General features: G+C 30.0%; 18 protein-coding genes, 2 long non-coding RNA genes and 8 other non-coding genes across 62 annotated transcripts in view; 19 read left to right on the forward strand and 9 right to left on the reverse strand.

The window, feature by feature from the left end:
- Positions 1-6,339: 6,339 nt before the first annotated feature.
- Positions 6,340-14,626, reverse strand: LOC132950841 (synaptogyrin). 2 transcript variants are annotated; one of them, XM_061022432.1, is made up of 5 exons: positions 14,113-14,626; positions 9,984-10,221; positions 9,104-9,243; positions 8,874-8,997; positions 6,340-6,922 (listed from the first exon to the last, which is right to left on the reverse strand). In XM_061022432.1, exons 1-5 carry the CDS (start codon positions 14,215-14,217, stop codon positions 6,897-6,899), a joined length of 633 nt encoding a protein of 210 aa, XP_060878415.1. In that variant the 5' UTR covers positions 14,218-14,626; the 3' UTR covers positions 6,340-6,896. The 2 variants fall into 2 exon arrangements, with proteins under 2 accessions (XP_060878415.1, XP_060878414.1); XM_061022431.1 differs by having other exon boundaries at positions 8,850-8,997; positions 14,113-14,622.
- A 4,842-nt stretch (positions 14,627-19,468) lies between these two features.
- LOC132950823 (uncharacterized) lies at positions 19,469-21,713 on the reverse strand. The gene is made up of 3 exons (XR_009665251.1): positions 21,094-21,713; positions 20,819-21,035; positions 19,469-20,165 (listed from the first exon to the last, which is right to left on the reverse strand). It is a non-coding gene; the product is annotated as an uncharacterized LOC132950823 (long non-coding RNA).
- Positions 21,714-21,948: 235 nt separating this feature from the next.
- Positions 21,949-25,683, forward strand: LOC132950822 (phosphoribosyl pyrophosphate synthase-associated protein 2). Its single transcript, XM_061022403.1, has 7 exons — positions 21,949-22,194; positions 22,269-22,388; positions 23,811-23,920; positions 23,980-24,158; positions 24,379-24,657; positions 24,743-24,889; positions 24,951-25,683. The coding sequence occupies exons 1-7, from the start codon at positions 22,118-22,120 to the stop codon at positions 25,107-25,109; spliced, it is 1,071 nt and encodes a 356-aa protein (XP_060878386.1). The 5' UTR covers positions 21,949-22,117; the 3' UTR covers positions 25,110-25,683.
- A 5,500-nt stretch (positions 25,684-31,183) lies between these two features.
- LOC132949876 (geminin-like) lies at positions 31,184-32,847 on the reverse strand. 2 transcript variants are annotated; one of them, XM_061020970.1, is made up of 5 exons: positions 32,707-32,847; positions 32,377-32,477; positions 32,019-32,152; positions 31,746-31,918; positions 31,184-31,535 (listed from the first exon to the last, which is right to left on the reverse strand). In XM_061020970.1, the coding sequence occupies exons 2-5, from the start codon at positions 32,475-32,477 to the stop codon at positions 31,413-31,415; spliced, it is 531 nt and encodes a 176-aa protein (XP_060876953.1). In that variant the 5' UTR covers positions 32,707-32,847; the 3' UTR covers positions 31,184-31,412. The 2 variants fall into 2 exon arrangements, with proteins under 2 accessions (XP_060876953.1, XP_060876952.1); XM_061020969.1 differs by having other exon boundaries at positions 32,571-32,709.
- A 563-nt stretch (positions 32,848-33,410) lies between these two features.
- Positions 33,411-60,558, forward strand: LOC132949870 (myosin heavy chain, non-muscle). 5 transcript variants are annotated; one of them, XR_009665148.1, is made up of 30 exons: positions 33,411-34,269; positions 41,224-41,380; positions 41,454-41,581; positions 49,193-49,216; positions 49,501-49,593; positions 49,656-49,818; positions 49,926-50,069; positions 50,129-50,496; positions 50,580-50,750; positions 50,816-51,601; positions 51,687-51,946; positions 52,015-52,231; positions 52,300-52,629; positions 52,720-52,843; positions 52,904-53,112; positions 53,196-53,324; positions 53,403-53,535; positions 53,616-53,794; positions 53,879-54,112; positions 56,190-56,375; positions 56,456-56,650; positions 56,712-56,876; positions 57,050-57,477; positions 57,541-57,686; positions 57,749-57,938; positions 58,042-58,159; positions 58,218-58,381; positions 58,460-58,605; positions 58,678-58,781; positions 59,874-60,558. XR_009665148.1 is itself a non-coding variant. In XM_061020955.1 (30 exons), the coding sequence occupies exons 1-29, from the start codon at positions 33,922-33,924 to the stop codon at positions 58,733-58,735; spliced, it is 5,961 nt and encodes a 1,986-aa protein (XP_060876938.1). In that variant the 5' UTR covers positions 33,411-33,921; the 3' UTR covers positions 58,736-58,781; positions 59,874-60,558. The 5 variants fall into 5 exon arrangements, 4 of the variants coding, with proteins under 4 accessions (XP_060876938.1, XP_060876941.1, XP_060876942.1 ...); XM_061020955.1 differs by having other exon boundaries at positions 58,710-58,781; XM_061020958.1 differs by having other exon boundaries at positions 57,544-57,686; positions 58,710-58,781.
- Positions 60,559-60,579: 21 nt separating this feature from the next.
- LOC132949877 (intraflagellar transport protein 20 homolog) lies at positions 60,580-65,875 on the reverse strand. 12 transcript variants are annotated; one of them, XM_061020982.1, is made up of 4 exons: positions 65,447-65,875; positions 61,573-61,703; positions 61,352-61,506; positions 60,580-61,261 (listed from the first exon to the last, which is right to left on the reverse strand). In XM_061020982.1, exons 2-4 carry the CDS (start codon positions 61,697-61,699, stop codon positions 61,145-61,147), a joined length of 399 nt encoding a protein of 132 aa, XP_060876965.1. In that variant the 5' UTR covers positions 61,700-61,703; positions 65,447-65,875; the 3' UTR covers positions 60,580-61,144. The 12 variants fall into 12 exon arrangements, with proteins under 12 accessions (XP_060876965.1, XP_060876963.1, XP_060876957.1 ...); XM_061020980.1 differs by having other exon boundaries at positions 61,573-61,706; XM_061020974.1 differs by having other exon boundaries at positions 65,409-65,875.
- A 58-nt stretch (positions 65,876-65,933) lies between these two features.
- LOC132949875 (28 kDa heat- and acid-stable phosphoprotein-like) lies at positions 65,934-67,639 on the forward strand. Its single transcript, XM_061020968.1, has 5 exons — positions 65,934-66,140; positions 66,294-66,517; positions 66,591-66,721; positions 66,793-66,944; positions 67,233-67,639. The coding sequence occupies exons 1-5, from the start codon at positions 66,131-66,133 to the stop codon at positions 67,289-67,291; spliced, it is 576 nt and encodes a 191-aa protein (XP_060876951.1). The 5' UTR covers positions 65,934-66,130; the 3' UTR covers positions 67,292-67,639.
- A 272-nt stretch (positions 67,640-67,911) lies between these two features.
- Positions 67,912-70,124, reverse strand: LOC132949874 (tRNA (cytosine(38)-C(5))-methyltransferase). Its single transcript, XM_061020967.1, has 4 exons — positions 69,852-70,124; positions 69,584-69,773; positions 69,216-69,510; positions 67,912-68,433 (listed from the first exon to the last, which is right to left on the reverse strand). The coding sequence occupies exons 1-4, from the start codon at positions 69,904-69,906 to the stop codon at positions 67,987-67,989; spliced, it is 987 nt and encodes a 328-aa protein (XP_060876950.1). The 5' UTR covers positions 69,907-70,124; the 3' UTR covers positions 67,912-67,986.
- LOC132949872 (fatty acyl-CoA reductase wat-like) lies at positions 68,909-91,819 on the forward strand. 4 transcript variants are annotated; one of them, XM_061020963.1, is made up of 11 exons: positions 68,909-69,020; positions 74,590-74,821; positions 74,900-74,993; positions 81,277-81,537; positions 82,834-82,979; positions 84,008-84,117; positions 87,150-87,342; positions 88,590-88,737; positions 88,922-89,046; positions 89,329-89,586; positions 91,597-91,819. In XM_061020963.1, exons 2-11 carry the CDS (start codon positions 74,670-74,672, stop codon positions 91,817-91,819), a joined length of 1,710 nt encoding a protein of 569 aa, XP_060876946.1. In that variant the 5' UTR covers positions 68,909-69,020; positions 74,590-74,669. The 4 variants fall into 4 exon arrangements, with proteins under 4 accessions (XP_060876946.1, XP_060876948.1, XP_060876945.1 ...); XM_061020962.1 differs by lacking the exon at positions 68,909-69,020 and having other exon boundaries at positions 74,488-74,821; XM_061020964.1 differs by lacking the exons at positions 68,909-69,020; positions 91,597-91,819 and adding an exon at positions 91,318-91,574 and having other exon boundaries at positions 74,489-74,821.
- A 3,563-nt stretch (positions 91,820-95,382) lies between these two features.
- On the forward strand, positions 95,383-104,826 carry LOC132949873 (fatty acyl-CoA reductase wat-like). Its single transcript, XM_061020966.1, has 11 exons — positions 95,383-95,517; positions 95,611-95,769; positions 98,397-98,487; positions 98,566-98,814; positions 99,182-99,327; positions 99,466-99,575; positions 101,354-101,546; positions 102,394-102,520; positions 102,623-102,747; positions 104,115-104,369; positions 104,460-104,826. Exons 2-11 carry the CDS (start codon positions 95,654-95,656, stop codon positions 104,554-104,556), a joined length of 1,509 nt encoding a protein of 502 aa, XP_060876949.1. The 5' UTR covers positions 95,383-95,517; positions 95,611-95,653; the 3' UTR covers positions 104,557-104,826.
- Positions 104,827-128,377: 23,551 nt separating this feature from the next.
- Positions 128,378-144,711, forward strand: LOC132949871 (fatty acyl-CoA reductase wat-like). Of its 2 annotated transcripts, none has more exons than XM_061020960.1 (12): positions 128,378-128,594; positions 137,763-137,921; positions 139,551-139,644; positions 140,690-140,812; positions 140,894-141,019; positions 141,197-141,345; positions 141,630-141,739; positions 142,163-142,355; positions 143,159-143,327; positions 143,483-143,607; positions 143,730-143,987; positions 144,087-144,711. In XM_061020960.1, exons 1-12 carry the CDS (start codon positions 128,449-128,451, stop codon positions 144,172-144,174), a joined length of 1,740 nt encoding a protein of 579 aa, XP_060876943.1. In that variant the 5' UTR covers positions 128,378-128,448; the 3' UTR covers positions 144,175-144,711. The 2 variants fall into 2 exon arrangements, with proteins under 2 accessions (XP_060876943.1, XP_060876944.1); XM_061020961.1 differs by lacking the exon at positions 128,378-128,594 and adding an exon at positions 133,799-134,121 and having other exon boundaries at positions 144,087-144,709.
- Positions 144,712-152,381: 7,670 nt separating this feature from the next.
- On the forward strand, positions 152,382-164,984 carry LOC132951182 (fatty acyl-CoA reductase wat-like). 3 transcript variants are annotated; one of them, XM_061022944.1, is made up of 12 exons: positions 152,382-152,696; positions 157,849-158,007; positions 158,750-158,843; positions 159,503-159,625; positions 159,713-159,838; positions 160,000-160,148; positions 161,393-161,502; positions 161,957-162,149; positions 163,630-163,798; positions 163,955-164,079; positions 164,204-164,461; positions 164,559-164,984. In XM_061022944.1, the coding sequence occupies exons 2-12, from the start codon at positions 157,871-157,873 to the stop codon at positions 164,647-164,649; spliced, it is 1,575 nt and encodes a 524-aa protein (XP_060878927.1). In that variant the 5' UTR covers positions 152,382-152,696; positions 157,849-157,870; the 3' UTR covers positions 164,650-164,984. The 3 variants fall into 3 exon arrangements, with proteins under 3 accessions (XP_060878927.1, XP_060878926.1, XP_060878928.1); XM_061022943.1 differs by lacking the exon at positions 152,382-152,696 and adding an exon at positions 154,893-155,074; XM_061022945.1 differs by lacking the exon at positions 152,382-152,696 and adding an exon at positions 155,858-155,983.
- A 129-nt stretch (positions 164,985-165,113) lies between these two features.
- LOC132951184 (uncharacterized) lies at positions 165,114-169,378 on the reverse strand (the record flags this gene model as incomplete). Its single annotated transcript, XM_061022946.1, has 3 exons — positions 165,114-167,603; positions 168,532-168,729; positions 169,154-169,378. Coding segments are annotated over 3 exons (528 nt in total), but the record flags the coding sequence as incomplete, so codon positions are not given.
- Positions 169,379-171,102: 1,724 nt separating this feature from the next.
- Positions 171,103-173,139, reverse strand: LOC132951484 (uncharacterized). Its single transcript, XM_061023310.1, has 3 exons — positions 172,947-173,139; positions 171,428-171,558; positions 171,103-171,318 (listed from the first exon to the last, which is right to left on the reverse strand). Exons 1-3 carry the CDS (start codon positions 173,137-173,139, stop codon positions 171,130-171,132), a joined length of 513 nt encoding a protein of 170 aa, XP_060879293.1. The 3' UTR covers positions 171,103-171,129.
- A 985-nt stretch (positions 173,140-174,124) lies between these two features.
- LOC132950516 (inositol polyphosphate 1-phosphatase) lies at positions 174,125-185,701 on the reverse strand. The gene is made up of 5 exons (XM_061022016.1): positions 184,749-185,701; positions 179,925-180,195; positions 178,977-179,148; positions 177,960-178,041; positions 174,125-176,609 (listed from the first exon to the last, which is right to left on the reverse strand). The coding sequence occupies exons 1-5, from the start codon at positions 185,088-185,090 to the stop codon at positions 176,229-176,231; spliced, it is 1,248 nt and encodes a 415-aa protein (XP_060877999.1). The 5' UTR covers positions 185,091-185,701; the 3' UTR covers positions 174,125-176,228.
- Positions 185,702-192,588: 6,887 nt separating this feature from the next.
- LOC132950835 (uncharacterized) lies at positions 192,589-194,137 on the reverse strand. The gene is made up of 3 exons (XR_009665253.1): positions 193,782-194,137; positions 193,287-193,426; positions 192,589-193,205 (listed from the first exon to the last, which is right to left on the reverse strand). It is a non-coding gene; the product is annotated as an uncharacterized LOC132950835 (long non-coding RNA).
- A 94-nt stretch (positions 194,138-194,231) lies between these two features.
- LOC132950834 (eukaryotic translation initiation factor eIF1) lies at positions 194,232-198,807 on the forward strand. The gene is made up of 3 exons (XM_061022423.1): positions 194,232-194,645; positions 197,494-197,651; positions 198,296-198,807. Exons 1-3 carry the CDS (start codon positions 194,618-194,620, stop codon positions 198,440-198,442), a joined length of 333 nt encoding a protein of 110 aa, XP_060878406.1. The 5' UTR covers positions 194,232-194,617; the 3' UTR covers positions 198,443-198,807.
- Positions 198,808-216,814: 18,007 nt separating this feature from the next.
- On the forward strand, positions 216,815-251,593 carry LOC132951446 (la-related protein 4). Of its 6 annotated transcripts, none has more exons than XM_061023257.1 (14): positions 216,815-217,966; positions 230,047-230,191; positions 236,731-236,833; positions 242,050-242,226; positions 242,325-242,461; positions 242,520-242,632; positions 242,723-242,863; positions 247,848-248,120; positions 248,228-248,406; positions 248,495-248,758; positions 248,875-249,075; positions 249,657-249,864; positions 250,215-250,638; positions 251,424-251,593. In XM_061023257.1, the coding sequence occupies exons 1-14, from the start codon at positions 217,709-217,711 to the stop codon at positions 251,534-251,536; spliced, it is 2,736 nt and encodes a 911-aa protein (XP_060879240.1). In that variant the 5' UTR covers positions 216,815-217,708; the 3' UTR covers positions 251,537-251,593. The 6 variants fall into 6 exon arrangements, with proteins under 6 accessions (XP_060879240.1, XP_060879241.1, XP_060879243.1 ...); XM_061023258.1 differs by having other exon boundaries at positions 248,234-248,406; XM_061023260.1 differs by having other exon boundaries at positions 216,817-217,286.
- On the forward strand, positions 243,753-243,830 carry LOC132951532 (small nucleolar RNA Z195/SNORD33/SNORD32 family). The gene has a single exon (XR_009665358.1). It is a non-coding gene; the product is annotated as a small nucleolar RNA Z195/SNORD33/SNORD32 family (small nucleolar RNA).
- On the forward strand, positions 244,114-244,191 carry LOC132951528 (small nucleolar RNA Z195/SNORD33/SNORD32 family). Its single transcript, XR_009665354.1, has one exon. It is a non-coding gene; the product is annotated as a small nucleolar RNA Z195/SNORD33/SNORD32 family (small nucleolar RNA).
- LOC132951525 (small nucleolar RNA Z195/SNORD33/SNORD32 family) lies at positions 244,244-244,321 on the forward strand. The gene has a single exon (XR_009665351.1). It is a non-coding gene; the product is annotated as a small nucleolar RNA Z195/SNORD33/SNORD32 family (small nucleolar RNA).
- LOC132951526 (small nucleolar RNA Z195/SNORD33/SNORD32 family) lies at positions 244,914-244,991 on the forward strand. Its single transcript, XR_009665352.1, has one exon. It is a non-coding gene; the product is annotated as a small nucleolar RNA Z195/SNORD33/SNORD32 family (small nucleolar RNA).
- Positions 245,831-245,908, forward strand: LOC132951527 (small nucleolar RNA Z195/SNORD33/SNORD32 family). Its single transcript, XR_009665353.1, has one exon. It is a non-coding gene; the product is annotated as a small nucleolar RNA Z195/SNORD33/SNORD32 family (small nucleolar RNA).
- Positions 246,145-246,222, forward strand: LOC132951524 (small nucleolar RNA Z195/SNORD33/SNORD32 family). Its single transcript, XR_009665350.1, has one exon. It is a non-coding gene; the product is annotated as a small nucleolar RNA Z195/SNORD33/SNORD32 family (small nucleolar RNA).
- LOC132951529 (small nucleolar RNA Z195/SNORD33/SNORD32 family) lies at positions 246,631-246,708 on the forward strand. The gene has a single exon (XR_009665355.1). It is a non-coding gene; the product is annotated as a small nucleolar RNA Z195/SNORD33/SNORD32 family (small nucleolar RNA).
- LOC132951530 (small nucleolar RNA Z195/SNORD33/SNORD32 family) lies at positions 247,288-247,365 on the forward strand. The gene has a single exon (XR_009665356.1). It is a non-coding gene; the product is annotated as a small nucleolar RNA Z195/SNORD33/SNORD32 family (small nucleolar RNA).
- A 9,933-nt stretch (positions 251,594-261,526) lies between the features above and the next one.
- On the forward strand, positions 261,527-266,393 carry LOC132950452 (MAPK regulated corepressor interacting protein 2). Of its 2 annotated transcripts, none has more exons than XM_061021926.1 (5): positions 261,527-261,746; positions 262,200-262,360; positions 263,550-263,600; positions 263,886-263,936; positions 265,509-266,378. In XM_061021926.1, exons 1-5 carry the CDS (start codon positions 261,730-261,732, stop codon positions 265,577-265,579), a joined length of 351 nt encoding a protein of 116 aa, XP_060877909.1. In that variant the 5' UTR covers positions 261,527-261,729; the 3' UTR covers positions 265,580-266,378. The 2 variants fall into 2 exon arrangements, with proteins under 2 accessions (XP_060877909.1, XP_060877908.1); XM_061021925.1 differs by lacking the exon at positions 261,527-261,746 and adding an exon at positions 261,756-261,979 and having other exon boundaries at positions 265,509-266,393.
- Positions 266,394-268,013: 1,620 nt separating this feature from the next.
- LOC132950675 (proton-coupled amino acid transporter-like protein CG1139) overlaps positions 268,014-288,358 on the forward strand; it is a 25,412-nt gene continuing 5,067 nt past the window's right edge. Inside the window, exons 1-3 of one of the 6 annotated variants that reach the window (XM_061022208.1) lie at positions 268,014-268,090; positions 287,107-287,348; positions 287,432-287,582. In XM_061022208.1, the coding sequence (XP_060878191.1) occupies positions 287,194-287,348; positions 287,432-287,582 (306 nt within the window). In that variant the 5' untranslated portion in view covers positions 268,014-268,090; positions 287,107-287,193. Of the gene's footprint in view, positions 268,091-269,735; positions 269,912-270,590; positions 270,782-275,932; positions 276,225-284,553; positions 284,757-287,106; positions 287,349-287,431; positions 287,583-288,358 lie in introns of those variants that run through there. The other 5 variants (XM_061022207.1, XM_061022205.1, XM_061022206.1 and 2 more) reach the window with 5 other exon arrangements.

The following is a 288,358-nucleotide window of genomic DNA, read 5'->3' on the forward strand; positions in this document are numbered from 1 at the left end:
CCTCAGCGAGAAAGTTTAACACAAAAAGGGTTTAGCTTGTGTTCGTGATTGAAATATATAAAATATCTAAAGTTATAAATATTTTTAATTATTTACTTTAAACGATTTTAAAAAGTGGCAACACAGTACCTTGCCCATATTTGTTTTTAAACTCAATTGGATATCGTCTAGGTATACGTTTTTATTTAATTTAATTTAAATTGATTCTGTGTAGCCGCTCGGCCACAATATGTACGCGTATTTCCAATTCACTCAAAACAGTTTTTATAAGCCCGCTGCAGTGGTTATATTCGGTCAAAACTTCATAAAATTGGTTATTTTAGACCCCAGCTGTATTAGACATATTATATTATTACAGTTTAGCGTATTACGAATACTTGAAATATTTTATTCATTTTTGTTATTATATACGCTGATATTCGTTCAAATATTTGCTATTTTTCGACCGCTGAACCCAAAGATGATGATTTGGAGTGTACTGCATTATGCATTACTCCAACCGTCGGATCAATATAGAAAGTGCTGTAGACAATATTCAAACTCATCGAAGCGGAACCACATTGCGATGTAATAATAATAATTTTGAAAACACATTATATTATACTTATATTTTGTTTTCGATGCACACGACGCCGTATATAGGGTTGAAAATTTTCAATTAACAATACATATTAATATGATTCCAGTATAAATCGTAGGTACCTAAAATACTACTCGACATCGTCAATTGATAAAAGTAATGTAAAAATTATAATTCAAACGTAGATTTTATAAAACATGTATATAAACGAGTAGTGTGATATATATTTTTATGACTATTCACTTTTTTAAGGTTGAAAAAGATCTCTCTCTGGAGTGGCTGTAGATACTGGCAATGTACAAAACTACAAAATATTTTAATTAAAAAATGAACTCGGTGTTTTTCAACCATTTTCGGTACCAAACTGATGACAAAAAAAATCACGATATTTATTGAAAATGTTAATAACTGAAGCCTCGAAAATTGTTTACAAAATCCTTCGTACCTAACGTGATATGAACCACTGCCTCACAGTTATTGTATTCTATTCAAGTTTCGTCGTTCTTGTAATAATTGTGTTACTCTTATTTAATACACCGATCTGCAAAAAATCAAAAATAAGAGCAATTAAAAAGGGCAATAATTTTTTTTTTAGCGTCGGAATATGCTGTAATATTTATTATATTCTGAACGATAAAACTATTTAAGTTCGATAATAATTTAAAAAAAAAAATAGATTTTAATTATATGTGTGTTCCTTCTCTCGTTCCGTTTAACATCGGCGGTGATTTTGGCTTTGTGGTAATTGCACGTTTTGGATAGGTTGTTACTTGAACGGGTGTGTTAAAGGTGTGCTGTCATTTTAAATCTAAAAACGATTAATCATTACAGTCAAAAACCGATTCCGCGCGGAGCTCTCTGTGTGGTTGTGGGTTTTGACCGTAAACATATTATAACCGTTCTTTTACGATTTTCTCGAAAATTAATGGAATTTTAAAATTTTGACAGATTTGAAGTGTCTACGAATTACGATCTACATCCAGTTTCCGATATATTGCATGAGCTGTACATGAAACTTTAAAAACATGTACCTACTACTTTCTAAAATGTATTTACTCAAAATATAAACCTGCTAAAGCTACTGTTTCTTTCTCTCTCTCTCACACACACACACACTCCATTTCTATACGTGGGCCTCTGTTTACTTGGAACTGATAAAAACTAATTAACTACAGTAACACTAAAACCATTGTATGAGTGTAGGACAAAAAGTAAAGGCCTAACGCGTTACCACAATCAGTGGCGGTTCTAGAATTTTTTTTTTGGTCCAATGTCTTTTTTCGAGTTTTACCACGCAAATATTTAAAAACGGCTCGATTTATTAACCTATACGCTACGCCAATGGGAGGGGCCCGGGCCTCTCTGCCCCCCCTTAAATCCACCACTGACCACCATTACCCATTTCCATCAAATGAGGTATTGACCAATTTCAAGTTAACTACACAATAATTTCTATATTATATTATGAGTTATGCTTATGACGTAGAACATGTATTTTTTCAATTTTACAGTAATTATTATTTTAGATTTTGTGAAATACTGAAGTTCTTTTGATGTTATATTAAAAAAAAATATATATATATATATATGAACTTAATTTTTAGTTGACTAGGTACATTATTATACTGTATTTGGCCAACTCACAACATCGGTGCCGGTACGAAGTTCTTATTATTTAATAATTATTATTCTTACAGTACAAACAGGATATTTATTTTATTTATTCTAGGTATTGTATTTTTAATAAACTTGCCCTATATAATAGCTTTTAAAAGTTTTTTTATTTTCCGGAAAATTCTCTCAGAATCTAAAATAAACATAATTGTAAAACTAGAAAAATAGAAAAATATAATATATATTATTTAAGAAATATACTAATATAGAAACTAATTTAATTTAAACTTGGAATTATTAGTAAATAGGTATTTCATTTAGTTACATCATATTATACTGATTTACATAATATTACCCACATACATTATACTAAATATACACTATAAAATTGACACGAAATGTACATTCTCGACACCTTCCAAATTATTACATACTAGGTATTATCAAAGTTGTGAATTTGTAGAAAGTGTGAATTTTTTTAGCTGATTGTGAATCGTAATCATAATTTGAATCGTGTAACAACTTTTGGTAACTGTTTTACCTTTTTAGGTCATATTTCCTTTTTATTTCATCTTCCGGTATTTTTAATTAAATTCTACCAATTTATATCTTTACATATGTACATACTTTTTTTGTTTTACAGAGGCAGTACCTGTATAATACGTCAAGTTTATATTTTACACGAGCTGTATAAGGGTGTAACTACAGCGTTTGATTTGATCAGAGTTCAATAAAATATAAGTCAATTTTTATAAATAAATCGCAATATAGCATCTTACCGATTATAGATTTTTTTTACCCTTAATATACCATGGTATACCTAACCGTGAATCAATATTGACTAGGTGAGGAACTTGGTTAAATACAGCTATGTATTATTCTGAACACTACGCTTTAATAAAACAAGATGGAGCTCCACCGAGAAAACGTTACATATCTGTTAGAAAAGTACAAGATTTTTAATGGTCGATCGGCATTTAGGGTGAAATTTAGCGTACGTGAAATCTAACTGTGGAAGACTACCTGAAAATATCATTCGTTTAGAATTGTCTGGTCGTACCTGCGTCTCGCAGATTCTATTTAAAATTATGATCGAATTCTAAAACGAAATTCAACAAATAAGAAATGATAAAAGAATGACGGTTCAGGTGAAATAAAAAAAATATTAGAAAAAATTACTGGATTTTATGCAATGTGCACCATTTCGAAAATGCTTGAGGGAATGGAAATGTACAGAACGTCTCTTCCAGATGACCTCAGCTTCGACGACAAAGCTTTTATGCGATAGCTCCTATTGCATCTGTAGATGTGAAAAGTTGTTTTTGGATGTACAAAAATTTGTTGACAGAAAATCGGCAGTCATTTTTATTTGACACCTTCAAACGAGCACTTGTTGTCCAATGCAATAGTAAAAACGAATAAGTTATACCCACACATAAATATACTTAAATTAATTTTATTCTTTTAGCAAATAAAATAATTAAAAAATAAAACAAAAATGTTTAAAACGAGTAGAACTGTTTTAGAAACAATCAATTTCCAAATCAAAATTCAAATTCGATCAACATTTTTATAAAAAATTTTAAAGTAATTTTATAATTAAATCAACTAGTTTTTAAAATATACTATATACAAATTAATAATGTAATATTATATACTGATATCAATATAAATATTTAAATTAAATTAAAAACCATTTTAAGTGCATTTTATGCACTTTTGACATTTTAAGTGCATTTTTATTGCACTTTTTGACATTTTATATGTATTTTAAGCGTTTCACTGCATTAAATTCACAGCCTTATTTATTATTAAAATTTACACAACATTCATCACCAACACGAGCGAACGCAAATATTATACAGTTATAACTAATTATATTAATATATTAATAGCCGTCTTCAAGCATAATATACAGTAAAATACTATTTAAAATATAATACCTAATAATTTTAGAGTTGTAAGCTAATGCGTGCCTTCTTATTGATAAAAACCTCTTGCAGAAGTACTCAAACTCTCAGCAACGGAAAACTATTATTAATTATTGTATATTGGTAGGAATGGTCGAAAATGGAATGGGACGATATTGCACGGGAAAACTCAGCATGAAACATTGATCTCTGGACAACCGCATCAGGCGTGTAAGAGATGACAATTTTAAGAAGTTATAATAAGGTATTATTATTATTGCTATTATTATTATCATCATCATTATGTTATTTAGGTATTAATAAATATAGTTATGGCCACGATAAAATTATTATTAAACAATATTATTTTTGAAACATTTTAAACGTAAGTATATGAGAATTTAATTAAAGACATTGAAATTATATATTTTAGCGTTCAAGAAAATATGGTATTTGTCATGAATCATGATAAGTTAATAATATTTATGAAAACATTGTGTTGAAAGTTATTGAAAGGACATATAATGAATTAACTGCACATATTTTATGTACTTACTATAATAACACAAACATAATATAATATATAAATATGAACTTTTTAAAAATTCAATTATTTTTTTTATATTTTCAAGTAAAAATAAATGAACAAATATAAACAAATAGATCAATCGGTTCCCAATTATGAAAATGAAAAATATTTAAATATTATGTAACAGACAGAAACGAATTTTTAATACCGTATTAGAAGCAGAATTTACACTTCCCGGCGGTCCAATTGAAGGAAATAATGTTTTGGTGAAACTGCGATGCAAAATTGTTTACGAGTTTTTAGGATTTTTATATCAACTCGTGTATCAAACTGTCAACCGATTTGTATAGGTAGTTCCCATAAGGGAACTCCTTTGAACGTTAAACGTCATGAAATATTAAACTTTATCAATATACATTTTTTAATGGGATATCACAAACTTCCAAGTTGGGAACATTGTTGAGCTACAACAGCTAATGACTTGAAGGTTTCCATAGCTTCCCGGACAGTGAGCCACAATGGTTTCAAAAAGTGTTCCATCAATTATCCATGCACAAGATAACACTTAAATTCCACCAAATAATAAATATAGTTTTTAAACTACAATACGTAATGTATACCTGTAATTCGTCTTTATTAAGAACGTTGCATGAATGTTCGAACTTTAGGTGTAAAAATTAAAAATGTTTATCGAAAAAATCCGATCCAAAAAACATGTCAAATACCAAAAGTCTAAATGGCATAATTATATTATATAAAGGTCCCCACACACCGCAGCGGTGGCGGTGGTGGTTGCGTTAAGTTCTTTAGTATTTGCTTAACCGCCACGGTGAGCGGTGAAATGTGTCCTGCAGCAATTCACCGCCACCGGTGCAGTGTGTGGAGACCTTAATAATCACGGATTAAATATTATATTTATTATTTATCAATTGTATAATTGAACGAAAACATTTTAGAAGGTAGATTTATGTTTTTAAATAGTTATTTTTTTATATTCATCACTCACATAGTAGTATACAGTCTCTTCTGATATTATATGCATTGTCCACTAATGTGGAAAACAATATCGTAGGTTAGTTTTGGGTTGAAACAATAAAATTAGGCACAACCGTTTCCGTTATGCAGTTATCTCCATAACATTCGTGAGAAAAAAATTATCACCAATGAAAATATAAAAACGCATTCTAGATCAAGACATCGAACACATCGTTTTATTAGCTATAAAGAAATATATAGGTAATCAAAACCCGCAACACAATAATTAATCCGTATGCATATAGTATATTTCTCATCACTTCAAATATATTTTAAGAAAAAAAATATATAATATATATGCGCGTTAACACTTGTATATTATGTAATTATATAATAATATAGTAATGTTAATATTAATAGTTGATTAATAATTTATATAATAGTATAATATTATAATATTAAGATAGGTATAGGAGGTATCTACCGACAAAATACTGGTACGGCGAAACAGAAATGCGTTCGTAATAATCGCATAATAATAATAATTATTATTGATCACGATGATATTGTGTCTACTGACATTATTATGATGTCTATAATACTAAGTTCTAATATTGCCTGCGACATTTTGATATGGGTAATAATTGCTTCTATTTATTTTTTTTAAAAAAATGTTCGTCACTTATATTTTAGAAAAAGAACATTATTATCATAGAGATTGATTAGATATATTATGTTTGTTTTTTTTTTTTTTTTGTACGTTACTTATAACAGTATAATATACATAAACATATTATCTATGTATATTATATGGAGTATGTAAACCCTAAGAATTTGATCGTTAAACTTAGCGCCATGATGCATTATACTTCGTTTTTAACTTTCATCGACGCATATTATAATAATTTTATTTAAAGAAAAACTATTAACAATATCAATAATAGTTATTTCACATTTTTTTTTCACTAAGATTTACTTATGTTTGTTTAAATGGACAACAACAATAATGTATAGAATATTAGTTGAAAAATGTAATGATATAATAAGTATATCAAAAAAATATAAAATCAAATTAGTAATTACATATATAATCATAATTACTAATCATTTTGTTACAGATTTCAAAAATTGATACTACTCGCAACTAACTATTCAATAAAATACGTTGTTTAGTTATTGTGAAGTAATAAAACCAGTAATACCATCGGCGATAATTAATTTGGTATGTGTGGTAAAAACACAATCTGCTGGCATGTTCAGTATCATCGTTTAAAAACTGATTGTGTACTTAGTAAGCTTGAGTTTGATATTCACCTAGAATATAAAACGAATAAATAAATAAAATAACTAACTAGAATAATAAATATAAAAGTATTTTTAAATTAATTTCATAATATGGTATCTTGTAAGTTAATATAATATTCTCTTTTCTTTATATTTGACATAAATACCTCATACATATATACCTATTATAGGGGTTGATTGGTGGGCGGGCCTATTTGGAATAGGGCCTTAATTTTTGGCAGCCCCAAGGCCCAAGGGCCAAGGAAAGAATTACCTTCGTTGTCTTTTTGATGAATTGTGTAAGGGAGGGATGTTAGTTATTTTTCATAGGAAATATTTTTAAAAGTTCTATTTTTGTATGATCGAATTTTTAGCACTACCCCAGAGTTATAGCCCATAGGTCCAGATGGGCTTAGAAAGGTTTTGTATATTACCAATTTGAATTTTTTGGTTTGTGTGTGTATTTCTGTGAATTAGTGTGCTTAGCATGAGAAGGCGATTAATTAGTTGTAGTATTTTTCACTTTCTGTGTTGGGTCCATGTAAGGCGACAATCTAATAGAAATCTTAGGTACTTTACCTTTTGAAAAGATAGAATTTGAATTCCCTAAAGAATAATGTTGGGACATAGAGTCGTTTTTAGAGTGAATGTTGTGTGATAGGATTTATCTTGATTGACTTCGAATCTCCATGTAGTGTATTATTTTTTCCATAAGATGCAGGTGACTTTGTAAGTTCCTAGAAGCTATCAGAGGGTCTGTCGTGGTGGCTGATTCGTTAATTATTCGGTAACAGTGAATATTTGTGGAGGCAGCCGTAGTGGGGAAAGATACGCAAACAACGACGCGCTTTCGTCCGCCACCGGGTATGTTCTTATTCTGAATAGAGTATAATATTAAAACTATTTACGTAACAAAATTTATATTAATTTGTAGATTATAATTTCGGCCAGTCTTTATTTACGATAGAGTGCATAAACTATAAATATGTGCATGTACATTTCTCACAAACAACAGACATATTAAAGGTATATTTCAAACATAAAAACGGATTGGAGCCCTCTTACGTAACAATAAAATTGGAAATAATAGATCACTTGGAAAAGTATTTGGAACAACTTTGTGAAAAAAATCGTCAAATTATTTGAATGATCCACTAAAAAACCGTAACGTTTAAATACAATTCACTCCCCGACAAAAAAAATGAAAAATCTGGTGACGTGCAGGTGACACTCATCAAGAAAGTATTTCGAACAACTCTATGAAGAAAACTCGTTAAATTATTTAAATGACTCGGTAAAAAACCGTAACCTTTAAATACAATTCACCCCCTCTTCACCCCCTCTCGGACAAAAAAATTAAAAATCGATTGACGCGGTGAAGTATTTGGAACAACTATGTGAAAAAGAATTGGAAACAGTTCAATTAATGTCGTCAGAAAGTTGGTATATAAAGCAGGTCTGTTCTGTTGTGAATATATTAAGGATATATTGTGTGTGTAATATTTTATAGTATTATGTAATTGTAAATAATAAATATTTTGTTGGGACTAAAATTATTTTTTATATTATATGTATATTATAGTATATATTTTGTATATTATGCAAACAAGCAATACAAATATTTGCGGAGAGTGACCATATATTAATTTATTATTATTGAAATAGATGTATGTCATAAAATTAAAAGTTTATATATGTTCAACAAATATGTTACTGCTATTTGTGATATGGCATTTGTGCAATATTCGTGTATGGTCTTTGAAACATTTTCCACATAAAGCAAAAAAAGTGTCTATCCGCCCCTGTAACTTATATATTAGCTATAATTAGGTTTGGAATCGTTATTAAGACGACCGTGTCGGGTAATATGCATATATGCATGATGGTATATACACCAACCAAAACAATATTTACAATATATCTAAATTTTGAAAACCGAAATTATATTAACTCATACCCGACATCTGATTATTAAACGGACATTCATTGTTACTGTTATTTTGCGTTTCGTCGTACGCTCCAAACTGATCGGCTTCAAAAGATGATATAAATGCTGGATCAACACCCATATTATATCTTTGGTATGAGAAGTATGCAGAAGTCCCCTGTAAAAAATTCAATCAAACACGTAAATTATAAATGATTATATACTGTGATGTATTATGATCAGTTTAGCAGCACTTGCATTAAATACAAAGATTTTGTACTTACCCAAGAAAAAGTAGCAAATAATGCAAAATAAATGGCAGTGGTTGGATTGGCAGTGCTGATTGAATCAGGGAAATCGGGTGTGTTACCCCATGCGTCAGCTAGATAAATGAAAAGTAAAAAATTCCAAAACGACCATAGACCTGAAATGTAAAAACATATTATTAAAAGTAGGTGCGGGTGTGATGCAAATACTTAACTAGCCTCCACTAGCCTCAAAATATACAATATGTTATTAAATTATTTATTTAAACAAATATGAAAGAGATGATAAATGAAAATTCAAATATAGAATAAAACTATACTAAACGATATTTGACGTTGTTTATTAAAGGAATTTTTTAACTTAAACCACTTATTGAAAAAATGACATCAAGTAATGCAAGTTTTTATAGAAACAACTTGAATACCAATTTTAATTTTTAAGATATTAGGTACTATAAAATTGTATAATCTTAAATGTCGATACTCAACTAAAATTACTTTTGTCTTCGGTAAAAAAAAGTTTAATACTTTGTTGAATTAATATATATCGTCATCGTAGTTGAAACCGAAGTATCCTAGGTGAGCGTGTCGCTCATACAAATTTGTTTAAAATGAATTTTGGGCTTATTTTTACATATTAATATCACTTACATAACTGTCGGATCTCATTGTTATCAATATTATCTATACCAATAGAAACCAGCGAAAACCCATATTTGTAAAGGAACAAAATGGTTTATAGATAATAAAGCACGACAATTTTTAGTTATTTTCAAAACTATTTAAAACACGTTTATAAAATACTGAATGTAAATTAATATCCATAAACTCTGCGTAACTTTATTTCACGTGTCGTGAGTTTAGTTTTATAATATATTCGCTTATCGATGGTTCTTACACGAGAATCCAAGGTCGATGAGCACGTAATGTTTACGGCTTTTTACCGACGGCACGTTTTCGAAATAATACTCGCCGCCGACGAATACAGCTGCTCCAATCACTGACGTGAAGCCCACCACGCCACCAATGTGACATCCAAAACTCTTAAGCTTGAACATGCATACTTCTTCGTTGGTTTTTACGTCTGTAGTCCACGAGCCAGATGATGCACAAAAATAGACGATCAAACCAAACAACTAAAACAGTTATAACGCACAAAAGAATTATTTAAAGAGAAGAAAATATAATATATACAATGGATAAACTTTAAAGTGTCAAGACAATAATATTATATGATACTTGGACGGTTTTTGGTTGAACTTTAGTTTACTCATAGCCAGTATACATTTTCGATTTATCTGTTCGATTGGGATAGCTGGTTACTGCAGACACCCACCCGGGCCACCCGAATTGGTCACCGTTTTTAAAACCGATTTCAGAAACCGGTAAAAAACCGTTTTAAAACCGAAACCAAAACCGTAATCAAAATCGAAACCGGAAAAAATTGGATACCGGTATTATAATTTAAAACCAAAACCGAAAAAAATTGGATACCGGTATTAAATTCAAAATCGAAACCGTAAAAAATTGGATACCGGTATTAAATTCAAAACCAAAATCTGAAAAAAATAGAAATCGTTAATTTTTTTTTTAATTAACGTGTTTTTAAATACGTAAATTCCATTAATACGCATAATTAATACTCATAATCAAATTGAGATCATGATTAAAATGTTGATAACCATTCCATTAATCGCAAAAAAAAATTAGAAACCGGTATACAAAACCGAAACCGAAACCGAAATTTCTTAACACCGGTATTGCTAAGTTGAAACCTAAATCGTGAAATTTCAAAACCTGTACACAAAATCGAAACCGAAACCGAAATTATTTCAATCGGTTTCAAGCCCTGCAGTAAACACGTATCTCACTGTTTAGTTTTGTTAAATTATTATAGCCTACGCCCATATAGGTGCCTATAGTAGCCATTAGATACAGTAACTTAATTTGATCATTCGCAGTTACAAGTTAACACTATTGATAATTTTCTTAAAAACATAAACTTCACTGCTGAGCCCATCGGTAAAATATATCAATAACAAATTAATTGAATTAAAATAGAGCACTTAATGAAATCGAGATAATTTTTATATATAGTTAAACGCCTATTTAGTTTTAAAAACGTATATAAATTAGATTTGTCTCGTTTATGATAAAATAATAATATGTAATGATAAAAAGGACCCCAAAACGTCAAATCGATAATTATGTTGTAGATATATTATGTACCTATGTAGTATTCTATACATGCGCCTTCGCCACTTTACTTTTCAAACCTTCAAAGGTGTAAAAGGTTTCCACGTGAATGGAATATCCAAATAAGTACTTCTTTTCTTACACTACATAATATAGGTATTATGTTCGTACTTTACTCACGACTTTTGTTACAAGAAATATTTTTTAAAAATTCAGATGATTGCAATATTTTGCAAAAAAAAAAAATAATAATCATGAAAGTAGGGCACATTATATCCACATTACGTCATTTCGTACATCATTATAATCATTATATTTTATTGAATATATTATTATACATAATGGCTATATTACCCCTTTGCTTGAGTAAAATTAATTTTTATTATTTTTTTGAAATCCGGTTTACTTCTTACGATAACAATCAAATTACGTGGTAATAGCTACGCACAATTTGACCATATCCGTACTAACTATTAAGTTTTTATTAGTAGTTAATTACGTACACAATCTTCGCCTTATCGTGTTTTTAACTGTACCGACTATACCGAGTAATCTATACCTATAATTGATATTGTTTTGCTACCTACGCATTATTAAAACAAAAATAAATAAATTATAACGTATATTTAAATATGCACGCTATTTCGGTGTCTCGAATGCAATCCTCGAGCCATTTGATAAATATTCATAAATTTTAAATTTCACACATTATACAAAATTATAATAATCAATAATGTACTGTCGTATCATAATAATATAGTAATGATTTTACATGTATTTGGAGGACTATACGGTGGTTTGAAGTGCAGAGACGTTGGAGCCGTGGAAAATATGAGGGCATGCTCTTCACTATTATTTCTATACTGCACGTCAATACTTCACCCACCCTACAACATTTTCTAATCGCACTTCGATGCACATAGAAGCTTTAACAGAAATTTTTTTTTTTTGTTGATAATGCGTAGCTTATTATATTGATTTATTTAACATGGCTTTTCGCGCGATCGCGTAAGTAAATATACACCTGCTAGCACAAAATGAGTATTGGAAATCGAGACTTTCAGATGACCAGCCGACAAATGCTACAGTCTATAGAAATATTCCACTGAGCGAAAACTAAATTAAATATATAATTAAAATAGCGTTGGCCATTGGTTAATTATACGTATATTATATAAGAGTCTAAAATCGCATATTATACGATGGTATAATTTATGGCGATTATTATAACTCCTCCGGTGGAAATCGTCTCGAAAATATTCTCCTGTTTAAGTTTGCACGACGACCGCGGGCGTTTACACAATATTTTGAGCTCATCTGCTGCAGATGTTAACCATAATGCCACGATTTTGACTTTGCGCGGGCAGTGCAATTTCGCGCCGCGTGTCGGATGCGAAGACATTCTGTACGGCATTACGACCACTCTAGCTGGCAATGTTATAAATCCGTCCCACTTGTATTATTCTCAGCTACATAATATACCGACCTTATACGGTTATAATATAATGGCGCGTGACGACAGCCATCTGCGGATCATGATCGTGCATGGGTCGACGATCGGAGGAGACGGACAAGATATAATGCGCACGCGATTATAGTATATTATGTGTTATAATGCGTATTATATATTATCATACTACGCGGTTATTGTGTAGGACCAATCCTTGGGCGAATGACGGACATTGGACGCCTTATAAGTACATATCTCGACTATGTATGTTACTGTAGCTTCTATACGACTATGCCTGCTGACTTCTGCAGTATATAATATACTATTGGTAAAAAGTCTAGAGCTGGAGGATTTATATTAAAAAAAAAAAAAATTATGATTTCAGTCTTAAATGAATATTATAATATAGTTACGTTACAGCAACGCTTTTTATCCATCTGTTGTTGTATTAGAGTGTAATACGTAGGTATTAGATAACTGTACGTAGTAAAATACAGAAAAAAAAACCTAAAATAATATCTGTAGGGTATATTTAAGTACCTATACTAGGTAGACTTTGAGTATTTACATTTTTTCTTGCTTCTATTGACAAGTCTTTATTAAAATCTCAATTTCTATTTTCTCGAATTCGCACGTAAACTTTTACGATTATTTACCTCATATAGTGCAATATTCAATAAAAATACCAAATATGACCTTAAAACGGATCGTTATCGAAGTGTGTACAAGTATGTTGTAAAAGAATTCGTATTTTCAATCACGCTCTCGCGAAACATATTATACTGTGCTCGCTCGGCACACATTATGCGATCGAACGGCGAAGATATGTGAACGCATATAAACAATAGACTGACGACAATTTTTCAAAACTTATTAAAAAAAAAAATTCTTCACATGTGTAGTATGTGCAGTACCTACCTCGTGTATTAAAGATATTCGTGGTTTAATGACATAATACCACCATGTTGGTATTGAAATCGCTGTTGTTTAATAAAAATAATAAGGTCACGTTATATAAACCTATATATGCCTATAGCGATATGAATGCGTTTAGTTCACCCACACGTACAAATCAAAAAAGGGTGTTAATTTTTTTAAAACGATTCGCACGCGTCTGCGAATTAAAACATGGGCCCCGCATTATACATCAGACGATAATGTATAGTATCAAATTAATGTTTAAAAGTGACAAATTTAACGTACGCGTCGCGCGCGGTCCGGCCCAGAGGAAAATGTGTCCCATATGGTCACGGCATGTACAAAATGTAATAATAATAATAATAATATCATACTAGGACTCCCGCGTACGTGTATTGCACTTCACGTATAACGTACAGCACACGCGTGCGCCTGTATAGGATATTATTTCTATCGTACGTACCAACGACAACAGCCTGACGAACACGTGCGGCTTGCGGACAAAGTTTTGGATGTTGAACTCGCCGCCGACTTTGCCGGCACCGTAGGCTTGCGGACCAGCATCCATATTTGCAACGATCGACGACGACGACGACGATTTACGATCTGCAGTATATTAGACGGTGTACCAAAAAGTTCACGCCGAGACGGACGCGGGACGGCCGACTTTTGAGCGATATTATTATATAATAATAATTATTAAATGAGGTCGCGGCGCAATTGATTGACGATATTTTTTACTGTAATATTATCACTATCGCAACTGTGCGTGTATACACCTACCTATATAATATTATATTATGTTTATAATATTACGACTCCGTTCCGCATTCGGTGAGCGGCCAGTGGCGGATTTCGCTTCGTTCCTTTGTTTTGTTGTTTTTGCCTGTGTATACAATACCCGCGTATTATCAAACGCGCGACGCGGCGGCGGCGGCCAGGAGAAAGCTTTTGGCGAGATAACGGCGCGCATTGATTTTTCGACGACGCCGCTCGTCGCGCGCAACGGCTCCGCGGGGGTGACGTCGAGGGGGGTGCAGGCGCGCTAGGCCACCGCTATCGTCGGCGCGACCCGCCCCGCCAACCCCCGGACTGCCTGCTCCCCGCGCGCCTGTTCAGTATATGTGTTCGCTGAAAACATTATATATTATCGTGTCGACGCGCGAGGGTTGCGCCTTAACGATTTGGGGTGGGCGTTCGCCGAAGCGCTCGGGACGGCGGCGTCGTCACCGTCGTAGTCGTACCAACTTGCGGGTTCCTCTGCTGGTTGCCAACGGTTTATAACATGAGGACCTCGGTTGAAGCTGTAGCTGTATAATATGATCATCTGAGTTATCGTGCACATATTATAATGCACAAACCATTCTGAACCTCATTCAATATAGCATGTCATACAGCCGACTGCAGTCGTCATATACCATGGTAATGGTATCGTAATATAGACGGTTCGGGGGCTGTCGTGCGACTACGCTTCACCCCCTCTCAACCCCACACGCGTAATCGCGGGTTACGGTCGGGTATAATTATTTAGTTCAAAGATTATTAGTAGTTATAAGACTTTAAAGTTTTGAACAATAAGTTTCCTCGATCCCCTGGCACGACGTTTATCGATATTGGTACCTATCTATAACGGCTATATTACAAATAGTTTTTCATGCTAAAACTGCATGTTTGCAATGCTAATAAAGATAGGTATTATCAGCGATTAAGAATGACGTATGTATATATAGGTATAGCATGTTTAAAATATGTGTATGACTTATAAGACGAAAATTAAAAATAATTCATAATATTTTTGTAAAAATTGTAATCAATGGAATATAATGAAATGAAAAATATGAACTAAAAAGTCTAAAAAAGTCTTAAAAATCAAAAAATGCATAATATAGTTCCAGAATTGAATTCGTTTGTGTAATTGTGTATAATTCAATTTTTCGTTAAGGGGATTCGATCCCGTACCTATGTGTGTTTGTACTAATATTGTTCTACGCTTTGTATTAATATTATTGTACCGACAATATGCTTATCTTCATATTAAACTTCTGGAAACATATTTGAGTTCGTTCTTGAGAAAACGACTTTTCCACTGTTTTGAAACTGAAGTCCTAGAATCTTATAAAGATTAGATTTTTAAATTTCAGGGTTTTCAAATGTCAATGTGACATCGAAATGAAAAATCGAATTGAAGAACGTGAGGCGATCGATTTCAAGTAAATTTCATGGCAAATGAACACATGTTTTCAGAAATGCCATCAGATAAATATATTATGTTAGTTAATGTAGTTGGCCAAAAAGACCGATTCACTTTTGCGTTTTGACAAAATAAACAAACAAAACAATTAATTTTCGTGTAGCACTGCGGCACGTCATTCATAATGTCTGCGTGCACCATTACCGTATACCATTATTGTCTACGGCGTGCACGCGCAGCAGCGCCGATATTTCTTTTACACGCCGTCACTCGCGCAATAATGATGATTATTATTAACAACAATACGCTCGTGTGAACACTTACATACTTGGTAAATCGCCTATTCTCAACTCCTCGAAAACGGTTAGTATCGAATTCCCCCCCCCCCCCCCCCCGATAGAAAGCCACGTTGTACAATAATAAGATAAGAAAAATGAATTTTCATATAAATTCACAACCCTGGTTTTGAGCACTCGTTTTAAAACACTTTCCAACCCTCATTTCCGGACTCTCGCACGAAATGTGCACGAAAGCGTGATTGCACGAACACCGCTCTGCTTGCACAATGTATAGGTCCGCAATTATTCGCTTCTGCAACTGAACTGTTTCTGTAAACTGTAAAGTGTAAACATTAATTTCAATAGAGCTGTACCTAAAAATACCACCAATGAATATTCTGACCAATTATTATAATAATGATTGTGATATATTTTGTTAAATGGTTTTATACATTTTAAAGAGGACCCGCATCCGTTGTCTCCGTCTTACAATTAATGTACAACACGGCAAAACCTGCAGCTTTGCGCGAGAAAGAACCTAAAAGGCTAGGCTACAGTCGTAAGCATAACTAAGGAATGGGACTTTCACCACGTAAAATAAGGAGAACTTTATAGCTGTGCGATGTCGTTTTTATTTTTTTTTTTTAATATCACGTATACGAAAAATAGTTATTCAAGTTTGAAAAACACAAACAATAATAGTTCATAAAACACACAATAAGAAAACATACAATTTATTATAAATTCTCAAATAAAATATTCTGCTCCGGAATATGAAATTAAAAATAAATACAGTCTTTCAAAAAAGTAAGAACTTAAAAATATTCAAATATAAGTAGTTATTCATTTTTCAAGTTTAATACTTATATCTAGTGATTACTTAAATCAATTATCTGAAGAAAAATATTTCCAAATATAAAGTAAGTACATTTTGAGATAATGCCTGTTTAGTTTTTACCTTTAAACACGCGTCGACCGCCTTGCGACCACAATATATGGCTCATATCCTACAGGGACATGTTCTATTTTCAATACCAACAATTTTTAATAAATTAAGTTTTCTTATTTATTATGCACCTAGTAATAGTTGATAAATTGCTAGGTGTATAATTTTTAATCTGTTTACTTTGGACACAGCTTTACGACACAATATATCTCGTGTCAAAAATAAAAAATACGATATTTTGATAATTTTGGTAGCCAGATAGGTAGTAGTTACCTATTGATAGATTTGACATTTTACCAACGAAATTAATCTGTATGTGAATATGGTGTATCTTTAATGCCTGTTCAGTTTTTGCATATAATTCAATTCGTGTGCACATATTATTTAGGTATAAAATATATAGTAATAATAGTGCCTATAATTATAAATTAAATAATACCTAACAATTATACAATTAAATCTCGATAACACTGCAGACCGTTCGACTTTCAGTTATTGTGAAAAACAATTATAGGTACCTAGGTAGTGATTATATAACTATTTATCCTGTTATGTAACTATAATATTTATTAATAATTGATAGTAAAAAAAATCACGGATGCAAATCGTGATTGTATAAACAGTTGCACGATAAAATATAATAATGCGGCTGAATATAACGAATTGGCAATTGCCAATAATGAAGCACATTACAGTAATATAATAATCACATATTTTAATATTATATACACAATACACGGCGACAAACGAAGGTCGAAAAATATTAAATGTATTATTAGTTGTATAATACCTAATCAACAAGTGCGCCGCCTCTGCTATCGCCGTAATCACGGAATTTTAGGTACCTATATAATATATATGGATATATTTTGGTCCGTGTTATACAATTAATGATACATTTTATATTTTCCAACCTTCATTTGTCGCCGTGTATAAAATATTTAAATATATTGTGATAATTATAATACTGTAATGTACTTTATTATTTTAAATTTGATAAATGTTGTCAAAAATCCACCTTTATTTGCGTATAAAAAAAAATTGTGCATTTGTATTTTTAATATTTTGCAACTACTTTAATAACAATATATCAGGAGTCCTGTATTAATTTTTCACTCTTTTTTACCCAGCAAATAAATTTACATTTATAGAAAAAAAAACTAAAAAAATTGAAAATTGAAAATGTCCGTAAACAGTCAAAATATTTTGAAAAATCCATCAAGTATAAGAATTTATAAAATAAACATATGATATAAATTTCAAGTGTCAACGGTTATTCATTTTTGAATTACAACGAATTAAGAAAATCGCTACTTCAGAAATCGAGTGAATATCCAATGTTGCAGCAATTTGAACTTCAAATGCTCATAAAAATGTAATTTGACTTTCTTATAGTAAACATTTTTTTTTTGATAAAAGTAGACAAACCAAGGAATCTTGTATTACATTTTTTTAGGTTTAAAAAGAAATTTTTTTTAGGAATTTCCAACTCAAAATAATTTGTTCATTTTCGTTATTTTTACGTCTTTTGTCAAAATTCGAACTTTAAATGCTTATAAAAAAAATTGTGACTATGTATTTTTAATATTTTTCAACTGTCATTGTAACAATATATTAGCCTTGCATTAAATTTTCAAGTTTTTTGACCCTAAAAATAAAATTTTATTGATATTTATAAAAAAAAAAACTAAACAAATTGAAAACTAAATATGTCCGTAAACAGTTCAAAACAAGTCGTAAAAATATTTTGTACATTTTATAGTGAATAGAAAATGCTAATATAAACATTCAGACAAAATTGCATTTACCTACGGTCAAATTTTGTTTTAGAATTACACTATAAAAACCAAAATCGATTTCGTTGAAGACCGATTTTTCGTAAAAATTTTTGTTTTTACCGATGCTTTTGAAACCTACTGGGGATTTTGACCTCCCCAATGCACCAACTAGATTCTCTTTCCCATCGAACAAGATACTGATGTTGGAAATCGAAGCATTATTTCGACTGCTTATCGTGTACACAGTACACAGACATAAAATAAAACACTAATCATTGTAAAAGCATAATGCAATATTAGTTTTAGTGTTTTATTTTATGTGAGTAAGATTGTAGTCTGAGGATTTTTATTCTGATTACCACAGACAGTATATTATTATTATGAAAAATTAAACTTGAGTAAATAAATATTGGTTTTTTTTATATTTTTAAGTGAATATATATGTAGTGTGTAACCCATCGCCCCAGCGGGTTACATTCATGTAATATCAGGTGAGGGTTACAGCCCTCCTCCAATATTTTAGCTCTAGCTGCGCCACTGGTGGTCATGTGCTTGATTGTGTAAAATATGTGAAAACATACTTATATGAGGAAAATAATATGTATAAATGTAATATTAAGTAGAAATCGTGTAAAAATATAGTTTTATTAATATATTAAAATGTATTTATTATTAATTATTATAAAGAAAAACAAACTTAGTATTAAAGGGTGCTTAGTGTTTTTAGGTAATTAAAAAAGCAAAGCGCTTCAATTCCTTTTTGCCATTGTTAAAATAATTGCCAATGATTGACAATGTGATATTATGGTTCCAGGAAGCAACTTTTGGCTTCCAAAAAAAAAACAGTTAATATCCCGGAAAATTGCTATAGCAATATGTTTCATTTTCAGTCGATCCAAGTATTCTACTGCAACAATAAATAAGTTTTTCATTATTCGTCATAATATTCATGATTTATTTATTTATATTTTAGCATCTACGCCATTTTTTTTCGAAACTAGGGCAAATCCTTGTTTGTGCAAAACTCTAGTTTCAAAGCTATAATCAAACCAGGGAGTAAAAATGGTTTTAAAAACGATAAAATAATAATATAATAAGTAATTACATTACAGAATAGTCAATGGGACTAAAAGGAAGGACAATAATGTGCAATACATTTTGATTATATAATATTTATATGTATTATCTATTCGAAAATATTGGTAGCTAAAAATTAAAACCTATGAATTTGAAAAAATTAGATTCAAAATATAACTGCTAAACATTTTACTGTTGACATGTATGTTTGCTGTTGACATATTGAACAAAAGTTAGAACAGCGATCTGAAAAAAAAAATTAAATTAATACAATTGTACCAAAATTGCTTTTTAAAAGTAATTCTATGGGTTATAGAGTAACGTGTTATTTTCCACGCTATTTAAACAAGTTATGAATTTATGAAAAAACCCAGGGCTAGGATATTTGAGAAAAATAAAAATTTATTAAATTTATTTACGAAAGTTACTGAAGGTTTTAGAAAATTATCAATATTAATATGATCCTAAAAATCAGGCAAAGCACTAAGGTTTTTTCCAGGCGGTGGGGAGAGGGACAGATATTTTTTGTACATGGTGTAGGGTTTTTTCAAAAATTACAGTGATTTCTCAGATAAATAATTTAATTTAATATAACTTAAAATAGCTAGAGTTCTAACTTTTTTAAACACTCTAAAACATTATCTAATATTGTTATGAACGGTGTTCAAATAACTTTAATTATATGGAATGTATGGGAAAATAATATCTCGGTTCTCAAAAGCAAAGATGCAAAAATACAAAATTATTTTTGTAGCTAAATTGAAATTTGTTCCCATTATTCTCTACACTCACAATTTAAGTTGAAAGCTATATATAGTTTAAGTTTTAAAGTGTATATTGTATTCATACAGATTTAATAACATGACATAACAAATAGACGTTACACATGAAAAACTTACCATCAATATCCAGGCCCGAAGTGATACTAACACTTCAACTACTTCCACTGGAAATAACCACTTCTCCAGGGTCATCTTAGTCTGAACTAACACTAACCTTCTTCTTCATCATCTGAATTAGGGTCTTCATCGATGGAATATTGAGATTTTCTATTGATGAAAGACTTGTGGTGCGGTTTCATTTGGACTGTTGAGTTTCTACTTTTAAGTTTCAAGACTAGGTAAATATAATAAATTAACAATAACTATTAGTTTACGACGTTTGGATAACCTACCTTAATATCAATATACTATTAATAGTATTATAGTTGTTATACTTAAGAGGAAGTCAGCGCACTATTTGTTTTCTCTCTTTGAACCACGCACAACATAGACAAAACGCATTTGCGCAGAATCGTTTTTTTCTATGTTTTCAAGTAATTTTAGAGTAAAATCACCCATTACAAAAAAGATAAGAGAATAATATTTTTGAGGGAATGTCATATCGATTTTAGATTTTATTGTTATTTGATTTTGTTTTTGTGTTTAAAATAAACAAAAAAATGTTGTAAATTTAAATGATGTTTAAATTGTTTTGAAATAATATTTAGAGAAATCGATATGACATTCCCTCAAAAATATTATTCTCTATCTTTTATGTAATGGGTGATTTTACTCTAAGATTTCTTAAAACCATAGAAAAAACGATTCTGCGCAAATGCGTTTTGTCTATGTTGCACGTGGGCCAGAGAGAGAAAACCGATAGTGCGCTGACATCCTCTTAAACACTTTAGTAAACAGTAAACACGAATCACGCATTAGAATTTAGATTAAAATTTAATTGCCATTAAATGAACCACGATTATAATGGATTGGAAACGAAAGTTAATTTTCAAGATAATATATGATATTACAGACATAAAAATATGCAATAACCTGTATATTATTTCAACCATGAAGACTTGAATTATTCTATATTTAATATTTATTCTATATATTTTATTCTTAATACTTTAAGGCTTCATGATACTATTATCTTAGTTCGTGATAATACCTAATCAACAATCAACAAGTGCGCCGCCTCAGCTATCTCCGTAACAGTACAACGTCTTTGATCCCCAATATGCAGATAAAAATAAAAATTAGGCTTATCTAGTTCATTTATTTTCAAATCGATCAAACCTCAATGTTTAATATTATTCTATAAATCTACACATTGGCCATTGGGTGTTAGCAGTAATCCCCGTCTGGTTGTCGATTTGTTGTAACAATTTGGAAATATTTAATAATTTTTGAAGGCGGCCAAACGTATAAATCACCATGGACATAGCTACATCGACGGACATCATGATAATTAGCGGAAATTCGCACCTCGAACTAGCTAACTTGGTCGCTCGGTAATTATAATTTATACACTATTTTTAATTTTCACGAGCTAATGGTGTTATTTAAACCATTATATTATTCACAGTCGACTTGGTGTAAAACCGGCTCGATGCGCCGTTTCTTATACAACAAACCGAGAAACATCTGTCCAAATAAGTGACTCCGTACGTGGAAAAGACATATACATCATTCAAACTGGTTCAAAGTATGTATACAAATAGTTTAATAATGATAAATTTGATATTAGTTAATTTCCTAAAATTGTTTGTAACCATTGATTAGGTAGACATTATGACGTAAATGTAATTGCCATTTACAATTATAAAAACAAAAATTAAATCTCATAATACAAATACCTGTTATACAACTTGGATTTTCCGTAAATGATATAATATATAATGTTACATATTGAATATTATTAATGGTATTTTCTGGATTTTAAACACAAAAGAGTATCTGAATTTAGGTCCATTGATAGGGAATCTATTGTATAAAATAATATCTGTTAATATTATTATGTTGTGCAGGCGTTCATTCAATATGTTTGTTTACTTGGCAATTTTATTTAAATTTGCTAAAAATAAGTTTTATTAGTTGGCTGCTTTACAAATTTATTAACTCGGTGTTGACTGTTGATACTATAACAGTTTAAGGAAGCAAAACATTTCTCAAACTCAACGTTGGTTTTACATAAAACAAACTTAATTAATTTAATATTTACAAACAAATATAGACATTTAATATTATACTAATATTTTTCCCAAATAAATTTTTTTTAGATACTGCCTATTATATATTGTATAATTATTTATGAAACCAACGAAAAATTTCTGATTTAAACTCTATGCAAATTCTTTATACTACCTACAATATTACTGTTTTTTTACTTCACTATTGAAAATACTAAATCTATGTATTAACAAAATATTAAGGTGGATTGGTTTCTAGACTTGCTCTGATTTTGTATAAAAAGCTTATGTTTGATATAACTATAAAAACATACCATTCAGTCTTACTACTAATTATTTTAATTTTGTGATGCTTATTAAATAGTCAAATACTAGCAATTCTTATGAATAAATGAAACATTTTTAGTAAATCAAAGATTTATATATTATAAATCATACATTTTATAATTATTATTATTTGATTAACTTCACATCATTTTATTGGGTGATTCTCTGTATGATAAATATTGTTTCATTTCTATGTTATTTACTTAAACTATTAAAGTAACCTAGTACCTATAGTATTGTTAAATATAATACTTATCATACAACCATTTAAAAAAATAAAAGTAATAATAATTACAATTTAAATGTCATAACGATGTAGTCACATTATTATTATAAAGATAGTACATTGACACATTTGCTCTGAATAACATTTTAATGTTCACTGAATTATAAAAATATTTAATTACATCTCTTAGTATTTTAGAGTATTTATTTATTTGTATTTTTAAATGATTACATACTTACATCATAACTCACAACCTTTATTTTAACATTCCTCTTGCATAATATTATATGCCTTTTTAGTAATTACTAATTACCTATGTTTAGCTATAAGATAATTATTATTATAAACCTTGTTGTATGAATTAAATTCTATGGAATTGTTTTAGAGATGTAAATAATAATATAATGGAACTCTTGATCATGGCATATGCATGCAAAACTTCTTCTGCCAAAAGCATTGTTGGAGTTATTCCTTATCTACCCTACAGTAAACAATGTATTTAAATAATTACACTTAAAACCTTCATGAATAATTAATAATTGATTTTGCTTAAGGTAAAATGCGAAAACGTGGTTCTATTGTGTCCAAACTTTTGGCAAAGATGTTGTGTTCGTCAGGCTTAACTCATGTGATTACAATGGATCTTCACCAAAAAGAAATTCAAGGCTTTTTTGAATGTCCAGTCGACAATTTGAGAGCATCACCATTCCTTTTACAATATATTCAAGAATGTGTAGGTCTCCAATGTTCCAAATATTAGTTTTAAAATGTATAAACATACTATATATTATTTTTAAATACAAGAATGCCACTGCTTTCACTCTAAATCAAACACCGGAACATAATACACGGTGTCCTTTGTGTTCAAAATTATATTATCTAAACATTTTTTTTTAATTGCAAGTAGAATTTTGAATTTGTGTTGAAGAGTTGTTGTTTTAAAATTTAAATAGATCCCTGATTATCGTAATGCCGTGATTGTTGCAAGAAATCCCGGATCAGCAAAAAAAGCTACATCGTATGCTGAACGTTTACGTTTAGGGATTGCTGTTATTCATGGAGAACAGAAAGAATCTGATTCCGATATGGTTGATGGAAGAAATTCTCCGCCACCATCAACATCTCGTTCAAGAACGATGGATGTTGGAGTAGGAGTACCACAGCATCCAGCCAAAGAAAAACCTCCTATTAATGTAGTAGGAGATGTTGGTGGCCGTATAGCTATTATGGTGGTCAGTAAAAAAAAAATCAAAAAATTTACGGATTTTAACAACATGATTAATGATAGTTTCTTAAAAAAATATAAATATTTTTCAGGATGATATGGTAGATGATGTTGCATCGTTTGTAGCTGCTGCTGAAGTATTGAAAGAACGTGGTGCTTATAAAATTTATGTTTTAGCTACTCATGGTCTTTTATCTTCTGATGCTCCAAGACTCATTGAATCTTCACCAATTGATGAAGTAAATTAATAATAATACGTCATGTTTTAATTAGTAAATGCATTATGTTTATTTATTATAGGTGGTTGTGACAAATACAATTCCTCATGAAATCCAAAAAATGCAATGTCACAAAATCAAAACTGTGGACATAAGTATTTTATTATCAGAGGCTATTCGCAGAATTCATAATAAAGAGTCCATGTCATATTTATTTAAAAATGTCACATTAGAAGACTAAAATATTTATAATTGTTAATAATTTACTTGATTGTGGTAAAATGAAGAACATCTGAAATTAAATATAAAACTAATAGAATTCCAAACACTCTGATTTATTAACTTGAGTATAATATTTTGGATACAAGTATGAATTAAGTATATTTCAAATGAGTATATCAAATAACCCTCTTTTTAAATTCACCTTTTGTTTATAATCCTTATTTACTAAATTAATGTGAAGAAAATTCTTTATTATTTAAAACAACTTACATTAAGAAATTTTATAATTTTATAATTATTCGGATGTATTTTAGTGCCATTATATTTTTTAATATTCATATTCAATAATAAAATGTTATTACTTAAATTTATTTTAGGAATTTTCTCAAAATTTTTATAAATTTAAGAGAAGATTAAACATTTATTTGACATAATGTTAAATATTCACAAATATCAGTGTGTTTAAAAGTTAGATGATTAATATTGAATGTATTTCAACTCTCATGAGTATTCTCGGGTAGTTATTAGTCACAGTTTATAAATTGGTATGTTGATTATTATTACTAAGAATTAAATAGCAATTTTATAAATTATATTAACTACGGACTTTTGTTTTATTGTGATTTTGACTGTTTACAATCGTGTTCGAATCACATTATTTGTGACAGGTATACTTGTGAATTGATTGAAATTTGTGACATTTTAAAATCAGGAATTATTTTTTTGTATTTTTAAATGCTTACCAAGGTTACTCTCATCACAATAGTTACATGTCACAAGTCATTTGAATATCAAATACAGTTAAACTTGTGGAATGTATTTAACATATTACAGTCCTATACCACGGTACTCAGAAAATATCCAATATGAGTGCCATAATATAATTGTACTGTAATACAATATTTTAGATTCTGAGCGGAGCGATCAATGTATTGATTTTACAATGATGTATACTTTTTTTTGTGTCACCACTGTTTGGGGCAGTAAAACTGCATCGATTTTCTTCTAAATTATCTTGTTTGGTAGGAAAGTAATTCTAGTTGGTGCATTCAAGAGGATTCATAATTTAAAATTCTCAATAATTTTCAAAAGCGCCAGGAAAAACAACATAAAAATTAAGGAAAACGGAAATTTGTTGCTGTAACTCTTAAACAAATGACTGTAGCTACATGAAATTGTTACTGGTTGTTTTGCATTTTCTATACACGGTAAAAATTTCAAAAATACCTATTTGATTTGTTTTGAACTCTTTACGGACATTTTCAGTTTCAACATTTTTTAGTTTTTTTTTATGAATGTCAATAAAATGTAATTTGTTAGGTAAAAAGTCTTGAAAAATTAATACAAGGCTCCCTAATATAATGTTAAAACGATATTTAAAAAAATTTTAAATTTAAAGTCACAATTTTTTTTTATAAGCATTCAAAGTTCAAATCTTAACATAATACCTCGCAAAATACATAAAAATGATGAAAGTGAACAAATTAATTTGAGTTAGAAGTTCATAAAAATTTTTCTTTTTAAATCTAAGATTTGAAAATGTAATACAAAATTCCTCATAATTTTGTCTACCTTTGACAAATACATGAAAAATTCACTGAATGTTTATGTTATTGAATTAAAACAAAATAAGAAAATCACTACATGAGAAAACTGAGTATCCAATGTTGTAAAAATATGAACTTCAAACGCTCATAAAAATTTAATTTGACTTTCTTATAGACATTTTTTTTTTGATATTAATATTTTCATTTTCTATACACCATAGAATTTTGAAATATTCTAACTCTTTTTGAGCTATTAACGTATGATTTCAAATTTCAATTTTTTTAATTTTTTTTTTTCTATAATTAATATCGTTAAAGTTTGTTTGTTGGGCCAAAAAGCGTGAAAATTGAATACAAGGCTCCTGATATATTGTTACAATAGCAGTTGAAAAATATTTATTATTTGTTATAAATCGTTTAATAATTATTGACATGTATAAAGCATTATTATTAACATTAATTATAAACATATCTTATTGTTGAGAATACTTGGTCTAAATGACTAGATTGCCATGGTGGCATGGTCCATGAATTGGAACCGTCCTGCTTATATAAATATAACTTACTGCCCTTGCCTCCTGAAACGGAAACCCTTTGAAAAATTAGGTGGAACCCTTGTTTAAATATTTTAGAACGATATTTCAAGAGTAATCAAAGAACTTTTTCACGTTGATGTTTAGAAATTTTGTGAATTTTAGATTCTGAGTAGAGCGGTGAATGATATAATACGTTTCTTTTCGTGTCTAAAAACCATTTATACCAGAGAAAATGCTTAAATATTGAGAATGGTAGCAAATTGGATTTAGCTTATACGTTTTGTCTTTTGAACATTAGTTGGGGTTCAAAATTCCAAACACTTAAAATAATCGAGAAAAATCAAAAATATTTAAATTCAACCATTTAAAATAATAGTCGTATATAGGTACTTGAAATTTTTAAAATTTACCTAGGTATTATGTTGGCATATAATTTAGACATGGCATGAATTAAAAAATATGTCGACTCCATTTGAGCTATTTATAGACATTAAAATTTCTTTTCTTCATAAAAATTATTAAAAATTGAATACAATAGATTCCTCATAAATTTTGTTTGCAATAATTTAAAAAATATTTAAAATAATACAAATGCCTTTGAAGTACATATTTTGGCATATTTGGATGGATGTTTAAACAAAAAATAGCTAGGTATGTTATAGTTATTATTTTTGTAATTGAAAGTTGGTGTTTGCAAGAGAAATATTTAAAAATATGTTCGGGGTAATTTTAAATTATTTTTAAAACGATCTTGTTCACGCCGTTCTATAAGGTAGGTACATCGCCCAATAATATTATATGATATTTTTTATTGATAGCTATAGTATTATAATTTATAACATACTTATGTCATATTTTTTGCAACAATTTGTTCAACCTTTAGTCACTGTGGCATAATGTATAATGTATATCAACTATAGACAATTAGGTCTCCCAACCATGTTGAATGATAGTCTGTATAGCTACCATGGTTTATGGTTAGGGTGACTATTTAAATGGTAACTGTAACTATTTATTTTTTTCCGTGTAATCGATATTTTTGTTTTTTACTTATAAGAACCGTATCGAAACCGGAATCAAAATTTCTAGAAAGTAGGAATCGGTGTTAGAGTGTTTGACACGTTTCATACATAGTACAAAACTTAATTTGTTCATCTAGAAATATAGAAGGAATACCTATTATTAATAAATTGATTCTATTCCTTGTGCTTTTTTTTCTTAAAGAATTTCGTTCATTTTACGTTCCTTTAGAAAATAAACGAGTTCCCTTTTTAGTTCCAAATTGTAAAACAAAATGTAATCATGATCATACTAATAAATGGAAATTCTTTTATTATTAATTTATAATTTCATTTTAAGTAAATTTTTTAATTAGGTATCATAGGTAGGTCATACACTCATACTTTATACTTTCAAACCTACTATAGTTCTATCTACCTAATTATTATAGAAATAAATTATAGAATATTGATTTATTTTACGTCATGATCTCTATTTATATAACAAAATTTAAAAACCTATTGGTTTTAAAACTGCAGGTACCTGCGGTTTGCCGAACTCACTGCACGATGTTTAAATTCTATTAAAAAATTATTAGTTAATACATCTCCTTTATTTTGCATATTTTGTTGTTTTTATTGCATATTTTAAATTTTTAGCGCATATTTATGCAATTTTAAGTGCTTATAAATCCCAACCCTGTAATAATATGAACTAAAAAATATTCTTAGTTCATGATATCAAGATGCTTAGGTTGGCCAATCAACTGTGATCTACATTCACATTGTATCTCATGTATTTTGTTAAAATATTTTTATGTTCATTTACCTAGTCTAGTTTGTACTTAATTCTGTGTCGTTATCCATCCGATTTAAATATGTATATACTGTATACCATTCTATAAAAGCCGGTTGGCGTTAATCTTATAATAAATAAATTAAGAATACAGTCATTCATATATTTAAAAAAATACATTTATTATTTAAAGACGCAAAAATATTATACTGAACATAATTTATATTATATAGCTCATCACGTATGACTACCACCAACTACCAAGGGCGTACACAATATGGAGAATGCTGTTGTCCTGATCGGGTTGATGATGGGTTGATGATGGGTGTCGTCTGAGCCGATGGAACAGTTTATTTAGATAAGGACATAACAATATGTAACCACAGATGCCTATAATACGCGGCATATTATAAACATCTGTGTGACTATATGAAATTTATGCTCGTATATGGTATATGATTATGACACTCTTAATGTTAGGCATTATTTAGTTATAAAGAGTGGCTATTAATACATAGTAATATCAACAAATAATATATATACAAATAATATAATGTATAATAACAATAAATCAAATGAGGAATTATGGGTCGTTCGCCAGCAGCTTCGCCAACCTTGAACCTGTACAAAAGGTTGATTTTTAGTCAACGTATATATCCTATACGCTTTGGCGCAACTAGGGGGCTTAGCCTCCCCTGACTAAGATTTAGCACCCCCACAAATAATCCTTATTGATTTAGATATAAGCCCCCTATGGGTTATTTTAAATAAATAGTTTTGTTAGTCCCCCCCCCCTCAGAATTTTAACCCTAGTTGCGCCTATATGTGGCTATACGGACCAAAATGCCGATTTTTTATGAGTTTATTAGTGATTACTAAAGTTATTCCGTAATCCATTTCTCCGTAATGTGTATCTTAATGCTGATCGTCTAACAACTATAGGAATATGTAATAATTTATATTAATATTATGACTTAATAGTCACAGTGGCGGATATATCCTAGTTCTGAGGGGGGGGGGGGTGAATTGGAGGTAATGACGTTCAACCCTTCCCATTATTTTATATTGTAATAATTATCCCCCCGAATATCCGCCACTGCATAATAGTCATAGTTATGTCAGTTATGAGTTATGACCTAACAATATTATTGTTTTAATTTTTTTTCGGTAAATATTTTATAATTTAAAAACATTAAATCATATATTCTCTAGTAGTCTAGTATAAAATATTTATTTATTTTATTTGTTTTTAATCTAGAGTTTATACAATCTGTTAACATAAAATATATTAACATCATCGATGTATTTCATGTATTGGTACGATTATTAAATATTATACTTAATTTTACAGTAAATTCACTGAACTACAGAGTACAGACAGTGAATTGTGAAATAAAAATCCCCTGAAAAAATCTACAATATTACTCACAATCATGATACAAATGGAGAACCAACGAGCAGAGAACGAATTAAACACTTACATAGAACAGTTCCATTACCTATGGAAACGGAAAATGAATGTTCAAATTCCGTAACGTTTCCCCATACACTATACTGTAGGTTGCCAAGTGCCAACATTGACCTGACTACCTTAGCCCTAAGGTTTATGCAATGGCAGCAAAATGGGCATTTGCCCCCCCCAATCATCGTAGTTTCCCTATCAGCATAACATAGTGCAGTTTGGCTGACTTTTGTACTTTTTGCCCTGCTAAAAATTAAGCCCTGGATCAGTCACTCGGTGTATGCTATCTTTTTCTACAAAATGTTGTTGAACTAATCTCTCTTTCTATTGCTATGGTTGGTATAAAATACGATACCTAAGTTGTATGCTATTTTTTTCCAACAAAGGGGCCCTAACCTCTCTCTCTGTCATCAGTAATTTTTTTATTGGTCTTTGTTTCTTTTGAAAAAATCTAGAGGTGTCATATGCTTACTGTTAAAGCTAAATTTTAATTATCACATTTAACTGAAGATAAAATTATCATTTTTTTGACTTACTTTAATTAAATGCATGGGCCATGTACACATTTTGTCCAAATATATTAGAAGAATCTCTATGAATCAATTAGAAACCTAATAATTAAAATAGAACACAATATAGTATATACCGTAGAACAAATTAATGGATGTTGTTAAAATACCAATGAATTTGAACTACTTGTTTAACATAAGGAAGGATATCTAGGTTCCTTTAATTACTTACAAATTAGTTTATTGTTTCAATATATATACAATTTATTGTAAAGCAATTAAGTCAAAATGTCTAGATTAACAAATCATCATTGTTTTCATTTTCGTATATATATAACATAAAAACTGTTAAAAATGGATATTTACTTAAAAAAATATTGATATGATTAAGCTTAATTCAAAATAATACAATACTTGGTAGGAACAAAAAAAAATCAATTTAATAATTTGAAAAAAATGAATTAATTGTTACATTTAAAAATAATTTATTCTGCCAAAAGAATCATCGTTGCTGTTAATTTGATTTGAGTTGATTGATGAAATGTCATTATCGACATAATCTTCAGTTGATTTATGATCTTTTTCATTTAGTACTTCCTATAATTATATTAAACTAATTTAATTTTTGTTTATGTATTTAAAGGAAATATATTTTTGTACAAATACTGGATTATCATAAATCCAACTAAAAATAGAATAATTAGTTAATTATTCAATTGAATAACAATCAGATAACATTGTTTTGTTTCAGTTTGCAGTTTTGCATAATAATTGTGTATTTGTATGAATCAACTATTCCATGTATACCTTTAATGTGTTAACGAGATCAGTTGTTTGTTCGAGTAATTTTTTACAAGATGCATTTTCTTCTCCCAATGCCATCACTATGGAAAGTAATTTACGATTTTGTTCAAGAACTTCTTCCAAAGCCTTCCTACGGTGTTCTGCAGTAACCTCCCAATATTTTTCACTAGGACCAACTAAAATAGCAAATTCATAATCATTAAATTTGTACTCTGCATAATATTGTTCATAAAAAGCTGTTAAATATAAAACAAAATACAATTAGTAAATGCATACCAATGCTAGTGAGATCTTCGATAATTAACTTTTTGTAGAGAGATGGATTTACTTTTGCAACTAAAGATTTATTTTCATCGGATTTAACATCTACTGCAGTCTTAAATTGTGGCTTCAATATTTTAGGATCAGAACTGATGTAACACATTCCAGGTTGCAAGAAAAAATAATTCTTTTAATGGTTCAATAAAATTTAATGGACCAATCATGGGCCACTAAATCATATTATTTAAGGGACCATTAGCTCACTATTGATTCAATGAATATTTATCGATTGCTCATGCAACTCGGCATTACACATACAAACAATAGTAAACTAAGGTGTAATAAATCTAAAAATCTAAAAATAAATTCATACTTGTGTTTATGAAATCTGCCGGTCCCAACTGAATTTTCTTTGTCGACTCCGGACGGCTGCAATGTTTGCAATAACTTTCTGGTACCTTTTTTGTAGAACATCTGAAACAAATTCCAAGTGTTCGGTTCACGATAATCGTTATATAGGTACTCGATACCAGTAAGTCGGTCACGCCCGACTATTTCTAAACTTACCTCTGCAATCTTATGACAGTAATAAGATACAAATAATAATATAATAATAATTTGTTCTATTAACACAGAATAATAATATAATAAGCTTTGGTACCAAAGTGCATCATTTTCGTTCTCATTGAAATAACGTTCTTACTTCTTTGCAGGCGAAGACCGGTTGCAGTCGGCAGTTCGGACTTCGGTTGGCGGGCGACGAGTGAAAAACACGGGGCGCTGGGAATTACAGCGTTCCGTCGGTGGCCGAACTGATCGTCGGCTTATTGTCGTGCGCGCACGCGCGACTATTTTCGCGCCGGTCGTCGCCGCCGCGTGCCCGCGTATGATATTATATTATTATTATTATTATTATTATTACTATTATTATTATATTCTATAAATTGTACTCGGCGACCGGCCACCGGCGTATTCACTATCCGCGTTTGATTTAACTATTTAAGGCCGTTATACTCGTCTACAGACTATAACAATAATATCATATCATTATGGTTGTGATAATTTCATTAATATCATAATAGGTAAATGGTAGTACGTTGGTCGTCCTTAATATTATACGACATACGTCATCCATCGCCCGTCGGCTAAATGTATTTTTTTTATCAGCGGGTGTGCGGCTCGTCATTGTCGTCCCACCGCCTATGAAAAACCATAGAGATATTGACTACTACTATAAAGAACAGCTTCTCCCGGGTGGTACGCCGTACACAGGCACACGGACGGTATACCGACTGGTACGGCACACGGACCGACCGAGACGGGCCACCACCACCTTGCGAACAGATACGGACGTCGCGCAGTCCGGCACCGATAGCGTCGCAACGACGCAACCGTAAAAACTCGGCACCACCACCACCACCACCACAACCACGACCAGACCGCACCGCGCGAGAACCGTCATCGTCGCCAGTCGCCACCGCCACCGCGCGTCGTCTTCGGTAGTCGTAGTTGTTGTACTATAAGTCGCTCGGCGGAGTAGGAGAACGCGTCGAGACTTGACCGTTTTTTCTCTCTCTCGCTCCTTCTCGACCGTAATCGCGTTATTCGTATCGCGCGCGCCCGACGAACGCGACAACCGCAGACCCGGCACAGGCTACAGATGCGTTGCTGCAACCCGGACGCGTCCGCCGCCGACTAAACTGACAACGACTGATAAATCGTAGTTTATATTTTTATATTATATTTTTACAATCTCGAGACACGTTTTTCCATTTCAACGCGTCTGACGTTATTGTTTCCGATCACATTTCCCACCGGTTTTGGTATTTTTTTTTTTTTTTAAACACAACACACCCATATCAATCGCATCCATCGCGCCCGTGGACGACGTACGCGAGTGCGCCGAACCCCCGTAGCCATGGACATGGACACCGACCGATCGGACCCGTTCATGAAATACCTGGCCGTCGACAGGAATCAGCTCAACGATCAGCCCACACAGGCGGAATGGACCCAGAAACGTCTGGTGTGGGTGCCCCACGACAGCCAGGGCTTCGTGTCGGCCGGCATCAAAGGCGAGCGAGGCGATGAGGTCGAGGTGGAAATCGCCGAGACCGGCAAGCGTGTGCTCGTCGACAAAGATGTCATACAAAAGATGAATCCGCCCAAGTTCGACAAGAGCGAAGACATGGCCGAGTTGACGTGCCTGAACGAGGCCTGCGTGCTGCACAACATCAAGGACCGCTACTATTCGGGCCTGATATACGTAAGTCAACAACACCGGGGGGCTCCCCTGTCAGAGCCGTCCGTTTGTCTACTTGTACTGTGTGATTCAATGTTTCTAACGGCCAGCAACCGGTTTTTAAATGGTAGTGAATCGACACTGAAGATTATTGTTCACCCGCGCTTGTGGTAGATTATATTTTATACCTATTTGAGTTTTTTTCCCAACTACCTAGTCTTCATAATTATATCTGTGAGCTTATAGTAATAGGTACATATTATGCATGTCACAACATTTGCCAAACCGTTATTAAAGGTCCCAGAAATATAGAAATGAAATAGTGAAATTTGCTTATCATATCCATTTTCCAGTTGTCTACAGATTACATTAGGTACGTTAAGCATAAATATAATACAACAATTCATTATTCAATGATGTATGTAAATAAAATGTACCTACCTATGATGGAAACTTTTAATTAGGGTAGTGCTTTTCATAAATTAAAAATAACTAAACACATTAGCATTATTTTGATATAAATGGCCTGTTTGTTTTAAGAAAAAATAGGCATTTCATATTATTTATGCCTTTATGCTAACAATTATTTTTCTTTTTAAATTGATAGTTGGCACTTAGCAATTATCAATTTTATAGATTGAATGATGTTCGTGCGACATCGATTAAGACATACAAGTAGTGAATTATTTAGAATTTTATTAGTTTCCTACCTATTCATCAATTTGTCTTCTTATTGAAGCTCAGAAGTTACATTTGGCTAAGCATTTACTCCTCTAAAATAATGATATAATTTAAACAACAATCGTATTCTAGTTTGGTAGGTATCTACCTACACAGTTTTTTTTAATAAAAGAAATGCCTATTGTAATTTATAGTTGTTCATTAAGTAAAACACTTTTTTTTCTATGAACAATAAATGTAATCTGATGTAGGTAGATAATATAACTAATTTACCTATTTATGCAAAATAATTTATCATACCTACCTATTATGTGGATTACCCATAGCACTATTAGGTACCTATTAGGTAAAATATAAAATAAAAGAAGATACAGAATATGATTATCTTAAAATATTTATATAGGTACCAGATTACAACTCTTTAAAAATAATAATATTTTGGTATCTAATAATTCCCCGGATAATTCTTACCTATGTAGGTATGTAGGTACTTAAATAAGTTTATAATTAACTAGGTACCTACCTAGTTATTTTCTCATATTGTATTTTTTCAATATTTTTAAATTTGTATAAGAAAACTCTAAAAGAAATTCATTAGGTATCTACCTCTGTACCTACCTACTAAAAATAAAAATTACTATTAAGCATTGTATTAACTAATTACTTAAAGAAGAGTTCAAATCTTTAAAAGAGTATTTAATAAGAGTATTTTTTTTTTTTTAAATGTGTTAATATCCGGTAGCAAGTAGGTACTTTCTGATTTATAGAACATATAATATTTACAAATAATCACAAATGGATTCAATTAGAAAAATTATTAGGTATCATATTTGCCTATACTTTACTAATCACACCTTCCAACATCAGTTCAATACTCACCAAGATAATAAAACTATTTTCTAGAGATCTATGATATGCCTAAAACTTAATTTAAAAAAAGGCATTAGGTAGGTACCTAATATAAAATTTATAAACATAAAATAAAATACTCCACGGTGTCAGATGTGCTAACAGTTTTTTAAGCATTTTTTTGATTTAGGTATTTTTAACTTATGTGTCCTCTATTTTGTTTGAGTGAACTTTCATTATACACTTATACCCATTAGATAGTTAATGTAATTACCTATTTCTTTTCTAATTTAAATGAAAATAAATATTAATATTAGACATTAGTTAGGTACCTCTACTATTAATAATACGTATACATTGTAAGAAATCCATATAAGTACTTGGGTGTAATATAATTGTGTAGGTATTTATTTAGACAAATAATGGTTAAATGTCTGTAGATCAAATAGCAACTGTTTTAATGTGAAAGTTTGAGACGGTTTTAAATTAAGTAGGTACTAGTAAACCATATTTGGCTTCAAAATTATACAAGTAGTCAATAGGACAAGGTTGTCAACAACCCTTTACATTTTTACCCATATAAATTTAATTATTCAAAAGTTTATCATGATCAATCATTCTTTGTTGTAATATTATGTGTTGGAACTCTATTTTAATACATACTTATAGACTATAGTAGTTTTTTTTAAGTACCTACAGTAGTTGAGTTATATCAAAAGTTATTTAGATATGGATAGTAATTATTATATTAATGTATATTGAAATGTATACGCATTATAATATAATTACTTAACACTATTAATTTAATACAGTCAACTTTTAGACTTGCTGTAGCTGTTAAATATATTACCTTTCATAATAACTAATAAGTATTATAAACAAAATATTAATAATATTTTTGTTATATACCTATGGCTATAACTACTTATAATATTATGATGTAAATATTTTTAAAAAAAATGAAATATAGTATATTATTGATTACTGAAAGTATTACTTATGTAAAAGAATTTTAAATTTGTTCAAGTAAATACTTTTAGGCAATAGATTTTTATTCCAGAAAAGCTTAAAATTGTACCTATGAACCTAACATCTGAAAGAAAACTAATTTTACATTTGTATCTATTGTTTAATGAGTCTAAAAGAAAATACCATTCAAATAAGTTCATACAGTATTTCATAATTATCATAATAAACTTAAACAACAACTTTAACAATCAGTGTAGGTAATTAGATAGGTCGGTATAATTCATGTTAATATGTTTAATCATAAAAAAATCCATAGGGTTTTGAATTTGTGAGGGTATTACAGAAAATAATATATTAAATAAACTGACTATCAGTATTATTATAATAGTTGTGGTATACCAAGTATATTACATATATATACGTTATAACATAGTTTACACCTACAGTTTAAAAAATATTAAAAGTAATTTTTAATGAAAAAAATTATGTATAATAGTTGCCTACCATTTAGAATTATAGATTAGCTTCTACACCTAGGCATATAACTAAACAAAAACTGACGTTTTTAATCAAATATTTGAGTATATTGTTTTCATGAAATTACTTACCATAGCGTCACTACGTATTTTATTTTGTTTGGTAGGTAGGTAGGTAGGTATGGTAGGTATAATATTTCAGTCAATGAGTTAATATTATGAATTCCAAAAATATATTTACATTATTTATATTTAATTAATGCCGTAATGGTAAATTGTATTAAAAATGTTGAATGATTAATAAAAATAGTACAAACATTTTTTTTAAATAGAATATTAACGTACATAATAATAATAATATAATAGTCGTCAGTTGGTATTTTTAGATTGTTGCTTCTGTTCTTCAACTGAAACTCGCTAAAATCTACCAGTTGCATACTATTATGACTATCTGTGATTTATATTAATATGAATTTTACTTCTCGAATATGTTTAATTAAACATTGTCTACATCACTAAATCAGTAACGTTCATATTTGTATTTCAAAATGAACCCAAATACCTACTAAAAATCTTCATTATTATTATTATTATTATTATTAAGCACTTTGGAATGCAGACTGCAGGTTATTTCAGGTCAGGCAGTGTGACATAATCTTGTCTGGACAACTCACCCTCGTAGAAACCTATTGTAGAAACATACTTAGCGTATTTATTTGATGTGTTCATAAATCGTAATATTATATCACAATATGTAATAAACTTATTACTAAGCGAAAACAAATTATTAAGACATGATTACTCAGACACAGAATATACTGGATGGTTTTTGTTTCGTTCAATATTCAATCCTAGATTTGGTTGTTGGTCATAACTTGCTGTTGCCTGCTATATATATTAGGTACATTAAAAGATTAAAACACAATTAAATAATAATGCTCGTTAAAAAGAAAACCAAGATAAAATAACTATGTGTCGTTTTGTCATGCCATTTGTCTAATATACGTTCGTTTAATATAGATGTTAATTTTTTTTTTGGTCTACCCAATCACCATTATTAGTATAATACACAAAATAAAATCGCAATGTTTAATATCAATTATTTTTATTGGGCTCAAAATAATGATTGATATTTTAAATTCAATAAAACTATTGCAATCTAATATTATTGAATACCTATAATTTAAAATCTTATAATATCAATGGAAATACAATTTAGTATTTCCTGAAATGTACTACTACCTAATAAAACTAATAAAAATATTCAATAGAATTTAAATTGATTAAGATATTATTGTGATAGTTTATAATAAAAAAATGTTCGTCAATACTCAATACGAAGACTGAACTAAAATTGTATTTGCTATTAAGCTGAGAATTGTAATAATATAATTTATTTAAGTTGAAATAAAAATAATAAAAATGCAGTCAATACACTTTCTATTCGTTTTTTTAAATGGTCTATTTTGTGTATAATGTTTTATCTATAGTTAATGATTTCGTCATATAGTTCAATTTGAGTTAATCATTCAGTTAAATGTCAATATATATTTTTATAATTGTGATACTTTACGATGTTTTTTATTTTTACGATTTTGATTATTACGGCTGCCTGCACCATATTTTATAATATACGTCTCATACATTCATTTAAATAATCCTAAACCCCATTCATTTCTTATTGGAAAAATTCACCAAATGTCTCGAACAATGTATCTGTATAAAATAGTTAGTTACATATCCCATTTACCTATCTATGGTTATGAACGATAACAAGTGAGCTCAGTGTATTGCTTTAATTACATTTTCATTTTTCGTGCTAATGGATATTTGAGAATAGTCGAAATGTTTCTGTCTAATATTATAATTAATATTTACTGTGCATACTGTGTAGAGCTCAAACGCGTATTCTCGAAAAGAGGAGTGGTTATATTATGTGTATGTCCAAGGAATGAGTAAAGCCTCAACCCATGAGTCATAGTCAACATACTCGTACGACATTTTTACAACAAATATGTTAAAATTTTTTTTTTAAATCATATTTCTCCTTGGCTATTCATTTTTGTATAACATTTATAATTATTTCGTTTGTACATTTTTTAATATTTAATTAATTATATTTCCTTGTGTCTATAAGTAATAAACACTAAAAAGTTTATAGAATTTCTTCATTTTATTTTTATGTATCTATTTAGGAGGCCATAACCGCTAATATTCATTCTACAAAATATGTCATTTGTCGTAACCGATTAGTAATCGCAACAATAATGCTGTATGTTGGAATCCTGGTCCATTTTAAAAATTAATTCTATTACGAAACGCAGGAGAAACCTTGTCGGTGTATTGAATCATTCACGGAATTCGTTGGAAATTAGCACCATTTAATCAGATTTAACGGCCATTCGAAAATTCTTTGTAGAAATCAATTAGGTCAAATGGTTTACCAGTAATAATGCAATAAAATGCAATTTTTAAAATAAATGTAGGTACTTATAATTTATTTATTTTCTTTAATGAAAAATAAGTTCTATAATACTATTTTATTAAATATTAGTAATTAAACATTTTATACTAATAACGAGACTCATAAGGAATAAGTCGAGGAATAAGTCATAAAAAATATATATTGATAACTGTATTATGTTTACATGTATGCACAAGTACACTTTGTAATAAAACTTTTTTTAGAAACAATAGAATCTCTGTTTTTGTAGTTCATAAAGTATTCATACCTATTTTTAAATTTCAAATTTCAACTTTTAGATAATTTTAAAATTATAAAAACTAAATTAAATAATTTAAAAATTTCCAAACCCTTTAAAGATTAGTTAAAAGACAATTTTATTTTTATACGTCTGTTTATTTTAAAAGAGTTTTCCTTATAAATTATAATGCATATTTTTTTATTATGTCTGCCAAAAAATTGGAAAATTCAAGGCCACCTGTACAAAATATTAAACGTAATTAGTTTAAATTAAAAATCTTAAGTTAATCGTTATTATTTTTATATTGAATCGGATGGAATAATATCTAAAATTTGTTGCTGAGATTAGTTATAAATTAATGCACTATCCAGCTAATTTTTAATAATTAAGTATAAAGGTGTTCCCCTATTAATTTTGATCAAAAGTATAAATTGTTGATAGCTTATAATTTAAAATAGAAGTCATTGTGTTATTGTAAATGTATTGTTTGTCGAGTACCTACCAACGAGATATAGATTAATATTTATTGTACCTATGTATTGACTAAGTATAAAAATTGAACAAACGAACTTTATAATCATATAGGTATTATTCATTAATAAATGACGAAAATGATAATTTTCGTAAAGTTTAAATGGTAGGTAACTATTATAATTTTACGAATGATATGTATAGAAGTAGTTAACCTACACATAACAGGGAAAATAAATATATTCTTTAGGACAATAACGGATGTTGTTTTTATGAAACTGGTTTTTATTTGTAGTTTTGTCTTGAATTAGGTACTCTGTTTGAATTATCAAAAGAACAGGACATGGGAAATTTAACACTTATTTTTTATTCTAAAAAAAGAACCATTAAAAATGTATGATTATTTTTAATAATTGTATCATGATAGTTGACTTACACATTTTTGAAATATAAATTGTAAACATCATTCAATATAATATTGTTTTATGGAAAATATAGGTACCTATGTATTAGAGATGTTTAAAAGTCACAATTATTTTCTATTTGGCAATTTTTGACTGTTGAAACATTGTGTTAGCCGTTAGGTATATGCCATAGAATTATGAAAAAGAAAAAAATACATCCAAATGCGTTGAAAAATAGTTTTAACCTAACCTATAGTGTGAATAATAAATATTTATGTTGAACACGCATCCCTTAATTTAAGGCAACGGGTCAGAGGAAAATAAGCTTTATAGGTATGTTTCCCGAATCACACTAGGGACCAGGGTTGATTATAATTTTGTGTTTTTATAAATTTTATATATTTTTTTTTTGATATTTTTTAGACATATTCTGGCCTTTTTTGTGTAGTGGTTAATCCATACAAGAGATTACCAATCTACACAGAAAACATAATGGAACGTTACAAAGGTAACAAACGACATGAAGTACCACCACACGTATTCGCAGTAACTGATACTGCATACAGATCGATGTTACAAGGTTAAATATACATTTTATACATATTTTTATAGGTGTAAAAAAAGAAACATATTTTATATTTTTTGTATTTTAGATCGAGAAGATCAATCAATACTGTGTACTGGAGAATCAGGTGCTGGAAAAACCGAGAACACGAAAAAAGTTATTCAATACCTGGCTTACGTGGCCGCGTCTAAACCCAAAGGAGTGATTCAACATGCCGTGAGTAACCACATATCTGTCATATAATCATTTTTATACATTTCGACTTCGACCCACTTTTCATTCAATCAAAATCTATCGCCATTTTAACAAACTATTAATCAAATAAAAAGATTTCCTTACAAAAATCATTATCTAAATAAACATTTTAATTTTTAAATTGTGACATCTCCATAACATTATTTATTCAACGTATAATAAAAAGTATTAACAGTTTTTGATTCAGAAATTGTGTTTACTTTACTTTAAATTTACTTTTAAATTTATTAATGCTATTAGTTCGAATTTGAATCAAATATAATAATTATTTTAATTTTGTTTTATCAATTAATTTCCATAATTAGCTTGTACAAATTAAGTACTACAATTTCTGATTTTTAATTGATGAAACATAAAAGCAAGAGACTACATATTATTATGTAGTTGTTGCAAATTAATGTTATACGTCTAGATTTTGTACTTTTAGCATTTCTGTAGGTTTGAAATGAAGGCGTAATGTTGATTTAACTGAAAACCACTCCCACTTCTATATTAGGCTCTTAGATGGATATCTGAAAAGTAATTCATGTAATACGCCGTGATTTTTAACCTGCCTGCATTAATAGATCTCACGTTTACTGTTGTTTTATTCATTACGCCGACGGACGCGTGCAAAACTCGACTGTAATAATGCACATATACCGCATGAAGTCTTCCATTTTTAATCTGTAGGGGTTTACGTGAAAGCTTGTATACTATGAAAACCAGAATGGAGTTGACCTTAGTTATGGATTTGCAATATTTCTTTCCATATTTGTTCTATTATTTATGTCCATATGTTTCCTTTACTCATATCACAGAAATACATTTGTATTATACCCTATAGTGATTTGTACTTGTTCTAATTGATAGGCGTGTGTTATAACTTGGCCTATACTTTATTTATATACTACCGCTGTACATGATTGACGCTCACCGTAAGTTTATCTTGTATTCTTGTATGAGTAATGAGTATATTATTATATACGTCATGTATTTTTGCGCTGTCCGTTGAATATTAATATTTGCCTTAAACAGCTGCAGCGTGGTGTGTGCACTGTGCACGAATCATTACTTGGTGGCAAACACGGTGAAAGCTATTATCTTTATTGGCTCGAACAATGCATAATCTGTCCTTATTTTGCTTGGAATAATAGCGAAACTCGTCATTGTTGTGTAGATACTGCAGCTAAACACCCATGAATGGTGGGCCCTAAGACGGTAAAATATTCATGTCTAACTATCATGCAGTTATAATCGTCAATGTCTGTGTATCGTCAGCAGTCGATTCCAATTTAGGCAGTTTCCGTTGAATGCCTAATTATAATAATTTTCTCACTGTTCCGGCGACCTTACACGGTGATTTTTGAATCAAATAATAGAAGATAAAATATCAAACCAAATTTGGTTAGGTCGTTTGTTTTGCACTGATATCTTTACTTGTGGTTCGTGACTCGTGTTAATTTTTTTTATAATATATAGAGGTACCAGAATCTATCGTGTCGTCGTGTCGATGTCATGTACTCATGTCACATGCGTGTATAATTAATATTCATTATGTAGAATGATTTCGTCCAATGAAAACAAAATGTCAATATTATATTCTATATTTCAGATAATGAATGTTTATAGTTGGTACAGTGAAAGTAATGTTGAAATTTATCGGACTCCCGTGCAGCTACAAGGATGATGTTGAAGTTTGCTGCCTTATTTGGCGCCAAACTGATCAGTCCCACATATGGTCACAATTTTTCTTTTCTTAACCGTGTCATGTGCAAATTCTCATTATATAAGACATCCGCGTGGTTACCCGAATTCACACACGGTTATCATATGCATTAGCCTATTTTTGGGCATATGAATAGTTACTAACGATCCATTACCATGTATTATATTTACTATAAGACATAAGTATATGTATTTCATATACCTAACTGTCATTGATCAAAAGTAAACAACTACCTACTATTGGTATGAAAAATAAAACACCGTAATTTATTCATATTAGGTTTTCGAGTTGGTTAAACGTTTGACTAAAATAAAAAGTATTTAAATTTTATGAAAATTTTAAAATAATTTTAACAGACATTTTAAATTGTATAGCGTAATAATATAAAGTATAAAATGTAGAAATGCGAGTTTCATTTTGCCAGAGAACCGAGAATATTTCAACTTCTAGACAAATAAATTCTTTATAGTTTTTAGATTCTGCGAAGTTGCTTTTTATTTCAAAGCGTTTGTTTAACACACAGTCACGTCTGATTTAATAGTATATTATAATATGAACAGGATACAATGACAAGTGTTTAATCAGTTCGGCACGTGCTAATGTGCTATTGCTTAGTATTGAATGTTTGTATTATTTTAAGATTGATAGCAATGATAAATCAATCGCTCCAATCTGCCCAGTCTAAAATATCACATTTTATTAATTTAGTTGTGTTTTAAAAATGTAAAATAAAGAATTAGTACGAATCGCGGTCTTATCTGGTCAAATTTATACTAGGTAACTTTTATTTAAATTATTTTTTTTTATCTATTACAATTTTGGTAAAGGAGGTGGTATTTATTCTGTAATACTAAAATCATAGACTTTTTGCTTATAGACCGGCCCATTAAATACCAAAAGCAATGATAGTAATGCAGTAATGCAGTAATGCAGCGCGTTTAGTATAAATATATAGATATATCTTTTACCGTATCAGAGTAACTCAATAACCGAAAATGAAGTAAATATGAAGTGGGCCGGTCTATTCTACCCTCCTAAACCAAAAGGCAGTAAGCGACAAAATTTGAAAAATGAGTTTATTATATCAAAATATTCGTTATTTTAAGGCGGATTTTTTGATTCCTTAGCAAAAATACCGTAAATGCAATACATTTTATAATAAACGTGGTTAAATATATACGTATTTACAAATATATGAATGATACTAAGCAAAAAAGCAGTATCAAACACATGCTAAGCAAAAACGCAGTAACTGACCACGGTATACGTCTATGGGAAAAATCTTATTTTAATATTGACTGGCTTACAGGATTTTTTCTTTTTCGTCAATTCTTTCAAGTTATAATAACATTATTTACGATCGTGTGGTTCTAACCAATAAATGCGGTCGATAAAAGCTCGAGAGTCGAGGCATTGTGTTGTATTTTGTAGACAGCACACGCCAATCATCGTTTAATAATTGTACAAGTAAAAACAATGGTATATGCCGGTTTGCATAAAACATTGATTAATTTAATAGTACATTAAAATGCGATGGCCCAATCATGGGCCACTAAATCATGTTTAAGGGGCCATTAGCTCACTATTGATTCATTAAATTGATTATCTAACCCAGCGATAGTGTCAGAATAACAGTATAGTTGCTTTGTTGTTTTTTGTCGCGTACGACGTATATTATTAATACGGGTTAGGACTTGGAGCTCCGTTGGGTCGGCGTGGCCTTCTTTCTGTTGTTTTTATTTTTCTGTCACATTGAGGCAACGACCTGTTCGATAATGTCACGTTGAGGACCTATTATGGAATTGACGCGGTGTAAAAATCGCTCCTAAAACCAACCATAGAATAGTGTATTTTGTAATTTATCCGTCTGCATGAAGCACACATTAAATATTATACGTACCGCCACCTAGAGTCGATACCGAAGCTACGTCCCAAAACTCACGTGCGTGTTACCATAAATAGCTTCTTTTGCTTATCACGACGTCCGTGAGGAACGCTCGAAACATATTAGCGATTGGCCTTGTGCGCGGCGACTTAAATGTAAAAAAAAAGTACAAATATGTATAAATATAATTTAAAATATCAAAACCGCTTATGTGAAATTTCGTCTTGTTCGCTATATAGTAATAGGTGTTCCGCGTACGATTCCGTTTTTTTAATCGAACGCTCGTTATCGTTGTTGGCATTAGGTATGCATATTAATATGACTCACACGTTTGGCCACGTTAGGGTTCCCCTTGCGATTTCTATCAGATAAGTTAGCTTAATCGTCTTGTTATTATAATTTAGAAAATGCTCGAGAAATATCATTTTCATAAAATTATATTATATTTGCAGCCTAATCGTAAAATACATATTGAGTAATTATGAGTGCCTAATTATTTTTAAACGCCAGTAACACGTAATCAATTCAGAATAATATTGAATAGCGCTAAACGTCATCTTCAGAGATCCGAATCTCATGGTTTAAATAATCTAGCACATTTCCCAGTTAAGAATATTTTTATCAAACGTATCAAAATACCATTAAATGTGCACAGAGTAATCATTTTTCAAAAATATTAACAAGTAGAAAAAAGTAGTCGACGGTGACACTGTATTAATGTGTTAATGTTTGCAATCGTTGTTTACAAATCATCACGGTTTGTTTAAAAACCATCGACGACAACGATGATGATTTAATAATAATAAGTAATAACAATAATACAATCGTAAATTATACTACACACGTGTGATTTTAATGTTGAATAACGATGATAGTAATTTTTTTATTGAAACACAACCTACGCCAGCCCGACATAGCGACATCCGGCAATGTCATAAATCATAATAATATTATGTTAAGTGATAACGCTTGATCCATGAGGAAGTGTACGAATAACAAAAATCGCAAACTTGTACTTGAGTAAAAGTATTTTTAATACATCTTAGGGCATCAAATACTTATTTATGATATTGAATATTAGAGATATATTTTTTTTCCCAGCGGAACCAATAATCTTATTTCACATTTTTAAATACTTTATTGATGATAACTATTGGTTTCTCGTTATTATGCCTTGATCATAATTTTTATTTTAATCGTATAAATTCGTCTTAATTTGCTTATTTTAGTAAAATCTACAACATTTTTACATTTAATGATGCCGATAATTTTTTAGTATAAAACTAATTCATTCAGTAGCTGTTATGTAGTTACTAATTTATCAGTATATTATATTGATGATTTCTAAATGATAATTCTAAACCATTCACACTACATTTTAGCAATACATTAGCATGATAAATTATAGCTGGTAAAAACAAACAATGGCTATTTATGACTATTTGACATATTTTCTTGTAAAATCAAATACCTACACAAAATGGCCATTTTTATTTTTCAAGTAGGATGTTTGAAGATCATCCCAAATACGTATTAAAAGACGTAAAAATGTCTGAGGAATCGAATACAAAAATGCGCAAGACAATACGACTTTTTGATATTATAATACTCGTGCACGCAGGGCATACACGTAGAATAGCATACACATGCGTCGCATATAATACCTATTCGGCGATAAGAAGAACTTGGCTCATTAGTCGTGTTTCTCGTGGACGTGTATGTGTGTGTACATGGTGAATATATATTGTGAATTATAATATTATTATACTTGTGGTGTCCTATAATACCTTTGTATCGTGTAAGGCGATGTTTTCTTTTCAATTGCGCGGCGCAAAACGCGACCCAAGTCGTCTGAAAACGCATAGCGCCGCGTCTTTGTTCCACGCGCGCGTTTATGTTAATCGTCACGTTCTCCGCCGCGCGAATTCGAACGGGGAAAAGAAATCGCGGTACCGTCCAACGGATATAAATAACATGCGCGATATATTACAATATTATTATTAGGTAGGTACCAATAACAACGATGTAATATAATAATGATATTAATATTGGTTTTTTTCAAAAATAAAATCCGTCATGAATGTATGCGCACCCGTCGTCCTGAGCAAAACGATAATAATGTTATTATAGCATTGTAGGCAAAAGCGTAAAACGCAGTGTTTGAAGACGAAAAAAATATTATATAATATATTTTTATTCGCAATACAAATGTAAAAATAAAAATATATATTTAGCGTTTCGCGTGTGTTGGTGGATATGTTTTCATTTTGGTATTCTCGCCTCGTGCTCGCAAGTATCGATACGACAATTATTGTTTATGTCGGGCGTGTGCGTAATATACTATAGTATTTGTCAAAACAAAATATCCAAACATACGATTAGTAGCTGAGATGATATAATACGAGCATTGAGCAGTGATGGCCGCAACAATTATCATGTTAATGTAAAAAAATAAAAATTTTAACTAAACCGGCTTGAGAACATTTTTATATTTTCCTTTCGATTTATTATAATCGTATTATTATCGAAATTTATCTCCTGATTTTGCCCCGTACAACGTTTCAAAGTCTTTTTAATTTCTATAGTAGCAATGTAGTATAGGCATGTTTAACGTATTATTAATAATTATATTATATAATGCGTGAGATGGAAAATTCTTATAAAAAATAATTTTAACATTATGAAATTTCTTGTTAAAAATCAACAAATGATTTGATCATTAGTCATCGGTCGTCATAATTTATTGACATTGGGGAACGTGTCTCATAGATTATTGAGTGTTGACCAAAGTTTTACAGATAGCCGTTTTACGCTCACAAACGAGTTCTTTAGTGTTTTATCATTTATAATTTAACTTATTGTCAGTAGTAGGTATTTATACAAATAAACGAAGTGGTTTTTTCTCCTAAAGTTATGCGCGCTTACTTATCATAACGTCATGATAATGTTTTACATAAAAAAATTTTTAAATAATTATTACACGTCATAATAGGTAAATAATTATTATTGATAAACTATAGGTACATGTACAGAAATATGTGTGCTTATCAACAATTTTTCAACTTATAATTGTTTAAAAATAATTCCCTAAAGGCTTCAACTTATTTGTTACGATACAATATAAAATATATAGTATATACCAAGTCGATTGTATTTAGGGTTTAGGGTTATGGCTTTAAAATTTAGGCACTAGATAATTTTTTTCAAAATTCTCCTGGTCGATCAGAGGATCGCTCTATAAATTATATGACGTATTTCTTATAGTATTAGATTAGACCGCTAATTTTCAACGCTAACTTATCCATGTTGTATAATTGTTATCCATTTTCAACAATATTGGCTTTAGAAGACTTATTGTAATTTTAGTGTTATACAATACTCATCTTTTCAATTGAGGTGTTTATTCTATTGTCATTTTTGCGTGTTTTCGATGCATACAAATCGGGTATTTACAAAATATAAAGTCGAACAGAACAAACAATAAGTACATATTTTTATTGTTGACGTTAAATTTTATTGTGATTTGTCTAAAATATTTTAATGTAGACATTAATTAATGTCATTACCTGTGATCAATAATACCAATTACAAATATTATAATATTAGATAAGAACCTCTTATTCGTATTACACAAATAGAACCTGTACAACATTCATCCAGTAAATTGTTATTTAACAAAAAAAACAACATTACGTAATGTACTTATTTATTTTATATTTAAAACTACCCTTTTGTATTACAACGTAGAAAAATCAATTTGTATTTTGTTAACTATTTACAAAATAATTAAAATTTCTTTTTTAATATGTTTTTTGACTTTAAAACTTCAATATTTATTTATATTTAACCTTTCAAATCACTAATGATGATTAAAATAGATCCATAAAAATCATAAAATCAAATATGCATACATTATATTTATTTACTTATTTATTTGTTTTCTTGTTCCATGTTTATGTTGGTTTTTGAAAAATCACAGTCACCTGGTCCAGCTTTAGTTGTTGTAAGTATATACAATTATATGCTTTTACATTTATCTAGATTCTAGTTTATTATATGAGTATATTTACCTATGTTTAATATTCAATTTTTTTTAACTAAACTGTTATACATAAAATTTATTATGTATTAAAATATTTACATTGCCTTACAAAAATGTTTGCACGCTTTCCATTCGGATTGATGATGTACTTATTTAACTAGTGTAATACTAATGTTAGTTATGAGGTGAGTGGAAAAATAATTTCTAGTACAATAAAAAAATATATATGTATGTTTTTATTTTAGGGTGAACTAGAACAACAGCTGTTGCAAGCTAATCCCATTTTAGAAGCATTTGGTAATGCAAAAACTGTGAAAAATGACAATTCTTCTAGATTTGTGAGTTTTGTATAAAATTAATATGTTGATGACTCTGAATTGTTCTTAATTTTTATTTACAGGGTAAATTTATTCGAATTAATTTTGATGCCTCTGGTTTCATTGCTGGTGCTAACATTGAAACATACTTATTGGAAAAATCGAGAGCTATACGTCAAGCAAAAGATGAAAGGACATTCCATATTTTCTACCAATTATTATGTGGAGCAACTACTGAACAAAAATGTAAATTAATATGCAACAAAATTTATATAATTTATAATTTTTTTTTTTTTTAACATAATCGAATTAAGTTTATTCAGGTATTTGATTTTATATTATTTTGTTTTTAGCCGAATTTATACTTGAAGATCCTAAAACTTATAGTTTCCTTACAAATGGTAATCTCCGTGTACCTGGTGTAGATGATGCTGCTGAGTTTAGAGAAACTGTTAATGCTATGAATATTATGGGAATGACAACAGAAGATTATTCTGGTATGTTAAATCACAATTTTTTGTTTAATGTAAACTTAATATGCATACATTTTTTTTAGCTATTTTCCGAATTGTGAGTGCTGTCATGCTGTTTGGAAATATGCAGTTTAAACAAGAGCGCAATAGTGACCAAGCCACATTACCTGATAATACAGTAGCACAAAAAGTAGCTCATCTATTGGGATTGTCTATAACTGAAATGACTAAAGCCTTCCTTAGACCTCGTATCAAAGTAGGTAGAGACTATGTGTCCAAAGCTCAGACCAAAGAACAGGTGGAATTTGCTGTAGAAGCTATTTCTAAAGCATGTTATGAACGTATGTTCCGTTGGCTAGTTAACCGAATTAATCGATCTCTGGATAGATCTAAAAGACAAGGGGCATCATTCATTGGAATCTTGGATATGGCTGGATTTGAAATATTTGAAGTAATTTCTTTAATTACTATTTTATTATATTTTGGTCTAATTATTGAATATTTGTATTAATGTATTTTTATTATTTTTATTAGTTGAACTCATTTGAACAACTGTGTATAAATTACACGAATGAAAAACTACAACAGTTATTCAACCATACCATGTTTATTTTAGAACAAGAAGAATATCAAAGAGAAGGTATTGAATGGAAATTCATTGATTTCGGATTGGATTTGCAACCCACTATTGATTTAATTGACAAAGTATATATTACAATACAGTTTCAAATTTGATTTAAGCATAAACTAATTTTTCTTGTATTTCATAGCCTATGGGTGTTATGGCCTTATTAGATGAAGAATGTTGGTTCCCCAAAGCTACTGATAAATCATTTGTAGAAAAACTAATGTCTGCCCAAAGTGTTCATCCCAAATTCCATAAAACAGACTTTAGAGGTGTTGCTGATTTCTCAATAATTCACTACGCTGGAAAAGTTGATTATTCTGCACATAAGTGGCTTATGAAGAACATGGACCCATTGAATGAAAACATCGTTCAACTCCTTCAATCATCTCAAGATCCGTTTGTAGCTCATATCTGGAAGGATGCAGAAATTGTGGGCATAGCTCATCAAGCTCTCACTGATACACAGTTTGGAGCACGAACAAGAAAAGGAATGTTCCGTACAGTGTCACAATTATATAAAGAACAATTGAACAAGTTGATGATCACTTTGAGAAACACTAATCCTAATTTTGTAAGATGTATCATCCCAAATCATGAGAAAAGAGCAGGTAAAATCGATGCCCAACTTGTGCTAGATCAACTGCGGTGCAATGGAGTTTTGGAAGGAATTAGGATTTGTAGACAGGGTTTCCCCAATCGTATTCCATTCCAGGAGTTCAGACAACGATATGAGCTTCTTACATCAAATGCCATCCCCAAAGGTTTCATGGATGGTAAAAAGGCTTGTGAAAAAATGATTAAAGCTCTTGAACTTGATACAAATCTCTATCGTGTCGGTCAGTCCAAAATATTCTTCAGAGCCGGTGTTCTTGCTCATTTAGAAGAAGAACGAGATTTCAAAATTTCTGACCTCATTGTTAACTTCCAAGTAAGCACTTTTTAAATTAATATCATTGTAATATATTATAAATTTAAAATTATTTATTTTTACTATAAATCATACTTGGTTTTAGGCTTTCTGCAGAGGGTACTTAGCAAGAAGAAATTATCAGAAACGTCTACAACAATTAAATGCCATTCGTATCATTCAGCGCAATTGTTCAGCATATTTAAAACTGAGAAACTGGCAATGGTGGAGATTGTATACTAAAGTTAAACCACTTTTAGAAGTTACCAAACAAGAAGAAGTATTGTCCATTAAAGAAGAAGAATTGAAGGTGGTCAAGGAAAAATTAGATTCTCAACTGCGTGGTGTTCTTGATCTTGAGAAGAAGTATTATATTTAAAATTTTATTTAATAATTTATATTTCAGAATTTAAAATTTTATTTTTTACTGATAGATACCAAACAGCAGTGGATGAGAAAAATGCTTTGGCTGAACAACTGCAAGCAGAAGTTGAATTATGTGCTGAAGCTGAAGAAATGAGAGCTAGACTTGCTGCAAGAAAATTAGAACTAGAAGAAATATTACACGATTTAGAAGCTAGAATTGAAGAAGAAGAAGAAAGATCTAGTTCACTAGCTCAAGATAAAAAGAAGTTACAAATAAACATAAATGTAAGTACCATTAACTGTTATTTAAATAATTAATTTTGATTTATTTTTTTACGTTTGAATAATTTTAGGATTTAGAAGAACAATTAGAAGAAGAAGAGGGTGCTCGACAGAAACTCCAATTAGAACGTGTTCAGACAGACGCCAAACTTAAGAAATTAGAAGAAGATCTTGCACTTGCTGAAGATACCAATGCGAAACAAGTCAAAGAGAAAAAGGTGTTGGAAGATAGAGCTGCAGATTTGGCACAAACGTTAGCTGAAGAAGAAGAAAAAGCTAAACATCTAGCTAAACTAAAGGCAAAACATGAAGCGTCCATTGCAGAATTAGAAGAACGCTTATTAAAAGATAATCAACAAAGACAGGAGATGGACCGTACTAAGCGTAAGGTTGAGACTGAGGTAAGCATACATCTAGCTTAAATATAACATATATTATAATAGATAACAGACTAGAAATTCTTGTTTATACTATAAAAATATTATTTTTAGGTAAATGATTTAAAAGAACAACTAAACGAAAAGAAAGCTCAAGTAGAAGACTTACAATTACAACTTGGTAAACGAGAAGAAGAATTGACACAAGCATTCATGAGAATCGACGAAGAAGCTGCTAGTAGGTTTTTTTACTTTTTCTTGTATAGTTCATTATTTATATGAATAACATTTTTTAAAGGTAAAGCACAATCTCAAAAGGCTCTCAGGGAATTGGAATCACAACTTGGGGAACTTCAAGAAGATCTTGAAGCTGAACGTACAGCTAGAAGTAAAGCAGAGAAACAAAAACGTGACCTTAATGAAGAACTTGAAGCTTTAAAACATGAGCTCTTGGATTCATTGGACATAACTGCAGCACAACATGAACTTAGAGCTAAACGAGAACAGGTACAATAAGTATAAATCATTTACCAGTTCACATGCTTGACCTTTAAAACACCTTAATATCCATAAATGTTGTTACCTATTAGGAATTGGCAACCCTAAAGAAATCATTAGAAGAAGATACACAATCGCACGAAATCATTATTACCGAAATGCGACACAAACACAGCCAAGAAATATCCGTTATAAATGAACAGATAGAATCCTTGAAAAAAGTATTACTTTGATATTTATAACTTATGTGTATCAACATAATATTATACTATTTTTTTTCTTCTATTATAATTTTCTAGTCTAAAAGTCAATTGGAAAAATCCAAGCAAACCCTTGAAGCTGAAAATGCTGATCTTGCTGCTGAACTTAAATCTTCCGTATCTTCTAAATCCGAATTAGAAAGAAAACGTAAAATTACTGAATCTCAACTTAGTAAGTACTATCTTTTATAAACCAATTTTTTTTTTATAATACATTTAAAAATGCAATTTTTATAATTTTATATTTTATAGGTGAGATACAAAGTAAATTTGCTGAATCTGAACGTTCGAAAAATGAATTAATTGATAGACTTTCAAAACTTAGCAATGAATCTGAATCCATTGTCAATCAGTTGGAAGCGGCTGAACTCAAAGCTTCTGCTGCTGAAAAATCAGCAGGGACAATGGAAACTCAGTTGCAAGAAACGCAGGTATTTAAGAACAAAATAAGTTGATTATTGTTTGTTTTTTTTTAGGCTAATTCTTAATATTTTATTGTTTTTATTTTGTTTTAGACACTTCTAGAAGAAGAAACCAAATTTAAATTGTCATTGAACTCAAAACTGAAACAAATTGAAAGTGAAAAAGAAATTTTACAAGAACAGTTGGAAGAAGAAGAAGAGTCCAAGAAAAACATGGAAAAACAAATAGTTGCTCTTAATTTACATATAACTGAAATAAGGAAAAAAATGGAAGATGATGCTGAATCAACTGCTGCAATGGAAGCTGCTTATAAGAAAACCTTTAAGGTAAATTATATTATTTATTAATCTGTTTATTTTAATCATCAAAACACTTAAGATAATATACAATTATATATACATAATTAATATAATAATACAAATGTTTATACCTAAATTCTGTAAGCAATGCTTATGGTAGAATTTGAGATTCGCATTAATCACTAATTAGTATTAAATTGACACATTATGATACTGAGTCAAAAAGCTTTTGCGGCATCTAGAAATATACCTAAACATAATTTATCTCTATTAAGTGAACTATAAGCTAAAAAACTTTTGGTTTGACTTAATTATATTCTGCTATTTGTACTAATAAATCGGATGAAATTCTGTCAATCCCAGGTGATGCACCTTTTAGTTATTTTCATATCCAGTAAAGGATATGTAATCTAATTACGTCTAATTATGACTAATGTTATTTTTTGTTGGTTTATCATTTGTTATTTTATCTTCTTGTAAGTATTGACTCAGTTATTTTTTTACCAACATTTATAAAGTGATTTAAAAGTATTTGTTTACAATTTAGCATCAATGTTTAGGTACATCAATTTGATTATTATTATAAATGATTTTGGAGGGTTGTAATTTATTTTTTTGGTCTCTGGTAACTATTCCCTAATTGTATTCCAAACTTGTTTAATATTACCGGTATTGTATTTAATTTTAATTTTATAGTGGTCATTTTTAGCCAATTGCAGCATTAGCAAGCATAGTTTATTATTAGATTTTTTGTGATAATTAAATAATATGTTATCATTTTTCTTTATTAATAGCATTTTACCTAACTTATCTCAAGTTCTGATTAATTTTAATAAGCTTGTAGCTCATGGTTTAATTCATCTCTTATTTGATGATATCTAGTTATCCTTCAATCTTTGAGAGTCTAATAAATATTTATTCAACAATTTATTTAATTTATTTGCACGCATTAACATCTGATTCATTCAAAACTGTATACCAATTTTATTCAGCTAAAAATGAATTTAATAATCTGACTTTAATTATAAGTTTATCATTATAATGACTTTTATTGGTCTTTTATGCTTTTTTTGTTCATCTATTAATATTATACTATAATGATCAGTAATATGAGATTGATGAATATAGGAATTAGATTTTATAAGTAAGTAGTTTTTACAAATATATGATTGATACTAGAGCTGTAGGTGTCATTTTCCCAAGTGGTATAATTTATACAACTATAATTAAATTGTGCCATTAAATTTAAATATTCCAATTTATTGTTATCTTTACTACCTGGCGATATATTGATATTAATATCTCCTACTGTTATAACTTTATTCATCGCGGTTGCATTAGACAATTTATTAGTTAGTTGAATTTTAAATTTTGGCCTCTATAAAAAGCCACTATTACACGACTAGTACCATTTGTGCTAATATTTAGTTGTAAACAATTACCATTATAAATAAATATCTCATTAATGTGATTAACTTTATGCTTAAACGCTTAGTATAAACAAACACAACTAAACTATTATATGGTTAAAATTATTACTTTAAGTTTTATATAAGATTAATTACACAACTTTTGAGTCAACATTCGAATAGAACAATACACAATCAATATATTCTTTTGTATTATCTAACATAACTAATATTTGATTAAAAAAATTTTATGTTAATCATATACTAATAGCAAAACATTTATTATTAATATCAAACGTGTTAAAGGTATATCCGAAAATGTATTATTATTAATTAAATCATTAATAGTAGGCTTCTTCAACGATATATTTTTGAATATCTATATAGTTTTGTTTTGTGCAATACTGAAATGCGATATGGAAAAAAAATGTTTGTATCGCTATTCCGAATTATCTATAACTCAAATACCCAATGGCCAGTTATTAAAAATCAAAAATTAATTTTGATGAAATTACATTTCAGTATCGATATATTATGATTATCGATATCTAAATTAATGAAAAAAAAAAGTTGTGACATCGATGCTTGTGTATTTAATTATTTAGAATTTAATGATGAAGAATAAAAGAAAAGAAAAATAAACTATTTTATTATTATAATAATTAAACAATTGTATTTACATCTATTTTGTTTAGGATGTGGAATTGTTACAAAGACAAATTGAAGAATTACAAGCAACAAATGATAAATTGGAAAAGTCTAAGAAGAAACTTCAATCAGAACTGGATGATATTAATATTGATTTAGAAGCTCAGCGTTCCAAGGTTATTGAACTTGAAAAGAAACAAAGAATCTTTGATAAAACCCTTGCCGAAGAAAAGGTAACAATATAATACGATTTACTCTCATTTATTGCCTTTAAAAGAATATTTCAAATAATTATTGTAATACTTAAAACTAGGCGGTTTCTGAGCAAATGGCTATTGAACGTGACACTGCTGAGCGAGAAGCTCGGGAAAAGGAAACACGTGTGCTTTCTTTAACCAGAGAGCTTGATGAAATGATGGTGAAAGTTGAAGAATTGGAAAGAGGAAAGAGAACGCTTCAAAATGAGTTGGATGAATTGATAAATAGTCAAGGAACAGCTGACAAAAATGTTTGTGTATACTTATTATTCATATATTTGAAAAAAATATTAAAATACAATTTTTGTCTAGGTTCACGAATTGGAAAAAGCTAAAAGAATATTAGAATCACAATTGGCTGAAATACGTGTACAGAATGAAGATTTGGAAGATGAACTTCAAATAACTGAAGATGCTAAATTAAGACTTGAAGTGAACATGCAAGCATTGAGGGCTCAGTTTGAACGTGATCTTGTTGTAAGTGATTTATGAAAATACCTTACATAATTATCAATTTATATCTAACTAGCTTGGCCAGGTTCTTACACCTATTTTTTGTTTAATGATTATAGTTAATATTTTGATCATAGTTTCTATAAATCAATACATGTTTTCAATTGTAGTGTTAATTAGATTAATTAAACTTTTAGGCCAAAGAAGAGCAGAGTGAAGAAAAACGGAGAGGACTTCTGAAGCAAATTCGTGACATTGAAGCTGAACTGGAAGATGAGCGTAAACAAAGATCTACTGCTATGGCCGGTCGCAAGAAAATTGAAGCCGATTACAAAGATCTAGAACAACAGTTAGACATGCACAACAAATTAAAGGAAGATGCTTTGAAACAACTTAAAAAATTACAAGTTCAATTGAAGGATGCTACTCGTGACGCTGAAGAGGCTAGAGCTTCTCGCGATGAGCTTTCAGCAACATCTAAAGAAACTGAGCGTAAATTGAAATCCGTTGAAGCTGAATTACTGTTATTAACAGAAGAATTGTCTGCATCTGAAAGAGCTAGACGTGTTGCAGAAAGTGAACGTGACGATCTACACGAAGAAATGAATAGCAATTCCAACAAAGGGTTTGTCTTAGTATTATTTTTAACACAAAATTTGAATGACTTATAGGTATTTTATTTTGTTAGCAGTACATTAATGGTCGATGAAAAGCGTCGCCTAGAAGCTAGAATTTCTACATTGGAAGAGGAATTAGAAGAAGAACAGACAATGTCAGAAGCTTTGAATGAACGAATTAGAAAGGCTCTAATTCAGATTGAACAGATGAATTCAGGTAAATTAATTATAATTTTTTTATTTTATCAAATATATTAATTGAATTAAAATTTTTGTAAGATTTGGCAAACGAACGGGCGACAACACAAAAATTAGAGACAAATAAAATGTTATTTGACAGACAAAACAAAGAATTAAAGGCTAAATTGGCAGAGATTGAAACCAATCAACGAGTAAAAACTAAAACTGCTATTTCTAATTTGGAATCTAAGATTGCCAATCTCGACGAACAACTGGAAACTGAAGCCAAGTATGTGTATAAACAAACAAAACCTGATTGAATTAAAAGAATTTTTTGTTGTATGACTTTTTGTTATGTATTGTCGTTACTTATAATAATTTTCAATGATTAGGGAAAGACAATTGCAACAAAAAGCTAACCGTAAATTAGAGAAGAAAATGAAAGAAGTTGTGATGCAATTAGAAGATGAGAGAAGAACAATTGAACAGTACAAGGAACAAGTAGAAAAGGTATGTATGTCAAACCCTATCAAGAAAGTTGTTACTACGTAAAAATATTTTTTTTTAGAGCAATGCTAGAGTTAAATCTCTAAAGAGGCAAATCGAAGAAGCAGAAGAAGAAATCAGCAGAGAGAAACACCAGAAACGAAAAATTCAGCGCGATCTTGATGAACTTTTGGAATCCAATGAATCAATATCCCGGGAAAACAATAATTTGAGAAGCAAACTCAGGTTCTTAAAAATACATTCTATAATATTTGTTTGAGAAAACGCTATAAGGTATTCAATGTATGCATTTTTTTTATATAGGCGAACTGGAGTTACCACGACATCCAGAATAGGCGCTACCGGTAGTAAACGAGGCTCAACAATTGATGATTTATCAACAGTCCACGGAAGTTCTCTAGATGATTCGCTGGAGTCGAACAATGGATCGAATGATACAAATTCTCTTGGTAAGAAAAATCAGTAAAAATATGAATATAATTAGAATAAATCTATACCATTGTATTCTTCTCATGGTCAAGTGGACGGCGTGAATTAATATTACAATATTTAGGTGCCGAAGACATGTGGTCTCGCTAAATTTTCAAGATTATTACTTTTCAATCAAAAAAATAAATAAATAATGGTATGTAGGGAATGCACATGAACAACCACCTCTTAGTTCCCGACTCACTAATTTAACTCCTTCGTGCTAAAAACTTGGCTTAATTATGTACAATGTTGAAAATTGAAATTGGGAAATTTCCAATCCTCTCAACATTTAACAAATATTTTTACATTTGTACATAAGCCACTGTTTTTTCCCACGTTAAATGCATGGGAAAACGTAGTAATTAATCTGTGTCCTTGCACTATCTCTAGTAACAGCTATGCTCAAATTATTTTTAAAATTGTTTAAATGCTAATTGTGTATTTTCGGGCCATGATTATAATATATTGTCATTTTTTGTTTTTATTTAACGAATATCAATGTATGATTGAAGCATTCAGAATGTTTGAACATAGCTGTTCTTTTAGTTTAAAATAATAACCCAAAATCAATTTTTTATTCCATTGTATTTAATTTTTACTGATAATTATTATATTTAAATATAATCTAATATTAACAATGAATGTGCAAGCATACTATCTAATTAAGATTTAATTTTTAATTCCCGACTAATTACGTATATTAATATCTAGTCTTACCAATTTGTGTAGATATTTGTATAACTACTATCTCACTTAAAATTATTATTGATAATTATTTGATTAATAAATCTTGATAAAAAAAAAAAAAAAAAATTGGCAGTTATAATATTCCATTGATGTTTGAAATGGTATATTTTTAATTCACCACGGGGGGAAAAAGAGAAACAAGCCATTAGAAATAAGTGATAACCTTTATTGGGTAACTCTTAAATACTTTTTACAAGTATTGAAGTTGTAAGGGCCAGTTGGTACTGTCTACGGTTAAACTTTGATTACACTTAATCAGCTAATAACAGATATTTAACCGGGCAAATTTGGCCAATTAAACTCTGGTTAACTTTAACTGGAGATGGTACAACTGGCCCTAAGAACTATAATATTTGAATGATAGCATGTACAATCAAATAAAACGCTATTTTTAATCATTAATAACGAAAATAATTATGTAGTTTTTAGACTGTTCATATTTGTATAATCTCGACATTTAATCATCTAGTATTATTTTAATAACATATTCATTTTTCAGGTCCGTGAAAACAAAAAATACAAGGCTCAAAAAAGAAACCGAATTTTTTTACTTATAGTTTTAACCAGAAACATTTTCTCCCCCCTCAAAAATTCCCTGAATATATTATTGTATTGTACTAAAATTTGATATGTACTTTAAAAATTTGATTTATCACCAAACAAAAATGGTTTTTTCTTACATTTTGAGAAATATTCTGGAAAGCGTTAAGTATTACAACAACCATTGTTTTTCCAATAACGGAAAACTGTTATTATTTATTATTTATTTATAATTATTCTACGTTTTTTTTTTAAATTTTTTGTGTTTGTACAAAATAATTTCTTATCTAACAACAATAATTATTTATATATATTAATCATTAACCATATAATAATAATAACATTAATGCCATTTACATTTTTATATTTATATTCAAATTACATATTATTACTTGTCAGTAATATAATATGCTACACATTCCTTATTATTATTTATTATTATTATTATTATTATTTTATTTTATTTTTTTTGTATTTGTTACATTTTATACAGAATCTTGGACGTGTAGATAAAATTAAAAACGAATTTTTTTTTTTACCTATAGATAATAATTTGTATTTTCAAGTTTGTTATGTGAAAATCAGGTACTGATGAAAAAAAATCATATATTTATACATAAAATACTTATTATACACGGATTATTCTTTTTTATACTATACAATGATAATAATGATATTATTTATTATATATTATGAAAAACGCATTTACCATAATTATTTTTATGCTTAAGCATTATTTTATAGTTAAGAAATAATTTGATTAATCATTAAACAATAAAAAAAATAAAAATATTAATGTATTGCTGTTTATTATGTGTATCATCGATTTATTATTAATGATTCGCACAGCCCCTCCCCTCCCCCCTCACCAAATTGGAAATCCACAACAGTAAGATTACTGGGAGATCACTGGGATGATAACGGTAATCAGTAGGTACCACAAGATATATCTTAAATCGTGGTAGGTACTGACTTTCAATGCTGAACCGGTACTATACGTCCTGCTGTAGTATGTCAGTCTGTATTGAGTGTATACTGGCTGCCCGTACTAGTGTATAGTGCTGGTCACTGGATACAGTTTTGCTTTTGATTGACTGTGCCAGCAAGGGCCAATCGACTGTCGGTTAGCCAGTACAGGCGCATTGCCGCGCCCTTTGTGAGTGTAAGACATAAATTTCCGATTTGGGGGGGGGGGGGGTCCTCGCGTTGTCGGACGCAATCCAATACCGTTTAGTTTTGAAACGATAACCGATTTATTAAATCCGTTTGATCAGATTCAATTTTTTGCAGCGATCTGTGCTCGATCTTGTAGCGTTCGAGCTCCGTGGTTTTTTGTTCGATCTGCGACTGCAACAGAAAAAAAATAAAACGGTTGAACACAACCGAACGATGTTGACGTCCCCGACGTCGCCCGACCCCCTGCCCTAGCTGTTATACTTGTAACGTGGCGATTTCTTCTTCGGCCTTGTTGGGCAACGACGCCAGCTTGTTCGACGCGACGATCGCATCTCGCTTCTCTCGCTCCACCTGTTTGGCCAAACGGTCCATGACGCCGATAAAGCCGTCCACCGCCTCGCGGTACAGCTCCACATCTGTGTAGAAAAACTAACGATTACGTTTCGATTACACCCGGCCACCGTCGTCCGTCCCGCGGTTACCGCTCATGAACTCCACGCATTGGTCCCTCAAACCGGCCACCTTGTCCGCCAAAACGGGTTCCATGACCCTGGCCTTGCCCATGTCGTCGACGCAAACGACATCCGAAACGGGCACGCTGTCGGCCATATCTCTGCTAAAAAAAAAAAAAAAAACCATAAACTATGCATTTTTTACGACAAACTCGAAAATCGGAGAGAAATTTTGATGGATGGAAGTGTGTGTCTTATATAAATGACTAGACGTAGAAAGTAGAAACTTTCTAATTTCTACTTTTTACTTCTATAGTCCCACATTTCAGGAAAATTAACTGATGGATCCGAAATACAGATCAATATAATGTATTTTAACAGTGGCGTAGCCAGGGGAGGGGCTGAGGGGGCTGCAGCCCCCCCTCCTCCCCGAAATGTTGAGAAAATTTAAAAATTATTTTGATGGTCTATGATATAGTCGCTCAAAAAGTCTTGAATTGTATTTAAAATATTTAAAAATGCACTTAAACCCTTTTCAGCTATATATCTGTGGTAGTAGGTACGTCTTTAATGTGTAAAAGTGTAAAAGTTGATCAGCCCCCGCCGAATAAAAATCCTGGCTACGCCACTGTAATGTAATATTGTAATCCACTATCCAGATTAGTTATAGTTTGGTCAAAATATTGTTCGTCGCTTTACTGCATACGTCTTTACGTGGATATCGCAAAAAAGTGCCTAAAAGCGGTCGTTTGTTTTACTAACTTCATAAACTCAACAATACTATATAAAACAGTAATAATTGTCACGACGTTCTTATTATGTTTGTTTATGGGCGTGGAACCAAATATTATAATGTTGACGAAATTCCAGTTTTTGACATGCCATTATGTTAGTCATAATTCGTGAGCGTTTTTCAGTTTCACTGACAGGCATGAAGCAGACAATAATAATATTTTTTTTTTTTTTATTGATCCGTGAAGCCCGGCAACTATGGCCATTAGCTGTTTGTTTTTGTTTGTAGGGGAGGGAACTGTAGGTGTAACACGTGTGTGTAGTTTTTGCAGATTTTTTAATGGGCACCCGTGGGTATTTTCCATGCCCGGGTCCCTCCCCCCGATGGTGGCACTTATCTCCGGACACCGTGACTTGCCCGAAGAAAAATGCCGCCCATGAACCGAGGTTTGAACCAGCGTCGGTGTGCGTCACAACCGATGCCTTAGTCCGCTCGGCCACTCCGTCCTCCATAATAATAATTTTATTTAATTTAGATTTAGAAAATCTAGACTTTTTTTTTTATTTTTTTCGTTTGGTAACAAAATAAGCCACCTTCTCATTTTATCTGATATTATTTTATATATTTCAACCTACGTCCTATACCTGTGAATTTAAAAAAAAACGGGTTTAACATTTGTTTGTTCGACACCTCTCGGCTCTGAGCGCCTGACGTCTACATTGAGTGCTTAAGTGCTTTGTACACTCTCGAAAATATTCACGGGAACAAAAGTGATTACCTATAACTTTTTTGACATGTTATTGTTCACCAATGAACGTCATTAGTAAAATTGACATTAAATTGAAGTTTCGTGTATAATATATTGTAGAGAGAGTTCGGATTAAAATAAATTAGCTCGGATAAATATCGTTATAAAAATGTAACATAATATATATCTAATATCTACTTATGGCAGCTAATGTACTAAATATAATTACATAAGACAGTAGTCGCTAAATATTGGATTCACTTTGGGACCAGAGTATATGAGTCCATTAACCGAATGATTCAATAAGGCCAGGGCTTAGGTTATATTTTTATAAATATAGGTGAAATATATATACATATGAATTGTAATAAAAATTTTTAATTTGGCCATATACTGAAAAGTATTTATTATTATGTATTTATGTATGTGCCTATTTCAAAGGTACGTATTGTCATTCATAAAGAAAAATAACATTTTTTTTCTATATAATACAATTTATAGTGTAATTGTTCAAAGTTTTTGATTTATTCGAGAACCAAAATAAATGTATTTATATTTTGTATGCGACATCAAAGTAAGCGAGCCCGTGGAAAACGCACTTCCCCTGTATGGGTGAGGTTTTTGTATGCATCATTAACAAATAAGACTGTAACAACGCACATTATTGAATTTACAACCTTTATAAGTTAGTTTAGTTAACATTCTATATACTTTAATATTTGAATGAATTTTAAATAGTTTCACTAACAAAAGTAATAAATATAATCAGCTGGAATTCCCGACGGTACCTACCCATATTGTTGTTCGGTTTACCACGCGTATTTACATAACTTAACTGTTTAAGCAGTGCGGATCCAAGTGGGGGAGGAGAGGGTTCAAAAAGGGCAACTTTTGCCCACCCCCCCAAAAAAAAAAAAATTAGATTACCTCGTTTTTCCCTGATAGACGTGAGCTCTGGAATACCCGGGATCTACGGATCGTGTTCATTTCCCATTTAGGAACTATACCGACGGAACTCCTCTGCAGCAACTATCTACTTAAATACAAAACCATTCCTCGGGATTAATTATTTTGGACGTCGGTCGTTCCCACCAAAAATCTTGATTCCTTCAAACCTATTCCTACCTATATTGTTGAGAGCTCCTATAGTTCAGCTTTCAATGGATCATTTTTTTTTTCGCTCAGACCGGAACGAAAATCAAAAAAAAAATATTGACGAAAGCGACGACCGCTCCAAATGTAACGTCCGATAACAATTATTGGTGTATTGAAAATATAAAATGGCTCAAGTTAGGTACACGCGAGGAGGAAAGACCGGGTTTCAGGATTTCCTGGACAAGACTTCTCAGCAGCTTTCGAGGATTTCCCACAGTTTCTCAGTCGCTCTGTATAATATGATGTTGTCGACGTCAGACAAAAAACGGCGGGACCAATATCGTTTTAAAAAATATAAGTTATCAATGGATTCTACTAGACTTTGAGAGCGATTTTATAGGTAGCTTATTTTCCAATCCCCATAATAGGTAGCCAAAGGTAAGTCGCGCAGTCGTTTTTTTTTTCATCTATCGAAAAAAGAATATTAATTTTTTTGTTTATTTAAACGGTTGTCGTTGGTTACCTACATTCTAGCATATCACCAGTATTACTTATAATGTTAAAATATTATTAATTATAATTATTATAGTATTAGTAGAACTATGGAGCATTTACAAAACTAATATATTTATTTATTTGTTTTTATTTTTATACGGTATGCACAATATGTTCCTTTAGGAACAATAAGAATAAGAGATAATGGAAAAAATATACTATATATACATGAAAACTTGATGGGAGGAGTCACTCACCCGGTGGTAACACTTCCTTACTTGATAGTTGATTAATATATTCATTTAAAAAAAAATAACAAACAAATCTTCGGCAAAGATGACGCCGGGAGTGACTGTTGCCACAAATATGGACAATATTGGACAAACAAGATCCCGCAGGTCAACCAGTTATGGACACTGGATAGATGAAATTTAATATATTCCGTTACATAAATTACAATTTTTAAATACAATTATGTGCATGAAATATGTACTGTGCAGCTGGTGTGTATTATATTTCTGTTTAATATTATAATCGGTGATGTACAATTGGGATGGGGGGGGGGGGGTTGTTGAGGAGGAGGCAAATGGCCGGGGGCAAGTGCGCTGTGGCGGCAAATGTTTAATCGTGTGCTTTGAAGTTCGAATGGGGGCCGGCAATGAAGTTATCACGACACTGATTACATTGATATTATATGTATACCTATAGAATATTATATTGGACGTTGGCTAAAATAGCAATGGCTATTTATAATAATATTATCGTGCAGTTGTGCAAATATTCAATACACTTTACGGTGTTCCAACACTAATTCCAACGCAGTACAGCCGTACAGAATATTGTGATTAGCGAGACGCGCGTATTTCGAATATTTTTCCTGTCGTCGTCTACGAAACGCACTACGCAGTGCCCCGCACACACGCGCGCGATAAAACGGCAGCTTTACGTGCCAATTTGGTTGTTGACGGCGAGAGAGCTGAACGGTCGGGTGATGATGGACGCGATATTATTTTTGCCGATAACGCCGGACGGTCGCACTATTTTTGCAATGACCTAATAACGAACGTTCCGCGAACATGGAACGTCGTTGTGTAAATTCAATGAAAAATCGTTTGTGTCGGCAAACACGCCGATGCCGTGGCAACGGTATCGCACAAATTCGCATCGTCGCGCGCCACATCCGTACTTATACATCCTCTTTGCCACCGGTCGTTTTTTAATTTCTTCCAAGACGACGGCGGTGGCGGGCCTGATGCAATAACAGTATAATATTATAAATATTAAATAGCAATACAGCCGCGCCGTGGAACAGTGAACTTTATCATCGACGTCAATATTTTGATAAAATATAATTATTGTTTGATACAGAGTTGTGCAGTGTCGTCGTCTCTCGTCCCCCGAACCGATTTTGAAACCCAAAATATTCGAAAATAGATCGTGCCTACTGCCCGTAGTTGTACGTCTTGTGTTCGGTTACTAGTTACTTTGCCGCCAAACGAAAGCTTTAGGTTTCCGAAATGCCAAGAGGTACGTCGACCGCGATAGTTTCTTCGAACGGCACGTCCGCATCGAGATTCTTTTGTTCCGTGTCGATCCGGAGACAATGCGTTTTTTTATTTTCTCAAACGATTGTTTTATCATTTTTTGAATAATCGGTTTTTTGATTTTCCGTCTCCGCAGGAAAATGGACCAACCACAAAGGACGGAGTCGCAGGTTTACAAATCCCGAAGAACTAGAAGAACAGAGAAAACGCGAAGAACAGGAGAGAAGGTGGAAGAAAAATAACAGAGGCGATGATGAATCGTCGAGCGAGGAAGAAGAAAAACCCGCGACAAAAGGAGACAAGAGCAATAGCGAGGACGAATCGGAAAGTGAAAGCGAATCCGAAGAAGAATCCGACGATGTAATTATAATTTCTATTACGATAGGACGTATGGTTAGGCGAATGGAAATTAAATTTTTTTGTTTTCGGCCAGAATAAAAAAGGTGTCGCTGGCCTGATACAAATCGAGAATCCAAATAGGAGACAGTTAAAAGCAAAGAAATTAGCTACGCTTAACGAAACCTTAGACACAGCAGAACCAGCCCAATTATCTAGACGTGAAAGGTTGATTAAGTTTATTTTCATTGTTTTTGAATATATTTTACATAATATAATATATTTGATGTTGTTCACAGAGAAGAAGTTGAAAGACAACGGAAAAAATTGCACTATCAAAAGCTGCAGGCTGAAGGTAAAACAGATGAAGCAAGAGCAGATTTAGCTAGATTAGCAATCATTAAACAACAACGTGCAGAAGCTGCAAAAAAGAGAGAAGATGAGAAAAAAGGTTAGTTTTTCTTTAGTTATTCGTTATTACTTATTATTAAATAAGTCTGAATTATTCATGTATATTCCTATACTCTGTTCAGTGAGAGTACAGGCCGCAAACCGACAAAAATCGGTTCTTCTGTACATCCCCACGCAACACCTTCTGGTAGGTTAACCAGTTTCGAGGGGAATGCGCATAATTGGCATGTTCACTCACTGAACAGACTATAACAATATACGTTACTAACTTGGTGTATATAATAATTTTATTATGCACTATTAATGTAATTGTTATAATTTTTTATAGAAAAAGAGATGGCTAAGATTCAAAAATCAGCCGAGACGCAAAAAGCACTCGGAAAATAGAGCAATTTATATTATGGACTGATATGTAATGTAAGAATTAAATTACTATTATGTTCAATTATTATATTAGGCAGCCGTTTTCATATGCTACCATTATATTATATGCTTTCAGTTATAATAGCTACTTTAATTATCATGATTTACAGTCATCTAAAATATATACCTAAAAAATATTGTTTACATTATTTTAAAGTTTTTTTTCTCTTTTTGTAACAGTCAATTCCCTATTTAAATAATATCCACTTCATTCACTTTAGCCATTTTCACTGATAATAAAATTTATAAAAATTATATATTATTATTTATATGATATTATGTACATTATATATTAAACTTTTGTTTATCAATTTTCTATTGTGTATTCGTGTGTTAAAATTAGTTTTGAACAAGTTACGCACATACTTTTTACCATTGAAAACTGTAAAAGATGCTCGATAGTCGATGTGACAACATAACAATGAAAAATATAATTGATAAGAATAAAATTATAATTGTTATTTCAAATAGAACTATTTGATTAATTAAAATTGTATTCCAATGTTCATGTATGGAAATCAAATTATATCTTGATTTATCTTAAGAAAATCAAAACAATTATTTTAAAATAATAAATAACCCAATACTTCAGAACTTATTTTATTAAACAAATATATGAAAAATGTATTAGTTTACATTCAACATCTTCAGTTAAAGGCTTAAGGCAATAATAAACATAATAACCGAGAAACAACATAAACATTTATACTGTTTCCTAGAAGCTGGTATGCCTTTTTTTTGCTTACTGGAAAATCTGATACAGGAAAACACATAAACTTTGCCACTTCTGCTGGTGTAAAAAATCTTAATTTTAGACTTTTCAGCACTTCTAAGTTATCGTCATTGTTATTAATAATTTCTTTGATATTTTCTTCGCATACACTGGAATACACTGAACCTGTGCCACATAAATATGAACTGTATGAACGAGTGAAACAACATGATCTTTTACTGTCTTTGGTAACAATGTCCAAGGCTTTGCCGCCTTTTAATAGTTGCTTGTCATTAATTAAATATTCTTCTAATTCTGTGTCGGATTCGCTCAATACATCTGAAACTTGTTGAACGCGGCTGCACAGTTTATTGTCCCAATAATTTTCAGTTATCTATATCAAAAAATGATTAAGTCTTGGTATTGATTAAATATTTCCATAGTCATAAAAATTATGTAAAATACTCTTGAATGGATTTAAATTTTAAATTAAACTGCATGGTGGTTGATTCAAATGGAAATGATAAGGGAGTACATTTAATTAATTAAAATTTTTTAATTTAACTATAATAAATAATTTTTAAAATATTTAACGGTAGATTTTTTGTTGTCATCTACATGACAATAGGTACATAATGTTATGCGCAATATTTGAAAACCATTCGTAAGGATGAAGAAATCTTACAATAATATGTTGGTCAACACTAAAATATGAGGACAACTTTTGTGTTTGTACCAGCTGATCATTTTATTAGAATAGTTTGCGTAATATATTAACCTCATAACTAGGTCACCTACAACAATTAATGAATATTAGTTTTGTAACAATTTAACCATAATAAATAATAGATAAACATAAATTTCAATATTAGTGTGATAAATAAAAAATATAAGTGCTTAAAAGTTATTAATGATGTAGAACGAAATGTAAATAGTTCACAATTAAGTTGCCAACATTCGGTTAGGGATATGGTTTTTAATGTGAGTATTCAGTTTACATTGTATGGCTTATTAAGATGATATTTCTGATTTTAGATGATGTAATACTCAATATCAGTAAATGTAATTTCTTTCAACAATAGGTAAATGGACACCAATTACAAATATTAGTATAAGATAGGCAATGGTGCAACATAATAAGATATATTTAGTTAGGACGATTCCTTAGTAACTTACGATATCATTTTGTAAGGATATTGCAAAATCTAATGGTTTCTTCTTGGCTAATAAATAATACCGCAATCTTGAATTGCAAATGCCAAAGTGTGTGGGACTAAGTAGAAATTCTTTAAATGTAAAACCCGACTGACTCAAAGCGGTGACTAATTTGTCTCTAGCCAAAGAACTTTCAAATCCTTTAACATTCTCCACTAAAATATATTTAAGCGATTCCGATTTCGGAATTATATTTTCAATAATGTGCAGCAGTGGCTTTGTCCTTTCATCGTTAATATCCTTGACAAGACCATTTCTAAAAATTAAATCAAAATGTGAAAAATCAATTACATGAGTTTATATTAATAATAATAAATTAATGAGCTTGCCTCGTGAAAGGTTGGCACGGTGGACTCATCAATAACACATCTGGATGGTATGCATCAAATTGTTCTGGGCTAAGTGAAAGAATGTTCAAATCTTTAAGGTTAGTCGATGGAAAAAAATGTCTGTACACTGCATTTGCTACTGTATTTATATCTACAGCTAGGACAACTTCAAAATTGTCCAAGTTGCATTCTGAAAAGAAATTGACATTTACAACGTACAGTCACCTAAGGACTATCATGTATGTATTAAGTATAACTCTCGTTATACCTTTCAGGGCGAAATGCATTCCACCAATACCGCTGAAAAATTCAATGACTCTCATACTTGGATTATGAAAATCATTCGTCTTAAAAGAATTAAGACATGGATTCAAAATAATTAGAATTTTTTTTTTATTTCAAACGGCCAAAAAACAATAAATTATTATAGAAATAAATATTGCTGAATGACTTGAATAGTTGAATGCAGTTTTTTAAGAAATAAAAAATAATAATTGTCAGGCCCTGTATTCGACATTACAACTTCAAAAAATAATTGTAAATATTATTGTTGATAAGAAAAGAACGTGGGCAACATGATAAAAGGCATTGTGGCCAACTGCAAACGACAGTGTGAATCATCTATGAATACATTTTGGCGCGTTATCCTTTTTGAATTATTTATCAATAGTAATAATTTTATTTTGCTATTCTAATGACGTGTGGGGTAGGTACGACTTGTGCCACCGTGTAGTACACGGCGACTATCGAATTAATATGAAACAGAAAATAGAAATCAATAAACATATCAAACATGAACACGATGATCATCTATTCGAACTGCTGTTAAACTGTCCGGTCCACAGTAGTTGTATATGGCTTACCACAGAACAAATTAAATTAAATTATTTAAATGTATTCTGTGGTTATACGCAGATTGCAGAAGTGTATGGGGGGGGGGGGGGGGGTTGTGGCATAATTATATTATAATATAATTATTATTCGTATTTTAAATTTTCGGTCGTACAATTTTTGAACAACCTGTCTCAAGACCTGCCAATATACTTCAGCGGTTTCCGCCAATCAAAGAAATATGTTTACGCTATTATACACCACTGCCGTCATCAGCTCCAGTTGAAAGATTATTTCCATATGCGACTATGTCTCTATGACCGATTTACAAAAATCCAACTATCTATCAGATGATATTGTGTTTGAAGAGAGGGTTATTTTGAAATCTAATTTAAAAATGCAGTAATAAGAAATAAGTATATTGCTATTTGTTAAAATTTGAATTATAATTTGAATTAGTTACTTACTACTATAAGACTTTGAAATTCAATAATCAAAAAAAAGTATATCTAATTTTTTACTTTCTTCTGCAGATCTATATTTGTTTTATTTATAATATTTTTGGATTTTTCCGAATAAATAAGATTTACGATTGTGTTACTTAAAATTCAATGCCAACTATTGTTTATAACATGGGCCTGTTTTAAATTACCAACCATATGTTTTTTACCCAAATAAAATAAGTCATAATTTTCAGAAAATTTCAATGATTTTTTTTTATAATCTTGTTTTTTTTCTAACAGTATAAAATTGTTTAGAAATACAGCTTAAGCTGTAACCTTACTCCCCCCTCCCCCCCCCTCCGGAGCCATCCTTGCATATTATTATTATATATTAATAATCGGGCCTCCACACGAGTTTTTCTCAGTGAGGCCCAGTAATCTTTCGATATTAATTTAAATAAATAAAAAAAAATATTGCGGGTATGTTGTATACGAATTTGCGCTTTCCGCGGAAATTTAATGCATTAAATCATTCCAGAGAGTAGCGTTCGGCGGTATTACGCGTTCCATGCGATTTGTTGAAACGACTGATAATAATAATATACGTCCTATCGAAGCAATATTCCATAAAAGCAACTCTTGGCTCTCATACGCATATAATATTATGCTGCACACGTAATATCATTATTTATCGCCTCCGACTCTATACAGGGGACTTGCGAAGAGTCGAGAACTGCGCGAAGAATGTCGCCGCAGATAACATGTTAAATATACAGGGTGATTCATAAAGCGTGAAACACACATTATCTTAAAAAAGTATTAATGTTTTTGAAAATATTTTTTTACATAGTTTCAAGTTGTTAAAAAAACTATGTTTTTATTAAAAAATTATATTTTTTAATATTTTTTATCTATATATCTTTTTAAGTTTTTTACTTTTTTAAATGACAGCATGGAGTTTTAAATTCATATTCCCAAGCAGGATGTTTTTCTAAGTATTTTGATTCATAAAAATCTAATTTAGGGCGAGTAGTCTATGAGGTATAAGCATTTAAAGTTTTGATGGGTGGAGTGGAGTGGTATGGGGTTACCCCGCAAATGTGTGTCCACTACTCCGCTTGTCTAAACCTTAAATACTTATAACTCATAAACTGCTGGTCGTAAATTCGATATTTATATATTAAAATACTTTTTTTTTTTTTTTTCCAGTTTATAACCGATGGCGCCGCGGGAACTGCTTTCGCATTACTGCCGCGACGCCGCCAAATATATTAAAATACTTAGAAAATGAAATTAAAACCATGCTGTCATTCAAAAGAGTAAAAAACTTAAAAAATTATAAGGATAAAAAGTATTTAAAAATATAATTTTTTAATAAAAATGTTGTTTTTTTAACAACTTGAAACTATGTAAAAAAATATTTTCAAAAAAAATTAATACTTTTTGAGATAATGAGTGTTTTACGCTTAATAAATCACCCTGTATATATATATAGCAACAGGTGGCGAGGGGAGTGTTTTGCGTCTTCGACGGGTTTTTCGACGACGCGTTTTTCTTGTCGATCACGACCATAATAGGTATATTATGAGAGACTAATCGCAATCCTTTAGCCAATTTTTTTTTCATGAATGCAGTCGCGTGTAATAAACACGTTTACAATTTTATTATTATAACGTATATATATAGATTAGAGGTAGTAGATATAGGTACAAGGTATTATTACCGCCTGGGCATGCAACTCAATAACAATTATGTCATTGTGGCATGTCGGTATAACAGACATAGACAACTTTGTAGGTATATATTATACGTCGTATATTATATTATTATCTAAGGTACACACATGATATTAACATAATATTATATCATACAGGTCGGTATAACCTATATAATATTGTAAGTCTGAATGGGAAGACACGTCACAGCCTGTTTTTTTATACAATTCTGTACAATGCTGCAATACTATCACCTGCAGATTAAGTTTGGACTCTGGAAGAAGAAGGTCCTGCTCTTTTTTCTACCACTCCGGCCAACGGACCGACACAAACACTTATACAATTAAAACTGGGTGTGAATGCACTATTATAGTCTTATGACCGTTTGGATGTACGACGAACATTGTCGATCGTCCGTGTGACTATAAACTTAGAGCCGGAAAGATTTTTATTGACATCCATATTGTGATTCATATTCGTTCGAATCAAGAACATTTGCAAATTTTACTGTAGGCAGTTAAAAATGTGTATAATTTTTAATTTTAATACCTGATGAGGTTTGACAATTCCGTACAAGGTTCCTCATAAGTCTTTCTTACTAGGATTGAAAAAAAAGGATTAGGGAAGAGCCACATTCACTTTTTTTACGACTTACTATTCATGCCTAAGCTGTATAGGCATTATCAACTATTGCACATTGGCACATTATGATTTTGACAAGTCATCTCTTTATTGTATCCGAATACAATGTGAATTATGATAGGTGGGTATGCCTATCATAATATAGGCTATATAATATAGTCGGCCGATGGCGTAGTAATAAATATCATCATTCATTGTTGACTGTTTCACTATAATTATTAATTATCATTATTTCACATAATAATATATGATAGAGTAGGTAAGTACATAACTTTTAATTTTTCTATAGTATAAATATCATGTATGAATATTACATTTATGATTTTGGTTTTTTTCCAAGTGGTTGTCGGTAGGCAGTAAACAGGTAAGACAGTAGGTATTACCTATACATTGACATACACCTTAGATACACATTAATCCTTATATTGAACCATATAGTTAGTGTTTGAAAATTTCATGAAATTTAAAAAAATGAAATATTTCAGCATTTTAATAAATTTTCTTTTATTTTTAAATAAGTCTTATATTTACATATAATTGTGATAAATCACCTTCATAATTGTATGGTACCTAAATGTATACCTAACCTATATGGTATGTACATTTAAAATGGTATTCAAAATTTTTAAATATTTTAATGTTTAAATGATACAAGTAGGTATACAATAGTTTACATGTATATTGTATACCTACTGAATTCAAATTAGAATTTAGAGCACTGGAAATTGTGTTGAAAAAATAAATAAATTGTGCTAAAAAAAATTTCAATGTTTCACGTTTTTGTGAGATATTTCATGCTTCAAACATTACATAATATAGTATAAGTAACTAGGTAAGTATACCATTGGTTTTATGCAAATGTCACGCGTATTGATTGCAGATCGTCGATCTTATTAGTTATTGCTATACAATATACCTACTGCCGAAGAGATAATATTCTGCCATTTGAAAGTCGAAGTCTTATACCTCCAGTATATGCATACCTAATTAATTGTTCACTGTGTCAATCAATATCACATAATATTATAATATTGTTGCGACGATGTTGACATGTTGTATGATCGTCACAAGGATCGGACCTAATAGCACTCCTAATAACGGCCAAGCGGCGCAGTATAGAAAACAGCTACACGCACCGTATAATAATATTGTTAGCCTCATAGTTTTGAATTAATTATTATCCGTTACGTTTATACCTATACATATGATAATATTATGAAGTATTGGTAATGAGACGGTGGAAATATTGACGTGCTGTACGAATTAATAATAATTAATTATATAGTCGGTATAAGGCACTCGTGTTATTAGCATACACCGAGTATACGTCATATTATGATGTACTACACACTGCTATCGTAATTATTGTTTACAGCAAAACATTCGTTCCATTCGACGTGAACCGAGGATTTTTGATTTTCGATTAATATATTAATTATATGCGATATTGTTCCGATGGAAGGCGGCGATATTTTTATACAAGATTTCATTAACGATCTCCAGGAATCTCCCGAGAGCCAAATTCAAAAATGTTTTCGTGGCTCTTGTATCCTCATTACCGGCGGAACGGGTTTTGTCGGGAAAGTCTTGATTGAAAAACTGTTGAGGTACGTAAGTGAAATATGCCGAAAACAATTTTATTGACAATCGTTAATACACTCTGGCATTGAATTTATTCTTCGCAGATCGTGTCGGGATTTGAATACAATTTATTTGGTCGTGCGGCCACTGAACGGTCGAAATCCGAACGAAAGGGTCAAAGAAATGTTTATCAGCCCGGTAATTAATTGATTTTATAATTTTCTACTTGGTGGATACGAGCTAACGAGCATGCGATTTAAATGAAATCTATTTTTAAAAATTGTTTAACGATAAGTATGTACCTATATTTTGTCGAATGCTCAATTTTTTTTATTCATACTCATTGTGTACTACTTAAACAGATTGATACATTTTTCCCAATGAGTATCTCAAACTTCGAATTAAATTCGTAGCATTATGGGTACAATGACAAAATAATTATCTTTTGGTACTATTTGCTACATACATACTGATAATTTTAATGTTCTTTGATAGTAATGAGATATTTGTAGGTACTCTTCAAAATATATTATTTATTATATTTTAAATTATTATACAGTATTTAAGAGCTGAATTAATTTTTTTAAATGTTATTTCGGTGAATAACTATATATGTAATTTGATTTTAGTAAATTGTATATATTATGTATCTATTATAAACATACTGTTCAGCTATAGTAAATACATTTTAAAAATAAATCAGGATACTGCAAAGACCGTAAAATATCAAATATCCCTCTAACAAGAATATATTTAACAGTTAACAGGTTGACCGCCACTGGTTTTTTTTCAAGTTACTTAAAATCGATTTTGAGAATGTATTTGGGTTCTCAAAAATATTACTAAGATTGACAATTGAGACCCCATTTGGGGCGTACGGGAGTAAACTAGTGAGAACCCAAGAAGGGGCTCATGGCGGTCAACCTGTTAAATCGCAGGAATATAAAATAAAATTTAAAGCAATTATTTGTATTGCATTGAAAAAATTACCTCTCATAGTACAATATGTTTTCCATTACCAATCTATATAAAAGTGTGTTCAATATTTTCTTGTGCTACGTTTTAAATTTGATAGTAGAAACTGATTCACAATCTAGTAAATTAATTTATTAACATCTAGTATGAAATTTTATTTTTTGGTCTATATATTATGTAAAAATGAATAATTATTATTTGTAATCTATTGCTTATAAATATTTATTCAAATTAATAAGTACTTAAGAATCAAAATTATTTATACATTCATTATTAATGGGAAGATATTGTAATATCATTAGTGCTAGTATACAACCTTTTTTATTTATCAATGTAGGTCAAACAAAAATGTAAATGTAGGTTAGACGAAGACTCTTGTTATTGTACAAAAAATAAAAATAAAAATAAATTACAATTTCGTTTAAAATTAGTACCATAATAATAATAATAATAACTAATCTGTTACCTATGATCAATAATGTTAATATGTTATAACGTTTTAAGGGAAATAAAAAAATTACATTTTCTGAAGAGTAAAAACGTCCGTTAACGCAATTAAAACTGACAATCGCTGTGTAGTTATAGGCACCTATACTACATGTAATTACATATTATAATTTTAAAAATTGACATCAAATAGAAAACAGTCACACTATATCATCATAGGCGCAACTAGACATTTGAACAAGGGGGTGCTTAGCTATAGGGTTTCTTGTGACTCAATGCGAACTAACACCATTATTTGCCTAGTATGTAAACAAGTAAACACCACCTCTAAAACAAAACAAATACCATGATTCCGCCGGGCCCACACAGGACAGTCCAAATTATTTTTAAAAACAGAAACAAAACAAAAATCATACTTGTTATATTATAAACAATGCTATTCTGTTATAATTGTAATTCGATAAATTATCAACTTTTAATTTAAAATTTTTAAATGATTTTTTAAAGGGTGCTTGAAGACTTAGTGGGTGCTAAAGACCCAAATAACCCCCCTATAGTTGGCCCAATGTCTATCATACCGTATGAAAGGTCAAAATAATGTATGGCGCGGTCTCCCGCCGAATGACATAATATTATAATATTATATAGGCGTACACCGTAAACGTAAAAAAAGGTGGATAAGTGGATGTCGCTCTGCTGTACAGTAGGTTACAAGTGGGTCACTGTAATGGATGGTGTTAAATTTGAATTCAATGATATAAAATCATTGTATAAGAAAAACGATTCTGAGCGAAAACGGTCAGTCAGCCTATGATATTACCAAGGATATTTGATGATATTATTGTGAATAAAGTAATTTATATATAACCTATTTACGTGGAGCTTTGTTTTAAATTTTCAATCCTTAGCCATAAAAGTTAAACATTTTATACATTTTTAACTACAAAATAATTAATAAATTATAAATTTAATAAATGTTGTCGAAATTTGAACTTTAAATGCTTATAAAAAAATTTTGCCTATGTATTTTTAATATTTTTCAACTGCTATTAGAACGATATATCGGAAGCCTTATATTAAATTTTCACGCTTTTTTACCCAACAAATAAAATTTTATTGATATTTATAGAAAAAAAAACTAAAAAAATTGAAAACTTACAATGTCCGTAAACAGCTCAAAAAGAGTCAAAATATTTTCAAAATTTTATGGTGAATAGAAAATGCTAATATAAACATTCAGTGAAATTTTCAAGTAACTACAGTCATTCGTTTTTTAATTACAATAAAATAAGAAAATTGTTACATGAGAAATCGAGTGAATATCAAATGTTGTAAAAATATAAATTTCAGACGCTCATAAAAATTTAATTTAAGTTTCTTGTAGACATTTTTTTTTTGATAAAGGTAGAAAAACTTATGAGTAATCTTATATTACATTTTCAAATCTTAGATTTAAAAAGAAAAATTTTTATGAATTCTCAACTCAAAATAATTTGCTAATTTTCGTGATTTTTCCGTATTTTGTCAAAATTTGAACTTTAAATGCTTATAAATAAAAACTGTGACTAAGGATTTTTAATTTTTTTCATCTGCCTTTGAAACAATAACCTAGGAGCCTTCTATTAAATTTTCAAGCTTTTTTACTCAACAGATAAAATTTTATTGATATTTATAGAAAAAAAAACTAAAAAAATTGAAAACTGACAATGTCCGTAAACAGCTCAAAAAGAGTCAAAATATTTTCAAAATTGTATGGCGTATAGAAAATGCTAATATAAACATTCAGTCAAAATTTTATGTCCCTACGGTCATTTGTTTTAGAGTTACACCAAAAACCAAAATCGATTTTCTCGAAAATAGATTTTGCGTAAAAATTCCCGTTTTTCCTTAATTTTTCTTTTGTTTTTCACGTCGCGTTTGAAAACTAATGAGAAATTTTGACCCCCCCCCCCTAAAAAAAAAAACACATTGTAAAATACTAAAACCAATACATTCATCGCTTCGCTCAGAATCTAAAACAGGTTTGTAGTAATAATGACCTGTTTAAAATTCAATAATCGTCAATTAAATCAATAATAACATAATAATCTAGGTATATGTACGATTTGCATGTATTTTTAGCCTTTTAGGTATACTATTTTATTCGTGTACCTTAATCTGCACATGCATATTCAGACTATGAGCTGCGGAACAGTGCAGAACGTCGCTATCGAACAGGAAATCATAGAAAAAAGGTCACGTGGCGACTAAAATTCGTGTAAAACAAATATATTAAAAACTATCTTCGGGAAGCTCAAGTATAGTTACGAATAAATATTTTGATATTTTTGTTATCGAACCCGACGCGAATCATAAACAATTTCAATAAAATCACATTTTTACTCAACATATATGAGTTTACACCAGCAAACATTTTGAAATAAAAGTTCAACAAATAATATACGTCTCATATATATAGGTGATTCAAAGTACCCAACAGGCAACAATAGTTATTGTTTGAGTTTGAATTTTTTTCTTAAAGATCGACCTGTGCCCGCCGCGGAATAATAAATATATCATGAAAATTAAATACGATAATATCCAGAGATTTTAAAAATTCATATTTTAATCATTTAGTTTCGCAAGACATCATTGTGCATTTCTGGATAACATCCCTGGGTCCGAATACATCTAATAAAAACTTGTAATACACACATAAATAATATGCAATTATAATGATGCAATCAAAAAATATAGGTATATAGGTATTATTCGTATATCAGACAAATGTCAATTATAAAGGTAGTGAGAGAATGGTAATTTTAATATATGTATACCTAGTATATCTAGTTTATGAGTATTTCTAAATCATGGTGCAATAGTTTATGTGAAGTGCCACATTTTTATAAAATATTCAAAATTACAAAATTTACCTAATGCATAATTACAACTTAAATGTACATTAATGACGGCATTTAATTATAATTTGTTTGCAATTAAGTAAACTTGTTTGATCAAAAAGTCTGCAATAAAAACCAACCGTACAAACATAAATATTCAAAAAGTTATCTATGACTTAAAAATAAATTTGATCTGCTCAAAAATCTCCATATAAAATCTCGGAAACAGTTTCATCTAGAGCAGTCGTGGTTCTTAACCTTTTTTGGATGACGGAATACTTAATATTTTATAAGATTTTCGCGGAACACAGCCGTAAAATAAAAGCGTACTTATATACGTTTTAAAATTGTTTAATATAATATTATATATTATATATTAAACAATGCATGTATAGCATAAAATAGTTTACATGCAAATTATAACTTAGTCAATATAAAATAATAAAATCAATAAAAAAACGTTACAATTTTATAATTTTTCCGCCGATTTTAAAATTTTGGTGGAACACTTAAGTACCTAGTTAAGTGAAGTCCACGGAACACCGGTTAAGAACCATTGATCTAGAGCGCTGTCGTAACGGGGACATGTTGACATAAATATCGAATTGAGTCCAGAAATTAATTTATATTTTATCACCAAGTCATTATAACGATTAACGTGTCTAATGTGATTTTAATGCGATAAAATCTTATATTTGACTTCTGTCCTTGTACACGTACGTACATTAAGTAGGTGATAACTTGATACATTAACTAGGTGATTGTTTTAAATGTGAACCACTGATTTTCTCTAAAAGTTTTAACGTTCATTGAACATTTTTTTTTTAGATAATTAAAATTCCTTAAAAACAATATTTAAGGAAAAAGTAAAAATAGGTTTTACTTTTTTGATTGACAGGAGATATTTTTAATTTCATACATTCGAAGAATATTTTTCGCATCTTTCAAAACATACTAAAATTGAACTTTGAACTATAGTAGTCAATAATAGTTATATACTTATAGGTAAGTTATAATTTATAAGTATTTCAAGTTTTGAGAAGAGGACTAGAGGACAACATTTTACGGTAACGCCGGGGTTAAAATGTCTAGATCGTTTTACTATGCGCTCGTCGAAGCATTAAATTGTTACTATAGAGCTACTAGTCAAACATCGAATTTTATATATTTAAATTCTCAATAAAATATGAATACGAAATGAAAATGTCTATGCTGTCATTTACAATAGTATAAAACTGATAGTGATAATTATAAAGAGTAAAATAGGTACGTATATCGTATTTTTTCAAAAATGTTGTTTTGTAATGATTTAAAATTATTTCCCAAAAAATATTTTTTTGAGAAATTTAAAGTTTATCACAAAAATAATCACTCGTCTATATAATATAACATAATTTATATATAGACTACTATAATATAGTAACCACAGGTATAGCCGGATTAAATCACCAAATATGGTATGCAAAGTCTCATTGAATACCTAAAATACCATCGATATGCTATAGTATCATTTACATATTATGTATAGTTGTAACAAATTTACTAACATTTTACACACAGAATGAACTTATTTTGATAACCCCTGTATATTTACTTTCAGTCGAAATTAACATGGAAATGAGCGTGAATATTATGTACTTCAATACTTGTGATAAATTTACCTACTTTTATATGCAAAATTAATTAACTTACATATCATGGGTAAATTTACACGGTGAAGTTAGTTGAAATTTAACAACATTTTTTACAGTGTACAAGATCCTTTCTACTGTTTTAAAAATATAATAACATGTTTATTTTAATCAAAATTTTAATATGCATCCAATAACTATCAGGTTTTACACAAATAATTGTATGTAATACAATCTTTAACTTGAAGACGAAACGTAAATTATGAATAACATTTTTTTTTAATATCATATATTATCATTTACCAGCTATACTTATACAATCTACATTATTTGTCTTCATCAATGCCATAATTTTGTTTATTTTTGATAGTAAAATACTTTGGTGGCAATGCATAATTTATTATACAAACTGCTCGTTAGTAAAAACAAACCTTATTATTTTAATTTAAAATAATTAAAATACATTTTATTGGATTTTCGGGCCGTAGACTATAAATACACCGTATCGATATTTCTATGGGGGTGTTTTAATTCGTTTTCCGGTTATAGTTTTTCGACCGGATGAAAATCGAAAATCCCACGTACCGCAGTCAAGTTCAAGTGTTGAGGGGCGACTGTTTTCAGCCGAACATTGGCGTGGACGAGGCTGTCTTGAACAGGATCGCGTCCAAAATAAATGCCGTCATCCACTTAGCGGCGGCGACCACGACCGACAATCACCCCTACTGCATGTTGCACACGGCTGTCTGCACCAACGTCCGGGCCACCAGAGACTTGATTGTCCTGACGAAACGTTTTCAAAATCTCAAGGTTAGGTCGGGCCTCTTTCGGTACATTTTGTGCGAGGGGTGGTGGGGGGGAGGGGGTATCGTCGCGGAAATGAGATGATTTACAAGTATTTTACATTGCTGAAATTACATATATTATGAATACGATCCCACCTATAATCCTAATATTTTGTTTCGTCAATATCCTTCATCGTACCTAAAATTTGTAGTGTTGGTCGAGTACTTAACTTTGAAAAAAAAGCACTCGGTTCAAGATCATTTATAGTATTTTTAACTTTTAATTTTTAAACCAGTGAAACGAGTAGTAGTATTATATTGAAAAATAAATGCTAAAACTATAAATAACTGATAGATAATTTAAAATTTTTGGAAAATCTTTTTCTAGTACAATTTTTAATACTCGAGCAATCCCCAGTACTTGACCCTTTTTCAAATACTTGGCATTTGTCGAGTACTCAATTTTTTTTCATATTTGCCATTTATTGAGTACTCAAATTGTTTTTATACTCGGCCATTTGTCGAGTATTTGTATTTTGAACTCGAATTAAAAAACAATACTCGTCCAACACTAATTAAATTTCAATTGCCATTATTTCGTCTTAATTTATTTATGAGTGTCTGGAGAATAGCGTACAACCTATGACATTCCCAAATTTAATTTTCCACACGAAAATAACAATTGATTATTGAACTTCCGAAGAAAAAACGTTTTGCTCCGCAGTGCTTTGATTGACAGGCTAACACACCAACAATATTACCGTCACCCTTCCCCTCGTCGTATTAAACGCGTGGAGGGTAATTTCTCAAGTGGTGGCACGAAACGGCCATCGGATCCCGCCAAGTGCGCCCTTTGCGTTCTGTGTTTCTGTGCCACAGCTCACAAACACCCTCGTATAAAAGGATGTCCTTTTTACAAAAACCTCATCATAACTAGTAGTAATATAAAACGTAAAGCTCGTTATTCCAACCCTACCTTCGTGGCAATGGCTCAAAGTGACTCCACTCCCAGCTCCAATAAATAATATATACGATCATACGCGCCAGCATCACTGTTCAGCCAGAAAATACCATCTCAAATTGTCTAGATGAACTTAGGTCCGTCATTAGACCACTACTACTCGACATCTTCCTGCAACGTCTATACTATATTTCCATTCCATAATAATAACACTTTTTATCATTTTATTAGCTTGTCATCATTTTTATCTAGGTACATACGACTTTTCATGTTCTAAAATAATGTTTTGTATATCGTTTCCGTCGTAGCATGTTTAATTTGTTTATTTTGTTTTTGTTTTTTCCACGCCTTTTTCTGCAGGCCTTTGTTTACATGTCGTCCGTGTTCGCTAACCCCTCGATTTTGGACGTGTACGAACAATTTTACAATTCCCCGATACCTACGTCCACCGTCATCCAGATGGCCGAAACCCTTCCCGATTACATCCTGAACCGAATGACTTCAGGGTAAGTTCACCACCGCACCCATGACCAGGGATTTGATTCTTTTGATGAAGTTTCAATCGTTATTTTGAAATTTATTATTTCTGTAAATTTTTAGAAGAATCCATTTCTGTCATTTAACTATAACCACTATATTATAGACTATAATTTATTGACTTTAAATTTTTAAATACAGACAAAATGTGTTTTATAGTTTTACAATCTAAAGCAGAATACTTTTATAAAGGTTTTGATAATTTTTTTACAAGAATACCTAGGTACCTACCTACTGAACTAATTATATATAATATATGAAATGAGTGATACAGTATGGTGCACACTGACAACAATAAAATTGTCAATTTGAAGTACACGTCACGGCTTTTTCAATTATTCGCTATTTTTATAATATAGACGATATATTTGAAATGCTTAAAATGCGCAAATAAAATAAAAAAATTCGTTCAATATTCGGTAGGTATTCTAGAACATGAAACTATGAGAGTATAACAGTAAAAATAATCTGCTTCAGATAATGAGATTAAAAATGGTCGTGTTTCCGAGTGAAAAGTTTTTAGTAAAAGCTTCACCAACAAACGTACGGGTGAAAAATGTACGTTAGGTTTACCATATAGTATCTTGATTTTCCCAAAAAGATAATTTCGAAATAATATTAATATTGCTAATAGTTTATGCGAGGTAAACACGATTGTTTGCAGAGTTATAAAAATTCGCACTGTTAGTGTTTTTATTAATCTATAAAGTTTGAAAGTTCGCGGTCTGTCTCAAAAATGAATATATTACACGTGAGTTCATCAATATTATATTACCTATATATAAAAAAAAAAAAAAAAATTACAAAACAATCATAACAAGAAATTAAAAAATATCTCAATGCACCAGAAATAATATCGTAATATTATAATATAGTCTCATATGGAAACAATAATACAAACCGGGCGAACATTTGTCACAACAGCCGTTTTCTCATTACCTATACGTAATATTAAAATATTATTATCTATTAATTATTATTCATTGTTCTATTATAGGCTCGTGTCCGGATGGCCGGACGTGGTTACGTTTACCAAAGCGTTGTCGGAGCAGATCATTCAGTCGGCCGGACCAGAGCTACCCGCGTGTGTCATACGACCAGGGTTTGGTAACGGTTTTATATTTTTTGATTGTATAATATTACGTACATTGATTTCATGTGTCACGTCGTCCTTGAATTTTTTGATAATCGTTTTATTATTCATTACCTATGCCATGTATCTGGCTCTTTACAACACTGTAGGTAGGTAGGTATTAAAAAGTATAGATGACTACATATAGATTTCGATAGAAAATGATTGATTTAGTGACAGAATAAATAAATAAAATAGACAAGTCGTCGGGAGAAAAATCGCAATTATTTTCGTAATTTATTAAATTTATTTAATTTGAAGATCAAACAAAACATCTTTATGAACCGCAACCTGCTGGTTGATGAATTGTGCAGATCAATGAATAAAATCAAGTTTAACATAATACTATATTATTATAATCTTTTAACGTGTTTTATATGAAAATATTTATAAACTTGTTTTTTTTTATAGTGTGTACCGTGTCTTTTTGCAAGTTAGTGATTTTTTTTAACTCAGTTAAGTTAAGTTAATATGCACCAATAACAAAAAGTTAAAAGTTAATTTAACTATAGGTTAACTCAGTTAAGTTAAAAGTTAATACACACTTTTTGTTAACTTCATATCAAATTAAAAAAAGTTAATTTGTTTATACAACGCTTGCGTACTTAATTTTTTTCCAACCCAAAACTAAATTATAGGATATAGTGTTAATTACTTCATACGGTATTTCCATATAAGTTAGATTCGAATGATATACATTTTTAACTTTAAACAATTGACGATACATATTTTTTGACATGAAAACGAAATAGACTAAAATAGTGAAATACCTATTATAAAATTAAAAACAAAATAAATTAACTTAACTCACTTCTTAAAATGAAAAATTAACTCGTTAATTTCACGTTAACTAAGAAAGAAATTTATTAAGTTAAAAGTTAAGTAAACTTAAATTTAACTTTTTAACTCGTTAATTCCCAGCCTAGTCTTTTTGACAACACATAGGTCATGGTCACGAGTCACGTGTACTCACGTGGTCCTGAGTTATGACTTATGACTAATATAAAATAATTATTAAAATATATAAAACGTGTACCCATTTTCGTTTATGTGCGTAGACGTTGTATATATACAGTTGGGAAATTTAAACGAAATAAGAATAAAATATAATAACAATATCTGCATACCTCCCCACTCTAAATTAGTAAATTAGAATGGTAAATTATTGTGAGTAATACAATTATATGTAAAATTACATGTTAACACTTAACAGGATAGAGTATGTAGGCAATTTTCAATGAGCAATCACATAAAACAGTTTTTTCAGAAGTCGATAATTCCATCGGCTATTTTTTCTAGAAAGACAACGGACGACACCGCCGATATAGATTGGCCATATTAGATTCCAGAAAATTGCACCTAATAATATTAATAAAATATCGGCTAAAGTACTGTAAATAATATAATATATGCACGTTGGCGATAATACTAACTTCAGAACTCGCATGGCATGTTACGGACTCAGTTTTATTAATAAATCATGTCCACACGACCACATCTTATACAGTTTTATTGTTAGCTATCCTTTCATAATTTTTTCGATCGTTTTAACCCTATAGCTGCAATATTTGAAATGTAATTGTTGTTAAAATGTAGTACCTATAAGCCTCTAACCCAGAAATGACTAATTAAAATATAATAATACACCGTTCACGGTCTCCGTTCGTGAATGCAATGTAATTAAATAATATACGATCATAAAAAAATATACCTGTTATATAACAGGTTTATTGAAAAACACAATAATATTATTAAAAAACGTAATAACAGGCACATATAATACTTGTGCCTGTTATTTGAATAAATACCGTACCTCGGCGTCATCGTGTATAATATATTATTATTATAATCATTGGATCGATTAATATTATAGGCCAACTGAGTGTATATTTTAAACGATTTATATATAAGCACGAGTGGACGACCCAACGACGCACGACGATGCGACACCAAGTGAAAAATGTATATTGTAGACCGCGCATTACATGGCGACTTAAGTTAAAATCGTAAAAGTACTATATAATATAATATAATGAGTGGGTAAATAATATAGTCTACTATATTATTGAAATCGTGTGTTACTAATCGAGTATCTTAAAGTCGCCAAGCCTAGTTCAACATTTTTAACAGACCATTTTAACGTAAGTCATATTTATAGTTCAAAGACTTTACTATTAAAACGTGATATCACAACTAATAGACTGTTGGTTTTTTTTTATACTCATCGTTTTTTACTCGTTGTTTGGCGGAGTGTTTTTGACAGGTTGTTATAATCATTTTCGGATCGCTTAATATTATAGGCAAACACGCAGTGTGTATAATAATATTATATAATACGAATCACTTATATCCACACGTACGTTTCTCCAGCCCCACCCCCCCCCCCATATCGAATTTCAAACTTTTTTTGGTTAAATATTTAGCGTGCAATTAGCGTGAATTGGCGTGACTGGTTTTGAAATTTGCGTGGCACTAGGTCAGGTTTAAAAATGTAAACAAAGTGGGGGGGGGGCTGTAGAAACGTTTCTACAGCCCCTCCTCATCCGAATTTTGAACTTTAAGGACTTTTTTATGTCTCAATATTTAGCGTGCAATTGGCGTGAATTTGCGTGACCTATTTTGAAACCGTAAACCCAAAGCCCCAAGAACCGTGGGCTTTTCCCCTTTATTGCCATTTCTCCAGCCCCCCCCTCTTTCGTAAATTATTTCGTATGTTTTTCGTATTTCGTATTTGCATAGCCCAATAATTTTTTTGTCATTTAGGGGGGGGGGGCAGAGAAATATCTAAAAAATGGTATCGCTCCTGGTACTTGGTGCTTTGAATGCAGGGTTTCGAAATAGATCACGCAAATCCACGCCAATTCCACGCTAAATATTAGCGTTGAAAAAAATTCGAAAAAAATTGTTTTTGTCGTTTGTGGATGACGTATACGACGCCAAGTGCACAAATGCATAATTGTATATACGCACGTGGATTTCGAGTACTAATAGATTTTTTTTTCTGCAGTCTTGGGCACTGCTAACGAACCCATAGCTGGTTGGACGAACGACTTGAAAAATTTGACCGGTTGTGCGCTGGGTTCCGGTCTTGGTCTGGTACGGGTTTTTCACGGGCCCAGCTGCGTCAACGCCGAAATCGTACCCGTCGACATGTTGGTCAATCTTCTTCTAGTGGCATGCTGGGATTTAATTGGCAACAGGTCCGCTCGATTTTTGTTAGTCATTATTGTCAAAAAATTGTCCCGCAAACGCCCCACATCCCCTTTGTACAATATTTTATAAATCATTTTAAAAAATGTGACTAGTTTTCTTTTTAGTAGTAAATAAATTCTTTTATTTTTTGTATAACGTTTCAGCTTAGGGGTTACTTAATTTTTTTCTGCAAACTCAAAAAATATACTTATTGTTATGTGTAACACAAAACAATTAACAGATGTACTTGATTTTATGTAGGATATTTTATCAAAAAATGTATTGTTCCCAGACTTGACACCTCATCGTTATCGTTGCTCCGATTTTCTTCCAGGAAATCGCCTTCATAGATCATACCATATTGTCGTTTTAATGAAAACGGATGGCTGAGACACGATCGAGCATAAAACACCTTTTTTGCGACATGATTGAGCCAAATTGTTGGCGTATCATTGTACCAAAGGAAATCGGAATACAAAAGAAAACCTACACGATTGAGCATAAAAAAACTCTGCAACATTGCCATTTTCCATTTTAAACTATATTATACAAAAATATTTATTTAAATAATTAAAATAATTAAAAATATAACATATCAAAAAAGAACATGATTTCATAGTCAATAATATAGTCACATTTCATAAATCTGTTTAATAATAATAATAATAGTTATGAAAATAATAAAATCAAAATATGGTACGAATTAAAAAGAATACTGCATGGTTTATAAGTCAAAAATACTATAGAGTATCATGGGTGATCGAACACTGATATTATTTCTATAATAATTTTGGAATTGTATCTTAATTTATTATCTTATATTCCCCCCCCCCCCAATTTTAAATGTTTAAAACGTCGGAACTAATTTATTAATCGATAATATTGTCGATAAAGCTAGGCTCGCGTCTGGTATCATAATAATTGGTGTAATAATACGTGAAAATAATAAATGACAAAATTTTGGCCACGTGAATGTGGCAACTGGCATAAAATATTCTGTGCTCAATCGTGTTGCTAAATAGGTACCTATATGCTCAATCGTGCTTAACCGAAACGGATGAACGTACCTGTTTTTTATTTATACCTAGTATATCTACACTGCTACAGACTTCTTAAGTCCGTACTGCTCACTTTCAATTTCGAACGGTATTCACTATAAAATAGGAGCTGGTTAATTGGTTGGATCTTAAATAAGCAATACCATAAAATATAAAACAGTTATATAAACCAATAAACGTACCTATATGATTGACAGGACGGACGTCGTCAACGAGGAAGTTCCCAAAGACGCAGAAAACGCTTTGATTTACAATTACGCTTCGTCCAATTATAAACCGTGCTCTTGGAATCAGTTGGGAGAAAAGTTTTTTAAGAACGAAAAAAACGTTTCATCGCCAAACTTTGTAATTATAACATACTTTAATTATTATAATCCTTATTACCCCATTGGGATGCGGGAACTCAAACAATTAATAAAAAATAAATAAATCACCGTCTCCGATAAAATATCAATACCCAGTCAACACACCTATATATTCATTAAAATACATATTTCAACAGTCTATCTTATACCATTGTTTTTTTCAGTTTTGGATGCCGTTTTATTATGTCACCAATAGCATATTTATCTATTGGGTGATGACGTTTTACTTACACACTGTGCCGGCCAAAGTTGTGGATTTGTTCATTTGGCTGATAGGAAAAGAACCCAGGCAAGTAGCTATATAGTTGCACATGCTCCTCAGTGGCGTATTTAGGTTTTTGTCATGGGGGGGGGGGGGGGGGGATATGATTTTATTAAGTAGTCCCGCTTTTAAAGCTAGACATCTTAAGTCAGGACTCCGAAAATTTTGCCTACTATATACAGCCTATGGGGGGGGGGGATTCATCCCCTTGATCCCCCCCCCCCGTAAATACGTCACAGCACATGATATTCTTACAATTTTCGTACGCTCTGCAGGCTCTCGATCCATAATACATTATTTTATATTTAGACTGAACGAGTTCTATAAACGAGTGCACGCAGCAGCCAAACATTTGAGTTCGTATCAACAAATGCACGTTAGGTACCACAATCGCAACGTCATAAATTTAATGAACAAATTGTCGCCGAGGGACAAAATGTTATTTGATTTCGACATGAGCACGCTGTCGTGGGACGCCTATTTCGATAAGTATCTGAAGGGCCTCCGGGTATATTTGATGGGAAATCCTTTGCACATGCCCGGACCAAATAATAATACACTGAACAGGTACCTATATGTTTACTTTTAATAATAATCATGGACAATAGTAACAACAATAAACTATGACCGCGGTAAAATTTCAATTCAACAAAATAAATACCTATGGTGTTATATTGATCCTGCAATGTCCTTACATGATCGTATTGTATTACGTATGACTGCGCACAACTGCACAAGTTATATGATAGACTATATATTGGTTAGATCGACTGCAGGTTAGGATTAACTATCGATTAAAAGTAGTTCTAGAGCATAACAACATTGCAATATGTTATACTATTTTAGTTAATGAAGATATTCCAGAAGAAAAATTCGATACGTATCCATATGGAACACTATATATATCGGCCTTATATCGTTTGCGCATCGTCTGCAGTTTACCTGCAACAAATTATCGTACATCATATTATGCGCATCAACATGTTCTACAATAGAAGGATATAAAATATAATTTTTGATTGAAAATTCAATGATTGTCATAAATAATATCATATTATGTAATAAATAGATAGGTACAAAGAATAAAAAATAAATTGCATTAATTCAATTGAATTGTAGTCATAATTATATAAATGTACATACATATAATATTATATAGATAAATTATAATATAAGTTAAAAACAAATAAAGATACATATCAATAAGTTTTTGTTAAAAAGCATTTTAAGTTAAATTTTTGACAAACCTCATCAAAATCTTAATTTTTTTTTTTTATTTGTAAAAAGTTTTATTTATTATTTATAGTCTAGTTAGTAGTTTTTGACGTTCAGGAGCCCACTGTAAACTATAGATACCACTAGAAATGTAGAAAACAACTTGCGATTTTTAGTTCTATTGTTAAATATTGTTGATGCGTGAATAATGATATACGACCTTTTAAACAGTCGATGCGCAAATGTCTTACACAAAAAAGGTCAAAATTAACAATATTATAGAGATGCGCAAACGACTACCGCCGAGAATAGTTACGTGCCGACTCGTATCGATAAGTCTGACAACAGATCCGGTGCGTATCGCTTGTAAATTGCACGTGTAACTTATTGAACTCCAATTTTTTCCCTTGAAAATCTTGATGACCTAATATAGTCGCTCCGGTACTATACCTCACCCGCTAGCACAGACCTAATCAAATTTACTTTTTGTCGGAACGCGACATCGCTGATTAATGACAACTGCGATGAAAGAACTGACACACCTGTACGATTATCATTATTGTGTCGAGTAATCACTTTACGGGTTCGTCTAGTCACATAAAGATAAAGTGGTCAAGTACTCCACAGAATAATGATGATCGATGTGACGTCCGTCTCTGTCGTCGACGGAGGGTGTTTATGATGCCCGTAGTCGGCAAACTGGTCGCTGTTTATTATTTTTAAAAACGAAATTTGTAATATATTACACAACATGAAATAATTATAATATAATGTGCGCTGTTATTGACTTATAATTTTTGAGTAATGTTAATCACCCAATTATAAAACGATTAAAACCGATAGGTACGAAATATGTTGACATCGGTGGCTACGTAATCGTCGATTTCTTTCGATTTTTAGGAGATATAAATGTCGTTTTAATTATCGTTAATTTGAAATATGTATAATACGGTACAACTATACAAAAAAACCTAAACTAAAGTTCACATGTCTCCCCGATATCATAGACGCGAGATTCGCGTATTTTTTTTTTTTATTAGATATCCGTTTGTATTGACGAATCATTATGATATTGACCCACAGCCCACGGTGTTGGCATTCCTAAGAAAAGCGAGTTCGCTTTGTTGCGCGTTCCACGCAAGGATATAGTGATGGAAGAAAAACCTTTGATTTCACCTCGAGGTGTCACCACTGCAGGCTGCAACTATAGTCCTTTATGATATAATAATAATAATAATAATTATTATTATTATTACGGAGCACGTGTTTTTTTGTATAATATTTTGTATTTTAATCATTACAATGCATTTATAAAATACGATTTTAATGTCTGAGTGTAATAAAACGTAATTTTTGTTTCAGGTTGATAACCATTCATTACAATTTCATAATATCCATATGTGTCGTGATTGTAATGTACACTATATTTTTTTTATTGTTAAATAAATGCATGTACACTTCACATATTACCTACAGTGTATATATATTATATAGATTGAAGTATTGCATTTTTCTAAAAGTAAAAAAAAAGACGCATTTTAACCGTCTTAACATACCTACACCTAAACAATTGATGTACCTATAACTGTGCAGATATAATATTATATTAAAGTATATACAAGCTATATAGGTATATCTACGCAATTATTCACTTATGTTAACTGTTATAAATTATAATATTTGTGTATATAATGTAATGTATACAATAATATTATGTTATGTCGTTTTTTGTGTGATTTGTTTCCTATACGCAGTCCGTACTGATCATTGGCCTGCGCCCAGCTTTTTTGAAATGAGGGGGAGGGATGTGCATTTTTGACTATTCTCAGGCCATGTTATGTAGTGGTGTATTATACTTTTATTGATTTATCATATATTAGATTCTGAGCGGAGCGAGGAAGCTAGTGGTTTTAGAATGGTGTTTATTTATCATACATTTTATATGACAAAAAAAGGCCAAAGGGAGGGGATATAACACCACTATTTTAGAAAGAAAAAACTTTTAATGTGAAAAAACGCCGTAGCTATAGGTAGCCGCTCTAATCACTACGGAAAATTTCTGTTTTAATAAATTTTGGAAATAGGTGCATAAAAATGTATCGGTTTCAGCGTATATCAATTAAGTGTAAAATCAAAACGAAGTACACAGGTATATAACTTGGTAAATCAGTGAAGTTTATCTAATGTGTATGCTTATATTATATAGATTGCTTGCAATTAGTATCTCAAGAATGTGATTTGGATTGAGTGTGTACTGTGCAGTGAGTGTGTTATACGTTGTGGTTTTGTTATAAAATAAACATAATATTATAAATTATTTACAACACAACGAAGTTATATTAAGTTATGCTAATTAAAACTATATTAGTGCCAGAGAGAAAAAATACGATCGAAAAACTACATTTCACTGTTTATTTATTTTTTATTAATTAACCCGCGGCAATTTAGGCCATTGGGTGGTTTTTAACTGGGGGGGGGGGGGGTACTGTAGGTTTAAACACGTGTATTTGTTAGTTTGGCAGATTTATTAATGGGCACCCGTTGGTACCTGCCATGCGCGGGTGGGGGATGGTGGCACTTCTTTCCGGACACCGTGACTTACCCGAAGAAAAATGCCACCCGCAGCCGAGGTTTTGAACCAGCGTCGGTGCGCGTTGCAACCTACGCCTTAGTCCGCTCGGCCACTCCGTCCCCCACTGTTTATTTATTAAGCATTTTGTAGCTTGATCAATTGTAATATACTATCCTTCCACGTTTTTTCAGTTTACCATTATAACATCAGGTAAAATAACTGTTGATAGTCAACATTTTGAACTCAAACTTTATTGGGAAGTATTCAATTATGGTTTGTAACAAAAAATGATAGAATACTTAGAAAAGTAGATAAAATATTCGATAATATTTATCGGTTTATACTTGGGATGGGTATACCGATGATATGTATTTCAATTATAGTATTTTTGAAATTTGTTTCCTGTAAATATTTGGTGTTGCTATATTTGGATCATCCAAATTGGATGGTCATGAATTTTTAATTTTTAACAGAGCGTACACGAACTGCCTCCCTTCTAATCCTTGACAATCACCTCTCGTGAATTTTTTTTTAAAAGGTTACTCGAATTGCTTCTTAATTTCAAAAATATCATTCACTAATCACTTGAATTGCTTCCTGTTTTAGGTTCTATTGGAATCGCCTCTGATTGATATAAATTATAAATATAATATAACTAATCGATTTCAAGTTCAAATTACAAACGTTGATTTTTTTTATAAAAGTTAAAATCAATATTTATAAACGCATACACCATACAAACAGTTAATCCAGAAGGATACGAGTCCAAAATTACCTACATTATATAGGAAATATTAATAAATATTGAATACTAAGTCAATGATGATTGATTTAATTTCAATTAAAGTTAATAAATAATAGTAAAAAAATATTATTTGCTAACTAAAATTGACTAACACATATGACCAAATTCCAACACATATCGCTTAACATTGCATATATCGATACAACAATGGATAGAGTATAATATATATACCTATATGCTTAAATTTATTGATGTACAATCGAGTCTCGATAGCTCGAATCTCCCTCCAGGTGAATGAAAATAAATTCGGCTTATGTATTTTTCGAGTTATATACCTCAAACACAACTTAAAAACACTTCAAGGAGCGAGAAAAAAATCAAGTTGACGTGGGACGTGGGACGCGATTTGAGAGTGCCCATTTTATAAACATCATATTATTGTATGCAAGTATGATTATATTATTATATGACGTTGAACCAGGAAATCATTATGTATACCATTCGTGCGTTAGTTATTACTTATTGCAATGTATATCGCGGAAGGTAGTCGTATAATGTATTATGTTAACGAGGTGTTATTAAACGAAACAGACCGTTGAAATCAAAAACCGAGAGTTTATTATACAGGGCCTGGTCGTAGGTCACGATTTGTTCTATTTTTATTGTTCGGTTGTACTTACGTCCAATGCTCCGACGCAAGGGCACGATAATTATTATTAATGTAGGCATCAACACCCACCCACACATTTAGCCATCATCCTCGCGATAGTGATCTCACGTTTTTTCGTCTCTATGTATTATTTCATGTTTTAAATATTACAAAGTATAAAATATATAGGTAATATATTTACTCTTTGGTATCAGCATATAATAAGTACTGCACTAACCTAATGAGATTTGCACAAATCATTTATGTGCACGTTTAAATTTACGATCAGTTTTGTCAAAAAATAGCTTGTTAACAGCTGTGGATATTATTTTTTAATCGATTTATATACATATAAGGTGTACCTACTGAAAATTAATTTTACAAACACAATCATACAAATACAAATTTTATGTATTTTGTTTGATGGACGAAAATATAGATATTTAAGAGAAATTGCCAGTGTCATTGAGTTGTTCCGTAAAATAATTTTCTGTAAGAATAGAAATTAATAAATCTATGATTGTAATTATTCGTATAAGTGGCGAGAATTTTCATAATAAATAAAAATATATCGTGACGCTCAGTGTCATATTATATAACTTGTAAATTATTATTATGTGTAAATTTATTTGTATTTATTGTTATTATTTTATTGTCACGATTATAATTTCACTTGATACTGATTATTGATGGTTAGATATTTTTAAATATATACCTACATTATATGAATGTTGATGCCAGTATCATAATATTTCTTTTAGCTTAGGCGATTTTGTCATATTATATTGGGTATAATTTTATATTGTTGGTTATAGGTACTGCTGACTATCGATGATATGTCATTTTCACACCTTTGGCGCTCATATCATAATATGACCGTTCCAAAGACTAAAATACACACGTTACTAAGACTATAATATACTCTACATATTTTCGTATATTATATTATATAGCTAGTATTGAGGAGTAGTTTACAAATTAAAGCATACATTTATGTGGATATGCATAAACATAGAGGAAGTTTACTCACATGGTATATTTATACACATGTTCAAATTAAATTATTATATTAAATTTGCATATTTTGTGTTATGGACAACCTTTATTGGTGTCATGTGTAATTATATACTAATATGTACTTCGAAAATATATTCTAATGTGACGACCAACATACAACAGAATTCAAGGCTAAAGAGATATATTGAAATCTATGTTAACGGAATAAATCATCATAATATACACTATTAATGATGATATTAATTCGCAGAATGAGGTTTTCAATTCTTTATTTACCGTACATTAGCCACCATTTCTTCCGTAAGTGCTTATTCATACTTGTTTTTACATTTTTTTTAACATTTTTTTTTTTTAAATTCAAGTCGGTGATATTCTCTTTTGATTTGTATATAGAATATAAATTTGTATCAATAATTGGTGAGACAAAAAAAGAACGATGACAAGTAGTGACGAATCGATTAGTGAAATACAAACATTTTTTAAAGGTACTAACGTTTTCGTAACTGGTGCTACTGGATTCATTGGACACGTTCTAGTCGAAAAACTTCTTAGGTACTTATGTTACTTACATACATTTTTATTTCGTCATACATTTTTAAAATAAATTTTGTTTATTCACACGTTTGTTGAATTGTAGGTAATATGGAATTTGTATATATTGTATGAGAATAATAATTATAGATCATAAAATAAACCATACACCATTAGTAACTCGAGTGTAAACATGCAGTAGGAAACGTTTAAAAGATATTTAACTTAAATTGTATATAATGATGATATTAGTATCTAATAATCTATCATAATAATAGTATGTTATGTTTTTTCAATACCCGGAGATGCATGATTTACCTGTGGTCTGTGGCCAAAGGGTGTCTCGAAAGTGGGCGTTTGATAATGGGTACCTATTGCTATGTAATCGAGTCAATAAACTGTAAGTTTATTTAATTGGTCGTAAGAAGTATCTTAATGGCATGCGTGTTGCATGGTGTTGAGTTGAGAACAACCTTTTAATTTTTTAACTTATTTATTGTCTTGCGATTGTTTTTACTAAAAAATGCCACCTTTGTATTTTATCTCAACGAGAAACTGCGTGATTTTTTAAAATATAAGGTCTTACAGGTAACGCGTCGACATAAGAAAAAATCGGCCTCCATGACCGATATAAAGTTTTATGTGCATTGTTTTAAATTTTTAACTGATATTATTTAATATCATATTATATAATATCATTCGAATGATATTCGATTATATTACATCGATTCAGCAAATCATTTTGACTATAAGTTTTCAGATTCTCAGCGGAGCGAGGAAGCTAGTGGTTTTACAATGGTGTTTATTATTTTTTTTTATCTTGTATACAACATTTCTTACCAGGAGGAGTGCTTCGATTTCAACATAATATAGTATCTTGTGTTTTAGCAAATTTGATCAAGATGGTACTTTAGAGAGGTCAATTTTTGATTTTCTAAATAGTTATTTAATGCCACGGAAAAAACCACCTACAAATTACGGGAAACCGCTAAAAACGGGATTTTAATTTCTAACGCTTTGTATATCACCATCATAGAAACGAATAAAAATAATAATATTAATTCAACTTACGGGTTATAATAAATAATAACAATATAAAATATCCAGACTGACAAACCGTCTCCGCTCAGAATCACTTTTCGTATACTGTGATATTATATCATTGAATTAAAATGTAATACAATCCATTATACATTGACCCACTTGTAACCTACTATACAGCAGAGCGACATCCACTTACCCGCTTTTTTTAAAAATTATTATTTAATTTAATTCGTATAGATTTGTTAGGTTTTAACACGTTGGCCGCCAAGGAGTTTTTCACTATGTTACTTAAATTTTCTAAATTTGACTGTACTTGTAACCTAATGTACAGCAGAGCGACATCCACTTATCTGCTTTTTTTAAATTTTAATTTACGAGCTGTCTAGCAGTGGTTGTATTAAATAATTGACTCTTTGTGTATATAATAATTGTATTCAATCATTTCGAAGTTACAGAAATGACACCATTTTAAATTGAATATTTGAGTTAGTAATATAAAATCGAAATATAAATTTCCCTATAGTTTATGACTTATACTGGAATAGGCGTACCAGTGTTAAGCGCTTATAATATTATACACTATACAGAATACACCACTGCGGTCGTATGCCAAGACTTAACACGATTACGAAAAAAAGATTGGTATAAGACAAGCCTGGGCATAAACAAGTTAAAAAGTCAAAGTTAACTTAACTGAGTTGAAAAAAAATGAGGATAACTATTAAATTTAAACTTATCAAAATGTTTTCAATCGGCTTAACTTAACTCAATTAAAAATTATCATAATTTGCCCAGGCTTGGTATAAGATACTTATATGTAGCGATGATTGAATTAGTGCTTTAATTTATTTCAGTTCGATGACTCGTAGGCAGTGTTGGGAAAAGATAACCAAAAAATCATCTGGATAAGATAGCAGATAATTCATTCAAAATTTATCTAGATAAGATAAAATATAACATCATTTTTTTTATCTAGATAAAGATAAAAGTATGTATATTTTTATCTAGATCAAAAAATAGATATTTTTTTTAAAAATTATTCTATAAATAATGTATTTTATTAGTAATTACTAATTAGATAATGTTTATTAATTAATAAATCCTTAGTGTAATTTCTCAACTAAAATAATATACAATTTTAATTTTTAATACAACTTGAATAAAAATAAAATAACAAAATAAAACTGACAATATTTCTTTTTTTAACTACAATAATATTGGAAATTTGGAATCACTACTCGGTATTCGTAAATTATTGGCTATTTCAGTATTTAAAAATATTCTTATTATTATATTATTTATCTAGATAAATTACCACAGATAACCATTACATTTATCTAGATAAGATAATTAAAGAAATAATTTTATCTAGATAATTCCCAACACTGCTCGTAAGGCAAACAAATAAAGAATATTATACCAGGTTCATTCTTAGTTGTCATTTCATTCCGAAATACTGTTTCCGAGCTTGTACCTAAGTCGTTATTCCCTACATAGTTGCGGATACCAATAAACTTCTGCATATATGGGTGTACCATGCGGCTACGGTTTTCTTAGATTCCGAATCGTCGTCATCGTATTATCATTATTATTTTTTTCTCCAGAACATGTTTCGTCAACAAGGTGTACCTTCTAGTCAGGCCGAAGAAAAACAAAGACCCTCAGACTCGGTTACGCGAAATGTTCAGTTCCACGGTGAGTTGTTCGTGCGCGCTCTCGTTTGATGCACGACGCGAAATGTTCAACGGTCGCAATAATGACCGATTTTTGCAGCTGTTCACGCGACTGTGGGACGAGAAACCTGAGTTCATCGAAAAAGTGTTGCTCATCAGTGGCGATTGCGCGGAACCGAATATGGGTCTTTCGCGGGCCGACGAAGAGTTCATGGTCGCCAACATGGATATAGTCATCCACTGCGCCGCCACGATCAGTCTCAACGGGCCGCTTAAGCACACGAGTTTCATAAACGTCAGGGCCACCAGAGATTTGCTGTTGATCGCTCGGCGCATGCGCAAACTCAAAGTATTAATTATATATTATGAGTGACCATTTGGGGTAATGGATTCGGGCAGTGGTGGCGTGAATTTATTAGGCGGCTACAGCTGTGAGGGTGGGTACCCCAGTGACTCCAGTCTCCAAGACCTAGACGGCTAAACTAATTTAAACTCGCAAATAGTTACCTACATACGAAAGAAATGCGTTTAAAATGTGTGAAATATAAGTGTAAAATGTGAAAAACTGAAGTGTGGGTACTAATTTAAGGTACCTATACTTAGTTGTTTCATAGGAAAAAACAGTTCACGCCGCCACTGAATTCGGGATCAATTAGTGTAGTAGTAGGTACGATCGATTACCGATGTTTATATAGTATTATGTACGTATAATATAGTCATTTGTGCACGTGTCCACTGCGTTTGTGAATCCCAATCAAGCGATTACCGAAGAAATAATGTACGATTGTCACATACAAGGGGACGCTTTGATCAACTTGGTCGAAAACATGTCCGATTCGATCTTAAACTCGATAACGCCCGAGTAAGTCCCAACATTTTATACATTTTACGCTTACCTGCAACGTCATAGGTCTCAATATGATGATATGCGTCGGTCATCTGCGCAATGATATTTCGCATGTTTCAATATCGTTTTAATCCGAATTTTCTATGTTGTAAGATGTTTAGGATCGTGGCCGAACACGTACACGCTGTCGAAGTGCGTCGCAGAGAATCTCGTAAAGGAATATGGTCAAAACATGCCAATATGTATCGTCAGACCGTGCATTGGTAACTATAACTATATAATATATGTCAATCATAATATTAATATATATTGTACGTAAACGTTCAAAAACGGTTCGAGAAAATAATATCGTGTCGAGTCTAACCTGCTGGCCAGTGTTTTTGGTAACAGCAATATAGGTAACCCTGTATATGTTTACTGTCCGTCTGTTCGATGGGTTTTATTTGTTCGACCAACTGAAATTATATGTACACATTTATAACTGAGACGATAAATTAAATTTATTATGCGGTTTGAAATAGGTATTCAACAAGTGAAATTAAAATTTACCATCGATTCTCAGGAATTGAGATATTATTTAGCATACATAGCATAATTTGTGACCCTACATATTTGTATACAAGTTTTTGCATTTCATCGAACGTGTTTATGTTTTTTTTAATAAAAGGTCGTAGGAGCGCTGCAAGACTTACACACTTTCAGAGCCTTGCAGAACTCAATAAATTTTAAAATAATCTCAAAAATCTATGGTTACACCAGTGTCCGTACTCAGTATAGTCATTAGCTCGAGGTAGTTGTATATATGTTGATGTATCCACTATCCATTGAACTATAAGAAAAAAAAAATCATTGTAAAACCAATAATTGCCCAAAATAATAAGGTATTAGCAAAAAATGAGTGATATCCCAACAAAAACGCTCCGCCGTTCTTCGTGTAAAAAAACAGCTCTAAAAGTTGTGATATCACTTTATAGGTAGCTAAGTCTTTGAATTATAGTCTATAGATATTATTTATGTTAAAATAATCTGCTAGAAAATTGAACTTAGTTTGGTGACTTAAGTTAAAAATTAAAAAATTCTATATAGGACAATGACTAATGAGTAGGTACATAATAATGATATATAGTCTACTAACATTGAAATAGGTACCTAGTGTAATCAAGTGTTTTAAAGTCGCTAAGCTAAGTTCAATTTTTAGCAGATTATTTTAACATAAATAATACCACCAACAAATATACTAACCAACAAATATAGTTCAAAGACTTAGCTACCTATAAAATGATATAACGACATTTAGAGCCGTTTTTTTTATAAATATTTTTAAACCTAAATATTATGCATGAACGTATACATTTAATTTAATAAAAAAATATTATGGATAATAAAAACAAATACCTATATTAAACATTGTATTTTTAGAAATAGTAGCATACAATATTATTCGAAAATTAAAAAATAGATGTATATACTTGGTAAAGATGATATAGTGGGTTAATTTATATTATTATATAGGTACTTACACCCGCCGACTAGTAACTAGTGAATGATTTTCTTCTTCAATTATTATCGTGACGACATAAAAAAGAACCAATAATAAAGTTATATCATTTAAAAATGTACTCACTATACATTAAACAAAAGTAAAATATTGCATGGGGGTGAGCATACTTGGTTAATCATCTTGTATTCATGTGTGATTAAAATGGATAACATGAAATGATGAGCGATTGTCGAAAGGTAGAAGGTATTATTAGTCGTACGTAACTCGGGTGGATATCGTACGTTTGGTTCGAGTAATGATTTGTCAATACGTTCTGAATGTCACGACATTTTTCTAATCCTAAATGAGTTAAACTATATTATAATTTATAGTAATTATATGTTATTAAATGTTTTATTATAAAAGTATAATATATTTTCTGATGGCTGGTTGTGGGTCATCTAAATTAATGTTTTCAATAATACCTATTCAGTATAGATATATAACAGTAATGTTAATATTATGTTATGTGTAATTATATTCTGTTTTTGTTTTCTACAGTCATGTATACGAACGAAGAACCGATACCTGGATGGGTAAACATGATGAAAAGTGTACCTGGCTTATGTTTGGGTGTGGGTTTGGGAGCTATACACGTGGTGTATGTGGATCCGAATGTTAGTGGAATAATCATACCGGCCGATAACGTAGCGAATATGATTATTACTGCAGCTCATCATGCGTCTAAGCCACGGTAAAATCGACGAGCAAAAAAATCTCGATATTTGAATATAATACATTATAATATTATATGTTTTTTAATCTGCAGGACTGAGTTTGTTGTTTTGAACGTTAAAATTAAATACTAAATGAAAGATTTTTACGAAACACGACTTATTTATAATAATATTATAACATTATTTTTCTAGGATTTAATACATTACTTGATAACATTCGTCATTTTTGCAGCAGTTACATCCTAACGAACAATTTATCGACGTTTATTTACACTTAAAATGTAAAAATAACATTTGTTATTTGACTTCAGCAAAACGTTACCAACTCCCAACACCTTGGTTGTTTGTTTTAATTTTACAAACCGGTATCTCTTTTCTGTGCTAAATTCGTCAAAACTAAGAAATTCTTACCTATTAGTTTTCAATAAATTCGAACATAAAAAACCAGTAACCAGATTAGTCCAAGTAATAAGTCCAGTTCAATTTAAATTGGACCTATATTATATGTAATGTTTGATCGATAAAATAATGTTATATTTAATTTTTAAATTTTTTTATTGTTATTGAATTAGGCTACAACAACTATTGTCATCACTCATTAGCCTGAATGTTATTTTGTAGGTATTTTGTGGGTGGGGTACGGTTGGTTAGAACACGTGTACCGTGTATGTAGCGAGGATTTGTCACTAAAACTCGGGTTAGGTTACTGATCCGGGAACTAGTGACACCGGCTGATGCTTGACTTCAGAACACGTTTGTAACTGAAGCCAACAACCACACCACACCAGGCTATGTTATATTTAATTATTTATCATTATTATATTTCATACTAAATTTTAAATATCTGTGCTTTAATTTTATCAGTTCAAATCCTACAATTCCAATATTCAATCACGTTCCAAACAATATGGCACCACCTTTGACATATGGTCAGGGCTTAAACTATATCATACATCTTTTATTGAAGAAAAAAATAGTTTCGGAAAATCAGGTACTTATATACATAACGAAGTATAATATTGCACAGTAATTAAATTAAACAATTTTGGATTATTTCCGCAATATTATTATTAAATTCGTTTTTATGATGCAGGTTTGGAAACCATATGTGATTTTAACAAGTTCAAAAGTATTGTTTACCTTTTTTTTTTATATATACCATTATTTGCCAGCATATTTTGTTGATAGTTGTTTGTGGATTGTAGGGAAAAAACCAAGGTAAATATTACATTTTTAATTACGAGTAATATAAATACGTATTAAGATTTAAAAGTGATAGCCGATAGGCAGATAAAAATAAATAACATTTGATTATATCCATAATTTGGGTAACGTTTGTCAAACTATATTTTACACCTCATAAGAATGAAATAATTCGTATGCCTTTCGACGTTAAAATTAGTACTAAATTAATATTCTAGGTATTTTTTTTATTATCCCATAGGTATTTTGTATGCATTTGACTTCTTGGCCATTAGTATTTTTAAAATTTAGGTGACTTTGCCCCCTTTCTACCCCAAAGAGGTTTAAAGGACTAATTCTCCTAATTTATAATAGAAGATTTTTTTTTTTTTTTTTATTAAGAGTAAGGCTTCAACAGCTGAGGTTATTAGCCTGGTTGGGTTTTGTACTTTTAGTGTTGTCGGTAGGGGGAGGAACACGTGTGTGTTGGGTTTGGCAGATTTTTTGATTGGGCACCCGTAGGTATCTGCCATGCCCGGGTGGGGGACGGCGGCACTTGATTCTCCGGACACCGTGACTTGCCCGAAGAAAAATGCCGTTTCTGGCCGTGAATCGAACCCGGATCTGCTGCGTCGCAGCCGACGCCTTAGTCCGCTCGGCCACTCCGTCCCCCAATGGAAGATTTATTTTTGCAATATAACTGTCAAAAATATTTATTATTATCTATTTATTTTCTATAGAATTTGTATAATATTTGATGTATATAGGTATCTACGTGTAATGAGTATACAAGATTATTATATGTAAAAATATACCACCAGTAACAACTTAATAAATAATATAATTTACCAACGTAGTAAAAATATTGGCGATTACGATTTTTTTTCAAATTTAATTTATGATTTAAAAATATTTTGTGTTTATTAATACCCAATAAATAGTGAGGGGTTAGGGGGAATTCTACGTTTATCAGTCAGTGAGTCAGTCAGTACACGTTCGATTATATTTAGGTATTATGGCCATCCCGCCCGGCGTTGTCCGTGAGACACGCCAAAAGATACAAGATAGTAGATACTATCATTATAAATATTTATACTGAATAATAGTACCAAAAGAAAATTGAATTCGATTTAGGTACACTGAATGCATATTGTATCATGATACTTTTTTTGAGTATCTTTCCCAACCCTGAGTATAAAGATATAGATATAGGTAGATATTATGTGTTATCTTTTTTTATTATTTATTTATATAAGTGTATGATAAATAATTAAATGGTTGAAAACTTTTGATTACCAATCCATCATACTTCACTCGAGTTTTCATTGTTTATAATTTATATAGAGTTACTATGTCCTTTAACGTTTAACCTGTAATAAAAAACCATAATATTTTCAAAATAGGGTAACGAAAATATACAAAAAAATGGAAGTTATGATGAGAGATATGAGCTATTTTAGTTGCACCGATTTTAAATTTGATGACAAACAATTAAAAGCTCTCATATCGTCACAGAGTGATGAGGATAAAAAATTGTTCAACATGGACGTAACAAATATGAACTGGGAAAAATATTTTTTCCAATCCATACTTGGAATCAAAAAATACATCTTAAAAGACTCCGAAGATCCTAAAGCCGGTCAAAAACGACACCAAACGTAATATTTAATACATAATCAGTACATGATATTTTAGTTGATAAAGTTGTAATTATTTAACTCATATATTATTTTATGTTTGTTTTGCAGAATTATGGTGGCTTATTATACCTTATCGATAATTATTTATGGATGTCTTTTATATTTATCTTATGTATTATTGAAAATGGTATTTCCTATAAATTAAAATGCGTTTGCAACATTATATTATACTATATATATTTAGTATTAGATTAACTAAATTTAAAAAAATACTTTTATTACATTTTAATTATATTTTAGTAATTAATTAAATGTTGTGTTAATTGAATAACAATTAGTTATCTTTTATCTTATCTAAATAAATAATTTTAAGTTATCTAAACAGTTATCTAAGATAAAAATTTCACTTATTTAGATAAATATTGATCTTGATAAATTCGTCAGTTTAAAAAGGTAAAATAAAAATTGTATTGTTTTTGAAAAATAGCATACTAATTAATTATCTGTACATCGTTAGGTTAGGTTATATTGTAGTCCTAGGAAAAAAATATAATATAATATATTAGTAATAATAATTATTATTTAATATATTATTTGTACCTATAATATTAATAATAAGGTATTCGTAAGGGACCTGGTGGTCAAATATTGGTAATTGTATTAATATGATGTGTTTGTGACTCTCGTGCAGTCACCAATGGTAATGGAAAAATTAATAGGAGTGACAAAGTTAGCTATATTTACAGGCGACGAGATAACATTTTAAAATTTATTGTAGGCGATTAGGTTCCTTCTCAAGAATTTAAGAATATAATTGGTTTTTATTTTTCTCGAAATTACCGGTTGCATCCAAAAACCGCACACTTTTGATTTCGACCTCTTATGAGGTCGATAGACAAAAACCGTACACTTTATATGTCATGGTATAACTAAACATATAGTGGGTTAAAATCTCACACTATTTTGTGTGCTAGATAACGGATAAGATAATAAGATAATAAGATACAATAATCATGCCAACACGTTTTAAAACAAAAACAAGTTAGTAAATACATAATAGTAATATTTTTGTTTTTTGTCCTGTATTTAATCGCAAGTGTGCGAGTCAACGAAATTACCATGACGTTGATTTCCGATAAGAATAATACACTAATATTATTATTTAATATGAATATATTTATGCCTATTGTCTAATATTTTTTAAATATTTTCATAAATATAATAAATTATAGATGTATATTTTTGATGAACTGAACTACTTAAATCAAATTCACAAGCAATTATTAAATTGTTAAATATTCAAACTAGTACAGTTTTAACAAAAAAATAAAAAAATAAAATAAGAACAAAGGCTAAAAAATATAAGTTAAGAAATAACAAAAGAATTAGAATTCAAATGTTTTTTAAAAAATGTATCATTTTTATGTCGGAATTTTTAACCATTTTTATTAATTATTAATTATATTTTATTTTATACCTACTTATTTTTTTTTAAAACTTATTGTTTCAAGCAAGTAGTTCAGTTGATCAAACATATACATTTATAATCTATTATATTTATAAAAATAAAAACTATTTTATATTTTATTCAAAAAAAAATTGTATAGAAATAATAAATAATATTTTATTATTAAATTCTATATTATTATTCAAAAAGTAACTTTGAAAAAAAATGGGGGGGAATGTCCTACTAGACCGCAAACAGTCTGGGGGGGGGGGGGGAATGTCCATTTACCTTTTTAAACACCGGTAGCTACCGCCAGCCCTAAAGTAGATATAGTGTAGTTGAAAACACATAATTATATGAATTGACCTTGCAATAAAAATACGACGATATCGTGTTTGATTCTAAGATTTAAAATTGTTTTTTTTTTGTTTTTCTATCCTATGTAGTAGTGGCCACTGATAGTGATTTACTGATATTTATTTATGTATTTATGTATTTATTAATGTATGAATTGCATATAAACGAATTTACACGGTTAACAAAATAATGTAAACATAACGTGACAAGATATCAACGTCTTGTCTTAATGAACAGTTAAGAGCGATACTATAATGTTTGTTGAATAAATTGGTAGCAATGACGAACTTGATGGCGGCGGAGATAGAGTTCGGGATCCTGATTGGGCAACATGAATAATGTTTCCAGAAGCTGCTTAAAATCTTTTCTGTCATGAGCATACGGCAGTCGGGAAAAATGCATGTGGCGTCTTCAATATCAAACCGTATAAATTAATAAATTGGTAGTGAAAAACAAACGATGTTTTTTTGAAGTCTGTTTGTAAACGCCTAAAAATGGTGAGAGTATATTAAAACAAATTCGCAATGTTTACAAAACGCTAAGATAAAATAGGTATGCACTGCCGTCAATATAAACTCATTTAGTAAACGCAATAATATTAGATGACTCGTGGCGGACTAAATATTTTAAGACATCTTGCGAGACCTTCACCATTATTACCCCTCATCTGCAGGTTATTCCTTCCTTTGTCTCAGTCACATCTGGTCTTAAACCTAACGGCCAATATCCTCCTCAAAAATCTCAAACATCGAATTAATTCTATCAAAATTATTGTCCGAGCTTACATCCATCTATCATATTAAAAATATTCTCAACGCCGTTTTAGCTCCTATAGCCAATAATAATCAAATCTTTAATCCTACCTACCTATTAATAATTAATTATATAATGAATTATTCACGCCGGCTATTCCTTAACGTTTTCGCTAATTTTATGTAATATCGCACGCCTACTGTACCGACTCATTAAAATCAGTCTTTACATTATATTTATATTAATATTATCATAATGTTCTATTATTATATCCTAATTGAGTTCAATATTATGGTTTTTTTTTTATTATTGTGCACAAATGCACAATGATAAAATATATTTAAAAATACGTGTAAAATTTATGGAATCGTCAATATTTTATACCCAGACATCTACTAAAAAAAAGAAGTATTTTAAGATAATAATGAGTTGTTAGACACAATTATAATTTAAGCATTATGTTAAAAACTTATTTAAATGTCATGGCTATAGAGCCCACATTTGTATATGTATACAATATATTGGGGTTAGGTTGAATTGGAACACTCAAGGATTTGTCACTAAAAACCCAGGTGATCACCAGGGGCGTCATTTGGGGGGACACAGGGTGGACATTTCCCCCCTTGTCATTAGTGGGCCTCTGTCGACTATATGGTGATAGACTAATTTCGGGCCTTCATATAGTAGCTATAATAGGTAATATATTTAAGTATCCTTCTACATATGTATTAATTATTTAGTTATTGTTGTCTCTCAAAAAAATGGGTTACTTATGCTTATGATAATAACTTTTGTACTTACTAGTAAGTATAAAATTATGTAATGATTCTTAATTATCTTGTTATTGAGATAACAATGCAATGGTAATGTAATGTAATTGTTAGCGAGCGGTTTTTTTTTTGTTTTATTTTGGGCTGGTCAAACATTTTGCCCCCCTCCCCCCTCCAAAAAACTGAAATGACGCCATCGGTGATCACCCATCCGGGAACTATAGTGACACCGGCCGGTGTTTGCAATCAGAACACGTTTCATGACTGAATGCAACCCCCATGCCACTATTTTATATTTTGTTCGCATATATACTCAAGTAAAAATTAATAGATATAAGTTCCCATCTATTTCTAGATAATTGCATAAGACTTTAATTTTAAATATTTTATAAGCAATTTAAATTTGGCCATAAGCTGTTGTTCAATACTAAATTTATAATTTACCATCAATGCTATTTCAACTGTTACATAATAAAATACTCTATACCATTTTCCAATTTTTATGTTTATAAACGTATATCATATAGGTACTGGCTACTTTTCATGATACTAAGTATTTACGTTTAAAATAATCAATTTGTACATACAACATACCTATAACCTACATAAACCTAATTCTTAAATGGATAGCATAATCTCGATCTCGATGCATGTTTCCAAATAAATAGCGAATATTAATTGAATAGTTTCATTTTAATGCGTACAGGAATGGATCAATTAAATGGGAAGTGGAACTATGTATAGTTCAACGATTTTCGCCTAATATTCTCACACCGTAAGTATATATGAATATATGACATATGTATAGTTTTAGGTTGTTACTGGAGTGCGTAATTATAATAATATAACGTCCGTATTAAAAAAATAAATACAATATACACTTGCGACGAAGTTATCTGAATATCCAATGTCCTTGGTTCGACACCGTACACCATTGAAAATTATTTTTCCCGGTTGCAGTTGTATTTTGCGTGATCGAATTTGATTTGCATGAATATTGTATTGTGATTATTATGGAGTATAAGTAAAACAATACTGTGTCCGTAAAAACCACGCGAGTCGAGCTTCTAACCTTGTAGGGGCGGTCGTCGCCGCCTTTGTCCGATTCGCACGCCGCCGTGATGGCTTTTGTTATATTATTATTACTTCCGAATAGCTGATAGCTGATAGTCATGTTTCCGCGACGTTCTCACAGTTTAAAGTACCTAATCATTTAGTGTACAGATAATAGAGGTATAACACTATTAACACTTATCTACTGCGCTACTACCATAGAGTAATAAATTAGTAATTACTCTATGGCTACTACTAACTACTATACTATTACTTTTTTTTTTTGTTCATCCTCCACTACCCCCTCCCCCCCACCACCTCCCAATATTAAAATCTGTTAATTATTGGCAAAATCGTGTTCAAAACCAACAGTACCATCCCCCGCAGTTCCACAGCCTAGTGACCTCAGTTGTCAAAGCCTCAACCCCCCCCCCCCCAAAAAAAAAAATTTTATATATCATAACATATAATATTTATAATATACTTTAGCAAATTTTTGTCAGCTAGTCAAAAACAAAAAGGTGGATAAGTGAATGTCGCTCTGCTGTACAGTAGGTTACAAGTGGGTTACTGTAATGGATGGTGATAAATTTGAATTCAATGATATAATATCATTGTATAAGAAAAACGATTCTGAGCGAAAACGGTCAGTCAGTCTATGTAATTACTAAGTACATTTGATGATATTATTGTGAATAAAGTAATTTATATATTTACTTATTTACGTGGAACCTTGTTTTAAATTTTCAATCCTTAGCTACAAACGTTGAACATTTTATAAATTTTTAACAACAAATAATTATTACATTTTAAATTTGATAAATTTTGTCAAAATTTGAACTTTAAATGCTTATAAAAAAAAATTGTGCTTATGTATTTTTAATATTTTTCAGAGCTAAAGAATTGATTTCAATATTTTTCAACTGATATTGTAACAATATATCAGGAGCCTTCCGTACAATTTTCACGCTTTTCTACCTAACAAATACAATTTTATTGATATTTATAGAAAAAAAAACTAAAAAAATTGAAAACTCACAATGTCCGTAAACCGCTCAAAAAGAGTCAAAATATTTTCAAAATTGTATGGTGTATAGAAAATGCTAATATAAATATTCAGTGAAATTTCCAAGTATCTACAGTCATTCGTTTTTTAATTACAATAAAATAAGAAAATTGTTACATGAGAAATCAAGTGAATATCAAATGTTGTAAAAATATAAATTTCAGACGCTCATAAAAATTTAATTTAAGTTTCTTGTAGACATTTTTTTTTTTGATAAAGGTAAACAAACTTATGAGTAATCTTATATTGCATTTTCAAATCTTAGATTTAAAAAGAAAAATTTTTATGAATTCTCATCAAAATAATTTGCTATTTTTCGTGATTTTTCCGTATTTTGTCAAAATTTGAACTTTAAATGCTTATAATTAAAAACTGTGACTAAGGATTTTTAATTTTTTTCATAAATCATAGTAACAATATAGTAGGAGCCTTGTATTACATTTTAAAGCTTTTTTACCCAACAAATAAAATTTTATTGTTATTTATAGAAAAAAAAACTAAAAAAAATGAAAATTGACAATGTCTGTAAACAGCTCAAAATAAGTCAAAATATTTGGAAAATGTTATGGTGTATAGGAAATGCAATTATAAACATTCAGTTAAAATTTCATGTCTTTACGGTCATTTGTTTTAGAGTTACACCAAAAACCAAAATCGATTTTCTCAAAAACAGATTTTGCGTAAAAATTCCCGTTTATCCTTAATTTTTCTTTTGTTTTTCACGTCGCTTTTGAAAACTACTGGGAACCCACTACTTTTAACCCCCCAAAGTACCAACTAGATTCACTTTCCTATCAGAAAAGTTACTGTTGAAGAAAATCCAAGCACTTTTACTGTCCTAAAAGGTGTGACAGCCACAAAAATTAAAATTAAAATTAAAAAAAAAACACACATCATTGTAAAATCAATACATTCATCGCTTCGCTCAGAATCTAAAACTTGTTTATATGATCTTTATAGATGGTATACGTATGTAAAACTGAAATAATTAGCATAATATTATAGGGTTTTTTTCATTTATACCTAGTGCATATTTTAGGATTAAATTAAATTTATACGATTATTATTCCAATATTCCTCATACATATAATGAGCAGTGGTGATTGTGGAAGTATGTTTTTGAGGTACGTGGTAGTGCGGTACCATAATCACCTCACCCGATCAATAAAAAAATGTATAAACGTAGATACGTCACAAAAATGTTGTTGTTTTTAAATGTTGTGAAAATGCTATAAAAATGTAAAAAATTGAATAAAAAAATTTTTTTATCAATATTTTTATTTAAATGTTTTTAAAGTAGCATGCTTCTCTGCAAGGAAAATGGATGAATCATATATATGTTTCTGGTTTTAGTGCAGTGGAAAATATCTAGTAGCATGCAACATTTTATTAGAGTTAAATTAAATTATTTTTTTTTGGTTTTTAGTGTTGATTTTTGTTGCTATGAAAATAAATAAAAAAATATAGGAATCAGCCTTTGAAAAATCGGTTAGACACCACACCACGCTACTCGAAATTTTTCCTCTATAAGGAAAATAAATAATATACTTATGTTAGAAAAAAAGTTGTACCCAGCTCAAAAACATAATATGTCTATGTTAGTTTACAAAATTATAAATAATGTATAGGTAAGTAAGAACAAAAAACAGATCTGAACATTTAAATTGCAAAAGACGCAATTCAATGAAATTAAAATAGTTTATTTAACGGATTATTCTGTAGCAGGTAATTTAAGAGATAAGCAAAATATGTGAATATTATTTTTGTTCAACATACAAAATCAACAAGATAAAACTAACTTATTAATATTGCTGTTAAATTAGATCGGAAACGTGTAACGTTTTTTCTTTTCTATACACAGATTGTAATACATTATACATTGTAATTATTTGATACACTATACATTGTAATTATTAGTAAAGAGTACGCGTATTCGACGTATTTATGTATTATCTTGGAGCCAACTCAAACTTGACCAAATCACTCGTTTGCTTTTTACTATGTCCAATCATCTCGACATAAAATGTAATTATATACTGCAGTGTTTGAATATTTTATTATATTGGTGTATGATTTTTATTCAATGCTAAATTATCTCCCGTAAATAACACGGATAATAATCATCGATAAAAAATTCTGTATATTATAATCATTACGTAGGTAAGATTACCTAGGTTATAATAGGTAGGTAATATTATTGTTTTGATAAAATGTATTACCTATATACTTTTAAAAATTAAAACATGGTTCAAAGTCACCATGAGTGTATAGTACCGAAGTGCGTCTGATATTTACAATTTACAAACACTTTAAACTTGATTATAATATATACTATATATATAGCTATAATTGTACACACTGTAGTTATAGTACCTATACAATTATCGACGTCGACCAACACAGTCGGATTTAGGGCCAATTTAGTAATTTATTATTATACTTATTTTTTTTTGCGCGTATATACATATATAGTTTAAAATTATTATTTCGAAGCATAAACAGCAGTGTACTACTATTATAACTAAATACCTGTATATTTACTAGTTACTTTGTAACTTATTACATTCTACAATTCTATATCCTTCCTGCAGCATTTCATTTTAAATACGTTCTGAGAAATTTGAACTCATTTATGGAAACACAATTACAACTGGCCAATCATCATCACAGCTATAATTTACGCGAATTAACATAAAACAAAAATCATTTTATACATGGGAACATAAAAATAATTCCGGGTGTTCAGGTCTGTTGCAGAATTTATGATTTTTATACCGACAAATCAGTACATCAATAATACCTAGTACCTATTTTAATTTATTTCATTTACGGTGTGTGGTTTAAGGAAATTATTATTGCTATAATTAATTTCAGTGGCCTTAAAAATAAACTTAATACCTAGTTAATGTTGTCTGCTTCAGTAACGTACCGCGTAATACAGACTATATACTTACTCGAACGCACTTCTATACAGTTTTTTTTTGACACACCTATTTTACATAATATTATGAAAAATTATGTGTGCCGTATATTTTGTAGGCAGACCAGAGCTAAAGAATTAAAGTAAACGAAAATGAAAAGAAATAAAATATTTTTACAATACATAAATAAAATATTACTCATAAATATTCCGATCGAATGTGTAATTTTATCGTTTGTGGTTTGTTGTTGTTGTTATTATCATTATGAAAAAAGGTGGGTAAGTGGATGTTGCTCTGCTGTACAGTGGGTTACTAGTGGTTACTGTAATGAATGGTGTTAAATTTAAATTCAATGATATAATATCATTGTATAAGAAAAACGATTCTGAGCGAAAACGGTCAGTCAGTCTATGTATTACTAAGTATATTATTGTGAATAAAGTAATTTATATATTTACTTATTTACGTGGAACCTTGTTTTAAATTTTCAATCCTTAGCTACAAAAGTTGAACATTTTATAAATTTTTAACTACAAAATAATTATTACATTTTAAATTTGATAAATTTGAACTTTAAATCTTTATAAAAAAAAATTGTGCCAATGTATTTTCAATATTTTTCAACTGATATTGTAACAATATATCAGGAGCCTTGCATAACATTTTCACGCTTTTCTACCCAACAAATAAAATTTTATTGATATTTATAGAAAAAAAAACTAAAACTATTGAGAACTGACAATGAACGTAAACAGCTCAAAAAGAGTCAAATTATTTTCAAAATTTTATCGTGTATAGAAAATGCTAGCACAAACATTCAGTGAAATTTTCAAGTATTTACAGTCATACGTTTTTTAATTACAACAAAATAAGAAAATCGTTACACAAGAAATCGAGTGAATATCAAATGTTGTAAAAATATGAATTTCAAACGCTAATAAAAATTTAATTTGACTTTCTTGTAGACATTTTTTTTTTGATAAAGGTAAACAAACTTATGAGTAATCTTATATTGCATTTTCAAATCTTAGATTTAAAATGAAAAATTTTTATGAATTCTCAACTCAAAATAATTTGCTAATTTTCGTGATTTTTTCGTATTTTGTCAATATTTGAACTTTAAATGAAATCATTGTAACAATATAGTAGGAGCCTTGTATTAAATTTTAAATCTTTTTTACCCAACAAATAAAATTTTATTAATATTTATGGAAAAAAAAACTAAAAAAAATGGAAATTGACAATGTCCGTAAACAGCTCAAAATAAGTCAAAATATTTGGAAAATGTTATGGTGTATAGGAAATGCAATTATAAACGTTCAGTTAAAATGTCATGTCCTTACGGTCATTTGTTTTAGAGTTACACCAAAAACCAAAATCGATTTTCTCGAAAACAGATTTTGCGTAAAAATTCCCGTTTTTCCTTAATTTTTCTTTTGTTTTTCACGTCGCTTGTGAAAACTACTGGGAAATTTTTACTATTGACCCCCCAAAGTACCAACTAGATTCACTTTCCTATCAGAAAAGTTACTATTGAAGAAAATCTAAGCACTTTTACTGTCCTAAAAGGTGATGACAGACACAAAAATAAAAAAAAAAATAAAAAAAAAAATAAAAAAAAAAACACACATCATTGTAGAATCAATACATTCATCGCTTCGCTCAGAATCTAATACAGTTTTTTAAAAACAAAACACAATATTCACTTGGATAGTGGATTTTGCACTATTTTAATCATATGTTTTATTCGTTTTAAACATAACATAACAACTAAATAACCAATGTAGTGATGGACCTACTCCCGATCTGGACTACCTATATATAATTACAAATCGATAATATTTGAAAATTCGTTGAAGGTATTTGAAAAAAATATATGTGCATTTTACTATCGTTGTTAGAGTAAACACTATCCTTTGTAGGAGTCATTGAGTCAACATTATATTTTGTAGGAGTCAACACTTTCTTTTGTAGGAGTTAACACTATGTCTATATGTAGAAGATTACATATACATTTGTAGGAGTTTACCATTCCCCGGTAATAGGCAATCGCGGTAATCGGTAACATAAAAACACGTGTGCAGTTTTGTCCCGCGTTCGTTTTTCGATAGTTTGTGCGGTAATGGATGACGCGTTGAAACTGGTAGCCCAATGGTTACCATTACAAGAAACATTTAAGTACATGAAATATTACCATAGAAAAAGATATACAGTAATGGCGCGAAGCTAAGTAAACAAAACAAATAGCGAGTAGCCACTAAAGTATATTAACATGAGACAGAGTAGTACCATTGAAAAACTGTGCTAACTTGTGCTAATCTATCGCCCCGCTGTACAGGGCAAATGGCTGAACACCGTATAAGGTTTCAGTCGATCAGAAATATTGTGCAGATGGGAACGGGGGAACTCGCGACTAGATCGGTTGGATGGATTAAAAGTTACAGTACTTTTGACTAGTTTTGAGTCCGATTTTTCGTATGCAACGAAAATATCGTAAAATAATATAATATTGTATATGGAAAAAAAAACTAAAAAAAATGGAAATTGACAATGTCCGTAAACAGCTCAAAATAAGTCAAAATATTTGGAAAATGTTATGGTGTATAGGAAATGCAATTATAAACGTTCAGTTAAAATTGCATGTCCTTACGGTCATTTGTTTTAGAGTTACACCAAAAACCAAAATCGATTTTCTCGAAAACAGATTTTGCGTAAAAATTCCCGTTTTTCCTTAATTTTTCTTTTGTTTTTCACGTCGCTTTTGAAAACTACTGGGAAATTTTTACTTTTAACCCCCCAAAGTACCAACTAGGTTCACTTTCCTATCAGAAAAGTTACTGTTGAAGAAAATCCAAGCACTTTTACTGTCCTAAAAGGTGATGACAGACACAAAAAAAAAAATTAAAAAAAAAAAAAAAAAAACACATCATTGTAAAATACTAAAATCAATACATTCATCGTTTCGCTCAGAATCTAAAACGATCGGTGGTATGGAACAAAACAAGAAGTTCTAAGTCCTAACATATTCAGATAATATGTAAACTTGACATACCTACATACTGTACCCCTTTGTTTTGTCCTACCATATTTGCCTCATTATATCTAATATGCTTAATCGAAACATTTATTTACTTATTCCATATTGAGTAGGTAACTTATTTCTAAGAAATTCTTTCGTTATTCTTCTATGAAACAATGATAGTCAAATTTTATAAATACATTTTTTTTGGACGTGATGCCCAGGGCATGAGCCTTGTTATTGAGTAGGTCACCGTAATGGATGTGTTAAATTTGAATTCAAAGCCCAAAGGTAATTAATTTTAAATGAAAAACGGTTTTGAGGGAAGACAATTTTTAAGGATATATTTGATTATTTACTTATATTACTATATTTTAATAATTAAGTAGTGTACTAGTGTGGTATATATGTTGAACTACCTATTGTTTATTCCAAAAACATCGCATATATATTATTGACCAATAATAGTTATAATTTTATAATATTACCAGTTGCTGCAATGTTCAAAGTATTTTGTTACATACGAAGTTTTAGGGGTTAACTCCCCATAAACATTCAATGCGAGCATACGACTTTTTTCGAGAGCTGCTGTGTCCACCACACGGAAGAGTATCAATTTGAATTAATTTCCTTTAAAACGTAATAGTATTTTCCTCTGACCGAATGATTAAATTGAAACCGTAGTTGTCTAACGGTTAACATACTATATTAACAACTTTGATTTGGATAAAGTTTATTCGTCGCCGCCATCGACTTGGCGGGAATGACTATATATTGGTAGATGCGTGGTAGATTATATTATACAATACGTGTGCTGTAGACCGCGTACTACTAGAATGCCGGAAGTTAGTTCATTGCGGACTTATTATAGTTGTAAGCAAAAGTCCAACTCAATGTAATACATTTTTAGCCTTGACACGCTGTGGTTCACAATGGTGATATTCCAACGAAAATATATACAAGTGGATTATAAAAATGGGAAGTCATCCTGATTCTTAATTTTTTATTATCATAGGCGCATCATATTCACGCAATCACTCATATAATTACAGCCTATAATGGATAGGCCTTGTTGTACACCATATGTATAGCGCTTTAATTTATTTTACATTATTATTTTTCGAAGTATAATTCAGTGCATTTGAAATGAATCATAACAAACATATCAAATATTTTGAAGTCTTTCGTTTTTAGTATATTTTCAAGACAGCAAGGTTGTAATTAGTTTACGATGTCGTTTGTTTTTTGTCGATGTTTTTCTTGTAAATATACATACGCACTTTTAATGGTGTAGGTACTATAAATGTACAGTGTAGGTACCTATGTACAGTGAGTGATGTTCACGATGTTGGTCATTTTACGTTTAAAAGTTTCAAGGTCTGGTAACGATATGATGATATATTAATATAGTACATTATAAATATTTGTGAGCATAAGTTTGACATTTTTAATTCACAAACTGGTGTCGAGAACTGTACTTCTCTTAATCGAAAAATCTATGTTTCACATTACTTTCACATAGGTTGGAGGTTAATTCAAAATTCATGATAAATATGTCGATATTTTAATGAAACGAATATATTTTATATTCAATATTGAATATTCTATAATCTATAATGGAGTTTATAGGTATGTTGAATATTGTTTATTAGTAATCAGAACGTATCAAAGAATCGAATCGAAACGAAAACAGTATATTTTCTAAATTGAAACTGTTGTAATTCTCGATATTACTTCGATATCGTAAAAAATGACGTCCTAAGCTATCTCCCACCAAGCTCGACTAATCGTTACTGATGTTGCAGAAGGCACCTAAAATAATACATTTTATATGTTGTTATTTTTATTTGTTCATGTACTGTGGGTGTATATTAATTGCTCCTGTACCCTTGAGTCCTACTACCTTCAAAGTTTCTCGGTACACGACACAAATATGCATGCCTAAATTCAACTGGTGGCTTATGACGACTGATAACGTTGAGGTGATTATGTGATATACCTGATGCCCTGATAACTGATTTTGGGGATGCGAATTTGTGTCGTGTACCGTGAAATGTTGAAAGTGGTAGGAAAAGTTATTTGTATTCAATTTTAAAAACGTCGATTATTTTTTTTTTTTAAAACAATTCAGAATGTAGTTGATATCGAGATTTCAGGTATTTATATAGAAATTATTTCCGATTATATCGTCTGTTTAAAGAAGTCGGGGCAACGCCCGACCCCAGACAGGTATAATAGGATTTGATTAATTATCATAATAATATTATGAAACTGTGTCAAGCACAGAATTTGCATTACAAATTTTTATAGCGAAATATTTTGTCACGTCGACATTTTTGGCAAAATGTGCTGTACGAGTATAGGTAAGTGTATGCGTATGCGAGGTGCATCATAGGTAATAGCGCTAATAGATGGATACTTATTAGTTATTTGGTATTTTCATCAATCGATTTAAAGGTAACAATAGTTGTTTTTTATTTATTGAAGTATAACATAATATAACTATGTTTGGACGTGTATATGGTTATATTATTTTGGTCTGATAGTTAGATTTTTTTATTACATTCTAAAAATTACATAATATAGTCTTAAATCTTAATATTGAGTATTAAAAATAATAAAAATCTAAAAGGTAGTATGTAATTTATATACATATACATACTCATAAAAAAACCTACGAGACAGTGAAGAAAAATATAGTAACTATCTAGGTGCCTAATAGATATGACAGGTACGTAATAACATTAGATCACACTACACTGAAATGATAAATCCGAATTGAGAATAATATTGCAATATATTTGTTGTTTATAGTTATTTGGTTGTTACCAGAAGAGAAGGAACTTAAACATTTTACTATTTTAAACTTACTTTATCGGTATAAAATAGTCAATTTGGTCTGCTATAAAATCATTCTGTAATTAACTTATAGAAATAAAGTGTATCTTAAAAATTAAAACGTATTATACTAAATTATAAATTAATTATTTAACAATAAAAAAAAAATTATTTATTGAAAAAAATTGAAATAAAAACTTGAAGCACCCGCAAGCTGGTTACCAATAGGCCTATGGTTATATATATAATTTTTTTAGTTATAAACAACTGTTTTTTTTTTAAATTGTTTAAATTATTTGTCTTAAACAAAACATGTTTGATTAATTTAGATGTTTAAAAAATGTATTAAACTCTTGTTTTAAACATCTCAATTCTGCTTTTCATTAAATAATAACAGTAACGCGTTTCTTAAACATTATTTTTAAAAAAAATCAACAAGCCATACGTTATACGATAATGTATCGAAATCGTTTTGACACGAGTAAATTTAATTTTATAAACTCTTAATATTATAATATGATATATATCACATATTATTATTTAATAGGTACTTCCTTGTATAATTTAACGCTAATTGATCATTATACTATATTGTAAGTTTTTGTTTTTACATACAAATATATTTTAACTTTCAAAATCAGAATACTTATAGAACGTACTTATATAGTATAGGAGCGTGCTATTATGTTCAATTAATTATCTATTTTTTTAATCTGTATAATAAACTGTGTACTGTTTATATTCATAGCCTTCTAAGCGCTTACTACAGATTTATGTGGCTTACAGGTTTAAAGGCTCTACATTAAAGGCTTTGGAGACATTTTCCATAGACACAAAATTAATTTCTCACTTCCTGTAAAACGTAATAATGGGTAGACACTATATACCTAGATACTTATAGTTTGAAATGTTCTATTTTAAATATTGGTAGAACATGGTTTTTAATTATAATACACTGCAGCCGACTTCCTATTAAATCACCTGAAGGTTGATACAAGATATAATGAATATATATAAATATATTAAATAATATACTTAGATACTGAAAATTATACACGTAATGGAAAGAAGAAAAAAACATTTTAAATAGGTACACATAATACAATAATTTAAATATAAGGTAGGTATTATGTAATATTGTAATATCTAATATATTATTTTATAACTAATAAGAGCGTACCGTAATCGCCGTCGAATATAATATATAAAAAAAAAAACGTCACTTAAACTTGTGGAAATATTTCATTTTACTCGTCAGGAGCGGGTATACGAAACAGGAAATTTCTATTCTATTTCTATATGTACGATGTATATTATGATGCAAGTCAACGATTTAATTAGATGACTTATAAATATTGAAATATAATGCGTTAGTTGTATGCAAATGTAGGTATGTGACGTATAAACTTAAATGCATCCCATACCTAAGTATTATAATATAATACGATAGAAAAAACGACAGAAAAGTATAGATAAAAAAAGATCGCTTGTTGACAGTAGTGGATTTACTGTAGGCAAAAAAAGTTGCACAGTTGCCTCGCCCATCATAAAATAAAATACGTTCTAACAAATAGTTTTGCAATTTACTCAGATTTATAGGTACATACCCACGTGGTGTTCGTTTTGTTGTAAATCCATTTCATGTATTGCGCTTAATTATAGTATTATATAATATCCATAAGATTGGCGATTCCATTATAATAATGTTCGTACATTTTATTATTTTTTTTTTTTTTAATAATATCGCCCGACACTATAATATTGTAGTAGGTAAAATTGTTTTTAATAGTTAAAACTGTGCTGAATGATAATTATGTACACATTGTTTATATATTGTTTAACTATATAGAGCTACCCACCTACGAGCAATGATAATATATTGCAAAAATACGTTGACCGCCATGAGTTCTTACATGAGACCTCATTAAACTTTGTTCTGACTGCCATGGCGTTTATTCATACGTTTACATAAACACAGTTTTGACAATTTAAAGAAATATTGATTCAAAAAAAACTAATAAAGATATTTGCAAGCTTGAAACACTTACTGAAAGTGGCAACACTGTACATTTTAAAACCAACAAGAAAATACTGATTATTGAGACCTAGAACGAGATCTCAATGATCTCATTGAAATCGTTTTCAGTAAGATTTCGGATAAGATCTTAAAATCCAAGTTCAGTAATTTTTTTGGGGATTTAGAATTCGATCTCGTAGAAAATTTAAGTAACACAGTGAAAAACTCCTTAAGGATAATATTACAAAGTTATATTGCTGTTACATATATGTTATTTTATGTGCTGTTAGGGTTGGCGGCCAACGTGTTAAAACCTAACAAATCTATACGAATTAAATAAAATAATAATTTAAAAAAAAAAAGCGTATAAGTGGATGTCGCTCAGCTGTATAGTAGATTACAAGTTTACAAGTGAGTCAATGTATAATGGATTGTACTTTATTTGAATTCAATGATATAATATCATTGTATGAGAAAAACGATTCTGAGCGGAGACGGTTTGGTCAGTCTGGATATTTTATGTTGTTATTATTTATTATAGCCCGTAAGTTGAATTAATATTAAAATATCATTATTTTTCATTCGTTTATATGGTGATAAATAAAGCTTTTAGTAGTTTTTTTTATAGTTATGCAAACAAGAATATATTTCATTTTTCGCGAAGTATTGACATGTGCGGGCGTGTGCGAGAGTTACATCCGACGGCTGTTGTAGTTACCCGCGGAAACACACTAATGATAATTATTTACTACTCACTATAGCCCAAAATATGTTCATGTCACGTGAATTGCCAAAATATTACTCTTTGATACGATGGAGTCCCCTCAACTAATTTACTACCTATAAAATAATAATATGTAACTATCCCCTCCCCTCACCATATTCAATTCCTGCAGTCTACGGCACTGACAAACATAATATATCCAAAACATCCTGTCGTAAACAAATTTATCCGAAATGGTTATGCTATATGAACCAAATAAGTTATTAAAGGATAAAAAAAAGGAATACTTGCAATTAGGTATTCAATATTCTCTAATTTTCGTTACCGTTGCAAAAAAGTAAAAACCGAGTAAAAAACTCGCTACTTGTGCTGCACTGGCCAGCAACCGTTGGCAACCGGTTCGGTTAACAATTATTATATTTCGAGCGACCGGTTACTGAAATACCTTGTATGTCAATACTACACCGACCAGACCTACATGTATTGTGTGAGTATATTAGGCTGTAGCCATTTTCCTCCATAAACGAGGTACCCTTTTCCTCCACTTTCCATTTTCCGCCAATAAATAATAAATATAATAATAAAATAGATTATAAATAATTCAGGCATAACGAAAAAAAAAAAAAATAAATAAATAGTATATAATATACCTACGTATTATGCCCGTATGTTATATTATGTACGTATTAGGCTTAATCGATAGCTGATATAGATGGTAGGATGGTAGGATGTAATCATCAACCGATAAGCGCAAAATGTGATCCTGGCCTTACTCTATCTTTATAATACGGAACGTAATACTTCAACACTGCAGTGGCTAGCCATGGCTAGCCATGGCTAAAGTATTGGAGAAAAATACACATAATTTTAGTCGAAAATTATGCGGAGGAAAATGGAAACCTACTTTTTTTTGTGAAGAAAAATGGACAATGGAGGAAAATGGAACCACCTGTTTATTATATGTAGGTTTCCCGTGAGGATATTACCGTGAGGTTACCCATTAGCCATTGAGGGGGACTCGCCGCCCAGCCAAAACTTGTTTTTTGGCGTTTTTCCTATAAACTAAAAAAAATAATAATTAAAAATCATGAGATGAATGAAAATAAAATGTTGAAATGTCAGCCGTTGACACCGTTTCCGACGTAAATGTTTAGCCATATTTTTTTTATATAATTTAGGGCATATAGGATGTCGACTGCCAAGCTCATCAATAATAATATATACATGGATGGGACATACCATGAATTTAAGTGTGATCGAAGACCATAATATAGTTACCAATGTGGTTAAATGTAATTAGGTGTGGTATCAATGTATCATAACAAACCGTGATAAGTGAAACCACAATACAAACACTAATTAACGTTCTGTGAAAATAATTGATTTCAAAGAATAAAAAATACACGTGTATGTGTCAGTACACTAATAACACCTAACCTATAACACGTCAGAAGTGAGTATTTAACATTGTTTGGATTTATATAAAACAATTTACATTTGTTTTAATATATCGTTTAGTGTAGCGAGGAACACGGTAAGTCCATAGGATTTGCGAGACTTGGGGTGAAAACCAATTTTACCATTTTTTTCAAACGCGAGGCCCCCCAATTTAAGCAAAAAGCGAGAGGCCCAGGGCCTGGGCCCTGCTCGCCACCCTTCCCTAAGGACAGCTCTGCTAAAATGTACGCTTCACACTTTTTAACCTAATTCTTACAATTAAACCTTTTTATCAACTAACAAAGTAATTTACAAATAAATTTACATTTTAAAATAAATTAAAAATGTGTAAATTTAGGAACTTTTTAATTAAACATCAAAAATATTTTTAAGGTATGAGTGTATATGGGGCATATCGTCTTCTTTTTATATTTGAAAATATATCCATTGCTTCGTCCATTTTACCTGAAATATCAACTTCAAATGCAATGGCAATAGAAAATCATTCAATCGTTAATTTACCATTGTTAAATGAAGAGAAGTTTTTACTTATTTATAAGAGAAGAATATATTTTAATTATTTAAATATTTAATATTTATATTATGTATACACCATAGTATAAAATAGACAATAGTAGTTTGTATATTTACTAAACATAATATTTAGAGTAACACAACATTGTTATTTATTAATTATTAACTTAAATAACAGTACCAAATACTTACAAGTAATCTATTATAATAATTTAGCTTACTAGGTACAACATAATCATGATAATGCTAACAAGCGTATCACTTATTAATTTTCGTAATAATTATATGTTATTTTTTATTGTTTGCTTAATGGTTCAGGTATTGTCAGTTTTTTTACACATATTTGAATTTTTTTTGTGAACCTTGAGCTTGTACCTAGTAATTTCATTTTTTATCCTCGCCAGCCTTTGACCGCACTATCCATTTTTTTTCGATATAATTGTCCATACTTATAAATAAATGGAAACACATCGGATGAATTAAATTATAATACACTCAACTAAAATTATATAACACAATAGACACTAGTACATTACTGACACAGCCCACGAATGAAATCAATGATAAATAAGAGTGGTTGCTGATTTTAGAATTTGTATTAATTTTAGATTTAGCAAAGGTGGGCAAGTTAATGAAAATAACTAACTGCGGCCAGTTAAATTAATTCAATTAAATTGCCTTCAGTTAAGTTAAAAGTTAACAAAAAATAAAATTTATCTAGATAAGTTTAAAGTTAAGATGGAAAATAAAATTAACTTATCTCAGTTAAAAAAAAGTTAATTTTTTTCAAGGTACAATATTTTTAAGTCATAAACTGCCATAGTATTTGGTATACACAGACATTTACCAAGACGTTTAACACGCTATGTAAAAAATTAGATTATTATAATTTATAGTTCGAAAATAAATTACCAAAATCAAAAATAGTCGACGAATCAGTGTAGTTGATTACGCATCAATTGAAAAGAAAATTAACTTAACTGCACGACAATGATAATTAACTAGAAAAAGTTAAGTTACAACAATAAACATTTAAACTGAATAAGTTAATAAGTTAAAAACAAAAATAATTAACTAGTTACAAAACATGTATCTAATATATTGTAATTTTATTGAATTTAGGTTTTGATTAATGGTTAAAAATAATACATATTCAAGAAATTTCAGGGGAGGGGGGTGAAATTTCCCGACCCCCTGGACCCCCTTCAGATACGGCCTTACCTCAAATGACGCCATTGTCAAATTGCTAATCTTTTTGAAAAATATTTTTCTTCCGTCTATCAGGACCCACTACAATTTGATGTTAAGTGACAACGAAATTTAAATTTATATTTATTAATAATATACATTTACGTGAATATATGTCACTTATTCTTCAATTAATATTGTTTTTCGCGTGGTTTGCCCGAAGATTTTTTAATCATGACGATCGTTTAGTGTTTACACGCGACGAAAACGGGTTTTTCCGAGGTTGTCGTAGGTTTTAAATTCCCGCCGACCACTAATTGCATATATTACATAGGTGCACCGCTGCAGAGTCAGAAAGAGCATAACATCCACGCTGAATCAAGTCCACGGCCAGTTAAAAATTCCCCGACGGCTGCTATCCGGATGGTTGTATAATATTTTTGGTCCACGATAATGACGTTTTTGTTGTTGTTGTTTTTGTTGCTGTTGTTAGTCTGCAAATTAAGGTTACCTATTTGTGACGTACGTAATTGGGGATTCGAATTGAATAAACTCGAATCTGACAACCGCCCAAGGAATATATTAATATCCCGTTATATATTATAACGTAAAATATATTTATACAATATTATACTGAATATTATTATATTATAGCTGATGAGGAAAAAAATAATTATAATTAATAATAATCTACGTCACGATTTTTTGTTTTTTTTTTTTGTCAAAACTTTCCTTTTTGTTAACTATTAAGTACCTACCTAACTGGAAATATTCACAATATTATATTATAATATTACTATAGCTGTCCCACCGGCACTGCCCGTGCCGAAGATTTTTTTTACAAATATATTCGTAATAAAACGTATATGTCATATTTCTACTTATTATAATAGTATAATATAATATATTTAAACAATGGCAACCATTCAAAATATTTAAATAAACAAAAATATAATATTTTTTCACGAGCTGAAAAAAATACTAGTGTTAGTCAGTTTATAGCTAGGTACTTATAGGGATTGAAAAAATAATCTATAAACACTCTCCAAGTCTCTAGGAATCTATTCATAAAACTTTTATTGAAAACAGTCCAGTAGTTTTTGAGTCTATTAACTTCGAATAAACCAACATCAATTTCGACTTCGTCAGTGAAAAAATATAAAATATAAAATATAGCTACTACCATATAGGTGTATCTTATAGTTTTAGTGTCTCTCCAGTTCACGGAAAAATCGGTGTGGGTGTACCTCGCTTTGTTAACTAATTCGACTGAGATGGACAATTCGCCTGTGGGATATTGGATGTAGCACTTGGACTTGGTATAAATCGAAAGTGGCTAGAACTACTCTCTGAACTTTCATGAAGAACAATATGAAATTTTCACAAAACCGGTTAAGTAATTTACATTCAACTCTCATATTTGCTAAAAGAAATAATTCTCTATTTGAGGCCATAAAAAACAACAAATAACAAATATGTGGACAATCAAATATATAAATACTAATTCACTATTCCTAAAAATGCGTTACGATAGTAATCGAACAATCGAAAACAATTGATCAGAATTTAACGACTTATTCTACACAGTTAGTTAACGTCCAACATAGTATTGTATAGTATAATATAGTACATCATTTTTGTACTCATTGAGTATTGGAAAGTCGCTTAAATTATTACTATGAATATTTTTCTTGGTACCTAATGGAAACAATAATTTGTCAATATTTGTATTCTAGAATCACGTGTTCCTACGTCCGCCACCCCCTATAACTGTCGTGTATTATGTTAATAGCCTATCAATCTATATATTCTATATGGATTTAATGTATATTATTAAAAAAGTGAAAAAAGTGATTTTTCAATCGATTTCCTCATAACGCATATAGTTACGTTATATTATTATTATTATTATTGTATTATAACCTATGTATATCATTGAACGACCTTGGTCATCGAAGGCTATTCGAAGATATTTCAGGAGTTACGAAGCCTACGCTCATGCTTTTAGATTAACAACATATCCCATTAAAATATCAATACTTAACGCGTAAGGTGCATACCTATACAGCCATATATGCCTACAGGTCGACATTACGAATAATGGAAAACAGGCGACAGCTTCTTAACAAAACACAATAAAGAATCTATAATAGATAATTATATGCAGGTGTTTTTAATACGTATCGATGATGTAAATTATTTATATTCGTCTTGCATACTATGTAATGGTACACTTTACTACTCGGCTGCATAGTGTGTGACTATGTGAGTACCATTATTGTCACACAATATTATGTTAAGTAGATATTATGATAATGCGTTATTAGAATTGTTTCGAATTTCTGAGTATCGGCGGAAAAAAATGAAATTGCTAGAAATTATTATACTATTATACAAGATGACTCATCAGGGCGATGTTCTAATAACAAAATCGATGAGCTAAAAAAGGTGGACATGACTCCCTCATTCACCGCGAGCACATCCCTGCCAAGCATGATGCTCATCCTCATTTTTCCACAAAAAATTAATTAATTTAAATGTGATGATTAGAATTTCTATCCCCCTGTGCATCATGTGCATCATGTGCATCATGTGTGAGTTAAACCATATTACGATTTCACGTCAGAAAAAAAATGTTTAACCGCATCGATCAACGGGGTTAGTCATTTCATTTTATGTGCAGTATAATTATTTATACACTTGAATAATTAATTATTATTTTTTACAATATAGGGCCTGGATGACAATATATAGTCACGTCATGGGCTAATACTTGTTAGGTAGGTTTTTAAAAATAATAGTGTATTTAAATATACAAAATACCTAAGCTCAAGCATATAGTTTTATGCTGAATTGAGAGTTTAAGTCTCCACACGAAACATAGTAGGTTAGCGGTTACATATTATGTAAGTTCCCTTACAAAAACAATATACCCGTACGCAATAGTTCCCAGTTTCCAAGACGAAAAAAAAGTTGAAAATTAAAATTTTAAATTTGTTTGTTTTTGTGTTAATTAAAAAAAGGTGTAATTCAATTTACGTATATAATATAGTATTATGACCTATACGGCTATATGGTTATATATTCAATATTGTATAGGTATATTATATGCATTAGATTCAATTAAAATAGGATTAGACCAACCTATGCAACACATATGCAACACAAAAACAAACAAATTTTAACCACACCACAACTACGTTCTGGTTGTCTTAAGTCTGAATAAAGTAAGAAGGAAATTTGTATTCGTCATAATTTTTTTTCGTGTAGGAACTTACGTATGCATACCCATATAGATGATTTTTACTTGCTATACCTCATGTGGGAACTTACATTCAATTATAATTCTATGACGACTTGTCTGTCTCACTAGTCCACTGTATAAAAAAAAATACACAAAAAAAACAACTCACTTCAAAAAATTCTGGTACTGAAAAAAGTTCGAAAATTATAGGATTATTGGGGTTAAGTAAGTAGGTATTCAAAACTTAAAAGTTTTCTGTCCTTTTTTTTTAATAAATTTAACGATATGACTGTGGTCAATGGCATAATTTTTTTTTAGGAATATATCGATTTGCTAAGCATATAATATTATTATATTTTTCACGGAAACACCAATTATTTCAGGAAATTACGACGTAATATACATACATTTAAATGTAAAAACAAATTATACTGAAACTGTCAATGATTCTATGTACGGATCCCTCGAGCAGTGTCGTATCTATTTCCGGGGGTGATCAGTGAGATATATATATATATATATACCTATACCCCTCCTCAATCACTACTAATGATTTCAAATAACCTTATTGGAGATTGGAGATATATATTGCGGTCGTGTTCAATTTCATTCGTTTATTTATTTTATTTTCCTACACGCAAACGAACACGAGATGATGCAAAATTATTAGATTTTTATGGTTTGCTCCTCCGACCAAATTGAATCGCAAATAATATCATATATAATAATATGGTTTCCGAGTTGTTTTTGGAACATTCGCAGTTGCCCGACACGACAGATGACAGCAGTGAAGATCGTTGGCGTCAGTCGATTGGCCGTTTCACACCCCGTCAGTGTTATTCAAGCAGTCAAGTCCTGCAGCGGCACATCAATCGGTAATTTATTCGATTTTTATTACAAATGGTAAATCAAGTAATCATATACACAATATTTTGAAGGCATTGAGTTTTTTATGCCCATCTTGAAAGTTTGCATACACAAACACATAATAACATAGAGTTAGATTCTATAGGCATTGCGATGGTCGACTACACGAATAATAAATGAATAAACGTATTGTATTCAGTTTATGATGCGTCTATTACCCTCTCAGACTTTCATATAAAGTTAATGCTTTAAATATTTTGGATCAGGGGAGTCATTTAAACGTATTGAAATCTTTGCTAAAAACTAGGAAGGCCAGAAAAATGTTCAGCAAGTCAATATATTATATTGTACTATATAGAGTAATACAAACATTTTTTTCTCACTAAGCTCCAATATTAGAATCTTTATACTCTCCGTGTAACAATCTAATATATTATGAATATTGTATAGGTACCTATAATAATACTAAGTTAGTACTTAAATTTAAATATTTTTAGACACTATTGTACCTAAAAACATTGTATTATTTTTTCAAAATACTGGACCCCTCTGAGATAACTCGTGTGGGACTCTGGAAGCTCTAAATTACATTATAAGTACATAAATAATGTATATAAAACAAATGCTGAAATCCTCAATCACACATAAAGTATTTAATATAAACCAAACATTTTTATATTTAATTTAAATAATTTATTAATACATTAATAATAATATCACATAGCCATAGTTACCGGTACTTAAGACCAACCAAAAAAAAAATAAATATTATTCTAATCCATATAATATATAATTATTATAATTATAGTAGTATTTACATTGGTTCATTTTAATTGGATATACTCAGTATGAGATTACGCTTTGTGTGGTTTAGGAGACTGCTGCAGTGCTGCATGACCATTATCTCAAGGATCGCCAAATTACAGTTCCGTTTTAATAAATTAGTATTTAAAAACAAATTTATACCAATTAAATACAAATGTGACATTCACAGATGTGGCAAACAAAAATGTTCCTAATACCCATAAGTGTCGGTGATAAAATGTCTGTACCCTGAAATCTGAATCCGAAAAATTGTTCTCGTCGAATCGACGCGTTAATTGTTTTACTATTTTTATAAGAGTGCTATTTATTTTATTAACATTAACTCAAAATTCTGCGAGAAGCTAATTTTACAGGTATGGCCATGGCCACATTGGCCATACCCGTAAACACGCCTATGATTAAATATTAAACCAAGTTCAAAATATTTTAGTTCAGTAATTAATGTCATATTAAAAGTTTTTTAAGGTAAAAGCAAACACCAAGTCTTCGGGTCAAGTTATCAGCAAAATGTGTTACTGACATATACATTATATTAAATGATACTGTTAATTATATTATAATATTGTTAAATTAAAACGAAAATAATTACTTTAAACCCAATCTGCTCTTACACTTTTAGACTCATTGCTGACCCCAGCCTTGGTACAAAAGCGTACAACGCCAGGTCAGCTGGAGCGGAAGGGGAGGCGAGGGAGTGGGTCGAAACTTCCTGGCCTTGATATTTAGCAATCACAACATGAACGTTATAATTTTGTCGGCTCCTTCCTCGAATTTAGCACCGGATTCAGTATAATGGTGGGCCAAGGAAGCCACAGTAAATTTTACAACCGCGTGTAAACACAATTATTCTAGCGTGCTAATAATGTTTATGGATTATAATATAATAATTAATAATTGTAGACATACACATATACGCATACCTATACCTACCTATTATATTATAGTTATATATTAGCTAAGATCCATTATAAAAGGTTTATAAATGATCTACACTGGCTTCCAATAATTTTCCTTAAAATCAAACTCGTCGACTAAAATGGAAAATGCGCAGATACCTACACCCATCTTACAGTATTATATATTCATTATTTTTTTTTGTTTAACGATCGACGCTTGGTGCTCGCACTAGGGTGCTCCGTTATAGGATTCAATAAACTTGATACCGATTTAAAATAATATTATATTATAGTTTTTTTTTTTAAATATCTTATTGGGGTCAATTTCAAGACTTGGGGTTGTAAATTCAATATTTTTTTTTCTTAAATTAAATTAAATTAAAATTATACTTGTACGATAATAGTTATATTAATACACTAAATTGTAATTCTTTAGATTTAGACTCAAGTGAATGAAGTAATTTATGTCTTTTAAAAATCTACCTAACTTCACGATAATTTTTTTCGCACTATTTCAGGACCACTCGCTATACAGTTGCGCTCATTGCACCTCCTGCTACGTTATTTTCTGTACAAATAGTGCACATATTATTTCTTTTCTAAATAAAAAAAAATAATGATAATAATGTTCACTGATTTCTATTCGGGACGGGATTGGTTTCGCTTCAAATGATGTGTGACTTGATGTGTTGCACTACGAAATTGTGTAAAGTGCAGTTTGGAGGAGACTTTTTTCTGTGAACTCTTCATACGGTTACACCACTTTCAGTGTCGATAAACTATCAAACAATCATATTTATAGAAATGCTATTTATTTTTTTTTAACAATTTAATACGTTTAATCAGCTTCAAGGCAACACATGGTGGTGTACAATTTGTCTCATTTAAATATTCTCTATCAAGTCGACTTGATCACCTGTGGACAATTTTTTAACGGCATACCTTCAACATTTTCATCTGGTTATGTCATGTTACAGCGACGTAGTCGTAAATATACACACATTCTTATATGTATATATATTCTATAGTTGCACTATTGTACATAATATAACAACTACTATAGCAGTACGTTCGAAATCGTATATTATTGGTTTACGTGATCGAAAATGTCAAGGTTCGACGTCCAGAAATTTAAAATTACATGACATATTGACATCGTACTATACAGCCTACCGCTGCTATTGATAGCAGCGCATGGCAAAAAAAAAATAACATAGATTCACCAAACATACAAGCTCACCCCTCCCTCCCAATCATAATTTAACAAATCATTATTCAAATTCTGATTTTTGGAATTTTTAAGTTTATATTTAATTATTGTTATTTTATACTATTATTTTCAAATACTATTGTATTTATTTATTTATTTTTTACCAATTTGTTATATTATACAAGAATGTGTGTATTGGGGCAACCTTTCAAATTGCAAATAAAAAAATATAAAAATATAAAACATCATTAGAAACATGATTAATCGTCTCCGCTCAGAATCGTTGTTCGTACACAACTGTTTTTATTTTGTTGGGTAAGTTTAGGTAATATTTTTTTTTTTTAATGTTGAGGAGATATCTTGTCCAATTTTGCTTAAGACGGCGTGGTGGGTTATCTTAGAGTGTAAGGGAAGTGAAGTTTAAAATTAGAGGATTTGATTGGTTGAATGCGTTTTTGTGAAATTGTGGGAGGCTAGTCAATGAATGGTTGGGATTTTGAGGTCAGAGTGTAGGGAGAGATTGCTGGATTACCAGGGGGAGTATAATGATAAAAGTTAATTTATTAAAATGTTATAAATTTGTAAAAATTGTCAAAGCTTAATAAGTAATATATTCAGTATAACATCTATTTTATATCTGAGGTAAAACCATTATTTGGAACTATTATCTTTAGTGTTTTATAAAGGTTAATAACTCAGAAACTATAGGTATTCATATTAATTGTTAGGTGTATTTCCGATGCATCAACATTTTCAAAATACCCATCTGCTTAACATAAGTAGAAAAACAAAATATAGTAAAATAAACTGTAGAAATGATGGTAGTTATTAGAAAAAAAATTTGAAAATAGTTTATAACACCAAAGAATACTCCTTTAAATGTTATAAAAAAATCGAATTATAATGTTTAACTACGCCGCCTCAATTACCACTCAAACACGACCCAATAGTGCACACAAATATATAGCTATAAAATAAGAGGAAACAATTGCATCAAATCGCATAGCCTGTGTAAATTTAATTTACTACGCATTAAGAAATGAATAGAGATTATTTTGTTCAAATCATTCTAAATCTTTTCTATTAAATATTTATTCAAATTATAGTGAATAATATAAATACAAATTAAAAAATTAACCGCTCTGTTGTAGGAGTCGAGTGTTTCTCGTCAATGAGTAGGCACTGTAGGATGTGTTAGATTTAAATTTTATGATAAACCATTATAAACGATAAAAAACGATTCTGAGTGAAAACATTCTAAAATGTTGGTTACCAAGGTTAACAAATAATTAATTTAACAATAACATTAACATTTTTAACAAATATTCGTATTTTTTTGTTTTTCCCAAATATTTTAAAAATACTGTGCATTTTCAATTTCTTCCTCCTAAAAGTACCAACTATATCAAATTGTTTACAAGGAACCTCCATTTAAGTTGATATCAGAGCATTTTTTCCATTAGAAAAAGTCACTCCAGTCTAAAAAAAAACACACACATCGTTGTAAAATTAATACATTAGCTCAGCTCAGAATCTAAAAAAAAAATATAAATAATTAGTGTTAAATTATTTCTTTTATAAAATATACATATACCAAGTTGTTTTACGCTGATGATTAAAAGTAAACTATATTTATATAGTTTTGTATTGTGGATTGTGAAGAAGTCGATCGTAACAAGTAACATTGAGTAAATAACCGATGTAGTGAGATATAGACTATAGGTATAATTACAAACCAATAATGTTTGAAAATTTGATAAACGTTATAAGTATTTTTTGAGAAAATATATGGGTGCAGCGGTAATAGGCTATCGCGGTAAGCGGTAACATAATAATACGAGTGCGGTTTTGTCCTGCGTGCGTTTTTCGATGATTTGTATACGGTAATTGGTGACGCCTTGAAAAATATTGTCCTCATAAAGACTTCGCTTAAAAATGTAAAAATCAGAATTTGAACAGCATTCACAAAGCGCACGGATAAACCCCTGCTCACCGCGGTAGCGTTAGATCGTGCTCGACGAATCACCCTGTATACATACGGTCTTTGAAGGTTTCATATTTAAAGTAACGATTGTCCGATATAATATATATGTATACGGCGGCGTATACATCGAAGAAAAATAAGACCCGACACCGGTTATTAAAACCCGTGTAATTTACGATTCCTCGGGTATGAGTATAATATGATGGGATGTGCATTTCACCTGTGTCACGGGGAATTTCCCCTGTTTCGCGTGTGACCTAGACCGTCAAATGGTATTTAAGTATATCGTCGGCGTGGTGTTGATGCGGATCCCACCGTATAGTCAGTTCCACCAGAGCGACCGGACTGTGCACGGGCGGCTGCAAACCTCACGATTTCAAACGATTTTCTGTTTCGATTTTTTTATATTTTTTACTCGAATGTTGTACTTTTGTCTGTTGCTTGGATAGATTATTGTCGCGAATTTTTTCCAGAGCAAACACCAAACAGTATATTATTTAGTCCTGTATTAAACAATATCATAATATATAACGAAACAGTATAACGTTGCAAATAACGAGAGTTTAAGCACCAAACCGTAGAGGTCCCGAACACAATATTATTGAACGAGGATTGTACAGGTAATTCATATTTTAAACGTCTTTATCATATTATGTCATATGAAAATAATTTGAACAGTCGTGGGACATTTGGTTTTTAAAACATTTCGGTACTATTCTTCAATCCATTTTGTACGATAATGATTACTTGTTTTAGTTTGTTTTTGTTTTTTCAATTCGACTCGTTATGAAATATCTCATCAAATAATAAATATAAATTATTATGTACTTATTGATTGAGACAGGTAATTTTATTGTATGTGCAGCATAATATTTGTTTATTTAAACTAAACGTACTTATAACGTTTTAAAATGTATTGTTGGTCAAAAATAAGATATTGGGTTCCACAATATTTTTATAAGACTCGTTTATTATACAATATCATAATATAAAAAAATGTGATATCAATAATTTTCATTTTTTTATTTAATAAAATAATAATAACAATCTGTTTTCTATTAATTTCTCAATAAACAAATAAGATAATTCATTTTCTACAGATTATTACTTTTAATGTTACATTTTTATTCAAATTAAGGTATACGATTTAATACACTAATAACAAGTGTAATTATTTTAAAACAGTTTTACCTCAGTCTATAAGCTTTTAACGTTTTGATTTATTTTTTAGTATACCTTCAATTTGACAAATGGAGAGTTTTAGGGCCCAAAGTGTACCATGATTTCATTCATCTTCAGAAAAATGTATGAATCCTTGTACTTACCATATTATATGATTCACGAACGTACCCATGTATAAAAGACGATATACCCAAGTTTTATAGTTGTTTATCTTTTAAAATTGCGTGTACATTGTTTAATTCAAATCGTTTATTTACTGTGGCTGAAATAATAATATAGTCATAATATACTATTAACTATTAAGTATTCGATTCGTATTAAATTAATTAAAAGTAATCGTTAAATTATCTTCGTGCATATTTATGGAAATAGTAAATTCTGAAAAATATCATAATATTGTGCCTGTCAGATGCCAGACCTACAATCGATAATATAAACATATGAGTAATGTCATTGTAATTTTAAATTATAATAGGCACACTAAGTCGTATACCTCTGCTAACTTAGTAATCGAATTATATTATTGTTCTATGGTCAAAGGTCTTGGCATACATTACTTGTTATACATTAATTTTGTCGTTTGACGAGATGGATTTGTAATTTGTATCACACTTTTACACGTAGGGTTGATGGAAACATAACTAAAGAGAAATACTTGAATAATTATATCATGTTATTTCCTATTAACCTTTTATTATAGGTACATTGCACATCGTTTCAACAATAATATCTAATAATATGACCGTAGAAACAATCTAACTTTATTGAAGTTTTCCTTAAATTGTGCCTGATAAATATATATATCTATTATACCTACTGCTGAAATGAGTGAACTTTAACTATTTCTATTATTTACCAATACGCAATACATTTCGGTATATGATAATTATCAGATATTTTCATAATAATATAACCATCGTATTATATTTTGTGTATATAGCCATATAGGTGTACAATTCTGAAAATATTTTTAATTATTTATGAATTATAGATATAGGTACTAACGGACACAGCGTCCATTATCCGCTGTCAATAATATATTACATTTTATTTTGATATTAAAAATTATTTGATTCTGCCAACGCACTACGCGTGCATAAGAGCTAATAGATCTGGCAAGGTTTCGATATGTATAATTTATGAGTTATGGTAGGTGTCTATTACCGTGAGGAATTTGCATTAGCAGCTACATCGTTGGAAGAATATTTTAAAGATTATAAAAAGTAATACCCAAAGGGCTGTATTATGAGAACAAAATCTGCAGATTATAAAATAAGGAATTTATCCGCGATGTTTACAGTTGTATAGTTATACCACGATTGGTATATAATATATATACTATGTAACATGTTAATATATAAGATAACTATGATACCTCATACGGTCACATCTATTTAAATATTAAGCTATAAAGTCAATATTCAAAATATCTCACGAAAAATAAATACAAAATAATAAATTATATACATATTATTGTAGAAAAGCGTCAACAAAATTACATTGCTTTCAAATTAAATCCCTTGTTGTGTCACATGTTACATTTTTCGTATTAATTATCTTATTCCTCTTTCTCGATTTGTTTAGCTGTGGTTGCTTAATCGTCAACAATAACAATAACAAAAATATTAATAATGATGCTGTAAGTTGTAACAATATTAATAATAATCCATACATATTTAATTTTCCTACGAATTTATAGCATATAATTATTTATCCACGTTTTTTTCGATAAGATTATTATAATTAATAATTTTATCGTCATGCTAATGTTTTTTTATTTGAAGAAATATTGAAATTGTACACATTTATAATATAATATCAGTATAACTCGAATATTTTTTTGTTTAATAATTTATATATTAATTGAATGAATCAACATGTATCTATACATGATTACTATATTGTTCTTCAGGCCCTTGACCATAAAATATTTAATTGATAGAAGGCTTGAAAGGGTTTTTTTGTCCAAAAATTATTAATTCCAGTGTAGATGCTTCAGTATTATTGGATAATATAAATTGTTGTCCTCCTCGGATTTACGCAATATCTCCATTCTTTTTCTTTTCCTATTTGTTCTACACGTTCTTTGAAAAATAATTTTTTGTACAGGATGATAAACTTGGTCAATGAGGTCCTATCGTTTCTTATTTGATTTATGATTATTAAACAGTTGTCTCTGTTACCTACTTTTATATTTAAATTATTTTACTATCATACTTTTATTATTTTTATTGCTATTTACTTCAATTTTAGATTGTTTGTTATTACCTAGTTTTAACATGTATTTGAATTGGTTTAAATCCGTTTTTATTTTATTTTAAAATGTATTATTATAAATTATAATAATATTCATAGTGAAATGTGCTGATACTTGTTTATGATATTGTATTATTGTTTATTATTATTTGTATGCGGTAATATCTTCAATTCGGTTTTCGGTTGTATCGTCGCTTTAGTGCTTAATTACATCCGAATATCCAATCTCATTATCTGTTACAGTAAATTATAATTTATAATAAATTATCTATAGAAATCTACTAAATAATAATGCATACACTTCCATGTTTCAAATGTTTACACTGACAATTATGTAGTCATAATGTGTTCGTATTAATAAATAATAATAATAGATACACAGGCACACAGCTGCTAGGTAATTGCGTTTTTATACGAATTAACGTAATAATTATAATAATATTATATGATAGATATTTATTAACAATTAACACACGAACTCAAAAAGCCAAACATATATGCAATAACTAATTTCCATAACACCTATAGTGGTAGGTATACCTTATGCCTATATTATGGTATATTATATTTTAAGGACGCGATGGTAATTTTTTTATTATTTCACTATGCGCTTCATTAATTTACTGATTAACATAGTATAAAAAACGTATTTGGTCAGTTTGGAAAGTCGTGCACACTTACAGGCATTAAGCTATATATCCAAGGATATATGCACCTTAATATACATTTCAATTCATTACTACAACAACAACATATTATTGTTCATTATTGGTAACTCGTATATATTATTATTTTCACATTTCGTATTGTTTTGACGTTTCAGGATGCCTGCCGACATTGCAGTGATGGATAATTTCGACTCGAACAGCCAGAGCACAGCTCATGGCCTTTCGGAAATTCAATCTTTTTACAATGGTACGACGGTTTTTTTGACTGGCGCCACTGGATTTGTGGGCAATTTAATACTGGAAAAACTAATCAGGTAACAACTATTCATTCGAACATAATATACTACATTACGCGATACGCCATTGTTTAATCGCATTTAAATTGCTTATTGTTAATGACGTGCATATTTTGGGAGTTCGCAACACAATATTTGTTAAATATATTGAGACACACAATAATATTATGATATTATTACGTGTACGTTTAATATATACAACCGTTTAATTTTAAACTTAAATAGTTTATTGATATTATAGGCCACAAGGTTTTAAAACTAAAAATTAAGAATTCCTAGCCATGTACCTATTGATTTAAATAAATTAGCATAAATTCTAATATATAAAAATTATAATTTTTTTTTGTTTAATTATTACTAGAAAATTAAAAAAATATTGTGATGCTTACTTTATTTTAATTACTTATAAAAAAACCTTACAAGCCTCAATGTTTCATCGATTGACTATTGATTGGTTGTAAAACACCACCTATAGACTATAGTAAATCCGATGAAATATGACAATGTCAAATGAACTGCAAAAGTATGTCCACAAATAATTGACGAACTTTATGTAGAATGATTGTATCTACCTATACCACATTATTGATATTTGACCACGATTTGAATTTTGTTAATTTTAGTCTAAATAATAATTGTATCTATGTACGCTATAATAACCTTATGCGTAATATTGTGTTACACACGGAAAACGTTGATATTCGAAACTATTTTGTGGAACTATAATTATACTGTATTCGATGCACTGATCAGTGGCATACCTACATCACGTAGTACAATATATATACATTATGAATTATTTAAAAATATTATTTATAACCAAAATGGCGGACGAAAACAATATAACTTACAGTATCTACTCTATAATTCTATGTTATATTATAAATTAAAATTCATACTCAAGATTTAAATATATTCCAATGGTCGTATATTATAATAGTTTATCACGTCATCAGAATACTTGAGTGCTTAGCTGTATACACAGTTTACTATGATTTATGATTAATAACAAAACACTGGAAACAAAGCGCGTATAAATAATATACTGTGTACGTACGCGCAGAATATCTTATAAGTTTGCGTAAACTGAGTTGGTTTTTCACATTATTTTTTTACACATTTCCATTCCAAATTTGTGATTTACTTCTCAGTCAGATTCATCTGATCACGCGTATACTATAATGATTTGATATACCAAGGTCCTGTAAAAAGCTCTTCTATAAAAGTAAATACCTATACTGCCATATATTGACCGAATCATACCAAATTTTATTTTGTTTATATGTATAACGATTTATAATACATTAGCATGTCGACATGCTTTGGATATTTATTACATTGTGTATAGTTACCTAATGACATTCCATTATACATTTTTGTTTTATACAATTTAACAAAAATGCAATATGCATTATATTAACACCTCTAATGTTTTAATAATATATTTGTTCCTTCAAAAATTCCAATATTTAAAAATAATAATATTTAAATACCTACCTATGTGATTGAACATTTTCTGTTTTAACTGACCTAATATTTGAGAACACTTAACTTTTGGTTCTTAATAATGATTCTTGATGTAGTATATTAAGACAATATATATATATAAGAGTAAGTTAATAAAAATTGTTTTCTTTTTTATTTCAGAACTTGTTCTGGAGTTAAAAAAATTTATGTCTTGATCAGGGAGAAAAAAGGAAAAACTACAGAAGAAAGGTTTAAAGAGCTCTTCAATGACCCAGTGAGTAAATATTTTTATTTATTTTTTTTAGTTTTTTACTAGATTTAGAAATTTAACTATTATTATATACAGATAATAATTTACGATTGGTTTTGAATATATTATTTTACAGCTAAATTGTGTTACATTAAATATTATATATTTTCAACATTTGAATATATCATGTTAATCATATTTGATTGTCTTGTTCTACTGGATCGAAATTATGAACATAATAATCAAATTAAAATAACTGTTTGTCTAATATTATTTAAAATTTAAGTTACCAAATATAAATACTAAAATTGATTTATTTTCAAACGTACTATATTATACCCGTTTATGAATACAAAATAAACAATACATGCAAATGGATTTTGACTAGGTCATATTTATTTTATGTTGTTTCTATTTCAATCAAATTTGTTTATAAAAGTGGCATACAAAAGAACAATAATAAAAACATATAAAACGAACTGCAAAAAGGATATCATATCTGAATGTGAAAAATATAATGAAAAAAATATTATTGACCTCTAAAAGAGACGATATAGTATTACTATAGGGAACTGAAATATGTAATATATTAATATTCATAAAATTAATTATATAGTTAAAAAATATATATTTAAAAATAAAATGTTTATCCAAATAATACAATTTATTATTTAGTAAAAGTTTATAGAATGTAATGAGTAAAACTTAAATATTTAATAAAAAACAATTTGACTATAGATTTTTATTTTAACTTCCGCATGCATTGGTGTACATATTTCCACCTAATCGTAGGAATATTCTACGCATGTTTGTTCATTTGCTTACATTATTAATTTTCCTTTTTCTAATCGTATCTAAAATCAGCGTATTACGATTTATTAAAATTAAATATAGCAATAAAATCAACGTAAAATTACTATGGTATCAATATAAAAAATCATGGCCAATCGTGGTCATGTAGTCAAAGAATAATAAAAATGAATAATAAAAAATAATTATATACCATTTATATATTTTTAAATTTATATTCAGTTAGGTAAAACGTGAGGTGTACGATTTATGATTTCAGGTATTTGAATTAATGAAAAAAGAACAACCCAACTATTTAGAAAAGATCACAGCGGTAATCGGTGATTGTTGTTTGCCAAATTTAGGGATACAAGAGCAACATAGGAACATAATGAAAAATGAAGTAATAACACTCAACAATAATTTATTATTATAATAATCGTTAGATTTTTGTTTTATAATAACACTTTTTTTTTAAACTAAGGTTAACATTGTTATACACTCCGCCGCTACAGTAAGATTCGACGAGCATTTAAGAAAAGCAGTTAATATCAATATAATCGCCTTGAAGGATATGCTGAAAATGAGCCAAGGAATGAGAGACTTAAAGGTAGGTAATGCATTAGTATGCAAATCTATTGTTCTATATATATATATATGTGTGTTTTTTTTTAATAAAATCATTCATGATAAAATTTATAATAATAATACAATACTACTAAGTACCAAATTAAATAGTTATTTGTTTTTATCTTCGTTTTATTTATATAATATTGTTTCCGTTTAGGCTTTCGTTCATATTTCAACAGCTTATTCGAATTGCGCCGGGAGAAAAGTTGTGGATGAGGTGTTCTACAAGCCACCGATATCTGGAGACAATTTATTTCAGCTCGTGAACAGTCTTGACGATGACTACATCGATATAATTACTCCTTCGTAAGTACCTATGGTGCACCTATATGATCTGTACTCGTGGTTAACAGATAGAGCAAATACCACGACTTAATTGATATTAATTTATACAAATACGAATATTTAGTATACAACAAATAAATTTAGAAAAAGTAAAGAGTTAATTGACTATACAATATATAATGTTTCTTATATTGTTTATGACTTTAAGAGTGGTAGCACTTTATGAGAAAAATTCATCGACGGTTGAAAAATTGTTTCAAAAATAAATGAAGACAACTGTTTTACTTTATGTTTTATTCATGTAGATTGTTGAAGGAGTGGCCAAACACATATGCGATGACAAAAGCAATTGCCGAAGGTGAAATCGAAGCACACGGCAAAGGGTTACCAATCGGAGTGATAAGGCCGTCGATGAGTGAGTGAATACTATATATGAATGCATCGATTCTATATTATATTATAATATAATATGTAACATTTTGGTGCAGTGGCGCAACCGGTCTGAAGCCTCTTTAACCGTATTTGAGTAGGTACCTACTGTTAACCAGTGATAAAATACAATAAACTGTAGAAACAGTTAAGTATTGTTGATTACAATAACAATATTTTTGACAATAAGAATATGTCATAACTTATAGGTAATAGCAATTAGCAATCTTATTATATACGTAAGTTGAAAATACAAATATAAATTACGGACTCTTCGCAACCCTCCCCACCCCTCAGCACAACCACCAAGAAATTTCCGGTTGCAATACTGTTACTGTGTATCGTCGCTGTTGTCGTTATTACGAAAAAATAAAACGTTTTTTTTTTGTATATTTGATTTGAATCGTAGTCGTGGCCACCGACAACGAACCGGTCCAAGGGTGGATCAACAACATCTACGGACCGACAGGGGTCGTCGCGGCCACCGGTGTTGGACTCATGAGGTGCATGTGCGCCGATTCCGATCAAATAGCCGACATCGTGCCCGGAGATTTCATCAGCAACGCCGTTGTGGCCTCCGCCTGGGACATCCACAACCAATGGTGAACAACGATTTTACAAAATTATAGTACCTAACGGGGATATGATATTTTCGTCGTATTACAATTCAATTTAAAATAAAAATGTTCACCGGCCAACGACTAACCCCCCTCCCCACAACCGCACAAACACAAAACAGTGGACGCTAAACTTTTCCAACAAGTCAGCTAGGTACTTTAAAAATGTTAAGTATCTGGTGATGTTCGATCGCTATTTATTTAGGTATATTATTTATATAATTACATGAAGCGTAATAATATTTTTCTTTTATTACTTGATACTTCTCCATAGGAAATTGTATTTTTTTCTCCAATAATAAATACTTTACTTCATACATATAACGCGTAAAAGTGTGTTAAATATTACGCGCGTGATCAACCGATATTGGGTATAATCAATATTTTATACGATCGACCAATATTCCTTTGAAGATCAACTGGTTGGTGACCCCTGCCTCAAATGATGATAATTACCACAAAGTCAGTGGAAAAATCTGTTCTAAAAAAATATACTGCATGGTCGCGGGTGGAGGGACCCTAAATTAAATTCGACATTCCAATTTTTTTTTAGAACTAAGGCTTGCATCTATTTGATAACTGAAAATAAATAATGATTGTAGGTTATGGTTTTAACTTTTAGCACCACGCTTGACTGCTGCAATCTTATTACTACACTATTATTTTACTAGTTCAGCAATAATTAATTATATTGCAGATTTTCGTTTTCGATGTTTTGATACATAATCGTTGTGCCGTAATGGTATAACGTGTACAATTAAATTAAAACATACTATAAAACATTTTAGGAAAAAGCATAAAAACTCCAATTGTGAAGTTGAAGTAGACGGTTTGAATAAGGAACAGTTCGTGCCACCAATTTACAATGTCGTTTCTTCGAGCTCTAACCCATTGACATGGGGAGAATTTTCGGCGTTCAACAAAAAATATGGATGCCACACACCTTCTATAAAAGCGGTGAGTGTTCCGAAGACGTTTTTACTTAAATAATACCTGACATAATATAACATAATATTATGTTTAATTCAAAAATGGTTATTGATATTATATTGTATTGGATTATACCTAACCGGACGAAAATCATCGTTTTTTTTCTCATTTGTTGTACATAGATCTGGCCATTTATGTTGAGGCTTACCAAAAACAAATACGAATATACAATTTTGTGTTTTCTCCTCCACATCTTACCCGCGTTCATTATCGATTCCTTAGCCAAACTAACGGGAAGAAAGCCACAGTGAGTACACGACACCGAAAAATATAATTAATATTATATAATATACGACCCAAAATAAAACGCGTCTCCTCGAAAACCTATTGTCTATACCTAACCTAACCTAACCTATTTTCACTTTTCAGATTATTGGATGGTTACAAGAAAATGCACAAATTCTCCGAAGTCATAGCGTACTTCGCACTACAATCGTGGACGTTCCACGACAACAACACAAAGTCGCTAATAAAAAAGCTGTCCAAACTGGACCAGTCCCTGTTTAGGTTCGACGTGGCCAAATTAGACTGGAACGAGTATTTCAAAAAACACGTGTTGGGCATTCGACTGTACATCTTTAAAGATCCAATGGACACCGTGCCGGAAGCGTTAAGACGAAATACAAAGTCAGTATAATATTCACTGTCCGGCAGACATAATTTGTCGTTATTTTTTATTGTCAGTATTTTGCAGTTTATTAATTATTTTCCGATTTATGTTTTCAGATTGTACATGATTCACTACACGTTAATGTCCTTTTTGGTGGCATTATTGATGTTAGTAGTTTATGGACTGTTCCTACTATTCGTGTAGGTAATTCAAATCTCTGTTGTGCCCTAAATGGTAATTATAATAATCGTACATAACAAACAAAATATATATTTACTGTAATATTATGTACTCGTTCTAATATGTACTTATATTGGTACATTTATCGCCTAATTATTGTGAATTTTGTTTTGTATCTCATTACGATGTACCTATTTTACTTTTACTCAAATTTGTATAAATTTATGAACATTTTTATACTAAAATTTATTTAAAATTTAATAACTTCATTTTTTCAATACCTACACTATAATATCTATAGGTACTGTTATTATCAATTCTACAAACTCGTTCTTGTATGCACGCACGTATTCTATATTATAATATTATGTAGGTATAATGTCTCTGATTTATTGTAAGTACAATTAATAATATTATTATTATTGTCAATATTGAATTATTGTATATATATAAAATGCCTAGTTTTAAAACGTAGGCAGTTTATATTATGTCATTGATTTTAAGATTATTGTGTGTAACTTAAAAGACTTTTAGTTATTATGTACCTAAATTATTATAATAAATTATTATATTTAATATATTATTTGGTGAAATAAATTATTTTTTAACTGAATTATTATTTTCATTCCGCGAAAGTGAGTTTTTTCAGTGAAAGATTTACATTTGTGAAGTTCTGTTTGTCTGTTATTTGAAATATTTTTTGAATTAAATACATACATCCATACAGGTACACATTATTTTTATATGAAACTAGCTGATCCCGTGCACTTCGTTGCTCGTTAAATGTACCAACTCTATATGACTCAAACTTTGTTCAATTCGTCATTTAATATTCAGTGTATAGTGTTCAAAATTTATCTTAACGTTGCCTGGAATAAAAATTCTGATTCGCAGCAGTAATGCAGTATATTATCATGTAGGCATCTACCTGCGGTAGATCGCGGACCTCGTTCCCTTTGTACGTAAGTGTATGATTTAACACTGAAGTATCAAAGTTATACCAAGTTTGTCGTATTCCACCTTTGGTGGATTAATTATATAATCAATTAATGCAAAATCCTAACCTAACCTAACCATACTAATATCAGATAAATAAAAAAACCGAATTTAACCATTTTTAAATTAGCCTGTCTTCTTCCCAGAGGTCTAATCTACACACAAACATTAATTTATATATATATGTATATGTAATATATAAAATTATTGTGTCACAATGTTAGTTACCATACTCCTCCGAAACGGCTTGACCGATTATTATGAAATTTTATATGCATATTCAGTAGGTCTGAAAATCGGCTACTATCTATTTTTCATACCCCTAAGAAAAAATTAAAAATAATAATAGTGTATTATATATTGGTTGCTATTGATTAATCGGACATGTGTTTGTTGATTTGTATTATTATTTTTTGTCACTATATATATATATATATATAAAAATGAATGTTTGTGTGTAGATTAGACCTCTGAGAAGAAGATAGGCTAATTTAAAAAGGGTTAAATTTGGTTTTTTTATTCATCAGATTTTAGTGCAGTTAGGTTAGGTAAGGTTTTTAGTTAGGTAAGGATTTCGTATTAATTGATTATATTAATTCACCGTAGGTGGAATTAAGTAAAAACGACAAACTTGGTGTAACTTTGATACTTTAGAGTTAAATCAAACACTTACGTACAAACAGCACGGGGTTCGCGATCTACCGCAGGTAGATTGCCTAACTGATAATGTACTGCTGCGAATCAGAATTTTTATTCCGGGCAACAGAAAAGTTAAGATAAATCTAGAACATCATACACCGAATATTAAATAACGCATTAAACAAAGTTTGAGTCGTTTGAGTCGTATACGGTTAGAACATTTAACGGGTAACGAAGTGCATGGGATCAACTATAGTAGTATATATTTTTATGATTTATTATAAATTATTATTAACTTTTCAGTAAATATCAACTTACCGTAGGATGGTGTGAATAAGTTCGTGGTATAAAATATAGGCTATACCATATAATTAGTAAAAATATTATGAAAATTTCATTGTGTATATAAACTAGGTATATAATAATATACGTGATAGTTTCAAGTCCCCAAAGAAGGGCATGAAACCGCTTATGAAAAATTCGGTTACCGGGTTAGGTTAAATTAAAAAATGTTCGTAAGTGTTTACTGGTTTTATTGTAGGAAGTGGTTTTAATTCTTCAAGATTACCGGTAACCACTTCGGAAACGGTTTTTCTCGGAAAATTTTAGTTTTACTTTAATTTACACAAAACAAATATCCCCTTTATAAAACGATTTAGGAACAAGCTAAATTAAAAAATAAATATGCTTCTAAACACTTGGTTTTTTTTTCATTTGACTATAAAAAATGGTTGGATAGTGCTTTTAAAAAAAAAGCACGCTGTTGCACAGATATATCAGTTCTTTCTTTACGTGCTGTGAGAATTTGGTATTTCTACAACAAATATGGTGCGAGAAAAGTTGTCCCACGCAAAACAGTTTTTGCTATGTTCCACATTTGTAAGACGGAGACAACACTTGCGGGTTAGTCCGTAGTGACATCCTCTTATCATTGCGGCTACAGACAGTATACCATCTTTTATCGTACTTATTATTACATTACATTTATTAACCGCAGGTAGATTGCAACCTACCCATACCTGATGATATACTGCTGCGAATCAGAATTTTTATTCCGGGCAACAGAAAAGTTAAGATAAGTCTAGAACATCGTACACCGAATATTAAACAACTCATTGAATAAAGTTTGAGTCAAATACAGTCTGTACATTTAACGGGTAACGGAGTGCACGAGATAACCTAAAAAATAACATGTACTTCAAATGTAGTATTTTTATTTTTATAAAATGAATGAATTAATTATGTGTGTATATATCAGTGTCTGGGGCGGGTCTAGACCCTCTGGACCCCCGTAAATCCGCCACTGAATTTGTGGAGAAGTTGATCGTAACATTGAGTAAATAACAGAGTTTGTGTATTTTTCCATTTTTTTTTTTTTAAAAAAACAAATAAAAACGGTATTTTTTGTTTTAAACAGTTTATTCTGTTCAAAACTATGTTTTAAACAAAACAAATAGTTTGAGTTTTAAACAGTATAAAACAGTGTTTAAACAGTATATTTAAAACAGTATTAAACTCGAACAATTTGTTTTGTTGAAATTTTAAAACATCGTTTTGAATAGGAAAAACAGTTTAAAAGAAAAAAAAGGTGGATAAGTGGATGTCGCTCTGCTGTACGGTAGGTTACAAGTGGGTCACTGTAATGGATGGTGTTAAATTTGAATTCAATGATATAATATCATTGTATAAGAAAAACGATTCTGAGCGAAAACGGTCAGTCAGCCTATGATTTTACCAAGTATATTTGATGATATTATTGTGAATAAAGTAATTTATATATAACCTATTTACGTGGAGCCTTGTTTTAAATTTTCAATCCTTAGCCATAAAAGTTAAAAATTTATTGATATTTATAGAAAAAAAACTAAAAAAATTGAAAACTGACAATGTCCGTAAACAGCTCAAAAAGAGACAAAATATTTTCAACATTTTATGGTGTATAGAAAATGCTAATATAAACATTCAGTGAAATTGTCAAGTATCTACAGTCATTCGTCTTTTAATTACAATAAAATAAGAAAATTGTTACATGAGAAATCGAGTAAATATCAAATGTTGTAAAAATATAAATTTCAGACGCTCATAAAAATTTAATTTAAGTTTCTTCTAGACATTTTTTTTTTGATAAAGGTAGACAAACTTATGAGTAATCTTATATTACATTTTCAAATCTTAGATTTAAAAAGAAAAATTTTTATGAATTCTCAACTCAAAATAATTTGCTATTTTTCGTGATTTTTCCGTATTTTGTCAAAATTTGAACTTTAAATGCTTATAATTAAAAACTGTGACTAAGGATTTTTAATTTTTTTCATATGCCTTTGAAACAATAACCTAGGAGCCTTCTATTAAATTTTCAAGCTTTTTTACTCAACAGATAAAATTTTATTGATATTTATAGAAAAAAAAACTAAAAAAATTGAAAACTGACAATGGCCGTAAACAGCTCAAAAAGAGTCAAAATATTTTGTAAATTTTATGGTGTATAGAAAATGCTAATATAAACATTCAGTCAAAATTTCATGTCCCTACGGTCATTTGTTTTACAGTTACACCAAAAAACCAAAATCGATTTTCTCGAAAACAGATTTTGCGTAGAAATTCCCGTTTTTCCTTAATTTTTCTTTTGTTTTTCACGTTGCTTGTGAAAACTACTGGGAAATTTTTACTTTTGACCCCCCAAAGTACCAACTAGATTCACTTTCCTATCAGAAAAGTTACTATTGAAGAAAATCTAAGCACTTTTACTGTCCTAAAAGGTGATGACAGACACAAAAATAAAAAAAAAAATAAAAAAAAAAACACACATCATTGTAGAATCAATACATTCATCGCTTCGCTCAGAATCTAATACAGTTTTTTAAAAACAAAACACAATATTCACTTGGATAATGGATTTTGCACTATTTTAATCATATGTTTTATTCGTTTTAAACATAACATAACAACTAAATAACCAATGTAGTGATAGACCTACTCCCGATCTGGACTACCTATATATAATTACAAATCGATAATATTTGAAAATTCGTTGAAGGTATTTGAAAAAAATATATGTGCATTTTACTATCGTTGTTGGAGTAAACACTATCCTTTGTAGGAGTCATTGAGTCAACATTATATTTTGTAGGAGTCAACACTTTCTTTTGTAGGAGTTAACACTATGTCTATATGTAGAAGATTACATATACATTTGTAGGAGTTTACCATTCCCCGGTAATAGGCAATCGCGGTAATCGGTAACATAAAAACACGTGTGCAGTTTTGTCCCGCGTTCGTTTTTCGATAGTTTGTGCGGTAATGGATGACGCGTTGAAACTGGTAGCCCAATGGTTACCATTACAAGAAACATTTAAGTACATGAAATATTACCATAGAAAAAGATATACAGTAATGGCGCGAAGCTAAGTAAACAAAACAAATAGCGAGTAGCCACTAAAGTATATTAACATGAGACAGAGTAGTACCATTGAAAAACTGTGCTAACTTGTGCTAATCTATCGCCCCGCTGTACAGGGCAAATGGCTGAACACCGTATAAGGTTTCAGTCGATCAGAAATATTGTGCAGATGGGAACGGGGGAACTCGCGACTAGATCGGTTGGATGGATTAAAAGTTACAGTACTTTTGACTAGTTTTGAGTCCGATTTTTCGTATGCAACGAAAATATCGTAAAATAATATAATATTGTAACTCCGATCCACCTCTTATCCGTCACACTACTCTCGTTGCTACGGCAACATTCACTCTCAACCAAATTCAAATCATATTATTAAAATTTAAGACCACGTATTTCTTGTCTCCTACTCGACTGTAACTACCATAATAAATTTACGTATAAGACGTGTTTTAAAAAAAGTTATTACTTAAGGGGATTGCAAACGGACAGTTTTTAAGGAGTTCAAAATAGGCAATATTCAAATTGTATTCATTTGCAGGGTCTTGTGAATGTGTGAGACGTGAGTGGTAAGTTAGTGTGTGACTGTGTGTAAATAAAATAGTGGAGAGCTGCCGCACGTGCACATACTGCCCGTGAACGCTAAGCAATTTATGCTCATTTCTATGTACTTTTTGTCAATCATACCGATGTACCTATTGATTTGAATTCGTTAATATTTCTACTTGACATCGATTAAGCCACATTTTAAGATATTCTATTTACTTTTCAAATGACCAACATTTAAAATTTTGTAAATTTTAAATATTCAAACAAAATGTACAGAAGGTTAAGGACAACATTTTAAAAAATTGGCCTGATCGATGTCAAGTAGACATATTTATATGAGTTCAAATCAGTTTTCAGAAGTCTTATCGCGTTATCAGGTCCATCGGTATGATTGACAAAATATTGGTACATTTTGGTTAAAATAGTTGTCCGTTTGTAACCCCCTTCATAACATTCTATCTTAAAGCACGTTATTAATTATTTCTAGTCACGTAACAATGACTTACAAATAATAAGGCATCAACAAAAAATTAGTGATATCCCAACAAAAACACTCCGTGTAAAAAAACGACTCAGTTGTGATATCATTTTGTAGCTAAGTCTTTGAACTATAGATATAACTTATGTTAAAATAGTTTGCTAAATAATTGAACTTAGCTTGACGACTTAAGTTAAAAATTCAAAAATATTATTGCGTACCTAATGTGTACATAATATTAATATAGTCTACTATCATTGAAATAGGTAGTGTATTACTAATCAAGGGTTATAAAGTCGCCAAGCCAAGTCGAATTATTTAGCAGACCATTTTAACATAAATGATATCAGCTATAGTTTAAAGACTTATTATAGCTATAAAATGATACCACAAATTTTAGAGTAGTTTTATTTTTATATACTTACACGGAGTTTAGCGGAGTGTTTTTGTTGGGATAATTAATAATAGAAAAAAATTGATAATGAACAACAAACAGAAAATATATAATAAGATACAATAAACTAATTAGAAGAGTGAGACGGTTCAGTATTGGTAATCTTCATAATGCTTACAGGTGGCTCATTAGCAGCATAATTCGTGTTACAAACAGAAATATAAAACGGATAGTTATTACGTGTGGTGAAAGTAGGGATTTTTAAATTAATGTTAGAGAGGAGAATAGGGGAGTCAATTTTACCTGACAGTAAATTAGAAAGAAAAGTTAAATTAGTTTGTATTTTCCTGTCAGCCAACGAAAATAATTTTAGAGTAAAAAGGACTGGAGAATAATCACGTGAATGGTGCTCAACTTTTAATACATGCCCAGAAAAGTACAAAAACTTACGTTGTACGCGCTCCAAGAGATAACAAGAGATAACTCCAAGAGAATATGGCCAATTACACGAGGATATACCACAATACAGATCCGTATTCAAGCACAGTGAAATAATTTGTTCGGGGTAAGAAATTTGAACTGAACACAAACACGTTTGACATACCTATAAGAATTTTTAGTGCTTTACAAGTAGAAGACTCTATAGTGTATATGAGAAAAAAATGATAATTTTGTGTCGAAAACTATTCCCAAGTATTTGACCGTGTTTTCTACTCTTTTAAGCTTATGTCCATTTAGTACGTTACCCCAACATATGGCTTTTCGCGATTTTTTTTTTTGTCAATATTTAGTAATTAATTTGTTTGAACTTGTTTGTCCTGTTTCGGAATTTGTTCGTCATCGGGTATCCTGAAAAATTCAATTTCCCTGTGTGGGGCGGAGGGCTGGTTGAGGAAACGTCCGATGACGAAAAATTCCGAAACACGTCAAACAAATTCAAACAATACGTATTAAATAATGGCAAAAAAAAAAAGACGCGGAAAGACATGTGCGGGGGGCTAGGGTAACGTATTCGGTAAACGACATGGATCTGCATTTTTGCAGGATATTAAGGGTGGCTTGCACAATAACGTCTTGTGGTGCCTTACCGAACCGTTATCGAACCGTTAACCGCGATAACGGTTATGTAAATAAAACTGGGTGTTGCTTGAACGCCCGATAGTGTTAATGGTTCCGTAAATTATTATCGATTACCGGACCTGTAAACTACAGATAGGATTTTGGTTCGGTAACATTTTTTTGATCCGTATTTGTACTTGACACGTAGACAAGAGAAACATCTATAGTCCTGGAGGGGATTTCCCGCAGCTTTATATAGTGCAAGGGCTTTTCATTTGCCGCTAACAATATCTATAAGTTCCTTGGAAAACTAAACAGGGACGTCCGAGGGCCTACGATAAGCTGTAGGTACACGATTTAAAATAAAATCTTAATAGGATTTGCATTCAGAAAGCGCACGGGTAACCCCCTCGCCCCACGCGGTAGCGTTAGAGCGTGCCCAGCGAATCGTCCTGTATACGGTCGTCGAGGTTTCATCCTTTGAAAAACCTTACGATTGTCCGACACAATATCCGGCGTACATCGATGTATATTATTTCGAAGAAAAAATGAGATCCAGCACCGGTTGTTGATAGTCACGTATAATTTTCCTTTTCTCGGGCATGGATGATCTAGGATGTTTGTCTCACCCGTGTCGTGGTGAATTTCCGCTGTTTCGCGTGTGAACTCTAACCATCAAATTGTATTTAAGAGTGTATCGGCGACGTGGTGTTTATGCGGATCCACCGAATAGTCAGTTCCACCACAGCGACCGGACTGTGCACGGGCAGACCTCACGATTACGAACGATTTTCTGTTTTTTTTATATTTTTTTTATCAAATATTGTACTTTCGTTTGTGGCTTGGATAGATTTTTGTCGCTATTTTTTTTTTGCCCAGCAAACATTACACCGTGTATTATTCAGTCATATATATATCATATTGTTGTTATGAAATAATTATAATATATCACACACAGTAACGTTGCGATAACGAAAGTTTTCGCACCAAACGTGCAGAGTCCCGAACATTATTATAGAACAAGGATTGTACAGGTAAATAATATTTTAAATGTCATCTTGACCATAAATTGTTATGAGTATAATTTGAACGGTTAATGCATTATATGAACGATAATAAATATTCTAGTTTTAGTTTTTTGGATTTTTTTAATTCAACTCGTTGTAAAATATCGTATTAAATATAAATCTATAAGAAAGGTGGGCAAGTGGGCGTCGCTCTGCTGTACAGTAGGTTACAAGTGGTTCACTCTAATGGATGGTGTTAAATTTGAACTCAATGATATAATATCATTGTATAAGAAAAACGATTCTGAGCGAAAACGGTTATTATTTTTATGATATTATTGTGAATAAAGTAATTTATATATTTACCTATTTACGTGGATAGACAATCTTATGAGGAATTGTGTATTACATTTTCAAATCTAAGATTTAAAAAAAAAAATTATGAATTTCCAACACAAAATAATTTGCAAATTTTAACGATTTTTAAGTGGATTATCAATATTTGAACTTGTACGTATAAAAACAAATTATGACTATGGATTTTTAATGTTTTCAAACGTCATTGTAACAATATATTAAGAGGCTTATTGTACTTAATTTTCAAGCTTATTTACCCAACAAATAAAATTTTATTGAAATTCGTAGAAAGAAAACGAAAAAAAATTGGAAACTGACATTGTCCGTAAACAGTTCAAAACAAATAAAATTATTTTGAACATTTTGTCGTGTATAGTAATTAGTAAATGTTAATATATATATACAACCAGTGAACATTTCTTGTATGTACGGTCATTTGTTTTAAAGTTACACCAAAAACCAAAATCGATTTAGTCAAAAACCGATTTTGCGTATAAAATTGCAATTGCGTTTGAAAACTACTTGGAATTCATCACTTTGACCTTCTCAAGGCATACCAACTAGATTCACTTTTCCATCAAACAGGATACTGAAGTTGAAAATCGTAGCATCATTATTACACTTGTAGTGTACACAGACACAAAAAATTAAAAATTAAATTAATAAATAAAAAAAATTTAACATACATCATTGTGAAATTAATACATTCATCGCTCCGTTTAAAATCTAAAATGATTATGTACTTATTAATTCAGGCAGATATTAATTGTATACATATCATTATTTAATTTATTTAAACTAAACATAGGTGTAAGTTTTAAATTAATGTATTGCTGATAAAAAATAAGATATTTGGTACAATATTTCCATAAGAGTATAAGACTCATTTATATATTACCACATTATCTGATTATACTTACACATTGTTATATAAATAAAGTGATTTCGATAATTTTCATTTTTTCTTTATTTAATCAAATAAATTAACACCATGCTAAGTGCTACCAAAAGGTGGCATTCTTATTCAAAAATGCCATGTTATGACGTAACCATAATCTTATATACTTATTGTGCTTATATTTTGTATTGATTATACATGTGCTTTTGTGAATTATAATAAAAAAAAAAAACACCAAATAATAATTACAATCTGTTTTTAATTGGTCTCAATGAACAAATAAGATGATTCAATGTCTATAGATTATTACTTTTAACGTCACATTTTAATTCAAAGACATTTGTTTCCGAAAATTTTTGATTTAACTAGGTATACGTTTTAATACAATAATAATAAGTGTAATTATTTTTCAAGTAGTTTTATCTCAGTCTATTAAATATGCTTTTAACGTTTTGATTTACTTTTTAGTATACCAGCTGCCTCCTTGAATTTGACAAATATTGAGTTTTAGGGCCCAAAGTTGACGTTGATTTAATTTGTCGTCAGAAAAATGTATGTATCCGTGTACTTACTATATTACGTAATCCATGAACAAAAGAATGTATAAAAGATGATTTAACCTAAGTTCAATAGTTGTTTTCATTTAAAATTTCGGGGGGATAATTTAATTCAGATCGTTTATTTATTATGGCCGTAATATAATGGTATTAAGTATATTAGGTAATAGGTATTAAGTATTAGGTAATAGGTATTAAGCATTAGGTAATAGGTATTAAGTATTCAATTCGCGTTGAATTTATTAAAAGTAATCGTTAAATTATATTCATGCTTTTTTACGCAAATAGTCAAATCTAAAAAATCATGCATATCTGATGTACGTATTTGTATCGATAATATAAACCTATAGGTAATGCCATTGTCATTTTAAATTATGATACACTAAATAGTAAGTTCAATAACTCGTTCACTTAATAAACAAACTATATTGTTTTTCTATGGTCAAAGGTCTTGACGTACAGTAATTATTATTCATTCATTTTGTCGTTTAACGAGATGGATTTGTAATTTGTATCACACGTTTACGCGCCGGGTTGATGGAAACATTAGAACACAATATTGAAGAGAAATACTTCAAAAATTATATTATGACGTAACTATTAATCATTTATTATATTTTCAAGTATAAATTTACGAATACCTGCTTTTATTCAAATAATATTTATGTCAACGTATTATTATAAGTATTAGGTACATCGTACATCGTTTTAATAATAATATCCAATTATATGACCGTAGAAACGTTCTAACTTCGTCGAAGTTACCGTTAAAATCGTGTGCCTGATAAATATATATACCAAAGTACTGCTGAAATTGAACTATTTCTATTGTTCAGACATACTCTTAATAATATAATTATCATATTTTATTTCGTGTTTAGGTGTAAATTTCTAAAATATAATGTAATAAAATAACATCTTATAAAGTTTAGGATACATACGCAGGACCGTCGCAAGGTCGGTATAAGTAACGCGAATATCATTTTGTGTAATAATTGAATATTAAACGAATTGAAGCTCCCTCTACATGTCAATACATATTTATTATTACTATATTGTTCTTCGGGCCCCATCGACTGAAAATATTTAGCTGATGGAGCTGTTGATAGTAACCCAATGTTTTTGTCAACAATTATTAATTCCCGTGTAGATGCTTTCCATAACACCTTAATACCTTATGCATAATACTCGTAGGTCAACTATATGTATCTGTACCCAAGGCTGTATTTAAATATTTTTCCACCTCCCAAAAAGTTATTTCTTAAAATGTAAGGTTATTATTACCTACCTTTTATTTCGGGTCATAATTTATGACTCATAAATGTGGTTAGGTTTTGAAATATTTTTTTGGAAACCTTTGTTTTTCAATGAGTTAAGAACAATCAGTGATGCAAACAAAATTTGTCGGTCGGACTTAGTTTCAAAGTTATACACGAGTTTGGGAATTCCCATCCATCAGGGGTTTTTTTTATTAAATTTCTTTATTAACAATATAATATACAGTAAGTACAATTTCTGATTTCACTAAAATTATAGAGATAAAAAAATCACAGTTACAAAAAAAAAAATCAAAAATATCATTTTTGATATTTTAATAATAAGGTTTTAAAGTTTTGAAGTTTTTTTAATATTATAACTTCTACAGAAGATTTGACCAACTTTTTTTATTGTACCATCATTAAGCGTGGAAAACACACATTTTAGAGAAAAAAATTTCACTCCATTCCTTCCAATATTTTCATTTATTAGTTATCTTTTAAATCTCTAGGAAAACCATTGTTAAATAAACATATTTTAGTTTTTATAAAAAAAAGTATACTGTTTATTTTAACCTACTTAAGTAAAATAAAAATGAATACATATCTTATTGCACATTTTGAAACATTTGAAAAAATTTTAAATTGAAAGAATCATTTGACATCACATTTGAAAGAATCTAGTACCGTTGGTATCCGAGTAGTTATGGTTTCTACTGTTTCTAGTACTTTATACTTATATTATAAAAATAAATTATAAACTGAAAAAAATGTATTATTTATTTTAATTGCATATTTTCTGATCTTAATTTTATTAATAATCAAGACGTAGATATTCCGCAAAAGTAAAATAAACATTATTATTATGTTGTGTTTTACTTATTTACAACAACGCTAGTTGCTATCATGTCATTATCAGTTATCCAAGGAATTATTATTGTTAGTATAAAAATAGATTTGAAAGAATATTATCATCCTAAAATAAACTTTGGAGAAATTTCCACCAAATCACAATACACAGGGAAAAAATGTGGGTAAATGGATGTCGCTCTGCTGTACATTAGGTTACAAGTGGGTCACTGTAATGGATGGTGTTAAATTTGAATTCAATGATATAATATCATTCAATCATTGTATAAGAAAAACGATTCTGAGCGAAAACGGTCAGTCAGCCTATGATATTACTAAGTATATTTGATATTATTGTGAATAAAGTAATTTATATATAACCTATTTACGTGGAACCTTGTTTTACATTTTCAATCCTTAGCTATAAAATTTGAACATTTTATAAATTTTTAACTACAAAATAATTATTAAATTTTAAATTAAATACATTTTGTGAAAATTTGAACTTTAAATCCTTATAAAAAAAAATTGTGCCTATGTATTTTGAATATTTTTCAACTGCTATTGTAACAATATATCAGGATCCTTGCATTAAATTTTCAAACTTTTTTACGCAACAAATAAAGTTTTATTGACATCCATAGAAAAAAATACTGGAATAAAATAAAATTGGAAACTGAAAATGTTCCTAATTAGTTCAAAACAAATCAAAATATTTTGAAAATTTTATCGTGTATAGAAAATGCTAATATAAATGACTAGTGAAAATTGCATGTGTATACGTTCTTTTGTTTTAGAGTTACATCTAAAACCAAAATCGATTTTGTGGAAAACCGATTTTGCGTGAAAATTCCCGTTTTTTCTTAATTTTAATGTTGTTTTTCCCGGCACTTTTGAAAACTATTGGAAATTTTAAATTTTGATCCATCCAATGCACCAACGATATTCACTTTCCCATCGAACAAGATACTGAAGTTCAAAATCCAATCATTATTTCGACTACTTATCGAGTACACAGCACAAAAAAAAATTTAAAAAAAAAAAAAACACACATCATTGTAAAATCAATACATTCGCCGTTTCACAATCTAAAAACATTTTTTGAAATACCGAGTTAGTTCTATGATCAGAATTTATAATATCCTTTGTGTGATATTTTTAAATGTCTTAAACTCTTACAGGATCTTTTTCAACAACAACAACAACAACATTGTTCATTGTTGGTATATTTTTTCACACTTCGTATTGTTTGGACGTTTCAGGAAACCTGTCGATATTGCAGTCATGGATAAGTTCGACTCGAACAGCCAGAGCACAGCTCATGACCTTTCGGAAATTCAATCTTTTTACAATGGTACGTCGGTTTTTTTGACTGGCGCCACTGGATTTGTGGGCAATTTAATACTGGAAAAACTAATCAGGTAACAGCTATTCATTCGAACACTTCTATATTATATCACACAATACGGCATTGTTTAATCGAATTTAAATTGTTTATTGTCAATGATGTGCATATTTTGGGTGTTCACAACACAATATATTTATTAAATATACTATTCAGACACACAATAATATATTGATTTGTCTATATTTATTGTATAGTAATATATATTATTACGTGTAAATTTAATAAATTCAATACAATCGTTTGATTTTAAACTTAAATAGTTAATTGATATTAGAACACAGGGGCTTAAAACTAGAAACTAAGACTTAAGAAGACATTTCTGGCCATGTACCTAGATTAAAATAAATTAGCATAAATTGTTATAAAATATAAAAATTATCAAATATTTTGTTTGTTTAGTTTTTACTAAGAAATTCAGGAAATATTTTGACACTTACATTTTGCATAGGTGACGTACGACTTAATGATATTCCTTCATACGTACATCTTTGTTTCATACTATTTACAAAATACAGTAAATTATAACAACAATTTTAAATATTTTATTTGTTCATTCAAAAATTCCAATATTGAAACATAAAAATATTTAAATACCTATATGATTAAAAATAAATTTTACATTTTTACCGACTTAATAATTGAGATCACTTAAACTTTGTTTCTATAATAATTCTTGATGTAATATATTAAGAGTTAAGTCAACAAAATATACATAACAGTAAGTTAATAAAAATTGTTTTGTTCTTTTATTTCAGAACTTGTTTTGGAGTTAAAAAAATTTATGTCTTGATCAGAGAGAAAAAAGGAAAAACTACAGACGAAAGGTTTAAAAAACTCTTCAATGACCCAGTGAGTTAATATTCTTTTTTTTTTTTACATTTAGTCATTTAGATAATATTTTTAGACATTTAACTATTATTATATACAGATAATAATTTACGATTGGTTTTGAATGTATAATTATATTAAAAGAGTTATCGACCTCTAAAAGAGACGATTATCAATATTAGGAAATTTAAATAGGTATAATAATATAATGTATTCATATCCACAAATACAATATAATCATAAATATTTATTTAAAAGTATTATTTAGACAAAATCTGTTATCTTAATAATAAAATTAATTAGTAAAAGTGAAAAAGAGTATATTTTAGTACAATTAATAGTACAATTTAAATATTTAATAGAAAAAAAATTTACCAACATCCACCATGTGTATGATCGGAATACATTTAATCGTAGGAATATTCTATACCTACATGTTTGTTAATTTGTTTATATTATTATTTCTCCTTTTTCTTATAGTAATAATAATAGATTAATTGAAAGTAAGTGAATAGCACTACTGTGAACGTAAATTCACTAAGGTATCAATAAAATAAAGCATGGCCAAGTAGCCAAAGAGTAATAAAAATCAGTGATAAAAAATAATTAGATGCCGTTCATACATTTTTAAATTTACATTCAGTTAAGTAAAACGTGAGGTGTTCGATTTATGATTTCAGTTATTTGCATTAATGAAAAAAGAACAACCCAACTATTTGGAAAAGGTCACGGCAGTAATCGGTGATTGTTGTTTACCAAATTTAGGGATACAAGAGCAATACATGGACATTATGAAAGATGAAGTAATAATAATCAACAATAATTATTATAATAATTAAAAACCGTTAGTTTTTGTTTTATCCTAACACTTTTTTTTTTTTTTAACAAAGGTTAACATTGTTATACACTCCGCTGCTACAGTAAGATTTGACGAACATTTAAGAAAAGCGGTTAACATCAATATAGTCGCCTTGCAGGATTTGCTGAAAATGAGCCAAGAAATGAGAAACTTAAAGGTTAGTAATGCGCATAAGTATGCACGTCAATTGTTCTATATTTTTTTTTTATATTAAATCATCCATAGTAAAATTAATAATAACATAAAAAATGCAATACTGCCAAATTTAATAGTTATTTTTTTACTTTTGATTTATTCATAATAACTGTTTTCGTTTAGGCTTTCGTTCATATTTCAACCGCTTATTCGAATTGTGCTGGGAGAAAAGTCGTAGATGAAGTGTATTACAAACCACCAATATCTGGAGACAATTTGTTTCAGTTCATGAACAGTCTTGACGATGACTACATCACCAGAATTACTCCTTCGTAAGTATGGCGCACTTGTATGATCTGCAGTACCCGTGGTTAATATATAGAACAAATGCCCCGACTTCATTGAAATTAATTTGTTCGAATAATATAAAACTAATACATTTCGAAAAAATAGATAGTTAATTTAATACAATTTATTTTTTCCTATACTGTTTAAGACTTTAAGAGCGCTGCGACACGATTGCACACTTTTCCTTTTTTTTACCTTATAAAATCACAACCGGATTGCTTACCAAATGATATGTAATATGTATATAATGTGGTATATACTACCACTATGTATAATAATTTATGTACTACATAAAAATATAAAATAATCTATAGGTAGTAGGTAGGTACAATAGTTACGTAGAAAATGCTCCTACGTCTAATTTTGGAATTCCCAATTATTTACTTAAAAACTATGTAGAAACAGATGCATAATTCCCCCAACTTAAGGGGCAGATCAACCATCAGAAGAAGCCAGAACAACTCATATCCCAGAATCTTTTCATATGCATTATGCAGTTTTATACCTCGCACCCATCTGTTCACCAAATAATAATCATATATATCGTATATTCATCACACATCGTTTGGTGCTCAATCTTGTTGTGGTTTTACCAGGATACAGAGATCGGGGCGCAATCGTGTTCAAAATTTGGTGCACAATCGTGTTGTAATTATTCGGGTTAAAAAAGGAAAATGTGCGCAATCGTGTTGTAGCCCTTTAAGGGCATTTGTTGTCTCCGTCTTACAAGTGCGTAACATAACAAATTAACGCTCAGCACAACACATACCTATAACTTCGTTCGTTTAAACATTAGAGTGAATTGACCTATTATGAAAAATGAAAATTTATGGTAAGAACATTATCTGTGTTTATACGTTGGTTTTTTACGATAATTCAGTTTTTAAGTGAGTTATGAACATTTTTAATTTACGGTATATTATATACGCATAACTTGCTAAAAAATTGAACTATCGTACAAAATCAACATTAAAACACAGATAATATTCTTACCATCAAGTTTCATAAGTCAATTCACTCTAATGTTTAAACTAACGAAGCTACACGTGTTCTGTTGAGCGTAAAATTACGATGTTACGCACTTGTAAGACGAAGACAACAAATACCACTGTTACGTCCTCTTAAGAGTGCAGGCCGCACTTTATGAGTAAAATTCTTCGACGGTTGAAAAATGTTTTCCAAAATAAATGAAAACAACTGTTTTACCATATGTTTTTTATACATATAGAATGCTGAAGGAGTGGCCAAACACGTATGCGATGACAAAAGCAATTGCCGAAGGCGAAATCGCAGTACACGGCAAAGGGTTACCCATCGGGGTGATAAGGCCGTCGATGAGTGAGTATACATTATGTATAAATACGTTGATCCTATATAATTTTATAGTGTAGTAGCGAAACCGTGGTCTGAAGCCTTTAACCAAATTTGAGTACTCTTGTCAAATGATAAAATACAATAAACTATTTTGTTAAATATTGTTGAATAATGATTACCTTTGTAATAACAATAATAATAATAATAATAGTATTAATAAAAATAATATTTTTGACAATAATATGTTATAATAGCCACCAGAAACCGTATCATATAAGTTTAAAATACAAATGCAGTGTGTTTCCTTTTAAAGGTAACCCGACATATTTCAATCCAGTAACCTCGGATTGCCCCCCCCCCCCCCCCCACTAACCACCACCAAAACATTTCTGGTTGCAATACTGTTACTGTGGATCGTTGCCGTTGTCGATATTACGAAGAAATAATACGTTTTTGGTAAATTTATTTTGAATCGTAGTAGTGGCCACTGACAACGAACCGGTCCCCGGGTGGATCAACAACATCTACGGACCAACAGGGGTCTGCGCGGCCACCGGCGTTGGACTCATGAGGTGCATGTGCGCCGATCCCGACCAAATAGCCGACATCGTGCCCGGAGACTTCATCAGCAACGCCGTTGTGGCCTCTGCCTGGGACATCCACAACCAATGGTGAATAACTTTTTTTTTAGACTTTTACAGCCCTTTAAGGCCCATCGCCGCAACTACATATTGTCTTCATCCCCCTCTATCATTTGTACATTCTTTTGCGTTCCTTACGTTCATAAGTTCAAAGTCTTTTTGTACTCTATCCACCCAGATTTGTCTAGGGCGTCCTCGAGGTCTCTTAGTGTTGGGTTTCCATTTAGTTATTGATCCAATCATTCCCTCTGATCTCCATACATGTCCCGTCCAATTTATCCTCGTGCTCTACAGGAACCCAATAATGGTAGGTTCCTTATAAAGATTATCCAATTCTCCGTTGTTTCTCATTTCATACTATTCATCGTTATTTCTCTTTGGACTGAAGATTTTCCTTAATATCTTTCTTTCAAACACTCCTAACTTTCCTTCGTCCGATTTTGTCGTGACCCATGTACCGCATGCATATAGAGCAATTGGTTTGACTAAGACTTTGTATAACGTTATTAATTTAGACTTTATTGGTAGACATCTTGATTTGAATAGTGACATTAGACTATAGTAGCATCTATTTGCTGCCATAAGTCGTTTTTTAACTTCTTCATGGCTATTAGCATTTTCATTGATCTCTGCGCCTAGGTACTTGAAGCTCTGTACCCTTTCAAATTTGTATTCATCAACTTTTAAATAAATAGTATTGTGATTTCGTCTCAAAGTATCATATACTTTGTTTTTGACTCGTTTATCTTCAGATCAATCTCTTTACCTTCACTTGGTGAATAACTATTTTACAAAATTATAGTACCCAAACGTAGAATATGATAATATATTCTTATGATTTCGCGTTCGTGTGGCACCGATTTCGGCTATCGTCGTGTTATTGTGTAATTTATAAGGAATTCGAATATTTTCTCCAGCCAACGACTAACCCCCCTCCCCACAACCACACAAACAGAAGACAGTGGTCGCCGACCCTTTCTAACAAGTGAGCTAGATACTTTAAAAATTTTAAGTATCTGGTCATGTTTGATCACTATTTATTTAGGTATATTATTTATATCATTACATGCAGCACAATAATATTATTATTTTATTATTTTATTATTTCTCCATTGGAATTTGTATTATTTTCTTCACTGATAAATACTTTACTCTGTACATAACGCGTAAAAGTGTGTTTAATTTTACGTGCGCGATCAACCGATACTGGTATAATCAATATTTTATATGATCAAGCAATATACAATTTTTTTTATAGCCATTGAGATAATATAATATTTACATCGGCTTGCGCCTATTCGATAATTGAAAATAAATAATAATTGCAGGTTATGGTTTTAAATACACCTCGTTTGACCGCTGCAATCGTATTATCACACTATTACTTTACGAGTTCAACAACAATTAGTTATATTGTAGATTTTCGTTTTAGATGTTTTGATACATAACCTCAGTTCCGTAATGGTATGACATGTAAAAGTAAATTAAAACATACAATTAAACATTTTAGGAAAGAGCATAGAAACTCCAATTGTGAAGTTGAAGCAGACGGTCTGAATAAGGAACAGTTCGTGCCACCAATTTACAATGTCGTTTCTTCGAGCTCTAACCCATTAACATGGAGAGAATTTTTGGCGTTCAACACAAAACATGGATGCCACACACCCTCTGTAAGAGCGGTGAGTGTTTCGTAGATGTTTTTACTCAGATAATACCTGACATAATATAACATAATATTATGTTTAATTCAAAAAAAAGTTATTGATATTATATTGTATTGGATTATACCTAACCGGAAGAAAATCATCGGTTTTTTTCTCATTTGTTGTACATAGATCTGGCCATTTATGTTGAGGCTTACCAAAAACAAATACGAATATACAATTTTGTGTTTTCTCCTCCACATCTTACCCGCGCTCATTATCGATTCCTTAGCCAAACTAACGGGAAGAAAGCCACAGTGAGTACACGAGACACCGAAAAATATAATTAATATTATATAATATACGACCCAAAATAAAACGCGTCTTCTCGAAGACCTATCGTTTATACCTAACCTAACCTAACCTATTTTCACTTTTCAGATTATTGGATGGTTACAAGAAAATGCACAAATTCTCCGAAGTCATAGCGTACTTCGCACTACAATCGTGGACGTTCCACGACAACAACACAAAGTCGCTAATAAAAAAGCTGTCCAAGCTGGACCAGTCCCTGTTTAGGTTCGACGTGGCCAAATTAGACTGGAATGAGTATTTCAAAAAACACGTGTTGGGCATTCGACTGTACATCTTAAAAGATCCAATGGACACCGTGCCGGAAGCGTTAAGACGAAATAAAATGTCAGTATAATATTCACAGTCTGGCAGACATTTTGTCGTTATTTTTTATCGCCAGTATTTTGCAGTTTATTAATTATTTTCCTATTTATGTTTTCAGATTGTACATGATTCACTACACGTTAATGTCTTTTTTGGTGGCATTATTTATGTTAGTAGTTTATGGACTGTTCCTACTATTCGGTAGGTAATTCAAATCTCTGTTGTGCCCTAAATGGTAATTATAACTGTACATAACAAACAAAATATATTTGTAATATGAACCTATTATAATACATGTCTCACCTACTTACGATGTATTTCACTTTTACTCAAAGTTGTGTATTTTTATGAAAATTGTTTTACTTGAATTTATTTAAAATTCGTTAACTTAATTTTTCAATACCTATAGATACTACAGTGTGTATTATCATTCATTGTACAAACTCGCTCTTTTATGCACGCACATATGCTATATATTATAATATTATGTAGGCATAATGTGTCAGTATTTTTTGTAAGTGGAATAAATAATTATTATTGCAAATATTGAATTATTGCATATGGATATACATATTATACCTCATTTTCAAAATGCTGGTGTTTATTACGTCATTAATTTTAAGATTATTGTGTGTAATTAAAATGACTTTTAGTTATTACATATTACAGTGGCGTAGCAAGGGGGGGCTAAGGGGGCCCCCCATTGACTATGTTGACCTTAAAATTTTATCAAGATTGATAAAAAAAATAAATAGTGTAAATAAAAAACATATTGTATTTGTATACTTAGCCCCCCCCCCCCCCCCATACAAAATTCCTGAGTACGCCACTGACTTATTATGTTCATAAAATTACTATAAAAAATATATTTGGTGAAATAAATTCCTTTTTAAATGTATTATATTTTTCGTCTTTAACAATGGAATCTCAATTAGGTTAATTGGCCGTAGCCTCCATTTTTACCATTATTATAACATATAATATGCCTTTAATAAAGATTTTGATACATTAAAAAATGAGATGAACGGACTAACCTTTTTTCCGTGACTCAACTCACCTACTAGCCTTTTATACCCGGTGTCACAGTCAATATTTACCCCCTATATTATTACCGGGTAATAACATACCGGACTAATAATCGCCTGTTATATCGGGACCCATAATTAACCAAGAAAAGGTCATTTTGAACCCGATTTACCAATCCTGTTCATAAAAAAAATGGTCAATGAGTGATCTATCCCTCTCATCCTTCCCCACCCACTGTTTGACCACCACTGAAACGAATAATTAATTGAATCTATTGGAATCATTCTATAATTATGAATATTTTCAAGCTATGCGTATTTAATGATGTTGCATGATTTTTTTTCAGACGTTTAAATAAATCATTAAAGATTAAACTGAGTTTTTTTTTTTATTGATCTTTTAAATAAAATCGACAACAAAGGCCATTAGTTACAATTAGTTACAAACTGATATGAGATGGTGTGCTTAAATGCAAAGATAAGTTATATAATTAGGTTAAAACATTTTTTTTTTATATACGATTGTAAACTGAGTTTAATATCAATATAAATGATTAGATGAATAATAAATAATTTACTATTATAAAATATAACGATGATATATTATATATGTATATGGTACACACTATTAAGTTAATTGAAATGCATAAAATATTATTGGTTTAAAGTTCAAGATTCTCTCTGTACGATTGGGTTGTGTATCGTATGTACATTATATTTTCTATATACTGAATAAAATGTAACATAGGCGTGTCTACGGTGGCAGCTAAGGGTGCCTGGGCTGCCCCTGCAACTTTTGAAAGGTGCCGGTCAACCGAGTTTTAAGTGAGAAGGGTTACAACATTTATTTATTTTTTAAAACTTGATTTTTTTGTGGGTATCGTTATAATTACCATTTACTTACTTTCCTGACTTCCGAAATCGGAAATACCTACTATAAAGACTTCAGACTGACGATGACGGTACGGCACGCATCTAGGTATTATTGATATTATTGTTGTATTATTTTTGATTTGTAGCTAGGTGGTGTAATCCAAGACTGTAGATGAATAATATTTCTGAAGTTACTGTATATTATTATTGTAAATAGATAATTTAGACTTTTTTTAAATTATATAAATATTTAATTGTGAAGGGGGGCTTAAAAAAATACGACTTTGGGTGTATAGGGTTTTTTTCGGTTCACTAATAAGGTAGCGCCGATCATTAGCTAGGCTGCCTATGGTGTGTAACTTATACTTATTAAGTTGTGCGACGACTACTCAGTGGTGGACTTTACTGTGTTGGTCGTAGTACCAGGGTTGCAGTTGCAACTTCCAGGAGGTCTACGTCGCACGCCGCGGTAATAACCGTATAATATATATACTTATAAAATAAACACTTAAGTATGTACCTATAGATAAAATATTGTATTTTTTAATTTTGTTTAAATGTGATAGTTTTGTACAGTTAATTTTCAAATATGTTAGCTTTAACTGTCAAAGGGATTTAAAACCGTTTTTAGATCGACGTTTATGTTACTTAGTTTTTAAAAGGATGGAGCTTATTTTGACGCCTCAAAAAAAATTTGGAAAATGTTACTTTTTTCGAATTTAGGTATTGGTGGCATACCTGTTGGTTGCTTTTTAATAGAAATTTTACTTTTAGTGAATTTTGTGGTGGAAAGATTTCCGAGTGAACTTCCAGACTAAGCTACATAGTTTACGGCACCATCGAGTAACAATTTTCAAAAAAAAAATGTTTTCAGATGTATTAGTTTTAACTGTCAAAGAGATTGAAAACGACGTTTTTGTTACTTGGTGTGGGGACCTTAAAAATTCATCTTTATCCATTTTTGAATTCAGAGCAATGTAAAACTTTTTTTTTTTATGTTATTGTATATTTCATTCAACTTCTTATATATTATGTATATTTTATCTTTTTTTTTTCGTCAAAAGTTACAACAATATATTTTAACGATTATAACGAACAATTCGCGAGATTACAATATTCGTCATATTTACACATTATGTGTATTTAATGTTAGGTAGTTTTCAACCCTTGTACTTGATGTAGTTGCGAATAAAGCACCTTTCTTTTTGTTGAGTTTCCAGATATCTGTACAATTTTACAAATTGTTGTGAATCCGTTTCAATGTTCTAAAATAAACGATAGGTAACACATTTTATTGGTTTTTTTATTGTTTTTCTTTACTAGATTATATTATATAGTAATATTCGTAATATTGTATATAATCATAGTTGTATACTGTGTAAAAGCATTCTACTCTTGGTTGTAAATAATAAATTTAAAACAACAATAATTTAATATCAGATTATTAGAAAACAAATATGGCACACGGATTGAAACAATAATTTATATTACGTTTTCCAATTTCCAACTACACGGAATGGCTGCAAAGAAGTGTTGTTAAAATATATTGTTTGAGTGCCAGTATTAAACATTTTTATAACCACTGAATATTTATATCTTATTCCACGCGAACACGCGTCCTAATAATGGATTTTGCTGTTTTGGGTGACTTACATAATTAGTCTGACATCTAGTGGTACCTATATATTTAGAAAAATATATCTAATTTAAAAATTGCATAGAAGAACCGATTAAATTTAAATCGAACTGAGAATATAATCTCATGAAATTTTCCTCTACCCCTTTCTAAAAAAGCGTATAATCAACACTGAAAAAAATTCTTAGAAATAACGTATCACTATAAAAATATAAGTTTGCATAGTTGATCTTTTACGGTTTGCGCGCAGTTCTTGGTTGAACTCTTGACGCCTTATCGTTACACTCGAGTAAGATCAACATATCGTGTGCGGGGGAGGGGGTCACAAGTTCGAACGACAAGAGGGCGAGATGCGTGTTGAATTCAATCGACTTTTCTCTGCAAATACCCTTATAACACGTGCTCGCGTAGTACTGCACAGGAACATTCTATAAAGCCTGACACATTTTTTTTCCATTTTATTCTATGCTTATGTATACCTGTATAGGTACTTACGCATTTACGTTTGCGGAACTATAAAAACGGAAACGAAACGTATTGCAGGTAGGCATACTCACGCGGACGGACATTTTTCCGGACTCGCTGATGACCACCGGATATGACGAGAAAACGCCGTCGTTGATGTGCCCTGGTCGGTGTACGACAATCGTCATGCACACTGTCCTGTCGCCCGTGCCCCGACACCAGTCGATTATGTGATGGCACACCGCCGATATAACGCAATGTTTGTAGGTCTTGACGGTCTGCACTGCTTCCTGTACACGTCGCACACATAATAATATATTTTATTGGAATTCAATGCGGTCTGGGCGACTTGGTGAAAAGTCGAGTCGTGGTGAGGGTGAAAAATTCAAAAATGTAAGGTTAGAAAGTTGGTATATAGCCATACCTATACTGGAGCGTGTTAGATAATATGCATTGATTGCGTCAACAATACTATTACGTTATTATAGTAAGACCACAAAGAAAATATGATATTAAATATTATAATATTATAATACATTTTATTTTTTCGACGTAGGGCGCGTAATATCAACATTGAACAAAAATCAATTTCACTTGTGTTCATAAAATCAAAATTAACTTTTATATAGTATTATAATATTTACACGTCAATAATCTGTAGTCTTAATAATAATTTCCAATATATTATAATATACGAGCGGTGCAGGTGCGTACAAACTGTGGCGTAAAAAAATTTCTGATCCAATTCGAAGTCAAAAGATCCATAACTTTCTGCGTTTTCACCGTGCACTGCGATTCATATTTTCTCGGTTCGAATTTCGTTTTTTTCTTAGCGTCGGCTATGTCCAAGAAATGTTTGCCCCAGACGTATACGTCTGACAGTTCATGCACTTCGCACTGTTGCACACGAATAAGTGTGAATACATAATTTATTATATATTTTAATTTTTAAGGTTCAGGAATTCAAAATGAAAATGTAATTGATTTGATTATTTACGACGAAACACAAATTATACATATTATGGTCATTAACAAAGCATATGGTGTTTACTTTTCCACAAACGAATAAATAGGTACCTACAATAACTGAGTGGATAGCCACAATAGAGACTGATGAAAAAATACCCGAAAATAGTGTTTAAGCATTAAAGAATATTATTATAACAAACCAATAGTTTTGAAAAATGTTAGCGTTTTGGTAATAATATTTCAAAATAAATCATAAATATTTCGATATACGTTTTGTCGTTATTCTCATTTCTATATCGAGTCTCGATCATGGCTCACTAACCGTGTTTGTTGTATTTTCATTTTCAATGAAAACAAACACTCCATTCTACGTTGAATACGAAGTGAGTACTACTATACGGTCTATAGTCTATACCGATATAATAATATAATCAACATTTAAAGTATGAAAGATTAGCCTTAATATAATAATATTATGTTTCGTCGTACCTACAGGTATTGAGCCTATTTAATCGTGTTGTTGTTATTTTTATTTCGAAAGATTTTATACTATTCATCTTTGCACTATGCGTGCTCCGTTTTTTTACGCAGGTATAATCGTTGCTAAATTTCATAACGAAATCGTCGATGTATTCAAACATAAGTGTGATGTGCATATAACGTTATAAAACAACTCGTCAACAACGAAATCGCACCATTGGCGGTATAATAATATATAAATAGCAATAGGTATTATGTTGTAGATATTATTGAGTATTATTTTTATTTTTTATTGATCCTTAAGCCCGGCATCTATGGCCATTAGCTGTTAGTAGGGTTGTATTGTGGTGGTGGTAGGGTTTTGAAGTGGTGGGTTTTTACACGTGAGTGTTTGTTTGGCGGAATTTTTGATTGGGCACCCATAGGTATCTGCCATGCCCGGCGGATTTGGTAAATTGAGTCCTATATTATTATTTTTAGGTAAACTGAGTCCCCTATAAAAAAATTAAAGCGGTGAATTAAGTCCCCTGTAAAAAAGTTAAAGCGGTGAATTGAGTCCCTTGTGAAAAAATTAAAGTGGTGAATTGAGTCCCTTATAAAATATTTATTCTAGTAAATTAATAATGCTTATCAAATATGTAATCAATGTCAACTTTTAAATGAATAATACATTATAACACATATAATAATTAATATTTTCAATAATAATAATAATAATAATAATAGGTAATCAATGTCAACTTTTAAATGAATAATACATAATACATATAATAATTAATATTTTCAATACCTAATAATAATAATAAATAATACTCTTGATATTAAACGGGTAAATGTTGATATAGATGTGCTTTATACTCGCAATAACTAATGGTGCACGCGCGATTATACGTATAGGTAATTTTGAAAACTAGTCTAATAATATACGAGGGACTCAATTCACCGCTTTCATTTTTTTTACAGGGGACTCAATTCACCGCTTTAACTTTTATACAAGGGACTCAATTCACCGCTTTTAAAAAACAGTAATTTTGTTTGAGACTCAATTTACCTACGCCCATGCTTGGGTGGGGGATGGCGGCACTCGTTCTCCGGAGACCGTGACTTGCCGGAAGAAAAATGCCGCCCGTGACCAAGGAATAGAACCGGCGCCGGCTGAGTCGCAACCGACGCCTTAGACCGCTCGGTCACTCCGTCCTCCTGCATATTATTATATATTATTATCATTATGACATAGATGATCAACTTACGTCGAGTTTTCGTGCGATGAGCCCCAACGCTTTACTCACGTGATGTCTAGACAAACCGGTAAAGTTGCATTTCTGCAGGCGTGTCGCGACTTCAGCGAAAATCTGTAACCACGTGTTGGACCACGGTCCCATCGCGACGATCCTGGCATCCGGATTGGCCAGTCGATCGAACGATTTGGCCTGTTACCATTTTATCATATTATATTATATTACGCGTTATAATGATATTCGCAACGTTTTTTTAGACGTAGTTATAGAATACGACAAATAGGCGATCGTTAGGTTTGACCTTTTTGAAGACATGCTCCAAGTTTTGGACGTTTTCGAAAACTTTCCGATCCGGCGCGTTCAAATCGGTCATTATCAGGAGGTAGTCGGCCTTCCGGAACGCATCGTGGCAATCTCCGGTCACGATTAATTCTGCAAACCGGTTTATTATTATTATTATTATTATTACGATAATGACGGTTTAACGTATACAAAACGTTGACGAAAAAAATATGAGCAGCTGTCGTGATAGAAGAATCCCAGAATCGATAAGAATTATTTATACAAAACGTTCCGATTCCCATACAATGTTTATCTATACAGTAATAACCGGCTGACCCTGTGCACTTCGTTGCCCTTAAAAAACGACAACCCTTTAAACAATTGTGATTGGTCAAATCCTTTTGGATGTAACTCGCAGCAGTAAGTGCAATTCAGCCACCCTGGTAGGCAATCCGACTACGTCGGATCGCGGACATTGTGCGACAGAATATCAAGTATATATGTATATCTAATATATAAAAATGCCATGACACGGTGTCTGTTATAGAACTCCTCCAAAACGGCTTGACCGAAACTAAATTATGTTCTAATTATTAATAGGTGTATACATTTCTAATGGAATGGATCAAGTATGATAGAGAAAATCGGAATAAGCATTTACCAGACTTAATGGAATACTTTCGGTTACCAATTGTTTCCCATGAATTTTTGGAGTGTGCTTTTGAAGTCAAATAACAATTGTAACTATATTATATTTTTAGTTTTATATTTGATTTTCTTATTTTTTCAAAATATATTATGTTGGTGGGTAGAAAATATTTAGATGAAGTTTATGCTGTTCATACAGTCCTTGATACCGAGTCAGATGCACCAAATTTTACTTGTTGCAGTATGTTTTAATTATGAGCAAAAGAGCCAAACACCATCTTCCTCTTTTGTTTTGGCTCCATTAATATTCAAATTAAAAAAAATAATAATAAATAAATATTATTCTCAACTCCTACAACCCATAACAACCACAAAATAAACAAAAATTTCTATCGTAAATTTCAAAATTCCTGTTTAGCACCTACCCGGGGGTGATCAATTCCCTTTTTAAATTAGCTTTTTATTATATGACACTCACAAAGAATGTGGCTTTCTATTGGTGAAGTAATTTTCGAAATCGGTTCAGTAGTTTCAGAGATTACCTTCAACAACGGTAACTGACAACTCCTCTTTATATAACAGTATAGATAAGAATTATTATAGTACTTATAAGCTCTTTTTAAACGATCTAAATTGTATATTTTTTCTATTATGATTAGTAAAGTTATAGTACTAAATATTGATCATTACACCTATTATAGCCTGTACAATCATTAAGCACTACAATGGAGATCGGTTTTCTTTTTTGCTCAAAAATGTCAAAGGTACGTCAATAAAATCGAGTAAGAACAATACCCATTATTTATTTAATAGGCACATACCAACGTCTTTGAGTAAATGCAAGTTTTATTATTTATAAGACCTTAACGATCTGCACTGTGTATAGGTACCATTCAGGTTGGAGAAACAACAATTTTTAATATGTTCAGCCGTTTCTTTTACTTCGTCCACGTCTAGAGTTAAAATAAATACGTTCAATTTATTGTCGGCGAACACTTTCCTCTGGAGTATGTTGAACGCCAACTCGATGCTAAACACATTATGGTCCACAGAGATCACGACTTTGGTAACGGTAACGTCCATTACGCTATATTATATGATAGTATAATGTAATGTTATTAGCAAAGCCCAAAATTGTATAATTTATAGTTATAAATCGCTTTGCGTCGAGTTATACCTACCCATATATTGTTTAGAAATATCGTAACACTACTACCACGGAAACAAGATAGGTATTCGTGATGATACGTTATCGAGAAATTTTGATTTTATTATAATTGTTTCTTCAAATGGTTCTAGCCGCACCGTTAAATTTGTATACTTATTAATTATTCACGATCGCGATTGATCACATCTTATAGAATATATTATAATGTCACATTGTACATTATACAAAGTGTAACAAAACGAACAGACGGATGATTAACTTTTATTCTTATCAATTAAAATACCTATTTTGTTTTATAATTTAGGTACCTAACCAATACTATAATATTGTTAGTTATATTTTTTAAAAAAACGTTTCATTAAAAACAGAACTAAAGTCATCACTTTGTTACATACCTAGTTAATTACATCATTTTTTGCTACGCCCTAGCTGCGTGTATATGCATGTCAGTCAACCGAAAAAATATATTTTATATTCATGTGTACCCACAGATAATATTATTTACTTATATGAATATATGATTCTTATAAACAAAAACTATTCGTTCAAAATTCAGTAAGCAACTGTACATTGTATAATTATTGAAAAATACTATTTTAAGGAAAATGAAATAAAAAATTAAGGTACAGGTAGATAAAAAAATAATAAAAATAGCAAAAAACCTATTTACCCATCTATCTAATATTCATAGTTAATTATTGTATTTAATTTTATACAAATCACGAGTAGGTACCCACGTTTATTATATTATTTTCGTTTCTAATAAACAGGTATAAACTTCACTCAGGTATATACACCTCAGACTCTCATAACATATAGTGTTTACATATAGGTAGGTGAGATATAGCACGGATTAATATATTAATATATTAGTATAAGTAAACATCACTAAGTAACTAATTAAATGTATAATAATATTACTTATATTAATTGTATTGTTTCACACTTTAATACAATAATGATAATGGACATAAACGTATACCTACATTTCGTCAATATAATATATAGGTGATCAAATTAAAATGTAACTACATTTTTGTAATTCAAAAACTAAGAAACTTTTTCATAATACAATTATTTTTTTTTTTTTAAGGCTTCGACGACTGAGGTCATTAGCCTGTAAGGTTGGTAGGGTTGATAATACAATAATTATTATATAGTGCAATGTGCACCGACAGTGTTTAATGAATATTATTACATATTATTTGTTTTTACTGTCCCAAGTATTAGATCGTAACAAACAATAACAATTATTTAATAATAACTACATTATTACGAATTTTATAAATATTGGTATCATGCAATACAGCTATAAAAATATGATCAATATTATTGCCTATAGCAGTTAGAATTTACAATTAAAATATTTCGTTAATTCGTCATTAACAGTTATTAATATGTATAAATAAATAGATCATATTATTATGGTCTCCAAAATATATAGGTACAGAACAGTTTATATTGTTTTAAAATATAATATGAATATACGTACATACTATTATAGTAATATTACTCATTATAAGTAGGTACCTACACAATATTACAATATATATTAAGGAAACTACTCAATATCTCTATCGCATTACACACAATTATTTACGAGTATCATTTATTTTACTGATCTAAGTATATTGGTAACGCTGATTATAAATATCAGTTAAGAAATACATTTCGATCACAGATAAAAACCTATGTGAAAAAAAAAAGAGGAAAATAAAATAGTAGGCATATACAATTTTGTTGTCTGAAGGATTGAACATCATAAACGGTGTACTCAAATTCATATTATGTAACGAATTTCTTTCGAATGAGACAAGACATGTCCAAGACTTTGAAAGCAGACTTTTTCAGTAAGTAACCACCCACATCAAGTGGACACGTCCTACTCGTAAGTTCCTGCCCCTGCGTATAAAATATTTATGTTTAGTAATGACTGAACATCTACATTTTGGTTGGTATATTACAGCACCTACCTAAGTATTTCTTTAACAATAATTTAAGAAACTCGAAAAACGAACAAATTTCCCTGCGGTTAAAAAACCTTAGCAATGTTGAGTGATGAGAATTGACTAATTTTTGTTTTCAAAATGGTTTGATTACCCTGTATTGTATATAATTAATTATAAAAACGATTTTTTTTAAATTTTAAAACTATGCATAATACCTAGGTACCATTAAGATATGAAAAAATAATAATATAATATTACAACTACCTATACTTATGACTAAATAGTTAACTCGTACTATTATAGTTTTATATAACAGCACTTACTATAAAATACTGTATAATACGTATATTATGTGATGTTCATTCGGTATTATGACGAAATGTCACGCGATAGTAATAAATTAGAGGGCACTTACTTTTAATGCGGAACACAATTTTATCATGATGGTGGTCTAGAATTTTTTTCTTTAACTAAGGATAATAGAATACCACGCATTTATACACCAAACAATAATCATATATAAATGAAACTTTTGTTTTACATTTCGTTAGGAATATTTTGACGTGTACTTATATTTTATGGCTGTCGAAAACAGAAAAAAAAATGTATTTTAATATAAAATATCATACGCGGTGTCTATTTATTTTACGACGGCCTGCGTCCATCATAAATCAAAGAAGTACGAAAAGTCTTATTCGGATTATACCGATGCGTAACGTCAATATTCCGCAGTTATCTCGCACGCGATAAGATTATAAGAACCAAAAAAAAATATTAATTCGTCGTGTCAGTAGTGCACCGTGATTATGTCGCTTTTATAATTGAATTTTTCCATATTGTTCACAGCATCAACGATCGCCGCCCCACAGCTAGTATGATGATTTTCCTAAACGATATAGCCTGAAAAATAAAACAAGAAGGAGAGAGTGCCCTGTACGTATATGCCTAATTACGCGATTAATAGTTTATCTTTGTGTACAGTAGTTTTAATAAGACAGCGTGCGCGCGGGCCGCATCGACTGCAGTCGTGGCGCAACCGCTGCAGCAAAAGCGCATCAACTGCTGCCGCAGTGCAGGTGCAGCGGTGACAGGAGCGCGTGCACTCGGTCGACAGTTTGCGGGTCACGCGAAGCGATCACGCCGGCCGCGTTGCAGTGGGCCCGTCCGCCGCCAGCGGTCTTGGGCCGATACGTCAGTGGCCCGTCGGCCGTGTGGCAGTGGCAGGCCGTGCCTCCCTGCGACGCTATCATTGCGTGCGCGGCGCACGTGTCCCACGCGAACGTCGAGTCCTTGGTCAGCGCGTAGCACTTGACGACGCCCAGCGCCACGCACAGCATCTTGTAACCGGCCCCGGACGCCGTGGCCACCGTGTAACCGGACCGCCGTAGAGCCGCCTTGGCCGCGTCCGTCTCGCTGTTGCTAGTCACCACCAACTCCTGTCGGACGAATACAATTCGCAAAAAAAATGTATTATTATAATTATTTCGTGTTTTATTTTGTTCGACAAAATACGTGAAAATCCCCCCAAAAACAAACAATGAGGTCAAGATATTCATATCTCATATGCGTACATATAATATCGGATGACAAACTTCAGCGTTCAAAATACATTTAAGTTTTTATAATACATCCATCTGCAGGTCTGGGGATTAAAAAAATAAAAACAGTGTGCGTTTTTAACCCGTGCGGGTGTTTTGGTACCTATTCAATGGACAGATATAGAGTGTGCGGTCTTTTGGATGCAACCGATAAACAGATTTATCGATACAACATACAAATTATTATCAGATACCTATGTACATACGAGTTAGAACAAAAATTGGAGTCGTGGTCTGCGGTGCGCATAAGTCATGCATAATCGTCAAAAATCATTTGCAGGACACGAGAGCGGGTGTAAAGAGAAAAGTCACGAGGGCTAGAAGATGTGTTGGGAGTCGAGTTTACCAGTAGGTAGTTAAGATGTTGGATGGAAATCCACATAGACCTTATACTATAAGTAGACCTTAGCATAAGCTATAAGGTCTATGAAAATCCAACATATAATTATGTCGTGGTTCTCCGATCAAGCAATAGACTTGATGGATTGAGGAATACGTTGGGCTAATATCCAGTCCCTAATATTACCGATTCTTATGAACAGTGGGTCGCGACGTGATAATGTCATATCATTTAACCTTATATGAATGAATGTGTTGTGTTGGAAATACGTAATTCGTGTTTTAGTAGTAATATACTAACTAGTATAATGCCGTGATTTACTTTAGTTTTAGCTTTTTTGATTCCAGAATAACATCTCTAAACGAAACAGAAAGTTATATCGAATATATTATACGAAGTATACGGTCATAACGCGTTATAAAGGAACTCGAAGATACAAACAAACAAAACGGTGAACTTCGTATTGAAGACGACGTTTTTTTTTTTTAAATAAAAAAAGACTAATACAATAATATCTTAGACTTCGCAATATTATCATTAATGCGTTATTAATAAGGCGCGGGAAAAATATGATTTAAAACTCCCGGGCCTGATTCCGGGACATTTCTGCAGACGCGTTATTCATAATAATCATAATATCTGCCATTATCTGTACGTACATTTAGTGTTTTTTTCAAATAATATTATATTGCCAGTCTTCGCGTCTCACTATTGTATTATGTATATGAATAATTTATAATCCTATGCCTATAATGGGTATATTTAACAGGCGTTTATTCTGCTTTGGGTTAACGATCGATGTGAGCATAATATTATAAATGTATAACTAATTGGAGTTTTTTCTTTACCTGATTGCAGCTAATGAATTCTGGCAACGAGTTTAAACTTTTGTGTCCGTCGCAATACGCCCAGTAACATCTTCCACTCCACCTACAAACACGCAGACGTGATGAAATGAGTTCTTAAAATACGTCTTGTTGACGTTTCACTTTCACGTCCTCGATTTGTTATTACGTTTGTACAGAGAATTTTTTATTTTTATAAATTTAAATTTACGTTAGTCTCACCTATGTGAATTATTCACAATTAATTATATAATATAAAACAAAAAGTTGTTTTAAATTTGTCATAATATACAGATATACTGCCAGCATTGCAGATGAGTATAATAAATAATAATTTATAATATTATCCATTGAAATAATCAAAAAACTATTTTGTTTTATATGAATTTCAAATAGGCATCTACCCAAAGTAGGTAGGATGTCAAAATAATATTTTACAACGTTTAAATAAATAATATTTTAGTGATGACATATCGTTAAAACAAACTGTTCGTTATTATACACAAAACGTGCGTTCTATAGTACCTATTAAACAATTAACGCAAAAATACGTGACGTTCAGTTCAAAACAATAGATGAATGTTTTCAATTTAATAAAAAATCGTTCACTTGGTTGAATATACATGATAAGTATACTAACAAACAAAGGCGCAAATTACCCAAAAATATCAGCGGTGCTTAAGCATCAACATTTTTAGCACCTTTAAGGACTCTTCCCAGGTAGCATTTTTTTGTTTAAAAATATTACTATAACATTATACTAATATTTTTCGTGATTATAATATTAGTATGACATTATTATACTATTATTATACCTGATATTATCATTACAAAATGCTACTAGGGTTAGCACCCCTGCGATTTTCGCCAATGTAGTAGCAAATATAATAATTATTGTATTAGAACAAATGTATTAGATATTGATACGATTAAGTAATCGGTTATTGATGATAAAGTGTATTAAAAAAAAAAAAAACTATTATATTATTTACAACAGCAAATTAAAACGACGGCCATTACCCTTTGACGGCGTCGAATTCGAAAAACGGTTGATTGATGACACCGGCAATAGGTTTTCCGCTGTGCTTGTCAAACAAACCAATATTGATTGTAACACAGTGAAGTCCGCTGGAGTGGAATCCGTATTCGTTTATGGTATCGACATTTCCGTTTATATATTCGTTTGTTGAATCTATAATAATGTACGGTATATAGTATGTATAGTAAACAATTGTAGTTATTATATTATGTACATAATAATATAAGGTAATATGTTATTGATCATTTTTTTTTTTAAAGATATTCTGTAATACTTACGTAATGTATTTGTTAACAAGTTCGTATATTTTATCGATATGTAGGTAGATAGTTATTTAGTAATTGAATAATTACCAAAATGATTTACTTAAAATTGATATATTATTATAAGCTGATCCTGCACGGCGTTCCGCGTGAAAAATGTTTTAAGTATACTGTACAGCATTATTAACACTGTTATTGTGTTGTTTTTATCATAATATATGAAGTACAATTCTAAAATTGCATATATACCTACGGTATGTTTTTTTAGAGTTACACCCATACTAATATTACTATTAATTTATTCAGTCAAATCAATTACAATTAAATAATGGCAATAAATTACATTAATAATAGCTGATACGATATAATATAAGCTCGTATCTGGTATACGAAATTTAATAAATGCATTTATATACCTAGGTAATAACAATTTTAAAAAACGAAGGCATTATTCAAATATAAATATTATCTGAAAACGTGTAAACTTTATACTTTCAGTACCTATTGAATATTGTTCAAATGATTATTGTTATCCATCGGCGGCCAACGTGTTGAGAGTGATAACATTTTTTATTACAAAAATCGGCGAATGACAATGACATGATTTCTTTCGCTCTATAATAGTATTATGTAATATATGTATAATTATTATAATTTATAAATTACCAATGGGATCGATCCATATTCCGATTTTCTCCAAATTGAGGTTTTCCTCTTCGGGCGGATAACAGTCGACGTTGAGATCTTTCGATCCGAACTCTTTGTGAGCAGCTTCGGCTAAGCTCTGGGCCGAGTCCAAATCGTCGCCCAGAGCTTTCGTCAAACACTGCAACGTCTCTTCTACCGTCTCTCCGATTTGTATGGTGACGTCTTGACCTTTATTGTTTTGTATTGTATCGTTTTCTTCGCCATATACGTTCCCTTCGAGTTCTGGAAACTATAAACCGTAATTAAAATGTATATGATTCCTACGAATACTTTCACAATAAGGCTCCATTATGGTTCACGAGGAATAAACAATTACACGACGATACGGGAACAGTGGAACGCCTATTATTCGGGACTAGTTCAATATACCAAGTTTTAAAATCTTCACGCAAAACTAAAAACATCAAAAGTACAACGGGACTTGAAACCAAAACAAAAGACAGACGGCTATAATCCCGGGTATTACAGGACGAATCGGAAGACTCCGAAAACTGCCACGACTATGAATAATAAATTAGGTAGGTACGCTGCACTTAAAACCTGTTATATTTTATTTATTTATTCTTTATCCATTCCGCTCACTAAAGTCTCTAATAATCGATACTGTTTATGTAACGCGTAACATGGAACAAATAGTTACAATATATGTTATATATTATATAATGGAAACATTTTATCAAACTTTCAATAACGTATTGTACAATTACGATGATACGATGATATTGGTATGTAGAAACAATTTATTATTTTAAACACATGACAAATAATAATAAAAAAATAAATAAAAAAAATGATACAATTTATCAATTATACGCTTGATAGCTGATTGGTGATGGCTAAATGGCTTCACGTTTTATTGTATGGCCTGAATAATAATTAATATTAGATACTAAATGAGAAACCAAAATTATTCGTAAAATAATAAATTAACATTGATATGACGTGGTAGGTAAAAAATTATAAAATAACTGCACTGTACTATAGAGGACAGGCGACCCTACTAATAAGTAATAATATTATATATATCGCACAATATAGTACAAATAATAGTACAATAGTATACATCAATATTTTTAGCAACAATTAAAGTATAGACAGTCATTTTGTATGGACTCTGGTAAAAATTAATTTTATAATATTGCTTACTCAAATCTCTGGAACTGTATTAGAACTTATAGCCTAACCTAACCTAACCTAACCTAACCTATTATATTGTTGGTATGGAACTACGATTACGGACATCTTTTTTAAATTTAAAAAAAAAACATTACCTAATCAGTTGGTTCAAAAATGTAGCTCTTTTTTCATCCTATCTCATGTGCCCGGAAGTCGATACAAAGTACTGACGTAATTCTTAGGTAACACTGGCTAATATCTACGATAAATATAATGCCAGCTAAATAAACATACTAAAATTTCGCTATAATACGTTTGCAGTTTATAATTATGTACAATACGTCAATACTACGCGTACTTGCAATCCAAATTCAGGCCAATATATCGATGAAAAACGGATTTCGAAAGAAAACAACACACCATACACGAGTGCAGTGTCATATTATTTTCGGTAATCTTATGACTAATATAATACACGTAAACCAAATATATTTTATGAAAATTCAAAATACTATTTTGGTATAGGAAATAGACCGGCATTTACAACTTTATCATACAAATGTAAATTCTATAGTGTTATACAAAAATGACGCGTAATGCAAATCATGTTTTTATTATTTATCGATTTAGGTACCATTGAATATTTTAACGAAAAACATATTATGAGAATTGACAGAGGAAAGATTGCCAAATGCCAACACATATAAAGTTATCGATCTAATAATCTACAACAATATTATATTTATATTGTACCAGAAACGTAAATCTATTTTCCTCTTATATTCGTACATAAATTATAATATTCACATTGCACTTATATCGGCGCACCTCGAGGAAATAAGCTTTATTTGCTGGCCTTATATCCCAAGCTTGCAATACCCATGCAGTAAAAGCCATAATGTACTTATGTAGCCATAATGCAGTTATATAATATACGCATACGTATAGGTATAGATGCACTATTATAATAGTCTATAATAGCATATTAAAGGTTTATTTTTGCAGGTATTGATTATTATTAAAATACCTGTAATGTGATGTATATTACGAGGAGGAGCAGAGACTGCGATCCCGCCTCGTGCCGAGTATTTATTACGACAGTTAAATATTAATACTTATATACATTACCTATAGTATAACTATTATGGAGTCCGGAAATATATTAATACCTAAATTGTTTTATTATTTTACTACAAATTGTATGACTATATGTATTCAATACGACTCTCTATATTTGTATACAAATTGAATTTATATTGTTATTAATAATTACTTATTATATATTTTTATTTAGCGTATTATATAGATATAGGTATTAGGTGTACATCACGAGTCACGACTATAGGGCCCGGATTTCAATGCATTCCAATTCCCAAGTACGTAATTCGTTTCAAGCAATAGAGCACTTCAAAGTGGAAACATTTATTCTATACATTTTTTTTAATATTTGCTGATCATTTTATTAATTTGTATTGCGTATTATGTTAATACATTTCACGAGCTTAGGTAGTATCCATTTTTATACCCGTGGATTGTGTATAGTTGAATAAAATATTTTGGAGCATAATTAAATCTGCCGTCACCAAAATACACAGTACAATAATTGGTCATGAATTGCAGAGATTTTTCCGTAGTTGAACATATAATATGATCATCCGTCACCATGTAAATTAATTGTTGGCCCTAAAACATTCTTCTTTTGTAAATTACTTAATTGATAAATAATTGCTTCATCCACAGAAGTTAGTAATTTAAGATAGGTTTGCTTTCGTTCATGGTTTATCATACGCATTGGTTTTCGTACATTTCTTACATTTTGATGAACAGACGTTAAAGCATTGTTCTACCTAAGGTTAAATATGACTTTAAAAGTTCGGTTCGAATAATTATTTAATTGGCACGTGTGGAAATTTATTCCTCTGCTTTTTCTCTTCCAATTTTCTCACAGAAATTATTATGTTTCTAATTTCTTAGATGAATTTTAAGAGTGAATGTGCTGTCCTGCAGAATTTTCAATCGCATACGTTTATTTAAACCTTAGAATAAATTTGTATAAATTCACTAAAGCAAATTCTTCGCCTAATTCCGATAAAAATATAATTGTTACATTATTTATATCCATATTTAAAAAAATAAAAACTAAATATTTTTGAACGCACTATGTGACGCGACTATAATTATAGACGATCGAACATTCGAACTACCATAAACTGAATTATTTCAATAATAATTTTGGAACAGTTACCTAGGTAATTATCTTAATAACTTATAAGATTATTTTATTCTAAATGTTTCACTGGTGTTAAATATTTAACGTTACGTGTATAACGGTGAGTATTGTGGATAAAAGGCCTTAAACTAATGTTTACTCATACACAATATACACTCGACTTATGGCTTGCGGCTCGCGTAACTCGCGTTAGTTGGATATCATAATAATTGGTGTAATAATACGTGAAAATAATAAATTACAAAAGCAATGTGAATGTAGCAACGTCGTATAAATTGTATAAAATATTCTATGCTCAATCGTGTTTTACTTACATAATATTATATTATATTATATTATATTAAGTCAATCTTTCTATACTGTGAAATCGAAAACGTCTTTATCTATTTTCAGCTATTATCGGATGTGATGTCTTACATCTGGGACTCAAACAAATCAATAATCACAAATTGGTCTGTTGGAGTCTGTACGTCATAGCGATAGCATTTATTTCCAGTATAAGTATTGATTGTGCAAGCCTATGAATATGGTATTTAGTTTTTGTATTATTATTAATACTTAGTTTAGTTGATAAAGTGTTGAAAATGCAGAAAGTTAAACCATCGTTTTCCTATCGGTTACATAATTACCTACGTACTTGTAGAAAATATTTTGGTAATTTTTCAATGGTATTATTGTGTTGCAAAGGTATTTTCGGATTATTTTTATAGTTATTAGATTAGGGCATTTAAATCCGGACCATAATCAAAACGATAACATTTTTATTTGGTAACGGTTGGTGGTTATTAAACAATATTTAAGAGAATCGATTGCATTTTTATTATTTTCTGCCAAATTATAATTATATTGTATTTGTCTAATGAATATTAGTACAAGAATTACAATCATAATATGTAGTATTATTCGATTTTTCGTACATTTTAAGGGTTTTTATATTATAGGCTCTGTCTCTGCAGTGTCTCTATACATGTAATCATGCTTTTTTACATGTTATAAATTATGAGGAAACCCGGTTTTAAAGATAAATTGTATTTTTGAATTATGTCAACTTAACGGTTAACTTAACCTTCACGCAATGTGAACAATACTTTTAAGCGCGTTCTTACGCATAATATTATGATATCGTCGTAGTAGTTTCAGATTACTGTTACATTTATGTTTATAATATAGATCCGAGCCCTAAATCAAAACAGCACACGTGCCCTGCACGTGTAAATATATTATGTGCGGTAGGCGCGTGCCACAAACCAGAGGTGCCGACAGCTGGCTGCACATCGAACATACCTTCCTCAAGACGGTGACAATATTAATAGTAATAATATCATAATATTATGCGTTATGCACCCGAAGTGGTGCAACTGCAGCTGCAGTCGCGGGCGCCAAAAACGCGACTGCGCCCTCAGCTGATCTGCTGCACGTATTATACATATAGGTACCTGTCGGCCGATGCGTTTGGAGACCAATCGCTGCACCAGCACGTCGGCCAGCGTCTTGAAGTCATGCGTGAAACGGCTGCTATTGGCGTCGTCGCCACACTTCTCCTGGACCAACATGGACAGCAGTCGCGGGTTGGACCGGCACAGCCTGGCGACGTGGGCCGCCGCTTCGGAAGCGAGAAGCGCGCAACCGATCAAGCCGCTGCACCGTCGCCGGTGACCGTAAGCCGCGGTGCCGTCGGCGTCCGGAGGGCACGTCATGCCGTCGGAGGAGAACATGGTGCAGTCGCCGTGCGCGCCGCGTGAAACTTGGGCGCGATGTGGGCGCCGCCGCGACAACATCGGCCGGTGGCGCGAAAATCAATCACTGCGCCGCGGAGGAGACGGCGGCGGCGGCAGTGGGCGCGTGCGCGGCCGTTTGTTGTAGTAATAACACGCGCGTGGAGGTATAATAATACCATTATTATATTATATAATGCTGCAACGGAATACCATGTAGGAATCATATTAAATATAGGTTAAGTTTTACTATAGTTATACTTGTTAAGTACCTAAGTTTAATTTTAAATTAACAGGTACGTTTTATCAGGAAAAAAGCATTTGAAAGTACGTATAACTTAAAGCTATAAAGAGCAATAAACTTTTATGCCGATTTCTGTCGGGACTCGTCCGACGACTTTGTCCTCAATCTACAATTATACCGACGAGTTATATAAAAAAAAATGTATGCACCCTGCACCTATACCATAAAAAAAAGTTACTAGCAAAACTTCCGATCTTGAAGTGCCCTCATACCCTGCAAGCATTCAAAAGCATTTGAAATGTTTTTGTTCCTATGTATTTAAATACTTATATGAAAATTTAAAATGCATAATTTCAAGAGTTTATAACAAGTGGTGTGTCTATATTGGCAAGATATACGATACGATACGTGCAGCACATTATACACAAAGTTCAACGAAGGATGGTTTTTTTTTTCGAATTCAATAATGATTATAGTAGTCATCATATAAAATCTAGTATATATAAAAATAAGTATATAAATAAATAACTCTACAGCTAACTTTTAGATTCTGAGCGAAGCGATGAATGTATTGATTTTACAATGATGTGTTTTTTTAATTTTTTTTTGTGTCTGTCGTCACCTTTTAGGACAGTAAAAGTGCTTGGATTTTCTTCAACAGTAACTTTTCTGATAGGAAACTAAGAAAGTGAATCTAGTTGGTACTTTGGGGGGTCAAAAGTAAAAATTTTCCAGTAGTTTTCAAAAGGGACGTGAAAAACAAAAGAAAAATTAAGGAAAAACGGGAATTTTTACGCAAAATCTGTTTTTGAGAAAATCGATTTTGGTTTTTGGTGCAACTCTAAAACAAATGACCGTAGGTACATGAAATTTTCGACTGAATGTTAATATTAGTATTTTCTATACACCATAACATTTTGACTTATTTTGAGCTGTTTACGGATATTTTCAGTTTCCATTTTTTTTAGTTTTTTTTTCTATAAATATCAATAAAATTTTATCTGTTGGGTAAAAAAGCTTGAAAATTTAATAGAAGGCTCCTAGGTTATTGTTTCAAAGGCAGATGAAAAAAATTAAAAATCTTTAGTCACAGTTTTTATTTATAAGCATTTAAAGTTAAGTTCAAATATTGACAAAATACGGAAAAATCACGAAAATTACCAAATTATTTTGAGTTAAGAATTCATACAAATTTTCTTTTTAAATCTAAGATTTTTTCAGAAAAATGCAATAATAACTTTTTAAAGAATTCAATTAAAAATCGGAAATAGGTACTTGATCAAAAAGTTTGATGCCTTTCCGTGTTTATTTGGAAATAATCCTACCAGTAACTTAGATTTTTCTATTTATATATTAACCAATTATGTATCTCCTGGACCCTGATGTATTGAGTGTACTGGAGTGCAGGTGTCTTGATATATTATGGATGTAAAAAAATCTTTATTTAATATATTTTCTAACGTAAAATTAAAAAAGACAATTTTTACTTTTCTATTTTCGTACACAAACTTTTTTGGTGCGCATCCGTGTTGCAATTTTTTGCAGATAAAAAGGTAAAAAGTGCACAATGATGTTGTACCTTATATTTTATGCATCGACTAATAATATATCATACTTTAATTATACACGGCTGAAACGATTACCTACCAGGAATATACCTAGTATAGATAGGTTAGGTAGTAGGTACCTACTACTATACTTACTACTAGTTTTATAAGCTTCGCCAAAACAGGATTCCCATAATAACAACAATATTATAATTGTTATTTGTTTCGTTACTACTACGGCAGCTATAAGTATATATAAACATTACTATTGTGAAATTTATTTAATGTTGCTTAATTTTTCTAGTAAATATTACAAAAAAATTTTTATCCCAAGACGGATAGCGAAGACGTTTTCAAAAATAACTTTTACTATCCGCTCAAAGTACGTATAAAACCGAGCAATAACTTATAATCTATATAGGACGGAATAGAAGTGTTGTAAAAATAAAATAAATTAAATGAACGTTGAAATGAACGCATTCATATTTTCAAAGAACGTGAACGTGAACGTGTTCATTTGAAAATAATATGAATTTGAACGAGAACTATAGTTCCTTTTTTAAGCATTGGACGTGAACGTGAACGAATTCATTTTTTTAGTGAACGTTCGGAACACTGAATTTTACTGACAACTAGGTACCTACATGAAATTGATTGATCAATTATTTTTAAAAGCTAATTAGTGTAATTATCACATTACTAATATTTAATTACAATTATTTTATACTTACTAGTAGTAGGTATAGTATACCTATTTTTCAACAAAAAAATTAAAATATAATAAATAATTTTCAAAAATTAACAATAATTCTATTTTGTTTTATATCACGATTTTAAACAACATATTATGTTAATAGACTTTTTAAAAGATTAGGTACCTACTACCTACATTCATTGATTATTTATTTGATAATTATTTGGATTATTTGACATATCAATCATTCGAAATATTTTTATTTTTTATTTTATAATCTTTTAAATATTGTATCCATAAGTAAAACTTGTAAAATCAATTTCTAATAATAATAATTATTATTAATATTGACATTTTGCTTATCGTCAAAATATTATTAGGAAATGTAATATTTTATTTTGGGGATATATTATAATATATAATATAAAAAAAATTATTACTGTTAATGTCTGAAAATTATAATAGAAATAAGTAAAATTGTATTCAATATAGGTACCTACCTACCTAAATACCTATATATTTAATTTTTCTTTAATCTCAACTTGATTTTTAATTTTTTCAATGATATATAATATAATATGATGTATAGTGTATACCCATACTATAAGTATATATTTGTAATTAAATAGTAATAATGTGATATTTACACTAATTAAAGCGTTAAAAAATATTTGCTCAAACATTTTCTTGTGTTTGTGAGTAATATAAAGTAATATTGTAGTCCAGGGATATTTATTTTGACTACCACAGATATAGTATTTTTATTTTTTTTTTTTTAATTGATCTTGAGCCCGGCAGCTGAGGCCATTAGCTATTTTTAGTTTACTGTAGATTATTAAGTCGGTAGGGGGAGGAACACGTGTGTGTTTTGTTTGGCAGAATTTTTAATTGGGCACCCGTATAGGTATCTGCCATGCCCGGGTGGGGGATGGCAACACTTGTTCTCCGGACACCGTGACTTGTCCGAAGAAATATGCCGCCCATGGCCGAGGAATCGAACTCGGTTCGACTTCGTCGCAGCCGATGCCTTAGTCCGCTCGACCACTCCGTCCCCCAGATATAGTATTACTCACTGTATTTGTATACTATTATTGTTAAAAATTAAATTTGAGTAAATAAATATATTTTTTTATATTTGTATGTGTATATATATGGAGTTTCTTTTCATGTAATATCAGGTGGGGGCTACAGCCCCCCCCCCAACATTTTAGCCCTAGTTGCGCCACTGGTAACCTATAATAGTTAGAGACGTATAATGTGAGTGTTTTTGTGCAACTTTTTAATGTAATAATATTTTAATATTATACTACATGTCTGTGACTAGAATTGCCTCTGATTTATTTATCTTATAATATTGTTATCGTCATAATATATAACATTTAAAAAACTCCACTCAAATATACCTGTTAATGATTTTTTAGTTTTAGTGAACTATGTGGTGAAAGATTTGAGAGCGAGCTTCAAAACCAGCAGTAACCTAGTTTACGGTACCATCAAATAATAATTTTGCCAAAAAAATTTTAATGGCTATACTATTTATTTAAATCTATAGGTATGTTGATACCCAGTTACAACTTAAATTAAAAACCGACATCTTATGCCAAAGCCACAGCCAACCCTTCATCAGTCAATCAACCTCTCCACATCATCAACAAATTTATAGAAGATTTAAAATGTATTTTAAACCCTCTTTTATTGGCTCTTACTTCCCTAATTAACAAAATTTCACTTCCCATTTCGTCCACTCCATGACATCCTTTCACCCCAAGTTAGAGGGTATCCACACTGGTGGGCCTCCCTCCTCACGTTATTCATATTTTATTTATCATAGCCCATACTCTTATTGTGCCTTATTGTGTATTTTATTAATAAGAAAAAAAAAAAAAATGTTGATAGGAAAAACATTTGGGAAATGTTACATTTTTTCGAACATAGGTGTTGGCGACGTACCTGTTGATGGCTTTTTAATACAAATTTTACGTTTAGTGAATTTCGTGGCGGAAGTCTTTCTGAGCGAACTTCAAAACTAAGCTGGATAGTTTACGGCCACTGCAGCGTGTGCATCTATATATCAAAGTATGTATATAAATATATATATAATGTTGAAAATGTATGCAATATAATGTGTTATTATTGTTCTTCTTGTATGGTATGGTTGTATTTTAATGCTCGCCATTCATTAATATTATATGTTTAAATTATTCTCCGGCCGCAATGCGGTAACACGCGTTCATCGGTCGAACGTTTAATTTATTCGAAGGTTTAATATGTTATCGTCACTGCAAGGATATATCATATATACTCGTAACTTATAAGTGATCGGTTTGGTGAATGTACAATACAATAAGACCAAAAATACATCCATATATGTGCACACATTATGCGTAATATACACATATAATATTAGATGTATTATATTATAGTTACCATCGTGTGCATATTATGTGGTTTTGTTATTGACGCACGCTCATGTTACAGTATAGTGTTAACTAGAAAATAAATAACATTTTAATATTTCAGTACAACTTACTATTGTCTATTACAGTTAGGTAAACGTTAATATTATTATTTTCATATAAACCAATAATTTATTCACACAGATACCTAATTACAAAATAATTACAATTCACAGTAGGTACGTAATTAATTATACATAAATACAAATATTAAGTAATTCGTAATTGGTATATTTGTACATCGAAGTATGTTAAAAAAATTATATTGTTTTATACTAATGGTGCTCAATTATTCATTATAGGTATTATAGGTAGGTACATTTATGAAAAAACACCACACTGTTGTTACTATTATATTAGGTTACATACCTAGGTAGTAGGTATACACGTAGCCACGTAGGTACATCGTATATTTACATATAGTACCTACACAATACATAATATTAGGGCTGACGGTATTTCGGTATACCGGTATTTTGAAATTATTTTCTTAAACGGTATACCGTAAAAAACCTTAAAAAATGGTATACCATAAAAACCGTATAAACGGTACACCGTAAAATATATCGATACTAGGTAGATTTAATTTACCTAATATTACGAAACATTTCGCCATTTCGGTTTTTTCAGTATACCGTTTCAAACCGGTATTTAAATCAATACCGTAATACCGAAAATTATTTTCAGTACCGTCAGCCCTAGATGATAATATTATTATGTAATACATAAAAACCTTTATAAAAATGCACACACGCAGTACGACCTGCAGCTGATATACAGCAGTCTTTACATCAAATATTCAAATATACAGGTATTGAGGTATATTGTTATAAATTGTGGTGGAAATAATATATTTTATCTTAATAAGAGTCGCAAGTATTTCTAGGGTATAGGCTGTAGATATAAGGTATTTCATAGGGCGCACCTCATAAATTTATGCTAATGGCCGGGATTGAATTTTAGATTCCTTTGGTTTTTATGACGGATGATTAAAAAAAATGCTTTGAGTAAATAGTGGCCAAAGGCTATTGGCAAAACAATTTCTTTGCTATTTCCATATGAGTCAAGCTGAGTGGCTCCCTCTCAATTTGAGTTGAAAAATCAAGCTGTATACACCCTCCGATTTTCAATTTGCTATATTTCTCCTATAACCAATAGCAACCATTAATAAACAAAAAATTTCTATTTCAAATATCAAAGTACTTGTTTAAGCCCCTCTCCGGGATGAACCAACTAAGTCTAATTGTGAATCTAAGCCATTCAGGAACTCACTAAAAACACACAAAAAATTTCTAGTGGTTTAAGAGAAGTTCAATGACATACAGACAAACATTTACTTTTATATATATAGACATAGATTGTTATTATTTTCAGCCACCCAATTAATTTCACCAAGGAAAATTATTATACATTAAAACCTTCCCCGTGACTCGACCGATTTATTAGTGAAAACCATATTAAAATGAGTAGAGTTCTTTTCGAAATATGCTCGTACATACAAAAAAGGAGCAGTGTTCCTCTACTACCTATATAGTATAATATATATTATGCATGTTGTATGCATATAAACCATCCTCTTGAATCACCCTATCAATTACAAAAACCGCATCAAAATCCGTTGCGTAGTTTTAAAGATCTAAACATACAGATAGACAGCAGGACTTTGTTAAGATTAAGATTTATTATTAATTTGAATATTTTCTATTTGTTTCTGTCCATAGCAACCATAAATAAACAAAAATTTACATCGTAAATCTCAAAATTCCTGTTGAGCACCTACCGGGGGTGTTTCTCTTCTATATTATGCACGTTATATACATATAAACTTTCCACTTGATCATTCAATCAATTAGAAAAAACTTATCTCCTAGGTATCTCCTTAATGGAACTTTTTTTTTTCATGTGGGAGCCTCTTTTAGTCATTTTCCATTGATGTTTTTATTTCTAGTTTATTTGTATTTGGAATCATCCCACATGTCTTACCAGTGACTTTTAGTTAGATTAATGATTTTTATGAATGCATCTTGAAATAACATTAGCACTGAAATTAGTTTATACTAGAGATAATTAATTATTTTGTTATATATTTTGATTAAATTTTCAGAAATGTACCTACTAAAAACATTTATAATTTTAAAATTGTGTAATTAATATGGCATTATTATTTACGTATTTTAAGTAGGTTACTACTTAGTACTTATAGTAAAAGAAAATCCAATAGATATACATTATGTTATTGTATAGTAGTAAGTATAAAAGAACGTGCAATGAAATAAGTTCTTATCCTATTTAAATATATATTTATCTATCTACTTGTTTCTTTTCAATACAAAAGTTAAATTTAATTAAAAACGTATTGACTAAACTATAGGTACATAATATTACTAAACAACTTTTTTTATTCTATTAGTTTAATTAATAAATAAACAATTAATACAATTGAATTTCTATATTTATACTTATAATAGGTAAGTAATAGAATTTTGTAAAACATCTATATTTAATCACGCATAAATGTATTTAAAATCTTAAAAACCATTAAACAGATAAATAGGTTGAAAGAAAGAACTCAAATTGAAGTATCAATTGCATTATAAAAGAAAAAAAACTAAAAAATCACTTAAACGAATTAAAAAAAAATAACTGTCTAAACTTTTTTTTTTAAGGAATTTCAAAAATCTATGATATCCGAATTTAATTATGTGATATAAAATATTAGTATATATTATTTATATATTATAGTTTGGTCAATGGTCATTATAGTGATATCATTAATGTTTCAGTAACGAAAAGAAGTATTATATAAGTGTTTTTAAATAGGTAGGTAAAACCTATTTACTTAGATTCTTGATTACTTATCGTTATCTAACAAAATATTTTATAATTTTTGCTCTTTTTAAAGGTATTAATATGTTATATTTTTTTGATTAACTATTGGTATAATGGTAAACAAGTACTATAACCCTACTGAAAAAATGCCACTTGATGGCACTACGATCAGCTGCCAGTTATCGTAAAGCGTACTATAAGTTGAATATTAAGTATTGATCATGTACAATACAAACCACAGTAAGAAACTCAGAACCTATGATGTATGTGATCAACACACAATATTCAACCTAGTACACGTATACCATTGAAGTTATCCACTGCTTATATTGTGCTTCTCTTATCTTTGTAGCATTAATATATAACTGTATCCCATCTGTTTGCCAGTGTGTTTATCCCGTATCATATCTAAAATTAAAAACAATTCATTAATTTTTCAATACATTTTTATGACTTGAATGATTAGTAAATTATACAAAATGTATATACTGAAAAAATATAGACATAATATCGCCGTCATAAGGTAATCCACAAATATCCATGCATTTGATTTATAGTCATCATGCCATGAACTTTTATGTTGTCGTTGCAATTCTTGTTTACAAAGTTTTTTCACATTTCTTATAATTCTGAAAGAATGATGGAGGGTTGACAGTTAGATGAGGGTAGACCTAAGCTAAGCTAACGGTGACCTGACTTATAGAGGGAAGGTTAAATAACCAGTTTATTAAGTAAACTTAATACTCTAAACTAAGTCTGTGATCCGAATTCTGACTACACCAATGTTTTTAGTATACCTCAATACATAGATTTAAATACAAAATACAAAATACAAAATTGCAATAAAAGGGTATATGGTAAAATCTAAATGTACTCATTTATGTTATTGTGTAGAATTTACTACCTACAAATTGAAAATAAAATGTAATCCATAAATGTATAATAATATTATGATGTTATGTGAAAAAATAAAGTTGTACTTACGCTAATGGATCAATATTTAAATTTTAGATTAAGATAATATTGTAACTAAGGTTACCACATCTTATTTCTTAATTCCTGATTTTTACAGTTGTTTTGTTGAGTTTTATTTTATTATGTTGTTGACTGTTTTGTAATTTAGTGTTTGGTTTGGACTTTGGAATGATTGAATTATAGAAGTGTATAGTGTATATAGTTGTTGAGAACCTGATTAACTAACTGTAACTATTAACGAACCAAGGTAATTACTAATTATAACTACCTTGTAACTAACTAAATTAAGTATAAACAGGCATGAAATACGAATGGATCGATGCATGAGCATGAGCCATGAGCGGTTCGAAATTATAATTCGAACTTTTGATTAAGGTTATCAGCTATAATTTCTTATCGCGGAGCAGAACTGTCCCAATCACTAATTTTATTCTACCTTCGAATTGCTACGATTATTATTTGCCATTTTTTTTTTCGCGCTTCCCGTACACACCGTACTATAAATACCGTATTCCCCCTACTCCGTGGAATTACACAATTCACAATCATATTATTCTCGTGACGTCTCCGTTCTATAATTATAATTAATTCCGCGTACTTTGTGTCTTTGTTTAGATTTTTATTCAAGTTCGCCAGTCTCTGCTCTTTGTCGTTGACGTCGTATTAATCTTCGGGCCTTGACGTCTGAACGTTTTTTGGTCGATTTCATACCACCATTCTATTCAGTTTGTCGATTTTCTCCGTTCTACTTGCATCCGTAGTTAGATCGCCAGCGAACACCTCTTCTTGTAGCCGAGTGGAATTTAAAGAGACCCGTCGTTACCACAGGAGAAACGAACATACGCATGTCAATCCAGAATCTCAACGTATTCGGTAAGTACAAATATTGGGATGATGGGCTCGTGCCCCGAAACGCTTTAAGCGGCGCCACAAGAGATGAACACGGAATTTAGGTTTTTTTTCGCAGATATTGCAATTTCGGTAGCGTTAACGCGGACGGTCGTCGTCTCGCAGCCTCGGGTTCTCCAGTGACACCGGTGTCTCACGTGGCCTTCAAAAAGAACAAAAACGAACCAGGTTTTCGATCTTTTGTCCGTTGATTTGATGTTCATTCTCTCGTTGTGGGTGTCGATTGACGTCATTTGATTTTATTTTTTATTTTATTTTTTGGCAATGTGACCACAAAAACTAAGATATCTATAGTTATACTGTACAAGTAGTAGAGCTATATATTTTCATCAAATTTTTTTTTCATAAAGGTACCATTTCTAATTTTTAAATTTTTTATTTAACACAAAACACTAACTATCGACATACTTATAAAATAAAAATACTATAACTGTTTAATATATATTATTTGTATTACTTAAAAAAGTTGTAAGTTATAATTTTATAATAAAATACATTTTTAATTAACTAAAAACCCATAGACCTAGAAACTAATGGACAGTTCATTCCACTCCGCCCTGCCCTCAAGCTAGGTGATCAATATTATAACCATATAACTGAGAGAGAAAGAATATAAAGTAGTGAAGCAGTCCGCATAAGGAACTGTATACATTTTACTACTTTTTTCTTTTCTCACTCACTATATCGTACTCCTGACTTGAGCAATGTCCATTAGTTTTAGGTCTAGATTAAACCTGATTGAATCTTTGTTACATGAATTAAAAGTTTTATTCATACATTAGTACAATATATATAACATTGGTATGTTCCTACCTACTATTCATCTAAAAATGAAACGGTTGATCTCTGGCTTTATAAACTAAATACTTATTTTTTTAAACTAATCCATCCATTTATATGTTTAGTACCTATTATCTACAGGTTGGTAGATATACAGTATATCTGTGTACACAACATTATAATATTGGTATATCACTATCGTTATAATTATTATACACATAATATCACATATTTTTAAGATGATTGTCATATAATATTATGATGAAATTAGAAATGTGCTATAGCTTACGCATACCTCTTCTGGTATTCACTTAACTATTCTACAACAACAACAACAAATTAATTTATAATTGAAAAAACTTGATACATTTATTTTAGATAAACTTTTTTTTTTTTTTATTAGAACTTCCAGTATATAATTATTATAGTTCGACAATTATTATAATATATAATATAGATAAGGTTTACAATAGATAGATAGATTAATTTAGATAATTATGTAATTAGATAAGAATATAAAATGAAATAATACAATATATTATGGTGGACGTATAACGGTATATGGAATTACAATTTAACTTTATTTAATAAAGCTGTTAGGAGAGACAGGATGGGTTTTATGATTGCAGTGAATTCGGTAATAAAGGATGTAAATAAAGTTTCTATATTAGGAGATAAGTGAGAATGGTTATGATTGGAGGAATTAGTTTTGGCATATGATGGCTTATTGGTATTGGGATTTGAGGTGGATTTAAGAAAGCTTGTATGAGATTTGGGAGCAGATATGAAATGTTAACGACGAGGTTAAAGTCTGGTCTGTAATTAAGTTTTTTATAAACGGACAGCCTTTGTAATTTGCTAGGTGACTACCTTGGCATAAAGCACACCTGGCCAGAGATTCTGGTGACATAGTGTATATGTCAGATATGTGTTCTTCGCCACATCTGATGCATTGTGGGATGTGGTTGCAGTAACTCTGAGTGTGCCCATAAGACAGACAGCGATGGCATTGAGTTTTTCGACAACAATTTTAGAGTGCAGTCGATTTTGTATAAACCCATGTTGTTGGTGGCTTTTTTTAGGTTGATGAAAAAGAAGTAGCGGTGATTTATCTGAAGAGTGCTTAATGTTATGAACGTGGGTAACCTGGTGTCCCAATTCCGAAAGAAGTAATTATATCTTCAGTAGAGGTAGAAGGGTGGAGATTGCGGATCACCACCCGTAATGGACGCTTATCATACAGCTGGTATGAATGAAAACAGATGCTGTTCTCAATTAGGTTTTTAATGAGTAGTCTGTAATACTCATAGAAATGAGTATGGATGATTAGGTACGAAGGTGTGGTTTTACAGATAAATTCTGTTGTGTTGATAATTTTAATCAAGTTTGAGGTGAAACTGCAAAAATTACCCACACTTTTGATATAAACTGCAGGTGGTTTTGGTGGGATATTTTGAGTATGAGTTTGAATCTTGTTTGACTGTGTGTTTTCATTTAGTGTGGTGAGAACTGAGTACCGGTTAGGAGTTATGAATATTTTTGATTTCTGATCCTCTGGCTTAGGTGAAAACGAAGAAGACGATATATTTATTTTGCTTGAAGTTGGATTAGTTTTAGTTGTGACACGATTATTAGACGATTGGGCCGCCATATTACGTAAACGTAACAGTAGAATGTAATAATATAATATTAGCGTATGAAAAACAGATAACGGAGCGAGCGTAATGACCGTGCGTTCATGGTGAACGTTATTGCCGGACTCATAGATACACTTTAAAATGTATAACTAAGGTTACTTACTTACAAGGTATTTTTTTTTAAATTTATAATTTGTTAGTAAATTGTCAATTTGTTGTTTTATGAATTTAAATTTGTATAGCTTCTATGAAGTTTATTAAGTTCACACTTTCATAGTTTCATCATAGTATGATAAGGCAATTTGTACCTAAAACAGTACCAGGAGTTGTACTATTTTGATTATTTTTGTATTAATTAGTAGATAATTGACTATTGTTGATATTTGATATTTAAGACCCGTTTGCTGATGCAATCAAGGGTGCAGACGATGACGTTCAAGACGGGCTTGTTCACATAAGAATTCAACAGCGTAATGGTCGTAAAACATTAACAACGGTTCAAGGTCTATCGTCAGAATATGATTTAAAAAAGATTGTACGCGCCTGCAAAAAGGTAGTCATATTAAATATTTTTTATTAAACCTTATTAGCTATTTATTTGATTGTTCTTAATTTATCCGGTTTCTTGTAATACTTTAAAATACTAAGAAATCTGTTTAGATACCCACAATGTGGTTAGGTATAATATTCTATTAATTATTTTAGAACTTAATGTTGTACTATCAATGCAATTACAAAAAGTAGGTACTACAAGGTATCCCTATCCTATAATAATAATTTTTATTAATACCTAATACCTATCTATACTCAGAATAAGAGCAGTACTAGATGGCCGATTTGTGCGCATAGGCATGACTTCGTTCCGAATGCCGAACCTGGTAGTTGACTTGGTAGAAGAAGCATCTGACCACCATCAGACAAAAACCGGTCGCCACCCTGTATCCCTATACCACTCTTATTATGAGATATATTGAGACTATTATTACTAATAGAGTATAAATAAGATATAATTTTAATTCCATTTAATAATCAACCTATTTAATCTGAACATTGCTTAATGCACAATCCAGTATAAGATAACTTAAAAATAAAAATTCTTGTATACATTTTCATATAATTTAAATTATAAACGTATGTATTACAGTCACTTTCCTTCCAATATAATATTACTTAAATGTTGACATTTTCATATTTCAGGAGTTTGCTTGCAACGGTACAGTAGTTGAACATCCTGAATACGGTGAAGTGTTACAATTACAAGGGGACCAGCGAGAAAACATTTGCCAATGGTTAACTAAATGTGGTCTTGCCAAGTCTGATCAACTCAAGGTCCACGGTTTCTAAAGGAAACAATTTAAACATACTTTACAAAACATAGAACATGGATTTTTAATGTGACGATTTTTTACAGCTCGGTCAAACAAATAATAATAAATTCAAAATTCTCAATTTCATAACATGTTTTAATTAATAAATGTAATATTTAATCTTAGGAATTTTTCAAATCATTTAATTTTCAACAATGTAGATTTTAATTAGCATTAGTATATGTATATCAATGCTACTGACATACAGAAAAGAACATTTTTTTCTTTATTTCCATAAATGTAATAAGAAAAAATAATTGATTCTATATTATACTTGAATCCACATATATAATGTGATGAGGGTGTTATAAACTTCATTATACGTACCTAAGGTATTTAAAATTTATCTTTTATAAATGTATACATATTTTCATTATTTATAAATTTATTATGATTAATTGCCACATGTTATGTAAAATGTATTCAAAATATAATAATATATGCTCTCATTGCAAGCAAGTGCAGTAAGTCCTCGTTTAACATTATTTCATTAATGAAATGAACAACCCTGTTTGGTTAACCTTTCATCAGTTTTTGCTGTTATTTACCTAATATTTATTATTTAATGATTTCATCCGTATGCACAAATTGATAAGTTGATTTTGACTGACACATATTCTTTATTTGATGTCTTAGTTCACATTTTTTTTCTCAGAAATAACCATTATATTTAAACAACTAAATATTTTTTTCTACTAGGTTATAAAATAATCTTATATTAAATAGTCGTACATATTTGTATGATTAAACATAACTTATGTATAAAATCTAATTAAACATCCATACATAAATTTAATAATATTACAAGTTAAAAATACTAAATTGTAGAAAATATTGTTCACTTAATTTGTGAAAGGTATAAATGGAGGTATAAATGTGTACCAAATGAAAGAATACATTTTTAAATCTTACACTAATTATTTCTATGTGTGCAGTAATTTGTATTGTCAAATACTAGAAATAAAAAACATTTACTTGTATTATCTTCTATGATCTTGAACAAAACTCTATTTGTTGTGAACATGACTATTACATACTAAGCCATTAAGGGAGAAAAATGCTAAAATATTGCTTAATTTTGTTCAAACAATATTAAACATTTGCATTCCAGTTTGTATCATTGTTTTCTAAACAAAATATTCATTGAATTATTCGTAGTTATCTTAATGGTAAAAAGTGAAAATATCTGCTATAGTTGTTTTAATTTTAATTTTAATTATTTATTGGTTTTCTATTTTCAATTAAGTTTTTAATATCATAAAATACCTTTTAACAAATTTCATAAACTATAAAGTCTATATTATAATATTATTAAGTTCATAATGATACTCATTTCCATATCATTAAGCTTGGATATATTTGAAATATTTAATATTGTATCTGTTTTTTATATTATACCATTGACTATACAAATATTATAATATCTAAATCAGTTCATTAACTAATAATCATAGAAAAAATATGCCTCAATTAAATGTATGCATGGATATATTTCTTTACATAGATTAGTTTATAATTTTTGTATGCTAAAATATTAATTTTTATTGAAGACTGAAGAAGAGTGCAATATTTTTAATGATAAATAATTATTATAATTAATAAGTTATAGCAGAGACTTAGTAACGCTATCTAAGAAAAAAACAATATTGGGAATAAGAATTTATAAAATAGCATTATTCCTTCATTTTTATAAAGTTAAAGATATCGCACTGTCAGTACAAGAGGGCCGTATATCGAAATTTTTAAATTTTAAGGTTTTGGTATCTCTGAATTCGTATTTTTTTTCTCTATTTTTATAGAGTGGCGCGATCTATGTTACTATATTATTAAATTTACTATTAATGAAATAAACTTATTGCACTGAACCAGTTTTATAGGTAGTTGATAATAATAAAGCCGTAAAACGAAATGTGGCCTCCTAAATATAACTATTTAGAACAATACCGCCGCATAATGAAATACGGCCTTTTGAATAAAATTTGTTATACTTATATCTGGCTGAAGATAACTCACTCATTTTTATAAGCTATTGAATCTTAAAAACGCTCTCCTGAACAATTTACCTTTTTAGATATACGGCCCTCTTGTACTGACAGTACGATATATTGGTTAAATCTATGATTTTAGTATACTGAATATTATTAACTATTAGGTGTATTATTTAATATTAATTACTTTATAGGTCATGTCTAATTAGTGTCTTAAAATCTATACCTACAGCCAAATATGCAAACTATTTGTATGCTTACTGTGAATTTTAGAGATTATGATTTTTATTTCTATTCAATTTAGGAAATTGTTGGCATTTTGTAAAAAAGGAGGGTGTAAACCACAAAAAATCAAAAAAGGTATAGGTAATTTTCTAAAAAATTTTTAAGATCACTGGTTTGGATATATATTATATTTTGCTGTCTATGCAGAACACCAAGGTGCAGCCAACAATTGTTATTAAACTGGTTGTTTATTATGAGTAATGAATAATAATAGGTTCTCTAATCAATAATGAATAAATAGAAATAATTTACATCACATTATATGAGTGATTTACTATAATAATTCCAATTAAAATACTTTACCTACATTACATGTAACTAACTATTTATTTTAGTTCATATTAGTCATTGCTAGTTAACACAAAAAATTATTATGTTTATTGTTCATTGTACCTATTAAATATTAATTAACAATCATACTTTATTATTGGAACAGAAAACTATTTTAAATATTCATTAAGTTTTTCATATAAACAATTATTAATAATTAAAAACTATAAAATCAACTACCAAGCATAAATTTCTTTGGAGAAACCAAGAAATAGTAAACTATTTACTATAATTTTTTTTTCAATTGTAATATGTGACTGACAAAACTTAAACTTCCTATTCCCTATCAAAACTTAAATGAAGCCAGTGTGTGATGGTCTATACTCTATATTATATTATGCAAGGTTATTTAAAATTAACTGTCCGATGCTTTGCACCTGACTTCTTAGGCCATTTGATCTTATGTCATGTGAATATGCAACTACTTATTTTAGGAATACCGATATTAAAGATACTCTGTACATACCACTATTATTTTTAACCATAGAGGAGTTATATAAATTAGCAGACTCGATTACAATGGATATGCATAGAATAAATTTAAGTTCCGACTAGAAATGATGATCGAGGAAAGCCACACAGAACATATTTATAGGTACCATTAAATACATTTGAAATTTTTTTTCCTTTATTTGATGTATCATACATTACTCAGAATCAAAATATTTCATTTTTGTTCTATTGGGCCAGAACTTTTCAAAAACAAGTTAGCGACCCAGTACTAAAGACTAAAAATCATTTGAAATTGTATGAATCATTTTGAATAATTATCGTATAATATAATCTGAGGTGGTATATTGTTGCTGACAGTAGTATACCGGTACCCATAGGCGTGTCTACGGTGGAAGCCTCTAGGGTGCCGGTCAACCGAGTTTTAATTTAGATGGGTTACAACATTAATTTTTTTTTTAAACTTGATTTTTTTGTGGGTATCATTATAATTACCATTTACTTATAAAAATTGATTTCCTGACTTCCGAAATCGGAAAAACCTACTAAAAAGACTTGAGACAGACGACGACGGTACGATACGCGTCTAGGTAGTAATGATATTACTGTTGTATTATTTTTGATTTGTAGCTAGATGGTACAATCCAAGGCTGTAGATGATTAATATTTCTGAAGTTACTGTAGATTATTATTGTAAATAGATGATTTAGACTTTTTTTAAATTATATAAATATTTTATTGTGGAGGAGGGGGGGGGGCTTAAAAAAATACGGCTCTGGGTGTATAGGGCTTTTTTCAGTTCACTAATAAGGTAGCGCCGGTTATTAGCTGGGCTGCCCCTGCCGATGAAGTCTAGTCACGCCTATACCGGTACCCGTACCACGTACCTAAACCAGGGACGGATTGGGCCATAGGGAAATCGGGAAATTCGCGTACTAAATAGTAAATAGTAGATAGACGTAAATATAATCTAAGAAATTCTGCCAAACACACGTGTAAAAACCCTACCGTTACAAACCCCACTACCTACAATCATAAAAAACCCCCAATCGGCTAATGGCCAAAGTCGCCGTGCTTAAAGATCAATAAAAAAAAAAAAAAATCTATTATCTAATAATTGTATTAATAAATATTACCATTGATTATAAATTATTCATTCAATGATATTACGTAATAACAGTCTATAATATTATAACGCAAAACGTTGTAAACTGTAATGATACAACTATACAAGTATACAACGTCTACAACAGAAACTGAATAATGATATTAATTATAGTAATAACAGTAACTGTAATCAAAAAATCAACTTCCGTGGACTGTAAAATCTATAAATAATTATTGGTTATTCGGGTTGTTGTCGATCAGATGGACCGGCGGGTTGCGGGTAATGACGACGAATTTTGACGATATAAGTCGATGTGGGTCGTTAATATGAATACCTAATAAGAATATTTTTATTTGAAATTTATATTATTAATTATAATATCATTAAAAACCTCGATATCAGCACTCGGCAGTCAGCAGTTCAGCACAATTTGGTTAATTTTACAATTCAATTACTAAGTACTTAACTAGGAATAATTCATAAAATATTTTATATTACAATTTATAGTTATGAATTATAAAATAAAATGGAAATGGATGGATCAGACTGTAGTAAAAAACGAAAAGGAAGAGCTGAAAAAATTCGAGACAAAAATAAAAAATACTACTTTTAGAAGCCTTTGCTTCTAAAAGCATTAAATAATTTTTCAAGTCTCAGAATAGCGAAGTGAGTTTTAGCTGAACTTTTTCATAATAATAATAATATATTAATAATTAAAAATATTATAAACTGTTACTGTACAAAGTACAATAATCTACAATTTATTTTATTGATGGAGAATGAGAGAAACAACATATTTTCCAAATACTTAATTCAATAGGTACCTATTTTATTTTTTTTATGTGAAAATATACATTAAATTATTTTAGTGTGATATTCAACTGATACATACTTCTAAAAATTATATATAATATTTATCTATAAGTATAAATTATGATTTATCGATTTAATAACAAGGCTGGGAAAATTAATGTTTTTTTTTTAACTCAGTTTTTAACTTAAACTTTTTAACTCATTAATACCCATCCTAGTATAATAATTATAGATTTATTTTTAGAGTTATAATATTATTAATTAGGATGAAACTACTACAGATGTTGAAGTTGGAACATCTACTTTAGATGATCTTGTAATTTATTGTTTTTCTTATAAAAGTACTATTAAATTATTATATTTAACTATTCATATTTTTCTTATAAAAGTAAATAATATTATTATAACTTATAATCATAGTAACATACATAATTGATATATCTTATACTATTACAAATACTAAAACTGAATCTATAATATTTTTTTTTAAGTTTTAATTAAATAGGTGACTGATAGTTGCATTAATAACGTTAGTTTGGAGAATGAAACTTTTGGTATTGGAAATAAAGATAATGCAAATATTGGCTTGAATGTAATTGAATCTATTGATCATCAAAAAAGTTTTAACAATGAAGTTATACCTAGTAAGTTTTTTATTAATTTTGGAAACAATTTTCGTTAATATACAAAGGCACAAAGACAAAAATAATATTAATTAAAATTCTGTGGCTCGGGTCTAAAAGGGTCAATCTCACTTTTTCCAATTTTCGACAATAAAGGAATTCATAATATTCTCAATTAAAAATATTTGTTGAAGTATTATATCACAATTTAATAATTTGAGCATTTGGCTCATTATTAGATACCTATAACCTGTGTTTGTGTGTCTATTGCAGTTTGTAAATTATCAAACTGATCAATGTGTATTTTTTTTAATTTTGGTCCTCTAGAGTCTAGATATATTCAAGAAACGTAAAATTACACAGCTTAATCAATTTTTTAAATATCATCCTCAAAAACCAAAATTAAATGAAGAAACTCCATTTAATTTTCAAAAAGCTTTCTTTAGAAGTAATGGCTCTGAACAAAAATTGTCTTGCATTTTCTTCAGAAAGTAATAATTTTACCAAAGTTTTAGATGTATAGAGAGTCATACTTATATTCGAACTGATGAACATGATAAAAGCACAGTACATAAAAATTGTGTATCAGCTTTTTTTCTCTCCATTCAAATAAACATGATATTGGTTCACTTCTTTTCTGTGAAACTAAGAAAGAAATAAAAAAAAACTGCGAAATTGTTACAATAGTGACTGAAGCTGTTAAACTTATAGGAAAACGTGGATTGAGTTATAGGGGAAATCAATTTGAAGCAGCATACACATTAGCTAATCCATTTGTTGACCACGGAAATTTTTTAGAAATCATATTGTTTATAGCAAAATATGATTTTCAAATGAAAGATCACTTGGAAACCGTAATAAAGAAGAGCCTTAAAGCCCACGAAAGTGGTAGTAAAGGAAGAGGATCTTCAGTATGGTACACTTGCCAGTCGCCCCCAATCTCCAAACAAATAGTGGGCCGGTAAAAAAGTATTTTCCCGGGCTGATCCGAAATCCCAATCCGTCCCTGAGTCCTACAAACTTTCCATGTAATATACATTAATCATTAATATAGGTACTCTACTAATATAATTATTGATAGCTTTATTATAAACGCTTTCCAAAGAACCAATCTTCTGGAATAAGTTCTGTTTTTTAAGAATAAGTCCTACTAAATAAGTAAAGTACCTACTAAATTTACCAAAAAACGATTCTAAGTTGAAACAGATTCAGCCACTTTATGCTCTATTTAGTATTTATAAGGATAATTTATTAATATTACTATCGGTTATTTGATTTTCTAATAGACAATAATATAATATAGGGTTGATTAAACTAAATTGTTGCCCAAAACAGTGCATTACAATAAAGGTACCTAGGTCTGAGGTCAAGCCGAATTAATTAAAAAATCTATTAGTAGGCAGGGCCGGATTTATGATTGTGGGGACCCCAGGGCCCATATAAGGTGGTTGACAAACTTTCTGTAAAAGGTAGCTACTTATTTTGTGGGGACCTCATATTACCTTACCCTTACCTTTACCTTGAATCTTGATTCCTCTTAAATCCGGCCCCGTTCGTAGGGACTTCAAAAACTTTTCAGTTTTCACCATTATTAGGCGTATAAAATATAAATAACATTATGTATGAAGGCATAATCTGTCTGCAGTCTGAGTCACAAAACCGATCGGTATAATCGTAAATATATTATATTTTAGCTATTTTACACACCGACGGCCGCTATGAGCGGACTTACGTGAGTTACGGTCGCGATTTAAGATAATCTTATACTTATTTAATATCATCTTAATTCGTGGTTACGGTTACGTCGCCTCAGAGTGTAGGTACCAGCTAAGTGTACCACAGTAAAAGGCAATGCTGCGTATATAATATGTTAATTTGTATTTATATGCCTATATGGGTAGTATAAAAACCGCGGCGAACTAGAACAAAATATTTTAAACTTTAAGTATTTTTTCCCTGTTCTAAATAGTGTACAAATGCGAAGCGGTATAGGTAGCGAGCCAACCTATAGGTTTAGGGCTGATTCATGAATTTATACTGCGAAGTAAGTACGGCAGTCGACAAGTACGTATTTTAAAAGGTCGGTTTCCAACTAATATCGTCCTGCAACAGCTAGCCGTCGGGAAGTCTTGAAGAAGTATCAGAAATCAACAAAGGTGGGCAATTTTATGAAAATAATTAGAAACTGTTGCAATTTAAATTAAAAACTTAATTTGTAATAAGAATAGATTTTCATATTTATCATTTGGCCTGTCCTATGACATTTTATAGTTTTGCCTATGATCTATGGAAATGGTTTTAATTTTATAATATATAAGTCGAACCAAATTTGACTAAAACAAAAATTGACTATTTGTTTTATATTTATATATTATTAAAATTGTATTACAAATTTTATTATCGCTAAAAAAAATGACCAATTGTTTTTAAATTATACATAGACTATCATTGATTTCTCCTGTTACGCATTATTTATGTAGCATTTTATTATAATACAGAAATTTTGACTTTATGGAGTAGGTATTAGAGTGGATATAATCTTCCATATCGTGTTTGATGTAAATTTTGAATCAATTTAAATTATATTCATTGTTTCTTATTGTTAAATATTTTACTACCTAAGTAAAAAGTTTTGAAAGGTTGAGGGATTTTCCAATTTTTCCCTCTCATTTAGCTATGTCGTTTTCTTTTTTGACATGAGGGGCCCCTCTTTCAGAAATCATGTCTACGCGACTATACGCCACTGCTCGAGTAGTTTAACTAGGATGCTGAAAGACGGCAGTAAAATGTACATTATTAATAAATAACAATATATGCAGACATGTTATCATGAAGATATTAGTGTTTTATCTTTTTTTAGTCCTCGTGCCCCGTGGGTCGTAGGTGTAAAAAAAAAATACAGAATCAAAAGAATCTTAATCTCGGTTTTAATAGTTCGCGCTAACACTGGAATAGACATATATGGGGTAAGACACCCTGTTCAACGGACGTAGATAAAACCACATACTATATAATATATACAGGGCGATTCGTAAATCATACCCACAACCCATCTTTCTTTAATAATATGCAATTATTAAAAATTATATTTTTGAATTTTTAAATACATACTTAACTATCGTTATCAAATAGGTACCCAAATATTATACCCACCTGAGATATTTTGTAAGATAGTGCGATACAAACTTCTGTTTTCAAATGAGAATCTCCTTTTTTACTAAAAATTACCTAGTCATGCAGTAGATATTACCTGCAGTAGATATTTTTTTTAAAAATGCAGATGTATATCCAAATCAAAATTCGATCGAATAATTGATGACTGATGAGTTACCTATTTTAATGTACACATATAATTACAATAAAAATAATATTCCATAAAAATGGTTTTACATAAATATCAAATATATGTTATATTGGATCTAGTATACTATAGTGTACTTGTATTATAGTAGTACCTACACATTTACTATATACGGACAGTTTTTACAAATTATTATAAAATGTTGATAGATTAATGACTAATGTTAATTACTTTAATTTTAAAATCATCTTAGCCCCCATATTTTCAAACATATTTTCCTATTAGCGCCTACATAATGTTTGATGACTCGGAAACTACCAACTCGTTTAGATTTTGATATCGATATAGGTACAACAAAATTTGTAAAATAAAACCTAGGTATATCTGCTGAATAATTTCAAGAAAAAACAGGGTTCTCATTAAGTTTAAACCGTTTCGAGTCTACGACACACCACAGCCAGTGGCGTAGACTAGGACGTCAAAGGGGGCAGATCCCCCAATGGCTTTTTATTACCTTGGTAAAAAGTTTTGAAAGGCTGGAGGATTTTCCAATTTTCCCCTCTCATTTAGCTATGTCGTTTTCTTCTTTTGATCCACCCCCCCCCCCCTTACAGAAATTATATGTCTATACGCCACTGACCACAGGCTTAGGCTCAAATAGCGTTTGGGGGGGGAGGGGGGCTTAGTCCTTAAAGCCACAGAACTCAAATGGTATACAAAAACTACCAAAAATTATTCCTGCCGACTTTCAATAACTGTATTGAAAAATTCCAAAAATCAGATATTAAACGACTGCAGCATAATATTAATATTACATTGTTGGAGAAAAAAAGTAGGTGGGCACGCGCTTTCAGGCGAATCGCCCTGTATACAGTTTGCGACAAAACCACTACGAGCGCACCTACCTCCGCGCCGGGACCGCGATATTATTATTATTATTATTATTGTTGCGTGTACCTGCTGCCGGCTGCAGCTGTGACTTAAATACACATACATACTATTATTATTATTATTATCATTATTATACAGTCGGCATATTATAGTCATACTATAATACGTCATAGCTCGTCCGTCACCGCCGCCCTTGCGGCGTTTCCATCGTCCGTCGTCGCTGGTCGACGGTCCGTATTGAATTACACGCGGCACTTACCTCGTTTAATATTGTTTTATATTCGTACGGATACGCGTGCAGCACCCGTCCATTCGCCACTCCCCTCACCCTCCCCCCCCCTACCCCATGGCCCCTGCAGTGCCACTCGGTGCACACGAATTGCGTACCAAGTCAGGTAAACGAACCTTTTTGAACGAATTGCGTCCCGGACGCAATTCATGTTACTTTTTTCCTTAAGATATTTTTTAGTGGTTTCCAAATTTATTAAAATTTTTTAACAATTTAAATATTTATCACAAATATTATTATTATATGAAAACTAGCTTTTAGTGGGTTTGTACTTTTATAGATATTTTTATAAAAATATTAGATATTAGATGGAAATGTACAAATAAAAACTGCAGATCTTTTTTACGGATAGATACACAAGATAAACTAAAGGTTAGTGTTAGTAATTTAATTCACATTCACGAAAAACTAGAATTAAAAATTCTGAATCGCCAAAAGTTTAGCAATAGTTTAAAACGGAAAGCAGTTACAGACGTATCAGAACGACTTATTAAATTATTTCATAGACAATTAAAAGATGAAAACGTGTCTACACTAACATTAACTGATATTACGTATATAAAAAATAATATGCATTATGCACGTAGAACCTGCAGTTACCCTCAATTACCAAAAACTATAAGCGATGTTCATTCTATTTTAAACTCGATAGAAATTAAAACTACCGACAACGAACAATTTGTATTTAATAACTTGGACACTGGCATAGTTATGTTTTCATGTCAAACTAACTTAAGCTTTTTTAGCAAAATAAGTGTATTTTATGTAGATGGAACTTTTGAATACTGTACTAAATTTTTAAACTGTACTAAATTTTTTTAAATAAATTCACAATTCATGGATTTTGAAATTATTGAAATCACGATTAAAGATTATGTTAACATATTAGCCAATAAATATAAATATAGACAAAATTAAATCAATACTTTTGATATTAACCTATGACTTATAAATCTAATAAACTTTTTTAAAAATATGTGAATATGACGACTTATTATATTACCTATACGAAATTATGTTTTCACAGCTTTAATTTATTTATTTTTAATAATATGTGAATATGACCATTTATACCTATGATATTATGATTTTACAATTTAAATTTTTTAAAAATATGTGAATATGACAATTTATTATATACGATATTATGTTTTCACAGACATATCTTTATTATTTCAATGTCATTTTAAGAACCACTCAACTGTAGATAAAAAGGTAACACGAATTGCGTCCGGGACGCAATTCGTTCAAAAAGGTTCGTTTACCTGTTTTGGTACGCAATTCGTGTGCGCCCGTGCCACTAATTACTATGTACCTACATCGACTTCGCTCGCCGGGTAGCAAAATATTATTACCATTGTGCACGATACCAAATAAATAAATAATACAGCCGTGTCTCATTGGCCTACACGTATGGCGCGAAAATTTTAATTTTTACGAGTTGATATCGCAACAGATCATATTATATTATTTCAATAAAAATAAAACATTTTATACAATATTTAATAATTTAATAACAATTACGAATAATATGACAATACGATAATTGATATTAGATTATCAATTAATAATGCTGAAATATTATTAAATTAGATTGCTTACCTATTTTGTATATATATATATATAAAAATAAGTGTACATTTTGAATACATTTTGTAACTCAAGATCCACCAAACCGATTTCGAACAAAATTTCAGGACATATTAAGATTGATATGCTTATGGTTTCTGCGAAGTTTGTACGCTGTGGGATAAGTGGTTCCGGAGTTATGGCCTCTTAGTGATGCCAGCAGGATCAGCTGGTATATATATATATATATATATATATATACTAGCTGGTCCTGTGCACTTCGATGCCCGTTAAATGTACCAACTCTATATGACTCAAACTTTGTTCAATTCGTCATTTAATATTCGGTGTACCTATGGTGTTCAAAATTCATCTTAACTTTTCCGTTGCCCGGAATAAAAATTCTGATTCGCAGCAGTACATTATCAGGTAGGCGATCTACCTGCGGTAGATCGTGGACCCCGTGCTGTTTGTACGTAAGTGTATGATTTAACTCTAAAGTATCAAAGTTATACCAAGTTTGTCGTATTCCACCTACGGTGGATTAATATAATCAATTAATACCTAACCCTAACCTAACCGTACTAATATCAGATGAATAAAAAAACCAAATTTAACCATTTTTTAAATTAGCACGTCTTCTTCCCAGAGTTATAATCTACACACAAACATTCATTTATATACATATATATTGACAAAAAAATAAATACAAATCAACAAAAATGCCCGATTAACCAATATAGCAACCAATATAATAATACACTGTCGTAATTTTACATCCAGATTTCCTACTTTTCCGGTGGATTTTCCTAAAATTGTCTTTCGTAAAAACCTTCTCCTTGCGATTATGAACATCTTAAAAAAAATTTGAGCCAAATCGGACCGGCCGTTCTCGATTGATGAGATTTAACGACATTTTTCACGCTCAATTTTTATACGTATAAAAGATTATTCAGCTAATATTATATATTATTTGTTTTTATAATAATGTAATATTTTATAGTATATAGCCCTAACAAAAATACGCCACTGGGAGCGCTAAGATCAGCCGCCACTCTTCGTGAGCCGGACCATAGTTATTACTTATTTTTAAATATAAATAAATAACAAACGGTTTTTAACTTTTTAAGTTTCGCTTTAATCGTTCCGCCTCGGCGTTATCGTACCTATATCGTCTGTCGTCATCGCGTCGTTTATGCGGGATGCGCACCGTGTGCGTATAATTTTACTATTATTACATAATATTATAATGTGTCGTTTTTACAATATTAAACGACAGATATTATAATATAATAGATTAGGGGCGTGTTATAATATGTGCGTTCGTGTGACGACAGCATTTGAATTTTGAACGCGCTTAGGCTATCCGTGCTACTAAATATTGTACAATTATTTCCATTTGCTTAACAACATTATAGGTACGACCATTGGTACAACTAATATAATATTATTAAATGATGACTACTAAAAGTGTATTCACATACGAGAAAGAAACCTATAACCAATTTCATTTTATGGAAATACGGATAGATGTATAATGTCCATTGACAAATAAAATGTACGTCCAATGACCAATGTCCAATTTAGCTCATTTACTATAATAAGACAGTCAGTGGCGTCATTTCAGTTTTCAATAGAGGGGGGCAAAGGTTTAGACCGGCCCGAATGGGTAAAAAAAAACCGCAAAAATATTAGTAGTTTATTAAGATATCTTCTTTTTTTTATTTTTGAAAATCTATTAACTGCATTATCTATAAATCAATTTTACCTGATTCATTATAAGTACCTATATAAGTATATATATATATATCTTATATAAGTATATGATATATTTACAAATTAATATTATCTTAAATTATAATATATTTTTTTTTTATTGCTTGCTTACCGGCTCAAGTTTTGTGTGTTTATTAACATGCTAGAAATTATTTTCGAGCCATTTGCGGTAATTTTATATTTTTAATCGCACCACCTAACCACCCATCTATTTTTTTTAGATCATATTTTGCCCAAATTAAAAGATTAATGTAAACATGCGTCACGAAAAAAATTAATTTTAATTTAGGTACTCAACTAAATTAACACAATACGCAGAATAGTTGAATCATACACGACTGTCGCAAGTTATGAAGATCAATGATAAATAATAAGAGCGTCAATCGGTTGTTGTTTTTAGAATTTGTAATCATTTTAGATTTTAGAAATTAAACTATACGAGATTATGATACTAACTGTTCATTTTCCTTCACAAAACACACTCACACAAACAAACATACATAAATACATACCCATACATACAATGTGTACGTCCCCGCATACGTCTAAATATATTCCAACTATCAATTAGTAAAAATGTATCATTGTGACAATAATTTCTTAGTACATACTATAATATTTTCTGAAAATATTATAAAATTCCCAGACAGCAAATGTTTGACTAAAAATATTATTATAACATTATTATAGGCACGTTTTTGCACTAATAAAATATAATAATGGCAAAACGGCAACAACTGGACACCGGCCCATAGGGCTGCTTTTAAAATCAGACAGGGGCAAATGAAGACAGTGGTTATATTTGAATTGGGGGAGGGCCTGAGACGATAATATGATATTTTTGATCATTCTCAGACCACGTTATATGGTGATGAATATGCTTTCATTTCCTTATCAACATAGATATAATATTATCAATGTTTATCATGTATTTAAAAAAAATAAGGGAGGGTATGACACACACCCCCTCTCATTGAGCACACCCCTGCTTTATAATATACTAGCTGATCCCATGCACTTCGTTGCCCGGCAACCAATAATTATTATTATAATAGCTGCAAAACCCATGGCAACCATTGATAAACAAAAATTTCCATCGGAAATCTCAAAATCTCTGTTCGAGCACCTCCCAGGGTTTGTCCTCTCCCTTTTTAAGTTAGCCTATCTTCTGCCCAGAGGTCTAATCTATCTATATTTATATAAAAGTAGCTGATCCCGTGCACTTCGTTGCCCATTAAAAATGCCAAATCTATATTATGAATAATATGTTTTACATATTACCATTACAACCATTTATATATCACAAAAAATTCCATCGGAAATCTCAAAATAATATATAAATGGTTGCCATGGTAATATAGACACACAGACACACAGCTAGCATACATTAATTTATATATATATATTTTTTAAAACGAAATTCTTCGCCACTGTCATTTCAGAATGAAAACATTATTTAGACACGTCTATCAGAGACTAAATAGGTATCTGGTGACTCATATTCATATACCAGTATACCACAATAAATAAAATTACATATTTATAGGTATTCATATATATTGCCATTAATGAAACGACTATATAATAATTTTTGGTACTACTTAACATGACAATGGTTAATTATATGAATACTTATCATCAGATATAATTTAGGGAATATAATCATCTATTTGTATGCCATGAATTATATTAACCATAAACGATGTGACAAATAAATTAGGTAAGAAAATAAAAAAATACTGACAATGAAATAATAAATGTCTTATTTATTTTTACTAATAACTATTTACTCAAAATAAATATACCTTAAGTTATGAAAATCTGAACTTTTAATTTTGGGAGGCCTTGAACATTTTAAAAGAACCTAGCCTCCCCCTTTCACGTGCCACTAATGTCTAACTAAGCGTGTACGTGTTGTTAATTATTAGAAATATTAAAAATAGTTAGCTTAAGATAAATAAAAAAGGTGTAGGTATGGCATTTAATTAATAATTGGGATGATTTAATAAGATATATATAGGGCTAAAAGTATTTTATAACGCATAAAAAAATATAGACTGGAACGAGTAATTAATAAAGTGAACGGAATGTATAATATTTTTTATTACAGAATTAAATATAATGTTCATAACTTATAAGTATAGATATAATATAGTAATACCTATATAGTACCTCGACAGTCAACTGGTGTTTTACTTAAAGACTTTTAACTTTTAAGTAGGTACTTAATTAGTACAGTTTAAAATAATACCTAAACAAAATAACCATAATATGCGCTCTAATATTCTCTTATTATATAGAAAATTAGAAAATAATAACAAAATAAGTATTTTTTTATATTAATTATTTTTTATTACATTAATGTTGCATATAGTATTGTTGAAACCTTAATTAATGGTTCATTAAAATGTAATAGACAAATCACGGGCCACTGAATAAAGTTTAGGGGACCATTAGGCATTAACTCACTATTGAATATTGATTCATTGAATGTGATTGCGTTCATGCAACCCATTCATGTAAGTATACTAAATTTTAGATTTAAATTGTTTAAAAAAAATGAAGTAAAATAACTGGAAAATTTAAAACAATGTTCCTCATATAAGTTGTTCTTACAGAAACCTTTTAAATCTCAAAAATACACATGCACAATTTTTTTATAGTCATTTGAAGTTCAAATTTTGATGACATTGGATATTTAAACAAAAAATAAAGGGTTTTGGTTATTTTGTTGTAGTTTAAAAAATATTATTTGTAGTGTATTGAAACTTATTTTATCTATATTATTATTTGTGATACACTATGCGATTTTCAAAGTATTTATATTAGTTTTAAGGTAATATTTATACCACGAACCTATTATTTCACAACCTTCTACGGTTCCTCGGTATTATAACTTATAACTTATAAGTTATTCTAGCAGTTAGTACCTAGCAGTGACGGATTTTCAACAATTTATTCTTGGGGAGGAGGGTCCTAAAAAATAATAAATATTTCAAAGTTATAATTTTATTTTAATTATATAAACAAGACGCATTGACTGTATTTTTTTAATATATATACCTATCGATATTTGCCCCTCTAAATTGACCGCTGGTACCTAATGTTACATGAAATAATATTATAGTGTAGTCTAATACTATAATATATACGATTTGTATATGTATAAACTATATAATTAATTCGACCTATACTGTAACTATTTCTAATAGTAAAATTGGTCACGAAAGCAATATACATATTTATAATATAAAATGTCACTTAAAATTAATATATAGATTAGGCTAACAGACTGAGTCACTTAGAATCCTTTTTCATATACAATGATTTATCATTGAATTCAAATAAATTTTGAATTTCAAATATCCCCTAATACTGAATACAGTCATTTAAATTATTATTATTATGTTCGACACCTACTATGCAGCAAAGCGACTTCCCCTATTTTTTTTATAATTAACACTTATAGTAGAAAAATATTAAATTGTATTCAACTGCAGTGACATAAATTAACAAATGCCGACCATAAATAAAAATGATAATGAAAGTTGTTAAAATTATACATTTATTATAATTATTTAATTGTGTGTAATAAAAAAGTGAATGGTGATTGCATTCGTAACTATAACGATCTAATATAATATAGATTGAATATGTTTATAGAAGTAAAGATTGTGCCTGTGTCGCATATATTAGGTACAATTATTTATCAATTATTATCTAAAAGCATAATATTATAAGCAATAAATATACATTGATATATTTTCGACTTCTCTAAACATGTTTTTTCTTAGTCAAAACCTAATAAAAAGCGACCGACTGCTTATCACAGTTTTTTTCGAGGAAGCAATAATACTTTATATTTTTGTTTTTTTGTTTGATCATATTATATTATATAATTTTTCGTCTTAATAGTTAACAGTATTACAGTATGAATTCGTATTTGTAATAATTAATCTAATTTTCGACCCTATCTTTTTTTATAAAAAATACATAGTTTGTAGTGAGTATGTAACAAAAAAAAATGTCACCCCTTTTGCCAACCAAATAATACTAATTACTAACATGTGTATACTGTGTAGTCACTAAGTCACTTATAAAAGCTATAAGTGATTTTAAACTCTGATAATATCGATTTTTTTGTTTTAAATTTCACTAATTTGATATAAAAATTGAAAGGCCAGACAGTAAAAATGTATATTAAATTTTAAACTATTAAATAGTTAAACTTAATACAGTGTGGCCCAACTATTATAATATAACAATAACAGGTACCTAGGGTAAAAGTGTAAAACCAACTATCTATATAATTTTCTAATGAGGCAAATGGTGACTGCCCCACCCGTTAATAGGGATCGAGTCACCAGACTTGAAAATAACTACAGTTAAATCTTAAGTTTAAAAAAAACCCATCTCCGTGTCATAACTTATAATTGATAATATGAAGTGTACAAAGCGCCGCGGGCACCGCAGGGCGCAGGCGAGTGCGTTATCTAATGTAAAATTAATTCCATAATATTATCTACATAAATTGAAAGCACGTGTTGCACGACTATTTAGTATATTTACATTTATTTACAATTCCAAATTGGACGACCTAAAAAAAAAAAACTCAAATCATAAATGCGCACAAATAATAATATACTATATAAATTTATAAAATACAACACTGTTTAATGGGGTAGAAATCACTCCCCAGGTTCGTAGCTACGCGCGAATCTGAAGGGCTGCAGGGTTTTCACCGAACCGAAAGCAACACTGCGGGTGCACGTCGGATCTTATAGTATATCTGGTCCGATCATTTTTACCTCCAACCACCAACATTTACAATATATTACGTACACTGTAAAGTGTCGTATACAGTGACGTCGGCGGGGCAGACTAGTCGCGAGATGGGGTTGGCAGGACGCCTCTAAAGTACACATCGTAAAATCCATACGGCTGTGCAAACAGACGGTCTGACTCCGCAGGCGCATATTTAATTTCCATTGACGGATCGGCGACGCCGCGGCATTATGTCGTTATCAACGACAACGCCGTCACACGTTTGGTCGTTTATAATATTGTTGTTGCAATTTATATTGTGTTTTCTGGTAATATTGTACGTGGAACAGTTTCGGCGGCGGCGACGCAATTTCCACAACAATTTAGCACGGAACAGGCAAAGGCAAAGGCGACAGCGAGCGGCGGGCGGCGACGCGACGACGGCGGCGGCGGCTGCGGCGGCGGACGTGGAAGGGATCGGTCACGGGGAGCGTGTCGGTTGACGACGGCGGCGAGTCAAAGCCGTACCGTTCTCGCGCTCAACAGGTCCGGCGTTATATCTCCGTGCGCCGTGTGGTTCGCAGCAGATTTAGCGGTGTGCCACATCGCGGCCGACAGACCGTCGACGCGCCCGGTAAATATTCAGCGCCATATCGTGTGTAACGACCCGAAATATAACAGTATTGTACTATACATTATCATCCGTTGCCGCGTAGGTATCGTGCCTATAATTATATAGTTTTCCAAACTTTCCGTTCTCCGCAACGACCAAATATCTGTGCAGTGCGCGTGTTTCGTCGCTCGTTCCGTGCACACCCACAAACCCGCACACACACAGTACGACATATTATTATATTATTATACGTCCATATTATAGCCGTCTCGCGGGGCTAAACGTGAGAGCGGCTCGGCGCGCGTGCGTGGGTGCGTGCGCGTTTGCATCCCGCGCCCCATAAAAAAAACGGTTCGCTCGTCGGATCTCCGGCCCGTGCGTGGACGACGGGCGCCGTGGTACTCGTCCGCGGACGGTTCTGCGGTTCCACTCTGCCGGTGGTCATGACGTTCCGGACCAAGGGCCTCAACAAGCAGCAGCAGCAACAACAGCTACAGCGGGGACAACAGGATTCGCACTATCCCAACAACAATCACCGACAGCACCGGAACCGTTACGACGACGAGGACGGCGGCTGCGATGACGAAAAGACCGGCGCGCCGGCCGACCGTCATCAGCCACCGTCGTCCGCAGCTTTGGGCGGCGGCGGCGGCGGAACCAATGCGGCTTACGGTCCCCGGCGTCTTGTCGTACAACACAAGGTAAGCGGACGAAACGCATGAGCGATATAAGCGTATACGGCATACCTACATAATATTATATTATACACATTCATTATAATATACCTTCGTTTTATTGTTCCTGTTATGAGCGGTATAGACAGCCGAGTACCATATACCTAGTACAATATATTATACCTATACATCATTATTACTATCGTTATATATACATGTATACCCAGCGATGTCGCGTGCGTGCCGCGGACGACATCGGAACTCCGCGCGGTGAACCCGGAACGCGACTTTATAGCGAGAGTGACATCAGAGAGAGAGAGAGAGAGAGAGGGAGAGAGTGTGAGCGAGCTACGTCCAAAGTGAGAGGAAACTCCGCCGCTCACGTGTACACGCGCGCGCGGAGACAGAAACCTGTATATTGGCGCACGCCTTTCTCCGTGCTCGCGAACGGCCGTCGAGAGAGCGGACTCGATGAGACATGATGATTATGATGATGATGATGATGATGGTGGTGGTGGTGGTGGATGATCGTATAATAAACGCCATCAGTCCGCGATCCTAGCTCGCATCATAAGCAATAACAATACGATAATATATTCAAATATTGTATTATCGCGCGGTAGGCAATGGTTTGAAGAGGATGCTGCAAAAGTATGTAAAAAAATCATGTGCGTACTGCGTACCCGAAGATTTAAATGATGATACTATGTCTTATCGATTAGGAAAATTCGGATATGATTATATAGTAGGGGAAGGGGAACGCTAAAATATTTTTTACGAAAACAAGAGGTATAGATATACTCCCCCCCACCCCCAAACTCGAGCACTGCGTATATATCACGCAGACGACTTGACCACAATATATACATATAAGTCTCGGCGATCGTCGGACGCGCACGTGCCACGTGATATAGATTGTCGCGGATCAATCGACCACCGTATAGGTACGTTTATAAACGTACAATATTCAATATTACATAATTACTAAATAGACACTTAACCGGATACGAATTCGTTGTGTCTGTAGTATGGGTTACCGCGTTGACGGTAAACCATTGTCGTCGTATGGTATATTAATCGTTTCGTCGCTAACATATGGTATAGCCGCGCCGAAGTCTCGGCGGGAGAACGGACGCACCCCGTCCGGGCCACCCGATCGGGAGGAACCGCCGCCGCACAACCGCTCCCCATCGATTCCCACCCGCTTTTACGTATAGTATATAATATATAGTCCGTTGCCGAGCGCTCTCCCGGAAAATCAATTTTCTCGACGTTTAACTATATTTATACATAATATTATATACCTATATAATATAATATAATATTAACTATATATGTGTGTGTGTGTATTATAGCGTTATATATTTCGTTCATGTATGGAGTCATATATCTATATGACCTGATCTAGGTAGTGTGAACAAATTGTTTAAATTGAAAATAAATAATACGCATTAAATACGTGTAATAAATATAAATTATACGTTTTATGGGTAGGTACTGCACATTGGTCGTAGACTTCACGTTCCTGCAGAAACTATTATTTTAGACCGATATTATTATAATATTGAGCGCGAACAGATACAAAACACATTGTTTTGTCGGATGATTTCATAATACCTATAAAATCACACATTATAATATTTTCATTTTTCCGTGGAAACTTTGTTCGAAATTGTTCAACAAGTTTTGCATATAGGGGTGCGGTTAAACCGCGAGTTGTCGCGTTGCGGTGCCGTCCGCCCGCCCATATTATATTATTATATATTTATTGCAATATTGTATAAACACATAGGTTTTATATGGCTCTCAATACATATATTATTATACCCGCATTGTCACTGCTCGTTTCATCTATATATTTATAGGTATATACTCAAACCTTATATAGTCAATGCACCGTAGTCCGTATAGGTATACCTATATTATAATCGCCACTTATTAACCGCATAATTTTATTGTTTGTCGCGGAAAATTGCATTTCCATACGGAAGTTTTATCGTTGATTATGACGTGAACCTACGGCTTTACGTCTCGGACTGATTCATTTTACAGTCGACGTTGCGCCGAACAGAATTTATATACGGCAGGTAATAACGTTATAACTAGTTTTTTAAAAATATTATTGACGTTACCAGCTGTATTTTTCATTTTTTATCGTTGATACAAGTCTCGTATTATACTATGATATCACATATATAGACTGCAGTCGCATTACCGAATAACCTTTCAGTATCTAATACAATATTATTAATATATTCGTTAATCGTTATACTTGCAACGTGTACCTATATTATATTAGCTGCAAATCATAATTCTGTGACTGCACAAAGATGACATCAATATATTTTAGATTAATCTGTACGAGTTTAAAACGTAAATGCGAAGCAAACATATGTTTACGTGCGGCTACGCCTTAGAATGCGCAGTAGAATCTTGAGATATTAATGTTCATGATGTCGCACGCACAAAGAAAAGTAAAATAAATCACTTATAAATAATGGTAGTCACGGATGAAAAGCAATGAAATTGACCGCGATATACCAAAATGTGTATTCATATAATATTATATCAATCATTGCATGCTTCCGACCGCGTCTTAGAGATCGGTATAATATTACTATAAGCTATCCAAACCATTTTTAAATATTTTATTTAGAGTGTATATACCTATCGGGCATTAGTATTGTAATTATTTGTTGTTGGGTAGGTATATTATTATAATCATTTATTTATTTATAACCGGTGGCGGATAAGGTGGGGTGGCGAGATGAGGTAGTCATCCATTCACCCTGTTCCCCTTGGGGCTTGGACCGAAGAAAAATATATTTTATGTTGTAATCTTTAAACAAAAAACATTTTTTTTTTATCCAAGACACTAAATATTCATAATATTCAATTTTAAGGGGATTTGATACAATTTTAAAGGAGTTAAATACAGGTAATTTTCTGCGTTTGCGTGTGTATATCGTGTGAATGTGTGCGTAGTAAATGATAATACTTTTAAAGTTAATAATATTATATTATAATGTGTGTGTGGTGTGACTGAGTATTATTAATATTTTAAAACTCTTAATAATATACAACATTCTAAAATGTTGAAGTTTAAGACTTCAAATTCAAATAAAGGGAAAAGTCGTTTACACTTTGTGACGAATTCAAGTATGTTTTATGAAGTTTTGAAAGTATTACCAATAAAGTGAGTACCTACAAATGTACAATTAGCATAAGACAGGTTTATTTTGGTATGAAAATAAAATACGGTCGGGGTCGAATCCTCTTGAGAGTTAGTATACTAGATATATAGTAGATATAGACGATATAGTAGGTATTGAGTATAAATATTATAAAAAAAATATTAAAAGATATAATGCATTATTGATAAAATTATCAATATTGAATATGGAATTATTATTTATTTATTTTTATGGTGGCTAGTCCATTATTGCATTAAAAATATTTGTAGCTTCATAATTTCATCCTTCCATCTCCCTTGGATCACTTCTGGATCAGCTACTGCAATCAAACCATTTAATTGATTAAAAAGAATATATACAAATACAATGGTGATTGGTGTTCAAAAAATTTGGAAACGTTTTAATTATTGTTTGCATATTTTGATAACTACATGATATTATAGCAATAACATGCACATTTATTAGGTAAAATATTTACTCATCACATTAATTATATCATAATATTATTATCGTTTATCAGTCCTATAATAATTTGTATAATAGCTGTTTCCAAACTTTTTGAACACTCTGTATGATATATACTAATATAATAATTTATCTTTGTAAAAATATAAGAGTAAGTCTGAGTAACTATTAAATATAGGTTTTAGGTACCTATATGTAAGATTATTAACGATGGTTTTATTAATTATGAGTTATGACTAAAGATTGATAACTTAATTTTCAAAATTTTACTTATAAGTTATTATACACTCCTGAAAAGCGTAGCTTATGAGTGATTTTTTTCTTAATAATATATGTAGATAACTATTAAAGTAAACATTACTCTTATCACTTATGCTTTTTGTGCACTTTTGCGTTCTATAGATTGTGTGATATCTTTCGAATAATAATATTATATGGACAAAGTTAAAACACTAATTATACCTATAGCCTATATAGGTACGTGAATTAAATACTGCATCGGCGCGTCGTTGAAGTCACCGTGTTTTTTTATTACTGGTTATTTTCTATAGCCCATGTGCGATTTGAATAAATTATGTATAGTTTCCGATAAATATATGTATATATTATCTGTCTTAATATAGTTAATACCTATAGCCAGTATAGGTGATATAAGGAATAATAAAACAATTTTTTTTTAATTGAAATAATTGATGAATAATATAATATTATTGTATCTATATAGTAGACAGTGAAGTTTTAAGAGTATTAATAAATAATTTATTAATATGTCTATGGTTAAGTCATGATTTTATGGGTCGAAAACTGGGTCTGGTTCAATAGTACGTAAAAAGTCTTATCCTCTCCGCTTGATAATAACTGGTTTTTTTAATAATTAATTATAATTGAATAATGAAATAGAAATGATTATACACAATACACATTTAAATTGTTTTTACATGAATTATAATAACCGCGTATTGTCTAATACGGGTGATACCACAATACCTACCTTTATTATATATTTATATATATATAAATAATATAATAGGTATGTAAATGTAATATGTGTATACTGTGTACCTATATATAACTCACACTTATTTAATTTACATTATTATGTAACATATTTGAGAATTGCTTACAATTTTTAATACGTTTTCGTTTCGATACACTATTTGCATTTATTGAACACCGAAGACAAAGCTTAGTTCGATACTTCGATGTAACGATGTATTATTACTTATTATGTATATGTGCCTTATTGTATTACAGAATACGCTTTTGAAACTAATCGATAAACGTCTCACGTTATCGGTTTTCTTGGTTTATCGTCTTAGACTTTGGTAATAATACTAATAAGTAATAAACAATAAAATTATGTCAATTTACTAAGTATAGTTATTGTTGCATAAATATTATTATATACCTATGTATGAGTATTTATGTATACGAAAATATGTTATAATTGATATTATAATAATATGGTAGGTACACACTTTTGATAAAGTGTTTTCTTTTTGTAGAAACAATATGTTAGACTTAGCTATAACATTTTCAAAATTGCAGATAACAGTAGTATTTATTTTACACGAGTAGTATATATTTTATATTTTTGCGACAGAAAATTGTATTATGATTGTATTATACATATAAATTAATAACTTCAAAATAGGTAATCTTTTAGATATGTTTCTTTTATTTATTATTGTTATGATTATTTTATCTTAAAATGATAACGTTTTGTTGATTTTTGTGATATAATGCTTGCAAATGTGTTTCAATTCTTAAATGAATATAACAAAACCTAACCTATATCATATAGGTACCTATACCTATTGTGATTTAAATGTACCTATTGATTAAGTTAAGTTACACAATATTATGGGTTATGACTTATAATGATGCAAGAAAACATATCAGATAGAAATTATAATATGGTATTGTGGTCATCTTGACTCAAGATTCTTGAGGAGTTGGCACACTAGTACACTACGGCACTTCTTGGTTTCACCTCTCTCGCGTCGTGCATAGTCGCAAATATCGTTTGAGATTTTTTTTTTGAGGGGGTGGCTGTCGGCTGAAGGCCTGAAGCCCTACTATAATAATATTGAATAAGCTTAAGAAAAAAATTAGGAAATGTTTGGGTGGGCTGATGACATTTTCTGGGGCTTAGCCTCTAAAGTACTCCGTATTTGCGCCGATCCCCACACGCAACATAACAAATTTGCGAATAAAGCAGAACCAACCTTGTATTGTTAGCTTTAATATTAGAGTGAATTGAGCTATTATAAAACTTAAAGTCAGGAATATTATCTATGTTAGTAAGTTAGCTTTTATACGGTGTTTCAGTGTTTACAGAAGTTGTAGTACATAAAATATTACAATTTAAAAATTTTCATATATATTTGGCGGAAATAATATTGAAATATCGTGAAAAAGCAAACACATATAATGTTCTTAACTTTAAGTTTGATAATAGGTCAATATTCACTTTAATACTAAAAGTAACAATACAAGATTGATTCTGTAGAACCTTGAACGCAAATTTTCCATGTCGCGCATTGGTCGGAGAGAGAAAACAATCGGTGCGCTGACATTCTCTTATAGTTTAATATAATATAATTATTATAATTTTAGTTTTTAGTGATCCCTATATAGACATCATGATACGCACGGTATCAACTACCGGCGACGATAGATCATATTTTAAGTAACTTTTGGGAAAATCCACGTTTTTTGCCAACCTGTTCGTCGTCGGATAACCATGTTTTTTTCGTTTGGCGACTGTAGTTACTTAACACTGTATCATGACCAGAAAAATAAAACATACACTTGCGCGCTCTGTAAACAATATGTCAATATATGGATTACGATGTATACATACAAAATTTGTCGTTTTTCTTCGTGCAGTAGGTAGTCCAGACCACCGAGACTATCGAGTGAGTCACATACTCACACTTAACTAAATTACATAAAAATCAAATACATATTATGATTACCTAACTAAATATATTTCTGAAGTGTATAATGTGACGTGTGTGTGCGTGTGATTGTAAAAACGGACTTTAGACAGTGGCGCAGTCTGACGATAAGTTTAACAATAATAATTAATTCGAAGGGGGAAAAGTAATGTGTAGTGTATAGTGCGCGTAAAAGCGCACTTATTTTACGGGCAAAGAGGGAGTGAAGAGGATGTCCGCCGTCGCGGTCCTTGACCTTCGAAATCGTTTTAAACGAGTAAAATATAATAAACTTTGAATTCGTGAAAACATCGTCCGTCGTCAAAAAGAACGTACACAACAATATATACCTATGGTGCACACACTCCGTGTAAATCATTCAGCAAAATATCAACAGGTGCCTCGGGATATATTTCGATTTGATCGGCGGAGACCGGGGAGGGGGGGACCCCCCTAGTATATTATGTATACATAATACACATATATTATATATACATATATATAATGTATTAATGTGTATGATATACCCAGTAGTTGAGTACAGTAATGGTGTTGTGATAACGATTTGAGGATCTGTAATATAACTACCTATTTAATAGTATATAATATAGTATCTAGTTAGGTAGGGGTACGGTACCTGTATACGATGAGGGGAAGAGATCTGGACAATCCGACGATAGAGCACGACATATTTGTGTATGTGTGTCGTGTATACTCGTGTGAGTGTGTGACGTAGTGTATGTTTATCACTGTATTACTGCAAAGCAGTTATAATTTTTATAAACCTCTGACGCCCCATTTTAGTGAAAGTGCCTTGGCTTCGTCGCGCACGTAAATATAGACAGCTATTTTACTATTAATTTTTTGTGCGTCCCAATATTTTGTTCGAATAAGTATTCCATACTATACTTAGACACACGATAAACATATTGACATAAGTATTGTGATTATTATAGTAACACTATACGACTTAATTAAACTTTAGTGAGATCGGAGAGGGAGAGGGAGAGGGATCAGTGGAAAAAACCAAACCTGTGTACAATTAATAATAGGCGTTTTATAAGATATGTATAACTCCCCAGAGAAAAAAAATTGTCATGACTGTATATTTTATTTTTATTATATTTATATGACATAATTTTAATCGAAACTCAAGCCTCCCTAATTGAAGGCCTAACTACGCCTCGGTTATGTTTATGAAGTTTTGTTTTATTAGCTTTTAACAAATAGTCAATATAGCTAAACAATTATTATTATAGTTACATAAATTACCTATAACAGATAGAATAAAACCTTGTATCTTACTTATGAATATTTCAAAATGTTATGCTAAAATAACTAAATAATTTTAATACTCAATTATTTTTTTTTCCAATTCGTTAATTCATCTGTTATTATTATTATTCAGCAGTGATATGAATAGTGCGTTTACAATCATCGTGTAGATCTGGATTAACCAGTGATGGTGAGATCGGTGTTTTGTTCATATCTTGTGACTTGTGTGCCTGTCTAGTGTCTATTATATTCTATTATTATCTAATAATTTATTTATTTGATATCAAAATGATTACTGAGCCTCACCGAGTGGAAACTTGTGTGGTCTATATTATTATACTATATAATTTAATAAGTTGTTGTTGTAGGTACCTACCTAATATATAAAACTCGTATATTGCTTATTTATAAAATATTTTAATTAAATAATAACATTTTTTATGAGTAGAACTACAACATTATACCTATTTTTAAGCTTTTTATAAATTAATATACCTCATAAAATGTGTTATAAAAAAAATACCGTGGAGGAATTTGACCCATACACCTTCAGTGCATGTAGTATACCGTCTTTGTATACGACTTCATTACGTTAATATTATAATGAAGTAATATTCTGATTTGTACAACGATTCAACAGTGAACCGGTATTATAGGTATCTATGAGAATGACCTAGCTATTTTAATATTCTATGATGAACCGTATAGGTATGTGATATTTGTGTTCAAATTTATTTTTAATCGGCCCCAATTAATATCACACGTTCACACCGGCACTACTTATTTTACTATAATACTATATATATATACACGTGTATACATGGGTATTTAAATGTATTATGTATAAATATAATACTGAAGTTGTTGTAGTTTTGTATTAATTATCAGCTCTATCTTGGACCCTAGAAGGCTATCAATGGTTTTAAGTGTTTTTTCGTTGGTCGTGGTAGACGTTTTCCATAATATATTATATAATACACACGTCAAATATGTAGAATGTATATAGGTACTATAAAAAATAGATATAATTAATATGTAGACATGTAGTTTCGCCTTCCACCTTTCGTAGTCACAAGTCACTTAGTCACGTGTAAATAGTATAGTATTTACATAATAATATAATAAGTTTATCGTCACAAACCTAATAATATGAGATATCGAAATCTAATTATTATTTAATAAATGTTGTACAACATAAAGCTTCGCATAGTTATCATTTTGTTTTATAAGACACCTGATACCTACTAAATCTACAAAGACACAACCTATTCATTTTATTTAATATAGATGACTGTAGCTCATCTCAATTACTATTTAAATCGTACCTATAACTTATATTCCACCACAGTTATTCCTACCGTATTACTAGGTAATAGGTAATGAAAAATAAATTACTAAATGTAATAAAAATATAATATGTGTCATGTATAGTACTATAGTAAAATATCTTGAGTAACCTAAGCGAATATAGACCGTCTCCGCTCAGAATCGTTTTTTGAACCTATGTTTATGATTTATCATTGAATTAAAATTCAACACAACCATTACAGCGACCTACTCAATAAATGACGAGGTGTACACTCTTTAGTCCGCACCTACAACTATACAGCAGAGTGACTTATTCGGTTTTTAATTATACGATTCTATGTAAAATATATTTTTTTCTGATAATTTATCATAACAATTAACAAACATTTACTGCAATGTTTTCAATTTTAATTTAATTTGTCGGAGATTATTTGATTTTTTAGTTACACTTCTGTTTACTTTTTGTGTTATAGGTAAGTACTGAGTCAATAAAATAAAATATTGTCAATTTTTAATTGTTATGCCAACATATTGACAATATATATATGTGAGGGGTTGAGAATTCCTGAGGCAAATTATCTGATATTAATTTTCAAATAAAATCTTAATTTAATGTGCTCCGATTATAATAATAATTTCTAGTAAATATAAAAATAAACTTGTTTGTGTCAAATTTCAAAAGTCTATTGTTTAAACGATTTCAAGGTATTTTAACAACTGTTCAAACAGGTTTTTCTCTCTATTTATTGGTTTAACTGTAATATGCTCTTGGCGACGCACTAAACCTAGTCGGACGAATTAACATGTACATACAACAGACAGTTGTCACGATAGGTACGTATAGTAAATTTGCATTTGTTATTTATTGTCGTGTGGAAATAAACGGAATATTCCAAGTGGGTAATTAAATACTATTATAGTCTATAATATCAAAATTCAGCAAATATCGTTGACCGGCGCAGCTTCTTGTGAGTATACATACAATACATATATATATATAATATGTACTCAATACATTATACACAAGTTAATGTATACACAAATGACTCTATAGTCGATACTATCACACTATAGGTACACGAAAGCGTAGTCTAAAAAACTAATAATTATATTAAAATGTGTGGAATACTATATAGCGTCATGCCTACGTATAAAACCTTGAGATTATTTAACAATAAATAATATGAATTATGATGAATATTTTTCATTTCGTCATTAAGCTGTTCCGATTCACGAACTTTAGGTAGGTATATGCGTATGTTATTATACAAATCAAATGATAGCTGGTACGCACTGAAATAAAATCTAAACCGACATACTTTTGTATGCATACAAAAGACTATTGAGGAAATCCGTCATTATTCAATAAAACGTATATGCCCAGAAAACTGGTTTGTTGTGCGCATAATTGTTGAATTGTGCCAACATGGAGTAGTGGGACAATATTGTACAATGCACGTCATACAGCATTATAGCACTGAATTAAATTTCATATTTTCGAAGTATTAAATATTTCTATAGTTACAGTTTTTTGTTGTTTAATAAAATAAAAACAAATAATGTTCTCCATTTAACCACATTATGGTGAAGTGCGTAACTTTTATAGTTGGTATCCTACCTTTGTCATATTGCATAATGTACGCTTCGATAGAAATTAAAACAAATAATTGATTTATATTAATATAGGTTTGATTTTATTTATCTAACGTAAAACGTCGAACATGTGTTGTTGGAACTATACACTTTTAATAACTCCCTGAAAATATAGTGGTTTTGAAATATTTCAAAAGAACGGAATATCATGTTAAATTATCATAACTTATTTCATGCAGTACCTACATTATGCACCAACGTTGTAGCCTTTGTCACGCTAAATTCTACAATGCCATAATATTATAATAATATAAATGTTAGTTCATAGTTGTTTTTTTTTAATTATCAACTTACAGACATTTTCTGTCCAAAATCATTAATATAATAAGCCTAATATAATTTACTTACATCAATAATTTATTCTTAGAGTGGTTCATTATCTAAAGTAGGTTATGACTGTAATAATTAATAGTACGTCGAGTAATTGTAGTTAAATGAAATTGATTAATAATCTAAATAATTACTCGTTATACTATACGTTGCATTATACTCGTTGAATAACGCATTTGATCGTCTGTGTAGTTGTATGGAGTTATTTGAGGGAATTGACCCTCCCTAGTGATATAATACTTAGTACATAGCATACTTTTTAATGCGTGTATAGTGTATACTTTAGTTTTTTGTCATATACGGACGACTATTACAGGACGTCTATCAATAGATATGAACAATTTTACGTAATTAATAATTATAAACGTGTATTTGATTAGCTAATACATTTATAATAATAATAAGATGTGATTGTGAAAACTGTGATTTACGTTTCTGGAAATTCCAATAAGATTTATAATAATAAAAAAGATATTACAATCTAGATACAACTCTTGAACTCTCTCAAAGTAAATTATTAAAATATGTTTTAGCCCGTAGGTACTTTAGTAGGTACTTGGAATTAATATTATTATATTTTTATATATACCTACACGCGATTTATCTTATATTTTATATATATAATACAATTACGTTATACCTACTCATATTAAATAATTAGAATATTATAAATTATGTATAATGTATAAGTATATATTATATTTACATGATAAGTATTCATAATCAATGGTATAAATATGTAATATACATTAGATGTAGGTACATGAATATTTTAGAGATACAGCCGATACAGGTATACACACTCCGCATTCGTAAAGAATTAAGGAAAAACTTATAAATCATAATACGCTGTTATTATACTTATAATATTAGACTCTTGAATCTTGAGTATATAATATTAAAATAATTAATTCAATATATTAAACTGTTACTATTTTAGGTGATAACTTCTCCTAGTAATTCTAGTGGAACATTAAATCCTGAAGCACACGAATTCAAGTATAAGTCAATGACTGCAAATCTATCAAAGTCTGACGATGAACCAAATAAAAAAAAAAATGCGGAAAACGGAAATAAGAATAAAGGTAAATATAATTTTTAAAAAACAATGAATATGATTTTATCCTTATTTCAAATTTGTTGTTTTGTTCACGGATTTTTGTGTTATAACTTAAAATATGTACTTCTGTATTATGTTAATATAAGTATTGTACTTTTATTTGGGAAATAATTAATAATAAAATATAAATCATACAGAAAATAAAAATTATCTTGCAAATAAAAATATATTTGTTTCGTGTGGCATTTATCATTTTAAATATTTCATTTGTGGTTTGTGAAAATGTAAAAGTTTGATAATGATTCATTGCTGCACCGCTGCTATAATATACTTTCGAAGTGAACGTAATATCGAGCTAAAAAATAATATCGATATTATCGAACGCGTAAATTATTTGATTCAAAAAATTCCGGTCGAACACAATGTTTTAGAAAAATAATCTCGAGGAAAACTTTCACCCTAAAAAATGTGATAGCAAATTACCTACGTATGCGTGGGAGACTATATTGCGACGCTACGTTCTCGTAGGAAACAAAAACTATGATACGATAAGCTGCGACTATAACCGTGTTTTTTTTATAGTAATTGGGTAGCGAGTACAAGATTACGAACCTGAATACTACTCAAGTAATATTATAGCAGTTTAATTGTTTTACATTATAAAGAAATCCTATAACAACTAACAAGTAACGCTGGCTAAATGTTAATAGAGTGAACACATTTACACTCATTATAATATGGAAATTGGTTACAATTTGGTTGGATTTTTACTCGGGTGCATAACAAATAACAATACAACATTAGGTGTAGGTACATTAGGACCATAGGATAATAATATAATATATTACACTTATATAGGCAGGTATAGGTGTAAGTTACCATGGCCACCCGCATGATCATGAGGTACTTTTATTAATGTTGAAAAAAACGAATAATGTACACTCACACCGCAGTGAAAAATAGGTAGTGAGTGGTTTCTTGACAGCGACATCGACCGAAGAAAAATCGGGGGATATATTGTTAGTTTTTACCCATTTCATAAAATACATATCCGCTTAGGTACTTACAGGAGTAAAACCTATCACTATTATCGTAATTCATATTTCGTCAGGGTGCAAAGTAGGATCCAAAACTCGATCACAGAGTTTAGAGGAAGTAAAGACTTGTAGAAAACATTATAACATAATAATATTATCTTCCTAGGGTTTATATCTAACCGTGCTAACCCCTCTCCTTTACAAACGGAACGCGTTTACAATATTGTACATCATGATTTATGAGCGAGCGCATTGGGTATACATTTGCATACCCTGCGACTCTGAGAAAGCCCATTTATATGTTATATTCCCTTGAACGGTATTTTTCCTAAAGAACTCAATGCTAATAAATTTCAATTTTCGTTTCCAAAAAATGGCTATGGAAGTACATTTTATTGAAGAAGTTATATTATAGACGAGTTAAAATCGTTTGTCCTGGTAAAAAGGCGACTTGAACTTTGATCAATAAATATTTTTTATAAAAAGTTACTTCCTAATACTTATTAAATTGTAATGGCATTATACATTTTATTGTAGTATTACTAATTTTTTTGTTGAAGAGCCTATTTTTTGTATTTTGCACCCTGCGACCCTGCCAGTCTACGCACAGTGCACGCCTATGATTTACATATTATATTATGTTTATTTTTTATAAAATTCTTAGGTTATCCCACTTAATGAGTGTGTTAAACATAACTTAAAATTTAAATTAGTAATTACCTATCTAATGAAGTAATGAATACAATACAATAAAAGTAAAGTGGACAATTTTGAGGGGGAACAAACGCTTCAAGCAAAAGGGGCCTTTGTTGTCTCTCATCATAGGATGAGTGTTATAAATTTATCATTATATTATCATCACTCAAGTGTGGGATTTGTGTGCATTTTCTTAATTTGTTTGAGTGTAAAATGATTTGTTTAGCAGAGAATGCAGAGAAAAAAGTTTATACAATTATACTGCATCTTATTTAAGTATATTTTAGGAATAACAGCATATTTGAAAAATGTTGTATTGCTCATTCTTTTTTGTAACAGCTTCATTTCACACCAACTAGAGAGAACTTAAAAAGCCGCAACTGATACACGGCACCTACGCCGCGTCGTATTTTTTTATAGTTTTAAGTCTTATCAGATTGTGTCTAGTGTCTACTGTCTATATAGTAAGTAGTATCACGGCAAAATAGTATTAGTCAACAATTTGACTGGATGTTTTTAAAAAAAGAGTGCCTTAACTAGTATAAATGTATATATTTTCAATTTTTCTGTTCAGTTTTTATAATATTTATCAAAGAAACAGAGTGTAATATTTTTGACAAGGGTCGAGGGCATATTTCAATGTTTTTCCCAAGCATAAATGCGTATTCATTTTAATTTCATTTTTGTGTGCACACAAATCCGGGCTTTTGAGTCCTACACATGTGTTGGCTGTTGGGTCGTGGGTATAGATCGAGACGACCGTGTGAAATCAATACGGCGGCGGCCGTGCCTAATAATAAGTAATAACGCCTTTCCGCGTGCGGCCACTCATCGGCTGCCTACACTACACTGGTCGTGATATAAACAACAAGGTGTGATCGGTACTTTTTGACGGTCAGATCCTCCGGTAGGCACATAGACATATAGAACAACCATTTGTTCTATATATCTATGGGTAGGCACGTCACGTAGCTAAACATATAGTAATAATAGTTCTACGACGGTAAGATAACACGTGAAGTGTGCGCAGACTTGAAGCATATCTGGACCATTGCGATCGTACCACGTAGTTTTTTTTTATCACAATACTGACTGCTGTAATCTAAAACAACTGTTGTAGTGCAAAATATGTGCAATAATAGTAAGGTTCTTCCGGTCGGAGGCACCCCGTGGTTCACGGTGTGGCGCGACTGTGCGAGCCGTTCTGGCGGCGAAATGGCGATCGAGAGTGGTGATAACGTGATACCATCATAATCATATTGTTATTGTCTGATAAGGAGAGTCGTGATAGGTGATAGGGGAGGCCGCCGCCGCGTATACAACCTCTCCACACTGTCTACGTCTTGTACTTACTACACGGCTCTTCGCCGAACGGGAACAGACGCACAGATGTCGCCACCGTCGGAATTTTTGTCTTCCATGGCCGCCGTGGACTGTAAGGCATGTGTTCGTGTTGTCGTCCATTTTGCAAGGCTATAATAATTTTCTATCGCAAACGCGCACGAATGATATCCCACTGAAATACGTTGCACACTCGCCGTCCGGTTGTTGTTGTTGTTGTTGTTGTTTTTCTCGTCGCGGTCCCGTCCGGGTTTTTCACCGTTCGGCGGCGGTGTGTGCGTCCTTCGTCCGCCCGATTTTCCCACGCACGCGTTTCTCGGGACCGACGACTCCCGGCGGACAGCAGCAGAGTCGCGCGCGGACCACGACGGCTATAACACCACACCGCGTTTTCCGGGCGTACGGTGGATCTGTAAGTACCCCAGCAGGCTGCAGTCGTCGGGTCGCCGACTGGCAAACGGGCAAAGAGAGGTCGAGTGCCGACGAAACTGGACGAGTCTCCCGTCCGGCGCGGTTTAATAGCGACACACATAACAATATTATATATAGCTACGTTTGGACGTTTGGACTCCCGTGATAGTGGTCGTGTGCGTGTGTGTGAGCGAGCGCGCGCGCGTATGTGGTGAGTGCGTGTGCGTCCGTGTGTGTGTGTGTACGTTCGTGCCACCGCCGCCGTCGTCTACTGTCTAGTCATATAAGGCTACTCAGTGGAATTTGGCGTGCGTGCACATGGTTTAGCTTCTACGGCGGTGTGGACATACTACTCTGCGGGCAAACGACAAATTAAAAATCAAAAACCGCTGCAGCAGCCACTCTACGGTCGTAAAAACATGGTGTGCACCGCGATCCGCAGCTGAGAAATAATACACCTCGCCGTGCCGTGTGTCGAAAACTCTACGTATCTCGCGTAAAAATTCTCGTGTTTGAGAGTTTCTGTCGTCGTCAATCCCGTCCGCCGACGGTTTCGGTTTGTTTTTCTTCTTCTGCTGCTGCTGCTGCCTATTATAAATGTTCCAGCGCAAGGAGGCGGCCGAAACAGCAGGTAAGCGCCCGGTGACCGCATTCGCAGTGTCCCATACCGTAGTAGTATTCGTAGTAATAATACACCTAATAACATAATAAGCCCCTAAGGGGGGGAGTGGAAGGGGGGGTGTTTTTCGCGTCCTCAGGGGTCGTGTCCGTCTCGTGTCCGGCCTGCGCGCGCGCGTGACCGCGCGGCGCTACACGACGTCCGGGAGGATCGTCGCACGGGATTCCAAACGGTAATTTTTCTAAAATTCCCCACAATCGCGGTGCGATATCACACCCGTCACACGAGTGTGGTGTGAGTGTGCGTATTATGTATAATCAAATCGGTCGCCATTGGCATTCGATAGGTTCGGTGTGATAGGCGTACACTGTGTATCTACAGGCTGGCGTGCGTATAGGTTAACCCGTCGAGAAGTCGTACTCGGCTGGCTGTGATAACCTACAAATATATATGTGTGTGTGCACCACACCGAAGGTTTTTTTTTTTTTTTCCGATTGCGATTTTTGCTCTCGTCCGTCGGTTCCAGTCGGTCGCCCTTTACACCACACGGGTTTCTTGTATTTTACACTCAAATATTATTACGAACCTTAACTTTTATTTGTTCATATTATTATCATACAACTTGTGCTACCTCTATAATTATTATACCGCTCCGTAGTGTGTAATATCGTGTAAGTAATCTGTACCGTTTTCATGCAGGTAGATTGCTATTATTATTATTATTATTATTATTATTATTATTATTACTGCTGCCACCACACTTGCATATTGTTGCTGACGTTATTCTATGGAGACAATCTCCGATATTATTCTAATATTGTTTTAATTTTTCGTGCCGTTCAACTCTTGTTTGTCTGACGGTAGATCATAATATTTTGAAGATCAGTGGGTCGATCGTTCTCTTCCTCTCGGCCTTTGACCAGAAAATCGACTGTTATCCTCCTCAAATCTCTGATCGTGCTGTTTTGCTTGTCATTCAAATTGGTTTGTTTTTCACTCGGTCCACGCCCCTCAAACTCTTGGGTTTTTCGTGTTCCGTTTCACTCCTCGATGACCTGACTTCTGAAAGTTTCTTGTCTTAAAATTTCTTTTGACAAGCAGTTGTGGAACTTTTTGTGTTACGTGCTCTTTGAAGTATTGAAATCATCCGGTAACACGTTAGTAATTGGTTTTTTTATCGGGTATAACCAGGTGTTAAGGTGTAAATGTTATCCCTTGTTATATTCTGATGTTTTGCCTGTGACAATACTAGGTACTTACAGTAATAGCCAGTTATTTAAATATATAAAATTAAATTTTTTTATAGAATATATTTGTACAATTTATATGATAGATATCTAATAAAAAGGCACCCATCTGTTATAAAAAGATACATAATATCCACAGAGTTATACTTCTATAACTCATCAAAATATTACCCTTCAAATGGTATTGATATCCTTATGTGAAATTTCTGAAGGCACACATTTTCCTTAACCCTATAACCTAAAAGTACCTATACTAAAATGTTCTAATATTATTTGTCAAAATTGTGTGATCAAAGGTCTAACATTAGTACTTGATTGTGGTTGATATAAATATTGGTATGAAGGCATTATTATTTACACCTTAAGTCATATTTTTACCAAAATATTAGGATACTATTGCAAACTGTTAAATTTATGCCATCATTAAACCTTCTCTCTATACCAATAGGTCAACATTTTCAAAAAATGCATACTCTTCAAACATTTTGCCCCCCACATACCTACACCCCTCTAATATATTATATTAATTAATGTTACCTTTATGTACCCATTTATACAACAATATTAATTCTTCAAATTAGGCTTTAAATATCCAATAAGGGATCACCTACACATTTCCAAATTAAGGTATCTACTATATTTTATCTAGTTCATTGATGTATAATAATATAATATTATATTTTGTTATTAGTTGATAAGCAGTGTTCAGAAATTGTAGGATATTGTGTATACTCTGATATTTCTGCGTAATCATTGAATATAGTTTTACTAATAGGGATGCTTTTTTAATACATACTGCCACAATTTAAAATACAAATATTTTTATTAGTTTAGGGTTTTAAGTTAGATGAAGGTTAGGTAAGGTTAGAATAGATGAACAAGTAGTATTGTGATTTTAATATTGAATTAGATGGGTTACCTGGTTCTAAATTATTTAGGTATTTTAAGAATTGGGAAAAAATAATGATCTGATTACAAATTTTATTGTGAAAAGAATATTTAATTAATGTTTTCAATTAGTTTTTTATGTTGCCTATTCAAAAAAAGTTAGGAATTTCTGTAAAATGTTATTTCATTGTTGGCCCATTAATTTACTTTATTTTTACAATTACTTAATTAGTGTATTAAATTGTGATAATAACATTAAAAAATGTACCGTATTTGTTTTATATGTTGAATATTTTGATATTTGATTAATAATCCGTCTTCACAGGATATATATACATGAATGGGGACGTAGGGAAAATTTCAATTGGGACACATTATAGTCCCTCCGAACCACTGACTGTTTCTACTGCCACGAACACTTCTTACAGGTAAATATGAAATGTTTCAATTTTATAAATACTTGAAATTTATAGAATATTAATAGTAAATTTAAATGCACATTATTAGAACCTAATGATTTATAAACAATTTTCATTATGGTGTCGAAATGTTGCTAAAGTATTTGATAATCTTGTACAAATACTTGTGTAAATATATTTATTTAAAATTTATACATTGTGTAAGTGACAGTATTTTTTTATGTTAGCTTGAAAAAATTGTATTCATAATTAATAATTGTCAGGGCTATGATTTTAAAGATTTTGTGGAATGATGAATTATATTTTGAATAAATAATAAGTGGGATACAAATTATACTCAACACATTATATCTGACATTCTAAATTCAAAATTTGTTTTGGGTAAATTAGGTACTTCTGCATATAAAAGCATTAAATGTTTATTTTTATTGCATATTTTTTTTTTTTTTTTGGGGGGGGGGAGAAGAAAGTATTGCCTAATGTGATGCCTACCAACATACCTATTTGAATAAATGTTTATTTGGCATAAATTCTTCAAAAAGATAATTATTTTTTATAGGTACCTAAGCTTAATATTTATTTATTTTTTCATAGTACCTATATATTTATTTATTTTCAATTTTAATATTTTATTAAGTACCTTTAAGCATAATTTTTTAAGGCATATTTAATTATGTTTATTTTGTAAGTTTGCATAATTTTGATGTTTTGGAATATTTTGTGCAAAAGTTAATACATATTTCATGGTTTTTTAGTACTTTAAATTCACAGCCCCATTATCAACTTTGAATTTCGTTTCAATGCACATATTTAAAATCTAATGATATGAACAATTTTTATTTTTGTGTCAAATTGATGCTGTAGTATAATTATAATTCTTAAATTACTTATATAGTTATATAAGTAATACTATATATATTAACGTATTATGTAGAAATAAATAAATCCTCTTAAATGTGAGTAGTTAACTAATATTTCTCAATTAATTAAATACTTAATTGCTTTATTACTATAAGTGAAGTTATTAAATATTAGGTAAGTACCTATAATTTATTCCTTTACATAATTAATAAAACAATTTATTGAAAAATGTATTTAAATTATATTTATTTTGATCAAAACTAGTGTTTATTTTTCATATACTGAGCAAAATATTTCACTTATTTACAATGCTTTGTACTGGAATTTTTTGGAACACCTTTAAAAACTAATACTGGGCCAATACATATAGCCGATATTGGTACTATCAGTTTTCATTCAAATCTATACAATAAAGGTCACATATTAATTTGTGATAATGAATTTAATGATGCTACCTTTGGATATATTTAAGAAATCATTTTGTTACAGTAAACACAACATTATTGCAATTTAAATTCAACTTTGTGTATCCACCATCATGTGCTTGCAGAACAATAATGTTTTGTTTGTTTACCACCGTTATAATTTGATTGATAAATGATAATATCCCAAAAAATATTCATTATTATACTATCAATGGTTATAAAGGTGTAAATATTAATTAATACTATTATCAATTATCATGAATTACAAGATGAACACATGGAATTTACCGTTAATCGATATTATTATTTTTATTTTTTGTTTAAATATTTTTATCTTAAAAAGTTAAAAGTTATATGGAGATTTGTCTTGTTTGTTATTATTATTATTAATTATTTAGAAGTAATTTGATTATTTATTAATATATTTTTTTAAAAAGAATATTTAAATTTTGTAGTAGAAAATTAATAATTATCTTTGTAGGAATCTTAGATGTTTTGATACCTTACATGGTTTATATCGGATATTTAAAAAAACAGTTATCGGCCCAGCTTTACTGAAATCTTTAAAAATCAGAACAACTGAAACCCATAAAACAAATAATTTTTTTTTTAAAAACCGACCCAAAATCTATAATTTTTTATATTATCTGCATTTTTGTGGATAATTTTTAAAAATATTTTTATCGACAAAATTAATGCACATTATTAGAACCTAATGATTTATAAAAAAAATTCATTATGGTGTCGAAGTGTTGCTAAAGTATTTGGTAATCTTGTACAAAATACTTACATAAATATATTTATTTTACGTTTGTACCTTGTGTAAGTAACAATTTGTTTTTATTATTTATCAATACTGGATATTTTTGATATTTTTAATTTATTATCAGAACTTTGAATTCAATATTTATTTTGCATATTTTAGTCATTCTTGCATAATAATATTTTTATTGTATTGGAAAATTAATGATTTTTTTCCATATTAGGTATAACATTCTGGTTAACTTGAAAATAACAGACTCAAGATCCTTTATTTTTTGTCTGTATTTATGTTGTTAATTCTATATTTTTTAAAAATATTTCTATTCATAGAATTAATAGTAAATTAAATGCACATTATTAGAACCTAATAATTTATACAAATTTTTCATTATGGTGTCGAAATGTTGCTAAAGTATTCTATAATCTTAAACAAAATATTTATATACCTAATTATATTTATTTTACGTTTATACCTTGTGGAAGTGACAAATTGTTATTACTTATTATTAAGAGGACATCATACCCACTGTGTTGTCTCTGTCTTATACACTTATACAGCATAGACAAAATGCGTTTACACAGTCTGAGTAGTACTCTTTCTATTTTGGTTCTAGAGTAAAAATACCTACTATAAAATTGAATTGTGACAATATTTCTGAGAACACGTCGCGTTGCGGTTTTTTAAAAAAAATTTATTTTTTGCTATTTCTAAACGATATATTTAACGTTATATTGGTTATAATGGAAAAAACACAACGACTTGCCCTCAGAAATATTGTCACAGTTCAATTTTATAATAGTGATTTTTACTCTAGAACCAAAATTGAGCAAGTTCTACTCAGACTGCATAAACGCGTTTTGTCTTATGTCGTACGTGTGTAAGACGGAAACAACACATGTGGGTGTGACGTCCTCTTAATTATTGATACTGGATATTTTTGGTATTTATAGTTTATCATAAGAACTATGAATTCATTAATTTTGTGACTATGAATTTCAAATTAAAATATTTAATTCTAAATGAATTATTTGTTTTTCATATTTAAGACATTCCAAATTAATTTAATCAAAAAAATTTTGATATTAAAAAAAGTTCTAAAAAATAAATTACCTGACTTGGATAAATGTTTTTACCATTCAAATCGTTCTTATAATGAGATTCACAAATTGGCTATTTTGAATTTATTCAAAAAAATTAAAAATCAAATTTTAAATTTTCAGTATTAAAAAATTAAAATAATTTTTTTTTATTCCACGTGTAGCGCAAGTGGCTATAAATTATATATAAAAAAAAAATTTAAAAATATTGATTAGAACTGAAGTTTTTCAAAAGTTAGTTCTATCTGTTACACCCTGTATATTATGGTTGTAAATATTTGAGTGATGGCTCAAATTTGTATTCATTTGCTTAAACGCTCAGCACCTGAAACCCAAATAAATGTTTTGGATACAAACCCTTACATATTTAAAAATAACAAACTAATAATTTGTAGCTTATGTGTTTATGAAATGTATAAAGATGTCATCTTCAAAAATTATTTTAATTGTATGACAAATAAGGTAGATACTTACCTTTAATTATTAATTATATAAATTTATATCCCTTAATTCCTCATAAGAGTGGTAGTTATCGGTGATATACCAACTGATATAGGACAACATACTCGCCTTCGGTTGTCATTAGGGTTGATGGCTTTATCGGTATACCAGTTACTGCTCAAATACTACTTGAACGGTAGATGAAATATGACCATACTTCCTGCTTTGGTTGGGACAGTCCCGTTTTCTAACTGTGTCCAGCTATCCCCAAATAACACAAAAATATCTTGCTTTGAAAAAAAGGTTATTGTACCATTGCCTTCTGTCAAAAAAGATTTGGACTGTAAATCCCCATGGGTAAAATGTACGGAAGAATAATTAAAAACGTTATCGCGATCTCAGCCAGGGCCGGGCCCTATTTCAGTTTTTTTTAATGGTGAGCAAACAATTTAAGAGGCCAATTTTTTCCCACCATCAGGCCAATTGTTAAAAGAACGTTCCTCTTGTTTTCACTATGGAACTTTAATTATTATAAACATACTTAGCTTTCATACATACCACAAGGATTAAATATAAAATATTCAAATTTTAGGTAGGTACCTTATCATTCAACTTTTATTATTTTTAAATTTTTGAACGCATAAATAATTAATAGTTACTTATATTTGAATTTAAGATATCAAACAAAAGGGAAAATACACAGTTAAAGATTGGCAAACTGAAGGCCAAGGCGGCAAGACCATAGTATCAATGGCGCTAGGCCAATTGTAGATAGTAAAATTCTGGGTTTGGGAGTGCACACCCTGCCACCCCTCAAATGGCACCCCTGATATCTGCATCAATTACTCGTACATATAACATATTATAATATTTATATATACTAATTAGGTATAACAATATAATATACTCTAATAAGGTAAACAATCGCCGAGAATATAGTTGCTGAAAATTGCTAGGTGTAAGTATTTACACTTCAGTGTAAACAATCTTTCACACGAAAATGTTTGTATAATTGTAGAGTAAGTTTTATGTCTGCCAGGCTACCTGATCCAAAAACTATAGAAAATTGACCCACTAAACTGCCCAAGATTAGGTTTGTTTCAATTTTATAGTTTTTTATATACATTAAACATAGTTCAATAAAAAAAATGTGTGCAGTGATTAGCTGAATTTAGCAGTTGGTAAGTAGTATACCAGAATGTCACCATAGTATATTAAATATACCAGAGAGTAGAATCCAATTCTACTTGTGGTATGTTTTTTACCATTTAATTACAAGCACTTAAATCACTTCATTTAAATTAAAATGTGTAACGACAGTTATATGAATTAAAAAGGTCATGGAGGTTAGGTTAAATGTTAGATTAGGTTATGACAGATACAAAAATATCTCGGTAGACTCAAGCAGGTATACATTTATGCTCAATTTTTAGATAATTGGTTATGACTTATGATTATCATATGTATGTAAATATTATATATCTTTGGGCATATCAAAGATATTATACACAAGTCACAATTATAAATTATAATTATTAGGTATAGGTATATATATTATAATATAATCACTACCCATATATTAATATCTGTTAAATATATTGTTAAATTATATTAAAATTATTTGTTATACATTTTTAGTTCCATAAATGGAAGTTATGAAGTGCCGGCATCGGATAGTAGAAGTGGTACAGTAATTTTAACTGGAAAAAATAGCACAATGGTTAACGCAGAGACTTCTACTGAAAATATGCCTTCGCAATCAGTAGAACAACTCAAACAACTTTTATCAAATCAGTTAGAATATTATTTTTCAAGGTAAAATTATGATCTACAGTTTTTGTAAATCTATATATTATTATTTTTACTTTTTAAAACAATTAAGATTATCAATATTACTTAAAATTATTAAATAGAGAGAATTTGGCAAATGATGCATACTTATTGTCACAAATGGACAATGACCAATATGTTCCAATATGGACAGTTGCCAATTTTAATCAAGTAAAAAAATTGACTAAAGACATTAAGTTGATCACTGAAGTATTGAGAGGTAAATTTTGTTTTTAATGTTTTAAATCTAATAATAATTCATAATAATCCTCAATTAGAGTCGCCAAATGTGCAAGTTGATGATGAAGGATTAAAAGTCCGCCCAAATCACAAACGTTGTATTGTTATCTTGCGGGAAATTCCTCAAACTACTCCAATTGAAGACATTAAGGTTTGTCGCTGGAACGTTCATCTGTAATTTTTCTTAAACATCATAAAATTATAAAACTCATACATATATATCAATTATTTTTGATCACAGGGATTATTTGCTGGTGAATCATGTCCTAAAATGATATCATGCGAGTTTGCTCATAATAATTCATGGTATATCACTTTTGAAAATGATGAAGATGCACAAAGAGCATTTTTGTATCTTCGCGAAGAGGTCAAAGAATTTCAGGTTGGTTCACATTTATATGTAAAAACAAGGATTATATTATATTATTATTTTTAGTGTGTTATTATGAATCAATTTTGTCATCGATATAGTACAATACATTACATGCATTGGAGTTTCTTTCAATATTATATTGATAATAATAATGATAAAAATGTTCTTTATTAAATAACTTGATAATAAAACAACAAATAGTCTTAAAGAATTCAATGCGAGTTAAAAAAAAATTTATGTTTTATAAATATTATAGTATGTAAATTATTGAAAGTTATTTTATGCATTATATTATAACTAACAAAAAAAGTTATTCTGATACATCTTTCAATAACAGTTATACACTTAACAACAATATAAGTGGTTCATAAATATTGGGTTACTCGAGATGGTAATTTATTGTTTTTTATGTTCTTAAATGATAACTACATTACTGTTTATTTTGAATAAAATGTATTTGTATTTTTTCAAACCGTCAAGGTGTTCTGAATTTCTATATTTGACATTGATTCTATTTAAAAAAAATTTGGAAATTGAAGAGATTATATACTAAGACTGAATTCCGTTAAAGACAAATAATTTGATGCTTATGCTGATAATTATTCATACTTTTATGAATTTAAGTGATTGTTTATTACACGCACTACCAACAGAAGCATTATATTTATTAAGTAATATTTATAATTAATAAAACCATATTTCTGATACTTTTTCTAAATCAGTTGATATTTATGTTATATTCTACAATATACATTTTATGATCTTATCTTATTTATTATATACACTACCAACTAATGTATTAATTAGTACTTTTAATTAATTATTATTTAATATTTATGTTATTGTAAATTTTCAAGATGCTAAGAAATTCTGTATAAAATTTAAAAAAAAAGAATTTAATGCTTATGATGATGATTAATTACTCTTACATGAATTTAAGTGATTGTTTATTACATGCACTACCAACTGAAGCATTCTTATGATTAAATGTATATAAATCATAATTAATTGAACAGTTTGGCTGCCAGTTGCTGTTCACTGGTCAAAATGTTCTTCCTTTGAACTGAATTCTGTTAAAAAACATTCATTTGATGGTTCTGATGAAAATATATGAAACTTTGATGAAGTTTTGTGATTGTTTATTACATGTACTGTCAACTAAAGTATTATCTTGAATTAATTTATGTATATTTTTGCAAATAGTCTAGATATTTAGAAATTCTTCATTTGAACTCAATACTGTTAAAGAACTATAATTTAATGCTTATGATGATAATTTATCACATATTAATGAGTTTTGGTGATTGTTTATTACATGCACTACCAACTGAAGTATTAATTATGTTCTAGTAACTTATCAGGATTGTTTCTTTTTAAGAAAAATTGTTTAATGCTTATGATGATAATTTATCACATATTATTGAATTTGTATGATAGTTTATTACATGCACTACCAACTGAAGTATTATTTTGAATTAATTTATTATATTTTTTGCAAACAGTCAAGATGGTTAGAAATTCTCCGTTTGAATGGAGTTCTGCTATGTATATTTTTCGCAAACAGTCAAAATGGTTAGAAATTCACTGTTTGAACGGAGTTCTATTAAAGAACAGTAAATTAATGCTTATGATGTTAATTTATCACATATTAATGAATTTCGGTGATTGTTTATTACATGCACTACCAACTGAAGTATTAATTATGGTTTAGCAACTAGTCAGGATAGTTTTGAAATTGTTTCTTTTTAGGATAAAATGCTTATGATGATAATTTATCACATATTATTGATTTGTAGTGATTTTTTATTACATGCACCTCCAACTAAAGTATTATACTTTTGAATTTATTTATGTATATTTTTCAAATAGTCTAGATGTTAAGAAATTTTTTGTTTGAACTGAATTATGATAAAGAACAATAATTCAATGCTTATGATGTTAATTTATCACATATTAATGAATTTCGGTGATTGTTTATTACATGCACTACCAACTGAAGTATTAATTATGGTTTAGCAACTAGTCAGGATAGTTTTGAAATTGTTTCTTTTTAGGATAAAATGCTTATGATGATAATTTATCACATATTATTGAATTTTTGTGATTGTTTATTACATGCACTACCAACTGAAGTATTATATTTTTGAATTTATTTATGTATATTTTTCGCAAACAGTCAAAATGGTTAGAAATTCACTGTTTGAACGGAGTTCTATTGAAGAACAGTAAATTAATGCTTATGATGTTAATTTATCACATATTAATGAATTTCGGTGATTGTTTATTACATGCACTACCAACTGAAGTATTAATTATGGTTTAGCAACTAGTCAGGATAGTTTTGAAATTGTTTCTTTTTAGGATAAAATGCTTATGATGATAATTTATCACATATTATTGATTTGTAGTGATTTTTTATTACATGCACCTCCAACTAAAGTATTATACTTTTGAATTTATTTATGTATATTTTTCAAATAGTCTAGATGTTAAGAAATTTTTTGTTTGAACTGAATTATGATAAAGAACAATAATTCAATGCTTATGATGTTAATTTATCACATATTAATGAATTTCGGTGATTGTTTATTACATGCACTACCAACTGAAGTATTAATTATGGTTTAGCAACTAGTCAGGATAGTTTTGAAATTGTTTCTTTTTAGGATAAAATGCTTATGATGATAATTTATCACATATTATTGATTTGTAGTGATTTTTTATTACATGCACCTCCAACTAAAGTATTATACTTTTGAATTTATTTATGTATATTTTTCAAATAGTCTAGATGTTAAGAAATTTTTTGTTTGAACTGAATTATGATAAAGAACAATAATTCAATGCTTATGATGTTAATTTATCACATATTAATGAATTTCGGTGATTGTTTATTACATGCACTACCAACTGAAGTATTAATTATGGTTTAGCAACTAGTCAGGATAGTTTTGAAATTGTTTCTTTTTAGGATAAAATGCTTATGATGATAATTTATCACATATTATTGAATTTTTGTGATTGTTTATTACATGCACTACCAACTGAAGTATTATATTTTTGAATTTATTTATGTATATTTTTCGCAAACAGTCAAAATGGTTAGAAATTCACTGTTTGAACGGAGTTCTATTGAAGAACAGTAAATTAATGCTTATGATGTTAATTTATCACATATTAATGAATTTCGGTGATTGTTTATTACATGCACTACCAACTGAAGTATTAATTATGGTTTAGCAACTTGTCAGGATAGTTTTAAAATTGTTTCTTTTTAGGATAAAATGCTTAATGCTTATGATGATAATTTATCACATATTATTGAATTTTTGTGATTTTATATTACATGCACTACCAGCTGAAGTATTATTTTGAATTAATTTATTATATTTTTTGCAAACAGTTAAAATGGTTAGAAATTCACTGTTTGAATGGAGTTTTGTTGAAGAACAGTAAATTAATGCTTATGATGTTAATTTATCACATATTAATGAATTTCAGTGATTGTTTATTACATGCACTACCAACTGAAGTATTATTTTGAATTAATTTATTATATATTTTGCAAACAGTCAAGATTGTTAGAAATTCTCTGTTTGAATGGAGTTTTGTTGAAGAACAATAATTCAATGCTTATGATGTTAATTTATCACATATTAATGAATTTCGGTGATTGTTTATTACATGCACTACCAACTGAAGTATTAATTATGGTTTAGCAACTAGTCAGGATAGTTTTGAAATTGTTTCTTTTTAGGATAAAATGTTAAATGCTTAATGCTTATGATGAAAATTTATCACATATTATTGAATTTTTGTGATTTTTTATTACATGCACTACCAACTGAAGTATTATTTTGAATTAATTTATTATATTTTTTGCAAACAGTTAAAATGGTTAGAAATTCACTGTTTGAATGGAGTTTTGTTGAAGAACAGTAAATTAATGCTTATGATGTTAATTTATCACATATTAATGAATTTCAGTGATTGTTTATTACATGCACTACCAACTGAAGTATTATTTTGAATTAATTTATTATATATTTTGCAAACAGTCAAGATTGTTAGAAATTCTCTGTTTGAATGGAGTTTTGTTGAAGAACAATAATTCAATGCTTATGATGTTAATTTATCACATATTAATGAATTTCGGTGATTGTTTATTACATGCACTACCAACTGAAGTATTATTTTGAATTAATTTATTATATATTTTGCAAACAGTCAAGATTGTTAGAAATTCACTGTTTGAACGGAGTTCTATTGAAGAACAGTAAATTAATGCTTATGATGTTAATTTATCACATATTAATGAATTTCGGTGATTGTTTATTACATGCACTACCAACTGAAGTATATAAATTATGGTTTAGCAACTTGTCAGGATAATTTTGAAATTGTTTCTTTTTAGGATAAAATGTTAAATGCTTAATGCTTATGATGAAAATTTATCACATATTATTGAATTTTTGTGATTTTTTATTACATGCACTACCAACTGAAGTATTATTTTGAATTAATTTATTATATATTTTGCAAACAGTCAAGATTGTTAGAAATTCTCTGTTTTAACAGAGTTCTGTTAAAGAACAGTAAATTAATGCTTATGATGTTAATTTATCACATATTAATGAATTTTCAGTGATTGTCTATTACATGCACTACCAACTGAAGTATATACATTATGGTTTAGCAACTGGTCAGGATAGTTTTGAAATTGTTTCTTTTTTGGATAAAATGTTAAATGCTTATGATGATAATTTATTACATATTATTGAATTTTTGTGATTTTTTTATTACATGCACTACCAACTGAAGTATATAAATTATGGTTTAGCAACTTGTCAGGATAGTTTTGAAATTGTTTCTTTTTAGGATAAAATGTTAAATGCTCATGATGATAATTTATCACTTATGCATATTGTCAATATATATAATTTAAAAATGTTTTTGAATATAAATGATTCATTTCTAAGTTTAATTACTTTAGGGTCGACCTATAATGGCACGTATCAAAGCAAAGCCAATGAATCGCATGGCTGCACCAATATCACCTGTTCCGGTTATAAAAACAGTAAATGGTTTTAGAACTCCGCCAATGCAAGCTCAACCTATCAATCCATATATAGATCAAGGGGTTACACAATCTGGGCCTCCCGCTCCACCCCCACAACATCCTCAAGCTGCCAGATTGTTTTATACAAATGGAGGACCAGCTCAATATGCTCCAGTCAATTATGCTGCTGCTAATCTGCAAGTATATGTAAGTGTATCAAATTATTTTATGTTTTAGATTATTTCTTTAGTAATACATAAATGTTTTAGAGTAGTTTTTTGGTTAGAATAATTATGTTGAATATTATTAATAAGTTACAGCAGCAGCAACAGTCTCCATATTATCCTACAAATATGATTCAACATTGGGCTCATCCTGCGACAGGTGCCTATTACACAACTGATCTTAGTGGCATATTTTCTGTGAATGGATTGGCTCCCCAAGGAAATTTTACTAAACCTCAGAATTCAAGATATAATGTTTCACGTGCTCCGTAAGTATTATTTTAGTAGTCTACTACAAAAGCAATAAAATAAACTTTTTTTTTGCAATTCTTACAAATTTAAACGTATTTCAAATAGTGGTCGAACCAATGGAAAAATGCGTCATAATTCTGTTGGTGGTAGTGAATATTACCGAAGTTCAGCTTCAGATAGTGGTTTACCATCTCGACCTGGTAGTTACACATCTAATGGAAGTCTAACTAAGTCATCTAGTAGTAGTGGATCATTGCATATTTCCAATGCAACCAGAAACTATGTTGACAATCAAGATTCAACTGTAGTTGATAGACAGTCTAGTGGAACAATCAACATCCCAAAAGATCCCACAACATTGCCACCAAGGTAATATATTCTTAAATATTTTATTTTATTTGTCAAAATAGAAAATACTAGTATTTTGAGTTATATTAATTATCAATTGATTTTAAATTATTACTTAAATTGTTTGTATTGCATAGGTATAGGCGAAGGAAGAAAGATGATGAAGTAGGACCAGAAGTTGTAACCACAAGTACTATACCTCAACCACCAACTGGTAGTTTTGATTTGGCTGCTGATGCGTTCCCTCCGTTACCACCTCAAGTTGTGTCCATACCAAACCAGTCACCAACTTCATTGCCCCATGACCAGTTGTCACCTCGTATTAACATTGATCCTAGGTAATTATTAAAACTTATAGTTAGAGACCTAAATCAAGATAACTGCTAAGGTGTCATAATTTTTTTCATGTTAATGTTATAATCAATGCTAAGATATTTAAAAAATGTCTTCTGTTTACAATTTAAATAACTTATATTTATTAAATGATAATTAGACAAAAATATATAAATACAACTGATAAGGAGTTATAACTTTATATATTATCCGATGTGCCAATACCGAATACCTCGGGCTACCTGGAAATATATAACATGAAATAAAAATGGTTAGGTTAGGTTATTTTTGGTTCACATAAATGGTATATTGTTTCTACTTACAAAATAAATCATTATATTGTGCATAATAGCAAAAAATAGAACTAGAAATCTAAAATACTTCAAATATACTATAAATAGCCATATTAAATTTCATGTTTTAAGTCCTTAACAAATAAAAAAAATGTATAACTCACTATCCTATTTTTTATATGTATCTTAGAAAAAACTATAAAATCCGAGCCCGGTTATACATTCTTAATTATTTATAATAATATACTCATTAAATTACATCTTTAATATTATTGACTTATTTTGATTTATAGGATTACTGTAATTTCAACCTCGAGTATTTCAACAGTTCTGTCTGAACCCTCTGTATCTAAGACTGATGATGATATAGACCAAACTGTTAAGTCAGAGAGTCTACCAAATGGTTTACAAACAGTGCCTCCTGTTGGGTTTGTACCTGTGACTGAAATCGTTGATGACGTATCAAATATGTCTTTGAGCTCTGTTAATTTGCTCCCAAAGGTATTTGTTTATTTTAATCAATGTTGAAAATAAATATACAAGGTTATTGCATTTATACCCATTCTAGATCAAATATTTGATGGTAAAAACATAAATGGCAGCGTAAAGAGAACCAATAATAATCAAATATACATGTGCGGGAATTTTGAATTTGTTAGCTTTTGTCAGTGTGTTTTTGATGATAAGAACAATTTATATTTGGGATATCCCTTCACGCAGCTGTTTTGTTTCTGATGATAAAAATCCAAGAATATATGCAATAACCTGTATATTTCAACCATGATCCTAATCTAGTCTTAATGTATTAATAATAGACTAACGGGAAATATGTTATATTGTTTTATTATAAGGTTCAGGATATTGTTACGACTTCGAATTCTATAATAAATCCTACAGATAAGACTGTAATGCCAGCGAAATCTGACATGCCACCTACTACGCCTAAAGCCAATGGTACATCTCTTAATACTAAACCAATTGTACCAAATCATAAGGCTGCTTTGCCATCACAATGTGCTTGTGTCATACCACAACCACCTGCTACATTTTCTGCAGATATGGCTAACAACAATCCTGTTCTTAACGGGAATGGTTCTCCAAATATTGGTCATAAACTAAGTTATGCACAAGTAGCACAGCATCACAAAGAAAGGAATGAGAGCCACATTCCTACCATTATAACATTTGGGCAATCTCCTATTATAGAAGAAGAAAAAAAAGATGAAACCATACCTGTTGTGATACCCCAATCTAAGCAATCAAACCTTACAGCAGGTATAGTTAACACATTTTTAATATTATTTTTTTTTTTTTTAAGTTATTTAAATTTAAAATGATTTTGTATTATATTTCTTATCATCCATCATGTCTATTGACTACTATACCTAATATTTATTATTTAGCTTAAATCACTATCTTTTGACTTCATAAATGTATTAAGAATATGCTACACAGACATTTGTTGTTTTCGTTTTACAAATGTGTAACATAGCAAATTTTATGCTCAGCATATCATGTTTAGCTCCATAAGTTTAAAAATTAGAGTGAATTGACATCTTATAAAATTTAAAGGTAATATTATTATGTAGAGAATCTTATAGGCTTTTTATTATATTTTAATTTTAAAGCAAATTATCAGTATTTTAAAATTGTTTATTGTGTGTACATCTTAAAATACTCATAACTCGCTTTAAAATTAAAATATAATAAAAAGCCTATAAAATGCCCTAGATAATAATCTTACCTTTAAATTTTGTAAGAGGTCAATTCACTATTATTTTTAAACTAATGGGAGCTAAACGTGATCTGCTGAGAGTAAAATGTTGCCATGTTACGCACTTGTATGGCGTATTCAACAAATGTTAGTGTAGCGTCATCTTAAGATCTAATCTGAAACTGCTTTTAAGATAATTAAGTTATTGTTTGTTATCTGTACAGATAGATTTATTAAGTTATTAACTAATAAATAATTAATATTCAAATTGAAATTGTTTTAATAATTAATCTATGCAATGTTTAGAAGATGTTATTTGATATTGATATGATTATGCTCATTTCAGAGGTTCCTCTGACAAATCGGTCTGGTAAAGGACACAGAACAGCAAATAGTGAACGGGGAACAATACCAAGGAAAGGATCATCAAAATTCAATCGTACTAAGTCTCCTAAGTAAAATGTAGATAAGGCCTGAGTATTAGTTGTGACTCAACATAATAAATATAACGGTTCTGTAAGTATTAAAATCATTTTTACAGTCTCGATTAAGTTAAAAAAAATTATTTTTCCATAACTTTAACATTTAAGTTTAAGTTTTGTGTTCCACCAGCAGAAGTTATTTTTCTTAAATTAGCCATCTAAAATATCGTAAATTCCTTAGCACTAGCATTATTTGTACAAATTATGTTCTATAAAATATTAATAAATAAAAACAATTCTATGTTATGTAAAAAATATTATTCCCATATTATCAATTACATAGGTTTTTATGTTATATTTTAGTAACAACCAAATTTCTATATTATGTAAATTGATTATAATCAACTTAGCTTGAAAGCACAAGGTCATTTATGGTTAATTTTTCAGTAAAAAAACAATTCACTACACAAGTATGGCAAATAAGTGGAAGGATCCAGACAGTATCGACACACAAATTGTAACATTGTTTTATGCTTAAATTGGTAGGCTTAAAACAACCGTGATAGATAAATATATCCCCGTCCTACTGTCATTATATTCTAATCAATTTGTCCAAATTATTATGTTTATTGTTAGTTTTTTTTTACATAAGTTTAATATCTTATGATTGTTTCCTTTTATGAAAAAAGAAATGCATAAAACAAAACAACTTTGAAACAAAACTCCTATATAGATATATTATATTCATATATACTTATGTTTATGTATATATTAAAAGATTTAAATAACATAACTGTGATAAAAATTATACATTAACATGCATTAGCTTATATTTGTATGTCATATATTTATATATGTATTTATATATATATATCAATTTGAATTATTTGTAATCGTAATTTGCATTGACATAGTATAATTATGAATTACTTTGAATGTTAACAAGTAACCATTATGTTTCAACTTAATTTATCAAGAATTTCCAATTATGTTATTACATTTTAGTAAGCTTGTAATATTCTTAACCTCAAGTTTTCAGTTGCATTGATATTTATTTTTTGACATTATTTAATAATTGTTATTATAAGTACTTATACATTTTTTTTTATGTATAGTAAAAAATTTTGTGAGTATTGACTGATTGGATTTGAACAAAATTTAAAAGCTTGAAGTTATTACAATGAGGGGTTTGATTTTTCTTTATGTTTGCTTATCACAGTGTTGTTATATATTTCATTCATTGTTTAGTTCAGATGTTTTTCAAATTACGGAATGCTTATAAACAAGTATATTTTTATTATTTATACTTAAAAGCAATGTTGTTTTGTTTTGTCTTTTATTTTAACATTTACCGTGCAAATAATTTTATAAACATTTTAATGTATGCAATATTATTTGTGTTTCACACTAAATTATATTAATTTTTATTGATTGTATTATTTTAGATGAAAAAATGTTAAATTATCCCATGAAACAATATGATACATTTGTCACCCGCATCCGTTAATCGACCAATTTTATTTTATTTTATTTTGTTTTTTTTTTTTTATATTCTTATTTAACTTTTTTGTTTTTAGTTTAATTTTTATTGATATATAAAAAAAAAAATGAAATAGGAGTGAAAGAGTTCTAGTTATATAATATAGTAGAACGATGTTAAAATATTTATGATAAAGCATAATAAGAGGACATCAGGTTTTTTTTTGAAGAAAAATGTAATTTATAATTTTATATCGCTTAAATGTTTTCTGAAAATGTTTTCAAATTTAAATGAAAGATGAAATGATAAAAAAATTTTAAAAACTAAGTTAGTAGACTAGATTTTTTTTTAAAATTTTTACTGAGGCCATGATTGCAAATGGCCAAAATACAATTTAATAAAATGAATTAAAATGTATAGAATTTAGTTATCTTATATATAATGTAGTTAAATGTAAATTATTTGATGATAGTCATCTGTTTGGGTTTTTCTGTCTTATACTATACTTTTATCATTTTAACTTAACGCAACCATTTTGTATACATTGAAACAAAAAGTTTAAAATCAGCCACAGAATAAAAGTACTCAACAAAAATGTATCTAAATGTTTAAATAAGTAATTATTCAAAATTGTCTTAATTTTAATTTTTACTTGGTTGGTTTTGCTCAATTTTTCACAAATACTTAACGTTTATGTTCTTATCCAAATCCAACATCAATATTTAATAATGATTCTCAAATAAAATTCCGTACTCCAATATTTGATTTAAAGTTAAATATTAAACGAGTCCATACCTACTTTATTTATTTGATTTCTTATTGTTACTAACTTTTTGGGATATTCATCAAGTCATAAATGTTTTAGGATAATTTCAAAACTGTATACTGGTCTGAAAAATCTCTTCATATCAAAAACGTTTTGCAAAATTTGCCTTTTTAGTTACCATAATATTTGTCATTTAAATTTGCTAACATAAAAACACTTAATAAATTGAATATAAAATTATCTGGTGTAAATATTATGTGTATGCTCTAAATTAATTGCCACTGGAGATTCTAATCATTTTCATTGATCCATGAAAAACTTCAAAACAACAATTTATTATTATTATTATTATTATTATTATTATTATTATTATTATTAATTTATTATTATTATTTTGTTTATTGTTACATAGTGGTTGATACATTTCGCCAGTGTATTGTAATGGCCATATATGTGTTATGTTTGTTGTTTATTGTTTTAAAAATAGAGTAGGTATATGGCTTAAATAAAATATATAATATAACAAAATAAAAAAAAAGCTCATAATGGAAGCCCCATTAAGTATTGTTTGTTTGTTTTATCTTTTTTGTTTTTAGTTGTTTAATTATTTTGGGTTATATTGTGTTATTTGTAATCTTCATTTTGAATGTCTCGATATTGAATATTATTAAAATTGTACACTTCAAGAACATTTTAAAATGTAATTAGTTGGAAGGATACTGGGATGACATTTTTTCTTTTGACAAAATGTATATTTTTTTATTAATCATGTATATACTTGTTATTTTTTTTTAAATACCTAAATAGCTAAATAATTAACATATATAAATATTTAAGTGGAATTAGGAAATAATTTCCCTTAGTACTAGTCATGGGAGGCTAATATTGATAAATATATATTTATACATACATGTCTATACAATGTGTGTTAGTCTATGGTTTAATTTATTAACTGATTTTCCAATCATTAATTATCTGATTTTTATTTACTTAAATAAAACAATTTTGTAAGATATTATTGAATATGATTGCAAACCTGCTTTTTAAACATAATTAACCTAGAAATATATAATTAATACATAATGTATAATATATTATATCATATTTTGTTTAAATTACTGCATTACTGTAATTATAATATATCCTGTAAACATTTTATCTTATTAAGTATAAATAACTGCCTTGGTAATTAAATATATTTTTTTTATTGATCATATGACTGCAAATAATACATTGGAGTCTTTATCATCATTAATAATAATAATTAAAAAATAATGAATACAACAAGCGCACAGTGTTTTTAAATACTACTATTTCAAAGATTGCGGGAGAGGGTTTGCTTGATTGGAAAATTAGAAATTCTTTGTAACTTAATGGCTATCATTCAATTTTTTTTCACCATGCCCTGACACAATTTGTATATCAAAATATGTATTAATGTATATTCCTTCCTAGTCGAAGGAAACTTAAATAAAATTAAAAATTAAAAAAAAAATGTTTCATTTCTTTATAATATTTTAATTTTAACTAACAGAAAGGTTACAACAGTTTGAAACCATAGTTTTTTGTTTTGTTGAATTTTTATTTTCTTTAGTTGTCAAATGTATATTCTTTTGTAGTCATTGAATTATTTACAAAAATAAATAAATATCGAAGCTCAATAGTATTAAATTATTATTTCTTTTACTTGCCTTAATGACTTGTTATGAAATCTTTTAGTTCCATTATTTGTTGTAAATGTTTTGTTTTGTAATTTAAGTGAAATTTACTAATATATATTCAATTTATTTATAAATAAAAAATATTTTTAAAAGTATACTGTTTGTTATCATTGTAATATGGTAATCAAAAATATTAATTCCCAAGGTAGACTACTTCATTAATAATATTTAAGCCTATGGTGCATACTACATCATAAACCTAGTATCTATTTCATAAAATTGTTTTCTAATTGAATATCGTTTTCGTTTTAGCATATTATTATCATTATAAACGACTATTGACATTACCTATTTAGTATTTATGTAGGCCTTCCAGGTTTTTATATTATATAGAATTAACAGCCAGCCTTAGTATTCCATATTGTTAGGTACCTATATAATATTACTCATGATTTTATTATAACTCCCCTTCTGCCAGATTTCCATCAACCTGTACTGTTGCGCCTAATTCCACTGTTTTTGTTACAATATTATATAATAATAATAATCTTATAAAAACTGAGTGTTTATTGATCATAATATATATTATTAATAAATTGTTACATGTGAATTCAAACGGTAAAACGATGTACAGTTATTATAATAATTATAATTTCAAATCGCATTAACGTTTGAAACCAGTTGACTGATCCATTTATTTCTGTTTTAATCGAAAACTATTTTAACTTATTTATATTTATATTTTTTAAAAATTCGTAAAAACTATTATTATACTGATAATTATAATAATATGAATATTTAAAAAAGAATAAAAGTGGTTATGTAATTGTTAAGGTGTAAATAATAATATGTTCTTTCAAACTGGATTTCATGACCAACTAGTAAGAAAAAAAAAATTAAAAAATAAAATAAATATACTAATAATTAAAGCTTTATTTAGTTGTGTTTTTCTCCTCTTAAAATGGCGTGCGGTTCATCCCAATGGATGACGTACAAGTTTAAGTGTTTAATGTTCATGGAGTCTTGTTTGATTTGGAATTTTTGTGATATTTGATTATTAATCTTATAAATACATACATTATAATATATTATAAAGAAAAACAAATAGCAAACCTTGTTTTATTGTATTTTATCATAGATATGTATAACAATTATATGGTAATTGTACAATATGTTTTTATATTCTTTTCACCCGAATAAGTTTTCCTATTTCCTGTGTACCTACTACCTGAAAGTCTCAAACCTAACCTCACCAGAGTTCTGAACCAATTTATTAAATTGCAATAGGTAATGCATACAATTAATAGTTTCTACTGTATTTTCCATAGTAGTAAAAATGAAATAATTTAAAAAAATAGAAATTGCACTTTTCAAGTTAAACACAATTTTTTTTTATAAGCATTTAAAGTTCAAATTTTGACAAACTATCAAATTTAAAGTTTAATATTTATTTTGTAGTTAAAAGTTTATAAAATGTTTACTTTACTTTATCTTTACTTTTTTAGCTAAGGATTGAAAATTTAAAACAATGCTCTATTTACAATAATATCATCAAATATACTTGTTAATATCATAGGCTGACTGACCGTTTTCGCTCAGAATAGTTTTTCTTATACAATGATATTATATCATTGAATTCAAATTTAACACCACCCATTGCAGTGACCCACTTGTAACCTACTGTACAGCAGAGCGACATCCACTTACCCACCTTTTTTTTTTTTATTACATGTGTAGCGCATTTGGCTATAAATTATATTGTAAGGCGTAAGTAAATATTTACGACGAGACTTGGAATTCTGTAATTTCTACATTACTTTATTACCTACTAGAAGTAAAATATTAAACCAATACCAATTTGTGCAGTACTTAATCTTATATGGGGATTGTTTTGATGACTATGAAATATTTATAATACCTTTATAACTATAGGTGACTATATTTTAAAATTCAGTTCTAGGTACCTACTTAAAACTATTGTTTGAGTACCTACCTAGGTAATGTATAACCAATATTATTGGTTTCGACGCAGAATATTTTTAATTTTGTCTCTATTCATAATAATGCATCTATATCTATAGGTATAAATTTAAATTTTACAAATTCAAACTTCTACAGTAGCTTTCTCATTTATACAGACCACAGACATCAATCAAAACGCACAAACAGAACAGGTTTCACAATAGTAGACAATACATCAGTCAAAACCGTCAGACTTCATTTATTCACCTGCATGAACAGCGGAAATCTATGCACTATACATGGCAGTACAATTTACAGTCCCATCAGACAATAAATTCACTCTTATGATTGATTCTCTTAGCGCTCTAATATCCAATAATAATACGAGCACCAGCTGAACGAACCTATCCAACTCACCAAACAACTTATCTCCTCATCCAAATATAAAACCAATGTATGGTAAAGAATATAATATTAAAATACCTACTAAAATTAATGACTAATGTAATAATAGGTAATTAGATTTAGATTATAATACTAGGTTTAAAGAACAAACATATTAGAAATTTAGTAAGAATATATTTTCTTTATTCAATGAACACATGCAAGAGAAAAATTACAAATAAATAAATAAATAATATATTACATAAAAACAAAATCATTATAATAAAGAAATATCAATTTTATTAACTTACATAAGATTATTGTTTCGTCCTAAAAAGGACGGCTTAGTGAAAAGTACTTGGCTAAAGATACTGAAACATAACAGTTATAAATAAAAATTAATTAATATCAACAGCTGGTTTTATTTCTTAATTCAATATTTATAAATTTGAAAGAATTTTAAATGTTTTCTTCTTATCATCAGTACGTAATTCTTGAGATTCCTTGTTGCTTCTATTTAATGAATTGTATATTCTAAATCTTAAGAACAGGTTAATTAAGAAATCTTTAGGGAAATTATCACACGGATGGTAAAAAAAAATTGTATTTAAAATTAAATCTCTAAGAGTCTTACCCACATTAGGCTGAGGAGCTAATGAAATAAAATGCCTATTAAAAACTTGATTAATTTGAACAATATACTGATAAAAAGTAGAATTCGGCATAATTAAATCACGGAATAATAAAGAAGGATTTTCTCCATATGATGTAAAATGGGAATAAAAAGCTTCACTGGATAATGAAGTAGTTGCTTGTGCAAAATTTAAACAAGTTGAACATTGATGCACTTTTAAACATTGCCCGATTAAGTAACCGCAAAAGTATGTCAAAGCATTTTGATCAGGTAAATTAATTTGTTTGTAATTTTTAATGTTTCTAATAGGTAATGGAAATTGAATAGGATTTTTTTCTGGGAAAAGTATTTTAATTTCATTTGTAGGAGTATTTTCAAGCCTAAGTAAAATATCATCTAAATCTTGAATACAGTTAGCACCTTCAGATTGCTCAAAATAATCAAGACAAAAAAGTTTTTTAAAAGTACGTTTAAATTGAATGGGTGTAGGATGTATGATATTTCCATTTTGATTTCTTACAGTTCCAACAAATTTTTGTAAACAGTCTTGATTTAACCTATACGTACATATTGGATCTATTTTGGAATGATTATTAAGAGATAAATTTTGATAAAGACGTTTTAATCCAGCGATTGATATTAACCAGCCATTAATAAATTGTATATTATAGTGTCTAGATATATTAACCCACTCATTTTTTTTAGTATCAAATTTTTGAATTTCTAAATTTAAAAAATAATTAAACATTAAATTTAAAAAATGTTTTTGATAATAAGAGTCTGAAAATGGTAATGAATAACGTCTTAATTCATCATGATTATAAACTTCAGTAGAAATGGGATGTGAATTAAACATATCAAACAGTTTATTCATGGAATCTAAGAAATCAATTGTATCGAGGGCACTATGTGGTAATTTACTATAAGAAACTAGAGTAGTCATCCCTGCAACCACTGTATGATTGAAAATCTCGGAGGCTAATTTGCAACTCAATTTTTGAAAACTATCAGGATTTAAATGAACTTTAGTTAGTTTAGGCGCCAAACGATTTTGTTTACTATTTTCAGAATCGTAAAAATTGGTAAGATAAACTTTTTCTGCTATTTTGCTCAGAGATTTGAAACGATATTCAAAAAAGTGATTTCTAGTTGCCTTTAATAAATGAGGTGGATCATACATGTAAACAATTTCTTTGTCTCCAACATTAAAGTAAGGGGTATGGGGGGTAATAGATTGTTGATCTGCAAAGCGCTTACAACTTGAACGTAAATCAGAAATCATGACTAATACATTAATAGAGATATTGGCCAACTTTTGGACAGCTTGGAAGATTATATTTTGCAGATCATATCCAGTAAAAGTAGAAGCAACAAAAAAATAGCCTATAGGTTGTTTCCAAGAACTATGTAGACCACGGATCATAAGGATTATAACTGATTTTGCAACATCGCAAGATTTAATAGAACCTGTGTTGTGAAAACCCGTTATTTCATCTTTTTTGAAATCAAAGAAAAGAAAAGATTTAAGCGACATTTCATTTACACACAAGATACATTCTTTAGACTTCATTGTCATAGAGTTTGCTTTTACTGCTAGAACTTTAAACAAAAAGTCATTTAAACCAGGATTAATTTCCCAATTATTTGTAGTTTTTTGCAAAGTTCTAACAGATGGCAAATTCCAAGATTTTTGAAGTAATCGAAATACTGTAGGTCCTAAAAAATATACCATGAGTGCGAATTGTTTTGTCTCATAAGAAAAGCCATAAGAATGTTCATGTGGATCTTGCAATGTTAGTTTGGACTGGACTTTAACAAAATTAGCAAAACCTTTATTGAGAAAATTGTCGCACATTAAATGAAAAAACTCTAATGTTGAAGACTTTTTTTCCTGGTCAGAACAATGTTTTTTTAATGTAAGGAATTTTTTATAAAGATCATTAAATTTATTTTTTTGGATACTTAGCAGTCTATGAAGTTTAGTATTTTCTGGTGTGTTGTTTGATAGAGTTTGATGTGTTTGAGTTTCAGAGGTTGAACTGTTGCCTAATTTTATACAAAATAAAATACAACATTAATATAATATTACTTGCTAAACAAAAGTAAATAGGTATATTTACTTTTAGAAGTTGTACAAGACATGTTGGACGATAGGGACTCGGTTTTGATGTTAACAGAATCGGCTGTTTGAACAGCCATTATTCTTTTAGTACATGGAGTGGACTCCTCAGAAATAATTTCTACACTGCCAGTTTGTTTCAACTTTACATCAGGCCAGTTAAATACAGAAGGCACAGCATTCCAATTCAAGCGTTTATTAGTGTTGAAATCTGATTTGACAAAATGCTCTGAACATAATTTATATGTTCGATAACAAATGTCTGGACCCTTTTCTAATAGATCAGGACGTCGGCAGATTTTAACCCACTTATAAAATCTATAACATTATAAAATTATGTACCTATTACAACATTGTTAGATTAAGACATTATTAATATTATATTGATTAAATTTACCTTTCCTTATCCATTGGAAATCTATGAAGAGTAACATTTGACGAGGGACCATACTTGTTAGGACATACAAGACACTTTACACCCATTTTAAAGTGAAAATGGGTAAAAAAAGATTGGTGGATGGTTTAGACAATATTATGACTTATATATGACTAGGTTTTTTATAGTATAAAACAAATAGTACGATGAAAAATTTGGTTGGTTCAGTCAGCGTTCACAAATTTGCAAAAAGTAAACGAAAACTGAATACCAAAAAATACATAATCTGATAACATGACAAAATAACAAAATACAATGGCTCAATTCGATGACAAATTAAATATTCTGTCAAACCGAAATGCTGAATGCTAAATAACTATCAAGACATCAAGTTATTAACCTGCGGACGCAGTGACATGGCAAGCAATTAGCAAATGGCTTTTTTTCGGCATCGGCAATCGGCATGGCCATGACGACATGTCGGGACTAGCTTGGTCGCCGCGCTTGCCAAGCAGTGCAGCCAACAACGGCAGGGGGGCCTACAAGTGAGTGAGTATTGTGCCGGTGGCCTGTCACATTTATAAGGTCTATGATTTTTGCATAAAATATTATCACTTGACACTTTGATGTTTGATAATGCTTGCTATTATCGTAGTGCGTCGCTCTCGCAGTTGACGTAAACTTTTCTTTTGTTTTGTTTTTGTTTTTCGTGAACAATATTTCACAATATTATTATAAATCATAATAATATATATTTTGTTCCACATCGCTTAATATCATCATTATTGTATCGCCGTAAGTCAAAAACTCATAACCCGCACAGTCTTGTATAAGACTTACAAAAGCCAATGACACAGATCACTGGGTAAGTTTTGCTTCCGAACCAGTAGATACGTCCTGCCTTTTTCATAACGACAACAACGGTTGTAATAAATAATAGCGACGCCACTGCATGGACTCTATGGGCTGCAAGTAACCGGTCGCAGATGACACGAAACGTCGTGGAATGGATCGTTTTCCAATGATGATTTTTGTCTTTAGGCGGATAATCCACTTGTCCACCTACCACAGACTCGACCAGCGTGCGCATGGCGATAAGTGAATAAAATTCTGGTGGCGTACCTATAAGTTACCCGTAACCTACAATGTATTAAAATCCAACAGTTATTAAAAATTGTTATTGTTCCCAATCGGGTTGTCCCCCTTGCCGCCGCCAGCCATCATTTGTAGCTACGCTGCGTCTTGACAAATATTTCCTCACGGACAACTACACGATAAATTGGCTCAACTAAGTTAGATAAAATTCTTAATATTTTAGGGTAAATAATACATCTATCATGGGTCGTCGTTTAACTGGACCGTCTGCGAGAACTCGTGATGCACAACCCCTTCCAATATCAACACAACATAATTCATCTGCAACAAATGATCGAAACAATTTATCACAACATGATGAACTTATTCATTTCGTTGGTGGTTGTAAGTATAATATCTTGTATAAAATAATATCTAATAGAGGTATATGCATAATGTTTCCCGATGTACCTATAGCTGAAGTTATATTTCCTAACTCCTTTCAGTGACTGAAACTTCTTTATAATAAATTTTCTTTTCATCTAGCCTTCAATATTATTTTAAGGGGATTGGAAGCTGTAATTTTCTGACTTTCTAATACACATGGAACAGGAATTTTGATGTGTTTTCATTCTATCATACCAGTTGATCTAGAGAAGAATTCTAAAAAAAAGATTTAAATTTATTGTCAAATCAATTTTAGATCGACTATCCTGGATTTTTAATTTTTTTGATTTTAACTTCTCTAAAAATTAAAAAATTAAATTTCCTTTATTAGTACAATTTTTTTTAATATTTTGGGGCATAATATCAAAAATGTGGAGAAGTCGATTTGAAGTAGACATGACGAAAAATTCAAATTTGTTTTTAGTATTCTTACCGCTTATCAATTGGTACGTTGGAATGTAAACACGTCAAATATCCTATATAATTACCTACATTGAGTGTTAAACAATGACAGAAAATCACCGCTTCCAATCCCCTCAAGCTATAACTAAACAACATAATTATAGATTTTTTTTTTATCATTGATCTGTGCTATACTATTATACCTACAGTTGTATTATTAATTTTATATAATTATATTACTAAAACATATATGTTAAAGTGTGTAGATTTTTAAAAATGTAGGTAGCTAGTAAATTATAATTTTTTTATTATTAAAAATATAACAATGGATAAATACAATGACATATTATAAAACATATAACCAAATCATCTTTTACACCTACTAATATTAAAAAATATATTATTTAAGTTTATGCACATTTGTAAATTAAAAGATATTATTTAAATATATTTTAGAATATTCTTAAGAATTACCTATAAAAACAGTTAAGTTCCATAACACATAATCTCTAAATAATTCTATAATTTGTATGTTATAGTATATTATACTTTCAAATTATATTTTATTTACAAATAATATTATAATTTTTTATTGCATGTGAAATGTATAACATCAAAATATAAAACTTACATTGTAAACTTTTATTTTTTTTTAACTTAAATCAAAAATAATCCTGTTTGACTGTATATTATTATAAGCTGGGGTAGAGTTACGCCTACTAATTTGTTATTACTAATGTTTTAGCATGGAATGTTATTTTTCAAGAGTATCAAAATGGATGCCAAGGATCTAATGGTAAGTTCCTTATCCTTACAAATTATTAAAATTCATTAACTATGAGGCTACGTAACAAATTTAGTATCCACATTAAGGATAAGTATAACTACTGTACTGTAGTTGTATCATTTAATATAAATTATAATTTACATTTATACTCAAAAATTATAAATAAATACATAATTATAATTGTATACTCTTTATACAGATATATACATTTATTTTTTTCTACATTAAAATCAAATTTAGTTATTTAATTTATGATAGTAGATATACTATTTATTTTAATCTATATTTTTTTAGGTCGTTTTCATATACAGTTCTATGAAGAAGGAAATAGTGATACATTAAAAGGTATTATGCTTTAATGTTATTAAATCATATTTGAATTTCTTTATTGTTTATAAATTAAGTTTATAGGTATTAATAACAGAATAGTTATTTATATTAGAACTATTGTTAATTATAGCCTAATAAGCAAAACTTGCAAGTTTGTGCATTTTTATATCATCTTGTTAAGTTGTGTTTGTGCATTTGACCATAGCAATACAAATTTACATCATTTTTATGATAGAATTTGATTGTCCTACCTATCTATTTACCTCAAACATACTTAATATAATATTTATATTCCTAGTACTTGGTTAGTCCAATTCTCAAGTATGCTCCCCTGCCAGTTATACAACTATATTGCAATGTGACACCTGTCTTATCAAGTCATTGTCATTTCACTTGTAGTGTTAGATGATTTAGAAATTGATTTTAAGATATCACAATTCATTAAAATGTGCAATTTTATTTTTTAGTATATATTTACTGTAAAATCATAGTTAAAACTTAAAATTCTTAGACCGAATGATTCACTAAGCAATGCTCGCCCTCTTTCTTTTTCAATAATGCAGTTATTAAAAATTGATTCCTGACGTTTTAAAATATACTTAAGACCATAATTTTAATTCCTAGAAACTTGTTGTACTACTTAGTGAGATATAAACTTCTGTTTTTCAAATGGCAACCTCTGTTTTATACAGTAAATTATTTAGCAGATAATTTTTCTGACAAATATAAAAATCTAAGTGTAAAATAAAAATTGTGGTTTGGTTAGATTGTTATTAATTTGTTAACCTTTTTTGGTAGGGGTACATGTGCCAGAGAATAATGCCTACAACTGTGATATTGGCACAGCGACCCTTTTAAATTTAAATTTATAAATTTTAAAACGGCCTTCCTTAAATTAAATTGGCATAATTCCTAAAATAACAAAAACATTTTTTATTGTTGTTGTTTATAGTATAAATAAAATTAGTACCTATAATAATTGCGATAGTTGAATTTGTATTTGCGTTTTTGCAAACTGAGGTCTTATTAATTTCCGTATTTGATATCGGTTCTATTAAAGCATAGAACAATAATTAAAGTTATGAAACAAATTCATGCCTATGATAATAATTTATACCATTTTTATCTATTTTATTGGCTCATATTACATTTCCAAATAAAGCGTTTTTTTATGATTTATTATACATAACTGTCAATTAAATTTTTCTAATACATTCTCAATATCTTTTTTATATGTCTGTTTACATGTAGTTAGGTACTTAAAATACATATTTTTTAACAACTGTAGTATAAGAGTTAATTGTTAACAAATATAATTTTAGTGTATTAGTTATAAATAGGTAAAAATAATTTCATAAATTACTAATTTGTGAAAATAAAAATTGCATAGTATATATTTTTAGAGATGGTTTTAAATTCTTAAAATATCAGTTAACTGTAATTATTTGATATTTTGGTTTATGTGTTAGAATATAATATATTTATATTACTAGTACTATGTTCAATAAATATTAATAACAACAATTTTAGATAATTACTAAAATATTTTGTGTATTAAGTAAGTCTTAATGCTTTAATTTATTTCAGGATTTAAACCCTTTGATCTAGAAGCCTGGTGGGGAAAACAAACCATCCAACGATACCAACAACGTTCCTAATGTTATTATACTAATATAATGTATTGTATTTTTCAGTTAATTTTTTTTTCCCAATTATTTAATATACAAAATGGCTTATTCCTAATATCTTGATACTGACAATTAATTTATACATTATTATCTGCTATCAGTTATTAATTATCAACCTCATGCAGGTATGTTCTAACAATGTATGACATGCCATAATATTTTTATAATTAAAAATTGTATCATGATTGGCAAAAAAAAAATTAACAAGTATTATTTAATTTAATTTACTCTTTCAAAACTAAAATATATAATGTATATATTTAGAGTTAGAGAGTAGGGATTAAAATATATATTTATCCCCATCAATAAATTTGACATTCCAATTAATTGGATATATTTTTAGAGTAGCGTGTATATTCGTTATTATATATTTTATTTTTATTATAGTTGACATGATGTTTTTCATCTACAATTTATTTTATTTTAAATTCTTATATGTTTTTCAATTATATACTTATAATTTGATGATTATTATTAATTTATCCATTAGTATTATTTAAAAACTCAGAAATATTCAAGGTTCTAGTTAACAAAACTTTATTATTGCTATAATATTATTATTTATTATTGATTAATTATAAACTATAATTTTTCTGATTATTATTGAGTATTTAACCAAACCAATGTAGATAATTCAACATTGTAAATTGTATTATTTCATTAAGTAAATCAGAATTGTACTTGTAATAATATAAATAGGTAGTTTTATATTTTATACATAATTTAGCATTAACATAGTTAATATATACCAACATTCTTCTAAAAAAATTAATTGTATTTAAAGTTATCACATTTTTTCTATTTAAAATAAAATATATTATTTTATACTGAAATTGAAACTGGTGTTTTCCTTATAACATAATATTATTATGTTTTGTTTTTGACATTTTGACATACCTACCATAATATATACATATTTTTCTCATTTGGTTTTTAAAACAATTTACACAGTTTTGACATTCATGTAATATTTTAATCTTAATAAGATGTATAAAAAGTTGTAAAAATGTATTTATATGTGTCAGATAATATATTTAAAAAAAGAAAAGAACTCAGTTTATACTGGTTGATATGTATTTTATTTACTTAGATTACTTGGTGAGTTAGAGTTCAATTTATCTTGATTCATTTAATTCTTAATGGCACTTAAAACGTTTACATTTATATTAACTATTATACAAAATACTAATATTCAAAATATTGAATTTAATGTACTATTATAATTTTATTAAAAATCCTTAAATGAAGAAAGAAGAATGATTAAACTTAAAAGCCGTACACCTGTGATTGATTATGCTAATTACTAAACTGGAAATAGGTATATTGTAAACTGATATGAATTACTTACCAGTTGATTGTAAACTATATTTTGACTATTTACTTCCTTGATTTCTTATTCAAATATAGATCTACATTTCTAATTATTTTTTATGATATAAACATAATAAACACTTCATAGTTATTTGTTTAGTGCCTACCTATATTTTTGTAATAATGCTTTGATTAGTACAATCTATAAGTTTGTGTTAATCTTGGTGGTCCTGCTGATAATCAGCTCATTAAACCATATATTATTATTATGTAGGCACTTCTTGGCTAAGGCCAATGTCAAGAAATAGATCATTAAAAACTGTATGGTGGGTAATCTTAACTTAAAACCTATGCTTATCTTTTTCTTTTAGAGACTTCAATATTCAACAACAAGTTTATCACCTTAGATAGACATATTAATTTCTTGTTTGTTGTAGCGTATCATTAGAATTGCGTACACATAGAATATAGATTCTGTCGATAGTAGGGTACATCTACTTGAAACAGTGTGCATCACTATTGAAGTATTGACTGTGGCCACTTATTTTGTTTTTGTACCCTATGCATTTTACAAAACATTTTTTGATTTTGCATTTTAGAGGGGCATTGCTCTGTATAGAAACAATACTTACTCATTTATGTATTGGACTCGTTATTATTTTTATTTACTTTTGGGTATAACGATTGATTGGATAATCGTTTTTTTCGCGGTTCTCGCATTTAATTTTAATAACTGTGACTACGCAGTACGTAATAGCATATTATGAATTATGATTAGGTAATGGACTATGCAGTATGCCCCGTGTGGTGGCAATAATATTACGGCCATCGCTCGTCGAGGTCTGAGATCATTGTTGAAAAGGCATTAATTCTGTCTCACGTCTCAGGTCGTGTACTAGTCACTGTATAGTACACGGACTGAGAAGGAGCAACGCTATAGTGGCCAGTGTGCGATGAGTGCGAACAGTTTATCAGATTATTTTTTTTTCGCGGCCCCGGGATCACGATGGTCGGTTTTGTTATATCATATTATTATTATTATTATAATTATTATTGTACTAATCGCGAACCCTATGCGCAGGAGTCCGGTAGAATATTATCGGGAACATTTAGATGACACAGTAAAAGCGACAGAAATTGCCGACCCGTGAACGAACTATTTTGAATAAGGTAATATTGTGTATTCATTTTTCGGATAAGAAGAACGTCAATCGGTTGCTCTGACTGAAATCTCAATATAATACGCATCTCGCGAACGGTGAAGTTCGCCTAAATATCTATTGGAAGGGGTCTCCGCGAGCTTCCGGTTCGAGCATATCCACTGGCCATTTCCCATTGTTATTATAATATTGCCGCTGGTCATGTAACTACATTATGCCTACGTAGTACCATTAAACATTCGTCGACAAAACGTCGGGGTTACGTTTAGGCTACGTTAAGGTTGGATCGTAACTCGTACTAATAATAATAAGCATCTAATAACTGATAACCCCCGCAGATTTAGTCCATTATGTTGTGTGATTGCGTTTCTATCTTCTATCCGGCGTTGTAGAAACTAGAAAACACTTCCTAAAAGTATTTCAACAGTTGAACATTAACCATCAAAAATATATGTCTTATTGTTATATATTTTGTTTATTGTTGGATAGGTGTTGAACTCAACCCAACCGTTTACAAGCGTTGCTTTTTGGTTGGGTTTTGCGACTTAACTTTCTTTTATGTCTACGGTATATTATATTTTATTGCAAAAATAAAGACATTATTATTATATTATGTTCTTAAAATATTGATCACATTTTTTCAAATTATTTGCCCGAGTAGGACGTGATTACTCTTAAATATTTTAGAAAAAAAAGTAGATACCAATAAGCGTCGATGATTTTTCAATATTTTAATTTTCCAGCGAGGTATGAGCATTTTTAATTCGTAATATTTCACATTGAAAAATCGCCGACGCTTAAGCACAGAATTCATAGGCGCAACTAGGGTTACAATTCTGGGGGGCTAAAGCCTATCACCTAACAAAACTATATTTATTTAAAATAACCCATAGAGGGCTTACATCTAAATCAATAAAGAATATTTTTTTGGGAGTGCTACTAAATCATAGTCAGAGGGGAGGGGGGGGGCTAAGCCCTTCAGATGCTGCAGATAACTTGCTTCAAAATTAAAATATCAAAAAAATAAATAAAATCCCAAGAGGTGCCCTAGATTAAGGGTTCTCAACATTTTGCATCATGCCCCCTTTGAGCATCCCCCCCCCAAAAAAAAAGGTTGAGAACCATTTCCCTAGATGATATTCTTACCTTTGAATTTGATCATAGGTCAATTGGGCATGGACCAATTGCGCCTAAAACAAAATTTGTATTTTAGGGTCAGTCTACCAATTGCGCTTGTATTCAAATTAACCTAGCGGCTTCCTTCAGATATAAAAATATTGTTGTTCGATCTGATTCCATCAACATCAACATAAAAACACCAAAATTCTTTAAAGTTAAAAACGTATTTATTGATCAATAATTGATTACTGGTTATAATATTATATTTTATAACAGTATCGGGAATTTTATCAAACGATATTATTATTACGCACATATTTTGATTACGGAAGTATGCATTTGAGTGATGGACGAAAACAAGTTTTCATTATCATCGGATATATTTTATCAGGCTAATTGACAGCCTAATAAACTGTAATACTGTATATAGAATAACATTTTGATGATACCCAATATGTATGTCTTGTTAGTCGTTTAGTATTAGTTTGAGTTGTTTGACGTAACAATGTGGGTCGTTTTAAATAAGCTCTTAGTGAAAAAGGTAAACCGTTATTAGTTCTCGATGAGTTTAAGTTTCGAAAACGTACTATCTCAAAAAATGGAATAAAGTGGAGATGTACAGTTAAATCGTGTACTTCGAATTTTTTATGTGATGTAAGTGAAGCGGTTACTTATAGGTCATGAGTTAAGTGCTGCCCTTAATTCATGTGCGGTAAGTAGTGCTAAGGCAATACAATTAACAGAAATATTATAACCTATTATACAGAAAAACCAAAAATAAGGAACTTCACATAGTTTGTTTTAAGAAATTACCGCGGGTCGACATTTTTACAGTCGGCATAAATTATATATCAGTCACCAAATACTTGATCTCAACCCCCCCCGTAAAAATCGTATAGGTAACTCCGGTCGAGCATTTATTATATAATTATAACTGACCAAAAGGTTTTCCTTAGGTAGTGTAAAATGTATAAGCGCAGTTGGTCTATCGACCCTAAACGATTTAGAGCGCAATTGGTCTATCAACCCTAAAATGTTTAGAGCACAATTGATGGTATAATACGAAAAGGTAATTTTAAGCGCAATAATTGGTAAACTTCCGGTCAATTGACTCTAATATCAAAAAAAAAACGTTTTCCGTGTTCTGCGGTAGTATAAGACAGAGACAACTTGTACACACGCGGTTCCAAGTGTATAACGATTAACGTCCTCTTAGCACATTAGGCTGTTGTTATACGCAGCTAGTCGCGGCGTGACGGCTGATAGACAAATCAGATGGCACGATTGGCCGTCGGATTAATTTAAGAACTAATTTAAGAACACCCGACGGTGGCGCGTGATCGGCGTGAGTAAATAAATTAAAACAAAGAGCGATTCTCGAGAGTTTCAGCACCGTCGGCGGAAAAACTTACAGCCATCGTTTTGGATTTATTCGGTATTTCTGCAGTGTCGAGTCGTCCGCCAAATCTTATTATTTTTTTTTTACGGGTCGAATAACGATTAATATAATATACTGCAGCCGTACAGGTGCAGTCGTGTGTGGTGGACTTTCGATTCGCAATACTTACGCACCCGGCCAAAGGTAAGATAGCTAATAAGTAATAATATTGTATGTAGTTGTGTCATCGACAAGTTAACAATATATGAATGCTATAAAACTAATTAGAGCGCTTAAATATAGGCAATAGTCACCCGCAAAGTGCGTTGCATGCGTCTGCTTTAATAATATAATTGCGCAGGTACCACCTACCTATATAACGGCTGTTACAAACATAATATGACGATGAGTTATTTAATGAGTATATATTCATGACCGACAGAACCGTATTTAGGGCAAGGGGGGGGGGGCTGATTTCTAGGGGCCGGAAAATTTTTTTTAAACGTCCATCGCATTAAACCGCTCTCCTAACTCCGTCCACTTATTCCCTACGATTATTATTAATTTTTTGTAATTCGTTATTATTTATATATAATAATATTATATTATTATTATTTACTATCATTCCCACAAATGTCCTATATTAGCTGTATTAAAAATAATAAACATCGAAAGTGATCTAATGCATGCACCGCATCGGGATATGGTATAATTAAATAATTTTCCGAGTTCCCCCACCTACAACCCAGAGAAATGTTCGAATTTAATTTTTTTTTTAATTTTTAAAATTTTTTTAATCGTTTTTTAAACTGTGATTTTTTTTCATTGTTGATTGGGTGATTTTTTTCTTGTTTTCCCCTGGCACCAAGTCTTTAAATACGTCTCCGTATATCTACGTGTTATATTGTATGCACGTCATGTGTTCGTGATATAGGCATATAGGCATAAACCTACCTTTTATGTGTAAGTACATGTACATCATATTATATATTATACATGACGATATAATACAATGTACTGTATACTCTACACCAAAGCTTGCATCTCGGATCTCGATCAGTGGCGTGGTGACAAAATTTCAGACCCTGACGCAAATAGTAAAAAATAAATAGAATACACAATATATAGGACATAGGTATATATTAATATCACACATATAGTATCACATATATGAGAAAAAATTCACCGTGTTGTAACACAGCTTATATAATGGCATTTCTAGGGCTGCCGCAATTTCATCAGGTAGTATCAACACCGGTCACCGAATTCACGATCGTTTCAAAAATTCTCCAACTATTGGAATTTGACGAATTTTACAGGTATATATAGGCTCTGCTCGTGTGATATATTTGTGATCAATGATCATTATTGGAATACGGCCAAAACTGAGTGGTTACATACAAATCGTCGTGTCATCGTGTCCCCCCGGGGTGTTACTATGACTATACCTGCTATATATAAAATTAATCCAAGCTTCGAGCAATTTATAAATGAAAGAGACAGTTATTGCAGTACGCCAGTTCCTACCCACATAGGTCCGTGTAATAATCTATATTATTATCATGTATAGATTACTTTGGTCACAGACCACTGGCGTACGCATGGGGGGGGGAGGTAACGGTCTGAAGCCCCCCCCCCCATTGCCCGTATTTGTATTACTTTTTCCAAGCCTTAGCTATACGAATTTAATATTTTATACAATTTAAACTTAAACTACAGATTAATTGTGGTTTTGTACAAATTTGAACTTCAAATGCTTATAAAGTATAATAATATGTCCTAATAATAAATAATTTAATAATAATTATTAAAGTATATAATATTATGTATCATTAATATTTTTAAATAGCTATGATAAAAAAAAAAACGTATGATGAACCTTGTATTAAGTTTTTAAGCTTTTTGACCTCCCAAAAATACGAACTAGATCCAATTTGCTTCCAAAAACTTCCTTTGATGTTTATAATCAGATCATTTTTTCTACTAGAAAAGTTGAGAAGTTGAAGTTGTACAAACATTTTCAAATACCTCACTTAAACGTCTGCAATTATTGGACTGGACAAAATAAAAATAAAATTGTAATTAATTTTCAAGCCCCCCCCCCCCCCCCCCCCAATTGACAAATCCTACATACACCACTATCACAGACTCCAATAATTGCTTAAAATAATGTGCATTGTGCAGCCCAACCAAATTTAAAACTGAATTTGCACGTATGCGTTTATGCGGTTGAACTAATAATATAGACAAGCCCGGATTAAGGATCAATCGGGCAGCGGGACACCCTACACTTAGTTGGCCCCCTTTCAACTTTAATTACAAGAACATTTTATCACTACATTTTTACAACTGTATGTAAGTATATGCAATAATTGTATAATTTTGTGCTATACATTACCATGTTCAATCATAGAGAATAAACACTATCATCTATATGCGTATAATGTATAGTTATCAATTTTTATAATATCAATTTAATATTTATTATAATTTAGTAATTTTTTGCGATATAAAATGAAGAACATTTTTATTTTATAATCACTACCTATAGGTAGTTTACTTTAATATACTAAAATGATTTTATTTTTTTGAAAACTGTTATTTTGTGGATAAACATGGGCCCCGGGATCGTGCCCCCCCTGCCCCCTTTAAACCAGTCTTGGATATAGGTATACATAAAACCTACGTATTTAATTTAAGTTTAGTCAGGGATGGTAGTGTTGCTCAAAATATAAGTTGAGATCTTGAGCCTTTGAAGACATGCATGAGGAGATAATTTTAAAGTGAAAGTGTAATGCACAATCACAATTTAATTCACCATAGTTTTGCCTATGCAGATATCCGTTAATTTTGTTACGAAAAAAATTTGTTTGTTTAACTCTAAAGTATATAGTTGACTAACTTGAATTGGATTTCTACTGTTAAGTGGTGACTGTAGAATATATAGTATGTCATCGAAGCGTATGTATAGTGGCGAAGCTTGACATTTTTTTCTGGGTAATATTATTATCTTAAGGTCAGGCACAAGCGAAACTAGACTATTTTATTAGAACAGGCCAAATGATAAGTATGAAAAATAATTCTAATTACAAATTAAGTTTTGAATTTTAACTATATTATTATTATACATGCGCATATATTTTAAATTGTATAAAACAATATTATTGATTAAAATGTAATTTAAAACATAAAATACAAATCTTCATTTCCAAAATGATGTAATAAAATAAAATAATATAACAATAATAATAAAAAAAAATATTAATATAAAAGACAACTTTACCAGTTTACTAAATAAAATACTTTTGAAGCGAAAACTCTAATTATTTTTTTTTCATTGATGCAAACTCGTCAATATTACAGCAGATGGACTTACGAGTTTTAATTTACATTTATTTCTCTCTCAACAGACAGCAAAGTTAAATTATTTTGTCTGAGGTTAGTCATGGTTCATCTTAGATACGTTTTTACTCGTTTATTTGTTAAAAAAAATGTTCTGCTGAAGTACTAGATACCAAAACATTTTCAATTATTTATGTCAGTTCTTCAAATCGAACTTTATATTTTTTTACTTCTGGGTATAATTCAATAAGATCATATACAGATTACAGATATATATTTCGTAATTTGTCAAGGTTATATTCATTCGATCGATAAGATAGAAATGTTGAAGTTTGGTATAAATTCTAAAACTTGCAAAATTGCGTTTATTGTATTTATCATAATTTTTATTGAGCCACATTAAAATTATTGAACATTTTTCAAAGCTTTTTATTTTGTAAAGAAAGACTTAAGTTTGACCTCTCTATGCACCAACCAGATTCACTTTGTCACCAAAAAAGTTACTGAAATTGAAAATACAAACAAAAAAAAATAATCACTCCAGTGGTTAAATGCAAGTAAATAAAAATCAGAAATGTCAGCCATCAGAAATCAAATTAAAATGTAATATCCATATTGGTTAAAAATTAAAACCACTAAAATATAGTAAATAATAAAACATAATCTGAATAGCGGAATTAGTGTATTACCTACCGAATGTGTTCGTTTCGTAATACCTATAATTGCCAAGCCCGGATTAAGGGGGAGGGGAAGGGGCACGGTTCCGGGGCCTATATTTATCCCCAAAATATATTTTATAACGCGTCCAATATAGTTAAAAAAAAAAAAAATTATGTAAGTAAGTAGGTAAATTATTGATAATTAAAAAATAAAATTGTTCTCAATTTTATATCACGAAAAATTACTATAAATAATGAACTATGTTTGCCAACAATTTTGTTTGTTTGTTTTTTTTTGTTGAGCATTTTAGATTACTGATTTAATAATTTAAGTATATTAAAATGTAGTTATAAGAAAAAAATATTTAGCTCTTGTGAATTAGGTATTTCAGTCAAAAGTATTACTGCATATTATATTTAGAGGACCCTAGCTAATAAGTAATAACCTATAGTGAACCAAAATTGATTATTTTACTGTCAAAATGTTCAGAAAAAAAGCTTTACCAGAATCCATCAAAAAATATGGTGGGTTACCATTTGAAAAAATAAGGTCGATTTTATTATTGGCACAAGTGCGTGTTTAAAAATTTTGAAAATATTATAAAAAAAATTGCCTGTTAAAAATAGAGAAACACGTCTTTTTTTGTTTTAACGAAATTCCATATCATTGATCCATGATTGTTAAAAAATAACCGCGTACAATGACATGAGATACAATAATATAAAGTCGTTAATATGTAATGATACAATAATTTTGAAGTTACAGTTGAAAGCACTAAGTGTATGGGGGTGTCCCGGGGCCCAATTGATCCTTAATCCCGGCTTGATAATTGCCTATAGTTTTCATAAAATAAATAATACACCTACACCACATTGCATATAGGTATTATTGTATTAGTTTATTAGCCATAAAGATTTGGGCGATGCCTTATTAGTGTTTATAATATATTTTTAAGACAATATTTTAAATCGATTATTATTGTTCATATATTTTATTCGAACACAATATTGATGTCAGAATATAATAATATAATAATATAATAATGAGCAAAAAAACTGTGGGTCAGCTGACCCCATCAAACACCTCCTGGGTCCTCTATACGGAATTTAGTTGTTTTAAGCCCTATAAGTGGCTCATAAATAATAATTTGTTTTTGTAAAAACATGTTGAAACGATTATACCTATTATGTATACCTACCTACCTATATTATACAGCCCGTGATTATACCTTAATCCGACCGGCTGACTCCTATTATAATAAAAGTTTGAAATGCACACAAGTGCCGAGATAACATCTAATATTACTGATAAATGAACTATATTATCAGTTATTAGGCAAATATAAAAATTGTTAAACCCACATTGTTGCTATCATTGCTGAACAGACGTCAGACTGCGCACTGACCGATTTTTCACGACCACGTGTATAATATATAATAATTGTGTGTTATAATAATTTATTCTGCGTGCACGCTCCTATGATGTGAATATTGCTTGACAAAATCAAACGACAACTATACGGTAACGTCAGTAATAACTACAGTAGCAGTGACAAAAGGCAACAGTAAATTTTTAAGCCAAGTTCAACTAACTGTACAGCCTGTCAAACCGCGGTATATACCTGCTGAATCGGCATTTCGCGTAAGTCAGTCTAATTATTTATTTATTTTTATGCAAAACACTTTTGACGAGACCCATCAAAAATACACATTAATAAGTAGTTATATTTAAAATCACTATGTTAAACCCAGTGTGTAATATATCCGAATCAATGTAGGCACCTTTATACATTGTCAATATTATCAATAAATTACTGTTTCGACATTAAATTAAAAAAATATATATACCCACATTACACGCGTTAGAATTTATGTAAGAAACCAAATTTGTTTTTGCTTCGTGCATTGGATATAAACATAACAATTTCAAACTTCAAATGTATTATTATTGTTGGGTAACTTTTGCATTTAGGGACGGCAATATTATTAGTTTGTATGTGGTACACGTGCATCGCGATTTTTTTTTTTAAGCATCGTATAACTGATTAAAACTAACGATTGGTATTGTCGAATGAATAATACCGTAACAAAATGAAATAATGTACTAATTTATTGTAATTAAGACGGAAATTTCGTTATATCTAAAAAAACAAATCATTTTTTTAAGAATAAAAACATTCATATATTATTGTGCAAGACTGTAAAATATTCAAAAAATTATGACCAATCCTTTTAAAATGCAATAAATAGCGGGTATCCCTAACCTATCGTGACTTTTCATTTGTCATCATAAAAAAATATGTTACTTATAACGGATAACAGTTATTACAGTGTATTATTATATTATTATAGTAGGTATGCGATAACACACTGTAAAAACGATATAGACTATTTAACATTTCCACGGTCACATACGAAGAATTCGGTACAGCAATTCAGTTAATTTGGAAGCAAATTATTGATAATTATTTGTTGTATTTTTTTTTATTTTTTTTTAATTGTATTCAAATATATAATTGGTGTACGTGGTATTATTGCAATATAAAATAGATCGCATGTTATATAATTACTGTTATAGATATTATTATGTTTATTTTAGAATACCCGTACCTATAGTTTTCATATTATTATTGCAGTACAACAGGCACCTATATATTATAGCCTTTACTGCAGTCTGATCTGTTTGGCTGATTCGTCTATCAGGAAACTATTCTTTACAGAAGTCAGATGCGTAGGTACCTGCTTATTTATATGTATATTTATTTCTACTGTGGCTAATGTACTAGGGTGATTTTACGTATTTTTTTTTAATAAAACACCCTACCTACAACCGTATCTGTCGTATACCAGAGGCATAATACGATTATAATTTACACGGTGTACATAGGTGTGACACCGTACTTGTCATAAGTTTAGAATGTTTTTTTTGGATTATTACAAATTATAACTGTATAGGTATATTGTATGACCATATTTATTTGATAATGTTTAGGTTAGTATCTGTACTAATGTTAATTGTATATGTATGTATCTCATCGCATGTACTTATTGTGCCTCACAGGTACAGATTGTATATTCCAAATAAAGAAAAAAAAATAAATATTTATTTGTTATTCATTTTTTAATTATAATTGTTAGCTTCTAATGTAGGTATTGTAAGTTTCGAACCTACCAGATATTTACCTCGTTGTACTGAGTGACTTGAAAAGGTCAGCGGATGTTTAAAATTTTTATTTCAATGATTTCATTAATTTTATACGTAAGACGATTCAAAAGTGAAAGAGACGAATCACATCACCATATTTAGGTATATTATTTAAAACCTAATATAGGTATATATAAGTTATAATTCAAAACTGACGTGCCGAAAAATGGTTCCTGGTAATGTATATCATTTATATGGTATAATAATAGTTTAAAATTATTCTAAATATATTAAATTAATATACAACAATTCGGAAAATTTTATTGTAATACATGTAATTTCAGAAATTTTTTAAGTTTCTCATGTTTCTCATGATTGATATTTTTTTGAATTTCAACTAACATTGTATTTTTCGTTTGAATATCCAATATTGTCAAAATTTAATATTCCTAATAACGCTGATAAAAAAAAATATGCATATTATATATTTTTATGAAGAACATTGTATTACATTTTATAACTTTTTTACTAGGGAGTGGGGAGTCCAGAAACAACAATTTTTCAACATATAAATCGAACATTTAAAATGTCTATAATAGCTCAAAAAGAGCCAAACTATTTCGAAAGTTCTATCATGTCTAAAAAATACTAATAAAAATATTAAGTGAACATATTTTTTGGTCTGGACGGATATTCCTTTCTGAATTTCAAAATAAAACTTCAATAGTTTTGCCAAAAACTGGTTGTTTAAAATATTTTATCATTTCCTCGTAGTTTTTTGTTTGTTTTTCCCAATCATTAAGAAAAGTACAGAGGATTATTTCCCAAACAAAGTACCTATTATACCTATTTTTTTTAAAAACCATGGTTAAAGTTATGTTTAAATGTATTTTGTAATGCATGACGATAGACACTAAAAAAAAACATTGTAAACTAATACTTTCCTTGTTTCCTTGTATCCAGGATATTCCAAATAATAAACGTTTATGTTACAAAAAAAAAACCAAGTTTATCAAATTGCATACGGAATCATGCAAGAATTTATTAAATTAAAACAAAGTTGTATAATATAATATAGTAAGTTGTATTGTTCAAAACTAATAAAGGTTGTCACGCGGATGTTTATTGTTGAGTAATTTAAAAGGTACATTTTTTTGTCTTTTAATAGAAATGTTTTAGGTAGGTGATTTTTTTCCGACAATAACATGCTTGGTATTGTTCCCTTTGAATTAAGAACAAACTACTTTCAATGTAAAAATACAATAAATTCTTAATTAAATATTTTGTGGTTCAACTAATTGAAACATAGGTGTATATTTATTGATACCAGGATACCGGGTGCCCCGGTATATATAGGTATTATTGCGTAGTCACGTGTGATTCACAGTAATAAAAACGAATTATTATAATATATATTATTATCATATTCATATAGTTTGTAATAAATGGCAATATTATACAAGACTAAAAGGTAAAGAACTAATTATTTTTAATTTTTCTAAAATGTAACTGTAAAAACTCTTGTGAAAAATGCCAAATTTACTGTTTGCTTAGTGCTTATCTAATATTTAACAATAGATTATAATATAAAGCGTACCCAGAATGAAATAATAATATGTATTTGAAATCAACGCCATAAACAGATTATATTTATTGTTATAGATTTATAAATATTATGTTTTGAATTGTTTAGCCTTGTACACAATCGTTTATCTTTATTGACTCGTGATAATGAAAACCTATGTAATTGCTTCACAATTAGAGATCTGAGTAATTTTTATTACCTACTCCAAAGTAGATTTTTTTAAATTTATTTTATGTTTCACGGGATGGGACTTTTTTTTACACAGATTTGATAGTTAAATTAATAATGGTAAACTGATGTAAAAAATATTTTAGGTCGAAGTAAACTAAAGTGATTTAAACAATTATAATCATAATTAAAATAAAACAATATTATACTTTGATCGATTGATTTTTAAAACCATGTTATATAGTAGAATAATCAATATAAAATAAGTCAATAATATAATATATTATTGACTTATTATATCCTAAGTTATGATACATAATTTATGTTACCTTAAATTTAATTAGTATGATCTAAAATCACAAATGTATTAAAAATACTAAATCGTTAGTTGTTACGTAATTTCCTGGGTCACAAATGTATGAGAAAATATGATTTGAGTGGGAATCCAACATTTTATTTTCAAAATGTGGTAGATGCCTATGACCTACTTACCTACTTCACAAAATCAAATTTGATTCCGAGTGAGGTCTGCGTACAAGTATAACGAATAATGGATATAGGTACCTATTGATTTTAAATAATTAAAATATATAAAAGGTATATTTTAAATTAGGCGTTTTATAAAACACACTAAATTTAATATTAAACTTGAAATCAACTATGACGAGATAAACTTATTATACTTATAAAAAATAAATTAAACAGGATGAGCCAATAATAATTATTTAACTGATTCTATTATTCGCCAATAAAAAAAATGTGTACCCATTTGATTGAGTAAGTAAAATTCATCCTTCGCAATAATAATAAAAAATAAAATCGTCTAGATTTTTTTAGAGCAGTAGAGTACCTCTCATGTGGGTCAGTTTATTAAAAACACGTGTGTATTTTAGTGGAACTTTGAAGTAATGTCTATCGTCGGTTTTGTCAATGTTTTGTTATTCAATTTTAGTTCCCTATAAACGTATACATACTATTATGTTGCCAAACATTTTGTTCAAATATTTAATTGGTATATTGTATTGTCCGCAATAAGAATTTATAATGCATACTTATTTTTATACATTGTAATAGTATTGTGATAAATACAATATTAACTTTTTGTATTACACAAATATTTATTTAATTTATTAAAAAAAAATACTTTTATACGATAATTTTGACTGATTAAGTTATAATTTGTAGGGGTAAGAAGTTAACAGTCGACAGTGTCATCTACTTTACACATCATTCTACACTTTTGTATGTTTAATAGTCGATAAAAAATTGTACTAAAATATTAAAAATATTTAAATTTTAAATGCATAATTATCAAAAAAAACATACGTGTGAAGGAAAATAAAATTATTCATAACTTTTCGTAGGTAATTAAATATTTTATTTAGTACTATAATATAATATATTATTTAGGTGTCTATAAATATATATATATATATATTTATATTATATATATATATATAAATGTAATAAATATTTAAAAAAAAAAAAGTAGAAATACTTTTTAAAGCTAATGCATAAGTGTGATTTAGATTTAGATTTAGTTAGTTGTCGAGTTGTATTGATGAAAAAACGGAATATTTGCATTTTGCAGCTATACTTGAATAGCAAATATATTCGATCAATACAGACTATAAGTCACAGAGATTGATTTTAGTTTCCAGTTTTGCCTACTGGTTATTCTGCAGCACAAGTATAGGATGTGGTCAAATAAAATTTAAATTTAAAATGAAAAAAAATTAAATTAATTCAGTAATTTTGGATTTGGCACGAAAAATTCACGAATAAATAATCCTATCACCTCGGAATCATTATAAACCCAATTAACCTGGACAAAGCACACAAAGACAAAAAAAAAACGGGTACCCGCCTAACCACCATGTACGATAGGACCGACAGCGCTCCCAGTGTTAATTTGTTTTCCCAATAGTCAGGGCCGGATTGGACAAATTCGGCCCACCACCGAGTTTTCCGTACTTTACCAGCCCACTTACAAACTGGCGGCCCTTGGATACGTTCTTATTGAACGTGCAGATCTTTTAATTTTTAGTCTCCATTTCTTCAACTTTTAATTCTTAACATATTTTCAGTCAATTTGGCCCCTCATGACTTGAACGGCCCAAAATTGTCACAGCCCACCTAGTTTTACTCGGTAACTCGCCGGGCCAATGCGGCCCTGCCAATAGTCCTTAAAAAGTTAAAAAAGGTTTTACAAAAATATAAAATAGACGTAATATTGGAGCTAGTTATAGCTATTATTATACTTGAGCCATTTTTAGAATTTATTAATGTCGATAGATTAATATAAATGACTAAAATTTCAAACCACCATAGTCCCCATGGCCCATAAACCCATTACCATGCGGTCTTTTTATCCTTAGAGTACAAAGTTAAATAACTCAAAAACTATTCGTACGAATCCGATGAATAATTTACAGTTGAAAAGGGGGGGGGGAAAGGTTTAATTTGAAAATCAGAAGTTTATATCTCCTCAGGACACTCTGTAATGACTAATGATATGCTCACACATCATTATAAGATGTAAAAAAAAATCTCAGGAATTTAAAAATATTATCTTTGAGTAAGTATATTTAAAAATTGCAAAAATAAGATTTTAATTAACTGTGTTATTAAAGAAAAAAGGGGGTGAGCATGCTAGGTGAATCACTGTGTATAATATATGGTCGAAGAGGATAGGAATATTAAATGAATCTTTATAGCACTAGTGCACTACTTATATTGGAAATTAATTTTTATATTTGTAGTACGTGGATAAAGAACTCTTAAACTTATTTTTGCGAAAAACATCGCACAATATTTTATTGGATTATTAATTATTTTAATACCGTTATTATTTAGGTATTAGGTATATCATATTATTATTGTAATTAATACATCTTTTATTCTTATATCACTTTTAAGTCAATACTGTACCTACAAGGTTCAACAGTGTTCATAGATTCGTATTTCGTAGGTACTATATAAATTAGTTATAATAATAGCTTACAATTAGTCTTATAATAATTTGAAATGTCATTGTGTACAGACAACGATAATTTAAGTACCTACCTACCTACCTACCTACCTAATAGTGGAATATTTCAAGTTGATATTATGATTGACTAATATTTTTTGCAAAATAACAAAAATTGTTTATACGTTTAAATAGGTATCCTGTGTCATTAACATTTTAACTTTAATCGGTCATATTGTATTATGACTCATAACATATATATGTGACTTTAATTGTATAAAATTCCAAAAAAAAACCTTGTATAGTTGTATTAAATTTTCAAGCCATAGATATTAAAATTTAAAATTGTATAATATAGGTATATATATTATATTTTTAACTACAAAATAATTTGAGTAATATTCGGAGTTTTGAAGATCTTCAAGTCAAATTATTTGTAAATGAATGTGAAGATTTCAAGTATCTACCATTATTTATTTTTAAATTATAACAAAAAAACAAAATCGATTTGTCAAAAACTGGTTTTGCGTAAATATTTTTGTTTTTCCATAGTGTTTTATTCTGAAAAAAGTACAGCAAATTACACTCTGCTGAAGCCTTAAAAAAATTGATCCGATTCGGTATCAGAAACCACTCTCAATGTTGAAAATCAAAGCAAAAAAATCACACACTAATACATCATATCGTAAAACCAATACATTTATTCATCTTACTATCGCTCCGCCCAGAATGAAAAATGGTGTTTTAATATGGTAGTATTATTTATTTGATCATTTCGGACTGTACAATAAAATTTGATAATTATCTGCATTAAATATATCGATCCATATACAACTATAGAGTCATATTAGTAATTACCGATAGTTGTAAAAAAATATACTATGAACTTTGTTCACTCGAGATAAGATATAATCTAATTTTAGAATTTTGATTATTTATTATAATAAACATTTCCATTCATAACAGAAACGGAAAATATGAGATTGTTCACAGCACAGGTCCAAGAGGCGGAAATATATAGTAAAACATCAGTGACAAGTTTTTATAAATTACTGTAGGTACCTATATTTCACTAATATTGTATATCTCTATAGTATCTAATAATTATACCTACCTGCATATTATTAGAAAATCTATTGGGGATCTATAAAAATATTTAGTATAGTAATTGGTTATAATGTTTTGAATATTAATATGTAAATACATTATCTTTTTAATATTTTTTACTGACCTTTTAATTCGGTTAATATTCAATAGTTAAATAAGTAAATATCAATTAACTTTGAATTAATGAAAAATAAAACATTGGTACATAAAAAAAAATTAATAAATTAATAATTATTTTCGTTCTTTCAATTTTGAAACTCAATGTAAAGTTATAAAGTAAGGTACATTATCAGTTTAATATAGAGTTATTGATGTAACGTATGACTATATTACATTGGACTATTACGATTTACAAGTTACAATAAAATATAGCAGAATCTATGTGGCCTAGATGTATCCAATAGAATTTTTATTACATTTTTAAATTGACAAGAAAAAAAATTATCTATTTTCTATTTCAAATGTAAAGGCAAACAAATAAATAAAAATAACCCAATAAACTACTGTCGCCTATAATCTTGGATCGCACAATATTGCATGTAAATAAAATTCAAATTCAACTCCAATGAAAATCATTCGACTAACACTATTATTATTACGAATTTCTCTAGTGACATATTTACATCACATTTATTGTAATCGTACCTATAATAATATGTTATGTTTATATATACCTACTTATCTCTTAAAATATAATAATATGATTTATTTTTCGAGAAACACAGAGCCCACAGTTCTTATATATAGTAATAGCTAAAACAATAATTTATACAGCTAAATTTTATTAAAATAAATCGGTATTCGTTAAACTTGTTAGTTATCTATAAACCTTGTGCGTTTTCAAGTAGCTCTTTATAAAAATAATTGATTTTTCAATTAGACTGTACGAAAAATTAAAGAGGTAGGTTTTATCAAGGTGATACGAGGAGCGATATTGTTCGTTAACATTAATTTTACCTACTATTTCTGTATAGTCGATTGTTTGCTTTAAATCTAAATGGAGGGTCACGTTAGTTCATAACTAGACGCTATTTGATTCGGTAGTTCGGTGAAGTTTGGTTTCCCAGGAAGGTTTTTTTAAAAAAAATTTTACCACACGGGATATTTTGCTTGGAATAATTATGTTACCCGCAGAAGAGGTTACTTCATCAATAAACGACAGTGAAGTTTTAAAATTAATGGCTTCTACCGATCTGAAAGCAGTAAGGATTTAAATTTAAATTTTGAACAAATATTTATTTAAAAATCAAAGTTTAAATTTGTGTATGATTGTATTTTTTACTTACCTTTTCCCGATGTATCTTGTTTAAATATTATACGTTTCTATGAATTATATTATATTAATATAGACAAATACTTAAAAACTGCTGAACATCTGAATAATATAATAAATGTTAGGTATGTACCTACTGGTATTTACTTGCATTTATTTAGGAAATACAATTATTAGTTTACGTGTAGGTATTATGTATATTATGATTTATGAGTAATTATTATATTTCCCGTTCAAAGTTTATTGTAGTGTGGGAATGCAATTCAACGATGGACATTACCAATGCGTTACATGTACATACATACTTATTAATTACTATTTACATATTATATCCATTAGGAATTAAAATTTTTAACAATAAAAATTAATACAATTTAAATGTAGATATATATTTAAAATTAGAAATTAGAAATTTTCGAGTTCTTTACATGAGTAATAAAAAAAGTTATTTTTACCGTGTTAAAAAGTTCATGATTTCCAGATGTTGTATTAAATTTTTTTGAAGTCATAATTATTATATTAAAATTGTAATTAAATTAATATCCATTAATCACATAATATAGAAAAATCTATTTATTATCAATTCGTATTAATTATAAACAATTATACAATTTTGATAACAAAATTGAACAGTATTGTAACTACTAACTATATATAGTTAGTCAAATTGAATGCTTATTATACATATTATTATGGCCTCAGAAGTCAGTAGGTAGTTATAGTTGGAAGTCACGACACAGACAAACATTTTTATTTAATTTACTTTTTTCTTATTGATGTACGTCGGATAGAAATCTTAAGCTTACAATTTCATGCCTAGATAAGATGCACACGTCTTGCATAATATCTAGCACTTTGATAAAACAATGACTTATTATTTAATATACTTACTGGTAGCTTTTACAATACACACTTACATATAACAAACGCACACATGAGAATTTTGTCTTTATTATCTATGTAATCCACTTAGTAATGTAGATAGATCTACTTAAAATATTTTGATTTAGTAGCTTAATTTCCATTGTAAATATAAATAACAATTGTTAATACAAATGTAGATAAGAATTGCCTATTCGATTTAAAGTTAAAAAATACAATATTGGTATATGTTTAAGTAATGTATAGATATGCAAAAAATACATATTTTTTTGCACACAGTGCACTGTGTATATTATGTCTCTTTACAATTGTGTATCTCTATCGATATATTTTATAAATTGCATATACAGAGTGTAACAGAAAGACCAGACAAATAAAGAATTACGGAAATAAATGGATAATAAACAATTTAAGAAATTACTATTATGTCTGATTCCCAAAAACAATATTTTGAAAAAAGTTATTACGTTTCGAATGTCATTATTCCAAAAATATATTGATATTTTAAAGAATTGGAAAAAATAAACGTTTTTACCATAAACATTTTTCCAAAAATTATGTTAACAAATTGATTATTTTGAATTTTTCCAAAAAAAAAATTTACGAAACCTGTATCTACTTGAATGTTTTTTTACGTAAAAATATATATATTATGCGTTTAATATTATATTATAGGTAGTAGGTACCTATAGTATACCTACTCGTAGATATAGCAAACCACTGGTGGAAATATATTTAATACCATGGAAGATATTTTTGGAATGTTTTTACCATATACTATGGATTAATTTAATTTATATCTAAAAATTAATCATAAATAGGTATTTAACAACGTCATTTTTTGGGTCTTGGTCAAATAATCGGTAATCTTCTCCCTATACGCCCTCAAATGCGTCTACAATGCTGTTTCTCATCAGTGTTTTGATCTATTTATAACAGTTAAAATATAATAGGTTAAACTTTAACCACTAAAAATAAAATTCATATTTAAATTTTAAGAGCATCCACGATCTATCTATAAAATAGCGATGTCGATTAATACCTATATTATATAATTGATATACCATTGTTTAAGTATAGTATTAATTGTAATCTGAAAATAAAAAAAAATTTTAATTGATACATGATATTGTCTGAAACTAATGTGGTTGTGGTGTAATATAGTATATATACCTATTATAACTGCGATTATAATATTTAATTATCATTTTATAGTAAAGGTTCTTATACAGGTCTCAACTGCAATGTTATAATGATCATTTTGATTTTTTTTTTAAAAGAAAAAGTGTAAAAGCATTGTAATATTTTATACAGTGCGAGTTTGTGTTTAGATCAAAAATCAGATATAAATGTAAGGAACTCAAATTAATTATCTGCTTATTCGTTTACTTTTATAGGCTGGACTCCCTGAGGCTGCAAGTGACATAATATCCAAACAATCGAGATCACCTAAATCCACCGTCGACGAGACTTCGTCGCTTATAATGATTGAGAGCGGTAACATGGCCAAAGAGAAATGGAAGTCAGATTGTGTAAATATTCGGTCAAATGGCAGAACCGAACAGATGAAAAGAGAAAATGCCGAGCACAGGCTTAGCATATTGTCCATAGTCTATAATCCAACTGCTCATCCGACTTCGTAAGTGCTATAAACTATATGTACAATACGTTTCTCGATAAAATTATATAATTACTTTATATAAGCTTTGAAAATCGTTTTAGTTATTCGGATACACTGGTAAACATGTTGAAAGGAAACATTGGATGTGGAATTTTAGCTATGGGAGACGCATTTAAAAACGGAGGATTATTTTTGTCACCAGTTTTGACATTTATCATTGGAATCATTTGTGTTTACAATCAACACGTATTAGTAAGCAATTATCATACAATCAATTCATTCAACGAAAGTATTTCAGTTGTATGTACCCATGGTATTCTAAGCTCAGGCAGTATAGGTATCTATATAGGCTATAACTACTGGCTTCTGCAGCTATAAAGTTACAAACATTGCAGGCGACTTCGTAATGTATTTAGTTACTTTTATCCCATTTGTAGTTACTATAGTTTGTAACTATTAATGAGTTACTCTTTGAATAGATTCATAATACGTGTAAATGTATAATAGAAATTAGGTATTATTTAAAATCTGATTCGATAAAATAGACAATTTGTTAAAATTCCTCATTTTAACTAATATTATGTCAAATTATTAATGTATTTATTCAGTTTATTATAAACAAGACCATTTTCACAATGCAAAAGTTAATGGGTTATCGGGCCGATAAAATATTACACTCCTTATTTATTCGGAATCTGCGAACTTCCTGGTCTCTTTTTAGATTTTAAAGAATCAATGAAAATATTTTTCAAAATGATCTTTGAATATTATTGTATTAATTGTGTGTATACCTATATGTACCTAATCCAATTGTAGAGTAGGATTTATAATTTTTACTTTTTAGTAACAATAGTTATAAACACTTAGCATGATATACTTGCTCAACTTTAATATAACAAAATATAATACATGAGTTATTAAACGAAACATTTTTCACAAATGGAAAAAAATCGATGTTGAGTGCGAAACTGGTACGCCAAGATCGTTTTTTTACGATATTTATAAATTGGTATATGCAAGTTATATGA

This window comes from Metopolophium dirhodum, chromosome 8 (genome assembly GCF_019925205.1).
Source record: "Metopolophium dirhodum isolate CAU chromosome 8, ASM1992520v1, whole genome shotgun sequence".
Classification (NCBI taxonomy): domain Eukaryota; kingdom Metazoa; phylum Arthropoda; class Insecta; order Hemiptera; family Aphididae; genus Metopolophium; species Metopolophium dirhodum.

Excerpts from the sequence above, each read along its gene's own strand:
- LOC132950841 (XM_061022431.1), bottom strand. The coding sequence starts at position 14,217 with ATGGATGCTGGTCCGCAAGCCTACGGTGCCGGCAAAGTCGGCGGCGAG. Across the intron at positions 10,222-14,112 it reads TCGTCAGGCTGTTGTCGTTG|TTGTTTGGTTTGATCGTCTA; the intron begins GTACGTACGATA and ends TAACTGTTTTAG. Across the intron at positions 9,244-9,983 it reads CATCGACCTTGGATTCTCGT|GTCTATGGTCGTTTTGGAAT; the intron begins GTAAGAACCATC and ends TTTACATTTCAG.
- LOC132950822 (XM_061022403.1), top strand. The coding sequence starts at position 22,118 with ATGGACATAGCTACATCGACGGACATCATGATAATTAGCGGAAATTCG. Across the intron at positions 24,658-24,742 it reads GCCGTATAGCTATTATGGTG|GATGATATGGTAGATGATGT; the intron begins GTCAGTAAAAAA and ends AATATTTTTCAG. Across the intron at positions 24,890-24,950 it reads AATCTTCACCAATTGATGAA|GTGGTTGTGACAAATACAAT; the intron begins GTAAATTAATAA and ends TATTTATTATAG.
- LOC132949876 (XM_061020970.1), bottom strand. The coding sequence starts at position 32,477 with ATGTTCTACAAAAAAGGTACCAGAAAGTTATTGCAAACATTGCAGCCG. Across the intron at positions 32,153-32,376 it reads GGCAGATTTCATAAACACAA|TTCTGATCCTAAAATATTGA; the intron begins GTATGAATTTAT and ends GTGTTACATCAG. Across the intron at positions 31,536-31,745 it reads ATCTCGTTAACACATTAAAG|GAAGTACTAAATGAAAAAGA; the intron begins GTATACATGGAA and ends ATATAATTATAG.
- LOC132949870 (XM_061020955.1), top strand. The coding sequence starts at position 33,922 with ATGGACATGGACACCGACCGATCGGACCCGTTCATGAAATACCTGGCC. Across the intron at positions 51,602-51,686 it reads ACCTCATTGTTAACTTCCAA|GCTTTCTGCAGAGGGTACTT; the intron begins GTAAGCACTTTT and ends ACTTGGTTTTAG. Across the intron at positions 56,877-57,049 it reads AGTTTGAACGTGATCTTGTT|GCCAAAGAAGAGCAGAGTGA; the intron begins GTAAGTGATTTA and ends TTAAACTTTTAG.
- LOC132949877 (XM_061020971.1), bottom strand. The coding sequence starts at position 61,729 with ATGGTTTTTTTTTTTTTTTTTAGCAGAGATATGGCCGACAGCGTGCCC. Across the intron at positions 61,507-61,572 it reads ATGCGTGGAGTTCATGAGCG|ATGTGGAGCTGTACCGCGAG; the intron begins GTAACCGCGGGA and ends TTTTCTACACAG. Across the intron at positions 61,262-61,351 it reads AAGAAATCGCCACGTTACAA|TCGCAGATCGAACAAAAAAC; the intron begins GTATAACAGCTA and ends TTTCTGTTGCAG.
- LOC132949875 (XM_061020968.1), top strand. Across the intron at positions 66,518-66,590 it reads CCGAAGAAGAATCCGACGAT|AATAAAAAAGGTGTCGCTGG; the intron begins GTAATTATAATT and ends GTTTTCGGCCAG. Across the intron at positions 66,945-67,232 it reads GAGAGAAGATGAGAAAAAAG|AAAAAGAGATGGCTAAGATT; the intron begins GTTAGTTTTTCT and ends AATTTTTTATAG.
- LOC132949874 (XM_061020967.1), bottom strand. The coding sequence starts at position 69,906 with ATGAGAGTCATTGAATTTTTCAGCGGTATTGGTGGAATGCATTTCGCC. Across the intron at positions 69,774-69,851 it reads AATGCATTTCGCCCTGAAAG|AATGCAACTTGGACAATTTT; the intron begins GTATAACGAGAG and ends ATTTCTTTTCAG. Across the intron at positions 69,511-69,583 it reads CCGTGCCAACCTTTCACGAG|AAATGGTCTTGTCAAGGATA; the intron begins GCAAGCTCATTA and ends TTTAATTTTTAG.
- LOC132949872 (XM_061020963.1), top strand. The coding sequence starts at position 74,670 with ATGGAAGGCGGCGATATTTTTATACAAGATTTCATTAACGATCTCCAG. Across the intron at positions 84,118-87,149 it reads TGTCATACGACCAGGGTTTG|TCTTGGGCACTGCTAACGAA; the intron begins GTAACGGTTTTA and ends TTTTTTCTGCAG. Across the intron at positions 88,738-88,921 it reads ACGTTTCATCGCCAAACTTT|TTTTGGATGCCGTTTTATTA; the intron begins GTAATTATAACA and ends TGTTTTTTTCAG.
- LOC132949873 (XM_061020966.1), top strand. The coding sequence starts at position 95,654 with ATGACAAGTAGTGACGAATCGATTAGTGAAATACAAACATTTTTTAAA. Across the intron at positions 102,521-102,622 it reads AAATAGTTTCGGAAAATCAG|GTTTGGAAACCATATGTGAT; the intron begins GTACTTATATAC and ends TTTATGATGCAG. Across the intron at positions 104,370-104,459 it reads GGTCAAAAACGACACCAAAC|AATTATGGTGGCTTATTATA; the intron begins GTAATATTTAAT and ends TTTGTTTTGCAG.
- LOC132949871 (XM_061020960.1), top strand. The coding sequence starts at position 128,449 with ATGGTTTCCGAGTTGTTTTTGGAACATTCGCAGTTGCCCGACACGACA. Across the intron at positions 141,740-142,162 it reads AGTGATAAGGCCGTCGATGA|TCGTGGCCACCGACAACGAA; the intron begins GTGAGTGAATAC and ends TTTGAATCGTAG. Across the intron at positions 143,328-143,482 it reads ACACACCTTCTATAAAAGCG|ATCTGGCCATTTATGTTGAG; the intron begins GTGAGTGTTCCG and ends TGTTGTACATAG.
- LOC132951182 (XM_061022943.1), top strand. The coding sequence starts at position 155,019 with ATGGAAACATTAGAACACAATATTGAAGAGAAATACTTCAAAAATTAT. Across the intron at positions 159,626-159,712 it reads TGGACATTATGAAAGATGAA|GTTAACATTGTTATACACTC; the intron begins GTAATAATAATC and ends TTTTTAACAAAG. Across the intron at positions 161,503-161,956 it reads GGTGATAAGGCCGTCGATGA|TAGTGGCCACTGACAACGAA; the intron begins GTGAGTATACAT and ends TTTGAATCGTAG.
- LOC132951484 (XM_061023310.1), bottom strand. The coding sequence starts at position 173,139 with ATGGACGTTACCGTTACCAAAGTCGTGATCTCTGTGGACCATAATGTG. Across the intron at positions 171,559-172,946 it reads TTGTTTCTCCAACCTGAATG|AATTAATCGTGACCGGAGAT; the intron begins GTACCTATACAC and ends ACCGGTTTGCAG. Across the intron at positions 171,319-171,427 it reads TGGAGCATGTCTTCAAAAAG|GCCAAATCGTTCGATCGACT; the intron begins GTCAAACCTAAC and ends AAATGGTAACAG.
- LOC132950516 (XM_061022016.1), bottom strand. The coding sequence starts at position 185,090 with ATGTTGTCGCGGCGGCGCCCACATCGCGCCCAAGTTTCACGCGGCGCG. Across the intron at positions 180,196-184,748 it reads CCAAACGCATCGGCCGACAG|TTTCCAGAACTCGAAGGGAA; the intron begins GTACCTATATGT and ends TACGGTTTATAG. Across the intron at positions 176,610-177,959 it reads AATTCATTAGCTGCAATCAG|GAGTTGGTGGTGACTAGCAA; the intron begins GTAAAGAAAAAA and ends TTCGTCCGACAG.
- LOC132950834 (XM_061022423.1), top strand. The coding sequence starts at position 194,618 with ATGTCAATCCAGAATCTCAACGTATTCG. Across the intron at positions 194,646-197,493 it reads CCAGAATCTCAACGTATTCG|ACCCGTTTGCTGATGCAATC; the intron begins GTAAGTACAAAT and ends TTGATATTTAAG. Across the intron at positions 197,652-198,295 it reads TTGTACGCGCCTGCAAAAAG|GAGTTTGCTTGCAACGGTAC; the intron begins GTAGTCATATTA and ends TTCATATTTCAG.
- LOC132951446 (XM_061023257.1), top strand. The coding sequence starts at position 217,709 with ATGACGTTCCGGACCAAGGGCCTCAACAAGCAGCAGCAGCAACAACAG. Across the intron at positions 217,967-230,046 it reads GTCTTGTCGTACAACACAAG|GTGATAACTTCTCCTAGTAA; the intron begins GTAAGCGGACGA and ends TTACTATTTTAG. Across the intron at positions 230,192-236,730 it reads AAACGGAAATAAGAATAAAG|GATATATATACATGAATGGG; the intron begins GTAAATATAATT and ends CCGTCTTCACAG.
- LOC132950452 (XM_061021925.1), top strand. The coding sequence starts at position 261,888 with ATGGATCGTTTTCCAATGATGATTTTTGTCTTTAGGCGGATAATCCAC. Across the intron at positions 261,980-262,199 it reads CAGCGTGCGCATGGCGATAA|GGTAAATAATACATCTATCA; the intron begins GTGAATAAAATT and ends TTAATATTTTAG. Across the intron at positions 262,361-263,549 it reads TATTCATTTCGTTGGTGGTT|CATGGAATGTTATTTTTCAA; the intron begins GTAAGTATAATA and ends CTAATGTTTTAG.